General features: G+C 45.3%; 28 protein-coding genes, 1 non-coding gene and 1 pseudogene across 43 annotated transcripts; 20 read left to right on the top strand and 10 right to left on the bottom strand.

Moving 5' to 3' along the window:
- Window positions 1–6,683: 6,683 nt before the first annotated feature.
- LOC122620504 lies at window positions 6,684–9,328 on the top strand. The gene is made up of 2 exons (XM_043797995.1): window positions 6,684–8,007; window positions 8,072–9,328. The coding sequence occupies exons 1-2, from the start codon at window positions 6,786–6,788 to the stop codon at window positions 9,235–9,237; spliced, it is 2,388 nt and encodes a 795-aa protein (XP_043653930.1). The 5' UTR covers window positions 6,684–6,785; the 3' UTR covers window positions 9,238–9,328.
- Window positions 9,329–14,449: 5,121 nt separating this feature from the next.
- Window positions 14,450–16,995, top strand: LOC122620821 (proton-coupled folate transporter). 2 transcript variants are annotated; one of them, XM_043798458.1, is made up of 10 exons: window positions 14,450–14,876; window positions 14,931–15,040; window positions 15,096–15,246; window positions 15,309–15,492; window positions 15,558–16,033; window positions 16,094–16,230; window positions 16,300–16,489; window positions 16,541–16,588; window positions 16,646–16,754; window positions 16,817–16,995. In XM_043798458.1, the coding sequence occupies exons 1-10, from the start codon at window positions 14,762–14,764 to the stop codon at window positions 16,872–16,874; spliced, it is 1,578 nt and encodes a 525-aa protein (XP_043654393.1). In that variant the 5' UTR covers window positions 14,450–14,761; the 3' UTR covers window positions 16,875–16,995. The 2 variants fall into 2 exon arrangements, with proteins under 2 accessions (XP_043654393.1, XP_043654394.1); XM_043798459.1 differs by lacking the exons at window positions 14,450–14,876; window positions 14,931–15,040 and having other exon boundaries at window positions 15,120–15,242.
- A 1,585-nt stretch (window positions 16,996–18,580) lies between these two features.
- LOC122621228 lies at window positions 18,581–24,976 on the top strand. Its single transcript, XM_043799025.1, has 4 exons — window positions 18,581–18,909; window positions 23,292–23,801; window positions 24,037–24,124; window positions 24,214–24,976. The coding sequence occupies exons 1-4, from the start codon at window positions 18,795–18,797 to the stop codon at window positions 24,407–24,409; spliced, it is 909 nt and encodes a 302-aa protein (XP_043654960.1). The 5' UTR covers window positions 18,581–18,794; the 3' UTR covers window positions 24,410–24,976.
- Window positions 24,977–31,819: 6,843 nt separating this feature from the next.
- On the bottom strand, window positions 31,820–42,965 carry LOC122620898 (transcription factor SOX-8). Its single transcript, XM_043798573.1, has 3 exons — window positions 42,577–42,965; window positions 34,576–34,722; window positions 31,820–33,744 (listed from the first exon to the last, which is right to left on the bottom strand). The coding sequence occupies exons 1-3, from the start codon at window positions 42,774–42,776 to the stop codon at window positions 32,472–32,474; spliced, it is 1,620 nt and encodes a 539-aa protein (XP_043654508.1). The 5' UTR covers window positions 42,777–42,965; the 3' UTR covers window positions 31,820–32,471.
- A 4,428-nt stretch (window positions 42,966–47,393) lies between these two features.
- LOC122619998 (discs overgrown protein kinase) lies at window positions 47,394–53,776 on the top strand. 7 transcript variants are annotated; one of them, XM_043797253.1, is made up of 4 exons: window positions 47,394–47,519; window positions 48,134–48,222; window positions 50,033–50,121; window positions 50,828–53,776. In XM_043797253.1, exon 4 carries the CDS (start codon window positions 50,896–50,898, stop codon window positions 52,216–52,218), a length of 1,323 nt encoding a protein of 440 aa, XP_043653188.1. In that variant the 5' UTR covers window positions 47,394–47,519; window positions 48,134–48,222; window positions 50,033–50,121; window positions 50,828–50,895; the 3' UTR covers window positions 52,219–53,776. The 7 variants fall into 7 exon arrangements, with proteins under 7 accessions (XP_043653188.1, XP_043653186.1, XP_043653192.1 ...); XM_043797251.1 differs by having other exon boundaries at window positions 50,018–50,121; XM_043797254.1 differs by having other exon boundaries at window positions 47,478–47,526; window positions 50,018–50,121.
- Window positions 53,777–54,916: 1,140 nt separating this feature from the next.
- Window positions 54,917–56,281, top strand: LOC122621005. The gene is made up of 3 exons (XM_043798719.1): window positions 54,917–55,048; window positions 55,136–55,300; window positions 55,584–56,281. The coding sequence occupies exons 2-3, from the start codon at window positions 55,174–55,176 to the stop codon at window positions 56,123–56,125; spliced, it is 669 nt and encodes a 222-aa protein (XP_043654654.1). The 5' UTR covers window positions 54,917–55,048; window positions 55,136–55,173; the 3' UTR covers window positions 56,126–56,281.
- Window positions 56,282–56,289: 8 nt separating this feature from the next.
- LOC122621004 (alkaline phosphatase 4) lies at window positions 56,290–60,033 on the bottom strand. Of its 2 annotated transcripts, XM_043798717.1 has the most exons (5): window positions 59,634–60,033; window positions 58,000–58,241; window positions 56,971–57,934; window positions 56,503–56,904; window positions 56,290–56,440 (listed from the first exon to the last, which is right to left on the bottom strand). In XM_043798717.1, the coding sequence occupies exons 1-5, from the start codon at window positions 59,788–59,790 to the stop codon at window positions 56,409–56,411; spliced, it is 1,797 nt and encodes a 598-aa protein (XP_043654652.1). In that variant the 5' UTR covers window positions 59,791–60,033; the 3' UTR covers window positions 56,290–56,408. The 2 variants fall into 2 exon arrangements, with proteins under 2 accessions (XP_043654652.1, XP_043654653.1); XM_043798718.1 differs by having other exon boundaries at window positions 56,429–56,904.
- Window positions 60,034–61,945: 1,912 nt separating this feature from the next.
- LOC122622655 (serine/threonine-protein phosphatase 2B catalytic subunit 1) lies at window positions 61,946–69,826 on the bottom strand. 5 transcript variants are annotated; one of them, XM_043801272.1, is made up of 13 exons: window positions 69,650–69,826; window positions 68,925–69,283; window positions 67,347–67,678; window positions 67,163–67,274; window positions 66,776–66,921; window positions 66,496–66,713; window positions 66,341–66,434; window positions 65,916–66,041; window positions 65,645–65,726; window positions 65,316–65,393; window positions 64,958–65,042; window positions 64,785–64,882; window positions 61,946–62,739 (listed from the first exon to the last, which is right to left on the bottom strand). In XM_043801272.1, exons 2-13 carry the CDS (start codon window positions 69,091–69,093, stop codon window positions 62,390–62,392), a joined length of 1,890 nt encoding a protein of 629 aa, XP_043657207.1. In that variant the 5' UTR covers window positions 69,094–69,283; window positions 69,650–69,826; the 3' UTR covers window positions 61,946–62,389. The 5 variants fall into 5 exon arrangements, 4 of the variants coding, with proteins under 4 accessions (XP_043657207.1, XP_043657203.1, XP_043657205.1 ...); XM_043801268.1 differs by having other exon boundaries at window positions 68,925–69,241; window positions 69,696–69,819; XM_043801270.1 differs by having other exon boundaries at window positions 68,925–69,826.
- LOC122621083 lies at window positions 62,746–63,746 on the top strand. Its single transcript, XM_043798831.1, has 3 exons — window positions 62,746–63,128; window positions 63,194–63,349; window positions 63,405–63,746. Exons 1-3 carry the CDS (start codon window positions 63,069–63,071, stop codon window positions 63,585–63,587), a joined length of 399 nt encoding a protein of 132 aa, XP_043654766.1. The 5' UTR covers window positions 62,746–63,068; the 3' UTR covers window positions 63,588–63,746.
- On the top strand, window positions 63,894–64,769 carry LOC122621082. The gene is made up of 3 exons (XM_043798830.1): window positions 63,894–64,267; window positions 64,322–64,498; window positions 64,556–64,769. The coding sequence occupies exons 1-3, from the start codon at window positions 63,998–64,000 to the stop codon at window positions 64,709–64,711; spliced, it is 603 nt and encodes a 200-aa protein (XP_043654765.1). The 5' UTR covers window positions 63,894–63,997; the 3' UTR covers window positions 64,712–64,769.
- A 3,393-nt stretch (window positions 69,827–73,219) lies between the features above and the next one.
- Window positions 73,220–73,951, bottom strand: LOC122621758. Its single transcript, XM_043799735.1, has 4 exons — window positions 73,866–73,951; window positions 73,652–73,807; window positions 73,432–73,599; window positions 73,220–73,375 (listed from the first exon to the last, which is right to left on the bottom strand). Exons 1-4 carry the CDS (start codon window positions 73,926–73,928, stop codon window positions 73,220–73,222), a joined length of 543 nt encoding a protein of 180 aa, XP_043655670.1. The 5' UTR covers window positions 73,929–73,951.
- A 402-nt stretch (window positions 73,952–74,353) lies between these two features.
- On the bottom strand, window positions 74,354–75,130 carry LOC122621749. Its single transcript, XM_043799723.1, has 4 exons — window positions 75,007–75,130; window positions 74,793–74,948; window positions 74,566–74,733; window positions 74,354–74,509 (listed from the first exon to the last, which is right to left on the bottom strand). The coding sequence occupies exons 1-4, from the start codon at window positions 75,064–75,066 to the stop codon at window positions 74,354–74,356; spliced, it is 540 nt and encodes a 179-aa protein (XP_043655658.1). The 5' UTR covers window positions 75,067–75,130.
- Window positions 75,131–75,446: 316 nt separating this feature from the next.
- On the bottom strand, window positions 75,447–76,220 carry LOC122618953 (annotated as a pseudogene).
- A 19,134-nt stretch (window positions 76,221–95,354) lies between these two features.
- On the top strand, window positions 95,355–145,569 carry LOC122621249 (5-hydroxytryptamine receptor 1). Its single transcript, XM_043799061.1, has 2 exons — window positions 95,355–96,064; window positions 141,766–145,569. Exon 2 carries the CDS (start codon window positions 142,148–142,150, stop codon window positions 143,843–143,845), a length of 1,698 nt encoding a protein of 565 aa, XP_043654996.1. The 5' UTR covers window positions 95,355–96,064; window positions 141,766–142,147; the 3' UTR covers window positions 143,846–145,569.
- On the top strand, window positions 120,332–121,047 carry LOC122621250 (coiled-coil-helix-coiled-coil-helix domain-containing protein 10, mitochondrial). Its single transcript, XM_043799062.1, has one exon. It carries the CDS (start codon window positions 120,414–120,416, stop codon window positions 120,930–120,932), a length of 519 nt encoding a protein of 172 aa, XP_043654997.1. The 5' UTR covers window positions 120,332–120,413; the 3' UTR covers window positions 120,933–121,047.
- LOC122621251 (coiled-coil-helix-coiled-coil-helix domain-containing protein 10, mitochondrial) lies at window positions 122,884–123,429 on the top strand. The gene has a single exon (XM_043799063.1). It carries the CDS (start codon window positions 122,990–122,992, stop codon window positions 123,332–123,334), a length of 345 nt encoding a protein of 114 aa, XP_043654998.1. The 5' UTR covers window positions 122,884–122,989; the 3' UTR covers window positions 123,335–123,429.
- Window positions 145,570–149,587: 4,018 nt separating the features above from the next.
- On the top strand, window positions 149,588–150,575 carry LOC122621413 (high affinity copper uptake protein 1). Its single transcript, XM_043799264.1, has one exon. The coding sequence runs from the start codon at window positions 149,647–149,649 to the stop codon at window positions 150,469–150,471; it is 825 nt and encodes a 274-aa protein (XP_043655199.1). The 5' UTR covers window positions 149,588–149,646; the 3' UTR covers window positions 150,472–150,575.
- Window positions 150,576–151,414: 839 nt separating this feature from the next.
- LOC122620665 lies at window positions 151,415–154,179 on the bottom strand. Its single transcript, XM_043798247.1, has one exon. The coding sequence runs from the start codon at window positions 154,099–154,101 to the stop codon at window positions 151,660–151,662; it is 2,442 nt and encodes an 813-aa protein (XP_043654182.1). The 5' UTR covers window positions 154,102–154,179; the 3' UTR covers window positions 151,415–151,659.
- A 23,219-nt stretch (window positions 154,180–177,398) lies between these two features.
- On the top strand, window positions 177,399–177,850 carry LOC122621752. Its single transcript, XM_043799726.1, has one exon. It carries the CDS (start codon window positions 177,399–177,401, stop codon window positions 177,819–177,821), a length of 423 nt encoding a protein of 140 aa, XP_043655661.1. The 3' UTR covers window positions 177,822–177,850.
- A 184-nt stretch (window positions 177,851–178,034) lies between these two features.
- Window positions 178,035–179,170, top strand: LOC122621326. Its single transcript, XM_043799158.1, has one exon. The coding sequence runs from the start codon at window positions 178,106–178,108 to the stop codon at window positions 178,517–178,519; it is 414 nt and encodes a 137-aa protein (XP_043655093.1). The 5' UTR covers window positions 178,035–178,105; the 3' UTR covers window positions 178,520–179,170.
- A 4,842-nt stretch (window positions 179,171–184,012) lies between these two features.
- LOC122621089 (pituitary homeobox homolog Ptx1) lies at window positions 184,013–202,434 on the bottom strand. Its single transcript, XM_043798838.1, has 5 exons — window positions 201,520–202,434; window positions 198,261–199,042; window positions 191,374–191,514; window positions 190,261–190,514; window positions 184,013–185,573 (listed from the first exon to the last, which is right to left on the bottom strand). Exons 2-5 carry the CDS (start codon window positions 198,790–198,792, stop codon window positions 184,971–184,973), a joined length of 1,530 nt encoding a protein of 509 aa, XP_043654773.1. The 5' UTR covers window positions 198,793–199,042; window positions 201,520–202,434; the 3' UTR covers window positions 184,013–184,970.
- Window positions 202,435–213,635: 11,201 nt separating this feature from the next.
- Window positions 213,636–215,385, top strand: LOC122621514. Of its 2 annotated transcripts, XM_043799383.1 has the most exons (5): window positions 213,636–213,689; window positions 213,739–213,894; window positions 214,792–214,947; window positions 215,002–215,169; window positions 215,230–215,385. In XM_043799383.1, exons 1-5 carry the CDS (start codon window positions 213,636–213,638, stop codon window positions 215,383–215,385), a joined length of 690 nt encoding a protein of 229 aa, XP_043655318.1. The 2 variants fall into 2 exon arrangements, with proteins under 2 accessions (XP_043655318.1, XP_043655320.1); XM_043799385.1 differs by lacking the exons at window positions 213,636–213,689; window positions 213,739–213,894 and adding an exon at window positions 214,679–214,735.
- A 173-nt stretch (window positions 215,386–215,558) lies between these two features.
- Window positions 215,559–221,805, bottom strand: LOC122619222 (cytochrome P450 4c3). Its single transcript, XM_043796007.1, has 8 exons — window positions 221,571–221,805; window positions 218,375–218,490; window positions 218,196–218,312; window positions 217,970–218,129; window positions 217,808–217,877; window positions 216,301–216,589; window positions 215,956–216,235; window positions 215,559–215,899 (listed from the first exon to the last, which is right to left on the bottom strand). Exons 1-8 carry the CDS (start codon window positions 221,803–221,805, stop codon window positions 215,559–215,561), a joined length of 1,608 nt encoding a protein of 535 aa, XP_043651942.1.
- A 2,710-nt stretch (window positions 221,806–224,515) lies between these two features.
- LOC122622740 lies at window positions 224,516–224,680 on the top strand. Its single transcript, XR_006326339.1, has one exon. It is a non-coding gene; the product is annotated as a U1 spliceosomal RNA (small nuclear RNA).
- Window positions 224,681–227,225: 2,545 nt separating this feature from the next.
- On the top strand, window positions 227,226–232,857 carry LOC122619930 (prosaposin). The gene is made up of 7 exons (XM_043797157.1): window positions 227,226–227,416; window positions 227,570–227,648; window positions 229,434–229,716; window positions 229,791–231,606; window positions 231,676–232,148; window positions 232,206–232,347; window positions 232,406–232,857. Exons 1-7 carry the CDS (start codon window positions 227,368–227,370, stop codon window positions 232,408–232,410), a joined length of 2,847 nt encoding a protein of 948 aa, XP_043653092.1. The 5' UTR covers window positions 227,226–227,367; the 3' UTR covers window positions 232,411–232,857.
- A 63-nt stretch (window positions 232,858–232,920) lies between these two features.
- LOC122619931 lies at window positions 232,921–234,555 on the top strand. Its single transcript, XM_043797158.1, has 3 exons — window positions 232,921–233,192; window positions 233,248–233,336; window positions 233,393–234,555. Exons 1-3 carry the CDS (start codon window positions 232,921–232,923, stop codon window positions 234,202–234,204), a joined length of 1,173 nt encoding a protein of 390 aa, XP_043653093.1. The 3' UTR covers window positions 234,205–234,555.
- A 785-nt stretch (window positions 234,556–235,340) lies between these two features.
- On the top strand, window positions 235,341–239,214 carry LOC122620927 (mediator of RNA polymerase II transcription subunit 15). Of its 2 annotated transcripts, XM_043798613.1 has the most exons (6): window positions 235,341–235,543; window positions 236,398–236,959; window positions 237,036–237,145; window positions 237,222–237,584; window positions 237,705–238,142; window positions 238,301–239,214. In XM_043798613.1, the coding sequence occupies exons 2-6, from the start codon at window positions 236,413–236,415 to the stop codon at window positions 238,574–238,576; spliced, it is 1,734 nt and encodes a 577-aa protein (XP_043654548.1). In that variant the 5' UTR covers window positions 235,341–235,543; window positions 236,398–236,412; the 3' UTR covers window positions 238,577–239,214. The 2 variants fall into 2 exon arrangements, with proteins under 2 accessions (XP_043654548.1, XP_043654547.1); XM_043798612.1 differs by lacking the exon at window positions 238,301–239,214 and having other exon boundaries at window positions 235,343–235,543; window positions 237,696–237,833.
- Window positions 239,215–240,047: 833 nt separating this feature from the next.
- Window positions 240,048–241,993, top strand: LOC122620738. Its single transcript, XM_043798341.1, has one exon. The coding sequence runs from the start codon at window positions 240,131–240,133 to the stop codon at window positions 241,346–241,348; it is 1,218 nt and encodes a 405-aa protein (XP_043654276.1). The 5' UTR covers window positions 240,048–240,130; the 3' UTR covers window positions 241,349–241,993.
- Window positions 241,994–243,880: 1,887 nt separating this feature from the next.
- LOC122621601 lies at window positions 243,881–245,157 on the top strand. The gene is made up of 3 exons (XM_043799517.1): window positions 243,881–243,971; window positions 244,035–244,280; window positions 244,339–245,157. Exons 1-3 carry the CDS (start codon window positions 243,954–243,956, stop codon window positions 245,155–245,157), a joined length of 1,083 nt encoding a protein of 360 aa, XP_043655452.1. The 5' UTR covers window positions 243,881–243,953.
- A 2,191-nt stretch (window positions 245,158–247,348) lies between these two features.
- LOC122621252 (pupal cuticle protein Edg-78E) lies at window positions 247,349–248,711 on the bottom strand. Its single transcript, XM_043799064.1, has 3 exons — window positions 248,564–248,711; window positions 248,078–248,325; window positions 247,349–248,021 (listed from the first exon to the last, which is right to left on the bottom strand). Exons 1-3 carry the CDS (start codon window positions 248,573–248,575, stop codon window positions 247,574–247,576), a joined length of 708 nt encoding a protein of 235 aa, XP_043654999.1. The 5' UTR covers window positions 248,576–248,711; the 3' UTR covers window positions 247,349–247,573.
- Window positions 248,712–257,367: the final 8,656 nt, after the last annotated feature.

Raw genomic sequence — 257,367 nt, 5'->3', positions numbered from 1 at the left:
CATTGTGTTTGCATTCCTACTGTCACTCGCATTGTCAGCAGCAGGATCAGAGCGACTCCTGCTCCTTGGGCGACCGGAAACGGAAGTGGATGCTGGAGGGTGGAGTGTGGAGGCTAAGAGCCAGAGTTCAATTGCATTGTGCGAGTATGCGGTTGTGTAGAGTGCAAGTGACGCCGAAGACAAATGGAAACGAATTGGTTTTACAATGCACAGTGCCAGCAAATCCCATTTGGCTTTTGACTCGTCTGTTGGCCTGGGTTATGGTTTTCGTACTGCTGAGCGCTGAGCGGCAAGATTTATATGTGCCCCTAATTTCTGCCTCTCGATTCCCTCGCTCTGTCAATCCAGCACTCATGTCCAAGCCTCAAATCGTTCAAACAAGCTTCCACTTCGATACTGGCTTTTTGCAGCGGACAGGAGGAAAAAAATCAATATTTACATGCTGCCGTGGCTTGCAGTTAAATGGGCAAACAACTGAACCAAAATGAATTTGCCCAGAATGCCAAATACGAGCTCTTCAGACTGAGAACCAGACCACAGCAAAATATTCGATTGCAGCCTGGCAAAACAGATGCTTTTGTTGTGCCGTCAAGGTTCTGCGGGGTATATAAGTAAATGGTACTATGAGGTTCTAAAGGTTCTAGAGGTTTTCCATCTCAGCTCCAGATATAATTAGTAATATTATAACAGCAAACATAAGTTTGCTTTAGAAACATAAAATGGGAATATATTATATGCTGGCAATCAAAGGAGAGGGTAGTCCTCGGTCGAAACACTAGCTCTCTCTTATTTTTTCTTGCCTTTTGGCCCGAAACAGAAACAAAAAGTTTCCACATAGCCCGGCTTGCATGTCGTATACGTAATGCGAGCAAATTAAGTTGCCGAAAAAAGAGTAAACAAAACTGGAATTGAGTCGAGTCGAGTCGACTCGAGAGTTAAGCTGTGCAGGACAGTCAGTGGGGCGGGCATGAATGGGTTAAGCCAAAGTATTTTGCGATTTTCTGGCTTTTACTCGTGCCACAGAAGGTTAGCACATCCAGCAGATTCGCTTTGCCATTCGCCATTGTCATGTGGCAAAGTCAAAGGGCGTAAAAGTGCTCAGAAATTAATGAGGCAAGTGCTGTTAAATTTGAAAGTATGCATAAAAAGGGTTGACATTCCGAAAGTGCTACCTGTCACGGCAAAGTGTCTCTCAGTCCGTGTGTTTTTTGTCTGGCTGCCATTAGCATTTGGAATTGGCAAACATGTACTACATCTAGTCGGCGGAATTCGAGTGGATCTGGTGCCTGTATATACATATACGTATATACGTATTTGGCTTTCACTTGAAAATTCTGCTTCATCTAGTCCTAAGCCAATTTAAATGTTTGATTTGTTTCAGAAACCTTGTGCCCAATTAATGTCATGCTCTGTGCTGATACATATATTCCTTGTTTGGTTAACCGCAAAGTAAAGTTTGTTGTACCAATTATTCAGCTTGCTATTATTTTATTCAAATGCTATCTAAATTATAACAATTATGCAAGTAAATATTTATTTTCAACCCAACCCGACTTTAATTGGTTGTTGACATAAGTCTAATTAAATCCGAAAAAAGAGTGAAATAATCACTGCTGATTTTTCCTGAGGCTAAAATCTCTTTTACGTGAATAACCGCAACATTGCGTGGTATTTGATCGCCACAAAAAGGCATTCGCAACTGCAGCCAACTCACAATAAGTTATCATATTTATGCGCCATATTTTACCATCGTTCGAATGCAATTTATTTGCGCTCTTATTTAATCTATTGTGTTTTCCGAACAGTAATCAAAACTGACTGCATAACTATCTGCAGGGTGGCTGAGTGGGCAAGTGGGTGGGTTTTTCCACCCGCAGCAGGGAAAGCGCACAAATTCCAGTTTGAAGCTCAAATATGGAAAAGTTTAGCATGTTCGTGACCCTCCCGTTTCTGCCATTTTGAACTGCGAACTCGGTGTGGTATCTGTGTGTGTGTGTATGTGTGTGTGTCTGGTTATAAATTTCCCATATTTCACTTTATTAAGTAATAGTTGCCAGTTGGCTGCTTGGCATTCATGAGCTGCTTTTTAGCACCGAACAATCGTGGACTTGAATGCGCCGTAAAAGCGAGCACTTTGATGAAATGAGCTTTAAGCCTGGCCACTACTTTCCCAATGCGGAGTTGAATTTAATCACACTTGTTTCGAGAATTCGGCTCGAATCGGACCTCGTCCTGCGTCCTGCGTGCTCTCCCTCTAATTAGCCGGCTTCATGCCGGAAAATGGCAAATTACAGCTTGTCTGCTTAGCCCCCTGTCCTCTGACCCGGGAAACGTGATGCTGCACTGCGTCCTGCGTCCTGCGCCCTCGAAAAGGAAAACAAGCACATGCAACAGCTGTCCGCTTGGCACTCATTGTATTTAAATGCTCGTAAAATGCAAAGCAAACAAGTGATAAAAGTTGTGCACACACACGAGCACGGCGAAAAATGTTCACTAGACTGAGTGTTACTGTACTTGCATAATTTACAGTGAGTAACTAGACAATTATAGTGAAGGATTTCCTATCGATGCCAAAACAAACAGAGCCTTCTGTAATGCTTATGAATGCAAACATTCCTATCCCTATAGGAAACTAGTAATAACATTTTGAGGAGATATTGAACACACTTTCATATCTACTTTACTTGCATATTAAATGCTATTTTCGCTCAGTGCACTCGCGGTCACGAAGAGTGCCCTGTAATGCTGGCAACATAAAAAATGCATCAGGCGCTCGCAAAGTCCGCTGCAGGCACTCAAAATGGAGGCAGGGGCGACTGCTAATGTTATGAGGCAGCATTTTGATGGTAACTCCGGCTTAAAGTGCTCCCAGGGAGCTGTCTGAATTAATTTTCGAGTTTGCTCGGCGGAAATATGGAAATTTCCAATTGTTTTGGGGTTGTATCTAGAGCGTTGTATCCCCTGACCCACTGACATGCTGCTACACCGTTTTCCATTAACGAAACTTTTTATGTTCGGCTCGGCAAAGGGCACTTGGGTATTTCCTGGCGTGCACAAACCAAATACGCGAGCAATTAACCCTTTTTTCCGGCAATTAAGCCCGAGCTTTATGCCACATTTTTCCATTTCGCCGTCGTCCTTTTTCTCTCTTTTGATGTTTGTTTCACCGATGGCAGCGGATGCGGAGGACGGGAATCGAATTAAATATATATTAAAATCGTTCAAGGTCAAATGAAATGTAATTGCAACCCAATTCGTCCAGCCATGAACCAGCGATGCAATAAAAATGACCGCTTAATTGTTTAATAAGGGCACCAAAATCACATTACGCATACGACATGTTGCCGGCCATATGTTATGTGCGCTTCAGCTTTAAGAGCAGGCCCTCGTAGGGTAATAAAATGTTGCAAGTATACAGCGAATCTGAGTTATTTAACTTGTTTGGCCGACATCTGTATAGCTGTGTGGCTGTGTAGCAAGTTTGTTATTTCTGTAAGTAGGCACATTAAATTGGGAATCCCCGGACGTGATGTTCTCTGGGGACATGTCCTTGGCTATTTTCCCGTCGTTAGGCGCTCTACGAAATGCATGTGCAGCGGCAGAAACTTTTGCCACAGCAGCCTGAAAAGCTGACTTATGGGAGGGGGCCAGGCCAGGATACATGTCCTGCAGCCTAAGTGGACTTCTTTGTCTCCGTCTAAGTGGTTTTTCATTAGAAGCACTCGCTCTCCGGTCGCTCAAACTTTTGCCCATCGCAAAGTTTTCACTCGATGCGGATGTAGCAAACAACTCGGCCAACGAATTCGTAATTGGAAACTTTTTGCCGCGTGATATGTGAACGAACCAAACGACAGAGCCAAACACTTTATGTATTGCCTGTTGGTATTTAATTAAATGGGGACCACTCCACCCTGCAACCCATTTCATTTCCCCGACAATTTCCGGTTCTGACTGCTAGATTTGCAATCGATGTCTCTGCATAAGTCGCAAAAGTCAGAGCCGAACTTAATCAAGGCTTATGCAAATGCTGTAGGGATTGCAGCCAATCCTGGCAGGACCTCGGGCCAAAAACACGGCACTGTTTATGGGGCATCTACGGATCTCCGAGTCTCCGGTTGCAAATGAAATTAGATGATGCCGGAGCGGCAGCAGCGCCAGCAGACGTTGTAATTAAATTAAATTGCTCGAAGTTGGCATAAAACACACAAATCCGGAAAGGTCGCCCCGCCGGGTTGGTGGCGACATCCTGGGCCACATGTGCTGTGTCAAAGTTCACGCTGAACCAGAATGCACGAGCATATATTTGTTGCCCGGGCAATTGTGCAAAATGAAGGCAGCTGAAAATCGTGTACATAATCCGGCAAATGCAAACAGGGTGTGGCTACATAAATAAGTACTTATATTCCTAATTTAAATTTTACTATTAAGAATGAATCTTACTGTATCTTCTTGTGTAGTAAGTGAATTTTTAAGATATATTTCGCTCCACTTGCAGTGTCTTCTTGTATGCTGCAACTGAAGTCCCCCTGTACTTTTCGGAGTATTTATTTAGACGCTGGCTGCGTTGCCTTCGTCAGTGCCTAATTTCATTAAATCCCGCAACCTGTTGTCTGAGCCGATTTGAGGGTAAGTAAAGTGAAGCGAACGAGTTCTGGTGAAAAAATTCAATTTAACTTTGCCCGCAAGCCGAAATGAATTTCTTCTGGCTGCAATTGACATGGCCCAAAAATGTTGGGAGCATGAAGGACTTGCTCACATGTGGTTTCTGTGGCGCCACGTCTTTGTTTCCCGTGGAAATTGTTTGTTTCCCCAAGAAAAGGAATGAAGAATGGCAGCTCATAATGAGCTTAATGGGCGCCATCTGTAGCGGCCTTAAGCGCATCTGCATTTTCATCTTGCCTGATTCCTCCCAGATTTTCCAGTTTTTCTTTCCCTTTAAAGGAGCGTCAAACTTGTAGCACAGTTAACCAATTTTGAGAGTCGTTAAAAGTGCGTTAATGTCGCCACGGCTCATTGGCTATCGGCTGAATAAGAGCTCTTGAGTGTGGAAAGCAGAGAACGAGGTTCTCTCCCAATCCCAATATCCATTTCCCTCTAGACCATAGCCTTTTCCACCGACAGCAACAACAAAAAATGGCCCTGGAAAATGCATTGCCGTCGTTGGCGGTCGCAAAACCGCAGAGCTGGTAGTTTTGTTGAATGTTGAATGATTTCCTGGCCGCTGCTGCTGCATCGTTGACTCAACTTGGCCAAGACGAAATGGCTAAATCCAGCTTTCTGCCACTGCCAGTCACTTGTTGCCCTCGAGGCAGTTTGCTTGCTGGCGCAGATCCAAGAGTTCGTTATGCTTTTGTCGGCCACACCACTAATTGGATTTTGGGCGGGATATAAATTAGCAATAGGACAATCCAAATATCATGGCCCAGCACACTTGGACAATATTTGGCTTTGGCTTTGTAGAAAAGTAATCTGAAAATTCGAAATATTTATAAACTACTTATCTGGGATTATCTTAGCAAGGAAAAGGAAAGTTGTCGGTTTCTCACACAATGTTTTTACAGGATTTTCGAGGCTTTCTAATTCAAACCCAATGTCGACATGAAGAGGCACCCATATTTTCCGAGTGCCACATTCATCCGCCACGCAGCTGCAGCCTCGTCATTTTCCCCGTGGCAACAGCCCAATAGCCTCGTGGCAATAAAGGAAAAGTGAACATGTCAAGAAGTGACACATTTGATTGAACGCATGCAGGCCAATCAATTTTTGCCGTCGATGGAGGTGGATTATTGGCAGCCTGAATGCGAGTGGGCCCAGTGCTCGCATTTGAATTCGTCAGCGGCTTTTGACTGATAATTGAAAACGTGTCAACAAGCCAACAATTTCCGCTAACACACGCAGTCTACGTGCTGCGAAGTCGGCTGCCAAAATTACATTCTGGCCCAAAAGCTGGCTTACAATGAAGTCTGTGCACGTGGCTTTTAATCTAAGGCTGTGCCTGTGGAAGCGCTTAACCTGTCCAAATGGAAATCGCACTTTATGCAACCGAGGTGAAGTGCTTTGCATTTTATGAACCTTTTTTGCGTGGACAAAGAAGCTGCTTTACTTGAATGAATTGCGTAAATACTCATTCCATTTCCATAATATTGATTGCACAAATCTTAAAAGTTCTAACAAAAAGAATCAATTAAAAACTCCCCATTCCGAAACTCGTTCATAAAATTGCCGACATATTTTTCATTGATGCATTTGTTGATAATCACGGATGTATAAATAGACGCAAGTACACTTTGACCGATTACAGCCGTGTTTCCCAATAAGAACTTCTTATCTGGCAATTCAAGCGCGTAAAAGTGAATCAGCCAGAGCTTTTCAAGTCCGAAGACCTATAAAAAGGCGTGAAATTGCTATTTGCACAAATAAAGACGACGTCACAAGCTGGGCGTTACTTCCCTGCCTCAAAGGGGTCCGTCGGATTTGGGCTTCAATTGCCGAGGTCGTGTTAATCACAATGTAAACTAAATCAAATGCCGCAGACCTGAGTTCTTTCCGTGATCAGTGTGTAGTGTGTAGATATACGAAAAAACCCGGGGTCGATTAGCGATCGTGGTGGCCACTGATAGCAAACGGCGTGAAAACATACAGAAATCTAATCGATCGCCAGACAGCTCAGTGTGCCGCGATATTTCAAGACGGTCGGACGTGAAAGGCACTATCTGCCAAAAGAATTTGTAAACACTTTCGGAGAACTGAACTGCAAACAGCTGTGAGCACCTGAATCACCAGCCATGAATTTCAACTGGTGTGTGGGGCTCTTTGTGGTCTTGGCCTTGGTATCGCCGATTTGCACCACTTGCCCAAAGGAAAGTCAAGTGTGCTGGCGAAACGGAACGTTCGAGTACTGTGATGGAACAGAGGAGAGATACTTGACGGATGAATATAAGCAGGGCTATCTGGTTTACTGTGCGTCCATGTTCTGCGAACCGGAGGAGTTCCAGCACGACTACTTAACGCGTAACCGCGACCAAACGCCGCACCAGAACAAGTGGAAACGGGCTCGAATCGGCGAACGTGCCACGCTGCACGATGTGTGTCTGCTGCGCAACGGAATGCCGGTTACCAGGGAGTGCAGGGTGCAGGACAACCGAGCCCACTGGGAGTCCACCGAGCACTGGAAGCCCGTGGTGTGTCTCCGGCACTTCAGGGAGCACACGATCAGCGGCGACTTGAACAGCTTGCATGATGACGTTCTGGAGGGCAGGAGGCGCACCAATGACACCCAGGGGCGTCGTGCGATGACGGGCATCATGCGGGACATGTTCCGGCAGCGGGATAGGACCCTTCTGCCCGCCGATGTCCACATGACGGGGCAGATGTTTGGCACCCTGATGCTGCAGGACAAGGATGCGGCGGTCAGTGCGGACCTGCTCAGTGTGTGCAAGGAGATAATGTCCTGCGACAGCCAGGTCCTCCGATTATCCGCCCAGCTGAACGCCACCAACTCCCTGCTCAGCCAGTTCGAGAGCTACATGGACGCCCTGCCGGAGCAGCTGGTGCCCAAGGACAGATGCGGCAAGGTGGTGGCCAAGCCCACCAGTAACGAGACAGAGACGGCCACCACCGGCGTGGAAACGTACAACTTCTCGGACATCGGTGTCCAGGCTCTGATCACCGGCAACATCAGCGTGTTCTTCGCCAACCCCGCATGCGATCGCATAACTGGCATAGCTATATTCTCTGCACCGGGTGAGCAGCGAGAATCCTCCGCCAGTGGCTACTGGTACCGCTTCATCCGGTACTCCGAGGACGTGGCCAAGGTGAAGGAGGAACCCCATCTGGAGACGGCTGCCTTTCTGCCGGAGAATCTCTGGCGGCAAGTGAGTAGCAGGGGTGCAACCTATCTCATCTTTAAGGTCTACGCCCACGATGCTCTGTTCGTGGAAACCTCACTGCAGCGCACTCGCAAGCCTCGCAGCAAAGTAATATCCATTTCCATACCAGGATTGGGAAGTAAGAAGTGCATTTATTTGATTTAAAAGTTTTAAACTAATTGGTATATCCTTCTATTCCAAAGGCAACTTACTTCCTCTGCCATTGCCCTTTCTCCTGCGCAATGAAAACCTTCGCAATCCGGACTCAACGGCCTTTGCTTTTGGCAGCGGATGTGGATACTGGAACTATGAGACCTGGGCGAACGAGGGAGTCATCACTGGGAGCAGCTCGGACCTCTTGAAAGACGCCATCATCGAGTGCCACACCTACCACCTCACGCAGTTTGCCTTCCTGGTGGGTGGCAGCTATCGAACCAACGACCTGGGCGAGGAGGTCCTCATCACACCCGTCAATGAGAAGGTGCTGGACATCATCTCGATAGTGGGCTGCAGTCTGTCCCTGCTGGGCATACTGGGCATATTCCTCACGGCCGCCCTCTTCAAAAGCTGGCGCAGTCAGGCCTCCACCAAGGTGCTGCTGCAGATGGTGCTCTTCGTGTTCCTGAACACGGACGATGTATCCGAGGCGCTCGTCGTCAATGGCAACACAGTTCGCTGTGTGGTCCTGGGTGCTGCCATGCAGTACTCCGTCCTGGTGCTCTTCAGCTGGATGCTGATCATCGCCTTCCTGCAGTTCCAGCGCTACGTCACCGTGATCGGCATCGAGAGACCACCGCGCTATATCCTGAAGGCCGCCATTGTGGCCTGGCTACTTCCCCTGGTGCCCACGCTGCTGGTGGCCCTAATAGATCCCGACTCGTACGTCCCAACGCCTGCCGAACTCTCCACGGACACTGGCATCTGCTATCCATCGGGTTATGGCCTCATCTTTGGAGTGGTGCTGCCCGTGACCTTGATCACTGTGTCCAACCTGGTGATATTCGTGTACGTCTTCTATAGCATCTCGCACTCTCTGAGCCAGAGCGTCCACAAGAACGAAAGGAAGATGGTGGTCAAGCAGATCCGCCTCTCCATAATGCTCTTCTTTCTGCTGGGACTCACCTGGATCTTTGGCATATTCGCCTACATGCAGGCAGGAGTGGCCTTTTCATACCTCTTCTGCATCACGGCCACTATGCAGGGATTCGTGATGTTTGTCTACTTTGTGCTCCTGGACTCCGCGAACCGGCAGCTGTGGGTGGGTCTGATATGCCCCACCAAGAGGGAGATGGATGTCCAGAAGCGCCACACCGAGCTCCAGTCCATGACCACCTCCTCCACCAACTACACCAGCCGATCGCATCAGTAGATGCACCAACGTCCGTACTCCCAAACGAACAAAGGTCCTCGACCAGTGTATTAATAACTTATAAGTTATCCTAATTGATTGCCATTATGTATAGGTGCCTAATTTAAAACTAAAATAAAAATACTAATACAAAATAAGACAGCAGTCCATTCAGTGAATATTAGAAGGAGAAATTGGAGTGTTACAGGTGGAGTGGTTATCCATTCCCCATTTTGTCTCCATTTTCCCAATAGTCAAGCACTTGATTTTCCTGCTACCAAGCATTCAGTTGCTGGCAGGAAAAGCTGAGCACCTGGTAAGTGTTGAGGCCATAAAAATTTAAGCCAACTCCTCCAGGCTGCTGAGTCTACAAGTGTGCACTTTGATTCCATTGCCAGGATGTCATGTCATGTGGAACGAAATGAACTTGATTCGAAGCCATGCTCGATTGCTATTTGCCACTACAGCTGATTCAACCTCAAAAGTTTTCCTATTTAACTCCAGCTGGAATCTCGGAAAGGGGACCTCGCCCCTTTTTGGGCTCACAATTCCGGTTTAAAGTACTTGGGCTTAAAGCCATTGGCTGTCGTCGTAATCTGGCTTAGAAAGTAGTGCCACTGCAAGTCCTTTTAATGCACTAAACTGCGGTTCGCAGTGGAAGCTCTTAAGCCGATTACTTGCGATGCTAAATTGTGAAGCCACATATTGTGCAGTTATTGGCCAATTAAAGAGGCGTCGATTAAAGTACTCAGCTGAGCAGATTTGACTTTTAATGCAACAACTGAGGTTAAGGCGGTTATGAACTTTACTTACAAAACATCAGCGTGAAATGAACTCTGATAAACAAGGAAGCACAGCGGGGTGAATGACAATCAAGTCCATTTTATTTCCAAAATTTCCACTCCCTTCATATTCGCACAAGCGTACGTATATCAATTGCAATCAATCAAAAAGTGAAAAGCTTTGAGGACTCGCCTGCATTCAAATGCAGAGACAGTGAAAGTGAAAGTGAAAGCGGTGCCGGGATTTCATTTTCCACTTTTACAGCAGCACTCTGCAGCTGCCAATAACTCGAGTAGTAGTAGTAGTAGTAGTAGTCAGTAGTAAACTTCACTTTGTTGCACAATGTCTGCCAACTGAGGCTGAGCACCTGGTTGGTGCCGAAGTCGTGCACTTTTTATTCGAGCAATGTTTGCTTTTATCCCAGCCAGCATTCCAGCAGCAAGCATTCGAAACTAAATTAAATGACTTCAAGTGGAATGAAATGGGTTGGCAGGCACGCTTGATTGCATTCCCGCCATCCCTTTGACCCCTCAAAGTTGCCCATCAAACTCTGGAGCTACATTTTAAATTTTCAATTAGTCGTGCTAAATGCCATTGTCCGTGCGCTGGAAAAGGCTGCTGAGGGATTCCAAATCAATTTTCCGCCGCAGAGTGCACTCTTGAAGGAAAGCCCCTAAGCCGATTACCGCCAATAGCGACCAACTGTAGCACACTCGCACAACTAAGCTGTTTGAACAGCTACCGCAGCGTGTTACCTGTTCTGTTCTGCGAAGTTACTATACATACTGCTCAACTAATTGTTGCTAAATAATGCAGTTGTACTGGCCAACAGCTTTATGAAAAAGCGGGCGGAGCTAAGAGGATTGTCAATAGAGAATTTTAAACGATTTCTTCCTCGATTAGGTGGCGAATATTCAGGCATTTGAGGAAAGTTTAGGTAAACATATACAACCACTTCAACCCTAAGGTCCAATGACCTGTAACTTTTGGCCAGGAAACTCTTTAACTTTATCAGAATCTGCAGTTCTTTTTTAACATTCACCTGTTCCTTGCCGCAGGACACACCCACGGGGATAGGCCAGGACATGTGCTGCTATTAAAAATTATTTTCCTTTGCGCATTTCTGAGGACGCACGGCAAAGTATTTTACGATTCGAAACGTGCAAATGGCCAGCCTGCTGAAGTCCTAGTCGAAGTGGAAGTCGAAGTCGGAGTTGCTATGAAAGCCATTCCCTGGGACGCAGCACACCCGTATGTGTGTGTGGCTGATATGCCGTACGTGCTCCCACCACATGAACCCATAAATATGTATTGATTTTCCATTCTCCAGCTGAAGAAGTGGGGAAAGTCCTCGAGTCGCAGGCGCTGCTGCAGCAACAATGCCAGCAGTTCCAAGACAGAGTTATGATTATGAAAGTTTTTTAATGCGGCGCAAGGGGGGAGGGGCCACGAAATGGAAAATAAATGCGAGAAATTTGCCGCAATTTGCGACGCCCTGGAGAGTCACTGAACCGCAAAGCTGCAGAAATGTTGTTTATCAAATATTTATCGCATTCACATACCGCATTTCGCATTTCGCAGTTCGCTGGCAAATTGCAGCCAGACATGCAAATGGCGAAGCAATGCAGCCAAAGACAAAGGAGCTCCACATTTTTGCAGTTTCGCCCGTTTCTCATCGGAATTGAGAAATGGCTCGTAATCCAAGTGAGACATGTCTACATCACGAGTTCATTAATTCCGCCAGAAAATAAACTGTGCGTAGTACTACTCCCCGAATTTGGTAGAACCCATATGTTTCAGCTCCATTTGGCCTGACTAATGGCTGCCAGTGGCATGTGTGGCGAAAGTTGTGCAAAACGCTCATAACAAATGTGTTAGATGTGCGGAAATTTGTCAGCAGCATTTGCCACAACAAAACACGCGACTTGCCACATGTGTGGCGTGGCATGCCGTCCGCCTGAATTTGTATCAAACACATGAACTTTGGAATCATGCCGTGTGCAGAGAAATTATATAAGTTATTATAAACATAAACAGCTAGGAATATTTCCTCTAATGTTTAAATGGCAAAAGACTTATATCAGCATCGAAAATATGAAGATTTATGCTCCATTCAAACTTTGAAGTTTGCCTCTGTGTGTTTTGATTATACAGATTGAATATTTCTCACCGTGCAGCCACAACCAAAACTGCCATTTGAAAAATAAACGAGCATTACGTACACAATCTTCACGGCTGAGTTATTTGCGGAGTAATTATGGCCAGCACAATAACGAAATGTCATTTCAGTTGCAGCCCTGGCCAGCAGCTGAAAACGTGGCCAACGGCACTGACCACCCAACCAGCCAACCAGCCAATTAAAACTGCCAAAAACTAATGCCACCGCAAAACTATGGTTGCTAGTTGTATAGCCGCAAAAGATGCACTTGAAATGTTCTACAATGTGCCAGTGCAATCGAGTGACTGTAATTTCGCCAAATTGAGATGTGAAATCCCCCGGCAGCAAATGAAAACCATCGGTTGAATCGAAATTTATTAGCAAACAAATGGGCAACAGCTGCCACGGCTTAAATCGGCTTATGAACTTTAGGGCCGCTAAGCCTTTTAGGCCTAATTGCGAAGGACGCTTGAGAGCCGAAAAAGGACTGCGGTGGCCGCATCAAAGGAAGTATTTTTTTAATATTTTAATTGGAAAGAAGGCAAATTAAAATTGTCGCCGACAGCAAGGGATACATAATTAAATATGGCCCAACTGCGTGGTTGCCATTTGAAGGGGTTAAAAAGCAGTGCGTAAAAGATAGAATCTATCTCGCTTGGGTGTTTAAAGCTTATCAGATAAGCAAAAGTATGGAAAATTGTGGCACATTATTGGTTTACCGGATTACAGATATGGAGATAAATGGAAGCCGCTAATTTGGCATCTTTAAAAGCTTTATCTGGTTTTGTCACAGCCGCCGAACTCACTTAAGCTCTAACTGCCTAACAATAAAGACGCGGTTCCGTGGTACTTTACTTGAGAGCAGAAACAGATTTCTGCGGCGAAACATTAATAAATCATCCGAAAAAGTGAAACTGAGGAGGATTCTCGCGTCCCTTTTGCCATTTCATCTCGGAATAATTAAGGCAAACAGAAATGAATTTGTGCACGTGCTGCGTTTAAGAAATTGCTTTTTCCCTCAACGTTCTCTGGGGCGCTCTTGACTTGCCCGCCTTTTCGGGGCTTTTATGTTTCGGCTGGTATTCGGTATTTCCTCTAAGCCAACCCCTACTATGCATTCATTCTTTTTTTAATTTTCGCCCGAGTTTGCACAAGTTGCCCCTTGCCCCGTGCCCCATGCCATTTGTTGCCGGTTTGTGTGTCAACAACACAAAGCCGCACACATCGCCAACAGTTGCCCCATTCCACTTTCCCCATTATTCCATTCCGGTTTTATGTTGCGCAACGCAACGCCGGGCAATCCAAGACAATAGTTGCACGAACTTAGCATGTGCGAGTATGTTGCACTGCAGGACGCAACTCCTTTCGGGCATTCATATCTGCCAGTCGCTCGGCTGGGACCTAATATGCCCCGTCCTTTGTTTTCCCGCCAGTTGGCCAAACAATGAAATGCAAAGCGGAAAAGTTTACAATTAGCTTGTCAACAATGGGGCGGCATACGCGGCGTATGCGTGATGTGCTTGCATTGCCGGATTCTGCAGTGAGCTCTCTATTCGGGAAATATTCATTGCTGCAATCCGGCAGCCGGGAGTTTCTCAATTGGAAAAGTCACTAACTGGCTTGAAATAGAAAACTTATTTTTAAATATTTTCCCTACACCTCGACGGTTACTACACCTTGGTGAGCGCCCCTTGCCAGCAGCCGAAAGAAGACCCCAAAGTAATGGCCACATTATTTTGGTAAACGCTCTCCATGCCAGGCTTAAAATCTTTTTGCATATTTTACGCGAGCAGCCCAAGTGAAGGGGAAAGTAGTGATGTAATAAAAAGCGCGAAATGAGCGGGTGAAAGGGGGGGAGAAGGGGTTAAGTACCAATGGCAACATGTTGCCGGAAGTGTTGGCCCGCTATTTACGCGCGAAAAGTTGTTCGCTTTCCTTCGCGGAAAAGTCTTTTCCCAAAACTCGTGTGTGTGTGCGCTTGTCGAGCAGAAAGTTTCGCAGCATAAAAGGGTTAAGTGCAGAGCCCTGTACTAGGAATTGTGAAGGTTATGGCTGCCAGCGGCAAGTGCATATAGCAAACATGATATTAAAGCCTGGCGGTCTATTTCTAAATTGGTTCTAGTTCCAATTGCACAAGCTTCTGAGCACAAGCGCCGTAGATATCATCAATTCCAGTAGGTAGGGAAAAATCCCCCCATATTTTATGAATAATTACACACGCCAACATCACTTAATGTCTATTTAAGCACTTAAACAAAGCTACTCACAGTCAGTTCGCGATCGAAACTCGGATGGAATAGAACTCGATATTCTAGTCTCGCGTTGCCTCTATATATATATATATATATAATGAAATCAGCAGAGCGAAAAGTGGGCTTGCGGTGTAATTAGTTTTATAGTTTTGATGCGAACAGTGTAAACATACATATGCCAAAAATATTGTCAAGGCTGAAAAACCAATTTCAAATTGCTGCCTGGTCAATCACAATAATTTCAGTGAAGTGCGTTGCCAAGCTCAAACTAGTAACAAGATTATATGGTGCTGTGATCGATGAAAGAGAGTGCATCAATTGAAGTAAACTATATTTAGCAATCTGAATAGAAATGGTGCAGAAGGCATCATTAGCACAACTGAAGAGCTTGGAGTGGGGGCGGTTGTTCAACATGTTCTACATAGAACCGGTGATCTTCATGCTGATATTTTCGCACATGCTGGCAGGTGAGCGGAACACCGGATTGTAGTGATAAGCCCTCAGCACGATCTTCCCATTAGGCACTGTCATGCGCAATCAGCAGATTTATCAGACCTGCACGGTGATATTCCAGTACAATGAAACCGATTGCCAGCTATTGGACAGCAAAAACACCACCGCAGAAATACAGGTTTGGATCTAACTACTGAACATTTGAATTGGTTATTGGCTATCGCTTCCTTTAGGCCATTGAGACGGAGCTGCAGGCATACGTGGCCAACATGTTCCTTACCCGCACGCTCTTCCAGAGCATCGTGCCCGCCATTTGTGGCCTGTTCGTCGGTTCCTGGTCGGATCACTATGGCCGCAAGCCCCTGCTGATTGTCTCCATGGTGGGTGAGTGTTCCAGGAACTGCCTTTAATGCCAAAGTAGTAGAAGTAAGGCGTTTTTCCACCAGGCTTCTCTGCCTCCGACCTGCTCTCGTCCGTCATCTGCTGGCTGTCCAGTTACTACCTGGTTAATCCCTGGTGGTACACCTTGGCAGCCCTGCCGCACTCTTTGCTCGGCGGATTGTGCGTCTTTTCCGTGGCCGCCTTCTGCTTCATCACGGACACCACGGACATGAAGACCAGACCCTACAGGTGAGTGCCACCTGAACCGCAGCTTACTAGTGAAATCCATTAACTTTGAACCTTGCCATTCGCAGAATGATCTTCATGGAGTTGATATTCTTTGTGGCCCTCACGAGTGGCTCGTTATTATCCAGTTTTGTCTATGCAGCCACCAGCGCCGCCTTTGTGCAGAGTCTCTCCTGTTTGATAATTGTGATGGCCACACTATTTATCATCTTCTACATGCCCGAAAGTCTGGGAATGTGTCCAGATAAGGACGAGACCCCTGAAACAGCTGACACACCTGAAAAAGAAAAGGAAATCGTTGTCACAGTTGCGGATCAGAAAATGAATGAAGCATCAGCGGAAAGCGTCGAGCGGCGTGAGGATCCGCCCAAATATGAGTCCTTAGAAAAACCTCCTTTGGAGGACGAAGCTGAAAGAGCTGGTTTGTTCAGCTTTAAGCACGTTAAGGACATGTTTAGCACCTGCTTTAGGAGGAGGGAAAACAATGCTCACACCATCATTTGGCTGGTTACTTTGGCCGGCTTTGTCTCGATTTTCGTCGGCGGTGAGTCTGGGTGAGTTTTTCTGGGAAATCCAATCAGTTGATGTGCTGATATCCTTGCAGATGGCGTCATGACTGTGTGGTACTTGTTCGTGCGCCAGCAGTTTCACTTCACAGTGCGTGAGTTTACTATTTTCGACACTGTCAGTCAATCAGTGCCCATGTTGGGTGCTATTTTGGGGATTCTCATTCTGCGAAAGGTACTTTGAACAGAGCATTACATTGAATGTGGTCTATATATGTAACTTATTTAAATAATATATGCTCAGCTGTTTGGACTGTCTGTGGTCACCCTGGCGTTACTGTCTCTCTTTTCGGAGGTGGCCAGCAATATTGCCCGAGGATTTGCCTTCCTGCCTTGGCACCTCTACGTATCTGTGGTCCTCGGCATCTTTCGCTCCATTCAGGGACCCATGTGCCGCACAATTGTATCGAATATAGTTCCCTCCTCCGACACTGGTAAGTAATAGTTAGTTAGTAGCCACTTTAATGTTTTTGAAATCATCGCAGGTAAACTGTTTGCCATCGGCAACATCGTGCAATCATTCGCCCCCTTTGGTAAGAAACCTTGAAATTCGCTGAATCTCTGCCCCATCCATCACTTTTCCCTTCCAGTCGCCGCTCCTCTGTACACGGCCATCTATAAGGGCTCGCTGGCCAGCAATCCTGGAGGATTCAATTTCCTCAGCGCCGCCTTCTACCTAATAGCGTTTATCCTGATTGGGTGAGTATGGCGGTCCGGCGATCCTTGGCCACACTAAATGATTTTGAATAAATTTATTGCAGCTGTGTGATGCGAATTAAATTCAAACACCGAAACTTCTACGCCAAGACGCTCAAATAGCCAGGCAAACTGAATTTCCATCAATATTGATTGTGGCAAGTTTGCCAACTTTCCACTGCTTTGTTTATGCTTAAGTCGAAAACTTTGTGTGGCCAGCATTAAATAACTGGGTTTGTCTGTATTTAGCTAATTTAATTTGCATACCGCAAGCGAGTTATCTGCCGATGGAAATGGAAATACTCGTGCATCATGTTGCAGGATTAACCAGTTCAACTAATCGAATTGCAAAATGTCATGTTCTGCATAGTCAGCCATTTATCGAAGCATTCTATTACATCAACTGGACATAAGTGACTACTTTGGCATGCATTTCCATCGAAACTGGACCTAATTGCCGTCCATGTGTAATGCTTTGTTGCGGTTATCATTTCTGGTCCAGGGTCCTTGTTGTTTTTGTCCTTGTTGTCCCTGTTGTTTTTGCTGCAGGCATTTGGGGCATGCCTTATGCATGAGCTTTTAATAGTGCATAATTTATGGGGCAAAGTTTGCGCAACATATTCGCAAAGTTCAAACATATTCGGAGAGTCGTTTGGATTCATTTGGACTCGTTGTGACTTTGGCACGTACCGCATGAATTCGTAATGTCGCCAATGCCAAAAGTTCGCCGAACACACAATTCGCAGCAATTTGAATTGTTAAACGCCAGCCCTGTCGCTGATTAAATATTAAATTGCGACTCTGCTATGCGCACAAAGGTGGCTCGTATGTCACTTGTCAGTTGTGGGTATGCGAGTCCTTTCCATCCTGCCCCTTCTCCCACTTGTGGCCACATCCCAGCCCCGGCAATCAGTATCGGGTTAACTTAACCCCCGCGCGTGCAGCAGAAATCGACGAACCGAAACCGAGTCATCAAATCGCAGTCTTGTCTGCGGAAAACCATTTGTCGTGCGGCATTTAAGTCGAGGGTGCTCGGAAAACGCTTTAATGCCGCCGCCGCGCGTCCACCATAAACGAATTCGCAGGACATGAACTTTGCACTTGCACTTGCACTTGCACTTGAAACCCCCGAACACGCCAACCTAATGGAGATGTCTTTGTTTTTGCCACCGGGGGGAAACTCTGATGCGTATGCGTGTGCCGCCAGCATTTCCGCTCTTTTCCGCGTCACAAACACTGATGGCAAAGTGTCACCAGAACATGCACAAAGAACGGAAATTTGTTTGCTGGCACAAAAAGTGTGCCAGATAGGTCGTTAAAAAACTGTAAGAGAAGCGATCGTTAAGTGGAAGAGATATATTTTAGCTTGGGCTAAACTTTTCTGTACGATTTTCTAATTGAACAGCCCGATGAGCAGGAAATAAAACTTTAAACAGGGACAACAAAGCGGCGACCACTTCCGGTGGCGATGATTGATGGGCGTTTTAGTGGCCCGAAGGCGGAGGAAGTCGAGCTGAGGCTCGTCCACACGGCGTATACGTAATCGTTTATTAAACAAAACGAATTAGGAGACATGCAAGTGTTGACGAAGGTCAAGTTTAGCCTTTGCCAAGCGCTGCTTTGCCCAACAACAGACATCAAAAGAGCAAAAGAGCAGTGGGTGAAAGTAACGTAAGTGCTTACGTTATCACGTAGAGCGAGAGGACTCTTTCTCTCGTGATTACACGGACATTTTCGCTCTCCTTTTCCTTCGTGAGCTATAAAGGCCGAGAGCGCGGCCGAAGTCGGGTTAGTTCGCTGAAGACTTCCACACGACACGGTCGCCAGTTTTTCCGGGCTTTTCCGACTTCGCTTATCGTCGCGTCCTCGCCTCATTTGCCGTAGCACGCTTATCAGCGCAAGAAACGCGTCGCGTGGAAATGCCGTCGGTGGAAAGGCAGTGGGCATAGTTCGTTGCCTACTTCATCAACTGGAATTCGCCGACAGCCCATTAATCAGGATACCGCAATCCTGCACACCTGCACTGCTGTTGCACCTGCAAGCATGTTTTGGATTTTACGGCGCACCGGCGCCGCCAACTTCTTCAACTCCTTCAACAACAACTGCAGCTTTTCCAAGAGCAACTCGAACGGCGGTAATCACAGCAACAGCACACAAGGTGAGTTCCCACACCTGGCCCATCAATTAGTCCAGTTTACTGCAAAAGTCCGCCCTCAATTAGGATAATTTATCAATAATTAGCGGACTAATCAGTCAGTAAGTCAACCATAAATGGCAGTCATAAGCTGATATTAAGTTGGGCAGTGTATTAGTTGGTAAACTAGAAAAGTTGTCCAAGGATCAGCTGGTTATCCTTAACTTGTCATAGAAATCTACAAACATTTTTCAAACGAGAGTTATACTCCATTTTAATATACTACCTTGCACTCTGTTTGGCTGAAACGTAACTCGCATCACTTAAAATTGATTGACTTCAAATTGTCAGCTGGCTTCATTCGTGTAATCAATTAAATTACAATATGACATCCATGAAAATTACGCAGATCATAGACTGAAGCCCAGAATCCAACTTCCTTTGACAGACAAGATTGTTGCGGACGATTAAAGCCAACTGGATCAAGATGACAATCTAGACGCAGATATATCTACATTTTCCAAGATGGAATTTCAACAAGTCAATTTCCCTTCAAGTGCCTAGGTGCACTCCACGATTTTCCCGATTTGCCATGCCAGACATGTATCAGTTCGGGCATGGCTTTCATTCATAAGCCAAACACTCGCTCGTTATCAAAACAAGTTAATTAAAATTCCCGAAATGACTTGTGGAGTATAGGCCCCGAATAAATGTATATTGTGCTTCCCTGCACACTCCTATTGTTCGCCTTTATCTGTGCCGTATGGAAAAGTGGAGAAAAGTGGGAAAAGCTGGGGGAAAAGTGGGAAAAGCATGGGGAGCAATTGGGGGAAACGAGGCAAAGTAAATAACATCGAGATCCTACAACCCACGCAATAATGAGGCTCTGCACGTGTGAGCGAAGCAGAAAACGTGGTGCGGATGTGACTGTCGAAAGGAAAACACTTTTCTTTTCGCCTCTCGGCCCCAAGATGCTTTTGTCTAAGCGCCAAGTCTCGCACCCTCCAAAAAATTTCTGGAGGAAAAGAGCGAATGGTTCTGGGGAGGATTGTTCGCCCAAGGCTGGTAATTGAAATTTTTAGTTGCTTTTGTTGACTTTGTCGCGCGAATTCAAAGTTTGCGCAATTTCGTTTTAAGCATCAATAAAATATTAGATGCCCAAACCCGCCGAATCACATGAATATTTAAACACCCACATACGAATAATAATCGAGCATAAATAAATTGCGGCTTTATGCTGGCTCTCAATCCGTTTTTTATTATGAAATAATTAGCGAGTGTTCGCAGAGCTAATTAAAAGCAAGCATGGGTAATGTGCAATCAAAATGTTAATCAGAAATTTTTAATTATGTTTACCAACTTTCTTTGTTTTTGTGGCGAACCGGATAGTTTTTGGCAGTATTGATTTTCCCTGATTGAATTTGCTCCTCGAAAATTGCAAACTTTCACTTATTTGTACGTATAATTATGTTTGAAAAATGCAGAGTACATAAAACTGCTGTTTGCTTTAGAGAACAGCTGCGGCATATAGAGTTACTTAGAGGGCTTCTGGCATTTGATTTACTACTGCCAGCAGCTGTTGCCCACAAGAAAAACAAGTTGACTTCTGCTGAAGCCACCCACTTTTCACCACCCCATCTAGAATTCTCGCCTTGACGCAGAAAAACAAGTAATATTTAATGAATTTCCCAGATAAATGCGTTAGAATGGATTTGTAAACAATGTGCTCAATGTCATGACGATAATTGAAAGCTTTTTCACACAATGCAAATTGCCATTACTCACTTTGCAAATTCGCCAGCATTTACGACATTAATAGCAATGACAATTTTCCCAATCAACCATGCCAGGCGCTAAATTTAATCGTAAAAAATGTAATTTGCCCACTCGCAATGCACAACGCACAAGTGACAACAATAACAAGACGACGCCCTCAAGCTTTTGTCAACATATGTACTGTTGTTCGGCGGAAAAGCGGGGAAAATGGTGGAAAAGGGGGCGTGGCCGAGATTTATGTGCGTTATGCAAATCCTGGGCAACATATGGCCGCGGCATTAACCGATAATTATGACAGCCATTTGTCATCGATAATAATGCGTTTGTGCATTCAATTAGGCAAATTGTAAAACAAGCAATGGCAATTAGGCTAGGCATTTTGTTGTGGGTCCATGTCTGGTGTCCGCACACAGAAATCAGCGTACAAATGATGATTAATGGGGAAATCAGAGAAAGACTTGTTTATTGGCATCACTAGCTATGGAAGAAGCTGAATAAAATGCCTAACTTCTGTTCATAAAATAGCAACAATGAAGAGATTTGCTTACGATAGTTTAGACCAAGTTTGTAAAGTTCTAAAAATATAAAAAGTAGTTAAGGCACAACATTCATTGCCTTTAAACTATTTATCGTATGTTCACATTACTTTTTTGGACACAGCTGTTTTTCGCAGCCAATTAGCCGAAGGTCCTGCGGAATATTTGTTTTGATTTTCGCTTTTTTGCAGCTCTGTTTGCTTTGGTTTTTTTTGGGTTTTCTATGCTCTGCTCTCTGGCCATCAAATGTGGCTGCCTTTGGCTGGCGGCATCATTAGTTCGTGCCTTTGGTCGGACATCAGAAATAATACAAATAACAGCGGGGCAAGCAAAATGTATCATAAATTATGGTTGGCATTCGGACAGGCATCGAAAACGAGTGTGTATCCTGAGAAGAATTATTAGGCATTTATCTGGCGTATTAATATCGCCGCTCCTGCCTGCACTGTACGCTTTCCCAGCTTTTCCAGCTTTTTCAGCTTTTCCGAGCCATGATTTATATTTGCTTGCCGGCGGGCGGCATCATTTGTAATAATTTGTGCAGTAATTCTAAAGTAAAATCGAGAGAAACTTTTATCTCTTGCGATTACGAGACCGGGGCAAACTTAAAGCCCATAGTCATAAATTTCCATCCAAGTCCCGGAGCAGAAAACAGAAAACATCGCGCTAAATGTTCGCCGCTCTGCGGTCCACAATTTGGCGATAAAATTGAGTTTCAGATCGCCTCACGGTCTGCCGCCTTTTCGACGGCAATCTCGGGCGACTTTCCACCAGTTTTTCACTCCGTTCGTCATTTCCTGCGAATGTTTGCTCCCCATGTGCGTTTTTTATTTCCATTTTTCGACACACTTTTAATATTCATGTGCGCTTTTTCGTCCTGGGCTGCCACAATAATACGAGCTCTTAATGGTTCTTTATTTGTGGGCAAATAAAATAGTCGTCACAAGGCGTTTTAAAGGTTCTAGACACCATTTAAATCATTTAAATCATACAAATGAAATTCACTTTAACTCAGTTGTTAAGCCATTGAATTATTTTCATTTCATTCGGTTGTCGCAAATTTAATGAAATCGAAAGAGCACAGAAATTAAAGACGTGCTCTAGCACTTTGTCTTCAGTTTATTTGAGCATTTAAATGCGATTAAGCCGTGCGAATTGCCAGTTTCGTGTCGTCACGTATACGCACTGTTGAACTCGATTGCAATTAAAGCCAGCACAAAGACAAAGACAAGCCCACATAATGAGCTGCTAATGGGAGCTCGAACGGCTAGTGGGCCATAAAAATACCGGGGCCAAGTCAGCACACCATCTATTTTTCGGGGTCCGTAAATAAAGCCTTTCGAAATCCCACCGCACTATATTTATTGTCCTTTCGCCAATCACACGCAGTGCACAAACAAAGCCCACAATAAATCTCATTTTATCACTTCGGGACTTCGAGGACATGCAGGCAAATGTGAGGAAGTGCGGAAACTTTTTGTCTCGACGGCAGGTCCTTTTGCAAATATCAAAAGCGGCACAAAAGCCCCCATAAATTGCCTGATGCATTGAGGAACATTTCTCAATTTCCACGCCGAGCAATAACAAAGAAACTTGCCCCATAAAGCGTGAACAAAAGTTACGCACTGGAAAAACTAATGCGTTACAGTGAAAATATGTTCGGAGCACTTCGACAGCTGAAACAATTCAAAAGCAATCAAAAGAGATTGTTCTTTTTACTGTCTACAGCGAAAACATTTAAAATATGAAGCTTTTATTCAGATAGAATTTATTTATTATATTTATTATTATTCAATTATAATACAAAATAAATAAACAAGTAACAGTTCCCCTTAATGTTTCTTTAAAATAAAAACAGACATATATGTTTTCTACTTTAGATCTGTACACAAAAAACACTTATACACACTTTTGTGCTGAACCATGAATAGAAACCAGCTCAAAGGCAAAAATATGTCCATAAAGCCCGTTTCGCAAAAACGAACCCCAAAGGACTTTCGCTACATTTTCCACAGAATGTTTTATCAATACGATAGCAAACAGGCTTTTATTTAGCAAAGTTTTTCATGCATTTTCCACCTCATTTTATGGCAGACAAATATGTGAAGCGGCCCCCACGGAAGGCATATGGACGACTGAGTGCCGAGGCCGACGATGCCGTGTCACTTGGCCACAAAATCGATGATCCGTTCGATGAGCTAGACGACTTTGAAATGCTGGCAGCGAACTCCGCCACCGCCGGCTGTAGCAGCCAGGCAGCAGGATGCCAGGAAGCCAATGGCAACGTCAATGTCAACGGTGGCTCGGGTTCTGGTTCTGGTTTAGGTTCAGGATCCACAGGAGCGACAGGTGCGGCAGGCTGTGGGAACGGCAATGGGCATGGTAATGGTAATGGGAACCTGGCACTCCTGCCCTGCATGGACGCCGATTGCCAAGGCAACTACGAGGTGGAGAGCGCGCTCTGCGAACTGGGCCTGTGCCAGGCGAAAGCCAAAACATCAAAGGACCTCGGCGCAGGCGGCACGTCAACATCGAAGGAGATTAACGAGAACACAATAAGTCGACTGCATGCGCTGGCCATGGCGGATGACGATGATGACTACGGTGAGTGTTGGGTCTACAAAGCTCGGCGATAATGCAGGCGGAGGGGGGACAGTGGAGCCTCGAGTGGGCGGACCACCTTTGACTGACTAAGCTTAGCAAATATCTATAATTTCCTTAATAACATTCCCGTTTATTTTTACATTATAGTTTATTATATTGTAGTTTATCCCTGAAATATTTGCACCTCAGAGGAGCACTGTTTCCCAAGCCTGCTCTATAGTTGCCCAATTTTCAGATGAATCACTCACCTGCAACGTGTGCGACCGAGCTTTCCATTGTCACCGTCAGTTGGCGTCGCACCAGCAGAAGAAGCGACACTTCGGGTAAGGGAAATGCACTTAATTAAGCCAGCTCTCGCTTTTCATCAGCGTCTCGCCTTTCTTCCGTGCTTTCCGACTTTCCCGACCAACAGTTGCAGTGGCTGCGATAGTTTGTTCCCGTCGCTAATGCTGTTGGAGCACCACAAGGAGGAGTTCGAGCACTGGAGCGACGAGGAGATGGGTCGCCGGGTCTGCTGTCGCCGGAACAGGTGCGACGACGACTACTTCACGGACACCGACTCCTTCATCAGCGACGCGGAGAGCGAGGATCTGGAGAGGCTGTTGTAAATACCGGATGCCGAGCCGAAGGATGGCAGTGACTGAAGGGAGGGACTGAGGGGACAGGACTGGATTGGAATCAACCCAGCCGAAAAGTAGCCAGCCGTTCATCCCCATTAATGCTGGGCGGAATGTCCTGCGGCGCCAACTGGAAGGGAAGGACGTGGGCCAACTTGGAATTGGGCGCTCATCTTCTGATGAAGATTGACACACGGGGCGGACCGCTTGTCATCCTAATGAAAATGAATTAAACCCCAATCGGGCTGAACGCAAAGCCGCAAGCCAAACAATGCAAACTGTTGGCCAGCACCCAATACCAAATACCAAAAAACAAAATCCAAAAAACCAAAAGACCGATAAACAAAAACAAAATGAGACGCCAGGACAAGATATAAAATACTTGTGGACTGTGTGTTGTCTGTACTTTTAGAGTTCAACTACGAGAGACCCCGGCTGGGGGTCTAAAAACCAAGTTATAAATATAAATGTAAATGTATATCTATGTGTGTGTATAATGAGCTAGTCGAATACGAAACTCCATAAATGGAAATCATATCATTAACGACATATGTGTAAGCCCCAGGACAAATGCAAAAACTATTTACCAAATGGAATGGAAAACCAAAAGAAACCCAATGTATTTTTCAATAAATAAAACTGTGCGAAACCGAAACCGAAGCATGTTCAGCAATCTGTACTCGTTCATTAAGGATCCCATAAATTTGCAGTTATTGCTGGACACTTAAGGCAAATGGCAAGCAATTAAAATTTCAGATTTATACTCCTGAGCTCATAAGTATGCCGCAATATTGCGGAGTGGACGAAGAACAACACAACTCCCCGAAAATAATAATGCCTTGTGGACATTTCTTAAATTATTCAGCGGGCGATGCGGGGTTTATTGTGGCATCATTAAAACTTGATTGACTTGATGATGAGCAAATGAAGTGGGCGAAATCAGCGCGCCGCTTTTGTAGGCGCAAAACTTTGCCCGTCTTCAAGGCCATTCAACGTTTAAGCTCGCACCGAAAAATAATTTCCGCCGCAAAAGTTGAGCGCCTCTAAGTAGCATACACATTTGCTAATGTCTCTGGCACTTCGGTAAGCAATTTCATTTGGCCAAAAGGGTTCATATTTCGCCTTAATGACCATCGAGCTGCGATAACTGTTTGCCACGAACATTCCGTGCAAACTGCTTGGGGGAAGTGGCCCTGCTTGGTTGTGCAACTGCTTGCTTCCGGTTACTGTGTTCTTAAATAAACAAGACGTGCGCTCTTTTAGATAAGTAAAAAGATAGATAAAAGAATATTATCATTATAAATAGTAAATGATATATACAGGAATTCTCTTTAAGCAGCTGCAGGAATCTCCCTTTCCCTTATCCTTTCGCATACATAAACCGAGAAAGGAATTGTATGTTTTGGGTTTTTTGATGGCGAATTTCGCCGGAAGAGGAAATCAGCCATCAGAAATCAGCATTGGGAGTGGGAGCGGGGGAACACGAATTCACCCTAGCAGATAAGTAAATTCATTTCCCATGCTCGACCGGAGAACCAAATGATCCCGAGTGCTGGCCTTGTCCTTGGAATATCCAGGCACGTAAAATGGATTAGCAGAAAGTTTTCCACCGTAATACCTACACCCACATACCCACCTACCTACATACCACCAAAACCTGATTGATGCTCCAGCTTCCTAGGAGGAAAACAATGCGCTTGGGCTTTAGTCTGGGCATTGGGAATCCATGGGTAAGCATATGTCCAGAATCATCTCGTGTGGACAGCTCATTTGACATTTTGATGGATGCAAAGCCATAAAAGGATCTCCACTCCACTCCGCTCCACTCCACTCTGGTGTAAGCATTAAATTTTGATTTGATTTTATTACGGCACTCGTAAACATTTTATGTGTACATCATACGCACTGTTGGCCAGCCATTTACATAAAAGCCAGCCATCCAGATAGACAAAACCACAGGGTCGGCGCAATGTTTATGTGGCTACATATTAAAACTCGCATTCGAGAGCAGAAATTTACATAAGCCATTAAGTGTCCTTTTAGCCGATGTTTTGTGTAGGTGAGCTTTGATCCACCTTCAATGGCATTGCCTTCATTAGTAAGTAGGAAAATTGCATTTCCACCGCTTCCGTGGATCCTCTGACAGGCCATCAAAGCCTCTAACAAAATGGAGAAGCTCCTGCATTATTATCAATGCAGCTTTGGGGAAAAAACGTGCATTTTTTGCATGCCAATCAGGCCAATTTGTAACGAGGCAAATTGAGTTTGGCCCGACAGGCAGTCTAAGCCCTTCTTCGTGCCTGCAAGGCCGCAAGGCAGCAAGGCAACCATTAGCTAATTAAGACGCTTCGAGTTGCCTTGGAAGCCTTGGAAGCCGCCCACGAGAAAACACACACATTACGGCAGCCGCAGACAAAGGACTTTCGAAGGCGCCGGCGAAAGGGAAAATTGCGGCGGCCACAAAATTGCACACATAACAAAAACTTCGCAGGACCAAAGAATAGCTGCAAACGGTGGAAAAACTATATAAAAGTTCTTACCACCGTCATCTGACAAAGGAAATTCTCTAAACATGTATTTTTTGCATGTCTTTAAAGTGGTCTGTTTCAAATTATTTTATTAATGAGCGAAGCTCCCCTTTCACTGTGCACATATACGACTGCCACAAGTATTTAAATTTAAAACAAATTTAAAACCTCCTACTATCACACATTCCTGAAAAGCATTTTCCCTATTTTCTGTAAAATTTTCCATAGCTAAAATCAAAGTCTGTGTTCAGTCCTTAGTTTCCGCAGAATCGCGCGACTTGTAAAGTTAATTAAAAACCGCTGACTGTCATCGTCGTTTTGTGGAGCGCAGTGCGAATACGCTCGCAAATGATAATTGTTGGCGGGAAACAGGAACTCTGGCACAATGGGTTAATTAAAATATGCCAAGTCATTGTTCACGCAGGGCGTGAGTGAAAAGGGTAAGAGGGGGGCAGAGGGGGAAATCTAGTTAAAAGCAAATTTCAATTTTCTCGCACATACGTGTAGGCCTCAAGGGGTTAATGGCGCAATCGCTAATCAGATAGAGATGCAACTTGCACCTGCACAATGATGGAGATGTGGCATATGCTTTTATCAATAGGAAGGTGTATAATAAATTACAATAAATTAGTAAAGATACTGTTTGGTATGGCAGCTGAGATATGATAGAGATGCGACTGGCTAGGTTAATTCCATCTCTGCTAACATTGTGTACTACTTTACATTGTGTGTGCATTATTTTTTCGCCCCAGTGTTTCTCACTCAGTGAATGCAAAATGCAGACGTGTTCACAAAGAGCTCCACTCCACTCCACTCCATCCACATGCCAGAAGTTGTTCAATGTTCATTGATTAGGACGAGAGCACACGCACAGAGGACACATGGCAAATGGCGAGCAGGGAAAGGCAATGATGTGTATCAAAGTGTGTACCTAAGTGTAATGCCTGATAATTGAAAACAAGCCGGCAAAAGCCCGTGGAAGGCAAAGGAGCTGGCAAAGTGGTGGCAACTGCAAGGGGTGCTCCACATGTAGCATCCACATCAAGTATCTCCATCGAGCATCTACATCTACATCTAAGGCCATTTGGGGCTCGGGGCAGCCCGAGTTTCGATGCCTCGGCTAATGGAGGGGCTGTGTAAAGTTGTGCTTCGAGTCGAGTTGATAGTTTCGCATCGCCCAAATACGGAGATGGAGGCTCCTCGGCATGGACAAATATTAACTGAGAGCCCTGCTCAACGGAGACTCCATCTCCGGACCAATATTTGATTTATTCAGGCAACGACTGATGGGTAATCCAAACCTGCCTGGGGGCCATTTGGTGTCTCGTAAATAATGATAATGCGAACTACCTAGAACATATACTCGATAATATATTAAAGCGAGTGGCTTGTGGGGAAAAAGCATGTACGCAGATATGCGCAATATTAAATTACACTGTAATTGCGTTTTAAGCAATTATGAAAAGAAACCAGCATTACGCATTCGATTGCTGCGAAGAGCGTTTCAATTACAGCTTCATGACGCAATTGTATTGAATAATACAGGCACTTGTCAATTTCCGGCCAACGAAAGTGACTGTTTAATTAGCCCCACTACAGGCCAACATATATAACAGCACAAAAAGCGAATGCGTCGTAAAAACTGATACTTTTGCCATGTCACCATAAAGTAAGCATTTTTAATTAAATTGATGTGGCCATTTACTGGTGATTTCCAGCATTTTATGCATCGCCGTTGCCGTCTGCGTCGCCATTTTCAGCAGCCGCAGAGCATATTTTGTCATGTAGACTGACATTTATCACAGCAGCTGGCGCCGCAGCAGCATCCGCAGCGGAGTCCGCAGCGACATCCGCAGCAACATCCGCAGCCGAAAAAAAGATTATTGACAAATATCAATTTGATGCACTGCCAGCGTTTTTCGCACACCAGCAATATGATAAGCAGCATTTGCCTGACGCTGATTGATGGGCCAAATGCGCTGGTCCAAAAGTGATTTTAGCGGCCCTCACACTTGGCTTGGCCACGCCCACACATTTGCCATTGCCTCCCCCGCCCTATTTTGCCAACGCCCCCGAAAAATCGCTTTGATTGATGCGCAAACAACATTATTTCGCTGCATACTTTCAGGCGAGCGAATTAAAGCAGTGCCTCGAGTTTAGCGTTACTCTGTTTGCACTTTCCCCTGCTTGCGCAAGCAGTGCGGCCAGGGGCGTGGGTGGTCGCGATGGGGAGGGGTCTGTGGGCGAGGACCTTGCCTAATGCTGTCCGCCATTAAAATCATCTTACCTTTGCTGCCTTTTGCCTTTTTTTGGGGCGGGGTCACATTAAAAATGGGAATATATTTCGCTTAAACGAGGCAGGTCAACTTGAGAGATTTCGTTGTTTGCCTTTCGATTTGGGAATACCTCGTATATTCTCATTTTCATACTTTGGAAATACAGCTGAGCAGCTAATGGTAATATAAAAAATCAAATATAATTGACTGTTCTTTATGGTAAATACATAAATCCAGCTGTCAAAGGCCACGTTGTCCGCAGCGTATTACATTTTAATTTAAAGCCGCGGCAGATTTATGGCGACCAGCTTATTTACACACTACAAGATGTGTAATCTGGAGAAATGTCTAGGCTTCCATCTTGCCAACACACCATCTCCACCAGGCCAGAGTATTAAAAACGAAACGAAATTTCAATTTGAAGTCGGCAAAAAGAATGGCGCTTGGCTGCGGCTGCGGCTTTGGCATTGCGCTTAACTTTTCTCGCCTTATATTTTATTCAAATGGCTGACATTATTATTTTCTCTTTTTGTTTTCTGCACGCCGCTCCGCAGGATAATTTGAGCTGCTTGAGTGCCTGACATTTTCACATTTTGCCGCCGTTAGAAAATAAAATTGCAGAGGAAAACAACACAGCAAGAAGGCGGCCATTACCCGGTCCCCTCTCCTTCCCTCTCAACCATTCGCCTCGGTTTTCCAATTTTCGGCACACTCCAATTTTCCGAGGAGGGTCAGAAGTTTCAACGGCCATTAGGCGGATCCCGTGTGCAGCTCAATTTGAATAACATTTTCCCAGGTGCTAAGCCCACGTCTAATGAGAGTGTCCCCTGAGCTCCAGCTAAAGCTCCAGCTCCAGCTGCAGATCCAATCGTTCAAGTTTTAAGTGAATTTAAACTGAGACCGCAGAGGAAAAGTTTAATTGAGTTACGCCGAGAGCACAGGCAAATGCCATTACGCATACGACACGTTGCATGACCAGGCGTAAAAGCACAGATGGCCAAAGTTTGCTGCAGAAATCATTAGTTTTAATAACATTTAAGCAACCCAAACGAGAGTGGATGTTCTTGATGATGAAGGAAAGTGGGGCCATCACAACATTTGTTCTCGGATCTTAATGAGGAATGACATTCACATTTGCTGGTTGGATGCATTTGGCTCCGCTGCCGATTTGCCACGTGAACGAATTTCGTGCTCCCTCGAAATGAATAATATTTCTGAAGGCTGCCTGCCAATCATCAAATTGAGTTAATTAAATTATTCCCTAATCACGAGTGTGCAATTACCGAGAGCGCACAGCAATTTCCATTTAAATTTCCATTTAAATTATATTCCGAAAATCATTCAAGAGAAGCAAATCGATTTGCCTGAATAAAGTTTAAATATATAATTTAAAGGAAAATTATTTTATTTGTCCAGAAAATTATACTTTTATATGCATTTCGCTATTTAAATTAATATATTTTAAAATCAAAGTGTGGTAAGTTTTGCAAACATCTTTAAGTGTACGACACAGAACAACTCAATCAAAACTAATTTCGGTTCACATAATTCTATCGAATTAACTGATTATTAATTTCGCCACGTACTTCTCAAAATCCCACTTTTAGCCTCGAGGAGTTTGCGATACTTTCGTGTAACTTTTGTGGCGCAACAATTTCATCGGATCTTCTGGCCAATCGGCGAAAATAATTTACATAATTAGTGAGAAAGCGTCCGGCGCCTGGCACCAAATGCAAATGCAAAAGAAAAGAAAAGAAGCGAAAAAATCGGAAAATAAATACTGCTCATAAATATGGTGGATAAATAAACAAGGGCTTCGCTAAACGTGTTAATTTGCAACTTTCGAAATTAATGCATACACATATAAATGAATTTCTGTTTGCCCTCGGCCATTTTATTTTCCGGCCATCTCAGCCATTTTAGCCATTTTGGCATTGGTCATTGCTTTTTCTTCTTTTCTAATGCCCATCTTCTTTTTATTTTTTTTTGCCTTCCTGCTTGCGCTTCAATTAACAACAACTTGTTACAGCCGCAAATTGAACTTAAGCTTCCAAATTTGAATAAATAAACTAAATGCCGTGCTAAATAAAAAAAGTTCAAAAGAAGACGGCAAATAAATAAAAACTGCGTTGCCCATGCGAAGCTGAGTGTGGTTTTCATTTTGTCTCAAATTGTTTTGCTTAGCAAAAAACGTGAAAAAATGGGAAAAAATGAGAAAAAAAGGTGAAAAACCCGTTTGGTAGGCGGGTGTTAATTTCACAGGAATTTTTTTGGTTTTGGTTTTACAACGCTTACAGGTGCCACACACAGCCCAGGTGTAAATATGATCTGCGGAGTGTGGGAAACTGTCATAGCCACGCCCAATTCATTGGATTGCCACCAGCCTCGGGCCATTTGGAATTGGCCCTGTTGCGAGGGAAATCTGGTATGCCGGTCTTGATTTCCATTTACCCACTGAGAATGCACACCAATGTGATTCGCTCACCTTTCACAGGCCCATTTCGGCGCCTTTAAACCCAAAGAAGCTTTAATTCGAACCGCTGATGCAAAAGATACTTTAAGTAATGTGCTTATATATTTTCTTAACATTGCTCGTACATTTTCGTATACTATCTGCCAATTCTAAACATTACGTTCTTACAAATATGAATTACAACTACTAGTTTATATTGCTCCAATTGGCTATGAACTCGTTATTTCTGCCACTCCCTGCTGCATTTCCATTTAGATTGTTTAGCCATGGCTCTTTCTTCGATTCCTGGAAGTGGCATTGCGTATTGATGGGAAAAGGAATAATGCAGCCATAAACGAAAATCGCAGCGATTAGCTCAAATTGCAGGGAATCTCCAAAAAGGACCCTCGAGCCAGCAGCACACACACACATGCACACACGGACTTGGCACAGACAATAAACCAATAAACGAAAGCCATCTAAGTGACCCATAAAGAGGGGCGGAAACGGAAGTGCAGGGGGCAGGTGCACGGAGAGAAATGGGGTGCAACCCTTACTTTTACATTCGTATGCGCCACTTTTTTATTTCAACTTAATTTACAACAACGTGGGAAATAAATATTTTAATAATATTCGGCAGGCTGGCGTACCAATTTAGATAAAAGGAATGCGGTTTTCCCAAATTAGTTACAACTAATGTGCTAGGAATGACATTTGAAAGACATTTGCATTTTAGGAATATCGAAGCCCACTCTCTTTCTTGCTGTGCACGACAACAAATGTGCAAATGAAGTAGCTTAGGGATTGACATAAGTGTAAGTGCCCCACAGATGATGCTGCGATGGGTTCTGGTGCTGCTGCTGTTGCTGCTGTTGGTGCTGCTCCTGCTGCTGCGACTGCAGCTCCTGTTGCGGTGCGGGGTCACCCAGGGTGGGGGTCAGGGAGCTGGAGCCGTTGGCATACGGCTGCTGGGCACCGAAGCTGGGGACCTGACTGCCGGAGGAGGCGGCCGCCGGGGAGTAGCCCAAGTGCTCGTAGTAGTCCGCCACCGGCTGCTGCGAACTGGCACTGGAGCAGGCCGAGGATAGCGAGGCGGAGGAGTTCAAAGGCGGCGAGTGGTGCAGCGGGTGGTGCAGTGGGTGGTGCAGCGAATGATGGTGCGGATGATGCGGATGGTGGTGCTGCGTCATGGGCAGCATTTGATCCATGAGATACTGGTCAATTTCCTTGGGATCGATGTCGGCGGCAGCTGGCTTGTAATTTAAGGCTTCACTGGCCTGTGACGCCTGCTGCGGCTGCTCCTCGCCGACGAAGTGGCCTCCGCTGTTGGCGTAGGCGTAGCCGGGGTAGCTCACCCGACTGCCCTCGTAGCCACCATACCCACTGATGTTCTCCAGGAAGTCCATTTCCTGACCCGCTCCTCCATCTCCTCCTGCTCCTGCTCCACCCTGCACTCCAACGCCCGCCGCTTGCCCCTGGTAGTTGACCTCGCCCAGGGCCACATACTCCCTGCCAGCCTCGAGCAGAACTCCGTAATCATGGCCAGCACTGCCCACCGGCTCACTTAGTTGCCTTAGCAAGAGACTGGGATTATTTGCTGCCGCTGCCTTGGCACTCGAGGGGGCGGCATTGTAGGGCGTGGCTGGGGGCGTCAGCGAGGACAGTGAACTGGCCGTGGAGCAGGGCGAGTCCAGGCCCGCTTCGATGAGGCCCTGCTCCATCAGACTGGCCGCACAGGCACTGTTCAGGGACTTCATAAAGGCCTCATTACTGAACACATCCGCGGAGCTGGAGCCCACACTGGAATGGGCCATGGACGGCGAGGCAGCTGCATTTGATTTTCCAGCTCGCCTCTGGCCACTGGCATTGCTGCTCCTTGGCTTGCCGGAGCTACCCGTGGTGGCCATCTCTGCACCCGGAGACTCCCCCTCCCCGCCCTGCTGGCTCGGCATCACCCGCGCCTTCTTGCGCCGCGGCTGGTACTTGTAGTCCGGATGCTCCTGCTTGTGGGTCATGCGCAGCTTCTCGGCGAACTCCATGAAGGGCTTCTTGTCGCTATCCTTGAGGTTTCTGCAAGTGTAGGAATAGTATTTATAAATGTCGTGAATCACTGGATTCTTAAAAGCAATCTGCCGCAGATCTCAGCTGCGTGATTTATGCCAAAAGGCGATCTGCGACTCAGCGGCGTCGTTTGCATATATTGTTTGTAATAAAATATTGTGCGGTTCGAAATTAAAATTTCACAGTTCAGCGCCTGGGGCGACCGGCGATAAGAAGTGGAGTCTTCGGCTGATAAGCAGATCGAAGCATCCGCCCCAACTAATTGCGAATGGAGCTGCACCAATTTGTTGGGCCCATAAATAAAGCCTGTTTAATTAACTGTCACTGCGACGCTCTGAATTCTGGAGCCTAATAATAGATGCGACATTTCCTTGGACTCAAGTGAGCTCCATGGAAATATGAGGTAGGAAAAGTGACTTTCTCTGGGAGATGTCCAGCAGGTGAACCTAATATATTTATCTTGGCTTCCTGGATACTAGCTGTTCATCTGACTTTATTTGCTGGGCTGCAGTTGGCTGTGCTCTGAGTAACTGATTCCTTCTTTCTGACAGCACAAGCCGCCTGCTGATGCAATTCCCTGTCTCGACGGAAAGCCCTTAACCAAACTTGGGGGATTTTCCAACCCCCTTAACCCCCTGCACCCCCCCGGGGGATGGCTGCTTTGTCTGGCCGAGAAGTGGGGCTTATAAAAGACACTTTTCAAGTGGTGCATGCCCCAGCGTTTACGCAGCCAGATACGTGCCTCAGTTTCGCTTCTTCTCCACTCCAAAGTGGTGTATATATAGCATAGTATAGCGCAGTATAGAATAGTGTAGTGGGTATCGAATAGCCAGTACTTACTTCCACAGCTTGCCCAGCGATTTGCTCAGCTCCGAGTTCTGCAGATGCGGATACTGTTTGGACATCACCCTGCGGGCTGCCTGGGCCCAGACCATGAAGGCGTTCATGGGCCGCTTGATGTGCTCCTTTTTGCGGTCCGTGGGCGCCCTGCAATTGAAATGGAAGTAGAGAGAGAGTGAATAGAGGTCGGTCAGAAATGCAGTGACTTGTTGGCCGGGTAAACAAGTTTCATTAATTGCTAAAAGACGTCGCAGACCGAAAAACGGCACAACAACGCATAATGTCAAACTGAAATTTGCAATTAAAACTTTTATTTGCCACGGCAAATAGCAAATAGAAATGGTAGAGAAATGCCATCAAGGCCGGCAGCAGAGTAGACCAGGAGGGGAAAGTTCAAGAGTGCAGTCAAAAATGTATTTTTGAGTCCACAAAAATGGCAGCGGGCAGTGCAAAAGTGAAGTGCAAACAAAAGCAATCAGCAAAATCGTGCAAAATGCGAGAGAAGTGGGCTTTCGGTGGGCCAAAATCTATTTCAGCCAGGCCAAAAAGCATGGGGAATCCTCTAAGTGGTTGCCTCAACTCTTGACTTTGCATAAAGTGTACAACGATTTCAGCTCCACTTGTCTCTGGCCAAACCTCCCAATAAATCCATTGACAGAGCGACACAAGCTCGTCCAAATAAAACCAACGGGCGTATGAGTTATCTCTTCTACGAACAGCGTGGTGTTCACATGTGCAAAATACATATTTTTCCAGGAAACCTAAGCCTGTTTCTGCCTAATTCCAATATATTTCAATAGCTAGTAAGAAATGAAGTCTTGTTCTGTCTAATTCCAATCTATTTCTCTACATACTTGCCTGGCTAGTGGGAAATGAAGTCTTGTTTTCGAATACAAAAGTGTAACAACCTGTTTCTACATATTTTCGGCACTGATACAAAAGGACACCCCTCTCTAACTCGAACTCTAGCACACACATTGTTCTTATCTATGCATTCATTTTTATTTAGCATGTCGAGCAGCGAGGAGGACAGAGATTCAGAGATTCGCAGATTCAATCAAAGAGATAGGCGTTCCGGGGGGCGGAACTCTGTGGCAGAGTGCCCACCTTTTTGGGGAGCCTTCTATATTGAATTATTTATCCTAAGTAAACATGATCAGGGCAGGGATTTGTTAGGTAAATCCTTCAATTCAGTCGGGTGTGCCAGTGCCTTTGTGGCAGTGAGTTCATTCGATATGCCTGACTGCATCCTGTGCCCGGCCGGAAAATGGCAGAATCTGTTTTCAATCAGTGCAAATCAGTAAGCAGGTGTTTTCAGCGCAGCCATTGATTAGCTTAGAAAAAACCCATATATATTACCATTCTCAGTCCAGTTTTGAGTTTCCGTTGTTAGCCGCCTTGTGCCTGGGCTTAATTACAAGTTCGGCCGAGCTTATTAAGCGATTTAAAACGCGACCGGAGGCCAAAGGGACATCGTCTTGGGGTTTGTTATCTGCCTTTTGGTATCGTCGGCGTCACGACCCCTCAGTGCTCCTCCCCACTCTTCCCAGCATCCCAAGAATATATAGCCAAAGCCAAGCTCCCCCGGATTCAAAAGTATCTGCGCGCATATATACGAGTATATGTATCTGCAGCTCTCACGCTTGACAGCACGCTAATCAGAATCAAGTGATGTTCGTTCTGCTGCACTCGGTGCTGGGACTTGGGAGGTGCTGCGCTGTTCCCAGGCCTGCACTGAGCGAAATGGGAATACTTGGAATATCTGTCAAGAGAGGTTTATATATTTCATTTTCCTGTCACAAGTATCTGAATTTTGTTGAATTTCTTCGCGTGCAGCGTCGAAACCCCCAGAGATATATGCACAGCATTTCCCCGGGGCACTTGGCAACTCAAGCACGTTTTCATTATTTGCTGCTGTTGTTGCATTCGGAGATGCGCAAATCTCATTAAGTGATATCTTCAAGTGGCCGTTAGCTCATGGGCAAATATGAGAAATGAGCGGCGACTGCGAGGAATTTTGAATTTGCAGCTTTCCATTTTTCGCATATGCCAAAGATACAAGATACAGAGACGCAAAGATGCGAAGATACACTTCGGCTTTTGTTGCGCCTCTTTTATCAGCAATGGGCCATTTGCCGCTTTTGTTATTAAATTTTACTGTGGCGGGGGCGGGGTGCATCCCAAATATTTACGGCCTTAACACGAAGCTGTAAACACGGCATGAAAACTCCCATTTTCGTATCCATTTCCATTTCCATGCCCATTTTCATTTCCAATTTGTAAGCGCATGTCAAAAACTGGGGACAAATGCGCCTAATTAGCGGCGGAGACGTCTCAGCGATTTTCACAAGTTCACAAATATGAAGTGTATCTAGCAGATACAGCGCGTGTAAACAAATTGCAGCCGCCGCAGCTCGTTGTTAGTTTTTTGTTGTATCTCCAGTATTTTCGTTTTTATTTCTTATTTGCTTAGGCAGTGCCCACATTTTCCCACGCAGCCGCCGCTTTTACGACACTTTTGTCAAACAAATTTAAAATGCATCCAACGGATGCAGTTGCCTGTTTGCCCTGCGGTCGCTTGGCCTTTCTTCTTTTATGTTCCGCCCCCTCTTTTCTGGCCCCCGAAGTTCGTCCGAAAAGGTGGTCAAACACCCAGCGCACTGATAAGGTGATAAGGTGCTGGAACTGCCCCTTTATTCACAATCAGGGGATCTGCTACCGTGAGACTGACACTTGGGTACTTACTGGCTCAGACTTTGTGGCCAGCTGCGGAAAATTACAGGAAATAATGGGATAATACGCCAAATTATTATTTATCATAATAATAGGATCCATTGTCAGATCACATATGTTAATCAGAGAGCAAACATTACATTTTAATCCAGTACTTGGCCACTGAGGTTGATATATATACTTAATATCAAATGATATGATACATTTTCTTAACTCTTAACATATTTCCTTTTCTTTTCATTTTCAATTCAGCTAACTAATGCTTTATATAGTTTTTGGACATTTTAGCCAGCTTAGCTGTCCTGCTTAGTTTTGCGCAGTGCTTTTGGCCAACTTTTTGTGCGGCTCTGGTGGCAAGGAAAACATCTCGTTATTGGCTTCTACTTAGGTCAGGGATCAATGGGAATGGCTGGACTTATTGGAAACCCATCGGAGTGCGAGTGCCATCGAAGCAGCCACACATGGCGACCTCTTGAGCAGAGCGGCCTTTTTGAGCTTTCCCTTTCGATTTAAGCCGCCTCTTGGCCACTTCATCTCGATCCCATTGTCTGTTATCATTTCATTTGGCCACGTCCTCATCCATTTCCACTTCCACCAGCAGCACCACTCTCATTTTCATTTCATTTTCCTGCTTTTTTCAATTTCCAAGTCAATTTATTTTTACAGCGCACTGTGCCGCACTCGAGCAAAGTGACAGAGAGTTCGGCCGATTCCCCTGCACCGCTGGCCGGCAAGGAGCAGCTGAGTAGGCGTGAAAGGACCCAGGGAACGGGGGGCGTGGCAGCTGGGAGCGGCAACGCGATGAAGAGCGACAGTTTAAGTGGCGTGGAGCAACGAGCTCAGCTTTATCCCGGTTTTGGTGGCTATTTTTTTATTTTTTGCTATTTGCCGCCTGATTGGTGGGTGGTTGCAGCTACAATCAATGCTGTAGCATGTCAGCTGCGTATATGCGAGTATGTCCCTGACATCTGATGATTGTCACAGTGCTGAAGTGGCCCCAATCAAGTACTCGCGAGTAGGCACTACCCAACAAGGATTTATGATCTAATATTATTATTTAATATATCAAGTGTTGCTATGTTAATTGTTAGATTTATTCATGCCATTCTAAGCCAGCGAATGGAATGACTCACTTCCAATCGCCAAGCAGCCGCTAAAGAGTAGTTAAATATTTTCGAATTCAGCCCCTCGATTCGTGGGAATATGCATGATTCACCCAAATGCAAAGCAAGTCAACATCGAGTATTATTTATTGCTTTCCGCCCCGCAATGTTTGCCTGCTTTCTAGAGTAGCGCCGCCTTTTCGGAATCTCACAAATATGAAAAGTTTGCTTCGAATTTCCACACCTATTTTCCCGCTGGCGATTTTCCGCCCGGCACGGGAAATCCGGCAGACTTCGGCATTCGAGGAATAATCGCGTGGGTGCTCCCGCCATGAAAACTGCGGCCACAGGATTCTCACACACTGAGATGTGGAAAGGATGCAGGACGGGAACGGGTACGAGGATTCGAAACGGAATGGCTGCTGAGCCATTGAACCCTTTTTGAAAGGCATATCGTGGGGATTTGCGCCGAAATGTGCGAGTACTTGGGCTAAAAGCTTATGGCCGGATCAAACGCGCCTTCAATTTTATGCGCAAATGTTGTTCAATATTTGGCCAAATACCCCGAGCTTAGCAGAGCACAGGCAGTTTGCTCAGTATTGTGATACCCTCGATATGCAGGATTTTAAAGTGCAACAGAAGTCTTGTGCTTTGTTAGAAATATTAAATACTTTATTTTATATATAATATGCTCAATCAAAGTAGTTGCCTTGTTTCTAAAAGCATAAAATCATTACAAGAAATAGCGGACAGATACCGCGTTGAAATAGCAGATACTTCCCTTCAGTTTCGAGCCAACGACAAACATCATGAGATGGCAAACTCTTAAGCTCATCAAATCGATGTTCCACTTCATTTCCGACCCTAAGGACCCCCTTCCCTTTTGGCCAGACTGCGCGGCCTTAATCGCGGAATCCTTTGAGCCTCGCTGGCTTTGGCTCACATCGTGAGCACCACCAACTTGGCTCACTTGCACTTTAGTGGCTGGCAACTTTTTCGGCCATTGTCGCGCTCACCTGGCCATAAAACTGGGAAACTCGCCCGCAGGAAGAGGACAACACCTCGGGGAGATGAGCTGGCGGTGTTTTGTAAATTCCGGCTGCAACAAAAAGTATGCAAAACGAGGGAGTCTAGGCTGGAAACTTTTGACCAGCAGTTGTGGTTATGGGCCAGCAACAAAAACAACAGCACGGCCATCAGCAGCAACAAAATCAATATTTGCCTTGTAAGCCGCACGTGTATCTGTTCTTCTTGTTGCCGCTGCACAAACTTTTACCGGCCACCAAAAGCTGAGGTTGCTGCTCTTGGGGCGGATTTTTCGGGCTCTGCAGGGGGCGGTGTTCTGCCAACATATGAGGGGGGGGGTTTCCACCAACACGAGGCGGAGCAACAGCTACAAACATGTTTGCCGCTCCCATCGGCAGCACCAACTGTGGAACCAGCACTACTGCCTGCGAAAGGGTTAACTTCTACACCTTCTACGCTCGAGGTATAATGCCTTTTACTTGCATGACAACCAAGAAGCCCATGTTTACGCTGCACTTCTTCATTCTGCGGTCTTCCAGAATAAGTAACTTCTCTCCTCTTCAGTGGATCAATAACTCTGTGGATCTGGCCCACTGTGCCCCCATTTGGGTGGCTTGGGCACGGAGCTTTCACCATGGGGAAGTGTTTGGTTAGGCTGCCCGAGATGACTTGTTGGGGCCATGTAAATTGACTCGTCGCAGCGCCGAAAGTAGAACTATCCGATGGATGGCTTATGACTTAGGGGCTGGGAACAGGGAGACTCCAACTCTGGCTATGGATCTTCCCACCTGGCCGAGGGGTGCTCCATGGGTGAGTGATAACACCTCGGGCCGGACACGCAGATAAGCAATGAAATATTTATAGCGTCGCCAAAGTCCTACCCGAAGTTGCGGCTCCTCACAGTTGCTCCTCCTTGGCAGTAGAGTAGGGCCCCATATCTAATCGAGCCAAGTAAATAGAGCAGGGCGCACAAGAAGGGGTTCCGTTCCGCACACGGTGTCTGTATTATTTAATAACAAACCCCAGTCCACCCAAAAGCAGACGGATATACGTGTATATATGGGTTTATATCGAGCTGCGACGATCGCCCGACTATTCAAGTGGCTCCTCTGCACGTTGTGGCTGCTCTTAAGTAACAGTTTTTCCAGTGAATCATGCGAAATTAATTTAACCAAATCAAACAGCAAATCAAACAGCATTACAATGCTTGCAAAAGGAAGTCACATGTTACATATGCTCAATACTTCCTATGTTGCCCTATATCGTTTGAGATGCATTGTAACTAAATGGCAGAATTATAAATAAAATAAAAGGAAACTTTTTCAGCTAAATACCAGTGCTTTGTACTCCCACCTCCGCCCAACAAAATTCCTAGCAGAAAGTAAAGCAATTTGAAATCAATTTCCGCTGTCAATCAGGACAAACAGCGAGGCAATTAAACGTGTCTCCCACACAACGCTTACAGCACATTTTCAGCATTTAAGAGATTTAATTTTTAAGGTGACAGGGATACGTGGTGGTAATCCGGTGAAGTGAGCGGGGACTTGGAGGCAAACGATGTGCATTTAAGCGATTTTAAGTGGAAATAAACAAGGCTCATAAAGCGCAAGGTAAACAATTTGCCGAGAGTTGGGGGATAGTGAGTGCAGGAGGGCTCCAAGTGGGTGGATCACTGGAGTGGAGGAGTGGTGGGGAATGAAGACCCCCACCCCCACCACCAACAACGTGGATAGATAAAGGAAAGGAAAGGAAAGGAATGGAAAGGAAAGGAAATGGCGCTCATATCCTTGTGCAAACACACACGTGCTCTTGACAGCGCTTTCTGCGCATTTCGCAACGAGGGGGCCACTGCGCCCAAGGATGTTTGTCCCTGGACAGCTGAGAATCAGCTCCACTCGGCTGCACTGGGGGAAACCGACACGGAATCGTAAATCAATACTAACTACCTGTTTTCCTCGAGTTTCTCAAGGAGAAACCTGTGCTGTTTATGTGCACCAGCGAGTTAAAATTCATCAGCATCAAACTAGACAATAAATAAGCACTCAAGCCATATCAAATATGTTACTAGACGGTAAGCTTGCTAGCAATTTATTTATTTTTCCAGTGTAATCCCAGCCCAGTGATAAGCGACGCGGAGAACAAAGCGACTGCAGGCGGCTGACAAACTCAGATAAGACTGGAGCCCTGCTTAAAGACCGGAGGTGGAAGCCGGGCATTTGCTAATTGCCGCTCAAACAGACAGCCAGAGCTACCGAGGATCTGGGATCTGGTTTCTGGGATCAGGTATGGGGATCTGGAGTCCGCGGGATCTGAGAGATCAGCCGCTGCTGGCACCCGTCTTTCCCACGACCTGGAGCCACTGCCAGTAATCCGAAGTACGAAATACGGAACCAAGTGTCAGCTCCCCGGTGCGCTTGAGTTGAGATCTGCTGGGGTTTGCAGCCCCAAGAACCCCATCTCCAACTCCACCTCCACCTCCACCTTGTTAGCAGTTAGCGTCTTAACGCTAAAAACATATTTATTCGCTTTTTATGCCTGAATTGATTTGTCGTCGTCGTCTTCATCTCGAGCATTTTGTTCCACTCTGCACGGCGCATTTATTGCGGCCTGTATTTCGTAGCTTTGTATCTTAGTATCTGTGTATCTTTGTATCTGGTGGCTTGTTATTGCCTCTTCCTATTATTTCTGCCTTTGGCCAATTTGTTGTTGCCGTGCTTTGTTTGTCTAATATGTGTGAATGTGTAAATTCATTTATATTTACATAAATGCCGCCGGATTCCTGCCCCACCAAGCATTGTGCTTTCCTTTCCTTTCCTTGCCTTTCCCTTTGCGGTTCGCCAAGTTTGTTTATCCAGTTAAATAAAAGAAAACCCACCTATACAAGTGTGTGCATATGTGCCTGGAAATTGTGTTAATCAGCGAACTCATCGAAGGCTGGTTAGTCATTCGCGGCTTAACGGCGGCTTCGGCTCCATTGAGGACTCAATTTGCTCATCGCAATACTGTTCTTGAGCCGATGCATTAACCTGAGTTTGGTTATCTGTATAACTTGATGGCATTTGATAACACGTCTCTTGATTAACGAATTATCAACACCCTTTTAATCTCAATATGGCAGACATAAATCACAGGAACTTACTTGGCTGAGGCCTGGACCAGATTCCAGTCGTAACCCTCGAGGACCTTCATCACCGCCGTGGTGATGCGCTCGTCCTCCTTGCGGCCACCTTGTCCTTGAGCCTTCTTCTGCTCGGCTTTCAGGGCATAGTTGGCCAACACCAGGGTTTCCACCGGCTTCGCCCGATCCTTCGAGCAAGTGGAGCTGGCACTTTCACTCATTTTCGACGGCACTTGAGTAAAACTACCGTATTGAACAAAATCATCCGCTGTGCACAAAACTCTATGTGTCACTCACTATCACGATTGGTTCTTGCAGCTGCTTGGCGCCCACGCAGAACTCGGGAATTTGGAATGGGGCTTACGAGTGCTACGAGTGCTACGACTGAGTGTTACGGATGGCAGAGACGCGACGAGGTTGACGGACTAACTGCGACTGATCTTGGGGATCGCTGGTTTGGTTCCCCAAGACGAGCTCGGCACTCGTCGGATTTCGAGGCGATCGTGGCGATAAGCTGAGGACGGTGGTTGGTTGGCTGTCTCTTGGGGGTGGTGGGGATAGAGGGAGGGGGCAGTGGAGGGGGAAGGGGCAGCAGTACGCGGCGGGGGCGAACATAAAAATCGCGGCGGTACGCGTGTAAATATTAACATGTTCATGTGAAATTAGTTGGCCCCAGAGCGGAATCGAAAATGGGGCGGGGGTGACGACTGTCGCCGAGCAACTAGTGGGAATGCACAAACGGCAGGGTTCGACTTTTAGGTACCCAGTATGCGGAATTTATAAGGAAGCAGGAAAAACAAAAACAGAAATTACAGTGAGTGTATCTCTCGAATAAGTTCAAATTAGCTTTAAATTATAATATTAATAACTAGTTATATTGCAGAATTGATTAAGTAAAACACAATAATTTTAAAATAATTATCTCCAATTGTAGCACGAATACAACATACCCACTATATCCAAAACTACAGGGTATCTGAAAGAGATGGCAAAGAGCTGGCAAAGCAGGGAGACATAAATCGAAATGGAAACAGAAACAGAAATTAGTAACACTTTACAGCCACATGTGGATTTATGACACCTCGAAGACTTCGGGCCAAGAAGGGGTGGACTCTCGGGATCGTTAGAAACCTGCCACTTGTTGCAGCTGTATTTGGAGACCCAACGGGGAGGGGAAGGGGAAAAGGGTGGGGAGGGATTGATCCTGAATGAGTACACACGCCGAGGAGCAACGATTGGTAATGAGAAGTCGATAAGATCATTAGGGATTTAAGGGTTAACTGAGGTGAATGGAGATAATGCGCGGGAGTGGGGGTGGGAAATGATCGATGGGTTTTCAGGGTGGACAGAACTTGAGGTAGGAGAACTATTTACCAGAAACTATTAGTACATTACATCAAAGCCTTGTAATAATTATAATAATAACAAATGGAAATGATTAATTTCCACTGCCTGTTATAATAATTATAGATTCTTACCAACTGTGACCCACTTCTTTGGCACTTTGGATTGGAAATACTTTTTGATAGATAGATAGATTTGGTCTCCATCTGCGACTCACCTGGTGAAATGTAAATGCTGTACCATTTCATCGATCGAACGCCTGATAAGTCCACATAGAAGCCAAGATCAGGTGAACTGGTAAGATCTTTTCATAACCACTTTGTACTAGATTATACTTTATGCTCCACACGATTCGATTCGATTCGATCCAAGCCAAAATCGTAAAAATGCGAAGAAAACAGAAAACAGAAAACACCCTCGAAAAAGAGAAATGAGATAATCGGGCAACGGAGAGCTATTCATTCCACGATCGTAAAACAGCGAAGAAGTGTAGTTTGGTTACGCTTTTGTTTACCAGCTGGTTTCGACTGGAAGTTATGGTAGGACCCCCAACTATCTAAATAATTTTTGGGGCTTTTTTACATCTTTATAATTTTTACAGCTCAATTAACTTTTTTTTCAAACGCCGCCGGCCAGGCAGACAAATCGAAGTATCAAAATTAAACAATAAAACGGAGAAATGCATAAACGAAATCATAAATACCTAGGCCGTTTCGGATGTTTTATGCCAAGTGGGGAGATGAAATCGAACCTGAAAAACTCAAAACTCAAAACTGAAAAAGCAGCGCCCGTTTTTTACTCTTTTTGGAAGTGTCATAAAAGGCATCAAAATGAAAATTATACGATACTCCATAAAAAGTAGAATGAAATACACAAAACGCTCGCCACTTCGAAGGCAGTTCGCTGAACTGCAGCGGCTGGAAAATTGATTCGCGTCTAGGAAATTTAATGGCCGACCATCTAACAATTTCCCCCGTTCCCCCCCGCGTTCATTTTCTTTTTTTTTTCATTTTCTGGAGCGGCAAACTTCAAAGCGCGCCAACTTGTTGATAAACAAGTCGCTGCAAAAAAGCTACAAAAAATATTATGAATTAATTAAAAATATTTGCGCTGTATAGGAAAAAAATCAGCGCGGACAAATTAATTTTTTGCCCCCACTTCTTGTGTTTCATAATCAAACTGGAGCAGAAAGGTCGAAATGCAACTGAATGCGCTAGTGGGCGGCGGGCGGGGGGCGTGGCGGCGGATGCGACGACCGCTTGACAATTTGCGACTTGCCATGAAATCGCATTATTTGATCTAAGCCGCCGACGAGCAAAAAGCGAAACACAAAAATCCTCAAGCCGCCTGCTAAACGAAACCAAATGGCGCTTTTTCCACTGCTGCGTTAGAAGGAGCAGCCGAGGGGCGTGCAGCAAAGGGGGCGGGGCAGTGGGGCCCCCAGATATGCGACATGTGTTGCGGAAATATTTAGTAAGCACAATATTGGAAGCAACGACGGGCAGTCAGGAAATGTGCAAAAGTACAAAAGGACACTGAGCAAAATCAGAATTTAAATTGAATTTAATTTACAGTATATACTGGCTATATATTACTAATCAGTAGCAGAGAAGTTTAGTCTGTTGTCAGCTATTTATTTTTATACAAAACATTAATGAAAAGCATATATCCAAAGCGTACATATGTATATTTTACAATAAATTTAATTGGTCTCCCTTATTTCTTGCAGTGTGTTTCATTATGGTTTGACGAGATCATTTACATACACGCGTCTGCTCGGCTTTTACTGCTTCGCACCTACAAATGGGGCTTACTTTTTTCGTATTTGTTTGCTGGCGGTTGACCATCGGTCGAAGTAACGACGATTTTCATTCGTCGGCGATCGCGAGGGTTTGAATGTGTGCGTGGCAGCGATATGGCTTGAGTTGGTGTGTGAGAGCGGTTAGGCGAGTGGTTTTTCTTGTTTTATTGTTGTATCTTCAATTGCCTCGTTCGATTGCTTTGTTTTCTCTTTTTCCCAGCCAATTGGAAACGATCTTGAACAATAAATAGAAAATGGAGATTTCTGTAGCTGCAAACAAAAGTGCAATTAAGCTGAGCGCAATGGGAAATAAAATATCGTAGGTAATTGCGATTGAGGTGATTTATTTTGCCTACATTTCATTTTAAATTGCCAGTTGCAATACCAAGTCGTTACACTCTTTTCCCCCCTTTTTTGTTATCAATTTCGAGTGATTGCTTATCTACCCTACCCCCACTTGAAAATGAAACACACCTTGGCACATACTCCCAAAAAAATAAAAACCCACACTTTTTCACATATGCATACATAACTGGCTCTGCTTCCTTTTTTATGTCACCGTTTTCTTGGGTTACACAGCCGGAAAATGCACGAAATGGGGAAAATGGGTGGAGAGTGGGGAAAGCGGGGAAAACAGGGGGGCGGAGTAATGGAATTCACACGTGTTTTGCTTTATTAGTATTGCAGCAATAAAAGTATTCGTTTCAGGTATTTCGATGCCTCAGTGGAACATCAAAATTGGCATGCTACCTATAACTGCGAAACATGCCAAGGAAAATCCATTTTCAATTTCTATTCACATTTGAATATGGAGCAAATGTCTTTAAAAAAGGATTTACAACTTTCCTTAAAAACATTTCAGTCAAAGACACAACTTGTATATAAATATGCAAAAATCATAAATTCCTAATCAAGTATTAGTATCCTTAAACAATGTCCTTATTTTGCTGATTATTTTTTTGTATTCTCCTTAAAAATAAAATTAGACATATGGGTCTTTTCTTTGAAAATATATTCCAAAAACTTTAAATATTTACAATTTAATTTTTGAAAACAGGCGCCCCCTTTTGTTTTTAGCGCCACCTATTAATTATATTCGCTTCGGTATCCGCTAGGTGGCGCACATTAAAAGTATATTCATTAGCATATGTACAGTGCTGCCTGATCTCACTATGCAAGTGTAGTGTGCCCATATTACGAAAACAGCGTTGGCAATTTAGCTATGTCATTTCTAGACTTTCTAAATTTGAAATTCTGTCTAGCTGGCGCAAAGATATAAAATGGGTTTTAATCAATTTATTTTTAATTTACCTGATACATTCTCTGAATGTGGTACTTAGAACATTGTTTTGGGCCGATTTTGGGAACAAGTCATTATACGTGTTAAACGGTTGACAATTGTTTTTATTATAATGACTACGTATATCATTATTATTTTGTTAAAGCCTTGGTCCTATATAATTGAAAACGTATTACTTAATATTATGTGGTTGCATATGGAACCTACAAGGTACCTTTAAAGTTGTGCTGCCCCCACGAATATCATCGCATGTGAGACTACCAATTAACTGCGAATGTATACATCCATTGACATTATAATTTCAAAGCATAATAGTTAAGTGCAAGAATATATGTGCATATTTGGTATTTATTGGCACTGCGATGGTGCGCCGAGGATTAAATACCAGATGGTAATTTTCTTCGTTATCGGCGCGGTCACACTGCTAATATCAAGATGGCGTAAATTTGTAAAAAATCGTCGAAATCTATGTGAAATAGCCAGGAAAATTGAAACGAAAGCGCAGCGTTCATGCAAAACGTAAGTGGTCAGTAGCGTTTCGGATCGAAAGACCCGTTTGCAAGCGGAAAAACGGCGGTTACCACGCGCAGGAAAACTCGAATTTCCCAACAGCATTTCAGTGTCTCATTGAGAGTGCGAGTGTGTGAGTGAGTGCCCTCGTCTTTGTGTTGGTGTGAAAATGCTGAAGCAGGAGGGATAGCAACGTGCTCGCGGTAGAAACCGCGTGAGTGCGAGCGAGATGACTAGTGTGCACGAATCTATTGCCAGGGCAAACGACTCGCATAAGTTTGGTTTTTTTTAATAAGATTCCGAGTTCCGTTTGGTTTCGTTTAATTTTCTCGAGTTGATTTGCAACCCGATGTTAATCAATGCGCCCATAAAAGCCGAGATGAACAGCATAACCGATTTGAAAATGAACGATGAAAATAACTAAAATATGTCAGCAAAGCATTATTATTAAAATTATTGCATAAAATGCGCTTGCGTGTGGCCCCAAATAGTGCGACTGTGTGCGTGTGTTTGTGTGCGATTGTGGCAACTACAACAAAAACAACGTCTGGGCTCTAAAACAAAGAAAATGAAAATTATTGTGGCAGAATCAATCCAATTAAAAAATTCGATTTCGATTTCAGTCGAATTAGAAGAAGAAAAGCAGCGTCGCCAGCAGAGGAAGTAGGCAAAGCGAAATAAGAATCAAGGAAAATAAGGAAAAGAAGCCACGGTAAGTGTGGATTTCGTTCCACTGTACGTTCAAGTTTCCCTTTTCCACCCGCCTTTATCGACTGCTCCTTATCAGACCCGTTATTCGCAGTGCATTTGTGGAGTGCCGTTAGTTTTCGGAGGCCATTAACGTTTGAAAATAAATGCAAGCATACTGTCAAGTTTTCTTGCTTTTTTTGAGGTTTTCCCGTTGATTTGGCAAATGTTTTCTTTTTCATTAGCTCTTCCCTGTTTACTTAGGCTTTTATTTTTAATTTTTGCGGCGCCTGCTGGAACAACTGTTTTTTGTATCTTCTTCGTTCTCTTGTGCGTCTTTTTTGCGGAAGCTTTTCGGCAGCCGCCAACGCAACGTGCAGCTGTTTTGCAATTGTAATCAATTCGTGTTTACCCGCTCGGCCGAGACAACTACTGGATACCCTGGAAAATATTCTGTTACCAATAGGAAAGGCATGAACATTTTCCTGCTTTCCTTCACAGTACACAAATTAAAGATCTTCAATACTAAATTTCCATTTGACTCCTATACAGCGATTTCTTTCTGTGCAGAACATAGAGGCACTAATAAAAAACGGTACATTTCGGTTAAATAAATCAAAGCCAACACGAAAACAACAACAAAGCAGTCAGGTTTTGAGGTTAGAATCGCAGAGTGAGTGATGGAGCGGGGAAACGGTGGAGAGAGGCAGAGAGAGAGAGAGCGATCGAAATGCGTGAGCGGTAAAAGAAAGCGCACAGAATTTCGAAAGAGGGAGAGGAAAGGGGTTATTGAGTGAGAGCCGCCGAAAACAACAATTAAACTAAATTTTTGTGATTTTTGGCCGGCAAGTGAAAACTTTCGGCTTGTTGCTTATTTTTCTCACTTCCAGACGCTTTATCTTCGCTATTTGTTTGTGCTTTCCACCACTGGAAAGTGTCATTTAAGTGGCATTTTCACAGTCGCTGCGTTTTATTTTACTTCTCTCCCTTTTGTCGACGATTGTTTACTCCACGCACACACAACCACACGTCTCTTTTATCTGTTTGTTGTTAATCTCTTCGTTGTCTTTTCCTGATTGCTGATTCACCTCTCCATGTTGCTTGTGTCGTCACGTTAAAATACACTTAAAACAAAAGGGTCTTTTATTTCAACACACATTTAAAAGCAAGCACTGTCGCACATTTGCTTTTTTAATCCTCAAAAAAGTTTTTAACTTCTAATATTTAATTGGCTAAAAATATAACTATTCACGTGATGAATGTGAATATGTAGTACTCTTTCTCTCTCTGCATTTAAATTAATCGTTACTCATCACTTATTGAATCTTTTGTTTTTCCCATTCGTAATCAATAAGCGCAGCCCAATATGAGGACTCTGCGCTCACTCTTAAATATAAATAAACGAGATAGACTTTTACTTTGTGCGAGGTTCGGGTTCTTATCATTTCTGCCCACTGTGCATTTGCATTTCGAATTGCTTTTGGTACGCTTTTCTCTGCTGCTTTTGTGTTGTCAACGTAAGCCAAGCTTACTTCTCTCTCCCTCTCTCTCTCATTTTATTCTTAGCTAACTGTTTTCTATTTTCGATATCGATTGTTGCGTGCGTTGTTTTCATGCCTATGTCCCGCAATCCTTATCACCACAAACAAAATTGAATTATGCAAGTTTTTGGGGCTTGCTTACGCTGCATATTCGGTAAGAACTGAGTATATATAACTCTGATCACGTACACCATCACAAAAGAGACTGAGAAAAGGAGGGAATTTAAATTGCATGGCGCTTAACCAAGTTGAGGATCCAACAAATCTGACCTGACGTAGTATCCCTCATTTCAGAACCCAGCAAAAACAAAGCCATAAGCGACTGCCTTGAAACAAATCGGAACAAGAAGAAGAGAGGAGCTCAGACGAAAGGACAGCGCCAGGTGAGAAAAGTAAAAAGGTGAAAAGTGGAGGAGTGTTGGGAAAGACCCGCGAAGAGCCCCGTTAGCTGTCAAAAGTAGACTGTTAGCCAACTGTACAAAGCAGCCGTGTTGTCGGCCATCACGTGTCACAATCTAGTGTCAGTATAATCAAAAGTATTTTAATATTCATTGTTAAACGAAAGGAACTGGCAAATCAAATGTGGCAGTAGCAATTGCCTTGATAGAAACCCCACGAATTTGTATTTTCGAGTACCGCTAACAAGGCGTTCGCTATTTTGTTATTGCTTACTTCTCTTTTGACTCTTCTATTAATATCACACTTTGCTGTTGTTGGTGGCCAATAGTCGTATTTTCGAGTCACTTGATTCATATTTACTTGTAAAAACCTGTGACGCCTCTGCTATTCTTATAAGTAGTCAAAACAATGCTGACTAAGTATATTTACATTCTGATAGAAGTCAACCATTTGAATGCATCGTAGCAACCTTTCCATATCTTATCGCGATGACAAAGTTACATTCGTACTCTGTGATCTGTGTAGATTTTTGACTTTGTATACTATTTTAAGGGCTACTTATCCGATTCGTTTCGGTCAATCAAATAGTATTATGAGTAAGAAAACCCCACAGCCCCCTTATCGAGTCTATATGTTGGGGGTAGAGCTATTTAAAAAGAAAACTAAAGTTAATATTTTCCACTCCCGCAGAAAGGCAACGCAGATACGAGGAAACTCCACTCTACCACACAGAAACCCACAAATACAGACGTCCAAGAATGGAGCTGCGCGTGGGTAACAAATACCGCCTGGGCCGCAAGATAGGATCGGGATCGTTCGGCGACATCTACCTGGGCACCACGATCAACACTGGTGAGGAGGTGGCCATCAAGCTGGAGTGCATCCGCACCAAGCACCCCCAGCTGCACATCGAGTCGAAGTTCTACAAGACGATGCAGGGCGGCATAGGTATACCCCGCATAATCTGGTGCGGCAGTGAGGGCGACTACAATGTGATGGTGATGGAGCTACTCGGACCCTCGCTGGAGGACCTCTTCAACTTTTGTTCGCGCCGCTTTTCGTTGAAGACGGTTCTGCTGCTGGCGGACCAGATGATCTCCCGCATCGATTACATACACTCGCGGGACTTCATCCATCGCGACATTAAGCCGGACAACTTCCTCATGGGTCTTGGCAAGAAGGGCAACCTGGTGTACATCATTGACTTTGGCCTGGCCAAGAAGTTCCGGGATGCCCGGTCCCTGAAGCACATTCCCTATCGGGAAAACAAGAACCTCACGGGCACTGCCCGCTATGCCTCCATCAACACACATTTGGGCATTGAGCAATCGCGTCGTGACGACCTGGAATCCCTCGGCTATGTCCTCATGTACTTCAATCTGGGAGCCTTGCCCTGGCAGGGCCTAAAGGCAGCCAACAAAAGGCAAAAGTACGAGAGGATCTCGGAGAAGAAGCTGTCCACCTCGATTGTGGTGCTGTGCAAGGGCTTCCCCAGCGAGTTCGTCAACTATCTGAACTTCTGTCGCCAGATGCATTTCGACCAGCGTCCCGATTACTGCCACCTGCGCAAGCTCTTCCGGAACCTGTTCCACCGTTTGGGCTTCACTTATGACTATGTGTTTGACTGGAACCTGCTTAAGTTTGGCGGACCACGGAATCCCCAGGCCATTCAGCAGGCGCAGGACGGAGCGGACGGTCAGGCGGGACATGATGCGGTGGCCGCAGCAGCGGCGGTGGCAGCAGCGGCAGCCGCCTCCTCGCATCAACAGCAGCAGCACAAGGTCAATGCGGCGCTTGGCGGCGGTGGAGGCAGTGCAGCGCAACAGCAACTCCAGGGCGGCCAAACGCTGGCGATGCTGGGCGGCAATGGAGGCGGAAACGGCAGCCAACTGATCGGCGGCAACGGACTCAACATGGACGACTCGATGGCGGCCACCAACTCGTCGAGACCGCCGTACGACACGCCGGAGCGTCGGCCTTCGATACGGATGCGCCAGGGAGGCGGAGGAGGCGGCGGTGGAGTGGGTGTGGGCGGTATGCAGAGTGGCGGAGGGGGCGGTGGCGTGGGGAACGCCAAATAATATTTTATCGTTTAGGTTGCGACGCTGGACACGACACAGTAGACAAACAACAGCAGAACTCAGCAAAACTATACATGTAGAATATATAGTTATATATACCTAATATATATAATACTTGCTTTATATATGCGGTAAAATACGTTGAATGTATCCAAACGGCAGGATGACCAGGTCCCTGCCAGAAACGGAGGACAAGAGCAGTGAGAGAAGAGAGGAGCAGAGCATAGCAAAGCGCAGCGCTTTCCTTCTTTTTTTGTGTAAATTTTCGTTTGTTTTTTGACATTTTGGTTTCTGCTCCCAGATGTTAGAACGTTGGGCGCGCTTATTATTAATTAACTAGCCTATGATTAATTTAATTTATACTATTAGAACATAAACGATTGCAACCTGGCTGCAAGAAACTGCAACAAACCGCACTGTTCAATTGATTTGAGATCCCCGATCCCTGATCCCTGAAGATCGGCCTATAGATCGGTGGTTAATTAAGGGTCCGCGCGTTTGGGAGGAGGGTCAGGACACGCAGGCATTTAATTCTGTTTTGCATTTGACTATTGCTCTTGGCCGGCTCAATTTTTTCTTTGTTAATTTGAAGTCCCAGACCAAATCAAGCAGAACACATTCAGAACCGATCATGAAACAATGAAACACATAATAACTCGATTGTAAGTGTAATATTTGTGTAAAAGAAACAAAGGACACCGCGTTCAGCGAGTGTCCCTAACCCTAGACTATAGGCTCTAGCGATAGCGAATCCAATCCATACAAAAGCATATGCTATACAGCAAAGCACCCACATTGTAACCTAAGTTGATGACGATTTCGGGGCGCAGTTAGGCGATGATAATGATTGCGATGATCAAGTGCAGTAGAGGGGACGTTCTCTAGCTTTAAGCAACGCTCTGACTTATAAGACCCCTCCTATGTTATCTTATGTATCTTTCTGTACCGCCTACTGTCCCCGCATTAATCACCTATATATATATATACTTTCGCTGCCTGTGTTCATATGTATCTTTCCGATTTTTAAACACTAGTGCGCGCATTTCTCAAGCGGTAGGGAAATGGGATGAGGGAGTTAGGAGTTCAAGTTGGGAGTTGGGGCAGCCCTTTTGTTTACGCAACAAAATCATGTAACTAAGATAGAGAGCATATAAATTGCGTTAGACATACACAAAACAAACAATTGCATTAACGTTTCGACTTAACAAAAGAAGTAATGCCCCTTCAGAGGTAAAGTTACACAACGCTAGCTAATAAATTGTAGCTATAATATGAAATTTGTTTATAAGTAATACCAAACCATAAAATAAAAAACGAAAAATGCAAAAAAAAAAAACTTAAATTCTAAATGCGCCAAGAGATAATGGGTAAAAATATGAATATATATATATTAAAATAAACTATATCTTATGAGAACACGTAAACATGTAAAACCCCACAGCGATTGGCTGGCAGTCTAAGAACTAACAAATCAAAGAAACACGAAACACAAAATCGGATCACTGAACGCGGAAGCCACTAAACACTTAAATAAAAGTACATTACGTGATATTTCTTACAAATTGTTTTCTGTTTTCTCAGCTAAGTTTCTTAATCAGTTCGTTTCGTTTCGGTTCGGTTATTTTACTTTCATTTTTGCACAAACTCCATTTTTTGAAGCCTTGCAAAACGACCAACCTTGTAAACACGACCACATAGCGCAGTGAGAAATGGGGGATAAGCCGCGGAAAAGCCCCAAGCCTCCTCCCAAATCCGAATTAACAACCTAGTGAGTGTACATAAGAATAATACCCAAAACCAAATCAACCCTACAAGTATAAACTTAAATATATGTGTGATTTTCCTCCTAGCATACAAGAGTACTAAACCATTAGCATTTTATTGATCGAATCGAAACCGAAATCGAAGCACGACAAACTGAATCATGATTCATAGCGATTATGAGCCACTCACTCGAAATAGTGATTGATGGTGATGGAGATGGAGAACTAAACGATCTTGTGTGAGCAGTCCATTGAGCATAAGCGAAATAGAGAAACTAACAAATTGAAGAACATAGCAATTTCGAAAGTTTTGTATAATTAAAAGTATATGTATATTGAGAATAGAATTTTGAACTAATAACTAATTGTACTTGGATCGAGATCAAGTTCGAGTTCGAGTGTATCATGGGCATTGGGCGATATGAGAGAAAATCATTAAAAATAAAAAATAAACCACCACAGTGATATGGAATACAAATTAACCAAACCAAAACAAAAATAACAAACGAAATCGAAACAAAAGAAAAGAAATGAAAACATCGGTTCATGAAACATTTAAGAAGTACGTTGGATCGGAATTCGACGGATGTATCGATAAGTGCACGGCCACATTTATGTAATTAGCAAGTATTTCGAATTAAACCGAACATGGAATATGTATGTGTGAACAGAATAAAACCAGCCACTAAATAAGCCACACCATTCACAATAACAATTACGAACGAGGCATTAAAAAGCTTAAACAATAATAACACGACTCACCCGACTTGCTTTTTGTGTTCTCAAGCGGAAGTTTGGGGGAAATCCAATTGAATATATGGCAATTGTGCAGCATGAAGAACTGGAAATCAAATTCGAATCAATTTAAATTTTTCTTCAGTTGAGGATTTGAATATCCGATTAGCTGGCAACGCCACTAAGTAAAGACAGCATGTCAGCCCTGAAAGATAGCAGTCTGGCCACTCTGCCGGTCAGCTGTTTTTCGCGTTTTCGTGCTTGCGCTTTAAGGTCACTCTGAGCACGTCTTATTTTTGTTGGGTTGGCCCTGTAGTTTTTCACCGAAAAGGGTAATAAAAGCGCCGAAATAAACAGAACGGAGTGTGGCATGAGCTCGCGAAGACTTGAAACCCATTGACCAATCGCCGATATTGCAGGTTTTGCGCCACGATCAACAGCCAGAGGAACTTCGAAGATGGGAGCCCGACAGTCTCAATCCCGCGAGCCCAGATCCGTTTCGATGGAGAACCCAACTCCCGCCGGCGTTATTGATATATCCGACGATGTGGTCAAGCGACTGAAGGCGGGCATATCCCAGCAGGGTAAGCAGTCCAATGGCATTGTGGAATAGCACCCGGAAAGCCGCAGTTCACTCTGCCCGGTGTTATGCAACAATTGTCAAAACGGGCAAATGTTTACGCCAAACACAGTGGAAACTCGTTAGCTAGAACAGCAGCAAGTGGTGCAAAGAAGTTCCACTTTCTTGTGCACAAAAACACTAATTGCAAGGGTGTATTTTGCATACCTATTCGTGTGTTGTTTCCATTAAAAAGAATTCCACTGTAGTTCTGATAACAAATATTGATTTATATCTGTCCTCCCCAGCTCGTGAGCACGCAGCCGCTGCGGAGGAATCGAAGCCAGCGCCAAAGCCAACACCGAAGGCTGCTGCCAAGCCAGCCGCATCCGCGCCAGCTGCTGCTTCTGCTCCGAAAGTATCCTATCCCGCTGCTGTGCCCATTTACGTCCAGGGAGGAGGACACACCATCAGCGCGGCCGATGTGCAGCGCCAGATGAACCAGGAGCTGGTCAAGAACGACGAGCTGTGGAAGGAGCGCATGGCGAAGCTGGAGGAGAACCTCAAGAAGACCAACACCATCCTGGAGAAGGAGTATGCCAATGCTGTCGACAATGTGCACAAGCGATTCGTCAGCACCGCGTCGTCGCACAAAGTGCCTCCCTGCCAGGACCTGAAATCCCAGCTGCTCGCCTGCTACCGCGCGTATCCCGGAGAGACCCTGAAATGCATGGAGGAGGTGGCCCAGTTCCGACAATGCATCGATCTGCATCGCGTCCAGAAGCTGGATGCGGAACCAGAGGCGCCGAAAGCGGCCACCAAGGCCACCGTTCCTGCCAAGGCGGCCTAGGATCCTGGCAGATCCTTTTGTCCTGATTTGTTGAACTTTTCTTTGAGGCCCCTTATGGGTTTTGTATAAACGATTGAGCGATCTATGGAGATGCACTCAGAACTTAAGCGTGAAGTGTCACTTGCGAGCTATAGTAAACTAATTTAAATGAATCAATCCATGGATGTTTTTATGGCCGGGATTTTCTATTAGTTTACCATGACAAAAATAAAATCCATTGCACATTTTTTGTAGTGTATCTATTTGTTAAATTGCAACGATCACTCCTCCATCTTGCTCACTCTCATTCAACGAAGCCATCCGTACGACTATAATCTTTAATAACAATTAAAATAATTAAAACAACATTAATTACAGCCAGTGACCGCCTAAAATACCCGCAGTGGCAGCAGTCACAATGGGGATGAAGGAGACTCCCAAAACTGAGGCACCACTTTTGTTGGGACTGGGTTTCTCCAGCGGCCTCTCCTTTGGCTCGTTCTTGTGATCCTCGCAGGAGTCATCGAAGTCCTTGGCGGGACCCAAACAGCCCGCGTAGCTCATCACATAGGCCAAATAGTTCTGCTCGAAGACGCCGCGAATCAAACTGGAACCAGGTCCATATGCGAAAACAGCCACATCCTCGCCGCCGTGGGTTTCGTCCTTTCTGGGAACCGTTGCCAAGTGGCGATAGGTTGGAGCAGTCCGCTCCTCTTCCGTAAAGTGCTTCAAGGGCAGCCACATGTTGGAACTGTTCTGAGGTCTGGAGTCATTCGCCAAGTGGTCCCAATAGCCAGGACCTGGAAACATTCAAAGTACGGTTTACTACATAAGCTCCATTATAATAACCCTAAGCTCTAGCTTACCATTGGCATACGAGATGGTCTCGTAGAACATGGGATCGTTTTTCTCGTGCGAGTTGGCTGTTCCCAGGATGTCAGCTCCGCGGAGGGCGTAGCCATTGAAGGTAACCGCGTGGGAATGGTCGGCCGTCACCAGGATCAACGTTTCTTCGGGATCAGTGTTGTTCACGGCCGCTTGGATTGCCAAATCGAACTCGTAGAGTTCATGAAGTGCAGCACGGGCATAGTTCATGTGGTGACCCTGGTCGATGCGGCCTCCTTCTACGAGGAGCACATAGCCGTTGGACTCATCGCCCCTTTCTAAGATTCCCAGGGCCGTCTCCGTCATCTCCTGCAGCGAAGGCTCTCCTGCCTCCCTGGCTATGGAGTAAGTGATGTGATTGTTTCGGAACAGCCCCATCAAGTGGTCCACCTTCTTGACATCCACATTGAGCAGATCCTTCCGGTTGTGTACCAATGCTGGAGGAACTGTGTCGTTGGCGTGATGAGCCAACCACTCGGCAGGTAGATTCCTATTGTCAGCTCGGCTGCAAATCGTTTCCGTGGGTCCTTCGAAAATCGTAGTCTTCACCTCGGAGGCATTCAGGATGCCCATGGGGGACATTCCGCCGCCCAGGATCACATTGAAGCGATTTCCCGGAGCATTTTCCACCAGCTGACGGGCAATATCAACATGAATGCCCACCGATTCCGCGGGCACTTCCGTGTCGCACTCCCAGTCCCGGTCGTAGATGTGGGCGTATGTGGCGGCAGGCGTGGCATGGGTGATCCTGGTGGTGGTGACCACTCCAGTGCGCTTGCCCTCCTTCTGCGCCCACTCCATGACGCTTTGGACCCTGCCTTGCTGGCCGTTCTTCTTGGAGCGCGTGGCATCCATTCCGATGGCTCCGTAATGGGTTTTCGATCCCGAGAAGATCGCGGTGGCAGTGCCCGCCGAGTCCGGCACCTGTTTGTCCACATTGTAAGTCTGCAAGAGATTATATCAGCATTCATTTGAGTTCTCTACCAAATTAGATCCCCCTATCAACGGACCTTGGCCATTCCAGTGTTTGGGAAGTCGTCGAAGACGAGAGTCTCCTCCTCGCCGTGACCGTGCTTCAGGTACTGTCCCTTGTAGATGCGACCAGCACTGATCGTGGATACTCCCATGCCGTCGCCGATGAAGACGATGATGTTCCGGGCCTTCTTCTGGTAGGAGTTCTCCTTCACCCGCTGGGCCTGCTTAATGGTCTTCTCCAGCTGCCTCAGGCCCACGTTGTGCCAGAATTCGGCATCTGAGATCGGATTTGGAGAACGAGAACTAATTAAAACTAAATCGGATCGGAAATCGTTGGGCAAGTCAAGTGCCATGTCACGTATTAATTGCCCATCTCCAGTGAGATCCAGTTGGCACTTGAACATGTTCCGGATCGCATTTTAAGTGCGCGACTAGTTAATGTGACTTATTTTTAGTAATGTACGTCGCAGAAAATGCCTACGCTTTCAACAATTTGGTGGCAGGTAGATCCCCTTCGCGTGGAAAACGACTTTTCTTATGCGCTTGAAACGCTGCTCGATATATATTATTTTGCATTGTTTAATGTAAGCTGGAATTCTGAATTCCATTTTCTCGGCTGATTTATGTGTACTTAAAGTTATTTACGTTAAAATTAGTAAATATATGCACTTGAATTTCCATTTCTCGGCTTCTAATCTCTATTTTATTAGCCCATCTTAATTTATACGACACGGCCATTTAATTGTTTTAGTAGCAGCGACAGTATTCCTGGGACTTTAGGTAATAAAATAGTTGTAAAACCTTAGTGGTAGTCGTTGTACGATTTTTTAAAATTTATGCAAATTTAGGTAGCAACATTGTATTGTACCTTCCAATATTTGAGAAATTAAAACATTTATTTTAGAAACAAAATTACTCTACGAGTAGCGGGAATAATATATAATATATATCTCACCTTAAATGGAGTTTCAGATATTAAAAATGACTTTTTGGCTTTATAACATTAGCATTTCGCGATTTGGAACGTCGTCCATTCACTGCTTTACTTGCGGTGATGATGATCGTAATTAATATTCAGCTGAGGTAGTTTTGCGAGGGGGCGGGGTTTCCACCCACTCCCACGCACCACCCACCACCCACCGCCCGGCGACCTCGACACTGAGACAGGTTACAGTTAAGCTTCATTCGCCGACTGTTAATTTGGGCTTGTCAATGAAATCAAAAGTATATGATTAATCAGTTGGCTGTCTGCTGCCAAACTGATTTATTTATTTATTTGGGTGGTTTTTTGAAAGCCGATGAATATTGTTAACTGCAATCACTGCAAAACTTAGCAATTAGGTGACTAGAACATTTTAATTTGTTGTACTTTTGTCGGCAATTTGAGCAGTTACATTTAAGCGCCGATTTCGTAATAGGTCACCCACCATTCGCAATGCTATTTCGTTTCACTGCATTACGTAGAATACTTAACTCTGAGGTCTCAGTTTGGAAAGTAAGTACAAGTGACTATTTAGTGCCTAAGATTCGCGACCTTGATAGACCCTAGTTAGGCACTCGTTGCATAATTGAACTGGACAACCATTCAAGTTCAAGCTATTTAAATTATTTCACGTTCCAGTGCCTAAGCACGTTTGTAACTGCGCTGCAACTGGGATTCGGGACTCACCTTCGGGTTCCGTGGGTTTGCCCACATCAAACTGGGGTCCTATGTCTCCTCCGGCGCTCAGGGTGCGAATCAGTGGAGGCGGCTGGGTGGTGACTCCTGCCCAGCTGCACGCCACCAGGCCAGCCCACAGGAATCCTAACACTAGCAGGGAATGCATCTCTCCAAGACGCACAACCAGACGCGAGCAATTGGGGGCGACTACTTGAGGTGCCGCTGCGACTTCTATTCAGATGCGGATTCGTATCACAGCTCAGCTTGAGGCGCAGATTCTTCGGATTCAGCGGGCCATCGAATTCGATTCGAAGTGCGGAACGAAACGGAACGGATCAAAGCGGATCGGAACGGAACGATTGGACTGAAATTCTGTGCCGAGTGGTTCTCAACTTGCGACTAACACCGAAGTCAGCCAGCAAGCGCCGTTATATGCGAACTAACTGTCCACCCAGCCGATCGGCCGAGCCGAAGTCCGCGCACGAACGATCGTTTGGCGGTTCGGGAATTATGCCAGGTACCGTGGAGCATATCCAGCTTGTGACACTTTCGGTTTTAGATACGTTCTGTACTTAAAATAAAACGGAAACAAACAATCGTTTAATCAGTTTGCAAGCCTATAAAATAAATACACCCATAAAATGGTAACTATGTGCAAAAATGTAATACCCATTATAATGCATCTATTACCTTATAATTGAAAAAAAAGTCCACTACAGGATAGCGCACAGTCCAAAGCCCGCAACGATGGAGCTGCTTGCAATTGCAAAACGTTTGTCTCAATTAAAATTACGGCTCCGCTGAGATTAATCCATAAAAACGTGCAAAGCGTTTACGAACTAAGGGCGATCATTTGTTTGCCCGGGATTGTGGCACGGAATACTCCGCCGGATCCCGTGTCGATGTGCTGATTTACGGCGGAACTTGCACGTGAAGCGGCTGCTGGCCGGTATTATCGTTATCTTTATCTTTTTGTCTGCAGAGGCCGCTGTTTGTCTTCTTCGGAACAGATAAAGTAAAGACAATCAAGGGGTACCCTCGGCGGCACACATTGCGTATGCGCGTCATTTGCTTTTTGCTATTTGCACTTGTCTGACTTTTGGCTGCCATTCAGCGAACGCTGTAAAGAGTTTATCTGCCGTTCCGAGGGAGCCCGTCAATGCCACTTATTCGGTTCTTTTTATAGGCTTGGTTTATTATATTACTGGATTTGAGATTTCAGATTTGAGCAATACAATGGAGAGCGGCTTAAAGTGCGGTCTATTGTCGTGGTCCTACGTTCTAGTTTCTATGCGTGTGATATTCACGTTTGAGTCTAGTGCGGCATTCGACTTTCCCGACAAAAATAACTGGCTCTATTAAAAGATTAAAATATATAAGTACCATATTACCATATTTACTATATATCACAGTTCATTCTTTGTCTTCTTCAGAAACATTTGTTTTAATTAATAGTTTACTAATCTAGTTGTCACGGAAGATTGTTCTTTGAAAAGTTTGTGTATCAAAGTAAGTTGCAGTCATGTTTTTCGAAAATGCACGTGATCATTTTATGCGATTTTTACTAGTGCTTACAATAGACAGGGGTGAGATCAAAGTCAATATTAATCTTAACAGTTGATGCCATAGTGGGCTACTAAGATACATGAATGCTGCGTTTATGCGATGCACTTTACACGAATTCTCTAAAATTTGAAAGTTTTTTATACCAGTTAGTCGTAGAGTAAAGGGGTATTCTAAGTTCGCTGGAAAGTATTTGGCGAGTGGAAGAAAACAAAAGAATATTTGACTATTTCTCCCGGGTATCGTATAAACAGGGTATATTAAAATCCCACGCTCTCAAGAATCGTGAAGTCTCGCAGCATAAACGTGGTAGTAGAAAGGCATTTGGGATGGTGATGATAGATTGCCGACACTCAGAGCGCTGTAAATCTTAATCTGCTCCACCGCGCTATCTTTATGGCCAAACAGATAAATCGAAATAAAATATGGGGAATGGGAAAACTTCCACTGCAAGTGACGCGCTTTTTGGACCCGTTCATTCCCCTCTGTTTGCACTAAGTTAATTATTACTACATAGGGTCGTGCTGATTTTCCACGCTTGACTAGAGAAGCTCCAGCGATCTGAAGTTGAAGTGTACCTAGAGTACAGGGCCGACTAGTTTTTACTTATTGTACATATATTTTTCATTGAACCATACTTATCTGCAAAGTCAAGGTGAAACATAGTCTTAATTCAACATTCGTATCATTTCCAAGCTGTAGGTTATTTTAAAAACGTTTTATTACCATTAGAGAAGAACAATAGCACACAATATTTTGATTAGCTACTTGTAGCCACCTTTTATTAAACACTTTTTCATGTCGCGTATAAATTTTTGCTAATATTGCCCGGGAGTTTTTGCGGAGAGATTCTATAAGTATGCACCTGCAATCGAAAGCTGTGCAATCGCAGGCCGCAATTTGTTGGTCTATGACTAGCATTAGAGAAAGTTGTTGTATAAAATTTTAACTAAATTTTAGCTAAGGTCAGACACTGAAATAAATTGGCACACACTATTGTCTCGCTTTCATGTTTATCTATCGCATAGAAGAAGCCATCAGAATTTTCTAACAAAAGTACCATAATGTTTGGCAACAGCGTGCGTTAATTTATTGCCACGTCTGACCTTACCCTAACGAGGTGTAAACTTAAAGGGGTAACAGAAGGTCGAAACGAAAATAATAATAGAAAACAGTGTCGAGCAGGCGAGTGCGTCCACCCACTATGAGAACTTCTTGGCGGTGTATCCTGCCCGCACATTACTGGTGGTGGCCGATTTCACAGTCGTCCTGCTCGTTTTGGTCACGGTTGCGGTGTCATTACTGCTGGTGTTGCTGATGTCCTTTGTCGTCGTCGTGGTGCTGCTGCTGCTGTTGTTGTTGTTGTTGCTGCTGCTGCTATTGTTGTTGTTGTTGTTGGTGCTGCTGCTGCTCCTTGTGACCGTGGTGATGCTGCTGCTGCTGGCACTCATCAAAAGCGGACGACGCGGCGGCATCCGTTCGTTGACCGCATCCAGGCCCTTGGCCTCCGCAAAGGAGTGGATGTGCGAGGATGCGGTCAGTCCTTCCAGAGCTGCGGGTTCATGGAGGCGATGGGAATGGGGATGGAAAACAACTCAATTAATAATCGGCGCGGCAGTGTCTTGGCAATAAGTTTGGAGTACAGTTATCAGGCAGTTTGATTACTTGGCTATTTATTAAAAACAATGAAGTCTTGTTTGCGATCAGCTTTGCTTCATGAACCGTGACAGGCAAACATTTAAACGATTTTTTAGCAAATATCTAGATTAAAATCGAAACTATGCTGGTCGGGTTGTGCAAATCGAGTTATAATGGCTGTCAACTACTCTGACTTGTAGCCAACAATGGCATCTGTTTAGGTTGTTTAGTCAATTTAGAAAGATGTGTGCTAGGAACATCGGCTTTATGTCGCTTTTGACTCTTCTGTATTTTGCAGTGAAGGTAATTATTTTGAAGGACACAACAGCTATATACACATCTTTCCTTATTGAAAACCACTCTTTAAGATATCCTCCAAGTTCGAATTCACCAACATCGACTGCACGTCGTTGGATAAAACCTTTGATGACTTCGAGTATTGCTATCTGAAGTCAGTCAATCGCAGCTATAAATATCTATCGGCCAAAGTTAAGCTGTTCAAGACGCCGATCACAAAGGTCAAGGTAAGCAGATAGTAACATTTCACTAAGACATTGTTTTGATCCCCATTTTGATTAGGTTCATGCTGTACTTTTCAAGCGATACAACGGCTACAAGCCTTTCATGTTCAACGTGACTGTGGATGCCTGCAGGTTTCTGAATAACACCAAGGGCAATCCGCTAGCCTCGTACTTCATGGAGTTCCTGAAACCGTACTCCAACATGTATCACACATGTCCCTTTGAAGTGAGTGGGTCCTAATACACCTGAGTGGAGTTAATCGCATTTCCTGATTCTAGCACGATTTGATTGTGGAGAAACTGGATGTTAGATTTGTAAACCATCAAGTAACAAAGGTCTTACCCTTCCCAGAAGGCGCCTATCTACTGGAAACAAACTGGATTGCCTACGACATCAATCGAGCTGTGGTGAAGGTATATGGCACCCTTTCCTGATCGAACTAATCAAATTTAATGACATGTGTAAATGGTAGACAACAAAAATATGGTTTTTGATAAGCGAAACTGAACTAAACTCATTATGAGAATTCATTGTAATTTTCTGGCTTTGCGGAGCTATTAATTGTTTTGAAAATTGATTTGTAATGTTGATTCAATAGAATATTAATAGGTTTCTGTAAACTACTTAAACTGGTTAGTCGACTGCGAAACATGGGTATACAAAAATGTGGTTTATTGGCGCTTTTTGCTCTTTCATATTCAGTAGTTCAGGTAAGAGATTTTAAAAGCTTAGCTGAAATACAAATCAATCTTGGTCTTCCGCAGATATCGTCAAAATTCGAGTTTACAAATATCCGGTGCAATTCCTTGGACAAACAATTTGCCGAATTTGAGCATTGCCTCATAAAACCGATCAATCGAAGCTACAAGTATGTGTCGATTAAGGCTAAGTTGTTTAAAACGCCAGTTACAAAAGTGAAGGTATTTAGATGATTTGGTAAACAAAATGTTCGATTGCATAATCATTATTCTCAGATCAACGTACGAATCCTCAAGCGATTCGACGGCTACAACGGCTACAGACCCTTTATGGTCAATTTGACAGTGGATGCGTGTAGATTCCTGGACAATATGAACTCGAACCCGATGGGCAAATATCTTTATGGTTTCATTAAGCCCTACACCAACATGAATCACAGCTGCCCCTATGATGTGCGTATGCCACTAATTGACTCTGATCTGTGCTAATTTTTCTGATTTTCCATACAGCACGATCTTATTGTGGACAAACTACCCATACAGTTCGTCAACTACCAGGTCACAAAGGTGCTGCCCGTTCCAGAAGGCGACTACGTATACGAAAGTCATTGGTTTGCCTACGACATAAAGAGGGCGGTGGTTAAGGTACACGGAACTATATCCTAATAAACTTATTATGTAAATGCCTGTGTGCAATCAAAACATATATTATTTCAATTTGTTCCTGGGCATGACTTACCCTCCTTGAGGGAATCCCTTCCTCCGGACAAGGCGCCCACTGGCAAGGCGCCCGTGGGCGTCAGACCCTTCAGCTGGAGCACGCTCTCCGACTCCTCCCTGCGGGAAATGGGAAATGGGAATATGGAATTATTTGGCTGAATCCGACGGATTATCGAGGGCGGTACTATGCACCTGAGAATGGAGAAGACGCGCGACATCTTGCCAATGGCCCGTATCTTATTCCGTATTATCTCTTTGCGCAGCGCCGACATGGAAGCTGCGAATTGAGGGCTCGATTAGACGGAATCTCGCTGGGTCACGTTGGGTAAATGTAATGGTAATCAGCTGGAAAACTCGCTGCAAAGCCGATCAAAGCAGGCCGCAAAGCAATAACTAAGCTTTTCTATTTTCGCTCAGGCGTTTTCCTCGTTGGCTCAGGCATTTTTGGCTGTGGCAGTGGGAGTGGCAGTGGCATTGGCAGTGGCAGTGGCATTTGCATTGGCAGTACTTTTTGGCTTCACATTGGGCCTGCGTTTAACACCCGGCTTACCTGGCTTACTGGGCGTATTATTGTTATTGTTATTATTGCTCGCGTTCGCCGGCACGAGCACAATTTTCTTGCGCAGCTCTGTTTGGTCATGTTTTTGGACGTGTTTTGAGTGGAAAGTTGTTGGTGTTGGTACATAGATTATTATGGGTGTTGGTAGTAGATTTGCAGTTGTCGCAATTCGGTATTTGGTTTCGGAAAATATTTTTAATAGAAGATTAGTTTTTGTAATTCACGTGTATCCGCATTGGCCCACAACATCCAAAGCACCACGACATTCACACACAGTCTAGCACGGATCACTAGATCACTCTGTGGATCCCCAAACTTACCTTCCTCCAGCTCGTCATCGGGTCCTGCGACCAGCTCATCGTCGGAGCAAATGTTCAGGATGTTCACCAGCATCTCGGTTACCTTTGAATGGCGTGGTAGATTGGAAAGTGGCGATTAGCAACACAGCTTGATGGGAAATCACTTACAAAGGTGCCTAAGAAATAAGGAAGGATATTCCTGCATACTTTTAGACACCTTTGCAAGGCTAGTTTGAGTTGTATGGCTTGGTTCCATTAATGAACGTTCAATACAAATGTTTGAAGGACCTACCTTCTCGCCCACGAAGGGCAGCGACCATGTGAAGACGTCCATGAAGTTGGGCAGCCAGTAGGGATGTGGCGAGCAGTTGAACTGGCGGATGTTCATCACGTTGTTCTCGTACTTGAGCACAGCTGCCTTTTGTCAAATGCGTTCGATGGTTGACAAAATCAGCGCGAGCGGAGAAAGAGACGGGGCGAGTGCCGGAGAAAGAGAGGGCAGTGAGGGTATTACGAACGCAGCGCGATTTGAACTCGCACCCGCTCGCAATGCAGCCAAAAAAAAGATTTCGTTATTTAAAAATAGCAGACGGCGGGAACAACAACAGCGAAATAAATAAACAACTCAGACAGAGACAGGGATGCAGAGCAGAGGGAGAGGGAGAGGGAGATGGAGAGGGAGGTGGAGGTAGAGGGAGAGAGGTAGAACTAGCATACCTTGTTGTTGTAAACATCCAGATAGTTGGGGGCGGAGAAGATGGTGATCAGCGAGGGGAAGCCCGTAACCTGGTTCTTCCGATACATGCGATACCTGAGGATGCCAAAGGAGTTTGATTATGAAATGGGTCCTTTGATGGATCCTTTGATCCTACCCCGCATCCTGGGCCTCGTGGGCCCTGACTATGGAGAGCAGGTTGTTCTTCTGCAGGAACTCACAGCAGGCCGAGTAGCTGAAGAAGTAGGAGCAGCCGCGCACCGAGTTGTGCGAGAAGAACTCGTTGGTCTTCTCGTTGCCAAAGTCCTCGAGGGGATCGGACCAGAGCAGATCGCACATGGGCCCGTAGGCGGGTGGTTCCCTGAAACGATTCAGCTGGGAAAACGCCACACGATAGATAGATGGATATTGTAAACATTTCAGCGCTGCTTTATTACCGTCTTGATGTCGTCGAGTGTGAAAATCTCGGGCGACAGACCGCCGTGGATACAGAGGAACTGCCCATTGAGGAGGGCGGCGAGGGGCAGGCAGTCGAACGCCTCCATGCAGGCGTCGTAAATACTTTCCGAATACTTGATGATGCCTTCAACAGAGTAATTGTAATGAATTAGTGAAGGACGGCTGATTTATCGCCTGCAGTCGCATTTAAAAGCGCATTAAGTGTTCCTGTAACAACAATCATAAAGTGGCTGTGGCTTTGGGGTTTGCTCATTTTATTCTTGTTGTGAATCAAACGGGAAACTCATCAATTTTCTAATAACTATCAGTTCTGACTTTAAACTTAAATGATGGAATTTTTGTAGAGTGTCTTAGGTCCAACTTACATTCCTGTTTGAAGGTGAAGTACTCTGTGAGGTGCCTGCACTCGTGATTGCCTCGCAGCAGGGAAAGTGTGGTGGGGTAGGTTATTTTCAGGGACCACAGGTAAAGAACGCACTGAAATTAAGTGGAAATGGAAAGCTTATTGTAGAAATGGAAAACTGAGGAAATATCCCTGATTAGACCCACCTCAATACTGAAGTATCCCCTGTCCACGTAGTCGCCTAGGAAGAGGTACCTGGTGGTGGCCGGCGGACCGCCCACCTCGAAGAGCTTCACGAGATCGAAGAACTGGCCATGGATGTCGCCGCACACGGTAATGGGTGCCTCCACGTCGATCATGTTCTTCTCCTCGCGCAGCAGGGCGGCTCCCTCCGTGATGATCCTCAAGGCCACCGCCTCCTCGATGCGCCCCTCCAGCAGAAAGTGCTGGCGCAGTGCGTCGAAGTTGGGTTTTCCCGTCTTGGGATCGTCGTACACCTCTGACATGGTCAGCTTGTGGGCGGGCGGCAGCGGAACATCTGGGGGGTACGCAAGGAACATCTAAGTATCTTACAAATTAAATACGACTTACATAGAAGTTAAACAGATAGCATATAAAGTTATAGCCCATGTCTAGAAGAGGCCTACTTGCGTTGTTAGCTATATCTTGTATCTAATATCTTATATGAAGGAATGGAATATGGCTCTTTGAAAATGCAGTTTCTAGAATGGTCCTGAGTTCTTTCGGCATAGGCTTGCATTGATAGAATTATAATAAACACCGCTGTCCGACGGCGATGTGGGTTAACGAGGTGCTGCAACTTAGCGCCAATATTCGGTTTGGCCGCTTTTCTTGGCCCGGCTATAAAGAAAAGCGAAATTCGCAGAATGTTGCCAGATGCAGCCACATGAGGTTCGTACGCTAATTACAAAATTTGACTGAGTGAATATAAAAGTCGAAAATTGATTGGCACACACAAAACAAACAAACGTAATCGCACACACACACACAAACACACACAGTTGAATGTCAGGACGAACGCCATTTTTAATTGTCATAATTTGGGTAAATGCCTTGAATTTTGAACGCAATGGCCAATAAAATGCCAATGTGTTGCAGTTGCTGCTTGTTATGGGTGCTCGAAGATAATTAAATTAATTTTTATGGGCCCAATAAACCGAAGAACAAATGCGAGCACCGCCTTTTCATTTAAGGGTTTTAGTTACGATGCCGAATAATTGATTAATTAAAATATTTTTACGGCAGAGTCCACGAATATATGGGTTATTAAGAGCTGAGTTATGCGAAGATCTAGGCAAATCAGTTAATTATTTATTTAAAAATTATAGACCTAAATGGGCTGTAAAATAAATCGAAATTTCCGTAAATATTTTGAAATGGGGTAAATATACACGAAAATGAAAATGTTTTCATTTGCTTGTTTATTTCGATTCCAATTGATTTCTATGCCCATTGATTAGTTTTGAAACACGAAAACTTTACGATCGATGCAAGTGCAGCCATGCTATTGTTTTGAAAATTACAAGCATGACTTCCCAGATCTGAAAACATACTTTTTCGAAACGCCTCCCTCTGCCGACTGCAATGTTCAAAGAAAATAATTTGCGAAACCCTCAATTTTGACATTAATGACGGCGGTCAGCACATCGCAGTGCCATTGAAGCATGCTCGCATGTCATTAAAGATACAATCGCAGGAGGGAATCGTGTCTGGGATAATGCTCGATTGGGGTCCTATAGTCTATAGCCTATAGAGATCTTTACCATCGACCATGCGCTCCCTGGTTTTTGTGTACTGCATCTTCTGTTTGTTTCCACTGGCGGTCGTCGGGGTTTTCGCGGAATTCGGCGAGGACTTTGCGGATTTGTCTGAACTAGAACTTTTTGATAGCGATGATTTTCTCGTCACCGAACTTCGCGTGGAGGCCGACATCTTGCTTGATTATTTATGCGGCCTCTGTTTTTTGTTATATTTTTTGCTATATTTTTATGCCTTCTGTTGGTGCGCTGATTTTTGGCGATTCCTCGGCGCGATATATATTTTTTAATGGCTTGACTTTCTGCTGGTGCTGAAAGTGTTACTAGCACAGGAATTTAGATAATTATACGCCTTTGCCTAGCGTCTTTATGGACGAGACACAAGCACACACAGAACACACAAATATATTTGGGCAATAAATAAAACTTGTTGTTATTAGAATTCGTATAGCTGTGGACTTTCTTGTATTTTTAGCCAGGCAATGCCAATACAGCGAGATAGAGACAACTTTGGTCCGCGGCGCACACGAAACAAATGTTGAACAATTAATATTTCAATTTGCTGCAATTATTCAGAGACGTATTAACTTTTCATTAAGTCATCACATTGTTAAACGGATGCTTTTGGCAAAGGGTAAGCAGCACTTCAATTGAGACGGAAAATTGCTCGACACTTTGTGCTAATTGCCCACAAAGTGAGCGGTTGCGAAAATAGCAATGGATTTATTTACAAATAGACGGGCAGACAGGCACACACATATATCACTTTGGTCACACTTTGTTTGCTATTTGCAATTATAGTTATTATATTTTTGGGGCTAATCCTTTGGGGATTCGCGCGGATTCGCCTTAGTCTCGATGATTTTCACGGGATACGACGACGCAACGCATTTCCCAAGTTGGCGCGACGCGATTTTCCTCGAAACTGAGCGAAATTCGCTGGCATCGTTTGGCATTCACATTCACGTTCACATTCAGATTCAGATTCAGAAGCCCCCCAATTTGAAAGCACGAAGAAGATCGGCCGAGATCGGCGGATCTCACGCCCTTGACTCCCACTCTCCGCCGAAAATGAAAATATAAATAAAAATACACAAATACACCCCGCGCTCTCTCGTAGGGTTCCATCTATTTATTTATTTTATTGGGTTAATGTCACACACGCACTCTGGCATCTTCTTCTGCGCCGAACTGCCCTTCTGCGATCGTATCGCCGCCTGGGCGACTGACTGCGCGACCTTCACAGACATTTACACATCTGCGATATGTCCACCCCCATCCCCATTTCTATCTCCATCCCCATCCCCATGTCCCATGCCTCTTGCCCCATCCCCATGCCCCATTCCATGTCCACATCCGCTCTCAATGATTTTCAACTTGACCGTGATATTGATTGTGTGTGCGTGCTCTGCCTCCTGTGTGCGTGTGTGTGTGTTGGTGTGTGTGTGCGTGCGCATGTGTGTGTTTGCCAGAAATTGGGCGCCAATAGGTGGGTGTCGCTATAATTATAGTCTTGACTTTGTGCGCGCCTCGTGCAAAAATATATGCGATCTACAATTAAAACGCGGTCTCTTAGTTCTCATCAAATTTGTATTTTATTCAAGTAAAAAATTGTTTAATGCAAGGAATCAAATAAATGTACACTGCTTTCACTAACATTTAACTCTAATTTTTTGGCAAATAGTTTAATTGAATTTACTTGTAGCGCATTTGAAGTTCTCCACGACTTTTAAATGCTTCGCTGGTGGAACCGATTTCATGCAACTTTTATGCGAAGCGTGGCAATATTTAAGCAACAATCTGTGTGGATGGCCACATAAAAGACACACTCACAAGCAAACAAACAATATGCGTGTGTGTTTGCCCCATCAATGTTGTTTGTCGCGATGGTCAATTGATATGTATGATTTCGCTGCTGAAACGCTATATCGCTCGACAGACAGACAGTTCCATAATATATGCTGGGAAGGATGGCTCGTCCCAATCTCTGAATCTCGGAATCTCCGAATACGAATCGGAATCGGAATCCATTGCAATGCCAATGCACCCGCTGGCAGCCGAAATGCGCATCGATGGCACTTGGATGTTCGATTTGGCAAAGAGCGGAGACGATTTTACTTGGACGCCCCCGCGAATCCGCAATTCGCAGAGAGACAAAAGCGAGTCACACGACCGCCGCAGACTAGAAAGAAATACTTTCCGGTGCTAACCAGTGGGTGGGATTGGGCGGTGGGTGGGTGGGGCCGCTGGGGCTGCGGGGGGCTGTAAGTGCTCGGAAAGGGTGCGCGGAGGGGTGCAGGGGGGAGGGACGGCGGGACCGATGAGAGCATTGCATTCCCGCGGCGAAATTTTGGCAAAAGCGCTGACAGCTCAACCTGTCCAGCCCCCCATCCTTCGCGGCGTATCCATTGGATACTGGGTACACCTAGAGGGTACTTAACGTTCGTATCCAATGGATACTGGGTACACCTGGAGGTGTACTTAACTTTGGCAAGTGTCGCCGCGGAATAGAAGAGCTCCATAGGTGTCACTATATATAATACTTTGAATACTTAAAACATCATTAATATGTCTTGCAGAGATTAGCGTGACATATGTTTGAGATAGTTAGTTATTTAGATAGGTATTTAATAATGAGATAATCACTTAGGCACATAATATAAAATATATTTGACCAGGCATCCCATTAGCCAGCCAATCAGCAATTACAAAAATCATATTCATGCAATCTGCATTGAAATAGTATTGAAATAGCCCCAAAATACCCCTGCTGGCTGCGCATTTTGGGCGCAATTAAGAGGCGAGGCAACTGCGGTCGGTCAGCTGGTCAGCCGAGATTAAGTGGACGACACCCGCAATTGATTCACCTCAAGATTATCTAAACTAGAGACTAGCCGATTGCCGATCGCCATGGCTAAGGCAGAGCAAGCGGGTCTGGGGATTTGCTGAATAATTTGCCAGTCAAGTTGAGTCAAGTTGTTCGCATTTCAGCAGATTTCGCGCCTGACACTTTGAACACCCGTTTCGTCATGTCGGCGTGTCGGCATGTCACAAAGTCTTCGGGCTGAGATACATTTGCTGCGTTAGACATGGCCAAAATAGAAGTGCCGAAATAGCCGCGCACTGGCCAAGTATTTTTAAAACAATGTTTTCTATGCTCGCACGCAGAAAGCCAAATTGCCGAAGGGGCCAAAAGGCGCTTCCTCTCTTATTTTGCACATAAACAACAAACGGCAGTGAAATAAAAAAGATAATATTGACACGTAACGCAAACATTTCATTCATTGTTTCCAATTTTCTTTTTTTTTCGGCAATCGCAATTGTTGCTGCTTAGTTTTTGGCGCTATGTAAACAATTCATTTGAGTTATGTGACCACAGGCATGGGGTTATGTGTGAATGATGGCCGATTTGTGGGCTATTCAGTGGCCAAAGAAGAAGGAAATACCACAATACCAAAGCAAACACTTCCTCTGGGTCGGCACTTAATTTAAATTAATTATTTGCATTGATTTCCAAGCAAATAAAGGCAACCAATGTCCACGAAGAAAGCTCAGCAGATTCAGAAACCCCAGCGAAAAGCTCTGCGACTCAACTCGGCAAAACGGCACCCACACTTTTCCGGGGAAAACTCCTTATGTCTGCGGCTGTCGTTTTACAAATTGATAAACTTTGCAGTTATCAGTGCTTATGTATCTTTCTGGTCCAAGCCTTCATTCCCTCTTAACCTTTGACCCTTTCCCGAGCCCCTTTCCCCTCTCCTCACTCCCCACTCAGCAACCCGTCATTGTTTTTCCTACTGAGTGCCAAACATTTGCCAGGCCGAAAGTTTTTCCTGCTCACATTTGTTTGCTTGGGATTTGCCAAGAGCAGAAGCGCCCAAAAACTTCAAATATAAAAAGGCAGCACAAATTTTATTGAATTGATTTATTGACTTACTTATTTGGGCGCTCAACGCTCATAGATAAGCGCTGGTTTCTTCTTGCCGGGAAAACCTTTTCTCAATTTTCTTTGTTTTCTTGCTGTCAGTTGGCAGCAATAACAAAGGCCCAAAGTAAATATTTAGTTTTCATTTATACAATTTTCCCCAGCCGCGCCGTTTTAGCCTCTTTGTTTGGGGCCAATTTGTGTTTAACTTTATTGAGGGTTAATGCAAGTCCATAAAAATCTTGTTAATTGAAAAGTAACCAAAGGGATTTACTTCACTTGGCATATTATGCTATTGATAATAGCACAAACCATTTAGGCTGAATGCTTTGCTAAACTCGCAAGTACTTCTACTTTATTTTTGCTATTTTCACCATTATGAAATAGTAAAAAAGACTTGTGTCCTTGCAAATCTAGAATTTAGACTAGCAAAATGAAACTCTATGAGGTAACTGCCTTCGGGGATGGGAAGAATTTCCGTCGCTCGGTGATTCAAAAAACCAACGGGCAGCTTGTCTATAATTACATCGCCCTGAATAATTTTATAAAATTGTAAATCATACTGAAAGGGTACTTCATTTTACTCACCGAAAAGGGACATGAGTGGTTCATATTGGAATAACTGGTAAATGATTCATAGATGTACTTTATGACCGGGCTTGATTTTGGATTTTTAAGAAATCTGCATGCATCTACTGTAACGTTGAAGAGGAAAGGCTTGTATCCATTGAGTCGTTTCCACATCATAAAAGTAAGCTTTAAGTGAGTGAATTATCATTATCATCAGCATGTTTATTGATTGAATTACCTTAACGCTTGATAACGAATTTTGATGCACCTTATATTTTCCGGAAACATATTTGTAAGTTCGATTTATCGACTTTAAGTAGCAGTACTCATATTCTCCCACTTTTACGTCAATGGAAGTACAGTTTATGTTCGTAAATTCAAAGAGTGAATTGGTCTAGAAAAAGTGTTAGGATTAAATAGGTTATTTAAATTTATTTAAAAAATGTACGCACCTCCATGACTGAATAAAATATCAAAATGGACAAAATCAGATATATTTCCTTTCCATCTTCCATTTTTGGTTACCAATCGAGTACTGAGTTTTTTAGTTCTGAAACCAAAATAATTTTCGATCGGAAAATGTGATTGATTGATATTCAAGTGGTTTGTATAGTTTGGCCTAATAGCAGATTGAAATACATCGCTTATCAGATCGTGAAGTAATAATTATGTCTTTTAAAAGAACGAGTAAAATATTTGTAATTTATTGAGCGCGTTGAAAACAAGCTTTTAAAGCAAACAAATACATAAACTATATTGTTATCTTTATTATTAGTATGATGTATGATGTGTGATGTTCAGCATTAGTACAAACAATTTAAGCTGAATGCTCTGCTGAATTCCCAGCCCATAAGCTAAGGTAATCGATCGTTATTAAAAGTAGGCACAATTTTTACTGAAAACATTCAATAAGTTATAATTCTGTACACTTTTCACACCATTATGAAATAGTAAAAAATACTTGTGTCCTTGCAATAATAGAATTTAGGCGGAGAAAGTGAAACTCAATCAGGTAATTGCCCTCGGGAATGGGAAGAATTTCAGTCATTCGGTGATTCATAAAGCCAATGGGCAGCTTGTCCACAATTAAATCGCCCTAAATAATTTTATAGTTGCTAAATCATACAGGATACTGTACTTCATTTTACTTACCGTATAGGGACACGAGTGGTTCATATTAGAATATTCGGTAAATGAGTCGAAGATATATTTTATAACCGGTTTTGATTTTTGATTCTTAAGGAATTGGCAGATATCCACTGTAATGTTGTAGAGAAAAGGCTTGTATCCATTGAGTCGTTTCCACATCATAAAATTTACCTTTAAGTAATTGAATTATCATTATCAATAAATTCCATCATGTTTATTAATTGAATTACCTTAATGTGCGTTAACGATTTTTGATACAACTTGTATTTTCCGGAAACATATTTGTAGCTTCGATTTATCGACTTTAAGTAGCAGTACTCATATTCTCCCACTTTGATGTCAATGGAAGTGCAGTTTATGTTCGTAAATTCAAAGAGTGAATTTGTCTAGAGAAAGTGTTAAGATTAAAAAGTTTATTTGAATTTATTTAGAAAATTTACGTACTTTCAGGACTGAATAAAATATAAAGACCGACAAAATGAGATACATTTCCTTGGCGCTCATCTTCCATTTTTGGTTACCAATCGAGTACTGAGTGTTTTAGTTCTGGAACCAAAATGACAATCGCATAATTTGCAATCGGAATATATGATTGATTATATATTTAATCGAGTGATTTGGATAGTTTGGCCTAATATCAGATTGAAATACATCGCTTATCAGATCGTAAAATAATATTTATGACTTTTTAGAAGAGCGAGTTACATATTTTTAATTGTGCGTGTTGAAATTAAGTTTTTAAAGCATACAAATATATAAATTATATATTTTATCATTATAATTAGTATGATGGATAATGTTCAGCAATCAGGCATTTAAGCTGAATGCTCTGCTTAACTCCCAAGTACTTAAACTTTTATTTTTGCAATTTTCACAATCGATCGTAATTAGGAAAGCAATAGCAAATAAGCTCATTCGATAAGTTATAATTCTGCACACTTTATGAAATAGTAAAATAGATTTGTGTCCTGGCAAAAGCAGAATTTAGACTAGAAAAATGAAACTCGATGAGGTAACTGCCTTCGGGGATGGGAAGAAGTTCAGTCACTCGGAGATTCAAAAAACCAATGGGCAGCTTCTCAACTATTACATCGCCCTAAATAGTTTTATAGTTGATAAATCATGCAGGAGGGGTACTTCACTTTACTCACCGAATAGGGACATGTGTGATTAAAATTGGAATAGGCGCTAAATGATTCAAAGAGAAACTTTATGACTGGGTTTGATTTTGGAGTTTGTAAAAATTTGCATAAATCTACTGAAATGTTGTAGAGAAAGGGCTTGTATCCATTGAGTCGTTTCCACATTATACAAGTAAGCTTTAAGTGAGTGAATTACCATTATTATAAAATTCCATCAGCGTATTTATTGCTTGAATTACCTTAATGCGCGATATCAAAGTTTGACGCAACGTGAATTTTCCGGAAACATACTTGTAAGTTCGATTAATCGACTTAGGTAGCAGTACTCATATTCTCCCACTTTCTCGTCAATAGTAGTACATTTTACGTTCGAAAATTCAAAACTTGAATTGGTCTTGAAAAAAATGTTGGAATTACATATTTTTTGAAAATTGATGTCGAAAATTTACGTATTTCCATGACTGAATAAAATATTAAAATGGACAAAATCAGACACATTTCCTTTCCATCTTTCATTTTTGGTTACCAATCAAGTACTGAGTTTTTGGTGATGGAACCAAAATAATAATGATAATGGATTGAAATAAATATAAAATATTTGTCTCCTTATTATAGGTATGATGTTTGATGTTCAGCATTCAGCCAATTTAATCGAGTAATGGTAATCGTTCACCTTTTTTAAGTGCTGCGTATTGTTATTGGCATTGGTGGGTTGCTTAAATGGTGTAATCTTTATTTATCAGGGAACCACCACTCGATCCACCAATCGATTACCTCGTTTTGCCGGCCGTGTTGGCCAGTTTTCTGGCCCAGTTCAATAGCTACCTACGGTGTGGAATCCATCGTCATGCTCATCACGTTGGGCGCATTAATTTGCACACATGATAAGCCGGCAAACGGCAAACCGATCGATTTTCCCGAATTGCTGTGGCTGTGGCTGATGCAACTGCCGCTAGATTTGCTTTATATGAGCTGCAAATTGGCTGCTCACGTAAATGATTTTCATTTTCCAATCATAACATTACGCGTGCCTGCACTGCCAATACTCACCTGCCGGGGAAAATACGAATACTCGCATCTGGAAATCCGGTGAGCCGAGGGAATCCGTAAACATTTGCGGCACTCACCATTTGGCTGCCGCTGATTACAATGCGGCCAATTGAATTAACATATTGGCCGGCGGGCGGAATTATGGCTTTGCCAGCCGAATGGCGAGAGCTGAAAGGCGAAAGCTGAAAGCGCGAGATGTGGCTTAAACTGTCTACAAATAATTTTCCGATGGGCGATGGGTAGTGGGCGGTCGAGATTGCCATTATTTATGGGCCGCGCGCTCGACTTGTTTGCTTTTTGTTAATGACGAGGCGAAAGTATAAAGCACAAAGTGCCGACAATTGGCAGCAGCTGAAACAGGAGCAGGATCCGCAGGATCCAAAGCATCCGACGCTGGCAAGCTGGGAAGCTCGCAAAAAAGTTAATTAAAAGTGCAATCAAGCAGCAGCCCGGACCGCAGAAAGAAAGAGACGGCTAGGGGCCTTAGAAAGAGAAAGAGAGAGGGAGAGAGTAGGGCATCAGGTCCTGAACGATGCTGACATTTTGCCTGCAACGGAGACGACAAAAAATGGATGAAGAAAAGCAATTTCCACACTGCGAGCAAATATGCATAACTTCGATTAGAAATTGGCGCATACTTTCAGACACCTTTGCTTTCATTTATGCACTAATTTTATTGCAATTTGCCAGCACGAATGTTTGTGTGAATGAAACTAAGACGCACTTTTTTCCGGTGCATCTCAGCGTGGCTGTGGGGTCATGTGTAGCACGTTGTATATAGGTTCCATCTCAAATACGAGCACGTCCAGGTGGGTTTGGAAGTTGGGTGTGGGGGGATTGGGGGTTGTGGGTGGTGTGCCTACCTGGCGCATCGCACAAATTGCTGCAATTATAGACGCCATAAATTATAACAACTTAAAGCTTAGGTAAACGAGCAAAGCCAGAAAATGGACGAAATGACAAGGAAAGTACGCAAGCGGAAGCGGAAGGGAGAATGAGATGAGCTGGGACTTTGGAAAATGCATTTAATTGATTTCACTGCTCGTCCTTGGCTTTTCCCTGACAGGCAATATCATTTTTATTGCTTCTCATTCCCACGAGCGCTTTTCCAGAACTTTTTTCAGGTGCCAAAGTTCCCTTGATTATGATTTATGGGCTGGAACTGCAGACGATAAAATAGATTCATGAGCTGGAACCTGGCAAGATTAATATATTAGTTTTAGTGTCGCCGTTCGTGGTTCATTTGTTTTTAAAGATTATACAACTTTTTGAAAACAACATCTTCCTGTTCGTGGCTGCAAATGCTGCGCTCTAATTGAGTTTCAAAGAACACGCCAATGTTCAAACAAATGTGAGTGAACATGGGGAATTCTTGTGGTTTTTGAACTGTCAACACACCAATTAATTACCCATTAGGAGCGCTCCATTGTCGGTCCCCTGAATGCCCGAATCCGATGACTGCGGTTGTCATAATTACTGGCCCCATCGCTCATTTCAACTAGCAGGACATCTGGTACACGGGTATCCTTTTGCTCCTGCGTCCCTGTAGTTAATGTGCCATAAAAGACGTAGACAGGCGAAAATATATCGAGTAATTACGAACTTTGACCTTGGTAGTGGGTGGGGTGAGTGGTGGGTGAGTGGCTCTCAGCATTTGATTCAATTTCCGCTGAGCTTTGCTTGCGGGCGGCCAATTAAAAATAATTTAATAGCCCGTTGTAATAATTCCGTTTCCACTTCTTGGCTCCGACAAATTTAATGGCCGCACCTCTTGCGTTTTACTGTGGCGTGTCTCGCGTCTCTCCTAGTCTGCAAATCATATTTATTTATTACATCTAATTGCATTTTCCGGCTTGCGAGATGGAAAAATTGCTTGGAAATGCAACCGACAGCTGTGGCTTGTCTGGCAAACATTATGGCATCCAAGGCTAAGAATAGATGGGCTAACATGATTATTGATAAGATGGAATGTTATTATTTATAGATTTCAGTTCAGTCAGGTATCAAATTTTGGGTGGCTAAAGTGTGAGAGATACTCGGCATTTCAATTACAAATTGAACTTGCTCCTCCAATTCCAATTCCATTTTGCCAGTTTTCCATTTTCCCGGAATGATATTTCTGTGTTTTGGGCTTGTGTGCCGTGCACTTTGCAGCAGCTGCAGATGAAAATTGCAAATGAAACTTAGCCCTGCTCAGCTGAAGTAAGCTGAAGTGAGAGGAGTGGAGTGTATTGGAGTCCTGTGAAGTCCTGCGAACTGAAGTGGGGTAAGCAGGACGTGCAAGTGCCTCTGAACTGGCTTCAGATCCTACGGTCGATGCACAAATCAACGTTAAGAGCATGTAACTCGCTCACCCAAACACATACACACACAGAAACACACGCACACACACACACACATGGCATAGAGTCCTTTCGGTGGCCTTTGCACTTGTGATGGTGTCAAAGTTGCATGTTATTGCATCAACATTATTTCTTCCTCTGCGAACATGCGCTTGTGTGCGTGGATGTGCGGCATAAAGTACAGTGGTACACTGGTATGGGTGCATGTTTGACAACTTGAATTAGGGTGCAACACAACACATGTACAAGCTGCAATTAGAACACATAACTCTCACTGGCTTTAATAGCTGGCATTGGAGGGCAATTAAGGCCGACCCGTATCTGTAAGCCAAAATAAATTGTGTCTTTTTGGGTAAACATAGGAAACAATCAGGAATATATATCTGTCGAATATATATGTAATTATCTTACAAAAGCAAGTCTTACAATAAAGGGTAATTCTCAGCTTTCACTTAAATGAAAATTTCACTTCAGACGTAGTGACACTTTAGTAACCGCCTTCTAAATGCCCGATATCCACCCTAATTTCCATATGCTGAAATGTATACACGAATGTTGCAAATGTTCTCGGCTTTGAGGTTTCTTTGCGGCGTGCCCCTGCTATCGCTTTTGGCCACAACTTTTTGCCATCAACGTACACTGATTAATTGCATTTCAAGTGCTTGCTGCCGTGGTGGACTGTGGTGGGAGGTCGGAGGTCAGCAGTGCAACCGCAAGTGCAAACGAGCCAATTCATTAGCACCATTCGACACAAAATCCGAATTAACCCCATCTCGGAACTCGGACAAGCCGTAAGTCGGAAACTCACTTTTAAAATTGCTCATAAACTTTTTCAATTTCAGCGGGCGCAAAAAAAATATTGGCGGAAGCGGTGGAAACGGAAAACAGGAAAACCGGAAAAACAAGCAACTTGCCGGAGTGCTTAACCAACATGCTGAAAATGTAGACATCAACCGCACACGAAGCGAACGCCCCCCAAATGAAGTGGAACTTCTGAGGGGCCACTAGCCCCCTGAAGTCCCCAACGAGCCCCCTCGAAATCCCTCTGTGGCAGCTATTTTATGCGCAATGCGTGCCCCGACTGCATGGCAGGAAAAACACAAATCGAAGATGGAGTGGAATGGAATGGAGTGGAGTGGAATCGCAATCGGCAACAAAAACGGAAAAACAAGGCGATTGCCCTTGCCCAACGCAAAGAGTCAATTGTTTTTCCGTCCCCGGGGTTAGAATGTGGCCAACATATTATTGTCATCCGATGATGCCGCAAATTTAGAGCAGATCCATGCAACTTTCAAGTTTAATGTTTCATTTTCCTGCCGCCACTAATGTAAACACTCAAAATTCGAGAGTCTTGGGAAAAATATATAATCAATTAATAGTGTGTGCATATAGAGCGACATATAAAACAGCCATCATGGACCGCAAAATCATCATTACCATCCAAGAGCCATTGCCCAAACTACCCAAGGGTCTGCTCCTGCGATTCTCGGACCGCTTTTCCGCTTTTCCGCCTTCCGCCCGACTGGCACAACTTTAATGCTCTACACCTTTTCCGTGTGGCAACATCGTACGCTTTTGATGGGAAAAGTTTAATAGCTTTCGACAATAAAACTTCACCTATTATGTAACAAAGCCCAGAACTGAACAGAACGCTTACCGCCAACGACTCCATCGTTTTCCCCTTCCTCGCTACCCCTTGGCTTCTGTCGATCGACTCACGGACGGGGGGTACACTGAGAGAAAGATAGAGCAACATAGCAAAACAAATGCAGAACATATTACTAAGAAAAGGTACATACATATGTGTTAATAAGAGAGAACTGACCCAAAACACCAGTGAACTCACTTGCAATCATGACCATTTTATATGTAGTTTTTCTAATTAATTAAATTTATAATTATAATAATAATTCTTCCGGTGTATTGGCAGTATCTTGACTACCACCATACTTTATTGGCTGCTACCGAAGAGGCACTGAAATAGACAAGAAATCGGGGAGCAGTCCCAATTTGAATGCAGCACATGAGGGGCCGTCCTTAACCCCCTGAAGCCGATGCTCCCCAGCCTTAACCCCCAACCACCCAACTCCAACTCACTCACCCATTGGCACTCCGCAATTCCAAACGCAATCCCTTTGGGGGTCGGGCTTTTATTGCGCGCTGGCTCATTGCCTTCCAATATTAAATTTGGGCTTAGCAGCCGGGTTAAAGGTTTCTTGGCTTTTCCTGGCTTTTCCTGTGTGGGCGCTATCTTCGACTTTCCATCTGGCCATGTTTACTTTGGCTTACAAGCCCCGCTGGATGGCTCTATTTCCGGCGATCAATGCCAATGAGAATGCCCATGCATATAATTAAATTTTTGTGAATGTTTATTAAAATTGTTTGGGCCGAAAGTTTGCTGTTTTGCTGCTTTGCTGCTTTGCTGTTTGCTGCTGGTTTTTAATGAAAATATTGCTCTGGCAGCCGTGGAAAAGCGAAAGCTAGTCGAGGATAAAGTTTTTTGCTGCCAAGTCACTAATGTTGTTTTACTTCTTATTTTTTTTCCTGCGCTCGAGCATTAAAATACTTGGGCATTACTTTTTGCCTGATGAAGGAAACAATTTGCATTGCAAACGGCAGAGAAGCGAAATGTAAAATTGATTATCATTATAATTGTAAATTGTTCTCGAAGTCGACATTTGAAGTTATTCCCGCAAATCCCTCTGTCTTTCGATTGGCGACAGTGGCACTCAATTCTGATTTCACATAGTAGCTCTCTACTCGGTCAGAGAAAATTCAATTTCGACAACTCATGCGTTTAATAAGCTTTTCCTTTCTGCTTTCTATATTGAAATTGCGAAATGGGAAATGGGAAATGCGAACTGGGAAGTGGGAAGTGGGAAGAGCGGGCAGCCTGAGCCAGGAACATATCCTTTTAACCCATTTAAGTTATCCGAGCCCCGCAGCTGTCACAGTCTGGCGATTTTGGGTCCTTTGTCTTTGCACTTCCTCCTTTTCCCCAGCCGTGTCGAAGGTCAGCAGCTTCTGTCGGACGTGGGCACACAGTCGCCCAAATCGAGTGACACGCCCACAATGGAGCTCTTACTGCAGAATTTATTGTTTCCCAATATATGCAAAATATGTTGGTACTGGGTAACTGGGACTTCAAACTTCGATTCAAACTTACCCATTTAGGTGCTCAGTACAGCTGGAACGGTTACTTTATATGAAAGCGACTTGAAAGGGCTCAGATTGTGTATTATATTGACTTTCTACTATTGAACCATACATTTGACTCTCTACTATTGAACCATAAGTTTAAACAATTACGCGGAACAATAAATTGGTGAGCAACCCAAACCTCTTGGTTTACTTAACTCTAACTTTAACTTAACTCTTACTGAGAACTCTATCTTCCCGTTTACACCGCATAATTTTTTGGAATTTCTTATCTCAGTAAGGGGTATAAATATTCCGTGATGCAGGAGCCAACTCCCAGCCATATCCTTGGAAACCCCAACTCAATGAGTGTCTGTATTGCGGTTGCCGCAATTGAATGTGTCCTGTTATTGCTGCTGAAGCGAATCCTGCGACTCCTGGCAGCAGCAGCAGCAGCAGCAGAGTTTTGACACAAAATGTGAAATTTGTCCGTCAGTCACTGGGGAAATTTCGTCCTGTTCGAGTGAGGTGTATCCTTATCGGTGCTCGGAGAGGGGGGGAGATGGGGAGTTGGGGAATGTCCTGGCACACGTGCTCGTGATGCGAGTACAACGGTATCGTTTGCCGCAGTGCCGCTTCTAACAATGACAAACATATTTCGAGGCTCCACTCAGCCCTTCGCATTTCTGGCCCTTGTTTGCCTTTTCGAGTGGAGCAACTTTACACATTTGGCAGTTTATTTATAGCCTCACATCCTGGATCCCCGGCTCGGGGCCCAAAGTTTATGCCCGTGCAATATCATGAAGTAGAGAAACTTTCGGAAATTCGCAAAGTTCGTCGGGCTTAGTGGGTGCAATAAAATAAGCTTAGAGATGGCCTAAAACTGGAATTTAGTGCTGAACGATCGAGCTCATGTGGCTGAGTTGCAGGCTCCTTTGAATTTAAGGGAAAGTCAATTTCGAATGGAAAGCTAGTATGTTGTCATGGTGCAAGTTTTAAGTATAATTAATTGAGAACTTAAGCTCTTAAGTTGCAATTTATCAGCTTATCAGTTTTTAAGCTGCTATCTTTTATTCAGTTGTGTGTTACAGGTTAAATTCGTTTTTTTTGTATATATCCTGCTGCATAAACCCGAAAATGAACATCTGCCTGTTAGTCAAACGAGCGAAATAACGCGGCTTAAAGAGCCTTTGCTGCGGAAGCTTTGCAGATGGAAAACAGATATGATTACCGCAATAATATTCGCCATTGTTGATTCAACTCGATTCTATGCGATTCTATGCGATTCTCTGGCACTCGATTGTTTTCATTGGGGGAAAGTGTGGCCGATCGATTGATTTAAATGGCTTTGAAAGGCGAGCTGCGTCGTGGTGTTGGCTTACTAATTGTTTGCCCCGTCGACTTGGGAAAGCTTTTGTCTCGCAACGAAAGGTTCAGCAAGTAAGTAGTGGGCCAAATTAAATGTTATCAGACATGGGACAAATCGTTGCCAGTCTGCCAAAGAATACGAAATCCAATTTATTCGTCTGACAATTGTCCTGCTGAAGGGATCAATATCAATAGCAATGGCAATGGCCTGCCTGCATGTGTGTGTGCAGTCTGCCTTTCTTTTGCAATTGAAAACTGCACTGGGAGTTCATTTTACGCTCTGCCAACGACAATTGGCCGAAAAGCACTTGATGCCAAGCCCTCAAAATACAACAAACCTATGCAAATCACCGAGTCACCGAGCTTGTTGTTGTGCCTGTACAATTTAAATGCGTTTAGCGTTTAAAAGTTGAAATCGCTTCCTATTATGATGCTATTATAGTAAGGACCAAATACGAAATACGAAATTCGGTAAGCGGCTTAACTGAATTTTCCAACTGGCGACAACACACACACACACACACACACAAAACAAATTTCAAACTATGTATTTACTTAAGGCATCAGGCATCAGATTGTGTTGCCATTGTTGTGCGCCCTGCTCGGCATTTTGGCTGAAAAAATAAGTTGACACATTTTCTGATTGTTTACAAATTTGGGCAGTCATGCAGAAGCGGTCGGTCCTTGGTCCTTTGGTCCTTGGTCTTTCGGAGGCCCTGCCAGGACCCTGCCAGGACCTTGCCAGGACCTCCCTGCTCGCCAAAACTTAATCCAAACTTTGCATAAAGGCATGTGGCAGGGATTTATATCCACTACACTATAGGTTTTTCGGCTCTTCTCTACAATGCTTCTGTGTGTGTGTGTGTGCGAGTGTGTTTGTGTGGTGGGAAAAACTTGGCCTGGGATGAAGGGTTAGTTTTCGTTCGTTCCATTTGCGAACAAAAACGCAAACATGAAAGCAAAGATTTAGTGCGTGTCGGCATGAACTTGGATTGTCTGCAGATGTATTGTTGGCATTTTCCGGGGGCAGACAATGATATTGCTGGTGAGTTTCTTGCCACAAGCATCTTTTGCCAATTCGATTGCGAGTTTAAGCCCATGCCGCTGGCCAGGCAATGAATATTTATGCTTCCTGAATATCCAGGATAAGCATGAGTGTGTCTATATATGTGCATAGGTGGAGCAAAAGGGACCAGGTGTAACTCTCTATTTAGTAAGGTTATCCACAGCTGACAAGGCCGGCATTTTAAAAGGGAAACTACATCAATAAACCATGGTCTAAAGATTCAAAATCCATTACCCTTTAGCAGTGGCTTTTTTACTCGAAAGCTGGGAAGTATTCTCTCCTAATCTTTGTATTAATTATTCAGCTATCAAAAGGCCAATGCAGCTGTAATTAAACATTTGTTTTAGTTCACTTTAAGGGTCCTAGTGCTAGTGTCATCGCCTTATTAGCCCAAGCGAACCTTCACCCACTTTTCCCGAAAGTGTGTGCCAATCCTCGTCAAACTTTTCGCAGCCCACAAACCTCAAGTTACCTGCCCCCGAATGCCGCAGAAGTTCCGAGGAATTCCCGAAAGTAGGCAACAAAATTAATTGGAAATCACAATCATGGCAGACTGTTTCACACCTACACGTGTGCGTTTATGACATTGATTGCCCGCACGCACACTTGGGCGCACTCTGGCCGAAACCGAAACCCAAGGATTAATTAAATAATTTATATGGGCTTTTGTTTGGTCGTAAGTTGATTAAGCCGTGCCGCTCCACTCAAAAGCGCATAAGGGACGTGTGTGCGTGTGACAGCTCCTATTTGGCCGCATTGCACAAATTGCCGAGCAGTTAATGATAGACAAACGTTTGGGCCACGTTCGACTTGATTCGACTTGACTCCATTGACTCGACTTGACTCGACTTGACTTGGCCAAATGTCACTGACACCGCACAAAGGCAAACCTCGGGGATGACGGCCCTTTGATTAGCCGTTGATATCCGAGGGGCGCAGACACGCGATAACACGTGCCAATTAGAGCTGCGAAACACACCTGAGCACCTGAGCTCAACTGGAAACCCTGCCGAGGGAGACCTCATTGTCGGATAATTGCCATCGGATGAAAATGCCATCGAATTCCATCAGTCCCCAGTTGGCTATGAGCTAAATTTAGATAAATCTCCGTGGACCAGCCATTTAAATTTAAATTAATTGCATTTAATTAACTAGCCGGGCGATTGGCTTGATTGGAGTGCTGATTGTGTGCTAATGCTCTCGCATTTGCACCTAATTGTTGTCACCAGCAGCCAGCCATTATTAAGCCAATATTTGAACAGTCAAACGGGCAAACGATACATTTTATGTTTATTAATTTAAAAGTGTGCGACCTTTGATGAACGTGAACTGAAGGAATCACATTTTATTTAAATTAAATTCAGCCCTAATAAACAGGAAATACTCGCAGAGTTGGGACAAACTTTCTATCACTGCTGGCGCATTAGTGAAATGTGCTGCCAATGAAATTTTAATCAACTCCGCATTCGACTTGGCTTCAAAGGCTCAATTAGCCGCGAAAGGAGTCCGAGTCAGTGGGACTTCCGCAGTCGCAGGACATTCGGCGGCTGACTGTGTGTAAGTGCGACAAGCGGATATCCGGCCGCCGTTCGATGGAAAACAGCGTTCAACCGTCAACCGTTCAAGTGAGCGATAACAAACTCAAAAACAAACACAATCACAAGGGAATAAAACAAAACAGCAGAGCCGCAGACAGCTGAATGGAAAATGCTGGATGACAAAACACGACTTGAAATTTGACGTGCGCGGAAAGTCAGGGGTGCCTTTAGCTCGCCATTTTCCGGCTTTCCCCCCGCCAACACTTTTCCATCTCCCATTTATTCATTTTCCCCAGCAGGAAAAGCAGCAGCGGCAGCAGTGGCAGCAGCAGAAATAGGAGGAAGCCCGCCGAGAGCAGCAACATTGTTTTTAATATCCGCTAAAATTGTTGTTTATACAATGTCGCAGGGAATGAGCCGCATAGTTGTTGCACGCCCTCGTCCTTCAGTGCGATTGTGGCACTGCTTGTTGCAAGTTTTTGTTGCAAGCATTTGCGGTCGGCTTCGGGGCTTTTGGGGCAGCTCTGTTGGCGGCATCCGCGTGGAGCTGCAATAATGCAAATTGTAGTTGATTGCCCCGCCCGCAATGCCACACCAAATTGTAACTTAAGGCATTTGCATTTTGTCTTTTCCGGCGAATATATTTCAGCGCAAAAAGTTGGGCGCAAAACGAAGGAAAAGGCAAAATGGGATTCAGGTTCCAGGAAGGAACAGGTCATAAGTTTGGCCATTTAACACCATTGTGCTGTACAAGCAATTGTTTAATTTTAAACAAAAGTATACATGCTTTGTGTTTAAAAGTAGTTAAAATAATTGGAGGTATTAGTAAAGAAGTCACTACTATGCGGCTCTCTAACTTTTCATCTTTGACCTCATTTTCCAAGCAGAACTCCAAACTTAAACACAAAGTTCAAAAAATAGCGTGGCCATGTCTGTAATGCAACTTTAATGTCCTACCAGCCGCAGCACGAGTGAATTCTTAAATTCACTCGGTGACCCATGACCCCTCACCCCTTTTCAACCGGAAAAGTTGCCTCAACAGCTGCAAGTTGTGAAACTTTTGACTTTCGGTTTCACTCCGTTGGGGATTTTGTATGCAGGTTTTTCAGTAATTGAGTATAATGGTGCATTAATTATTTACAATTGTTTCGAATTGGTGAAACAAAAGTTATAAATACTTTCAAGATTAATTAATACATTTGTTCGCTTTCTTGCCAACTTATAGAGATATTCGGCTTTCCACCGCCAGATGGCTGCTCGAAATTGAAAAGTTGCTGTTCGCCAGCCAAATGATTTTCATTTAAATTGTGGGAAGCCTTTTACTTGGATTATTGTTATTACTTCATTTTAGCTTAGATATCTCTTTAGTAAAGTATCCCTGCAGTAAAAGGGAGAGTCCTTTTTTGCTAAAGAACTACGTATTTATTTAGTAGCACTTTGTGTTTGGTTAACTTCACACATGTTTAAGTCAACAGGAATTCCAATTAAGTACAGAAAACAAGCACACAAACGAGGGTGCTGCATGCTTAAATAGCAAAACTTCTGGCATTCGACTGTGCACACACAAGAATTCTTTTAAATGTAATTTGCATGTGGAGCGAGAGCAAGTGCTTTGGCCGAATTTGACTTGAAATATTTACTGGCCAAAAAAGCGTCTGGCAAATTATGCAAAGTCAGCAGAAACTAAACGAATGCTAAATTGTGTAGGCCTCAGTGCGTATACTTAATTAACTACAAGCTGGACACGTGTCCCAAAAAAAAAGGAAAGAGGAGAGTCGCCCACTTTTTGGGGTTGGTAAAAGAAAACTAAGGCTTGCGACCCACAAAGACTGATTTTTGTAAATATTTAGTTAGGCCGGAGAACTTTCGTTGTGAAACTAATTAAATACGTAGTTTGATTTGGGCTTTGCAGTAAAGTTGTGCAAACATAGGCCGATGTCCGATGTCCGATGAATGCAATTTTAGGGCAGGACCTTTATTATTTGCACAATGCTGCAAAAGCGCAGTGCACACAAAGTGGGTGAATGCAAGATTTCAGCAGGATTTCGGTTGAAAGTAGAAGCCCGAGTGCAAACATTGTGCTTCAGCCACAAAGTAATCAAATTTCACTGCTGGATTGGGAGGGGAGCTCCGATTTGTCACTTGGCAGCCAAGTTTGCTCTTCTGGTTTCTGGGCCAACACGTCGTATACGCAGTATTCCTATTCCTATTCCTATTTATATTTCCATTTCCATTCGCATTTGCATTTGCTTGTTGCATTTGCATGTTGCATTGGCTGGCAAATATAAACGACTATTTATTGCATTCGAATTGATTTGCCATGCAGCCTAGCAATTTCAATTTGTGTGCCAGTTTTATTCTCAATCCGTGTCCAAGTCCAGTCCCCTTGGGTATCTTTTAATTAAGGCAAACAGTTTGGCTGGAAAGGTCACTTAATTAATATTGATTACAATGGTCTTTGAATAGACTTTTATCGCAGTAATGCATCCTGCATTCATCGCCCCTAATTGACAGGGGATTATCATCCTCTAACCGCTTTTCCACAGCTTTTCCACAGCTCATGTTCGTTTCACATCTCATTCATGGCTAATACAACTGGCTCCAGCTTCTCGTCGTGGCTGGAAAAACAACATTTAAAATGGAATTTTTTCGTTAGCATGTGCGGCAAATTCTTCCATCCCATCGATGCCGAGGATTCCAGCGAAATTGCTAAACACACATCTTCCTTACTCGTGTTCGGCATCCCTTATGCATATGCGTTTGTCATTTTCCCTGATTTAGCTCTGCCTTTGAGCTGGGAAATGGAGCCAAAAATTATGCTGCTGCTCGCAAATCATGTGGATTTTTCCCTCTTCAATTATGTGCATTTTCCCAGGTTCTCGCATGCGAATGTCTGGCTGGGAAACCTCTTTGATTTTAATTGGTCAGCAGTAGAGGGGCTAATTAAGCTGTTGATTGGAGGCTTAATTCGGCATGTAACTGGCTTTAAATTGCAGAAAAGCCTTCTATATTGTGCACTAAAAAGAGGCTAATTTGGGCTCAAAAGCGAGCTTTGTATTTTATGTATTCTGCGACTTTAATTCCCTCGATGTGTGCATGCAAATTCGGGCACTAAAATATCTTTTGGGCAATCGTACTTCGGACTGCTCGATTCAAGGCCTGCTTTGCCCATCTAGCGCTGCCATAAATACCCTCAATTTATGTCAATTCGATTTGCCTGTAGCCCACGCACACACTCGCCTAGGCTCACCCACACACTCACACGCACATGCACACTAATGCCGTTGGCCATTTTGACGAGGCTATTATGGCGGCTACTTTTGTGCGACCGACTTTTCCGCCAATGCCATTGATGCGTGGAAATTCAATCTGTGCCGTGGTCGCTGCAATTTGTGTTTTTCTTTGCCCGTTTAGTTACAGCTTTTTATTGCCTCGATATTTGTTATGTACTGGGGGCGATCAAATTGTGGGTAGCAGGGCATTAGCCTTGGCAAAGTGTTTCATTGCCCGACGATTTTTCTTGCGGCTCAATAATATGAGTACTGCCACACTCATAAAAACTAATGTGTGTTATGGTGGAGTAAACATGTCCATTGACTGCTTAGTGTCATTAAACTGAAATAAAATATTAATTTAAATTTAAATTGACTTGTATTTTACATACTTTTAAAGTATTTTCAACTTACCGTTTACATGGCGTTTTTGTGCATTATTCTGCGTGTATCTGCGGACCAATGTGATTAGTTGGATTTGCCTTCTTGTTGTATTTATATATTTTTATTAGATTCGCAATTTCGCAGGCCTGCGATTTCTTTCCACCAAATGGGGAGAGTTGTGGGGAAAACTAGAGCCGCTGGATTTTACCACGTGCTGCTCGACTTCAGATTTTCTTCGGCTGAGGGAAAGTTTTTTATGGCAGGAGGCGAGATTGCAAAGGTAGCCAAATGAACGTTGAACGTTGAGCGCATAAAAAGCGTCATTCAAATTAAGGACCTTATTCCTCTGGCAGCCCCGCAAACACTTTTCCTTTCCGCCAAAGTGCGAGTGTGTTACGCATTTAAATGGAAATGTCAGCGCTGCGGAAACTCGCGATGGTTTTAGCTTTGAGTTAAGTCTGCTTTCCCCGAGTTTTCCCCGAGTTTTCTCCTATTTTCCATTCCCTCCCCCCCCTTTCACCTGCTTTAATTGTCTTCTGCATGTGTGCGCGTGTGTGGTGTCATAATACCTTTTTACATTTGGCACTTGCCTTTTTGCGCTTTTTATTTATGCATTGCGTTCATTTATTTTTCATTTATTGTCTTTGTGTGCTCGACATTTGCATTTCGCTCCCGCTGTTTGCATACTTTTGAGCGGCACGCCATATGTTAATCATACGCCGCGTTGTCTGCCGAAGTGAAGCTCTAATTGAATTGCTTTGAAGGCAGGTCAATGGCAAGCTTAAATCTTAAAGGGCAACACCTGCTTTGATCTCGGCCGCCCGATAATCAGCTGCCCCAGTGTTTTTCTTATCAATTTGTAGGGGATCTCAGGCCTTGAAACGCCTGTGTCAGCAAATGTCAAAGATTTCGCCGCCAATCCAAACAAAGCAGAGCAAAACAAGTGTAACGAAAAATACATTTGAGATGACAGCAGTGGCGGCGTGAAATTTAATCAAATAAATTAGCAATAAAGTTGTATTTTCGCCGTCTCCTGCGCTACACGTTGCGTATACGCAATGTCGAAGTGTGCTTTTATTACGCGTCAGGTTTTTTCGCTTCGCACTCTGTGTATTTCGGGTTTTTAGATGTTTTCCGTTTTTTCTCCAGTTTTGGCCAGTTTTTCCAGTTTTTCGATTTTTTCCCGTTGTTCCAGTTTTTACTTCCACAGTTTCAATTAACGTTGTCAGTTTGGCGGGACCCCCAGATTTAAGCCGAAATTAAACCAATGGCCCTGCAACCTACACACATGTCAAGCTGTCGAAATGTCCATTTAATTACGCCGAAACGAAGGCTGTGATAAGGGTGAGCATTAGGCGGATTTTAAGCTAGTGCCTCGCACGGATCCTATTTATAAGCCGTCCAAATCCTGAATTCTATATGCTTTCGTACGCTTTTAAACGCAGGGTCAGGCTCAGAGGCTGAGGTTAATTGAATTTTGTTTCTGTTTTACTTTCGACTTGCCAAGTGCGTGACTCTCTGATAGTTTGCAGAGTTGGGGCACAGGCAAACATTGAAATCGTTCCTGTGTCCTGGAAGTCCTTTGAACTGCGTGGGTCGGTGCCATAAAGCATAAATACACGCATTAACTCGAGCCACATTAGCGATTTGGAGGCGCCAAAAGTTCTGGCAGCGATTATCAATACAATTTGCCAACCTGCCAGCACATTTATCATTCAGAAATATGGCCCAAACTTAGGGAAAATCGCTCCATTTACATATTTGTGCCTGGCCAACCAGCCAACCAGCCCACCAACACGAAATGGGCGTCGAAATGGGCTTACCTTCATATTTGTTTCGCACTCGCTTACAACTAAATAAATAAGCAACAAACAAACGGCGAACCGCAAACTCGAATGCAAATATATACCAAAACAAACACAAACCCAAACTCGAGCCCGCAAAAGTATGCAGCGAAATTTTAAACTCATGACGCAGCCAATTTATATGCACGAAAAAACATAGCGAATCGAAACGAATCTACAATGAATTGAATACAAAGACCTCGGCTACACAGCATACACAGCACATGTGGACGGATCGAACGAATGATACCCATTACAATGGCAGAGCTTGCAGCACAACAAATCTAACGAGATATCTACGATAAACATATATGTATTCTTCAGCATCAAAAGCACTGCATATATCTATATATAGGTAAACCCTAATATGCTTTAACTGATATGCCCCTTCAAATGCTGAGCATCGCGCATGAAAAACCCAAAAGAGTTTTAGCGAAATGAAAAATTGAAAAACGCTCAGCGAAATGCGATGATTTTGCGGTCGCTAGCCGAACTGATGCGTATCGACGGCTTAGGCTCTGGACAAAGGGCATAAATCATGGGGTATTTATCATAAATCAAATTGGATTCTCCTCAGCTTGTGCCCCACATTCTCTGCACATCCTCTGCCCCAAAAATTCCGATTGGGATTCGATTGGGAGCTGCCTGATGTGTTTGCTTGGCGCGCATATTTTATTTATGATTCTTTTCCAGTTGAGTTGCGAATTTGTTTTGCCTCTATCTGTCAGCGCTTCCTTCGCGGCATCGATTCCTGAGTTTTCCTGATTTTCCCTGATTTTTCGTGATTCTTTTCTGATTTTCTACAGCGGATCAATCATTGTTTCATAATAATTGGGCAGTCGGAAAATTTAAAGCAGGTATTTAAGCCGCCAGTAACTTAGACGATTGACGTGGCATTATCAACTCGTTCTAGAAAAAAATCGAAGAGGCCAGCAGTGATAAATGCGGTCAGCCACGGGAAATGGCCAGTTGCCCACTCTGCTCATACATTCACACATTTCGCCTTGACCATTTCCACAAATTACTCGACACTTTTCCTAGGGCTCTCCGATTGCGAGTATATAGCAGTCATCATCTATTAGCTGAACAATAAATTCACTTCGCCATTGCCGACTCGCTTTCTTGCCCTTCTCCTGCTGAAGGGGTCAATGGTACTTAAAGGTCAGGTATGGTTTCTAACACTTTAATACGATTTTATTAGAAATATGTTTCAAGCCATAAGATAAAGCCACCAATGGGAGTCCTTCAAGAATTCCTAGTCTTTAAAGCCTGAAATGAAATATTTTGGTTTTCTGTTTTCCGTGTAAAACTACTTTATTTATGCACAATTATTACCCTCGTGTACATATGTACATTTATGAGTTATAATTTTTTTGCAAATCAAACAGTTTTTCAATTCGACTGCTGCTCGAACAACTTTCATTCGTTTTGCATGATTCACTTGGCCGCCTCTCAATGGTCCTTTGAGGCAGGAGCAGAAAGGGGTATATCGTTTTCAGGACGAACTTCAGTGAGAGTGCCTGAATCTGCACCGAAAAGGTATCAAATGCTCGAACCGGGATGAACATTTCGGTTCTGCAGCCGCTTCTATTTGGATTTGTGGCACTTTTATTGAACACGAACCTGCATTAAAAAAACATACTTTATCGCACTGTGAGTGCTTGTTACCCCTGTGTTTTTGTGTCTTTTGTTGTTGTCGCTGCTTCTGCTGCGAAAGTAAACAACTATTTTTACTTTTTCCCGCTTTCCCATTTTCCACCGGTCAGTTCAGACCCCAGGCCACTTTGGAGAGTGGAATGGACGGACTGCAGCAGTAATATTTCTGATCGCTCGTCTGTTTAATGAATTTTTGTATTTAATGAATGAACAACATTTTTCTTGTTGCCTCCTCCCGTGTGTGGGTTTTTTGTCTGTTCTGTGTGTGAATTTTTATTCGTTTCTCTTTGCCAATTGATTGGAAATATTTCTTTTCATGTTTTTCAATTTGAACCCGAAAACAAGACTGCGCAGCGCTGGAAACAAGGGCTGCTGGAGCCCCCCCCCTTTGCCCCTTGGCCACCTTGTCCCCCCTTGACGCACCCCCTTGACCCACTCGCAATCTCGGTGGCAAAGTGCTTTTGAGCGATGGTATATGAGCTGCCCCCTCTTGTTTAGATAATAATAATTTTTGCCATTTTATTTCGGTTTGCCGGGGGCTCTCGCCTCGATTTATGTTCTCTGGCTGCCCCGACAGCTAATGTTAGCTTATAAAGCTTTAATTTATTTTGTTTTGATTACTGATGATTATCGTGGCCGTAAACATACTCGGGTTTTCTCTTATGATGATTGCTCGAGTGGAACATTTCCGAATTTTTCCCATGATCCCATGTTATTGAATTGTATAGCTGCACTTGAAATCAGTTTTGATTTCGGCAGCTGCAGTTCAGGAGTTCAGCAAAATTCCAGGCAGCATCTGCATTTTCTTTTAACAGTTTGCAGGGACATTGCAAGCGAGCCACGCTGTTAACCAAACGTGATTTTCCTGCTCTACTTTTGCAGGTTTCCCCTGGCTGAATTCAGTAACATTTCAGCCTGGGCGCCACTTTTGAATTATCGGAACTCACATTTCCACAACAGGTTACTTCATTTGAAAATTTCAGAAAAGTCAAGATAATATTGCAAAAACAAGATTTCGCCATGAGCAAAATGAAAGGCATACCCTTTGTTATACACTTGATTATTCAACGAAATTGCATTGCATTTTGCAAACGAGATGGAAAGCTAATATTTGACAATTATTCAGACGGTTGCAACGCTTTATTTGTTTATGAATAATTCATAAAATCTCCCGTTTTCCAGAATTCAGCTACTTTAACCAAAGAAAAAAGTTGGAGTATAGGCACTCCTCCTTATCTATTCACTCGCTTAGGTGTTTCTATTTTGCAAACAAACACTTTCCCCCTTTGAATAGTATCTGAAGTATCTGTAAGATATAGATACGCCAACAGCAAGTTACTATATGTATTTCAGAACTGCTTAGCTGGCAGACAGCGGGCTTCTAAACGAAGTGAGTTAATTACACGTCTATAAATGCAAATTTTTAGCAAACAGCATGCAAGCCGCCAGTTTGATAGCGCAAATATTTAAACATTACTAGAGCCATGGCAAATATTTGGCTTGCAGGTGCCTTTCTTGATTTTCCCCGTCGGCGCTAGTGTTTCGTTTTCAAATGTTCTGCTGCGACAGCAGTTTCTCGCATGCGATTTCGGGCGGTTTTCTTCTTCCGCTGTTAACAGAGCTCTCTCTCGCTCGCTGTCGCTCTCCTGCTGCGTTTCCCCGCCCTGCAGAACGGGAGAGAGAGACAGAGTGGGAGAGCGCAGACCCACTGACACAGTGATAAAGGCTGTAATGGGCACTGATAACAGCGAGCAGCTGTGTGGGTGCGAGCGGAGAGAGCGCGAGTGCTGTTAGGACGTGTGCATGTGGATGTGGATATGTGGAAAACGGTATATCGGGTATGCCGATACGCTGTTAAGGCCGCACAGGTACGAGGCGAGGCTCTCTCTGTACCGCTCGGCAATCGCTGCTCGCTGCTCGCTGCTCGGAGGTCGGCGGTCGGCGGTAGGCGGTCGCGTTTGCAGTTCAACTTTTACCGAAAAGGCGGACGGACGGGTCTTGGAATCAATCGTCGGGCTCCGCAGTTTGTACGCGATTCGGCTCCTGAATTCCTGACAGCCTCCCGAGGAATTCGGAGATATTCGTTTCGAATAATTGAAAATCGCCAGAGATCTGAATAAATAAATACGAGTGAAAATACAGAAGCGCAGGAATTGTTCGAATGGAAATAGCGAGCACAGAAATTGGAAATTGCTGGAAAATAATTGAAACCACTAAGAAAAATCAAAATAAATAAATAGTGAAAATATTTGCAGGAATTACTCAAATGAAAATACCCACAAAAATACGCAAAAAAAATGATATTCGTGCTACTTGAAATCAATGAAAAATCCAATGCTATTAGTGTGTGCAAAACAAAAATAAATATAAATATAAATTGCGACCAGCATTCGCATGTGTCGACGTCTACATAAGCATGAATGGGAAAGTGCTCATGAGTAAATAGGCCGAAAGTCAAAGTCGAAACGAAAAAGAATATATCTTGGACAATTGGAAACTTGTGCAGTTCCATCTCGGATACTTTCCATATTTTCCATATTTTCCAACGCCAGTGCTATTATTAAAGTAATTCTCTGCGACACTTGCCACCTGTTCGACGACTTTTGGAGGCACCCGCAATTTATGCAAACGACTTCGAGAAGAAAGCCGATCCCATCCGATCCACAGCGAAAAGTGAGAGTGTCGCCAGTCGTTGACCCAGTGTAAGTCTCTGGTCAATATTGTTCTGGATTTGTGTACCCACCCAACCCCCCCTTTGAATATACCTGCCACTTTTGGCACCTTTACACCAATCTGCGGACGATCTTGTTATCGCCCCGAGTTTGTCGGAGATTTAAATATAGATTTATGGCAGGCAAACATTAATTGGATTACTACCCACCGCGTCTTGGTGTGGGGCATTTTAGGCTATTTTAGATGATTTTAGATGACTTTAGATGGCTTTAGATGATTGACCTAGACCAAGGGGAAATAAATAGGTGCCACTTGCGCCGCCTAATGTAGTAACTTTCCCGGCCAACTCATTCACCCTTCTGAGGGCCCTCGAACTGAAAAGCGGCCACTGATATGCACAAACACTTGAGCAGGGGAGGGGAGGGGCGTAGCTAATCAAATTACAAAGTCACAAACCGCTTGATTTGATAATTCAGTTAGGTTACGGCTGTATTCGAAGGCATGTGCCTGTATCTTGCCGCAGATGCTGTCGATTTCGCAGTGCCTCCGGGGGAATATGCAGCACTTTTATCTCGAAAGTTGCCAAATTACCTCCGCACAGGTGTGCAGCCAGCGTACAGGTGCGGGTGCGGCTTTGTGTATAAATTTACACTTAACTGCAAAACAACAAGCTTAATTGCCCGAAACCAAATAAAACTCAGCATCTCAGCGGATCTGGTCGAGTGGTCCTGGGCCAAGTTCTTGAGAACAATTCGAGTGCCCAGCAGAAGGGTATATCGATCTGAAGATAACTACATTACTTTGATATTAACTTTTTGTGTAGTTTTTGCTAAGGATTTAATAACATCTAAGTATTATTAATGTTACTTTAACCCAATTAAACTTTGATCACCTATTTAATGTTATCAACCCACCTTCCAATTGCGGTCCAAATCTATTAAAAGGCCAAATGACTTTGTAAACAATGAAAACTGTATATAGAATCTTTTTCAGCCTCAGAGATAGACTAAAAGCGGGCAGAATGGGTATCTTCCAGTTGCGACCAGCAGTGGCGCTGGCTCAAAATGATTTCTTTGCAGTTGCAACAACTGCTGCGCGCATCCTTGAACATGAAAAGTGAAACGCGAGTGCTGCCAAAAGATGTCGGGACAATTCGGGCGGCACTTACACTAATTACAGCCGCCGTCACTTAAAGTGAGTCACGGCCACACGGCCACATGGCCACATGGCCACATAGCCACGTAGCCACACGTGTTTTCCGTTTGCTTAAAGCATTTGGCATTTAGGGAAAGATGTGAAGGAGTGACACAGTTTTGCAGCCGCCGCGACTCCCTCCAGCTCTGCTTTCATCTATTGTGAATGGAGACTCGAACGAAGGAAAGAATGGCCAGCACAATGGGGCGTATGCGTAATACGGTCGACAGTCCTCCTGCAGTCACGCTGCATTGTCTGCGCTGAATGTTGCTCATACGCCAGGGTGGCCGGTGAATGCCACAAAGCAAACGGAACGCTCGAATCAAAGGCGACAAGCCACAACAATGGCGCTCAAAGTGCCAGCGGGCTTGGCGGAAATATAGAGTAAACTATTGTTTTGCCCCATTGCGTCAGTGTTTTCTAGTCAATATTGCGCATACGCCGCGTGGTCCTCGTGCACCTTGGAGATATTGTTAATAAGCATTTAATTATATGAAGTTAATCAGAGTGAAGCCCATCATTCGTTGGCCAAAAACGCGGTCATTCTCCCATTGTCTGCGGGCCCGCTGCTGGCCACGCTTATCGTAATGGCCGAAAAGTTCTAATCGAGGCAATTAACGTGGCCAAATTTAATTTCCGTCCCCAAAACGCTATCAGTCGCCAGAACCAAAGAACCAACGAAGCAGCGAAAAGAAGACGGAACGCCGAAAAGCTGGCTTTTTATTTACAAAATATTAGTTCATGCCAGGCATTGGGAAATCCATCATGTAAGCCCGGGATTTCTCAGTTGCATGTGTTTTTTTGTTTGTTTTCGGCTTCCCTGTTCCCTGTTTGTTTGTTCTATTTGTTGGCCCTCTTCTTCTATGCTTTCTATTCTGTAGCCCCGCACAAACGACGATAGCTGGCAGGTATTTTTTACCGAAAGTTTGAGGAGTTCATAGGGAATGCGAGCGCCTTTGAGTGGCCATTAAGCAAATTACTTATGTTAATTAGTTGGCACGGCTAATGAGAAATCTCAAGGATTTGCAGCCCGTGATAAGTCAAATTTAAAACGGAGCCGGGGAGCAAAGAGCCTTTTCCTGATTATCCACCTTCCGTCCCAATTTAGCCCCTGTTGATTTATGATGCTAGACCTACCCAAGCGAAATCTCAACTTGAAAGTCAATTTCACAAAGCCCCGGGCCTTGCCACACAATGAGAATTCAATTTCCCCCGCTCTCTCTCTCTGGAGAAGTGGAAAACTGGAGAAATGGAGAACTGGAGAGTCGGACCCTTTGATTCATCAAATTGCATTTATTTGCCAGATGAGCGAGCTGCAATAAAGCAACAGTTTGTATTCGGAAAATTGCATAAATAAATAATACGGCACAATAATTGAGAAGCCTGAGCCTGAGTTGGCAAATACTGTGGCCTGCCCATGCAGAAGGAAACCATTTTGATTTCAATATGCACTAAAAACTATAATCAACTCAACAAGTGAGCTGGGCAAATAACGTAATTTTGGATATGAATGTAAGAGCCCTCGGGTTAAATGCACTAAAAAACAATTTCATTTCATTTAATCCTTATCTGTTTAACCGTCTATCGAATTATGTTTCCCATCTCCCATTTGTGCTCAATCACTGGCTTTCGTGGAAAGCCCTTAACCCATTTAATGCAATGCAGCTGTTTGCGTTAAAATTAAAACGCAGCAACGGATTTGTTAGCCTTAAGCCGTAAAATAATTAAAAACGTAATTAGCTTCGTGCAATTCGCAAGCATTAATGTATTCAAAATGCCGCCAGCTGAGATCGGATGGGATTGGAGTGAGAATTGGGCGAGGGAATGGGAATGGGAATCCGGAATGGTTTTCAGGTCAGTGCGTCAGTTGGGAATAATTTCATTAAAATCAACTTTGGTTGCCCAGCCTGCGGTCAGTTGAAAGGAGATTAATTACTGACTTTATTTGGCTGGACAGCGGGAATCCGAGGCAGCCCACTATCGACTGCCGCCCACATAATGCACTACTGACACATAATCGATGGTTGTGCCTGCGATTTATGAAAAACTAATTAAGCCGCATAAATGCAAAAAAATTAATTCAAATTGCAACGCTCTGGTAGGAGTAATAATAAGCAGCATTAACTCCAGTGCACAATGTATCTTCATTTCGGGCGTAATTAATGCCTGCAATTAAGTTTTGTTCCCCGCCTTGGCACCTACATGTATACATATATAGGTAGATATACATAGTACATATATATATACACACACGCAGGCACTGGCACTGTGAGACGTAAACAATCCACTTAACATGCTGGGAAATACCATTTGATCCTGCCATCCATCTCCTGCCGCATTGCGTATACGCAGCGTGGGCCTTTGGCAACATTGTGTCACGCACATTATTGATGGGCCGGCTCAATCGCTTCCCCTCGAGTTTCCTCCAGGGTCTCGGTTACAGCTTCTGGTTACGGTTGCTGAAGCCGTCTTCGGCCGGAGTTCCTCGCCGGATTCGCAACGGCATCTGGGCAATTACGGCTCGTTGGTCCCTGTTTATTAAAACGACATAATTGCGAATTTAAGCCCGCAGCTCATCGCTGCGTGGACTGCCTTGGCTGCTTCGACTGCCTCCAATCAAGTGGATCATCTGCGGCCTGCCGCTGGCAGACTTGCGATTTTCCCTGCCCAGTCAGCCTTTGGAAAGTTTTCCCGGAAAATCGGCATACGCAGCGGTCTGAAACAGAGAACTTTGGCCTTGCCAACAGCAAAATCAACTGAAACAGAAACAGAAGCGCTGTCCGCACGCCTCTTTTTTCAATTATGATTAATCACCAGTAATTAAAGCCATGAAAGCGACCTTTGGCGGATATACAAATTGATTAGGAATGGACACGTGAGTAGCAAGTTGTTAAACGCTGACTAGTTGACTGGCTTATAATAAAATAACATAAATAATACAAGTCTTGTATGTCTGTTTATAGTTAACTGTTTGCTTCATAAACTGAAACTGACTGACACATTGTAGGCACTTGAGCCCATTCAGCATAAATCAGGGCAGCGTCCTCCGGCCGAAATGGATTCTCAAGTGTTTTGCCTTTTCATTAATTAGATTGCAGACCACCTTTCTGGGCCGGAATGCTTATGTTTTGATTAGGCATTAGGCGGAGAGCACAGAGTAGAAGGACGAAGGACTCAGGACGCAGGACACAGGACCGAGAATCGAAAACATGTTGCTGCTAAGTGCAGGCCCTCGAGTCCTTCGAGTGGATCCTTGTTCTGCTGTCTCGAGGGTGCATTATGGGCGGCCAATCAGGACTGGGGGCATGCCCCACAGACCCATTAATCACGGCCAAATGTCTGGCAAGACAGCCGCGAGTGTTGGCCCGCTACGCTTTTGATGGCTAATTGCATACAAGCCAGGCGATTGCGATTGCGTTCTGTTCTGCCAGAACACGTAATTGTAGACATCTTGTACTACCTGTTTGTGTATTAGCCGGAGAACAGACAATTGCAAAGAGTTCGCAGCGTGTGCTAATTAAATTGTAATCGACTTGGCGTGCAATTAGTGGCTGCACGGCGAACTAAAGCGCCAGATGCAAGTCTGAATGATTGTAAGTAAACATATTAGATATTAGCTTAAAGCTATAATTTTTCTGGCATTAGTACTTAAATATTTAGGTAGACCATTAGATGAGATGAAACTTAATTAGTTTCATTAGATATTTCATTAACATCTGATCCTGATTTCACAGCCGACTAGAACGTTTCTCCGCGTGTATTCCACACTGTGCACCAACTGCTGTTTACCCGCTCTTATATTGTTTAATAATATTATAAACTCTGGCCAGTAAACAAGAAGGTAATCAAGTGCGGCTGGCAATTAGAAGCTTTGCTCTTCCAACTCTGACCACTTGTGCACACACACACATTGCCGAGCAGCTCTCGTTATGGTTATGCCACAATCACCGGGTGCAGATGAGGAAAATGGAGTCGTGTTCCGGGAAAATGGCCATGCCAGCAGCAGTAGAAATATCTGCGATGGGAATGCCAACTGCGAACTGCGAACTGCGAGTGCCAGCTGCGAGATAGCCCAAAACAATGCGATTAAGCGCAGTTGCATTTCGCTTGGCGCACTGGGCGTATGCGTAATCCGCGCTAATGCAACGCCAAACTAATTGGCTCAGCTAATTAATAACGAGCTCGGGCTGCATTCTCTTTCTATCTATCAGATCAGACGATGTCCATGGTCGAGGCTGCTAGACTCTCGCTGAGGTTTCCATCAGAGAAGAGGATTTAATTGAGTTTAAAAGTCACTTCTTCACAATTTGTAAACTAGCGAAACTCATAACAGTTTTTAAATGCTTTCTCTGCAAACTTGGCTATTTTATCTCTCGATTTCTTTTATCTTCAACATCGCTGGGAAACTGGGTCATAACTGCTGTATTAAGTGCAAGTTGTGGATGATGGGTAGCATTCTTAAACTATAGAGTATTCTGATAATTGCAAGTATACATTTAGTTGAAGCCATGGAAGTGCACCTCTTTGTCATCATGCCATGGTGTAGGTGATGGTGATGGTGACTAACGCTTCTATCGTCCAGCCGAAAATAAACACCCCCGCTCACACATTGCTGTGTAAATAAATTAAATTCAAATCTAAATTGATATAAACTATGCTCATTGAGGCTAAACAGAGAAAAAAGAAGGCCCGTGCTTATCGCGCGTCCCACTCATCATTCCCAAAAAAAAAACCAAAAAAAATAACAGAAATGGGTGAAAAGGGGCGGCAGGGGCGTGGCGGCACTTTATCGCTGCTTAATTACGTTACTGATAAGCTCACATTTTTCCCTTTGTGTTTCGCAGTCTTCGCTTGCGTTCGACTTCTTTTTCCTATCGAAAGCTCTCCATGTGGTTCTTTTTTCCACTGGACATATCTTGGCGCTTAGCTCTTGACTTTCAGAACTGCTCAGCCGAGATTTTGTTAATAAAAATTAATGGTTTCGTGATTTGTTTGGCCTTAGCCGCTAAATTTGCTTGTGTGCTTTCAATGCTGGTACCCATAGATTGCTGCTGGTAATGCTGACCACAAAAACCAAAGGAAAAGCTGACTAAGCTAGAGAAATTCCAAATTTGAATCAAAATATTAAATAATCAGCACAATTTCGTTTTGATATTCCACTGATTTATTTTGGTAAAATGCCACACTTCACAGTTGCAATTAAATTGTACTTTTTTCAAGGGTATCTATCAGCCAATCTGTTTCCCCGATTAAACTGGGCCATATATTTGTTTTCGCCTTTGATGCTGCTCTTGGATTAGAATGAGGGTTAATGGGGATGATATTGCAGGCTGGCTGCTGGTTTCGGTATGCAGAGAACGCCCACTGCCAGCACTAATTTCGGCGTAATTATTTATTTGGGCGCTTTAATTACTTATTTATCGGTTGCAGACCAACACGGCGTATGCTTTATATCAGCAGTAGCGAACAATGAAAGCGGCGTGCAATTCGTTTTCGTTTTCGTTGCCAACGGGTTTTTGGATAAAAGTCAACACAAGTCGACACAATGCTAAATATATAAATGTATAACTATTTATACATACTCGCATGCGATGCCGGCGATAATTGAAATCGGTTGACTATTTATGGCAGATGAAGAATGATTTATTCACACACTATTGCCTCTCGGCGTTGATGTGGAAAACTTTCGGACTCGGGGCATTGTTTACAAGCGCTGGTAGGAAAGCGATTAACCCGTTCAATCATTAAATGGTTAAATCGCATAAATACGAAGTGCGAAAATATTTATTCGCGCTCATAAAACACCGATATTGTTGCCATTATTTGGCCATAACCAACTGTTTACACTCGCGTAGCGTTTTCCCATTTCCCACTCCCAATCATTTTCCACAGCCATTTGTTGCTTGCATTCGCGAAAAGGTCTCGTGCATTTGCTTGGCAATGAGTTCGTATATCCGATCCTATTTATTTACCAAAACCAATGAAACAGGGCTAAAAAGCACATAAATTTGGCTCTGTGGTATCTTGCAGTCAAAAAGCTGGCTGGCTGGCATTTTCGCTGGTTTTGCCCGCCAAGCTTATCAATCGAACATAATCTTTATGCACAGTTTGGCCCAAATACGCGATATTTATTTCTTCAATTAATTTAAGCGCCGGCTCAATAAAAATATCCCCCGATTCGGTGACGAGACTCGCATTCGACTGGCAGAGATAAATGTAAAGAGATAAAGGTATACTGTGCTGCATGGTTGTATCTGAAAATTGTCTATGCATATTAGAGTGTATCCGGGTGTGGCCGATGCATGTGAAATGGCCAAAACATTCTGCATGATTGATGGGCCTTGGTGGCCCAGAGATACGGATACGGGAGCTTTGGCACATATCCTGGCTTTTGGGTATGCAAATTGGCTTTATTTATTAATCGAATGCATTTTGTGGTCAGTGCGAATGGGCCGGAGTGCCAGGGCTCTGAATTTGCCAACGGGAATAGCACTTTTTGCTGTGTAAATGTACAATACAGGAAGTGGGTGTGATAAGTTTGCACTGCTCGCCCTCCGGAAGTGGTAAAACTTTCCATTTATTGCAGATTTAATTTTAAATTCGTTGTAATTTTCATTTCAACTTTTTCGGCCAAATCCTCGCTGGCTTCTGTGGCTTTTCCCCAGCCGCGTTGTGTACGTGTCACATAAATCTCTCGGCGAATTTAGTTTCCGATTTGCATTCGTGTGCGTCGTCAGGTTTCCTTGCACATAATTCATGCAGCTCGACAAGCTCCGTGCCATAAATTTAATGTGTTTTCTGTCCTAAAGTTCCAGCAGCACTTTTTACCATTTTTTTTACCATATTTTACCATATTTACCACGACCTTGCACGCTGCTGCTGCTGGCATTGATTTGGCAGCCAAACCGCCGCGTCGCCAATTATGCCATTGGATGCTATTTATAAATGGGGCCGCAACTCCATGGGCAACTCCAATCACGCAACCAGAAAGTGTGGATCCCTCCGCAGCCTTGCTGCTTGAACTTCACATTCCTTGGCGCCATCAGCCTTGGCTGCATTTTAATGGCTTTTATTGATTTTCAGCATTGTTTCAGCGGCACCCGCGCAACATGCCAACTTGCCGACGGGCACCATTCACCTGCTGCACTCGGAAAAAGTCTGGAAAATGTCCTATTAATCTAGGTCAAAAAAGTTCACCATAAAGACCTGTGAAGATTTTCCCCAGTGCAGCACAGCTCGTTATGAGCATTCAACGCATCAATTGGCGCGTGCCGAGCTGGGCGCCTAAAAACTGCTGGCAGGAAAACTACTGGCACAGGGAGGACACCTGGCCGAAAGACTTGCTGCTCCACCGAGGTCTGTTGCACTGGCACTTGCGACGACATTTAGCTTGCGGCTGCTGTCCTTGTTCCCAACCTCCGCCTCCCATTGTGCAACACCCTTCCCCGCCCCCCCAAAGGGCTGCCCCTCTGCCATTTAGGAATTCGCGCAGTTCTACGTGCGCCTTACGCGCAATGCCCTATACAAAATGCGGGTCTAATTGCTCGGCGGTGCTGTTTGTGCTCTTTGAATGGAACGCAGGCACACAATGAAATTACCTGGCAGATTGTGCTTCCCTGGCCTCCATTCGAGTTTCAATGTAATGCAAACCTAAGGATTTCTGAGCTCTTTAAGTGTTCCCCAATTATTGGCAGCTTTAAGTATTATTATGGAAATAAACAGCTCTTAAATACCAATAGCTGCCTATTCTCGCAACAAATCTCTCGATTGACATGTAGGAATGGACAAATCCTGGGATAATATTTCAAAACTTTAAGTTATGCTAAGCACACTGCAAGTAGTCGCCGTTCACAAGGACCTCCTCTACATTTCCCTTTCGAGGGGAGGGTATAAGCCTTGACGATGGGCACTTTACTCAATTTTTTTGTCAGTCCCCCTTTCAGCGTTTTAGTAGGTGTTTCCGTATGTCTGGGCTGGGTATCTTTTACTCACTCACTGTTACGTTGCTTGTTTTGGTTCCTACTTGCTTTTATTTCTCTTTTACACGGAGGGAAAATCTATATGCTTCTGCTTTTAAAGTTTTATTATGGCAGCAGTGTTAAATGAAGTAGTGTGCAGCAACTTAGACATAAACTCATTTCTTTTTTAAGACCTTCCTTTATAAAATTTATCCCTGCTCAGGTAAATATCAGAAAAAAAGTTATGGCACAAATTCCAAGTTTAATTCAAGTTTGAAAATGTCAAATAATACTAATTTGGTAAACCAAATAAATTGCTAGCTCATTTGAAAACTCGAAAAACTGTCGCAGTTTCTGGCATTCTGACATTTTTTCTTCATACACTGCTGCTGCTTCCGGTGAGCACGCCTCGCTTATCAGCGCATTTTCAGTTGTTCCCTGTTCGGGGGGTGGTACATTTTCCGCCCACCAGGGCAGTGGGTTGCCCCAGTCCACCCACGGTTTCCCTGCGAGCCTCGAGCTTCGGTGCTTGTTTGCCTGTTTTGCATGTCATGCGCTTGTTTGTTTTTTGCTCCTGTTTTCTTCGTTTTGTGCTTCCTTCCGTTTTCAATTTCTTTCTACATGTTCACGTTGTCGGTGCGGAGGAGGGGGTAGGTGGGTAGGGGGGCCATCCTGGCTTTTCTTATTTTATTTTTGCATATTTTGAGCTGCCATCCGAATGACATTTCTGCTGGCTCATGCCTTCGAACGTGAGGAGTCGCATAAACTGCATCTGTCTTTTGTGAATCGCCCTTTTCTTCTCGACTCTTTGGCTCTGTGTGCCAAGGACTTTGCAGCGAATTAATTTCCTGGCCTGTGCTGTGATCTGCCCGAGTATCGGGGTCACCATCCTTTAACCTGCGACAGTGAGCTGCGTTCGGAAATGTGCACCAACTAATTGTGTTCGGTATTCGGATTGTGGCCGGTGCTTAATTGAAATCTAATTTAATTTATGGCCCCCGAAACACAAACATCACAAATATTTGCACACAAGGCGCAGGGACGAGCTTTAATTGGAATGCCTGGCCAGCAGAGGCCAAGTCAACTTTAACGCATGACCTGTCAAATGGAAGTCGCTGGTCCGGCAGTAATTCATAATAATACGAGACGAGCCATGTATACATTAATACAATAATTTATCGATTTTCCATGCGAGCATAATTCCCTCACGCATCTGCAAAGTAATAATGGCATCGGCAAGGGATGAGGATGTGGATGTGGATGGGGATGTGGATGGAGATGACTTCCGCTTTGTTTGCCTCCGATGTCAATAAAAATATGTGAAACAGTCTGTCCCGGCAACTTCATAATCATTGACGAATCAAGAATGAGTGCGTGACCGAAGCAAAAGTTGTGATTCGAATTAGGAGGACGTAGCCCTGATGCTACACAGGAAAAATAAGACAGTTATTAGAATACTTTCAATTTATTTTCTGTTTGTTTAAATATACAGTTAAGTATAGAAATCATTAACGTTTTGATTAAGAGTTTCCTTTGAAACGTTTCCAAATGCAAAGGTGTTTGGCATTTAATTTCGAAGCGATTGCTTTTGTGGCTCACGCCAATATCCATTAGCCATATCGATGTAATAATCAAAGTAATCCTGGTGTACCAAGGTCGTAAAAATAATTTCCATCACGCTGCCATCTCTGAGGCTTACGGCTGAGTGATTGGCGAAACCGCAGGGGCGAGGACAGCCAGGACATCGTTCTAATGGCCCATTGACAATTACGGCGCTACTAAATCTTGGCCAGCAGGGACACGGCTACTGGAGGCCAAGAAAGCAGGGCAAACTGGAGGGGGGCGGGGGCAGCTGAGTCAGAGCCAAAGCAAACATGGCCCATGTCATATGCAGGGGACAGGAACAGGAACAGGAACAGGGACAAGGACAAGGACAGGGATCGGGAACCGGGCACCCGATGACTCCAACTGGTTGGGGTCGTCTTTGTTTGTTTGCGGGGGCAGGGATTCAGGAAGGACTCCATGGCTTCCATGGGGCTAGGGGTGGTAGCCATGGGGAATATATGGTATATGGGGTATAGAGGGTATAGAGGGAATATAGGGAATAGAGATTGGGGTTCGGCTCAGGAGCTTGCATATTATTCAATTAAAATCGCACAGCCATTAAGCTTGTACGGACAACTGTCAGCAACACGCACGCAATCAATGTCAACACGCACACACTGCCCCCCACTCACACCCATACTCGTGCACACACACGCTGAATGGCAAAGGAAACATGCACACACACACACACTCGCACACACACACACTCGCACTCACACACTTGCGAGGCGGAGACAGTTTGGTGGGAGTACGTTAATAGAACTCAGACTCGCATAAATGTCAGCTACAAGATTTGATGGCCCCGGGTTAAAACTAAGTCCTTGCATATGCGTGTCTGAAGAGCTGGCTGTTCAAGTGTGGGTGAGTGAGTGTGTGTGGGTGTGCGGGTGTTTGGGTGTGCGGGTGAGTGGGTGAGTGTGTGTGGACTGGGGGTGATAAGCACTGCAGAGCAGGCAGCAAAAATTGGACAAGATGGGCATGCTTTAAATTTATGGGCTACAGTGAACGCTGCCTGCAGCGGAGGCCTACAAACGGAAACATCATGAGGCAGATTTTCCACTGAGAAATGATTAAAAAATGTACTTAGCACTTCTTTGAGCCACCATAGATGGTCTTCTTAACTTAACTGCTGGAGTGTTCTGTGTTTTTGCCCAGCATATAGGGCAAATTAAGACGAAGCACCGAACACCTCCACACGTCACTTGTGAAAAGAGTTTTCTTTAGAGTCCTTGCAGCCAGCCACATACAAGAAAAGTTTTTCGCCTGCTCAGGGCCCGAAAATGGCGTGCTTCTCGAAGGAAAACAACGTGGAAAAGCGAAGGAAAAGAAAACTGTTGGCCCCCAATGAACTTTTGCATGGGAACGAAACCAGGGGAGGAGGTAGAAATGGGAACGAGACCTGCTGTCAGTGGCGTTAAGTGGCGCCCAACGAAGACGCAGCATCAGCAGTTGCCACGCCCCCCGACAACCCCATCCCCCCAAGGACGCCCACCTCTGGCCTGCCTGCTGGGTAGCAGATAGCGAGCGGAGAATAAGGAAATGTATAAAAGTGCAGGGCGGCGAGAATTCGGGCGCTTCATTCAGCGAAAAAATGGGTTTCATTTCGAAATTTTAAATTTCCCCAATTCATCTGGAAGTCAGTGCTTAAATTTATCTTCCGACTCTTTAGCTACGATTCGCAATGAAAAAGATATGTACAATAATAAAATAAATAACTTGGAGGTCAGCTTTATTTCGCTGTGTACGCCAGCAATGTAGCCTTATTTTTACGGCTATCGTTTCAATTTTTATGGCTTAAGTTGTTGTAAATTTAGTTAGCAGTAGAGTAGAGTTCAGCTTTATCATCTGCCGGTCGCGTCCCCTCGAGCAATCGAGTTCTGTGGGGGAATCGATACTCGGCGGCAACCACTGGGGCTGCGTGTCCGTCCGCCATTCTATTAGCCGTCAAGCGGAAAATTTAATACTGTTTATTTACACAATTTTCCAGTTTTCCACCAGTTTTCCCGTTACCCAGCACGGCGCTTGTACCTTTACTTTGGCCGCGTTTTCGGTTACGTAATGCGGTCTCCTTCTTAGTTTACATCCTGTCTCTAAGCTGGACCTCCTTTTCAGCGGTTGCGGTGGCTGCGAGTCCTGTAACCACACACTAATACACTAACACACTGACTCACTCACACACACACGCTCGTCTCACCTGTTTCCATTTACACTTTGTGTGGAATATACGAGTTAACAGTACATTTGCCTTAGTATTTATGCGCCGATAAACAGGCAGGACAACAACCAGGACCCCCCACTTCTCCTGGGGGCATGTCCTGTGCGCTTAGGCGCTGCGTTTGTTATTCAATTTGGCCGGCCAACACCTGCAAATGTTGGCACAACACCTGCCTAGTCTGCTTAACCCCCGCTGATTAGCGTCCTAATTTCAGGCATCCGAAAGGTCGGAGGAGCGATCTTAACCTTAGAAAGTACAAGAGCTCAATTTGAGCATAGATAAGGAACTTGAAGGTCTATTAATATGGATGGCCAGCAAATTCATTCATTAATTGTTGGAGAAATGATAAACTCTTTAAGTGGGGTGAATTATCTAAGCACAGATAAGGGAAAATAAAACAGGATTTGCTGGCTGTCAGGCAGTGTTGATATCATTTCTTGTAGGCCTATGTATCTTTTTTTAAGTTTTCACTAAAAAGAACAAAGCCCTGCAGGCAGGCTTCTTTTTATCGGAGCTGTCATTCAAATATTATATGTTGGTTTAAAATATAGAATATTCTGAAATCTCATATGATGACAAACATTATTAAAAACAGTATGGCATGCATTGGCAAAACAATGCATTTAAAAGCCTTATATTACACGAAATCCCTCCGAACTCCAGGTGTAACAGCATTTAAAGATAAAACGTAAAAGTAATAATGGATTAGAGTTGGCAATTTAATTGCGATGCTCCCAAAAGCATCGCTCAATCTTTATTGGCCCCATTTATTTATTATCGCCCTTCGCTTTCGGTACATTTATTCCAGCAATTTTTGTCTGCCGTGGCAGCCGACGCATAAATAATAAAACAACTCCGGATCCGGAGCCCCAGCGATGCCATGTGCACGGCGGCGAATGCAAATCCGGAGTGCAAGAGTACGGGGAATAGCACGGCAAGGAATACGGAAGCTAAGCTGAGGAGCAGAGGGGGAGTGGGTTGGGAATTTATGCAAAATCACGTATGCCGAGGCATAAAAAATAAAGCACGAAAGACTATAAATAATGCAACAGCCGAAATGCAATGCAATTGCAGAGGCAGCAATGGAAGTTATTTCGGGGCTAGAATAAACATTGTGGAGCCAGGTGACTAGGCAAACACAGAAAGCACTCCCCCACATCCACACCCACATCCCAATCCTGATCCCGATTTCGAATCCCTGTTAGACAGGACACTGCGACCCAGTTTTCCAGCACGGCGTTAATCTTTTTTATGTGCACTGTGCTGCCGGGTCGCCGAGATTCAATATGAGATACTCGTACTCCTCGAAAGGCCCCGGGCCCTTCAATTTTATTCAACATTTGGGCGGCTGTCATTTTGGGGCTGAGTGGCACTTCGTGTTTGCCCTTATTGGGTTCATCAAATGGCCGACAGCAGCAGTCAGGCAGTCAGGCAGTGAGCATATGTGGGATGCTAGTTGGCATAGATACTCCGATGCTTGCCACTTTCTAATAACCCAGTGATTGAACCCCATCTTTCTAACCCTCTCCTTCCATTGGTTGAACGAGGTGAGTGCGTGAATTTGACTACGGAGCCCTTGGGGATTTGGCTTCCACTCGAGCGAGGAGCGGCAGAAAAATTTGACTCTAGATTAGGCCATAAAAATACGCATTAAGCTGTCTGGCAGAGATAACTTCATATGAATTTATTGACATTTCTGTTCGGTCGGTCAGTTGGACTGGCCACTTGTTTGCCCTTTCCTTGCGAGGCAAAAACCCCGCTCCTTTGTGCCCAACTGAGCATGAAAAGGCCAACATCCGTTGCGGCTAATGTGCCTGTGGCCAGGAGATGGAAAAAGTGGCAGTTCGAGGGTCCTTTGTGTGAATGCGGCGACTAAGAAATACATAAATAAATTAGTTACGTGCCTGCCAGTGGACAGTGGATGGCAAAAGATCAACTGGCCGAGTATGAGATAGAAATATGTTTACCTCCAGTATTTGTACACCTTGATGGACAAATTCGATGATCTTTGTTGCCTTGGGTGTGTGAGAATCACTTTAATATATTTCGGTTGCCTTTGGAGGAGTTTAGTCAATTCAGGAAGGAACTTGCCAGAACAAAGTGTGTAATACTAGTTTTGAAACTCGAATGGCTGCTGTTGATGATATTTTAGACTGTTATGCAATATTTCAGGGTGCCATCTTCAGGTAAAACTATTTGCTCTACAAATTTAACTTGCACTTCTCTGCGGAAGTTTAAATGTATGTCAAAGGAAACCAAATACGAGCACAATATTGAATTTTGGCAAAAGTTTTCTGTGGTCCAGAGGTGCTAACCAAACTGCCGTTCCACCTTGCTGGCCAAATTTAATGAGTGTGGATGGGACACACGGTTTTGTTTAGGATCCTTGTAGTGCTCGAAGGTGATATATGAAGGGGTTTTTGCCGCTGCTGACCAGCATTAAATCACGAGCTGGACAACGCTTAACTATGTGGTTGCGCTTCATAAATTTTGTTTATTCATTTGTTTCACTTTTGCAGTCCTTGTCCGGCTTCACTTTGCTGCGGTCCCGCTGTTTTTCTCCATTTCTCTCCATTTTTGTACATTTTTCGTATATATTTTTGCTGGTTTTTTGTAGCTGCTTTTGTCTGTTGGCTGTTGGTCAATTATTCAGACCGAAACGCTTGTGGTCAGCACAGTGTGTGCATAAAGGCAGCGCAGAATGGCCGGGGAAGTAGGGCATTTAAATGGCTTAAAGGGGTCTAAAATGGGAAAAGCGGGTAAAGCGTGGTGAGGCGGGGTAAAAAGGGGTAGGGCGGGGTAAGGCGGGAGCAGGGAACCCAACGAGACGTGTGACTGTTGACGGGCTTGTGTAAATTGCATAAACTTGGTAAATGTGCAAAAAGTGTTGCTCGCTTTTGTGCGACAGGCCGGGAAGGACCTGCACCATCAACAGGTGGGGTCTGCTGTGGGCAAGGAACAGGGCCAGGGACACAGGGACACTGGGACACAGGGACACGGGGACAGGTGTGCCACCCACCTTGGCAGTCAGTTCATTATGTGGCCGGCACTGGGTGTTTACCTAGGACCCTCTTTGCTGGCCCTCGGCCCCTTGGCTGTTTACTGTGGTGTCAGTCATTGGGTTGGTCACTCGACTGCAGCTCCAAGTCCTTGGGCACACTGCTCGCATCCTGTGACCACATCCTGTCGTCGGCACGCTGCCCGAATGTCCGTCCTTGTCCAGGGACGAAGGAACGCCTTGCTCCGACTTATTGTTTGGCTATGTGCACAGAGAGGAAATGTTTTGACTTAATGCTGCCTCTAAAGGGCATTGAAATGACAGCTGGTTTCTTAAACTAAGCTTTAATATCCATCGGTTATTAATATGCTATGCAAATGACATGCAAATCCGCCTGTGAATGTGTTCTTGGTAACACTTTCGCCTCAGTGCAGCACTCATACGACTTCGGCCAGGAGCCAGGCATTATAACGCCAGGACGAGGAAGCCGAAGAGTTGCACCTCCCCAGCGAAGGACGACGAACAAAGGGCTATGTTGTGGGTGGCTGGGTGGCTGTGGTGTGCATGTTGGGGCACAAGAAATCAAGCGTAATGAAGCCCCAGACGGAGGACAGACAAAGGTTGGCCCTGCTCTCGCCCGGCCCATTGAAAATTCAACGCAATGATAATAGATAAGCCGCTTGACACTAACACGCTTACGCACTCAAGGAGTGTGTTTTGATTTCGGCCCAAAAGGTGTGCGAAAAGAGCAGTGCTTGCCATTTCCCATTTTCCCATTTTCCCATTACCCATTAGCCCGCTCCGTTTCCCATTTTCCACTTTCCCTGCGAAAACACTGACCATTTGGAGCGAAACATGCTACCGGATTAGCTGCGAATTAGTTATTGTAATTGAGCGCTACAAGACAGTTGTTAATGGACTCGCAGCTCGTTGTCTCCAGAGGAATGTACTGTACTGGAGCTACTACTTGCTCCAGAAAGTAATAGCAAGTAATAGCAAGTTATAGTGGTGGAGTAGAAGCACAGAAACACCAGGTGGCTGGTGGAGGTTTTTAAATGGCATTATGCATTCCGGGGAAACTTTTAAGTGGTCAAGTTTTAAGTGGGCCCGCCAAAAGTTTGCTGAATTCAGTGGAAAGCTGAACTGAACTGCCAGGGAAAAGCGAGGGAAAGCAATCTGAGGAAACGACAGCTTAGGCAATACTTTTAGTATAACTTTTCGACGGACGCCTCTCCCTTTTTGCCCGCTAGTCCATTACACATTTAATGACAAGTTGTTTACTTTTGGTCCGCATAAATTACATACGTGCAGCATTGGGTAAACTAGGGGTGGCTGCTTTGTATCGGCCATAACAATGAAAATCATAAGCTAATTGCCATAAAAGAGGAAAATTTTAAGGGAACGTCAAAGGCAAGACACGAAAATCGCTGCAGGAAATGATGTGACGTGAGGCTTTTGTTTTGGTTTGTTTGCTGGTTGGCTGGTTGTTGGTTTGTTGGTGTATTTTTTTATTTTATTTTTTTTTTTCCAGTTTGCCCTTTGCTGTCCAGAGCAGCAGCAATAATAACAATATAACGAAACGTTTTCCAGGGTCAGGGGCCGGATCGAGTTAAGCTTTGTTGTTTTGGCCACAGCAACATCATTGAAATTGACTTCATTATTATTTTATAGTCTTGGCCTTAAGTTTTGCCAGCTCTGCTTTTTATGGCTTTTTATCAAATCTTACATTGTGGTGCTCGTGGCACGTTTTGCCCTGATGCTCTGCTCCTCGTCGTTGTGTTCGTCTCCTCATCTCCTGCTCCTCGTCCTTTTGCTTATTAAATTCCGGCCCCAGGACCTGCTCTATATGCTCCATGGGCTCTATGTGTGCACAGGATGTACGAGGATATACAGGCCTGGGGCCAAACTGATGTAATGCATTTGCAACAGTCCCTGTCTTGAGCACAAAAGCCAAGGAACTAAGTGGAGGCACCATTAGCAGAGCAGTGAAAAGTGGAGCCATTAGGGGCGACTTCGATTACAAACGGATTTTCTTGGCTGTCTCGGTGGCACTGGTTCTTAAATCACAGGGCAACGTCTCACTAAATTGGAATCAAAGCACTTGCATATATGACTGCATCTTGTAACTCAACCAGCTTTCTACTCTCTTACCCTTTGCACTCGAATGTCTATAATTGCCAGCGGATCTTTAACTAATGGAGTTTTCTAGTTGTTTATCATCTGGATCCACTCGATCTGCCTTGGTCACTCTATGTGCCGCATTACTTCGCGGGGTTTTCCATTTTCCGAGTGTCACTTGCCATTTGCCAGTCACTTGTGCGCTCTCCTCATTTGCACGTGTGCCACTATTCGCTTTCATGTTTCCCACTGCCATTATGTAAATTTTTTATCGCCATTTTGGTGTGCAGCATTTTTAGTTTAGTTTTTGTGAGCGAGTAGACAGCTTAAGTCGAATACTTTCCACATTTCCACTTCCGACCCCGCAACACCCACTTTCCTTTCCTCTACTTTCCTCTCCTTTGTCTTTGTCTTTGTTTGTTTATGAGCATTAACGCACGCCCACTTGCACACAAGCACACTTGGCGGGTTTTTTGTTTTTTTGGGTCACTTTCAAAGCTCTTGGCGTTTTTCAAGTGGTTTTAGCACACACTCGAAATAATTTCGTGTGTGGAATTTGCTGCTGGCGCGGCGCTATCAATGCGATTAAAAAACAATTACACTTGTGACACTAATGGCACACACACACACATTTAAAGCTTCATGATCGCATATAGCATGCACCACATATCGTATATTGTATACGTGTGTTTATTCCACATGAATATTTGCCTTTTATACAGTTTTTATATTTATTTCACACAAAAAGCAGAGCAGAGCCTGTCTGTTCGTGGCATCTGCGAAAAAAGCGCTCGATTTGTTTTTTGTTTACACGCCAGTGGCTGCTGGCCGGATAACCACATCAAAAATAAACAACAAATTCAAAATTGATTTCCAAAATCAAAATAAACAAAGTCCCCCCCATTCTCTGCATTTCATTTCGCTGGCTTTAAAGCTCTTTAAACTAATTGCCAACCAAAAAGGGAAGGGGAAATGGAAAGGGGAAGGGGAAGAGGGGAATGGGGAATGGGGAGGCCCTAATGGCGAAGGCTAATGGCTGGCCGACATCTTGCGGCATTATTAACATGATTGCCACGAGGACCGCATGCCGAGTCCTTTGAGGGCTTCGAGAGGCTGGGCTTATCAATGAATCACCAAAGCATGTGATTGATGATTTGATGTGTATGCTGTATGTGTGTATATAGTGTCGCTCCATTTCCCGCCCAGCACAGCCGAATGTGGCTTCTCTGGCGAGGATTAGGTGCCCACGCAGAATCCGAGCAAATACCAGGAATCCCGGATGCCAGGATTCTTCCTCTTCAAGGCGATGACAGCTCACATATGCATATGTGTGTGTATTGCCCGGTCCAAGGCAGATTAAAAGTGAAGAGGCTGCGAAAACTTTTGCTTCCTGCTATCTGACTGCGCACACCCTTACTGGGCCACAAATAATCCTATGACCAGCACTCAGTACATAAATACAAATTTCATGCTAATTTTAGCTGCATTAACATAGGAATCTCTGATCATTAGGAAAGCTGCCTTGGGATTTGCCCAGGTGAAGCGCACAAGAACTGTGGCAATGATTCACCTGCTGTATTTATTTAAATCTGGACATTTGTCAGTTGCTCTGTTTACATAAACCATTTTCATGGCTTTAAATTTAGCTGCTATGGCATGCATATTAGTATTAGTAGATTTTCCTATTCATTGGGCAAATCTCACGTCAATTTCCACTTGGTCGTTTAAGCTACTTGACTCCACTTCCAGTTGACTAAAGCTGGTAAACTACTGAAATATTAAAAGTAATGAAAGACCTTTGTGCAGTCGCGTGCTGGCAATTGGCCATTTAATTATTTAAAGTGCTTGCCTCATGAATGGCAGTGGAGTGTAGTATAGTAACTCAATTAGTAACATTCAAATAACACTCGCTGGGCTCAAAAATCAGCGAATATTTGCTTGACATTTGCGGTTATCTTCGTTGTCCAGAGACGAAGGGTATTAAGCAGTCAGCTTTCCCATAAGATTCCCCATTCATTTCTGGCTGTTTACCGACAGCAACCGCCATCATCATCAGCAGCTGTTTGGGCTTCCGCCATTCGCTCGTCGGCGGCTTCAGAAGCTTCGTCAGACTTTTCCAGACTTTTTCAGACTTTTTTCCCCATACTCATAGCTGGTAGCTGGTACTACAGTTGAGTTTCACACACACACAATGCCCACGATTCTTACCGATGGCAGCCCCTCGAATTTCTAGACCGGAATGTTTACACATACGCGCGATTTTCTTTTAACAATTCATCAAATGCGCTAAGCGCGCACAAAAACTTTGACACTCGACGTTTTCTGTGTTTGAAAAGGGGAATTGTCCCCCATTTCCACCACCATTCCCCACACCGCCCACCAAAAAGCCATATCAATCATCGCCCAAAGTGCGTGGCTGTTGGACACCTTTTGCAGGTGAGACGCGAGGCTTTAAAATATTTATTCTACTTTGCCGGGAAATGTTGAAGGCTAAATACAATAACTCAAAGTGATTTGCAGGTAGAAAGCGCCCGCCATTATTTGCATGTTCCCCCCAATTCCCCGCCTCTTTAACTATGCATTATTTATTTGCTCGCGCCATTTGTTTTCTGCAGACAATCGAGTGAGGAATTTGCTTTCGACGTTTGGCAATTAGTTGGGGTGTTGGCCAAAATTGCAGGCCTTTCAAGGGCGGAGCTCCCAAGCTCCAAAGCTGCTGAAGCTGAAACTGAAGCTGAAACTCGCATTTGCATAATTATCTGGCTGGCTTACTTGATGCCAATAATCCGCGCTGGTTCATCGGCAACATTGCGTATACGCCACGTATGCGCACCGCAACGCAAATATGGGCTTAATTCTATTTATTTGCTCTGCAGCCCTGTCATTTAATTAGTGTAAACAGTTTTTAGGCCCGGCCTTGTCGCTGCGCCAATAAGCTTATTTCAACTTAATTACTTATTAAATGCAAGGGCAGTTAGTTGTGTGAGTGCGTGTTGCACCCAGCTGAGTTATGTAAATGAATTAAATAAACACCTGTGGCCAGTGGCCAACTGCATGTGCGAGGATTTATCCTCCCTTCAGGGAGCTGTTTTTCACCTACAGTCTGCCAAAGGTGGCCTAGAACTAGCAGAGTGTCTCTCGTGATTCGGCACAATTTGGCCGCCATCTAATTGCAGCTCCCTGATTTATATCGAATGTCAACTGGAGCAAGTCCATAAATTCGCTGGTGCCGCCTTGCGTGGCAACTTCGCATTCGGGGACTTGGCCCCACTTGGCTTATTCCCGGGCGATAAGTCCTGCTGCTGCTGCTGGTGCTGCTCCTGAAAGTCCTTCGAAGCAGTCGAGTGTGCGCATGATTTATTTTCATTAAAAACTTCTTTTTGCGGCTGCTTAAGCAGCGAAACTTTTCGCGCCGCTCACTTCATAAAGCAGAAAAGTGGAAAACTCAGCTGAAAGAGCCGCGAAAATTTTAATCTGCACATTATCAAGTTGCGCAGCCCACACAATGAAGCCCTCTCTCTCGCTCTTTGCCGAGTGCAATCATTAATATCCAGCTTAATTTTTGGCCTCCCAGCTAATGTAGTACAATCAGCGACCCCGTTCGTTAAGCTTAAAAAATGGCTGCGAAATTTACAAAATGCACAAAAAAGGCACCAGCCACGAAATCTAAATTCATTTGTTTGCCTGTCCCCAGGGAAATGCGTGCGTGAAGTTGGATGGCTGCAGTATTGTAATGGCAGATTGCCATTGCATTGGCACGCGATCATTAGTCAAGGAGCAGGAGCTGCAGGAACTGCAACCTGACACTCGATGAAAGCGAAATGGAGTAGTTCCCTGGAAAAACGCCCTTCGTGGGGGGAAAATCAAGATACTGCACCCTGTTCACAACTCAGCGCTGAAGTGTTGGATTTGTCTTTAATTTCTGCTGAGCTGTATTCAATTTATTTATTTGATATGTTGCTAAGTCGGATCTATTTCAAATTGGACTTGGAATTTCCAAATAATAAAGACGAGCTCAAGGTAAGATAGTTTGGTTTTAATTTGGCTTTGAACTGTAAGTAAAAAAGACACCCATTGCCAACTTCGAGCTGATTGTGACAACGACGTTGGTAGATTGAAATTGCTTTCTAATCGGCAGCCAAGGACGATGCAATTAGTAACTGATTTAACTGAGGTAAAAGTCGGAGTAACTTTTGTTTTTTGTTTCGCACTCGTCGCTCGGTTTTCGCCCGGAATTTTCCGTGCTGCCATTGCGTGAGTTGTCAGGGCGTTGGCAAATTAAAAGTTCTCTTTCTATTATTTGATTGCCAAGCCAGAGCCAAAACCAAAGCCAAAGCGAGTTTTTATATAAATTAGTTTGCTGGAACTGCTACTGTCGCTTGCTAATTAGACATGGAAAAGTTGGACTTGTCCAGGTGTATAAAGCCGCAACTTTCCGTTCAATTGCGAAACTTTCAAGCCCGAAGCCCCAAAGTCGCAGTGATTTCCCCATTATTGTCCATCTGGCCTATTCGTATTTCGAATACATATATACTAAATAAATTCCCCCCGACTGCGACATAATTATGTGGCGGCAATTTGCATTGCGCCCCCAACACAATAACCATAAAACGCCGTAACAATCGGCCAAGAACGCCGCCAACGAAAGCCAAAAGCCAAACAAAGGAGCCGAGTTCAGCGGTGCAGCAGTTATTTCAACACCTTTATGGCGCTGTTTCTACATTTGTTAACCGCAAACACACACTGCGAAAAAAGCATTCACCTGGCTGTCTAAAGGTGATTTTAAATCATGAGTTAGCACACAAACTAAATGAACTGCGGAGTGCTGAAGTGGCCACATAGTCTTTGTTCAAGGGAACTGCATTTTTGATTTTAAATCATGAGTTAGCACCTAAGCTAAATGAACTGCGGAGTGCTAAAGTGGCATCTTTGTTCAACGAAACTGCAGTTTTGATTTATCTCGATTTAATAATCTTTTGCTCAGTGTAGTTCTCTAGTTCTGGCCAATGACCAGGGCAAGTGGCTTTGTGTTGAACTGTAGTACTATGTACTATGTACTATGCACGGATAGAATCCATCGGCCGACATGCAAAGCGAACGGTGTTCGGGGCAGCTACGTGGAAGTACATTTACAAACCGTAGATAGACATCTGAAGATAAAGCAAATTGCTGGGCTACAAAATCGTTAACTGTAATTTACCGCATTTGAAATGTTGGCCATTCGCCATTCAACATTCAACGTTCTCGCTTCTAGATTTTCGCTTCTAGATTCTCGATTTTAGATTGCCCGATTCCCCGATTCTCCATGCAGTTATGAATAGTCGAGTTGTTGGGCAGGTGGCGACTTTAATTGTGTTATTCAGGCAGTTTTGAGGAAAACGGCGCAGGTAATTGAGGCACAAGTCGGATATCGGAGGTGGTTGTAATGGGTAGCACTTGAGAGCCACTTGCGAGCCGAGAATTAGCCCCCGAGTCGCTCAGAGGCCAGAAATGCAAATGAGGGCCAGAAATGAGCCGCTTCCCCCACATCCAGCCCCCATATTAATCATACGCACTGTGGCCGGCGTCGCCTAATTTACACAAAGTGCAATCAGCGCAGCTATGCAAACTCACGCCCAGCCAGACACTCAAGGGCAGTTCCAAATTCCAAATTGAAAGCGTGCCAGTTTGGGCTGTCGCAGATCGGCAAACAGCAAATGGAATATGTGGGTAGCAGGAAAGCAGGGAAACAGGGAAACAGCCCACAGAATCGTCGTGAATGCAAATGAAATCCGCATATCCCAGCCCAATTCATCTCGATTCGCCAGAGTGCAATAAGTTTGCGCCACAACTATAATATAGCTGCTGTCAAACGTAATGAAAGAGCATGTGGCCTGTGGACTAAGAGGCCTACGAGAACACGTTTCCAATGTGTATTTCATATGGCACTTCAGAATAGAGACCTTAAGTAAATATCTTGTATATAATATAATGCTAGTATGACCTAGTATGACTAGTATGATCTCATATCCAATAGCTAAGAAGTGGAGAGGGGTGAATCCACAGTACAGTTTAGTAAGTGCGAGTAATATAATATGTAATGTAATATGCATCTTTATGTCGTGCACTATGAAATTGTGGTGAAAATTAGCGGGAAAAGTTCAAGCGTTCCGTTGGGGAAACTAAGCAATTCAGTTGGCTGTGGTAGTCGAGTCTGGAAAGGTCAAAAGTCGTGCCGATTCATTCCAAATTCAGCTTTCCAGGCGAGAGCAAGTCAGCCCCCACATTCGTCTGCTCACTTTCGGAAGGATATGCCCCGTCAACGCTCGGAAAGTCCGCGATCCACAGGATCCATGCGCCGCCAAAGCAGTCGGAGCAGCCATGTCTTCGCCACCAAGCCGCCGCGTGGCAGCAGCAAGGATCTGCCGGCAGTGCAGCAGCCCAAGAAGGAATCCCTGCCAGCTGCAGCGCCTGCTGCCTCGGCAGCGCCCGCCACAGAGGCAAAGGGTCCCACGGCAGGAGAAAGGTTCAAGGACATGGCCACCACGGCTGCTGGCGTGGCAGCAGGATCCGCTGTGGGCCACGCGGTGGGCGCAGGACTCACCGGCATGTTCCAGGGGCGTGGTCAGGCCGCAGCCCCGGCAAAGGAGCAGCCTCAGCAGGAGGGCTCCCCGGGAACTCCAGCACGACCGCAACTGGTTGAGGATGGTCCCTGTGCCTTCGAGCTGAGGCAGTTCCTCAAGTGCACCGAAGAGAACAGTGGGGATCTCTCCGCCTGCAGGGAGTTCAACGAGGCAATGCAGCAGTGTCGGCGGCGCTACAACGTCTGAGATTCAATGCAAAGGTGATCCGGATCAGAGAAGCTAATCAAATAATTATTCTAACGCATATATGTACATACATTCAGCTTTAGTTTGCCTGAAAATAGATATTTTTTGAAAAATACAGCATATTACGGTTGAAATTAAAAAATTCCTGCTTTTTTACACCCGTAGAAACTTCCTTATCGATCGCCAATCGATTGTGAAAAAATTTAATTTTTTTCAATTTTTGCAAAAAATGATGATGGTACCCCTTACAAAAAAGTCAAAATTTTGAAAAAAAAATTTTTTCTCAAATTTCAAAAATATGAATGCTGAAGTTAAGAAATGGAAAAAAAATGGGTTGGAGGTCAAGTTTTGTGAAATTAGAATCCAAAATGTCTCCGGGAAACGGAAAATACACATATTGTTATGCCCAACTAAATTATGATATTCTATATATATTTTTTGCTCCTCCGATTGGTGCCATTTTTCAATTTCGATTGGCAATTTGAGCAATTGCCTTTAATTTTTTACAAGGACCCCTTCAGCGGCGCAGATAGCGTCTTCGGAAGGAGAAGGAAATTAATTGGCATTATGCGGGCAGCCATCAACCAGAACGCAGATCCATCCAACTCAGCCTCATCCTCATCCCAGAGCTGCAGGCCATCCATCTTGCTGGCGAAACATTATTGATGTTGATTGATATATAAACAGTAGCTGGTACCGAGCCGAAAGAATAGAGAGTAGGGCCGATTAAGTTGTAGCCAAAACAATAAACAACATGAAATTAGCATTGCCTAGACTCCTTCGCCACTTTTTCTGCAAACTGAAAGCTGAATGCTGAAAGTGGCAGCAGCTGCTGTCACATTTATTCACATGGCGGCGGCACACACAATTTTCAGCGCGCAAATATAATTTGCTTAAATATTCATAACAGAGTGAGTGGAAATTGTGTAGTGCTGATGAACACGAACTCCGCCGTAAAGGGGGAATTTGCCACCCTGCCGCATTAAATACAGCATCAATCAAGCGGCATTTGCAGCGGGTCTGTTTTCGGTTTTCTGCGGTTGGCAATAATTTAATGAAATATTCCGTTTGCCCCATGAACTCGCTGCCAAAATTCAGCATATGGGGCACTGCGTAATTCGAATTAGGCCCAAACTTTTGCCAGTTTGGCTAATTGCCGCTGTGTTTTCGCTTCTCCCCCCTCTCCACCAACCAAAAAGCCAAAATAGTCACAACTCTAGCATGCTGCCAGCCAATTAAAGAATTTCCGTTGCACTCGCTGAAAGCGAAGAGTTTTGACTTTGTCGAGAGTTCTTGCCATTCGAAACGAAATACTCTTCGGGTAAAGCAATTTCCTATGCGGTTCCACCAGCCACCTAAATCCGAAATCCATTTTGTTAATGTTTTTTGCGATGTTCATCAAGGCTCTAAAGGTTGCGAGCCATGCGGCAGAAGTACAGACAAAAAAATAAAACTTATTTAATATTTATAGATTATTTAAGAATATATTAGTAGTTGTTAGTTTGCTGCATCTCAACGCTGGTTTCCATATTATTCGGCTTGCATTGTACTTTTAAAGCTACATTTTTTTTCAGTGTATTTTAAGGGCCACATATCCCCACCAGCTTAAGCCCCCTCCTTGGTGGAATTTTAAAAGGGAAGCCAGCTGGAGTTGTGTATTTGTATTGCTTTTATACCGCTCGCGTTTGCCGACAAATTCATTATGTGTTTGTAATTAGTGCGGGAAATGGGAAATGGGAAAAGCAAACGCAAAAAGTGAGAAGTGAGAAGGGAAAACAAATTAGAATTCCTTTTTCCATCCTCGCTGCAGGGTGCTGGCCACTGGCCGCCAGGTGGCGCTCTCGCATGCACTTAGCAATTAGCTGGCAGGGAATGCAATATAAATTAGCTGTCAAAGCGGCTAAAAAGGATACCCGGAGCAGGCCAGGGCTCTCTGAGTTAGCCATCAAAACGCCACATGTGTCATTCGAAATTCTACTCTACCGTTTGGAAGTAAACCCCATTTAGCTCATCTCGAAATATACATAAATTTGAAGCCCAGAAAAGACGGGGGAACTATGCCGCGCAGACAGAGAAGTGCTTCGGTCAAGCCAAGCTGCACCAACTACTCGCCGCCGGTGCTGTTCACCGCCAAGAGCACCGAGATGGTCTTCAAGGATGCGGCCGCCCATGCCGTGGGCGTGGCAGCCGGATCAGCCGTGGGCCATGCCATCGGATCCGGAATAGCCGGCCTGTTCAGACGACGTGGCCAGCATCCGCATCACAGCGATTTGGTGGAGGAAGGTCCTTGCGCCAAGGAAATGAGGCAGTTCCTCAAGTGCACCGAGGAGAACGACGATCTCAGTGTGTGCAAGGAGTTCAACGATGCAGTGCGCCGATGCCACCGCGAATATAATATTTAGGAACAACAAAACGAGAGGATTTCATTTGTCAAATTTTAAGACGTTCATGCGAAGCTAAATAAGCTTAATAAGCTAAGAAATTAAAGTTTTTAAAATGGCTGTTTTAATTATTTGGCCTGCACAACTTGTAATAGCAATTATAGAGATTCTATACCAAGGATAATAAGCAGCTCATTGCTTAGCAGACATTTATGGGAGCTCCGCTGCCATGTCATTTTCATTGTCACTCTAATCTGCGCACCAGAGCCCGAAAACCCTTTTCCAATCATTAAACATTCCATTTTGTCCTTGGGTGCAATTTGAATAGACTTCAGCACTTCGCCAATCAAGTTCAGGCGATGTGGGTGCGCAATTAAAATGCTTTATGACAGGTCGCTCCTTCGTCCTTCGTCCTTGAGCTTCCCCCTTTTCTTGTTATTTTTTTTCACCACTTTAAAGCTGCCCCATTGTCACATGCTCGCTGCTCCTTTGGCGCTGTTATTTTTCGTCATTCTCAGTTAATTGTGATTTTGTTTACTCTCGTCCTTGTCCCTCCGCCGCTCTCTCCTGTCTCCTGTCTCTGTTGTCCTGCTGTCTCCTGTCGCTCGACCCCTTGTCAGGATCGCGGCTTTGTTTGCCTTTCTACTTTGTCTGTGGATCCGGGCGCATATTTACTTTAATTTTGTTTTGTTATGTTACTTCGCCACCGCCCAAAAATGAAAGCCCACCCCCCGCCGATTTCAGCGTCGAACGCGCTTTTCTCCTCGCTTTGAGCGCTTTTGTTTCGAATTTTCGCGTTTTTCCGTCTTTTTTTCCCCTTTATTTTCGTTTTTGTTTTTGTCTTTTTTTGGTGGGTCCCAAACTTTTTCATTTCGCTTTTTTATCTGCTTGGCTTGCGCGCAATTAAGCCAGCGAAATGTTTTTGGCCACGTCAAGGCGACGACGCTGACATTGAGGACCCCGGCGAGAATACCCTTTTTAATTTCAAGCATATTTTCCCAGCAGCCAACTCCTTGGAGGAGTTGCACAGTCAAGCCTGCCTAACCTGGACCACTTGCCGCTAAAATATATATTTAAACAGCATTTCAATCATTTTAGCACGTCGTTACCACTAAATGCCACATTAAAAGCATACACAAATATAAATGCAAATTTCGACTGCCTTTAAACTGAGCTGTTAAACTCGCGTTTTCTATCTATAAAAATGGACACATAACTGTCATTAAATGCTCTAAAGTTGTTAGAGTTTCAGGCCAATTGCCTCTTTACTTTTACGAGTCTAAGCAAATCACTCGCAAGGAAGCTGAACTGTATGTTTGCAGCTGTCTTAAGCGCTTTGTCTGGCTTAATGAAAACAAATTAAATTTTGGCCAGCACGGCGGGCCTAATAAATATTTATTATGTGCTCAAAACTGGCCCGGCTCACATGCTCTTAAAGAGGGCTTGCTGCTGCCCCCCGGCTCCCGCTGATCTGGCACATCCTGGCCGAAAAGCTGGTCCTGGCAGCAAGGACCTCCCACGGCGGCCAGCGGAACTGGACGGCAGGAGGGTGCGAACTGGGGTCGAGTGCAGCTGGGATCTGACATGGCAGTCGGGTCAAGCCATAATTGCGTCCAATTAAGAGTCCTTGAATTGGAAACTAGTGCCACCACTGAACCACTTCGTGTTCCCATTGAATTTGCGCGTGTTTTTGCTCATGAAGTTGTCATCTATAATTAAAGTTGTCGTATTTATTTCATTTCTTTGCGATATCATTACTTTACTGTCATTACGCAGCGCGGCAGCTAGCACATCTGATGTGAAATATGATGTGCGGCTGGCAAAAAGCGGAAAAACACATTAAGGACGAGATGGCAAAATCCAACGCACAATTCCAGCCAGATGCAGATGGATTTGCAGTTGCAGTTGCATTGGCAGGTGACGGGTGCAACAGCAAAAGCGTTTCATTGATTGCCTCTTTTTGTTGCCAACGAATTTTCCTGTTTCCATTGTGCCTTTTCACGCTTTTGCCGCTTTTCCCGCGCAAAGAAAGCACTGCGGGTGGACAAAGGGGCGGGGGAAAGTGTGAAATTCGATATGGCAAACACGCATTCAACTGCGAATCAGCCGTGTTTTAACTCTTTATTGTGGTGTATATACCGGGAAAATTTCCCAACAATACTTTACCTATTTTCAACATTGAATTGATTTAATCAGAAATTTACTTCATGTTGTGTGCGCATAGAAAACTAACAAAATTTGCTTAACAAGTTAGGCCCCATTTTGGTGTTTCTATGTACATATATGCATGACTGATTACTGCGCATTTTTCAGTGTAATGGTCGCCTGCGTGTGTTTCTGTGTGTGCATGGGGGCATGGGGGCGTGGCCACAGGAAAAAGGAAAAGCGAGGAAAACCGGCTGCGGGCAAACAATGAGAAATGGCTGGTCCACCTGCTCCACTGTTCCACTGGCCACACAAAGTCGGTGTGTGTATGGTGTTTGGTGTATGGAGTACGGTGAGCACTTTCCACTGGCTCAGCGAGCAGAACGTGTTTAATTTAATTCCCCGGGCAGCTCGCTCCATGGACACTTGGGCAAATCGCATAAAATGCTAATAAAAATCAAATCAATTTCACAAGTGGTCGGGCGACGGGGCGGTGGGGCGTGCAATGCAATAAATTGCATCAGAGTCGTGTAACCAAATTGGTTGAATGGCCAGTAAGTGCATTAGTTTTGAGCGCATCTGTCAAATATCAAATTGATGTGCAGCAAACTGTGGCTGCAAGGCTGCTGAGCTGCGGAGCTGCAAAGCAATGCGGGCCGGCGGAAGCGGAAATGCATTTCCGAAAACCGGAAATGCACTGCATACGAATTGCAAATGGCGTCCAGCAATGGCGACCCATGAATATGGAGTGGCAGCTCGAGGGCCCCGAAAAGTTGGTAATGCCAGCATGTGGACCAAGTTGCGGTCCAATAAATATTTCAGCAACACAACTTTCCGGCGCTTGCGAGTTCATTAAAGATGGCAGAACTAAATTTAAATTGCTGGCCCCGTTTGGCCAACTCCTTGCCTGCTCTTCGTTCATTTGCATTTGCATATTAATTAAACCCTACAGCCGAAAGGTCAAAATACCAAAATGCCAGCCCAAAAAACCATAAGCTGACCACACTCAAACACACCACACACACACACCACACACACACACAGCATACACACACTCAGCTGCCAGCTGCTTCATTAGATGGCGAGGCATATTTTTGGGGCGAAACGCCCACAAAAGCACAACAACTGAGCCCAGTTTAAGCCCATAAAAATTTAATTTCGCCTTAACAATGGGCGTATGGGCCAACAATTTGCCGTCAGCCGAAATTCATCCTACTCACCCCGCCCTCCTCCTCCGCAGCCACAATGTGTCACTTAAATATCAATTTAATTTCCATAATAAAGCCAGCGCCTCCAGGACATTTTCCCATTCTCCCCCGGGGGATTTTCCCTATGATTGACAGTTTGTTTAGCCGGGCAGGACGAGGGGGGAAAACAGCCGAAAAGTAGTTGACAGAACATTGATTGAAATAAGTAGATCAAATATGTATTAATAGAACGTACGGAGTTTCAGTAGCGAAACAATCGTTAATTGTATTTACCCAGCTCTCATCGCCCGCAGGGAAAAGGGAGAAATGGGAGCAGGACCTTGGCCATTTCTGGAGTGGAGTTTGTTTAGTTGTGATTAAGGAAATTTAGCTGATTGCAATGCAAATACGTATTAACTTTATCGCAGTGGGCGGAAATCGCTTATATAACATCAATATTAGCATGCCAAAGGTATATTAATAACTCAATTTGATGGTAAATTCACAAAGCTAATGAGTCAGCCGGTTAAACAATTTGCAATTCAAATGTGTTGCCTAATTGGGAATTTAAAAACTTTATGTACTCGACTGAAATGCTTTTATGGATATTACAGTTACGAGGAATCAAACAAAATAGTTCACATTAAATGAAATATGTGTGCGTTTAAACCTACTTAACTTGGGAACACATTTTACTGCAGTGAAATGAATTCAGTATGCACAAGTATGCAGTGTATCAACATAAAGGCAGTGCAAATGAAACAATAGAGCAAACTTAAAAGTCCATTAAAAATGCTTAAGCGACTTTATAAAGTCGCCAGACCGCTTCAACTTGGTGACATTTGGGGGAAAGTGCGGGAAATGGAAAGTGGGAAAGTGGGAAAGTGGATGTGGATGTGGATGTGGGTGACTGGACTGCATAAAACTAAGCCAACCCAGCTGAGCTGAACCGAACTGAACCCACAGACATATAGCGTACACTTGATGAACTGCAGCCATGCACCGAAAACATATAAATCTGTGAATAGTTCTCACAAGTTATAAAATCTGCAGATTCACAATCCATCAATACATTATTTGTATAGCCACGAAACCCTTTGATGTGGAAAATCTTAAATTTACTGGTGAGCAACCTTTTCTCTCAGTGCTCTGTGGTCGCCGACAATAAATAGAAATCTCAATTTACGATGCGTTAGTTGAGCTGCCGTTCTGTATTTTTCCGAGAGGGCTTGGTGGTTACTAATGCCACTAGGTCCTCGTTGTTCCCACTGACTGGTGGGTGGTGGGTGGCGGATAGTGGGTGGTGGGCGGTGGGCGGAAGCGGGCGCAGTGTCCTTGCTGCGGGCCAAAACCCACTTGCCGCTCTAATGGCATTTGTGATGGCTGCGGTTATAGTCGCCGTCGCCGTTGACGATGACGATGATGTTGATTGGCGAATCGCATGGATATGTCTCCAGCTCCATCTCCAACTCCATCGTCCTAATCCTGCGGCGATGTCCCGATGTGCCGATGTCCTGTGGAAAGTGCACAACGGGTGCTTATATGTTGACATTAAAAACTTTGCTCCAGTGGTGCGAAACCGAAACCAGAACTTAACGAACGCAGAGTTCAATTATGCCACAAAAGTTCGCGTCTCTCGCCAAAGTTTTTCACTCCGCTAATACGTGACATAATTTGTGGTAATACAATTGGATGGGTCAGAATGCTAGCAGATTGGTGGCAGACAGTTCTCTGGCGTTCTTATCGAATGACATCCAGACAGATACAATGTTTGCAACTTGTCGACAACGACGAAGAAGAGCGCCTCAATTAGCGCCCACTTCCGCTTCGAGCAGGGGAAATTGCTGGCTTTTCTTCGGCGAAAATTAGCGGAAAAACTCAACCGCAAATGCGCTTGGCAGCGCAGTAAGCCGGCTTTCTTCTGGTCAAGACAATTCCGGCCAGATGCTCAAGGACTTGCGCTGCAGCGAAAGCGGCAACCTCGGCTAATTGGTCCTTGAATGCAAAGTGGTAGTAACTCAATTGGATTGTGGTCGGGATAAGCACAAAAGGACCAGTTCTTTATACGCCACTTGCCCAGCTTTTTAAATTGCAATTGTCAGACCCAAAAAAAAACAGGTAAGGATCTTATGAAGTTAATGCTAGGATGGAATTAATTTGCATTATGCAAATTCAAGCTGCTGTTTTTTAGCCGCATGCCGAATGCTAAAGGCAGCCAATTAAACATTAATTTTCCGCCGCTGGCATAAATCATAAATTCCCCTGATGCAAACTTATTTATACATTGTCAAGTTCAGCTGCAATGTGTGTAATATGATTTTGCTGAATTTTTTCCATTACGACAGCTTGATATGATGATATAAATGGTTGGAAAATCAACAGCAAATCGAAATAATTCGAAATTTTAAATAATTAAATTAGTTGATAGTGTAGATTAATGCACACATTTTTATGCAGTAAATGCAGCAAGGAATTTATTATTCCATTATAGCACTGATAGCTAATGATGAGTTTTGGCATCGTTAGATCCTTTTTTTAAGCCACTTTTTGTGGCCAACATTTAACATTTGATGGTTCAGAATTTGATGTGCTTCAAATGTGCAACAATTTCGCCTTCGCCCGAAACCATTTTCCAGTTTGCCTCTGAAAGTGACAGCGCATAACTTTCCGCAAATTGCTGCATCATTTCAGCTTCTTTGGGTAAACTATTTCAGCTCGGGCCTCGCATAAATATGAATTTACAAATTTACATGCCACTAAAAAAGCAACAAACTTTTACTCTCCGTTTTTTTTTTTTTAGCTGCAGCTATGCGGGGCGTGCAAGGACATTTTTCGGAGGAGCGGCGGAAAAGTGCGGAAAAGCCCTCAGAAAATAGGCGCAAAAGTCTGCGCCGAGATAAAGCTTTGTTGTTTCTCCCCTTGACAAGCCGCACTTTTGTTGCTGTGCCTCTTGTGTGCTGTTGTTGTTGTTCTTGTTGCTGTTGTTGTTGCTGTTGTTGTTGCGGCTCTGGTGGAACGCATAAAAGTTTTTAATTAAATTCCCCTGCCAAGCCAGGAGCCACTTGTTGTGCTTGGCGGAGCAGGGGGCGCGGGCAGAGAGTTCACTTGGTGACAAGTTTGCATAAAGTAGTAAAAAAGCTATTTTTATACCGCTAAGGGGTTCGGTGCACTGCCAGAAAAGGGGGCTCACTAATCACACGGTTTAGTAGCCTCGGCTTAAGCCTGCAACTCCTTTGGCTTGGCGCCTGAAACTCTTGATTAAAATTCAGAGTTAAAAGTTATACACAAAAACCTATTTCTTTTTACAGTGTGTCAAGCCAGGCTTAGGCAGTAGAAGTTTTCAACAGCACTGAATATATTGGGGAAAGTTTTCAAATGTTTTGACGAACAGCTGAAGAAACTGAAAATATTGCACTTCAATTTTCTGGCAATTAACATAATCAAAATGTGTTTTCTCTCTCGCAACTTCTGGCCTGATAAATCATTTTCGCATATTTTCTGCAATTTTCCACTTCAATCAGCAGTGGGCAAATGGAATTGCAGCTGGCTGGCCATCGGAATCAATTTGGAAACGTTTAAATTGTATATTCCTTCCTTCCTTCATCTCCAGATTGTTTGCCCAGAGCCTGGGGCTCCTCATTGGGGCATCCTTGGAGTCCGGATGCTCGGAGCAGTTGCAACAGGCTGCTGGATCCTCCGACATCCTTTGCCTTCTGCTGACGCATCCTTTGGCTCCGTCCTGCCGCAACAAGTGTCCGTTTGCCCTGGCCTGTCCTGTCCTGTCCTGTTTTGGAAGGACTCCTTGGGGTGGCAGCTGTTGCTCCCCGGCTGCTGTTTGCATTTTCATGGTACACTGCCCCGGGCGAGTCAATGTTGCTTTTTGGGCCGCTCAATTAAGCGGGACTTCTGGGAAAGCGCCATGGAAAAGCCTCTTAACGCAGCTGCAATTATTTCATTAAAAATATAGTACAGAATAACTTTAAATTTAAATTAAACTGCAGTCTTTAAAGGTACTAAGTAGGCAGTTCCAGGAATCTATAAGTTATATATCAATCTATAAGTTATTTCCAACTAAAGAGCTTGACTATGATCTTCCTTGTAGCAATATATAGTTTTATTTGCATAATTAAAATGAAAATAAAGTGTTCCTAGTTTTTAGTTTAGTTTACCCTGCGATTTAGCGGTCAGCCTGACAAGTGGCTAAAGTTTGCGGACCGCTGACAGCCGCTCAACTTTTCCGACAAATTGCTCGACCCGGCAGCGACATTTGCACCTGTTGCAGAGATATAAACGTACATCACTGTCGGCGGAAATTTGTTGTATTTGGCTTTTTGTTTGCCTGCCTCGGCGGCTAAATTTGGAAACTGCTCGGCAGAAAAGTTTGGACACAGTCAGATGTGAAATAAACATGCAAGAATCGAAAATTCAATTTAAACGTCACAGCGCTCTGTCATCTAATCATAACTCAACTGAAGGGAGCTGGGAAAGTGGGGAAAGTGTGGGAAAGTGCGGGAAACGTGTCTGCTGGCCTTCGGAAATCTGGCAAATGTCAGACAGATTGTCAGATTGTCACAGAGGAAAAGCGGAAAAGCGGATGGCGTCTGTTGGATGGCGGGTTGAAGTATCTCATGAATGGATCGCAAACGCAGCATTTTCCCCTCAATGAATGGAATGAGTGCGGAAACCGAAATGCATCGAGGTTGTCACTTGCCAATTTTCCCAGTTTTCGACACAAGCAAAACGCCAAAAAGGAGTAGCTCTCATTGATTGCAAAGTCGTTGAATGGAAGCCATTCTCGTGAATGGGCCAAATTGCAGGCCGCCTATTAGAGCCAAGAGATTTGGTCGGATTTCAGCCACCCGGCATCGAATTAAGTTGGCACCACTTTTATTTGGCACCTTTTCTCTGCATATGTGCTGAAAAAGAAATTCAGCTGGCATATAAATGGAAAGTCTTGAATGGAAACCAATTGAACGAAGAAAGTACTGAAAAGTAATGTTTGCTCACTAAGAGAAATCATTCGATTGGTAAGAACTTAATTTCAAGTCAACTTTAAGTAAATCAAAGAACGAAATTGGTTTTGCTTTGTTTTTTTTAAGTTGAAACATTCAACGTTTCGCGTCCGACGATTTTCCATCAATTTTCAGCTGATCGAGTTACCAGCAGCTCTGTAAGTTCGATACTTGGATTTCCATCAAAGAAAAATATTTACATTTTTCACTTAGCCAGGCGGGCGAAATGAAACGAAATGAAATGAAATGCCAAACAAAGGACACAAAAAATGCGCCGGGGCAATAAAGTGTGGAAAAAGAAACCGAATAATTGTATAAAACAAGAAAACGAGCCACTAAAGATGCTGAAACGGCTGAAGCGGCAGCCTTGAAGTCCCATCTCCGGCAAAGAATTAAACTAATATTTATCAAAGAGATGAGCGAGACGTGCTTCAAGCTAAACAAAAGACGGCAGCGAAAGCCGGCGCCATCCTGCGAGCAATGAGCAATGCCCCAATGGCAAGGACGAGCGGGGTGAGCAAGGAGCAGGAGCAGGAGGAGGAGCAGAATGAGCTAAAGGATCCCGCCGAGATGCTGCAGCGTCACGCAGACTAAAGCAAGTGACGCTGTCAAAAAGCGGAATGAATGGAGCCCCTCTGCTGCGCTGTTACACGGCATAAAATTGGGGATGCAACGTGGTTTCTCTGGAAATATAGTGGTTTCACTTTGGACATATCAGAAAAATATATGGATTTTTTAATACCTCATAAGGGTGTCTAAATGTGTGTAGTTGAAAAGTTACATGAGTGAGATGATTTCTATCCCAAGTTTGCTCTCAGTTTTTAAACTAGTTTTTTGTGCGAAGCTAGGCCCCACAGATTTTTCCAGTTTGCTAACGCCCTTCTTTTTTCCCAGTGAATGTGTGGCAGAGTGGCGCGAAAGTTGAGCCAACTTTATGCTAATTAGCAGCTGCTAACCAGCGTTAAAACTTTGCACTTAACAGGCGCTGGAGGAGCAGAAGTGGAAGGACCAGAAGTGGAACACCCCGACATGTGTTCTAATGTCCTCCAACCTGGCGGGCCTGCGATTTACGGGCAGCAGGATCCTGGGGCATTGTGGCTCCTCAAATTGGATAAGTGCCGCTTTTCGGACAGCTGGTCCCACAATGGACAGTGAGATATACGATATGTTTTCAGGGCTTATATTCTTGGCTCAGCACTTTCCGCCGTCTCATGGTGCTCTCGCCTTCTGGTGTGCTGGCCAACAATACTTTCAAAAATATCCATTTATAAGCATACATTTCGGTACAGTTTGGTGCGGCAGTCGGCTTGGGTAATTGCATTGAAATGGGAAAATAAAACGGCAATAAATATGCCCATTGTGTGCCAGTGCGACTTCAGAGCCAACAATGCGCACCATAAATTAACTAAATTGAAAACCATTTTGGTGCAGCGCTCTCTCAGAAGCTCTGCACCTCTGCACCTCCCAAAAAGCCCCGACCTTCGTCGTCGGCAACACTTTTATATTCATTACATTTCACAGCGAGCTCGAGTCTATTGTGCCCTGCATTTGAAAGGGGAACTTGGCTTTATTAAAGAGTTGGCTTCTGTGGGTGGCCATTTAATTGATAGCTATGGTATTCACTTAAATATGTTGCAAATGCGTTAAAAGATGGTCCAATTGACAGGTATTTATAGCAGTCTATTTTAAAATATATGAAAATATGGAGTTGTCAATTGTTTGTTTCCCTTCTGGATCCTGGTTCCTTGCTCCATGTTTAAGCTTCTTCCTACTCATAAACTAGAAAGCAAACTGTTTCAGCCAAAGAAAAAACATTTATAATACCTTGCAAAAAAATATGTAGAAAGTCAGCTGGGAATGTAATCAGCTTGTTGCCATTCCAAGTAAGAGCATTGCAAAGCCAGCTCAGAATTTGGCGCAATATTTTCGCAGCTTTTTTCCTCCTTGATGCGCTTTCCGCTCAGTGCGCACATAAATATGCAATAGAAACTTTTCTCACGTTTTTGATTGCATTTTTTGTGCAGCGTCATAAATATTTAATGTTTACTTTCGCCAGCCACCGGAAGTTTCGGAACTGAGCTTCATTTTTTATCCCCCCTCCCTTATCCCAGCTTCCAGGATCAGCACATTTCTATCCTCGCCGAGTGGCCGAGCATCCTTTATTGCTTTCGGTAAATATATACAATGTGTTGAGTGGCGCGGATTTCCACTAATGTCCTTATTATTAGAAGGGGACTTGATAAGCACGGAAAACGCGACTTCTTGGCAATGCACCTAAATGTGGCCAAAAACCACACGATGCACTTCATTAACTTAATTAAAAATCTTGGCAGAAGCTCCCGGCAAATAGGGCATACGAGCGCATAAAGAACGGCGAGTGTAAGTGCAAGAACCGCAAAGCGAGTCATTTCCAGCTGAGTGCAAATAATGCGCTTTCCCACAGGAAGACCGAGAAAAACAAGCAGTAACCTCTTAATTTGTTAAATATTTTGTAACATGCTATATACTATAACCTATACAATGCTTCAACTGCCTTGGAGCATAAAAGATATTACTTTTAACACATCAAAAACACTATGAAATGCATCGAACTATACTTTTTTTCCAGTGTCCCCCCGCCAGCACACACACTTTCATAACGCAGCACACGAAGCGTAAACTCAATTAAAAACTGTCGAGCTGTTGCCGCCATGCCGCATTTCTCCTGATGACGGAAGTTGATTATCTTTATCCAGTGTCAGAAAAACACACACATGTTGCCTGCCTTCCCCCTCCCCCCGTCTCGCTTTTCCTTGCTGGGGGACAACCGGGTTTTTCCTAGGCTTTTCCTAGATCCGCTGTGTTTTTTCCATTCGCACTTAACGGCGCATGCAAATGCATTGTGGGACTCTTTTTTGTGTGTGTGCCACTGGAATTTCTCCTATTATGGCTTGTAATTTGTGTTTTCTTGTTACTTGGCTACCTTGGGTGCCGGCGGCGCTGGTAATTGGATTCCAAATGCAACTGCATTCATAAATTAGCCATCTAACTGGCTCGGCTTGCACAATTGTGGGGCCACAAAGCTGCACACAGGATGTAAGCGAATTCCCTTGCTGAACAGCCAGATAGTCGGATCTCATAAATGTCATTCGGGAATCGTGCTTGTCTGGGAGTTGTGGGCAAATAAATTTGTCATTCAGCTACCACAGAACTACCATAGAGTTGCACTCAGAGAAATAAGTTGTTTACTTCGTGTCAGTCCTGAAACTAAAAGCATAATGCATTTGGATTTTAAACAGAAAAGAAAACCAAAAAAATTAAAAGTTTTATATTGTAAATTTGATTGTTTAATACAATATTGATTCTTTTTTGTTTAGCTTCACTTTTAGTTATCAAATCCTAAATTCTGAATCATTTCTCCTTTTAGTGCCAACTTGTGATACTTTGCCCCATGTGCGAGTTCATCTAAATGCGGAGCGAAGCAAACAAAGTCACTGCGAATGGAGTGATTGGGGTTCCCAGTGGCTGCATGTTCGGAATTTTTATCGGGTGTGCCCTACGCCACCCACTCGAACCGACACCCTATCCTTATTACCCCCCCAACCCTCACCCGCTTACCCGATCGCCAGCAATATCTGCTCCACTCTGCTGCACTCTGTTGCAAATGCAATGCCTACAATGTCTCGAATGCGACTAAGCATGACGTTGATGAAGCGCATGCAACAGCTCAACTTAGTTGAAGGTTCATGGAATGGCAGGTTGATGTTGCTGTGCTTTTCTGCTGCTGTTGCTGTTGTTGCTGTTGCTGCTGTTTTTGCTGTTGCTGCTGCAGTGCGGCGATGTGTTGCTGCTGTGCAGTTGCCGTTGCCGCCTGAATTTGTTGCTGACAATTTCTTGTTAGCGCCCGCTGTTCATGCTGCGGTCTAGTGTGCGTGTGTGTTCTAGACGATAAATTTTCAATTTCGCAACTCGCGTGGTTTTGTGTGAGTGAGCGCGCGCTCGCGTTTTAGCGTTTCCGCCTGTTTAGCCACCATTCAACGCAGCACAACATGGCGTATGATTGATGCCGTCTCTGCCAGACGTACACTGCCGTACACTCGCGCACGCAGACAGGCGCTTATTATATTTACATAAAACAAAATCTCGCGTGGTTAAAGGCTGAGAATGGGTTCTGTCGTGGGAAATTCAATGGCGGCACTCACTCCTACTCCTACTCCTACTCCTCATGTCTCGCGACTTGATGGAGCACCTGACACTCACACATCCACATCACACGCTCCCAATAATCCGCTAATACCAACACCAACACCAGCACCAACACCAACACCATTTCCAAAGACTCTTAACTTCCATTATGCGTTAGGGTTCTTTAATTACTTACACACACCTCATCACTTATCTCGCTCATTGCAGAGACGCGTTGAAGACGCAGAAAGAGACGGGCGCAGAGGCAGAGAAAGAGATAGGAAAGTCCCGAGGGAATTAAATCTTAAAATCCAGTCAAAAATAGGATAACCGAGCCAGAAAAATGTTATAAAGCAGATTATCACAGCTCTTACTGTGCACTTCTTAAAGGGCATTAAAGGCTTTGCATCGTAAAGTATCAGGAATTCTGATGATAAGCAGCATGCTCCACTAACTTTTACTACAGCCATTATTATTGACAATTTGTTCGACGAGCCAATGCGAATTTGAGTATTTCGCTGCATTGTCCATAGTTTTTTATGTTTATGCTTAGTGCATCTACTTAAGCTTCCGAGGAATTTCATTTTGGCATTATGCCGCACTGAATGCAGTCGCCCTTGCAGGGCCCTTGGAAAACAATTCAATTAGTGGCAGCTAAGAGACAAAGTTATCCGGCAGCCATATAAAGAGATTTTATGACTCACTCGCAGGATCATGAGCAAAGGCATGCCACGTTCGTCCGGCAGCCCCATAAAAGTCAGCACAAGGCGGCACAAGTGAGCACAAGTATATTGAGTGGAAAATTGTGGGCCAGCGATGCACTTTGTTGCGATGCACAAATGCAGCTGCTGCAGTCGGATTAGATTGCGTTAGATTACAGCATCGCTATCAGATGTCCCTTGCCTTTGTATCAGAAACTGGGATTAAATGGGTTCTTCTGCGAGCAGGGCGAAAAATCAAATCGATTGGTGGTGATGCTGGTGAGCCATTACATTGATTGAAGCCCAGTACGTCAAGTACGTGGTTCGCACTGGAGGCCAACAAGCTGGAAATTTGCCAACAATTAGCAGTTGTGACTCCCGCCCACAATGTGCTGAAAGGGGGCGGCAGGACAATGGACAATGGACAGTGGACAATGGACAATGTGCAAGGACAATGGCAACACATCAACGGAAATACTTGCGTGAATAAATGTGAAATGGTATTTTTTATGATGATGTCACAGCGCGCCAGAGAAATAATTTTAAAACCAATAAATTGTGCGAAAGAACAAGCGACAACAACAAACAACAGAATGAGCTATAAAAGGGCAACAACAAATGTTTGACTTGACAAAACGGGCATTTATGTTGGGAGCATAAATTCCTTTGGCGGGAATCATCGATGTTTCTTCTTTTCGGGGGCGATGTTTCATATGGCGCCATAAATAATCAAATGAAAATAACAAAGGACTATAAGACGCAGCCACCAAATATGCAAATGCCGTGCGGAAATGTGGAAATGGGGAAATGGGGAGATGTGGCCATGGGGAAGGCAAAACGTATTCCGTGTTGTTTTCCAACAGGAAACGGAAAAGAAGACGAAACGACACAGGCCGTACCCGCAATTCATGTAAAACTCAATGCTTTATTACGCGCCCTCGTATGCAAATCATATCACTCATACGCCCACGTAAACTTTAAATGCAAAAACATTATCAAAAATGAAACAGCAGTGAAAATGACGGAGCCAGAAGGATGCGGATTCCGAAAGATAAGCAAATGTTTTTGTTCTGCCTCTCGTCTCTACACATGTTTTGTGAACAAATTTTATTATGCACACAAATAAACAGGCAAACAAACACACACACACACACACACCCAAAATGCCTACATATGCCAGGAATGTTACACGAACTCGTGTCAAACACTCTCAAACAAAATTAATGGCAAACAGTGATCCGCTCATATTCTCCACTTATTTTGATGCCTTTCCCTCCCTGACCTTGACTTTGGAAAAGCGCGGGAAATTCCAGTAAAATTCCATTTAAAAGGATATCTTGACTAAAGGATTTCTGTCTAAAAAAAACACAGACCGCTCTAAAAATTCCTGGAGCAACATAGTTCCAGTTTCGACTCGCAGTTGTAGCAAGCTGTTAGTTTTAAGATTATTTTAAGCAAATATTTAAAATAATATGAATATATGTATAAGCCTTAAAGTTCGCCCTCTGATTGCTTGCCGTGTTTTGTTGGTCGGTGTAAGCCCACTGGCATAAATATATGATTCGAAATCAACGCATTCATTATTTATAACCACGCCAAACGCCGAGCGGCAAAAGTGTAAGGCAATGTAACCAGCAGCAGCTTGACACATAAACATCAAGTGCGCAAGAATTCACCCCTCGGAAGCCCATTTTCCCCACTGCCTGCCAAAAAGTGCCCCAAAAAGGGGCGCCAATGTCGACAGCGGCAATTTAAAATTGCTGGCTTTTTAACTCGCATCCATTTACAGCAATTTTGTGAGCTCTCGAGACGAGACGTGTCCCTCGTGTGATGTGTCAGGTTGAAATTACATCGGGCACTTGGCGAATGGGCAAATGGCGAATGGCGAAAATGCTGCAAGGATAACGCATGCGAGTGGGCCGTAAATAAGCAGAGTCGAGGCCAAAATGCGGAGCTTGAGAAATCAAATTTTATGACTTTGTAATTGAAAAGCGCTGGCGAAGCATATGAAATGAGTGGGCCAACGGGGCGCATACGCAACCTCACGCACTTTCCACTCGTTCGGTGCAGAGATTTTAATCTCCTGCGGCTTCCTTTTCGCAGTTTTTAGTCTTTTTTGGCGAACTTACTTGTGGGCTAGAAATGTATTTTCTATAATGATTTGTAGGCATCTAAAAAGACACTTGGACTCTTCTTACAAAAACCATACGTTTTTTATACATTTACACTTTTAGGCTGACTGAACTTACTGGTGGGTTAGGAGTTTATTTCCTATAAGGAAAATACGTAAAATGGTTTGTTTTTACGACAGCAGCTTAGTATCCTTTTACAAAAACATGCTGCGTACTTTCTGGCAACTTCTTAAAATGCAGAAGGCCACAGAAAGCAGAAGCGATTTGAACTACAACTTCAGTTGGTTTTTCCTCTAGGCATCATGTTTACACAATATTATTCACTGAAATGATGGGCCGAACATTGCGCATACGACTAGTGGGCCGCACGGATTTAATCTTCTGAGGCTGCCCGCCTGCAATTTCGCCTTGTTTTTTCTGCGGATTTATTACACTTTTTTGCCGTCTCACTTTAGCAGTGAGTCACTTGCCCTGTGACTTTCGCTGCTCAGCCACAAATCAGCTTGGCTTTAAAAATGCTGTCTGTCTGTTTCTGTGTGTGTGTGTGTGTGGTAAAAAGCGAAAGAAAATCTTAATGCGCCAGAGTGGCGGCGCCAAGCCAAACCAAACCCCATAAAAAGCGAGGCTGGTGGGCTGGTGGGCGGGGCAGCGGACCATAAACTGCAACCATCAACTGCATCGCATTCGCATTCCCTTTCGAGTTTCGCAGTTCTTTAGTTTTTGAGTGGCTGCTGTGGGGGATACTCCAGCGGACTGCTTGAAACAATTGCGGCGATATCTGCAAAAATTAAGTTTACGCTGGCTGATTTTAAAAAGCACTTTATGCGCATCCAGCTTTTATCTTTTTCCCTGGATGAGCTTATTTGGGGGCGATGGCAGCTTAAGCAGCTGTAAGCGTCGGCGGGGCCATAAAATATATTTTGTGTTAACTGAAAGGCGGGCTGGTAAATCCGCCGCACAGGACTTCATAAGGCAAAAGGGGTTGGGTGGCGGCATAAATCTAAATGGAAATCTTCGCAGTAAACTATTCGCTGCCTGCCAACAAAGTGTAGCAGTTGGCCAACTAAAATTACACTTGTTTAGCTACTGGATTCAGCTGCTGAAGAGGGCCTGTCAGCAAAGTCGAGCGGATGCGGCAAACCTCAAGACGCTGCCGCAAAAGCCAGAGAAACTGCCAAATATTTGAAAAGTTCCGAGTCCGCAGCAGGAATGCCAGATAAGGCGGGGGCAGGTTTTCCTCTTTGGTTGAGAGAAAGTTGCTCGTGCAGGACGAAGGACATAAATATTAAAACCTATGAATATTTACGCCCCTGTCGGCTTTGGCAATAATACAAATAAGGCCACTGCCAAACAGAGAAGGCCTCTCTCTCTAAGCCTTAGCTGCCAAATCGCCCACCATGCGCCACCCGAACGATTCATAATTAAATTACATTATTTATGTCCTGTTGCCAGGAGAATTCATCCGGACAGCACAGGACAGCGGAGGACAGGAGTCGCAGCTTAAAGCGGCTTACGACTCGCTATTTGCTGACCAAATAATTGGGCCATCTTGTCCCCTTGATTAGCATAATTAACACCGAAAGTCACTCGAGCGCAGCCACCCGCCAAAAGCAAATAAATTCGAGTGCATTCGCACAAGCTGGAAAACATGGAAAACAGTGTGGCAATCACGAAATGAACTCGTGCGCATTTCCCCATTTCAATTGCCGCACAATTTCCCGCTAGAGATGAATTTTCCCAAAATTTCAAACCCAAACACGGCAATGTTTTCTCTTCTGCTATTTATCATTATTCCTGGCCGATTAGTTTGCAGGTTTTCGTGTACGTGCCTCTTTGTTGTTCAACTTGTTTAGAATTTAGTGACACGCGGAATGTTTTGGGGCAATATTTTTAATATATTGTTTTGTCAACTATTTGCAATGCTTAAATACTTTAAAGGATATGTACAAAAGTGTTTATACTTTGAGGATCTGGAATCGAAAGAAACACAGTCGTGACTTTAAACTCAAAGAGTTTAACAAACAAGTAATTATAGACAAACACTTCAAATGAAAGGTTTTTTGTTTTGTGGAGCAGCCCAGCTACTTGTAATTCCTAACTGGTCAAGAGGCCACCAAGTTTTGGTCCCCAGGGAATAGTTTTATAATGATGCTGGGCTCCAGCTTCCATTTCTTACCCCCCAACTTCCAGTTGCTGCCAGTTTCCCACAGTCCTTGAGTGTAACACCTGGCGCACAGGTGTGGCAGTGTCTGGCCGTCTAGACGTCCTTGCCTCCCACTCCCTTTTGCCAGATTTTCGTGGCTCAATTGCCACTTGGCCGCCTTCAATTCAATAAATCGCGCAGTGAGACATACGAGAACGGGACTCGCAAATGGCGTTTTAAAGCGCCTTCTCAAATGTTCTCAAATGCGAGAGGTTCGACGACACCTTCGAGTGCCTAGCAATGGAATTCAATTAGGGAGAAATGTATAAATTGTATTTCAGCTTCGCGTCCTTTTCCGCCAGGACCACTGACCGCAAAGGGGGAAAGGGCGAAATAAATAAAAATGCCAAACGGAAGCGGCCAACGAAAATGGGCGCAACAAAGGCGGAGGCGCCACCGCCTTTTAGCTGCCCTTTGTTTATTTGTTTCGCATTCCGAAGAGCGTCAAGTGCTGGTGGGCGCCCGAGTGGGCGGGTCAGGCGGCAGCCAACAATTCAATAATCAAAAGAAGTATGAAAATTAATACAAAGGGACGAACGACAGGCTCTGATGATTCACCGCGTGGCTGGGAAAATGGGAAAACCATCTGCTGATGGCCGCCGGGCCATGAAAACGTGGTTCGCGGTCTCTTCTCCATTATTTTCCTTTTTCGCCCATTGTTTCATTGTTTAAAAATTTTCTGTGGAAAATGTAACAACTGTGACCATCATTAGGGCGACATGTGCGTGTGTTGAGGTTGAGGTCTTTGTGTGCCTGGAAAAGCGATGAAGAAAGTGCAAAAGTGTAGGACGAATGACGCCCCTAGGCCCCTGAATTTTGTGCGAATTTAAATGTAGACTTTAAGACGCTGCCATTTTCACTTTATAAATCCAGCTGAGTAACGAATTTCCTCCCCTTCTATTTTGCAGCCCCGGCGACAATCACACGCAATCACACAGTCTGCGCAACCGACTGCGGCAAGCCACAGAGATTTATTGAAAGAGATACCAGATACAAGATAGCCGGAGCACAAGGCATAAACGTCAATGACCACATCAACTGGTGGCCGCAGGCAGCGTTTTTATTGAGAAAAACGCCCCACATAAATTAGTAATCAAGCGGCGAAACTAATAAGAGGGCTCTATTTTTATTGAAATTATGATTAACGACATGAGTGCCGAAGCAAATCGCGGCACGGTGGCGTATACGCAATGATGCTCAGGCTCCAAGAGGCGATTATGCTGGGCAGCAGGTCAGCACTGGGTTGCTCATACGCCGCGTAAGCCCGCTGCCACCATTGAAAGACTGCCGATGGCTTTAACTGGACAGGACTGGCGGCGCCACCAGAGCCACCGCCAGCACAAAAGCCACAGAAGCCACAGAGCCCAGGGAAACCACCAGAAACTGATCTCCACAGCCACGCTGACGCTGTTCGTGCTCTTCCTGAGCAGCTGGATAGCCTATGCGGCGGGCAAGGCCACCGTTCCCGCTCCGCTCGCGGATGGCGAGACGGAGTCGTCCTCCCTGCAGGACTTCAACAGCAGCAGCGCCTTCCTGGGCGCCATAGCCTCGGCCTCCTCGTCGGGAGCGGGCTCAGGAGCGGGCTCGGGAGCGGGATCGGGTTCGGGATCCTTCGTCCTGGCCTCGATGAACAGCAGCCCCATTGCCATAGTCTCGTACCAGGGCATCACCAGCAGCAACTTGGGCGACAGCAACACGACCTTGGTGCCCCTGTCGGACACTCCGCTGCTCCTGGAGGAGTTCGCAGCCGGGGAGTTCGTGCTGCCCCCGTTGACGTCCATCTTCGTGAGCATTGTGCTGCTCATCGTGATCCTGGGCACTGTGGTGGGCAACGTCCTGGTCTGCATAGCCGTGTGCATGGTGCGCAAACTGAGGCGACCCTGCAACTACCTGTTGGTGTCCTTGGCCCTCTCGGATCTCTGCGTGGCGCTGCTGGTGATGCCCATGGCCCTGCTGTACGAGGTGCTGGAGAAGTGGAACTTTGGGCCGCTGCTCTGCGACATCTGGGTGTCCTTCGATGTGCTGTGCTGCACGGCCTCGATCCTGAATCTGTGTGCCATCTCCGTGGATCGATACCTGGCCATCACCAAGCCCCTGGAGTACGGCGTGAAGCGGACTCCGCGGCGAATGATGCTGTGCGTGGGCATCGTCTGGCTGGCGGCGGCCTGCATCTCATTGCCTCCGCTGCTGATCCTGGGCAACGAGCACGAGGACGAGGAGGGCCAGCCCATCTGCACGGTGTGCCAGAACTTCGCATATCAGATCTACGCCACCCTGGGCTCATTCTACATACCGCTCTCGGTGATGCTGTTCGTCTACTACCAGATCTTCAGGGCGGCGCGGCGCATTGTCCTGGAAGAGAAGCGCGCACAGACGCATCTGCAGCAGGCACTCAACGGCACGGGATCGCCGTCTGCCCCGCAGGCTCCGCCCTTGGGCCACACGGAGCTGGCCAGCTCCGGAAATGGCCAGCGGCACAGCAGCGTGGGCAACACATCGCTCACCTACTCCACCTGCGGCGGGCTGAGCAGCGGCGGAGGAGCACTCGCAGGACATGGCAGTGGGGGTGGGGTGAGTGGGTCGACTGGGCTGCTGGGCTCGCCGCACCACAAGAAGCTGCGGTTTCAGCTGGCCAAGGAGAAGAAGGCCTCCACCACGCTGGGCATCATCATGTCGGCCTTCACCGTCTGCTGGCTGCCCTTCTTCATCCTGGCGCTAATTCGTCCTTTCGAGACAATGCATGTGCCGGCATCGCTCTCGTCCCTATTCCTCTGGCTGGGCTACGCCAACTCCCTGCTGAACCCCATCATCTATGCCACCCTCAACAGGGACTTCCGCAAGCCCTTCCAGGAGATCCTCTACTTCCGCTGCTCCAGCCTGAACACCATGATGCGGGAGAACTACTACCAGGATCAGTATGGCGAGCCTCCCTCGCAGCGCGTCATGCTCGGCGATGAGCGGCACGGGGCGCGGGAGAGCTTCCTCTAGGCCCATCCACGAGGACCTCCCACCCGGAGGAAGGAGCCACTCGCTCCAATCCAAGCGAATCTGAGCTGCTCGAAGGGTCTTCCCTAGGTTTCCGGACGAAGGCGACTCCTCTGCTCGACGCACTCACACACTTAGGTATAAAAAACACACTGGGGTGTGCAGCTTAAGCAATTAGAAAATGTAAAGTTCTTAGTGGGAAGAGTAGGCTCTGTCGGTATAGTTTATTTGGCACAAATAATCATTTAGTATCATTTGTACTTGTTAAGTGTCTATAAATTAATTTTGCATTTAATTTAAAGACGTCTTGAAAAGGGTTACATTGATTATAGACCCATTGACTCAGAAGCAAACGTACGGAAAACAGAGCACATATTACCTTGCCCCGCATATTGCCACCCCAGTACACACACACCAACCCACACACATGGATATTTGTATGTAGTAGTGCTAGTAGTGCGTATCTCTGTATATGTGCACCCCCGAACCCCCTGAACTTGCAGCAAAGTGCGAATTGTAGACGACTCCTCTAAGTGTAACTCGTTGTTGTAATTTTAAATGTAGAACTAAGCAATCGACGTGGTACGTGCCACACACACACACACAATCACACTCACCCACCCAATGACACACAAACAAACACACACACACGGTTGTAACTGTGACAGGTTTCTACGGTTCCTTTTATGTTTCGAAAACAATCAGCACCGGATATGAGACACAATCGTTATCGAATCTATTGACAAGAAAATGAAAGATCCCACAATCCCCATCCCAAACATTTTGCCAGCGTAGTTAGTTGATTTGCGATACTCAAACTGAGCCAAAAATTAAATTTACAAACTGCAGATTGCAGCCAAATTAAGCCTACTGATTACTGATTAACCTAGATATATTATATTTACGTTTCGAGCAAGAAGCTATCCACTGTAAATACCCAGCCACCTGCGGCTCTGTCTATATAGAGATATATATATTATATATATTTAGTAAACATATAGAAAAGGTAGCCTATACATATATATATGTACTATATACACTGTGCGGCTCAGGCTGCAGCTCAAGTGAGAAGAACTAAATTGTATTTTGTATTTTGTAACTTTCTGCATTAGTCTTCTGTTGTATTTTGTATGAAAAGTCACGCCTCTCTGTGATACCAAACATTAAGCATTACTTTTATGTTTAGATCGAAGCTGCATCGGACGTAATACAGACATACCTATACATATAGATCTAGTCAACTAAGTGTGCATGTTTTTATTGTATGTGTATGTAGCACTGCGAGAAGTGCATTATGATATTCGCAACAAACCACAAACAACAAACAACCAACCAAAAACAATGGAAACTGAGCTATTCGTAACTTGATGAGATAAACTATCAAACTATTTACATAACCCACTCGCATATACTCCCACACACACACACACCCACGAAACTGAAGTGAAATGGAAAATGGAAAATTGAAAACGGCAATCGGATAATGAAAATGAAAATGAAAAACAAACAAATGTAATGAAAACAAGGGCAAGCGAGCATGACAAACTAAGCGCAGCTAATTATACGCAACCGAACTAAAGTTCATTAAAAAAAAACAAACATCAAATATTATAATTAAAAACAAAAACAAAAACCAAGTAATTGAGAATACAAACAAATACAACTAACATCACTTTCCGAGTGAAGCTTACAAAACTGCATTTGAAAACTGTTTTCCCAACAACAAACATGCGGAAATTAAGGCATCAAATAAAAGGCAACCGTATCAATGTAATTCACATGCTCCTGAAGTTTTACTCATGTTTCTGGGGTTTCACTGTTATTATTTATTCCTAGGTAAGTTAGGTTATTTAACAGCTTGTTAAAGTGTGAAAACGATCTATTTTTAAACATACTTTTCAAGTGTGTTAATAGACATTTCTTGTAGCCTGTCAGCTAGTAAAAGCACTTTAGTTGCACTAGTAAATTGAGCGACAGGTTTAACTTTCTGGGATTTACAAATGCGAGCTGAAATCAGAACTTAATTCAGATTCAGCAAATGCGAGTTGCAGCAGCTGCTGCCCGTTTTTGCAGCTGAATGTCAACTGAAAGTGCAATGCAACGGACTGGCGGCCCAAAAAACATAGAAAAGCAGCTGCATTCAGCTCATTGCGAATGACAAGTTGGGCCAACGTGCAAAACGCACACAGAAACGGAAACGGAAGTGAAGAGCGAAAAATGGCAAGAGGAAAGCCAGTGGAAAAGCAAAGCGAAAGCAGAAGCGACGCCAACAGCCAAACACCATCAAACTAACGAACATCTGCGGCGGAAGTCCTCGAAATGTGCGAGGCTGTATGCAAATATCTGCACATTCCCCAGTGCTCAGTGCTCAGTTCTCAGTTCTCAGTGCTCAGTCCACTTTTGTGAGGCATAAACAAGACAAGCGGTCCTAAGCAGCCGAGATTCCAGGAAGCAGAGCTCCCAAAAAGGGTATGACAATGACAAAGTGAGGCGGATCTGACGGCGCCAGTACCAGAATCAGTTTCTCATTCGCAAAAAGCAGCACACCAATTTGACAGACTTTCGGTATGTTTCTGGCGATACACGGCAAGAAATATTAACAAGTCGCACTTGGTGAAAATCTGGAACTTTAGTTGTAAGCTATAAATTTTCAAATATGTTGAGAAAGTTAAAGTTAGAACGCAAGGCCATCAGTAAAACAACTCATTATGTTTTACATTCTGCGCAGACTTTGTTCCTCGTGCATCTTCAGCTCCTGGCTGCCTGCTGATAAATGATGATTCTACGCCCGCTCCTCCGCACTACAGGACACATGCTGGATGCCACTTTATGAGCCAGTCGAAAAAGAAAAAAGGACACTCGCCGAGCACAAGGCCACGCCTTCCGCCTCGGATGTGGACGGGGATATGTGTTTTCGGGGCGCTTTGCTCCGCTTTCAGTGCAGTTAAGCGGATTTCTGTATTCAAATAGCTGCGTTCGCCACGCGAAAAAGTCCCGAAATGGAAAAATAGCTGACGAGTGCAGTGAAATTCTGCTGCAGCCGGGAAGCGTAAAATTTATCGTATCGCCAGCAGTAAAGTCTGCAGTTTTACGAGCACTTTTTCCGTTGGTATTTGTGTGACACTAATGCGACGTTTATGAAACATCGGGAATCGACATGAGGGCCGCCCGATGTCCTTGAAAACTTTCCTATTTTTTTTGTTTAGAAAAAACGCTTATGAAGATGCCTGCAGTTGTCGGGCGCGTAGCTCGTAGCTCGTAACGGTGGAGTGTTAACAAGCACTTGCCACATAAATCAACAGACAGGACCCTTTTTTGGTTGGCGGTCCTGGGAAACAATAAAAGCCAAGGCGAAAGTGCGAGGCACGTAGCGAAAACCCCAATTGAGCCCAATTTCCTGTGAGTGGCACTCTCCAGTTTTGCAGTTCCAGTTTTCCCAGCGAAAAGGCCGCCAAAGTGGCTAGATTTGTTTCGATAACGCAATCGAAAATCGATGACCCTCCCCCGGCGGCCAAAAGCCAAATGGCAAATGCCAAATGCGCTGCAAGGTAATACGACAAATTTCGAAATGTGTTTGCCCAGAAGAAATGGGCTCCGGTTTCAGCAATTGACTTTCGCATCGAGGGATGGCCCAATGCCTTGATGTTAAATTTAATAAATATCAAAGCGGCATCTCCACGAAATGGGAATTTAATATTTTCTCTGGGTATTAAATGGCTGAGAGCGGCGGAAGTATAAAGTGTAATCAAATGTTATTTACCTCTCGTACTTCTGTGACAATAAGCCAAGGAGGACGTGTTGTTGCCCGGGCTCCTTCATTAAAACTTGCCATCATTGTCAACTTGAATATTGCGTATCCGCCGGGTAAGCCGAGGGCAGCCCGAAAGTATGCAACACGCACACCTTCGCCTTTGTTGAAGTGTATTCAAAACAAGTTATGTAAATTATTTCGAGCGCTAACAACTCCATTTCAACGTTGAGCGATAGGAATCTGGGATCTTGAGGCTTTTCCCCCCCTCCCGCCTTGCTCTATAATTGTGGAAAATGTTTTATTAAATGCCGTCCTGCGGGGATTGCGTCACTGGCCCGAAATAAATGAAGGCACGGGAGAAAGTGAGCCCGAATGTCTGAGAATTTGTACAAAATTAAGTTGATTAAATGGACTTAGCAGCGCGATTACACGCAAGGCCGCTCCGGCGGGTCGCCAGGACTCCGTTTTTCCTTTCGACTCCCAAACGCCCACACATTTGGCCAACATTTTTCATTTGTTCTCGGCATTCATGGCTGTCGCTTTGTCCAATGCCAAGGTGGGGAGGGAGGTGGCGGCAAAACTTTGACCATAGAAATCACAGCCACCGGGGAGCAGTCGGCTTTAGTCTCGTTAAATGCCGCATGATTAACGCTTTGCTCTACAAGACAATTGATAAAGAATGGAACGAACGGCGAGTCTCGAGGACCTCGAGGAGCTTTAAGCCGTGCCGGGCATCAAAAGGAATTACATTTCCTTGGAGCCAAGGACTGCAAACAATGGACACTGCAGCTTAAGTAAAGGGTAGCCGACAGGCTTTCCGCCGAACTGGCTCACGTAAGGGGATTTCCTTAATTCAATTCTAGGTTTAGTATGTTCAGGGAATGACAAATGCCTGAGCATTTTTAAAAATGGGTAGGTATGCTATAGTCACCTTACAACATTCTCGTTCTGCCCAAATTACATTCATTTATTATTGCTGCGTTTCGGCAGGGTATTTGACGTGCTTCCAATCCTGGTTATACCATTGCCGCTTTTCTTCCGTCTCGACAATTAAGGTCTGTGATTCTGGGCGAAAGCGGAAGTGCTCGAGCAGCCATAGAAAAGCAAGCATTTAATGCAGGACTCACTTTGTTGCTGGCTCTCGTCGTGGGTTTCTTTGTTTTTTGTGGCCAAAAAACAAAACAAAACACAAAATAAAAGGCGGTCGAAAAAAATTACACGAGCCATGCTGCGATGGCTGCTGCAGAATTCGCCATGATTAATGTGCTCCTGCACAAAGGAGCCGCATTAATGGGCGGTCAGCGAGGCGTTCCCAGCGACAGCTAGTGGCTTCATTTTAGCAGGAAAAAGCAGGAAAAAGCAGGAAAATCGGTGCCCACCGAGCAGTACACTCCCAGAAATGCGAAAGAGATTGCAGCACGTCTGGCTGAGAAAAAATCATGCTTCGGCAATCAGCGACTGGCCCATAAATTAACGCGGCGTATGATTAATATTCGGTGTTAGACCATCTAATGGCCAACTCGTGAGCAATTCAAAGTACCAGGGTACTAGAGTCGGGCGCGCAGTGTACGATCTTAATTTCGCCGGCTGCTGACGCTTAAATCTTTATTAATATGCATGGTTGGGCCGGAGGATTTCGGTGCAGCTCGTCTCATCCGCGCCGAGCCGAGCGGCGGGTGAAAAATGGATTCCATTAGTGCCAGCAAATTTGCTCGCTTGTCCCGGGCAGAAAACGACGAGTCCTGGACGGAAACTGCATTGATTTCGTGGAACGTGGCACGTGGCACGTGGCATGTTCTGCCCGCCTGTCAATTATGTTAATGATACAACCGAATTGGCATTGGGCTGCGGTCGAAGCTCGTCACTTTACAGATGAGCATAGAAAATCTCTGGAGAGTGGCGGTAGTTGCGCGAAATGGTCGATAAATTAACTTCTTCTATAAAATACTTTCAGACAGTACTGGCATTTTCCATCTTTCAGAAAGCTGTCACTTAGCTGTAGATCGAGTATACACAAACTAACAATAACAACATTTTCCACCGATGCTCGACCATGAATCACCATGGAGTTGATGCCGCAGAGGGCCACGTCCACCATCACGGTTCCCATGGATCCCCGGAGCCTGCTCCGCCGACTTCCGTCCACGAAGGACACCATTCACATGACATGAGTCATCCCGGAAGCCATGGCGAGCACACCAAGCACGGCCATCACGAAGGTGAGGGCCACGACATGTCCATGGCGATGTTCTTTCACACTGGCGATGCGGAGACCATTCTCTTCAAGTTCTGGCGCACCGAGTCCGCCATGGCACTGACCCTGTCCTGCCTGCTGATTTTCGTGTTCGCGGTGCTCTACGAGGCCCTCAAATTCTTCCGGGAGTGGCTGTTCGCCTGGGACAGGAAGCGATTGGCGGGCGGAAGGGATCAGTATACTCCGCCGAGAAGATATCGGGAGGCCAACTACAACTACAACCAGCCCACGTATCCCCCGAGGAGCAGCCCACAGTCCGGCACCCAGATCTACGCCTACCGCCCAAGGGCGCCATCGATGCCGCCTCTCCAGCCGCCCCTTCAGCCGCCAGGACCTGGCTCCCCACAGCCGCAATCCTCGCTGATCCTGATCCCGCACACCCACCATCACGTCCAGGAAAATACCCCTCCCGCTGGCAGAGCGTCCAAGCGCAAGGTCTATTGCTCGGGGATGCACATCCTGCAGACCTTCCTGCACGTCCTGCAGGTGCTCATATCCTTTCTCCTCATGCTCGTCTTCATGACCTTCAATGTGTGGCTCTGCGTGGCCGTTCTGCTGGGCGCCGGTGCAGGGTACTACATATTCTGCGCCTTCAGGACCAACGTCCAGGAGCACTGCAACTAGCACGGAAATGGATGGAATAACACGGAAATGGATGGCGAAATGAGACGAGCTGTCTAGGCGGCCTGCTAATGTGTTTTTCTAATTAAAGCAAGCAGTAAAAATCATAACGGCTTGGGTACCCGGCCTAATTGTTAATGTTTATGGCTCGTAAAACAATGAATGCAGCATCTTCCGCTGGCGAAACGAATGGGCATTTGCAGAATGTGGCTTTTTCTGTTAGGCAACAGGGCGTATGCGCAATCTAGACTTGCCAAAGTGAATGCTGCGTATTTTAACGCGTTATTCGGATATTTTTTGTGTGTCGGCAGCTTTATGGTTTGCCCGCATTTACGAGCTAAATGCCCCGTGTGTTTTTGCCATAAGAGAGGGCTGCCCAGGTGAGCCAAGGATCGAAGGAGCTAAGGATGCTGCCGCCGTTTATTTGACCGTGTCTGCCGCGTTCATTACGCTGTAATTATGAGGGCGATAAAGCAGCGCCGTGTTTACATTGCGACACAGGCACAAACATGGACATGGACATGGACACGGATACGGATACGGACACGGAACTGAGAAGGAAGTGGCATGTAAATGGAAGGGCTGCCGCCATTGTTGTCGGTCAGTTATCGGCGTTTCCACTTTCAATTAATATTTTAATAAGCTGACTTTACGCCGTTTTCGGAGCGGATAACGCAATTCGATCCCGTGCACACAGCATAACTTGCGGGATGAATGAAACCCTTCGCCAGTTCGTCAGTTTGTCAGCTTGTCAGTTCGTCAGTTTGTCAGTCGGCCAAAAGGCAGAGGCGGCTTTAATAATTCACCCACAAGCGCGCAGGTTTACCTTAATGGCCATGTGCGCCCAGAACTGCCCATTTGCAAGTCCCTCGAGGGAAGCCACTTGGCCAGAAGCAAGCCCATCCCCGGAAACGGAAATGCAACGATGCATAACAGGTGTGCTGACTGACCGCTCTGGGCCAAAGTGGTAGACCAACTTTAATTGTGTTAGGCGAACAACTTCGGCTAAAGGTTACGATGCGGTAGGCCTAAAGAAATTAAAAGAAAATTACTCAGCTCCCAATATGTAACAGATTAAAGTGCTTTGAATTATTCATAGAATCAATGAATACACTGTTGCCTTTTGTAGTTTGTAGCCACACTCAAATGCGATGATTTGCGAACAACAGCAATTGCCGAAGTGGAGCCAAGTTAAACTACATGGTTGACAGTGTTAACAGTGAAGCCCAGGTCGTGGAAGTGGGCGGGCAAGTAGGCTAGGAAGGTCTCCTCGGTTGCCAAGTTGCAGAGATGGGGTTTCATGGCCGCATAGAAGACCCTCTCCACCTCCATGATGGCTTCCAGGAACTTGTTGGTATGGCGTTCCCTGAACTTCCTGCTCAACTCCCTCAGCTTGGCCAAGTCAGTGAAGTTGTCGGCCACCGGCTGGGAAGGGATCTTTGCGAGGTTGGTGTGCATCATCCAGAATATTTGATCCATGACCAGCTTATCTCTGTTCAGAATCTGCTCCTTTTCGGCATAGGAATAGCGTTTTCCATAACGCAGTCGTATCCATTCGATGAGGTAGGGCACAGAGTGGACATCGGGCAGGGTGGGCAGCACATATCTCTTGTCCTGGGCCACCTTCTCCAGGCCCAGCCTGAGCATCTCCTTCATCAAGGGGATATTCTCGGGATCGTAGAACTCTTGGCCGAAATTCAAACGGGAATCGGACTTCTTTATTTTCTCAGCCTTTGCCCAGTGCAACTTTTGCAGCTCCTTGTGAAAGGTCTTAACATCCTGCGCGAAAACCCGCTTGGCTGCTCGGTCCACCAAAGCGTCCAGAGAACCCTCCTCCTCGCCACTTAGGGCCGCACTGAGGTACTGCACATCATCGTCGATGGCTCTCACAAAGGCCTCCTTCAGACGCAGCCGTTCGTCGTCCAATTGAGTCCTGTGCAGCGAGCCAAACAACTCGCGATAGTTGAACCTCCCGCAATTGCTCCCCAAAAGTCCCAGTTCGAAAAGCTTGGGTTCCCGAACAGAATGAGCGCAAGGATCTGTATCCACCTCGAGATCTGAATCCTCCCGTTCATTCCCTTCGGAGACGCAGTTTTCGAGGAACTGCATTAGGCTACTAGGTCGTTGTTTTGTGGCTTGCCTTTGGGGTAAACCCTTTTGGGGGTCGAAGAGTTGGCACTTGGCGCAGTGGGGAGGTTCCACTTGAAAGTCGGGACAGCCTTGTAAGATGGGCTTTTCTCCCTTCAGTAACCTGACCATGATGTCGCGAAAATCTTCCTTGTTTCTTCTGGGGGGGAGCACAGGTGCTTCCACCACTACTTCAGGCTTCTTAATCGATTGCGTTTCACTTGCAGGCTTCCTTGATTTCGATCTCGACCTGCTCCTCTTCGATTTCGATCTAGATCTGGTTTTGGTTTTGGTTTTTGCCTGGGCTCCGCTCGTTAATCTAATATAACTACCAGTTTTACTTTTGAGTCCATCACCAATGTAATTTTCCGTGGCCCGTTCTGCCTCGAAGGGCAGGCACACATCTTCCCCGAAAGCATCACATCTGGTCTCATTAGCATCACTGCCTCCGAAGAGCTGCTTCCTGGTGGACGCCAGTCTGGCCCTGGCTGCCATTTCCTGGAACCGCTTCAGGTAGCAGGCACTCATTTCCTCCAGCTCCTGGATTACCCGCTTACGTTTTCTCTCCTCCAGCCTGTTTTTCGCTTCGATGAGCTCCTCGCACTTTCGCCGCTTCATCACTTCCAGCTTGTCCTTCAAGGACTTCTCCATCTCCCGAATGTACTGATGATGGGCACACAAGGATTCCACGTCGCGCGTTGGCAACGAGGCTGCCTTGAAGGACTTGAATATGCTGTTAATCTCCTCGAAGATTATGGATTTTCCCACCCGGTTGGCCTCGTTCAAGCTGTAGCTGCCAAACCAGCGGGACCAAAGGTACGCCTCCAGTGGCTCCTCATCCATGTGAAATAGAATGGCCGCCGTGTCCGGATAGTCGGAGAGCAACCTCCGCTCATTTCGCAGCTTGCCGGGAATATTGGGTTCCTGAAAGTAGGGCGACAGAGGTGTCACAATCTTTGCCCTTCTGGCCAACTCCCTTTGGCGCTCATCCTCCTTTTCCTTCTTCAGCCGCAGATTCCTCTGCCTCAGGGCGTCCGCTTTGTCCCTATCCGATTGCGAGGAGTGTGGCAGTGGCAGCCAGCGGTCCAGTTCCCGCAGAGTGGGGAAGAGGTCCAGCCGGAAGATGGCCGTCATGATGATCTGCTCGTTGACGCTGTAGGTCTCGCCGTGGTTGGGTGTCTTGTAGCACATCTCCATGAGGAACCAGAGGAAGGCCAGATCATTGCCGCGGCTCAGCTTGATCACCGTGTGCAGCGTGTTCCACGGCGGATTGGGATGCAGTCCCAGTTTCACCATCAGCTTCGCCACATTCGAGGTCGTCTTCTTGTCCATATTTTCCCGCAGGACATCGAACAATCCGTTTGCCGCCGCCATCTGGGACTGGGACAGTCCGCGGTACCAGCTGACTCCCCTCTGCGCCGCCGCCTTGTATCCTTTCAGCGGCGTCAGGTGCTCCTGGATGCGGCGCCATGTGCGCTGGGTGACCAGGTCCTTGTGATTTTCCATTGCTGCTACAATTTGGTGCTATGAATATAACCAACTTGAAATAGAACATTTAATTTCTACGAACACAGAGCTGTCAACGTGTAACGTGTCGAAAACAAAAAGCTCTGTAAGCATACATTTGAAAATCTACTTCTCAGGAAGTAGCGTGTGACCTTCACTGCTTTCCCAATATATAGAGTTTTTAAAGCGTTCCTTAAGCTGCCGCCCATTAATTGGTGGCCCTGCCTTTCCACATTGAATGATGGTTTCGGGCAATCGCCAGCTTGGTCTTATGAGCCAGTGAAGTGTTTACATCTGCCAGTGTTGGCTAAGCACTTCCACAATGGCCGCAAGATAAATGATTTCGCCGGCATTTTATTTGGGCCAGTCGCAGTGACGCCTCGTCCTGGCAGAGGACGAGAACGACGCACACATCCTGAATTCGTCACACGGCTGCTGGTCCTTCCATTAGTGTCCTGCTCGGCTATAAATTGCCTCGCGTGCTCGTGTCGCCAAAGTGTTTGTCTCCCAGTTTCAGAGACCGAGATTTTCGGAGGCGGCGCCCCGACGAGTATATCATTAATTTATTAGCAAGCCAAATAGGAATGTTTTTACTTTCACGCACGCCCGGTCACACACGTGTTTCCCCAGGACCTCCGCAGGACCTCCTCTCTCTTTGTTTTGCCAAGTGGCACGGGGCATCCCCACAATTAGCCCAAAATGCCGCAGGATACGCTTCCTGTTCGCCCTCTCTGATACGCCGCCATATAATTTATGACTTTGCACTGTCAATTAAATTCTTTGGAAAATGACAGTTTTGCCATTTGCTGACATCGTGATACTCAAACCCTGATTTCGCTTTCGTTTCTCGTATTCTCACTTTCTCGCATTCTCGGTTTCTATTTCGGCAGTTTCTATCCCGGCAGGTCGCCCATGATTTATGCATCTTTTCAGACACGGGTTCCTCCTTTTTTGGAGAGCGGCTGCTGCTGCCTGCGTCCTTTTTTCGGGATGTACGCTTCTGGGGGATCCACGCCTGCAGAGTTGTTTATGTTAATGACCCCAGCTTGGGCCTAGAAGCTGCTCCTCTTTTTGCGGCCACTGGCATGTGTTCCTGCTGATTGCGACCGGCTTCTATTCTATTCCATCCAGATGCCAGATCTTAATAATAGATATGGCTTGCATTGTCAGGTGGAACTTATCGCAACGGGCATATATCAAGGAAATTAAAGTGGTTCCTTGACAACTTTACCGCCTTCCTCGACTTCTCCGCATTGCGTGACCACCACGTTGTGGGTTACATGGGGTTGCTGATAGTTACCGTGTTACCGTGTTACCAGTGAACCCGCACATAAAACGAAATGCCCATGGATTTATGGCAGCTCATCGGTTATTGATGTGCTTACGAAAAAATATTTACACATAAATGTATTGGGGCACTTTTTAATATCGCTCATACCCGCGCACTTTACTGCTTTTTTCGCCTCTCTGCCGGAATTGATAAACTTTCCCTTTTCGGGCAAGCGATTAATACGAACGTTTCAGTTGCACTCACAATCGCAGTCGCAGTCGCTTCCTTTCCGAGCAAATCGCTTATTTATAGAATGAAGTTGGCCTTGCCGAACTTGGGCAGCCAATCAATCATTTCGAAATGCTTTATTGCTGGCGATTGGATTTTGGATATTCTGCAGAAGCAGCTTTAAAAGCACATCAATTCACCGTGTTTTATTTACTGGTTACGACTTGAGTGCCAGTGGTTACTACAAATTATTCACATTTTGTCATTTGATTAAATGGAACAAAATTAAACATATAAAGTGGTTCCTCCTAAAGGTTAAAGGTCAAGGTGTTAATGTATCTTCTTTTGGTTTTAGCATTTGATGTCCGCTCACAAATCAGATTTTCGCGCCCTGCGTTCTCCCCTGAAAACTTCGCTCCAATGAATCGGCAGCTCGGCAGACCCTTCACCTACGCATATATACGTAGTATTTATAAGCCCAAGATATAGAAGCCAAAGGTGGCAAGGATTTTCACCGACTGGTGGCTGGAATCTGGGAAATGCCGCAAGCCGGGCTTATGCTAAGTCGTCCAGCGTGCAAGCGACTTTATGGCGTCACGTGCTCTGCGCCGGGCCGACTTCAGTTGGGATTATAAAATATATATATATATATATATATATATGTGTGTATATATATTTGGGAATAGCTGGCGGCGCACTTAGCTATCTGGAAATGGGTGAGCGGAACTAGGAAGGATATTGGCAGCGCGAAAGGGGATATGTCTCTCTTGACAACTCGCATTATTCAGATACACACAGCTGTAAAAGTGAAAGCATGTTCGCATATTTTTACCCCTTGGCGCAATTTAACGAGCTCCTAACTTTATGTTTGTTTGTCGTGTACACATTTTGTTTTTATTGGGGCTCGAGAGCAGCTTCCCTGCTTAAGTGAAACATTTTTAAAGGCGCACATCCTCCGTTTTCCCTTCTTGCCCCCTCCAAACAGTTTTTGGTTAATGCGAAAAAACCCCGAAACACGAAAAACACAAAAAATACGAAATAAAATGGGGCAGTACTTCGGCGGGGGCAGGAATAATAACTGGCATTTGCTTGTTGCTCCTGTGCGTCCTCGAGTTCGTCCTTTAGATCCTGTATCCTGTGGTTGGTATACGACGAAACCCCGGGGCTTTCGCAAATGCACGATGCTTAACTTTTTCGCCAGAACAACTTCTGTTTGCTGTGCGCCATTTGTTTATAAATTTAATTTGTCTTAGCAAAAAACAGCGACGACTTGTTGACTTATCGAGGGTGAAGTTTCCATTTTCCTTTCGGTTTCCCGCCTTTAATTTTCCAGCTGGCAAATGTGTTTTGCATACTTGGCGAGGATTTGATGCAAAAGTAAATGGGAATTCATAACCGAGTTAGCAATGCCAGTCTTTGGTGCTCAAAAATGTACAAGGCACTGGAAGCGCTTACTCAGCAATTTTGTAGCCAACTTACGAGGCAAGTATACACCGAAAAATAAACATGCACTTCGCATATGCATAGTTTTGGGATATCTTTGAAGTGCTTCCAGCCAAGTTATGTATTGAAAAGCTCTTGAAAGTTTCTGTATGGGCACTTTCCTTGCAGTGCAAGCACTTGAGCCGAACAATGATTTGTAATATACGAAATTCCCCTGCACTTTTGCGGACTATCGCCCGAAAACCACCCACATTCCCCTGAAAATGTGGGTGTGTGTGTCCTGGAATTTTATGCGTTATTGAATTTCACTTAAAGACAACTCATGCTTGCTTATTTACACAGTCTGGGTGAGAGGTCAGCAGGCTGGGCAATGTCACTTGAGCCGGCCCATAAGACCTCAGACTTTGGACTTAGTTTTTGTCTTTGGGGACTGTGGGATGTGCCTGGCATGTGCATGGTCCACTGGGAGCAGCTGCCGGAATAATATTCATATGCGAGTGGCTTTTAAAAGTTTTAAAACTCTTTATCACCCGAAACTCGACGATGCGCCAAGTGTTTGCTACTCATTAGAAGCTATTTGACCTGCTGAAGAGCCGAGGTGTCGCAAAGTTGGAGCCCAATTAGAGAAGTTGCCATTATATACACAGACATCCATCTGCGTGGATATTGGCCAGTTGGCTTTGCTGGCGGGAATCACCAACGGCATGCGAAATGGCGGAGTATAGAGCATAGTCTCGTAGTTTCGGGCCAATTGACAGAAACGTCAAGCTGACACGACCATGGCAAATAGAGCTCCATGTGAGTGTGGGTGTTGGTGTTGGTGTTGCCAAACACACACTCCAAACAATTGCCAAACAAAAACACCTAAAACATACACACTCGCCCGCGCTGGATGGGCGCCAAAAGGATTCGAGTTCTCAGCTGGCAGGCGGCACTAACTGAAATTAAACATGAAAAATGCAGCAGTTCGAGGGGGAGTCGCGTACACTGCCCGCAAATGTGTCTAACTTCAGCCATATAGATGCATTTCCAAAGTCAGATGGCAGCATTTCAATGTATGCATTTGGACACCTTTATATGGGATTTAAATGCACCATTTGTATCTTCGAAAAACCCCCGAATGAAGGTGTCATTTTCCACTGTGCAGCTGTAACTTTCAGCTGGCGCATCTGTTGGCAGTTGGTTTTGGCCAACGAAAATACCAGGCGATGGCTAAATATGTATGCAGCCCTGTTGTTGGGCTTTCGCTGATGGATGTAAATTGTAAATTATGCAGCACGCCAAATTTGAAATGCAAACAAAGTAGGCGTAGAACACAACAGATCCACAACCAAACCCATGTGGGCAATTCTGCATTTCAAAGTGGGCTGCTATCTGGTGGCTGTAGTTCCTGGAATCAGATTCACCAATTTAATTATGGAGCATTATCTTTGACTGCACAGCTGCACAACTGGACAGCTTTCGGGCTTGGATGATTTCGTGTGTTAATTAAATAAACAAATTTTAATGTCTGCACATAATCCCATAAGCTGGTTATCAATGCAATGTAGCTACCTTTCATAATCATTAGCCTGCTTAAATGCGCATGGAAATTGTAGTTCAAGTATTGAGCAGCACTGTAAAAATTAATGGTTTAGTATAAATAATTGGCACTCTGTTACATTTGAAACTATGGATATTGTTGTGGCCTCCTTGAAGGTGACTACACTTTGGACATTTTTCAGAACATCAAGGCGGTGGCACTTTGTTGGCAACTCTGAGAAAGTGCAGTGGAGAGCATAAATGAAAGCCAGTTTGGGTCATTTGGCCGAACATGCAGAACATGGAGAACATGGAGAACATGCTCGTCCGCCATGCAAATTACAAGTGGCAGACTGCGGAGGAGCACAAGATTGGCCGAAAAGTGCTCCCAGTGGGGCGGTGATGCGCTCATAATTGCCACCGAAATGCACATTAAAGCAAAGTGTTTTCTGTGGGGCGAGTGGTGGTGGCGGTGGTGGTGGTGGTGGTGGTGGCACTCACTATCTGAGGTCCGGGCGCTCGACTGCTTTTTGCCCCATTTTTGCCGCTTTGCAGCACAATGTTGTATTTTATAATCCGGCATCCTGGACGCCCGGCTGGCTGCCATGTAATCAACTTGCTGAATTAGCATTATAAATGCGAAAATGTGGAAAGTTAGATAAACGCCGGGAGGTGTGGCCACTGAAAAGTGCAGGAATGGGCGGAAGTGGAAGAACTGTAGCTCATTAGCCAGCACAGCGTGAACTGCACTTAATGTGCTCCGTTTGCAATTGTTTTTCGGGCAATCCGCTCCTGCGGTTGCACTTCATTGTAATGAGCTGGCAATCCGGGGATTTGAACCGCAGACCCCATCCGCTTCTTTTATATATCTCCATCCCCATACCCATCTCCATAGCCACCACAAGCCGCAAACCAGACAATGGATACCCAGCTACACAACTAGGGACAAAGATACAAATGCATAAATAAGAAGCTGACAAAGAAGCCGCAACAGCTGCGCAGCGGCAGAATGTCAACGAACAGACATGCAAATTCCAGCTTCCAACTTAGCTGGCCAAAAGGCACTCGCAATACACGGAGAAGCCGCAACCTCGCTACTTGGCAAGAAGGAGCGTAAAACGGGAATCGATGGTATCGCTGTCCAGGACATAAACAACCCAACTGGCCTAGGGCCTCAGTGCGCTTGTCACTCACTCACTCACTTATAGGGGGTTCCACTCCGAATCCGAATTCCAATCACACTTGCACTCCACCCAATCGAGAAACCGAGTGACCAGCTCAAAGCGGCCATTCCGGGCACAGGAGCAGCTGACGAGGAATGGGCGAATCGCATTTGACAGCCAGAGACGTGCACTTGGAAAAGTCAGGAGAAAATACCCACATTGTTGGGTAATTAGTTTACAAATTAGTAAAGAAACACTCAACTCTATCTGAAACAAATATTAGCCTTTACTCACATGCTTAACTAAATAAATCTTAGTTTCTCTTTTTTCAAGGCACATTCATTTCGTTGCTGCACATCCAACATCCAAAGGCCTTCGGCGGAGGTAGAAACATTTGCTCCTCGCCAGCAGTGCGTGGGCCAGGACATTCAGAGCATTGAGCACATTTAGGACACCAGACCTCCACCCCCACTCACACCCACCCACCGACAAGGACATTGGCGAACGGAAGTGTTTGCTAAATTGCCGGCGAAGGCAGTGGCAGTGGCAGTGGCGCAGCTTTAAAAAGGTCACCAGTTCGCTGGCGTGGCATCCTCCGAGCGCAGCAGGCGCAAGTTTTAGGAATTCCAGCTACACGCCTTACATATATTACTAACTCACACCATAACACTCATTCACACACACACAGCCAAGTCAAACACAGGCTGCACTTGAACGCCTTGCTGGCGCACGTTGCGTATACGTGATGTTTGCGCTTTCATGCCTTGGAATCCGCAGGGACTGGAAACTAAGTCACCAAGTCACCAAGTCAGTGGGGCTGTGCTCGCCCAGAAATTCACACATCGAACTGCAGAACGGATAAACTGAAGAAAGGCAGGTGTTTACTTAGCCTTGACCACTGCGCAAAATGACACTAAAATTATTTTAAACGCATTCCAAGTTATTTCAGTCTTTTGTCGCCGCAAATAATACATTTCACAAACTTTTGTGGCACGCAGCTGCCGAGTGTCCGGCGGCAAGAACAATAAAAGCAGCAGCATTGCCGCAATGAAATGTCCTGTCTTGTCACATGGAAGTGGCCAACTTGCGAGGATGTTGAACGCCTCTCTGCTGGCCGAACGAAAACAAGTTTTCCCGCATTTCCCCCCAGCCCCCCATTTGCCCACCATTGGCACTTTTCCTCTGGCGACATACTTTCCTGCTTTTATTCGGCTTTGGCCAAAAGTAGCGGGCCGAGAAAGGGACGCATGTCCTTGGGCGGAATTTGTGCCGCTCCTAAAAGCATTTGTCTGGTCGAACGACAAAGGATACAAACTTCAGTTCCGCCCAGAGTCAATTTTAAAAAGTGCTGCAGCAAGTAATGTGCTCTCAGCCCTTTTTGCCCGACTAATAAGTCGGATGTGGGTGTGGGATTATGTTATCGAGGGCGACTCGTACGGGGGAATAATTAGATTGGACCCATCCGCGGGCATTCAAAGCACGACAAATTCAATTACGAGTATTGCACATCGCGAATCCCCAATGTCCAATGATGGGGCAGTAAGTGAGCAGTTTGCGTGGATTTGGCGAGTGCCAAACTAATTCTATCACCATTTGATAAGATTTAATGATTTGGCTAATCGCATTTCCAGAAAGTGCGGATTCCGCGTCGATGTAAAGTAAATATATATAAATATAAGGGAAAGCCATTACACAAACCTGTGTTTTTATTTCGGCTAATTTATGTGTTCATGCCTGATTAAATTAATTGAACAAAATCCATTAATGCGCATTTAAAATCCGCTAATTTCGCCAACGGAAAGAATCGCACAACGACTCATGTAAATGATTTCTCCCCCCACAGCAGCCGCAATATCCTTGCAAATTATAACGTTTTGAATCGCAATGCACAGCATCCCCTGATGCGAAACGTATTAAATATCTTTAATTGCTCTATCATGTCGTCATGAGCAGAAAAAACAACATAAAGCAAAAAACAAAGCCGCTACACTCGGATAATGTATGCATTTGTTTATCAATTAAGCCTCATGCATTTTTCAATTGCACACTTTGTAATTATGCGCCAACAACGCGACTCCCGCTGCCTTAATTGCGCGGAATAATGTATTGATTATTGATTTAGTTGGCGTTGTGTCTGCTGTAATTGAAATGTAGGAGTACGTGACCGGGAAATGGGATTCCAAAGGGGGTGTGAGATGTGGGGATGGGTTTTCCTGGCCCAGGAGTGCACTTGAGTGCAGAGTTATGCTGCCGAGTAGAAAAACTGTGAGCAGAACAAACAGCAAAACGGGCGACAGACACTCGCGGAATTCCAAATGAGTTACGGTGGGCGGATTCCAGCCAGGATGGGTGTCCTTAAGCCCCTGCCTCCCCTCTCCCGGCTCCGTTTGCGGCTTAATGCATCGAGGAGTCGGCAAAACAATGTCCGGCAGTCTGAAATTCGCCATAAATGCGGAAGTGTGCCCCGCACTCGAAACTTTTTGCAGCGCAAGCAAGGATACAAAGGACGACAGGCCCACATGTTGAGAGTTGGCTGCTGCAAAGTTTTGGCTTTTAAATGGCTTTTACTTTTTGCCGTATGGCTCCCAGTGGCGCAATAAAACACAAAGGTAAATCGAAGTAGAGCCAGCTGCCAACCGACGTTGAACGTAGAACGTGGAACGTGGAGCGTGGTCACCTTTACGCCCGACATTAAATTGCGGCAGATGAAGACATGGCCCCGTAATCATCGGGTCTCAGCTGCAGCAGCCACCAACAATGAACCCAGATTGGACAAACTTTGCTCGCCAAATTGTTATTAATTGAGCTTTATAGTTTTTCGAAGCGAACTTCGTTAAACATTTACCATTTACCACCCCACCTGCCACCTCCCCGTTGGCAGCGCCTGCCGTCGAGTGTTCGTAAATGTTAATAGAGTTTGCTGAATAATGCATCCATCAGGGATGCTAATGACACCTCCGGGGGCGGGAAGGCGGACTGCTAACGAGGTAAGTGGACACTGTCGAAAAAGTGCTATAATTTATTTATCGGGTTCGTGAAAGGGTATCAAAGTGCATAAAAAGATGGGGAGTGATGGCATATTTCCAAACTGTTGTTTAGTCAGATCGTTATTCAAGATTTGAAGATTCAACTTTATAAATTGAGACATAGTTTCAGAGTTAAGCCACTTTTTGCGCCGTGTAAATCCAAACAAAAACTCCTTGAAACAAACGATCCACTTGCGTAGAATAGTCCTGCCGATAGACAAGCTGCATTATCCGCCGCAAATTATCTCCTTCAGGAGCAGCTTCGTTTCCACAATGGCCAGGACATAATCTAATTCCAGTTTGACGTGCTGGCAATTTCAATTTGGGTAGCTGCCACACACGCAGTGGGCGTGGCCGTAATCCGGACGAGCGATCTCCGCCCACCCGGGGGCGCTGCCAATTTTTGGCGGCTGCATTAATCGAGTTCCTGGGCCGAGACTCGTTTCCTTTTGTGTCGGCTCTCACAATGGCGGCGGTCACAAAGGTCTGCGGCTGGTATTAACCAGATGGAGGTTATTTCATTTGCTTTTAATTTAGTTTGGCAACAAAAACGGTTCAGGATTCTGGGTCCCGGGTCCTGCGTCCGGGTCCTTTGTGGATTTCAATGGCTACCTGTTGCCGGCGGCTGTTTTGGTCTTAAATAGCAATGTAATCCTTTCTGATTTCTTAAGACCAGGACAACACTAATTTTTTAATGCGCCACAGCAGAAAGGTAAAAGTATGTGGCGCACAAAGGATTCCAGAGGCAAGGACACAGTTTGTTACATGTGGAGGAATTTTGTTTTGTGCTGGCGGATGGGGCTATCCTTCCCTTTTCCTTACTACCTATGAGTGTGTGTGTGTGAGTGGGGCGTACTGTGCAACTAATTAGTCGAATTGCGCACACAATGGAGCAGTGCGGTGAGTGTGGAAACAATGGCTAGCCAACTGGCTCATTAATCGGCTCTAATTAGGCGTGCCAAGGAAGCCGGACTTCCTGTCGACTGCATCCTGGCATCCCGGCATCCTGGCATGTATCTAAATGTCCACGACACTAGTGACCGCTATTGAAATCCCGATCGGTGGACCACCACGTGGCTCCTTTCCGCAAGTAGTGCCAAGCGAAACGTTGCGCATTCGCCCCGTGTGACCGTTAATGCTGTTTTCGCCTAGTAATTGCTGTTGACTTCCAAGTGTCGAAGCCCCAAGCCCCCAGCAGCAGACTTCAATTTGTGAAGAGCCTTTGGGCAGGAACTTCCAGGAGTAGACGGGAAGCAGAACTCGGTGACATTCCCTTTTTAGCCAGTTTGCAACGAGCTCCTTTGGCGACCACGACAAATGAAAAGCGCATTGAACCGGTGCTAAACCATCAAGTGGCCTTCCCATCAAAAGCCAAGCGGCATTCCTACACTGGGAATAAGAAATTATATTGCTCAGATGTATATACCAATTGATGAGGAATGATTAACGAGAATGAGGAAGTGCGCGATTATTAATTTCAAATTTTGAATCTATGAGTTAGGACGAGTATTAACTCGCAGTTGGCCATTTTTTTGAGTGCAGTGCGATGAAGCAAATTGGCCAGCAGGCTGGGAATCTGTGGCAAAGCGACCACCAAACACAGCAACAGGAACAGAAACCGAACAGGAGATGGCAGCTGGAGATGGAGACCGCTGGCGGATGGAGTCGAGATTGCATTCGACGAACCGTGGCACTTGCCGCCCACAAATGCTTTTGGCTGTTTAGCTGTTGCCAGAGCACCAAGTGGGCCAAGTTGGGCAGGATGGGCGAGATGGGCAAGCTGAGGGCATCACTCAACGCTGGGCTTCGAGTGGCAAACTGTGTCGGTAATCAATCAATGTGCATGTTCCGCCGCCCACTCAGGAGGCCATACATCAATGCGAATACTCATTTGAGCGTTTCGGGCCAACAACGTCTTTGCGCAGGTGTTTTGGCCCAAACGCCAAAGTTTGCTGGCTCAGCAAATAAACAGCTGAGGAGCTGAAGGGTTTGTTTTGAGGCGGCATAGGGAATAAGGAATTGATTTATTCTGTTGGCAAAGTTCCGCCTGCTCGAGAAGAAACAAGGAGGAGTCCTCGAGAGTCCTCCACTTTCATTGTTCAAGGACTTAATGAGTGAAACTTTAAGCAGATTTCCGCCGGCCACTGGCACTATTCATTTGGCACTTTTCCGAAAGCTGAAAGCAGCTCCTTCTGCTGAGGCTGCGCAAATAAGTGGCGGCGTATCTGTTTGACTTCCTGCCAAGATGTTCACCTTCTCCTCGGCTCCTCAGCTCCTTGGATCCCTTTAGCTCTGGGATCTTGGGCCCTTGTCCGATTCAGCGACTTCCCCTCGAAACACAAAGTTGCTGTTGCAAAAGCAAACTGCACTGGTTTCCAAGCAGCACACCAAAGTTTTCCAGCTCGACAGCCAAGATGAAAACTTTTACACTGCAAGTATTCAATGGGTGGGAAAGCAAAGGAAATTAGGAAATATTCAATGGGTGGGAAAGCAAAGGAAATTTGGAAATAAATGAGAGTTCTGCTGATGGTGATGATTTTTCAGTGCACGGCAAAGTAACCGAAGTTGACCAGGGCAACGCAAACAGTGTTGCATGCCAGCCGGCTGAGCCGAAGGAAGGTAAAACATTTTAACCAAAAGTGCACACAGGCTAACGAAAAAATATGGCAGCCGATAAGGGTGGCCACTTTGCACCCCAATCTGCTGCCATTCCCCATTTCCCGTTCCCCATTTCCGGTTCCCCATTTCCCAGCTGCCGTAAAAGGCTGCAGCAATTTATTATGATCATTTTGAATAATTCATAAAATGCGGCCTGCTAGGTCCTTCTACTCCTTCGGCTGATAGCAGCAGTGCTTGTGCTAGTGTTAGTGCTGTGAGCTGTGAGCTGGCCCCGAATGCAAAAAGGTCCTGCTTCCTTTTGCTTGCCACATGACAAGTTAAGCCACCAGGGGACAATATCACTTTGCCGCTGCCACAAGGAGTGGCAGAAACAAACAAGCAAAATGTGTAACTAAATTTGTACCCCACATGGGCCACTGCTGAAATGTACGTCTGTATGGCAAGTGTATGTGAATATATGGATGTGTGTGAGTGGCATGCATCGTTTTTCATTTTACGGATTTATGATGAAGATGCTTTTAAAACGTTTCAGTAGCGCTGCGCCACTGCCACTGCCACTGTCACTTTGGACTATTGGGCACTCCTGTCTTTGCCTTGCCTCGTCCTGTTCGTCCTTTTGAGTGGCCCAATATGATTCGAAGGACACTGGGGATGCCTTGGCGTACCGCCCAACAGATACTCTCTAAAATGTATAATACGACTCGAAATATCAGATCATACAAGCTAGAAACAGCGCCAAATTGGTCTTCAATCTCCAATGATAAAAATTAAGATAAGCACATCTGCATAAGTGTGCACTTATCTGACATACCCTGTAAGTTCCAGCATACCCGGTGTAAAACGGCAGCTGAGGAGACTGTAAGCTGCGTTGAAATCTAATTTGTAGACCTGCCCCTGACCGCAGATACCACAGATACCCCCATGCCACGCCCCTGCCATCCCCGCCGCCCCTTGCAAAGGCATTGAGTCAAGCCAAAATGGGTTTTAGCGTACGATTTGTGGCCGTGGCAAGGGAGGGGGAGGAGGAGGAGAGGCAGGAGCAGGAGGAGGTCCCCAGCAGCAAAACTATACACCTGACGAGGACTCGAATGCGAATCCGAATCCGAATTGGCAAGCGCCCCACTCAATGGCAGTTTCACGGAACGCTGGCCCCCAGTTGGAGTTGATTGTGCTGCCCCATTTTTTTTTTGGCCAGCGGATTATGACCCTGATCTGGTCATGTGTGCAGCTGCGTGAGCAGCATCGTGTAGCTTTAGTTTCACTTTGCCAACTGCATGCCACCTCAACCCAACCCCAACCCATCCCCAACCCAATTTGCCCCCCAATGGAATCTCCGACCGCGCCACCTGTGTGCTTGCTAACTTTCTGGTTGCTCTTGGTTATTGGTTTATGGGTCCCATGTGGTTGTCCACTCGGTGTGTCATTAAGTTTGGTGTTTTTGCTGTGCCGTATTCCTGCATTCGAGCATTCCTGCATTCGGGAAACATCAGCTCATCGAGCTCGTATCAAGCGGATTAAAGTGCATTCCAAATCAGTTAAGCTTTGCATATTTGGCCACTTGCTCAAAGCTTTTCCGATTCGGTTATCAATGCCTCGGCGAATATGGAAGAAAAGCAGTTAGGGCTGTCCCTCAACATCCGTAACATCAATCGTTTTTTCAAAGTGATTTTCGGTTTGAAGTGTCACCTGTTTTAAATAGCTACGAACCCCAATTAACAAAATACATCGTTTTTTGAATGATATACAACAAATTTTAATTTTCAAAATTTTGACTTTTTGGTAAGGGGTTACATCATGATTTTTTGCGAAAAATGGGCCAAATTTAAAATATACAAATGAGGACTTGCATGGATTGGAAATTTCATCACGAGCACAACGAGATATGACATTTTATATTTGGACGAATATTTCTCCTATTTTAGCCAAAACGCTGTTGGTTATAAGGCGAAATTGAGGATCGGCAAATTTCTATGAAATTTCATATATTCGAAGGTTATATTTACCTTAATGATTCAGAAAAGCTTCACAATCAAAAAAGAGTAAGTCGTTTGTGTTCCTTATACGCAAAGTTTTCAAATCCTTTTACTTTCGTGGTCCTTTTTGTATATCACAATTTTATGCGAAATATGTATTAAAGTTAAAAAGTTTAGAACATGTATAGGAACATCTACTTTCGGATTTTTTCAACACAACTAGATTAATTGTTTTTAATTTCTTCCTAATCATCTTTATATAAAGTTATTTATCATGTAATTGACATTCGCATTACGAATAAGTAACATAAATGTAAGAACGAGGTTTGTGCACAGTCTATCGTTAAGTTAGCCGACACAAGAACCTCTAGCATTCTACACATATCGGAGTTTTCAACCTAATACTTATACATTTGTATACACATCCTTAGAAATTGGGGTGGCAGCACTCGACATCCTTGGAAATCAGGATGGCAGCTGTGGAAATACTGAAAAAATACAGAACAGTGCCTTAAAGGTACGTTACTTTTCAAATTTCGATTTGGGTAACGAAAAATAACAGACTTATACATGTTCCCTCAAAATAATAGCACCCCTAAAGTTTCCATATTTAAAACGTAGTTTCTTAAATATGTAGAATATATATATATATTTTTCTTTTAAAAATAAAATTACCAATAAAAAGAGAAATAATTAAATTTGGTAAAGAAAATAAAATTCTAAAATTGGTGAAGAATAACAAAGATTTGAATTTGAATATTAGTAGTATGTATAGTTTTCAAGAGGCAAAGGATGTTTCTCCATTTTTTGCTCGTTCACTTTCGGGGCGAGCAGCAGGGCGAACTGGAGAGACTCGTCGAAGGAAGCTGCGTCGCACAAATTACATTAAAAATGCAAAAATTCATAAATTCATGACGTGTCGCCGTGGCCCCCCTCCCCCGCCACCGCACTTTGGCACCCCTTTTTGTCGCCCCTCCGCCTCCCATGGCTCCCACTCCCCATTTTCGGGCTCCTTTGTTGCTCCTTCTGTTGTTACATGGCCAAATGCTCTTGGCCAAACAAAATGGCGCCTGGCAGGAGGCGGCAAATGGGGCTCTGAAGACCAGCAGCACCCAGCCTCCCCAAAACGACTTCAGTTAATTATTCATGCAATGTCGCTGGCAGCCAGTGCAAAAGGGACAGGCAAGGACCCTTTTTAATATTTATGAACACAACCGATTCTCTAATTATAATTAGGAATTGAAAAGTTAGCACAAAGCAACAACAACAGCAGCCGCAGCAGCAGCAAGGAAAGTGGGCACGCAACAAAAGTTTGTGTGCACTGAATCATAATTAAAGGGGTGGTCTCCACCCTCCGCCCCTGGAAAAAGTGCCAAAAGGGGGGTCGTTCGATGGGGGTGAACGGCGGCAAAATGGCGCGCAGAATGGTATTTTAATGGTGGCACTCGAGTTCAGCTAAACACACGCTCATTCGGGAGTTTCTTTAACTGGAATTCAGGACTCGCAGGACTCTCAGGATTGTGGAGCTCCCAAGTTGGGTTTTAGCTATTCCGGGCATGCGACGTGATTCTCCGGCGGAACCACTCACGTTCCGGGCGACGGAGCGTGTCTCTAGCTTAGAATACGCACAAAATATTGACACGATTTAATTTCTTGTTTGTTTGTTATCCCAGCCTTCCAACCTCCCAGCGAGCAACTCAGTACGGAACCCATTTGAATATCCCTAATCCCCGAATCGCGTCCTGCTCTTCTAATTACCCAACAACTCAGGGACGTAATGAAGCAGCTCGTGGCGCGATTTGCTCCACGTCACGCATCAATTTCACCCAAAAATTGAAAAACCCAGGAAGCCAAGCGCAGTCCCGGGAAATTAACATTTTCACATTTTCCCCCGTCTATTTGTGGCAACGCGATCGTATTTCAGCTGAAGCAATTGAGCGAGGGCCAGTGGGCTGGCGGGGCGTGAAATTGATGCCAATTATCGGACTGGGGCAAGTCTTCATAACTTTCATCAAGCTCGCGGGAAAGTGTTTTCACTCGAGATATCAAACAAATTGTGAAAGTACCGAAAGTACCGCAAGAATGCAGAAATAGTAGGTATGCATATAAATAAACGCATCAAGCTCTACACATTCTGTATGACTTTGTAAGATTCTTATTCTACTCCAGTGGCCTCTTGTCACTTTGCGGCGGAACCTGCCATCGCGGCGAAATCCACTCCACTTGATCAGCATCTCCTCCAGATGATGGGCAGATTACGAGGGCGCTGCTATTAATAGCGGACATCGGAGCGAACGAACCCATAAGTCAAATCGAACGGCGAGTGTCTGCCCGCTGCTTTCCCTGCGAGTTTCCCGCTTTTCCGATTTCCCGGCTGTCTCCGTCTTTGTCCGCTCTGTTTTTTAGGGCTTAAGTGGGCTTAGCCAGCTCGACAAATGTGCAGCGCCTCCGAGTTCTGTGTCCCGTGCCTCTGGAGCTGTTTTATGTTCTAGCTGCCACTGCTGTTACTGCTGCATGGTGAGTGCAGCACGCAGCGTGCAGCAAGCGACATGCAACATGCAACGTGGGCTTAAGTAGGCTTAACTCGCTGCAGCAGGCGCGTTTTATTTTTGGCCGCAATTTTCCCCGCTGCAGTTCATAATTTCCCGCCATCGAATGCAGTTCATTTCGCCTTCATTTGTCTCAAGTTCAGCCAGGGTTTCCTTCGACACTTTCGCTTTTCCTTCATTCGCGCCATTATATTAATGCCCCGAATGTCCTTGCCTTTGGATGCCGCCTCTTCTGCTGCTGCTGCTGCCTTCTGCTTGCCGAAATTAAAGTGTTTTCCCCACGACATTTACATACAGCATTTAGCAAACATATGGCTGCGAGTAACTTCATTTATTTCGTGGCAGCCACCACCCCCCGGAATGTGGAATGTGGAATGAAAAAAGCATTGGAGAGCGGGCCGGGCGCAATATCCATAAAATGCGAAGATAACCATAAGTCCTGTTTAAGTCGCCTGTTTTGTGGCCATGGGGCGGGGGAACTGCGCTGCAGAGGGTGCACTCGAAAAAAAATCTAGTAGGTAAACAGCAGATTGCGGCTTTCGAACTTAAAGATATTAAGCCTTGTAGTTATGTAAACTGATTATAGGTATTTAATGACAAGGCGAATTCCACTTTCGAGGATTCTATTCCACATTCAGCTAGAGATTTTTTCTCCGTGTACGTATGTGCTGGGGTGCGTAGCGCAGCGTCCATCCTGCCGCAGGACCTCCTCCCTGGCTCCCTTGCTGTGCTGGTTCATCTACATAGCAATAAAATAAAAGACGCCACTCCGCTGCGGATGCTGCTGGCGAGGCATTAACCTAATTTTATATACATTTAATTTTATTTTATTTAATTTTAACACACACACATGCACGAGGGTGGGTTTTCCCAGGGCTGGCTTAGTTGGAGCAGGAAAATCTCTATAGGAACGCTCACTATGCCGGATCAACGAATCATCCTGAACAAACTTGATTATCCTGCGACCAGTGTCAAGTGCATTCGCGGGCAGTCGTAAAGCAAACGAGCAGCAGTAGCAGCAGCAGATTTCAGCACGGTCTTCAAGGGGCTCTCCAGTGGGAAATTCCCGCCTGATAAACCCATTTTCCCGCTTTTCCTGCCCCTCAAGCCACCCGACAATTTGTGCGACGCTCGTGCGCATATTTCATAACTTTTCGCATAAGCTGCCCCAAGATAAATGTGCACAATCGAAAGCTGCATGGCCAAAACAACAAACAGAAAACAAAAAACAACAAACAAAAAACTGGAAAACAGCAGAGAGCCAGAAAAACAGAAGGATACCGATGGGGGTAACACTGGGCGGCCAATTTAGAAGCGATTTTTGAATAACTCGACTTGCGAGAATTGTTCGTGCGCCGTTTAGACTTTCTGAACAAGATTTATACAGCAAATGTGTTAACTTGTACATCATTTGATGGAGTTACTGCCGACTTACATCCCGGCAGAAGTTTTTTTTTTTTGGTTCCGGGTACGGCTCCGGCTTTTTATTTATGGCAATTGGATTTGTGAGTTATGTTTTTTCGGGGCGCAACAAGAAGCCGCAGAAGTGGGCGGGGCTTAGGGTACTTTGGCGCTTGGGAAAAATCTAATTTAAACAGAGTTCTGCCGAGTTTAACTGCTTTCGGCTTTGGTCAGTTTTATTGTTTTCTCGGTCCGGCTTTGTGATGAATTTGCATCTAAATCGAATGCTACATTCCCTTTACTCCCATTAAAAGGAGTAAGGGAGTCTGGCTGGTTTTCAGATTCCGATTCAGATTCAGAATCAGATTCAGATTCAGATTGTTCAGTTCAGTTGAAGGCATGCGGTGGCATTGCATTTGCATAATCAGCCGGACTCGAAGACGGACTCAAGGGATCAGCTGGCGGCTTAGCTGAATATACTTTTTCCTTTCAATTTAATTTCAAATATTTTTCTGCATCCGCAAGCTGTTCCAAATGGAAATGTAGTTGTAGTTGGAGATTCATAACTGGCAGGGCTTACGGCGAATGTCTCGCTTTTTGTGAATTTCGAATGGGTTAGCTATCCGTATGCCGCCAAGGTGCACTAGATCTCCACTTGACCGACTACATCCTCCCATTTTCCCATTTCCCCATTTTCCCACTTGCCCGTTTTCCATTTGCCAGAGGCTGCAATCTACGAGTAACTTTTACATTTAAATTTTCATTAAGTATTCTGCATACGCATAAATAAACTTGGAACGTGCTCGAAAGCACACAGCTGAATGCAGCTCTCACACACACACAGACAAAGGGGCTGAAAGGACGTGTGCATCCTTGCACATGTATGCAAACTGACACAACAATCCCTTTGTTGTCCTGGTGGGCAGTGGGCGCTGGGCGGCGGGCGGTGTGGGTGTGGCATGCAGATTTTCGGTGGCCCAAACAAAAACATGAAAAGTTTGCAAAAATAAATTTATATTATGTTCATAAATTCATAGAGCCGCTGGCACAGCCAGAGCCTGCAAAAGGACATTACACACACACACACACTAACACACTCATACGGAGAATGTCCTGGCCGTTTTTGATATGCAAATTTCAGCAGTTGCCTCCTCCGGCTGCGTCAACACCCAAAATAGCAGCCAATCAACTGTGGCAGGACATGGCCAGGCTGGGGAATGGGTGGCAGGACACTGTGTAGGCCTCGTGGCGTAACTCGCAGCAATCCTTTCAACATGCGGGCCTGGCCGCCTCCTGGAGGCCATTAAAAGCATCGCACACCTTGGACAAAGGGCTGAGTGGCAGGAGGGGAATGTGGAGTGGGAAGTGGGGGCAAAGAGGAGCGGGAGTGGCTAGTGGCGGGCAGGAACAGGACTGCGGCATGTTTGCTGTTTGCAACGTCCGCGAGTCCTGGAATCAAGGCTAAACTAAAATACCTTAACTTCCCTCTTTTTCACAAAATACCTTAACTTCCCTCTTTTTCACAAGCAACTGATTTTTGATATCCCAAAAATCTTATAAAATAATCTAATTTAATAAGAGAAAAATACATTTATAAAGAATCCTTAAACTGATATGTAAATACGTCTAATGAAAACATTTTTCCAACGAATGATGTACAAACTGCATTGGATAGCTGGTATACCCTTAAGTAAAAAAGCGACGAATGACAACAGCAACGCTGCCATCGATGTCCTGCTCCTGCCCCGCCTCTTTTCCCTCCTCCTCCCCCCGCCACATTTCTCCTGGATCCCTTTTTCCGGAGTGTCGACAATGTTGCTTCAAAAATATTGCCACCGCAGCACATTTCATGTTTGTTGTAGCTGGCTGGCTCGGCCCTGGTGTTTCTGCTCTTCCGGCGCTGCGTGCATTTATAAATTATGCTGAACATGTAAAGTGCCATTTTGAATATGAAATTTGATGCTTTTTTAAGCCCACCAGCCTGACCAGCCAGCCAACCAGCCAACCAGCCAGCCAGGAGCAGAGCACGAAAAGGACGAACAGGAGCATGCAGATGCGGCTTCTCGCAGCCTTTGTTGACCCCGGAATATTTTATGGGACGGCGCTGTTTTCTCATATTTTAATTACTGGCAGAATGCAGTGGACATTTTTCTCCATTGCGCCGCGTGTCTAATTTGGCCTCATCCATATTATTTTGCCGCATCCGCCAGTCCGAGCCCCATTTGTACTCATTCCGTGGAGCGTGGAGTTATGAGGCTGGGGGGTCAACTGCAGCTAATGGTGAGTCATGTGCTGCAAATGCTCGCCAGCCAAATTGCAGCTGGCCTACTCAGATCCAGAGAAAAAAAGAACCCGTAAAGGTCAGAAAATCAATCGGCCAGCCGGCCAAAGCAACTAATTCATTTAAATCTAGCAAAATCTGAGAAAATCCCCGGCAACGACCTTCGGGATTTTAAGAGATTTCACGAATGTCAACCGAACGTTTCAACGCCAAAAGCGAAAGCATTCCGCCGGAGATGGGAGCGGACAGCCGGATGGTTGGATGTTTGGATGGTTGCCGGACACGGAAGGGAATACGGCCCCGCCCTCTTCCCCCACCGCCCTAAAATTCCGGGCCACGTTAAGCTAAGCAAGCAAATCACCCGGTCGCGCCACCCGTGTGAGCTTTTGGCTAAAATAGTTGGCAACACCACATTAAACAATGATGCCCGCCGGCGGCGCGAAAGAGACGGGGCTTGTGCGCCAGAAAGAGAGGCAGCACGTGAGCAGAGCGAGAGCGAGATAGCTGCTGTGCGTGAGCGAGAAAATGAGGCAACAGCAAAAGTCGCAGAACTTTAGCAATTTGAAGCTAATATGTTGACAATCTAGCCAGGGAGAGCGTGCGAGCGGGGGCGCGGGGCAGGACGAGAAAAGGACGAGGACCAGTGGCGCCATCTATGGTTATGTGTATTTAAGTCACTGCCAAAGCCGCGGTGAGAAAGGGCGGGAAAGGAGCGAGTAAGGACCTGCCAGTGATGGTATCCACTTCCTGCGACTTTTGAATAAGCACTATCGAGGCTATGCTTATCCTCACAATCCATACTTTTAACCATCAACCTTAATTTAAATCACCTATCAGAATATGTGAGTTCTGTGACACCAAGATAGCGTTTTTGCTTGGAATTTGGCAAGAAATAGATTTCTGTGACGCACATGATAATGTTTCGACTTTCACAATAAAAATAACATTATACTTGTCGCCTAAGTGCAATAAACTAAATGTGAGGCAAGGCTATCAAGTTTCCTGACCGGAGACAACATAATTATTGCGGAACAGATAGTGTCCAAAAGTTAAACGAAGGGAATATATTTCAGGCTTCTGAGGGCGTGATCAGTGAAAACAAATATGCAATCGATACTATTGTTAAATTAGATTTATATGGCTATCTTATATAGGATACTTCATATATTTAGTATTATATCTTTTATATTAGAAGTAGTTCCCATAAACATGTCGACTTCATGCTCACCTCTATGCTGACACATATTATGGACAAATTCTGCGTGCTGCTGCTTTTTCTTACGCTCGTATGAGTAACGCAAAGCTCCCAAAAAGGGGCGGCGTGGGAGTGGGCGTGGCCGGCGGAGCAATCCGGGGACAACTCGTAAAAAGTGGATTTCACTGCTTAACTCTGGCACATCAAATGGCACAAATGGAAAACGCACACAGCACACAGACTGAAGTCGCGAGCGGAAAATGCGGAAAAATCGGAAGCATGGGCAGATCGCACGAGCTTTCCATATAAATACGCCCGTCTTTTTTTGTGCATAAATAAAGTAAAATGAAATGAAATAAAATGCAATATTTTCCGCTGCAGCTGCAGGCGGGCCCAAATCCCTCGCACAAAAGTCAGCAATCAAAACAGATTAAAATATGATTTGACAGCTCCGCAAACAAATATAAATGCAGCCATGCAGTCATATGGATATTCATGTCGCGTTCGCATTCACTTGCAAGTTTCAGCCGATTTCAGTTGGCATTTCGATATTGTTTCCATATTTAACTAGAGCCCCCCCCCGTCAGGAGGCTTCAGCTCCAGCTGCAGTTCTGCATCCGGATCTGGATATCTGAATGTATCTTCCTGCGAAGAGGTAAGCCCGCGATTGCGCGATTGCCGCGTGTTGGCATTTTTATCAAAGCGCCGCCGCTGCCTGATGCCTCATGCCAGATGCCTATTAAAAATTGAAATCAATTTTCAATATGGATTGCGCATATCCTGCGATATCCGGCGATATCTTTGGCCTGACACTTTTGTTTTATTATTACAATGCCCGCGCTGCGAGTTAAGTTCTGTCACTGCCACTGTCACTGTTTGCAGCTCGTATCCTTGCAACGGATGGCGATATTCGCGGATTTGGCCGCTTTATGTTTTATGCGCCCATCCCCGGAGTCACCTCCGGTCAGTTCCAGCCCACCTGGTGGCCAAAAGCCGGGTGATTGCAATTATCAGTTAATAAGGACGACTAACTGACCCAAAGCAGATTTGCTGCAATTAGCCAGGCCGCAGGATGCTCGTTCGCAGGAGTGCGTAAGTCGCCAAAGCCCGAAATGCCGGGCAATAATTAAATTATCATTAACGATGTCGGTTTAGCGCTGGGTCACCTGAAACCCAGTTAAGCGGGCACTTTGAGGGGCGTTCTAGAACACCCCACCCCCCAATCCCACTATCCTGTTTGCAAGGATCCTTATCAGGGTTACCCAATAAGTTGGGTTTATCTACTTTGGCATACCAAAACAGTGGGGTTTTCACAAATATGTGCAACTAATCAAAAACTTCAAAATGCATTACTACTTTCGGGGATATATAATATTTACCATATAATACTGAAGAAGAAAGTAGTATTGCATTTCCCTTAAATATGTAGCAACCACTCATATTTCAAGAGTACTGAGCCCAACCGCAAATCACAGATTTGCGCAGTTTCGACCGACAAATTGGAAAATATAGGAAAAGCAAACCGAAATGCCGCCAAATGGACTCCGAATGCGATTGTAATTGTAATTGTATTTGCATTTGCATTGGGGCCCAGTGAGCACAACTGTACTTGGGGCTGTGTGCGCCATCCGCCGTGCAAATCCACGCAAAATTCCCAAATTCCGGATGGGATGAGTTGCCATGGGTGGGGTTCAAAAGCGGACTGAGGGGCTGAGAGGGTTGAAGTGTGCTTAAATTCTCATTAGACGCATTAGTGGCGTTGACCAGCTGCCACGCCCACCGCCCCCTTTTTGCACCTGACCATGCCCGAAATTCAATAATAATAATTGATTGCTTATTACAAGCGCGCACTGCATATGTGTCTCAAATTTATGGGGAAAATCGGAGGAGGGCGAGAGGGGAGCGGGTGGAGTTTGCTAATATTTACGCATTAGTTATTTGTCGATGGAGGCGAGAGGGGGGAAGGGGGGAACATAACCCCCTGCCAAATCCAGCCAGTAAATGCCAAATGAGCAATGCACCTGTACGTACGGCCCAAAATCATCATTAAAGTTTAATGTTTTCATTTCGGTTTTGTGCACGCAGCCAATTTTAATTATTAACTTTATAATTATGCAAAATCACGAATTACATTAGAATCACTTTGTTATGCCGATTTGGTTTACGGTCTCTTTGAGCGCCGAATCGAGTGAACTGCGAGGCGAGCTGATGTGGCACTTCTAATCAAGACTCGAATGTTGAATGCCATGCCCCCCTCCCCTTGAATGCCACTCTGCCACATTAATTAAGCCCTGTGGAATAATAACCGAAGGCAATAGCAACGCAGAAGTGGAGTTTAAAGTGCTTTTGTGACGTCTGCGTACTTACACCATTAATATCTAATATCTGATACTCTTGACAAGTTAGATACTTTCAATTGAAAGTGTAGTAATGCATTATTATTATTATTACTTTATATTCCAAGACTCGTTTTGATAATAGTTCGCTTAGCCTTTTTAGTACTCTCACTGGAATTATTTTCCCCAAGGAATGGCGCTGGGAAATGCCCGTCGTTGTTTGTGCGATAAGTGGGGCCTATAAAGTCGGCTGCCTCGACTTCCAGAGCTCCAGTTGAAGAAATTCCACGCAATGAAGCAAACGATCGCCTTGAAGTTGTTCCCCATTCTGCTGGTGCAGGAAGTACTGGCATCTCACCTGTCCTCGGACTCCAGCACCTTTACACTGGATTCCATTTCCGGCAAGGTGCTGATGCTCTCCTGCGTCGTCCTGATCACTTGCGTTTGGGTAGGCTGCGCCTACTTCATGGCCAATCGCCACCAGAAGGCGGTGCAGTACCTCCAGGAACAACTGGACGAGCTGTGGCTGCTGCAGGCGAAGCCCTCAGTGTGGCCACATGCGCCCTTCATCCCGAATCCCCGGGCGGAGGAGAATCCGCCGGAGTACATTCCGCCCAGGGATCCGGAGGAGCAGGAGGCGTTGGACAAGGAGGCGCTGGAGCGGGCCGAAAAGGCCAGGGCATTTTTGGCGGCCAGAAACAAGGAAATAAAGTGAGATGAAACCCATTTCCTTCAACTGAAACAATTACACGAATTTCCAATTATGAAAAATAGATAAAGAGTAAGATAAAACCCATTTCTTTTAAGTGGAATTATAATTTATGGGAATGTTTCCCCTACTACTTTGCATATGCATTAAAAGACTCATTGTACCAAAATTCCCCACCATGTGTTCTGTTTTCATCGAAATTTGTAGTTGCAGTCAGCCCTGCCTTAGACTTAAAACTAGTTGATTATCCTCAAAATTCGTGCCACTCGACTTGTGACAAACAGTGCGACATGTTGGCCAATCTCTTGACCCTGGGCACCCTTGTGGCCCACCTCATGCCCCGGATTGGGGCGCAGTACGCGGCGGTCAACTGCTCGGATCCGCTGACCGAAGTGACCGCCTGTGGCCGCTTCAGTCCGAATGGCTGCTGTGCGAAGGGATGTGTGCGGAATGTGCGGGGCAGGTGCGTCCAGGAGCAGTGCACCGCATCCTGGAGCGGCTGGCTGCAGCGGCCGGTGACCATGAGCTGCTACTTCCACTGGTTCCTGCTGATCTTCGCCGGGCTCATCACGGCCATCATGCTGGGCCTGGTGGCCTGCAATGCGGCCTTCGAGGTGCGGCGCTACCTTCGCCAGCGGAGAGCGGAGCGGTTCAGGCGCTTCAGGGACCTGAGTGGAGTCTCCATTGGCTCCACGCAGTGCTAGGGCACGTGTGGGTGAGTATATGGTCCTTGGGCTGAATCAGGAAGAAGGAATGGAAGGGATGTAAGGAAGGAAGTGCCGAGGGATTTACCATAATCTGCAATACATTAGCGGCAGCTTTGCTCTGGATTCCAATTCAATTCTTTGGGTATCTGGGGCCAAAGCCATGTAAATTACGATTCGCCACCTCGGAAATCCTATTAGTAGTTAAAACCTGATTAGGAAATACTTGCGGCCGACATTCTGGCTCGCATTTGCTCACACATTTGCCGAAAGCAAATAATAATAAATGGCTCTCACATGCGAGATGCTTTGTGGATACACATATGCCCTCCAGGGTGACACCACCTCCTCCGGCGAAAGTCGAAGGTGGCAGTGGCATTCGGATGGCGATGGAGTCGAGTCAAAGGTGCAATAACCCAACCGAAGGGGGCACATAAAACTAAATGGCTGCGGGTTGCGTTGCCAGTCCTCGAAGTCCTCCCCGGATCACCTCTTCCTTCTCTGCGGACTCAGTAGCTATTGCGGTGGAGATAACACCCGCAAGGATACACCCAAGGACACGCGGAGAGGAACGCTGTGAATGGGGTTGTGAAAGTGTATATTTTGTTTCAAGTGGAAGAGATTATTAAAATCGGGAAGCTATATATTTTATATTCTTAACTATTGTTTAATATTTAACATTTCAAAACCAACTGGTGCATAATAGTTTGTGTTCAGCTCATGTGTGCGGATATAAATGTATATATTTTTAGTATAACTGAAAGTCAGTCAGGCATGCAGCCAAAGCTAAACGCGCTGCCAACCGCGCAGAAAATGAAATGGAAAATATTGCGGGGCAGGGAAAGGGGCAGAGGGGAGCTGGAAAAGCGGAAAATAAAAAGGAAATAAACGAGCCAAAAAGGAAAAGCTTTGCGAAAAGGTTGCCCATGTGTGCGGGGGGGGGTCGGGGTGTCGGGGGTCCTGGGTAGCAGATTTAGAGGTTGCTTATGTGTGATTTAGTACAGCATGCGCGAATATGGCGGCGATAATTCTTTAAAAATTGGAAATTGTTTTCCAATCGATTTCGCATTTAGCCAAAAAGCACTCAACACAAAGACACAAAGGGCCAAAGGGCCAGCGAGTGTCTTTTATAAACTTGTGTAGTTGTTTGGATTCGCAATTCGCAGTTCGGATTCGGATTGGCTGGTTTGTATGGGGATACAACTCGCACCCACACGAGTGTGTATTTATATTTGATAAAAATGTATGAAAAATACGATATTTCGTTATTTTTCACCTGGCTGCAGCTTTGAAAAGGATTTGGCAGCTGAAATCATGGATTTGGATTTGGCTTTGGCTTTGGCATTGGCTTTCCGTGTAGTTTGTTTATTTCCCTGGCTTGTCAAGTGAAAAGCGTTTGCATGAATTCGGGATGGGGCGAAAATGAAGCAGTTTGACTGCTCAAAAATTTAGGGCAATTAAATATGAACAAGAATATGGCTATACTCCAGATAATAAGGGAATTATAACTATTTACAAATATTTACTTAGATATATTAAACACTTAAACACACATCGATTGGATATGCAGATTCATTCGAATTCATTTGACTTTGCATCACAGAATCTCCATTCAAAATACTTATTAATATATTGAAGTGGCTCTTATTAATTTCTGACAGTGCACAAGGAGGAATCAAGGCTGGCCGACTGTTTTAACCGCATCAAGCGCCCATCCTCATTCAGGCAAGTTTATATAAAAGCGATTCTCATTTCTTGATGCTCGCAAGCAAGCAAAACATTGGCTCTCATTGTGCGAGTCCTGTACAAAGGATACAATGGGCACAAAAGGTTAGATACACACACATAGCAGGGGGCGTGTTTCGATTCTGTTCTGTTTTTTTGGGGTGAACCCAAGGAGCACGGTGTGCGGGGTGTGGGCGATTCGTGACATATTTTATTTGCACAATGACAATACGAGTTACTCGACAGGGCAAAAGGGACGCGCGGTGAGGGGAAGGACATCCACAACCCGCCATTACACAAACACACCCTCGTCCTTTTCCCCTTCCCCCGCCCTTCCACCCACAATTACAGCTGGGGAACAGAAGCAGTGGCGCACAAAGTAGTAAAATAAGTGCAAAGGATAATGCGAATTGAAATGACAAAACCCGGAATAATCATTGGCTCCACACTCTCGCAGATAAAAAATGTGTGGTGTGGGGTGGGGTTGGGTGGTGTTTGCTGGGTGGTGAAGGGAGGAGGGGAAGGGGAGTGCCTGATAAGGGGCAGACCTTTTAGCGTTTTGCCGACGGCTTCTTAAACAATCCCATTGCATCAGCACCTAGACTGCTCCATAAAAAGTTAGTACAGCAGATAAAGCAAACGTAAGGAAGGCGAGTATATTAACTGAAATTGTACAGAAATCAGCGTTTACTACCAAGTATTTATAGGCGCTATAGGTATGTCCTGTCACATTGTCATTTCATTGTCATTCATTTAGTTCCTTTAATGAATATACTTTAAGTATAAATTTAAAGACGAGCTATTTGGAAACAGCTCCTTGGCCTTGATTTCGTAAGCTATGCTTATGGCGCTTAGGGAAATTAAAATGTGCTCATTTTGTTGCCAAGTCCAAGGATTGCGGATGCCCCCACACACACACACACACACACAGTGGCATCAAAATCAAATTGCGCGCATGACAATATTGTCAATTTTATTTGCCGCCATTTTTATTGCAATCTCGCTGCCATGGACTATCCTATGCTTTTCAGCTCCTTGGACTCCGCTCCATCTATGCCTTCTATTCCCGGACGAGGACGGAACTCGTAAAATATTTTTATGTATTTTTTATTTACCCGGGCTGCCATGCATGACCCCAATATGAGCTGGGTGGCGAGGGGGCCAGGGGGTTAGAGGTTGGGGCCCAGGATGCGGGAGCCACTGCAATTGGTGGGGCAGCTCCTTGGCCCGCTTTTAATGTGCGCCATTTTATTTGCCACAAAACCGACACACGGCACCATTAAAAAGCCATAAGCCTTGAGCCCCAGCCTCCCTTTCTCTTCATTCCCTTGCCGCTTTTCCTTTTGGCCGGACTCGCGTTTAGACGTTATTAGAACCCCCCACTCCCCACATCCCCTCATCACCAATCTCCGCCGACCTTCTTCTTGTCGGCCATAAAGCGGGCAAACATTTTGATTACAGTTTTTATGATTTTTAGGTCAAAATTTGGCATCATAAAATGGCCGGCGAGTAAATTTGAAATGAATAAATAAAGGCCAGTCAAATATGAGACGATTTTATGGCCATCATTTTGTATTCGGCCATAAATGGGGTCGACCTGCAGATGGGACATTCGAATATTATTATCTTCGTGGGCTGGGCTTTTGTGTTTTGCCAAGTGAAACACTGGCAATTACTCAGCTTTCTCTAGTTAATATTTCAGGCCCATTGTAATGAGGCCCAAAGCTGCTGCAGTAAAGGCGGCTCAGGAATGGAAATTTAAATTGTGGCTCAAATGGTCGGCGACTCATTAGGCCGAAAACCCTTTTGTTTAAGCAGGTGCCATAGGCTAATAGAACCGAAGGACCTGACATATGGCCCAAGTGAAAGTCAGTTAATGGAAATGGGCGTGGCATGGGGCGTGGGGCGTGGGGCAGGGGGAGAATGCGAACTCAAACTGTGTGCCTGGCAGATAAGAGCGTCGAAGATTTATTGCCAACGCAATGAGTTAAGAAAGACAAGTACCTAAGGGAAAAATACAGCAGCCAAGATGGAGACCACGATGGCGATGATGATGCTGGGGCTGCTGGCTATGATGGGGATGGTAATCATCGAGTGACGTGTTTGTACGTTGCAAACAAAGAACAAGAACCAGCAATGAAACCAGCAGCAATAGTAATGATGAAGCTGCCGCATACTGACAAAGTAAATGATGGGGAATCAGCCAAGAGGATGGGGTTTGGGTTCTGGCTCCCCCCAAGTAAGACAAGTAAAAATAACTCGCCCCGTTGCGCGACTGGTTCGCTGATTGCCCTCCACATTGGATGCCAGATGGGGTGGCAGCCAAAGGGGGCATGGTATCCAACGGGTATCCAACGTGGTGGGTTAGGCAAATAATGGCTGACAGCATGCGTACTTACAAGATGGCGCTTCTTTCGCGCTTGATATCGCACAGGTTCCAAGGATCTTCAGATGTTGCTATAATAGATGGAATACTTCATTTAAGACAGCAGCCTGAAATAATTCCCTACTCAACAGATTTTGTACCACTTTTACCATGTTTCCTATACTCTTTAGTTTGTAAATTTCGTGCAACACGACTTTTCCTCGTGACTCACGGTGCTTCCCCCGCCACCCACTCAAGTACATATATAATCGCGTATATACATATGTACAAACATATATAGGAAGTTGATTTTAATTGCGGCTCATCCATTATGCGGCCTGCTGGGGGCTGCTCTGCTCTGCTGCCCGGTTGACGGCCTGAGCTTGATTAACAATAATTAGGCTCGGCATTAATTACGCCGAAAAGTTAATTGCGCGAGTGAGTGTGTGTGTGTGTGCCGATAGAGTAATTCCAGATATGGCAAAAATAAAGAAAAACCCCCCGAAACTCTCGCATTTGCAAACCATCTTGCACTGAACCCAATTTCCATTCACGAGGAACAATGAATGTTTGAATGCTTCGAAATGGGGACAATAATAGAGTTGCTAAAACAGCTGGAGCGCAACTTATTAACCCTTTGACGCCGCAGCGGGGCCAAATCCACCCACGCACAGGGGCGGCAATAAAATCAATCTTATTAAAACATTAACAGCGGGCAAAGGGGAATAAAATAAATCAAATGGTCGCCGGGTCGCCGGGTCGCAGTTTAGCCCCCCCCTTCACCATTGCCAAAATAGATGCTTAACGCAGCGGGAAATCGCATTTTCCTGCCGATTTTCCCCTCCCCGGGCACTTTATTAGCCGCCTTCAATCAAGGCGGGCAGCATATGAAATTCAAATTTGATGCCCCGCACCAGGAAACCAGAAGGATAGCAAGGATAGCCAGGATAACCAACCCCCCGACGCGGATGTCCTTTTATTATTATTTTTATTGTGCGGTGATTTTCCGGGGGGTTGTCACTTTGCGGGGTGCATATAAATGCGACATAATTTCGCCGTAATGAATAAATTGATGGATGGATCTTTTGCCACCAGGTCCACCTTGGAATTAAGCACTTGCCCGCTTTTCCGCTTTCCCGCTTTCGGGGGAGGAAATGAAAGCTGCTTTAAATGAACTCCCCATTCCCGTTTGGCATATATCGCCACACCCCCACCGCCCCCGCCCCGATGGCTGTAAATTACAATTTGATTTTTTAATGTTTCCATTTTCCACTCCGCCCAGTTTTCCCAGCGGGAAAAGCCATCCGTTATCCCAGCGGTTGACCGCAATTTGCCCTCGTAATTCATTGTGCCGTCGCGTGGGTGCGTTTTTTTCCATAATTTTTATTGTTCTTTTGATTCAATTTCTATAACTAGTAATGTTAAGTGTACAATTATTAAATAGTATTTATATTTATATTTATACGGGGCTCTTTAGAGGGGATATACATGACATATACAGACATGGTATATGGGTACATGCCATATGCGGATCTATACGACTAGACAACTCCTTAAAAACTGCTACTGCTTGATATAGTTTTGTGTAGTTTAGCTTTAGTGTTCTTTTTTGGCCTTAGCTGTTTACAATCTGATACGTTTCTCGTTTCTCGTTTCTGGTTTATATATATATGCGATATATGCTATATATACGATATATACGAGGGGGAACTGAAGGTGGAACTAGGAGCGACTATATGATCTTTGGGCTGGCTATTTGGCTTGATTAGTTAGGGGTTCCGCTGCTTAACACTAGATATTTGCTTTTATGTACAAAAACACTTAATTTCTGAATTTCGGCGGCGCTCGAACAAAGGGGCATCTAATCTCAATGCAAATAAATTGGTAAATTTAGTTATTGTTCTTCAAAAAATTGTTTCTTTTTCGTTTTAGTTAGGGGCATCATTGCATTTGCTTTATGTTATGTATCTTTAGTTGGGGCAAACATCTAAAATTATTTATGAATGCTTAGGGCTAGGCTGCCTTTAGTTTGATTTAAGTTAGAGCGTGTTTTCAATCGATCACGTCCTCGTCATCGTTGTCGTTGTTGTTGTTGTTGTTGCTGCTGCTGTTGGCCAGAGGCGCCTCCAAGGGCGACTTGCTGCTGCCCTCCAGACTGTGGTTGCCCTCGTCCTGGTGACTGGCCGCCACGCCGCCCACCAAGCCCAGGTCGGAGTGGTCCAGGCCCAGGTTGCTGTGGTGCAGCATGTTGCCGGAGTGCTGTTGCATGCCGTTCGGCACCCCGGCGCCGCCCACCGATCCGCCCGAGAAGTGCTGCAAGTGGTGCTGGTGCTGGTTGAGCAGCGCACCCAGGGCGTTTTCTCAGACCACGTCCGTCACGCCCACTCCGGTGTACTGGCAGGCGGAGAGTCCGGCGGAGTTCGAGCGCGACACGGGCGAGGGGGCGGAGTAGGGGCTGCCAAATCCGGCGGATGCATGCTGCTTGGCCTTCAGCCGCAGCGTGGCGATGCTGGAGCTCATGCTGCTGCTCATGCAGGGCTCGGCGGCGGAGCGGTACATGTACGGATTGGCGGGTGTGGTGTACGGACAGGGGGCGCCCACGGCGCCCACATTGCTGCTGTTGCTCAGCGACGAGCCCATCGAGCCCGGCAGCATGGAGGCGTTGTTCATGCTGACCGCCACGCCACTGGCGCCCGTATTGAAGCAGTTCACCGAGTTCTGGTGATGATTGCTGGCCACCATCGAGCCGAGAGGATTCACTGGCCACGGAAAGGGCTTGGTGCCCAGCGGCGACGGCACCTTGGTCCAGTTGTTGTACGGATACGAGCTGTACAGCGAGTCATCCGCGAACGGCTGCATGAACTGCGTCCCGAATCCGGACTTGAAGTCCGCCGCCGCCACCGCCGCGTTCATCGCGTTGCGCTCCCTCTTGCGCCACTTGGCCCGCCGGTTCTTGAACCACACCTGGTGGAGAGAAAGCGGGAAGGTACTTGATTAAATTGAGTTAACTTTATAGAAGAAGCCATATCAAGAGTTTTCTTAGGGATAGCTGCCAAAAAACTAGAGAGAAACCCTAAAAGTTTTATTCATAGTTCGCAGCGCGACTTATTCGCAGCTTTTAAGCCGCCCAGTCGGCCATTTTCCTTATAATTTATCACTTGAAAATTTATGTATCTGCCCTGGCAGCACAACGAGGGCAAAACTTCCCCCAAAAAGCGCGCCCCGCCGCAATACGCATGTGCAGTAATTATAAATATACAAATATATACATAAATACTCCCAGTCAGCCAGCCCGGGCTGCCTTTTTTAATGGAGAGCTTTATATAAATAAACTCGGCTTGCCACCCCAAAAAAAGTGTGGAGGCAAAAAGTTGCGAGGGCGCAAAAATAAATCAAAATTATTTTGCACACAGAAAGTGCAAAAGGAGCAAAAGGAGAAAACGGCAGAAGATAAAAACAAAATGGCAACTTTGTAATTTATGGCTGAAGTTTGCACAGATACGGATGTTTGGGGGAGGGGGGTTTGGGAGCAGACAAAGATACTCCTCCGCAGCTGCAGATACAGATACAAATGACAAAGAGCTGCGCAGACGTTGGCAGCATTTTGATGAGTTTCTTGCTCTCCACGAAGCCGCGTAGCTTTAAGATACCAGATACACTTGCGCTTACACTTAAAACAGCAAGCAAGTGGCAAAAGGTTCTCACCGATGCAGATACATTTGCTGGGGCAATTAAAGCTGCACATTCGAATTTCATGGCTTGTTGCCGCATTGCCACATTGTCCCTAAATCAACGCGTTGGTCGTCGGTTTCGTCGTCGGTTTCCACGTTGCGGGGTTGCAGATTTATGGCCAATGCCGGTCTGCAGCCCTCTCTACATACGCACCAAACGTGTCCTTGATGTCCTGTAAACTTCCCATACCTCATACCCCATACCCCTAACTGGCGTGACTAAAATCCGCCACGCGCTGATCTATGCAAAAAGTGTGTTTGTTTTCGCCTGGGAAAACTCCGATTGAGACATTCCGTACGCGACTAAAGGCGACACTAACAAGTGGAAAACTATGGCCGCGTGCCAGCAGGCGAATTTAGTGCGGCAATTGCCCTAATCTAATTAGTTGCGGCAGTTAATTGAAATCGCATGAGCTGGTTGCCGAGGCTAAAGCGACAGCGAAAGCGAAAGCGAGAGTTTTCCATTTTCCCAGGACCTAAATCAAATGCCCTGCCTCTCGCCATGTGTCAATTTGTCAAGGTACATCGCTCAGCCCCATCACCATCGCCATCATCATCATCGTGGGCATCAGCATCCGCATCCGCATCCGCATCAGGAGCTCAAGGATCTCGTGCATCATCAAGGATGCAAAACTAACGTCATCGATCTCGTCAGCTGTCATTTTCACGTATCATTTAGCAAGTTGCCAAAGTTGCAAAAAACACAAAAACCCAGGGAGACGGAAAAACGGAAAATGCTGATGGCAAATTGATGTGCCTGCTGGAAAAAAAAAGGAAAAGGAGGAAGCTCTGCGCAAAAGTGAAATATGAGAGAATGCAAAAAAACGGCGCATTTTTCCACTCCACGGGCAGAGTGCTGTGGAAAATCCTAATTGGTTTTGATGAAAGCATCAACGACACTCGACGGCAACTCATGCAACGCTTCATCAGGTAAACGTGGTGGACTTGGTGGACGTGGCAAAAATGAACGTTATGAGTGGCCAAAAGTGGCCATGTGGCAGAAGTTAGGGCCTCGCTTTTTGCTGTGCGGGCTCCCATGATTGATGGTCGCAAATTGCAGCTAAATACGTTTTTTATTTGCCCAATGTGAAATGGTAAATGTAGAATGTGGAATGGGCTCATTTCCGGGGTTCTTCTATGCGAGTGATAGCCCTGCCCAAGTGAAAATCAGCAGATAACATCGATACGTGAACTACGCCACGCAGCGCTGTCCTCCTTGTGTGCGCAACTGTCTGGATACTCAGATACACAGATACTCAGATACACTACTACACTGCCACACTATTAATTGGTCCGCTGTGCGACTGCAGCTGCAGATATGCGGACATATGTGAACAGAAAGTAGCCTAATCACGGCTATTACAGAAGTAAATACGTTCAAAAAGATACCGCAGTCACAGTAGCCATTAGCTGCGTTTTAAATGGCATTATTTAAGCTCAAATATTTATGTAGGCTTCATTGTGTAGCCCTAACATAACCCAGTTCTTTTTTTGAGTTGCCCTTTTTTCTCCACTTATCCACCACATTGAACCATTCGAACTGCAATCAAGCCAGCATATTGCGGCTCCTTTGTGGCCACTTTCAATGGCTTTTTTATACACTTTCGGCGATTGGCAAATGCTGTTTCCATTTCCGGGCCATTGGCGACACCTGACCATAAAAGAAGAGCTGGCAAAAAACAGTCAATACAACCCCATAGATACAATTCGCATCCCAACTCCGATTGAGGACAGCGACAAATGCTTTTATGGGCCCTGTTGTTGCCAGTCCTTGGCTGGTAATTGAATTAAAAAGTGAGTTCTATTTGACACATTAAAAAGAGTGGCAGAGTGGAGAAGGAGTGCCCTGAGTTACTCAGTAGCAATGAGTACTGAGTACTGAGACAATGGGACAGACGGGGCGAACATATTGCCATAATTGCCGGCGCATGTAAATCCCCGGATTAGTAGCTATCAGGGCTATCAGGGAGCAATGGAAACAGGGGCTGCTCTTTTTTGACAGTTTAAAGCCCGGCCAGATTTATACGGCCCATCCCAGCCAGCGGAGTTGCTGCACCGCCAGTGGGCCGTATAATCCTTTTGTATATTTGATAAATTTTATTGCCTCCGCTATTACAATGGGCAGCCAGAGTCGCAGTCGAAGTCGGATTCGGATTCGGAGTCAAAGTCAAATGTTAGCTAAATGTGAGCCACCCCTCAGCCTGTCTGAGGCAAAGGCATGATCGCGATCATCATTAATTCGTGTGCGGTTTTCTAATTCATTAAACAACCCTCGGCTGGCGATGACAAATAGTCTGGGCATTGTTTTGCATTTTCCGAGGGTGGAAATGGAGGAAAGTGAGCTAACGGAGCCAACCGTTTTGTCATCATCATATAATGGACCATAAAACAAACTGTATCAATATTTTATGCACTTAGCTGCTTTATGCGAGGAACACATGTTTAGATTGCCATCATTCCCCCGGCCTCCCCTCCCCACCCCCTTGTCACTCTGGGCCGCAGCTAATTTCTTTATAAATGTCGTCAAGTGCAAAGGGGGGAATTTGGTCTTTGGCTTATTTCCGGGCATATGCGAGAGTCCAGTGAAATTTGCATAGGAAAACCATGAAGCACTCGCCTTCCTCGCAGATGTTCTCCTTTTTGATAGCAGCCACTTCTAGCTGTACAATTAATGCCACGCTGATGTCGCCATACGTCCAATGACAATGATCGCAAACCCGATCACCATCAGCAATCAGCGGCGATCATCGATCATCGATCATTTGTCTATCATATCTTCGCGCCTGTCTGCTGATTGTCTTTCCGTTCCGTCCGCTTCGACGGCGAATGGAAATGGAGGTGGAAATGGTAGTGGAAATGGAAATAGAAATAGATATAGCCGCAGATATCTGCGATATCAGAGGAGTATTTGCCGCGCTGGCGCCACAACTCCAGTTGTTTGTCCAACTAACTATCGTGTTTACAAACAATTACAACGCTTGTGTGGCCAACAAGATATCTTGTACAACTCGAGGCCCCTGTTATTGGTATTTGTTGCCGTTGAAAGGCGCTTCCACACTGCGAGATAACTTGCAACGATCTTAAAAGAAATAACTAATAACTAAGAAATAGATTTTGCATGGCAACTACAGAAGTATCTTATATAAATCTACTTGCCTTAGTAGTAAAATTCTTTAGTTCCACTAACGTAGCTCTAACTGCTCGCAGATACAATATACCTTGCGGGCAAGTACCTATAGAGGAGTAGCTATTGTATCTCGAACGTGGACAAATGTCAATAGAGCGGATATTGAGCAAACACTGCGATTCAGTTCAGTTCAGTTCAGTTGAGGTCGCGCGTTCGATAAGCTCGCGGTTTACAAACAGCAAATGCTGCAAATGCTGCAAACGCTGCCGACTGCAGTTTTAGCTGCGGCAATTTATGGCAACACCCCACTGGCCACGCCCCTTGCCCCTCGCCCCCTAAAGCTGCACATAAATCCCCGGTGGCGCAGGGAAATGGCCTCTTCTTTCCGGCACGAGTATTGGCCATATTGCCCATATTGGCCGTGTTGGCCGCGTTGGCCGCATTGGGTTTAAGCCAACGCCAAACGAGGCGACATATTTACGAGTCTGTGCGGCTGCATTGCGGTCGCGACTCCTGCGGTCCGTAATATAATTGGGGTCCGGACTATAATGGCCGCATAATGTGGCAACCGAGCTGCCGGAATCCGGAATCTGCCGTTTGTTTGCCGTTTGCGGCTTGCTTGGCAATTAATTCGAGCATCAGCGCGGTAATGGTGGCGCAAAGTTTGGGGCAAGAAAACTACTTTATGTGGCAAAGTGATTTGCAAGCGTCACTTCAGCTAACTCTAACTCATTTCATTTTATAAAATATAAACTAAAACCCTCATTTGCTCAAAATATCAAAGTGAACTCACCCTGACGCGGGCCTCCGTAAGATTGGTCCACATGGCGATCTCCTCGCGGGTGGACATGTCCGGGTAGCGGTTCCGGCTGAAGGTGTGCTCCAGCTCCTGGAGCTGCTGCGAGGTGAAGTGCGTCCGCTGGCGCCGCTGCCTCTTGTTCTTCTTGTCGTTCTTGGGCTCCTCGCCGCTGGTGGTCATCGGCTCATCGTGCCCCGAACTTGATATGTTCTCCGTCTTGATCGTGGTCTCGTTTACGCTGCGATTGCCTGTGAAAGATGCGATTCATACTCTTAGATACTTGTGCAAGAAGCCATTCATACTCTTAGATACTTGTTTTAAATGAATGTGTATATAGTTAAAAATATGTATATAGATCGGCTGTCTAATGTGTTTGCTCATCGACTGCAGTAGCTAAGCCGTTCTTTGCCGTCCGTCTGAGTTTGCTTGGGTCAACAGTGGGGTAGATAAGCGCGTGGGGGGAAAGGTCTTGGTTTGTGGCCTCTGGTTTGTGGCGTCAGCGGAGCACCGTTACTAATTGCCATGCAACCTTCAGGCGTCGCCAGCAAACACCAGCCATTAGCCTCCCACCACCCACCACCCACCGCCAACCAGCCGCGGACTTCAACTTCAAAGGCGGCCCGCCGGCAAACAGATTTATAACCAGTTAATGTATGTTCCCGACTGTCATCGATCATGCGGCGTGCTTTTTGTGTTTTTTTCGTCGTATTTTTTGTCGTTTGTAGCGAGTCCAACATCGAAATGCTAGCTGCCGAAAACTTAATCAAATAAACTAAATTACTGCCCCTGTGAAATATCATTTTTTGTGCTCGGCTCCATTCTCACTTTTTTCTGCTTTTCGGTTTTTCGGTTTTTCTGTGCTGCTGTCGTCGTGAGGTCGCAAATCAAAGGCAGTCTAATCGAAAACTAAACGGAGGCGGCCGTGTAAATTTCGCCGACAAAGGTGGAATCGTTGGCCACGCTTTCCGAAATTATTATAAATTATGTTCCTTATCGATGGGCCCCCGTGGAGATAACGGATACGGATACGTTCTGGGAAAGCTACTTTTGCCGGCTGCTTCTGTGGTTCTGTGGTTCTGAGGGGAGGTTGCTATGGTTGCTACTCACCATCTTTGCGATCCCGACTCCGGTTCGATATCGAGGATGTGGATGACGTCTGAAAGTTGTTCAAGTGGGTGCTATCCAAACTATTTGCTACGGCGGTCATGGAGCTATGACTATCACGGAAATCGCCGGTTTCGGCCCAAACTGAAAAGAACAAGCCAGCGCAGGCAAGAAAAAATTACAAAAAAATTTATGCTTTCACCAGGGAAGTGCTGAAATATCGAAAACTAACTAAACACAATTCAACTTGGTCCTATAGATATAACTAGCCTAGCTGCAGCTTCCATTTGCTACCGTTAAAAGATATTTTCCCCCGCGGAAAAACTCCACTCACTACTGTTTTTTCCCTGAGCAGAAAAGAGGAGCCCGTAAAAGAGCTCATAAAAGGATTTATGACACCGCAGCCTGGAATGGCCTCTTGGTTAGCCCGATTAAAAAGCGGATTGCTCCTGGAGGAGGCCAACTTAATGGTTTCCAGGGGCGGGATTACAAAACTTCAGTCCGTAGTTCGTGCTCAAAGTGTTGCCATGGCGCAAGTTAATCGAGGGAATCGCCCTGGCCCCATAAATCTACCGGCGCCAAATGACTCAATGGGCTATGTCTACGTACTAATTGCCGCAGTTAGTCACGCCTATTTTGGTATTAATTACTCAGCTATTGGCATGATTTGCCCCAACCCCAAAAACAGAAGCGATTTCGTCACAGATTTATGGCCGTGGCAATTGATTTCTAGGGGTCTTCCCGCGAACTGGAAGGTGTGCACCCATATGGTCCGGGTCCCGACTTGCCGACTTCCTCCTAAATCTTGTGGGCCACTTCCTTTGCATACCGCTGATTATTTATGGCCTTCTCACATGCTGTCACTTTAATGTGGTTTTCAAAGTGCGCAAACACCCGCGGCGACATTTGAAACAATTAGCCTGCTCCTTTTTTGATGGAAGGGGGAAGTGGGGGCTACAGTACCCCTAGGAGTCACAAATGTCATCCCCTTGGCGGTGGCCCATGGCTCAATTAGTTTATGGCCAGTTGCATAATTTATGCCGCCGACAACAGCCTCACATGCCGTTGGAAAATTCGAAATTTCCCCGTGGCAAGTATTTTTATGGCCTCTAATGAGTGCGTTTCGGGGTAATTAAAATTTCATTGCTTTATTATGAGCATTTTGGATGCTGGGACAAAAATGCGAAAAACAAACATGGCAGCAGTGTTTAGTATAAATGTTTTGTCAAGATCGATTAAAGTAACAAAAAAGTTGGAAAGCCAATTCAGCTGTTAGTTACTTTGTTAATAAGCCATAAGTTATTTGCCATGTGAGACGCTGCTTCGCGCACCAATGCCACTGCATCCTCATTTCCACTTTCATTTTTTAGTGAACGCCTCGTTGCAACCTTTGAATGCGAAGACACAGCTGAATGAATCCGAATAGAAAATCCAAATCCGATTTCCAGATTTCCGACCTGAGCTAAATGGGTCGTCATCGTAAAATATTTTCCCAACGACACGCTCTAAAAACAAATGCGAGCGCACAAAAAATACGGAGAATTTGAAAAAACGCAGCGAAAATCACGTAGCACGGCGATTTTCATTTGTGTAAATATTTCCCGAGCATTTTGGCCAGCGACTAATTTGAGTTTGATTTTCCTGCTGCTGCGCTGGTGCTTTGTTGTCTTGCTGTTTGGTTTTCCCGGCTGACAGGTCGTCGGAAAAATTGTCGTCGTCTGTCAGCCGGCGGTGACATTTGTCGGCCAGTTGTCGCCCGAGTTTTACAATGTTTTCAAGGCTTTCGAGTGGGTATCGAGTTTGGATGAGTGGCAAGTGTCAATAGAGCAACCAAAGGTGGGCGTTGCTTGTCGGCAGCATTTTGCACATGTCACAGGCAAGAGTTTGTTTTTCTGTTTCTGTTCGGTGACAACAAGTGTCGGCGTCACTTTCGTTTTTCCGATTTTCCTACGATTTTTAGATTTTCCTACGATTTTCAGATTTTCAGATTTCCCAATTATCCAATTGCCACGACAGCCATTTTGCAGTGGCATTAGCCGCTGAGCAAACAAATGAGCGATGGTAAATTTATTTGACTTGGCGACTATTGTGATGATGCCAAACAAAAGTCAAAGGCAAACACTCCCAAAGGGGCGGGCTCAATTAATCAAGCGAGGGTTGCCCGAATGAAACTGCACAAATGATTCGAAAATGATTCGGATTTTGTTTTTTTTTCCTCGCCTCCGAGGATATGAGCATCTAGGCAACCAGGCATCCAGGCATCCTGCACACATACGCGCCTCATTCATAGACAGATTTCCACATAAAAACTTTTGACACACGACACGGCAGCCGGAGCAATAAATTATCCGGGGCCAGGAGACGCAGGATGCGCAGGAGACGGCGACTGTCAGAGGAGGAAAACCTCACCAGACCAAAACAAACAAAAATAAAAGCAAAAATAAAAGGACTCGTCCAACAAAGGACATGCCCCGCAAAAAGGGAGGAAAACGGTTAAAGGAAAATGTCAAGCATAAGCAACGTTTAGTTGGTGACCAAAAACAAACGATTAATGTGACAGTTGAAAGGGGATCGGGATTGGCTTTGGCATTGGGGTCCTGGCACTGGGATTGCGATTGGGATTGGAATTGCGATTGAGATTGGATTTGGAAATGGGACCAGAACTTGCTTTCGCTGTAAACCACTGGCTGGGCCAGCAAAGGGTTAAACACTGCGCCGCAAATGAAAATATTTTCCAATTTCATGCCACATTTGCCGCCGAGGTGTTGATGTCCGTGGAAATTGCTGGCCCATATGCCGCAAAAGAAAACCCCTGAAAACCCCGGAGTCATGAAAATTAGGCAACGGCTTGCAGAGTTAATTTTTATGTCTCGCAAAACTAATCCTTTGGCCGAGACAATGGCCCCTGACCACATGTTATGGCCCTATAATGAGCTCCAACCGCAGCACTTGACCAAGTCGCATAAAAATCTCGGAAGTCACATTGACATGTCCCAAGAATGGTGAGCAACCCTTGGCCAAATGGCCCTGTACTGGCTATATGTAGCGGAAAGGTCCTGGCCAAAAGCCCGGACTCATTAGTTGAGGCTGCAGATAAGACAAAAGGGAGAAGGACATCCAAAAAAAGGGGGCAGTTCTCTGCTTGTGTGTGTTTGTTCGTCCAGACTAGATTTGCCCCTTCAGCCAGCCAGCAAGGCTTGTAGTTTTCCACTGCAATGACTTTGGCCAGTAATTTGCCCGACTGTCAGCTCGAATTCCTTTCCTGCCATTGGGTCAGCCAGCAAAAAGCCGGCGAACGGACAACGGACAACGGCCAACGGACAGCGGACAACGGAGCAGACCAAGGACCTGCGAGTCCTGTGCGGCGGACAAGTTTGTTTCCTCAGATAATCTCTAATGCGACATTTTTACGAAATTGCACGATGCCCGCCCGGATAATGAGAAAAGAGGCGGAAAAGCGGACAGAGAATCAAGTTTCCCGACTAACTTCTGCAACGAGGTAATTGCCTCAAGGAAAACCGGAAAACCGGGGAGCAAGCAGGATTGGGGATGGTGATTGAGGGTTGTGTGGATCCTGTGGCTGCTTGCCATAATGACATTATAATTTATATAAACGAAATCAGTGCCAGCGAGGAGGAAACCGAGAGATAGAGCTGTGCAGATGGATTGATAAATGGCAACTTCTGCGATAGTTACAGTGGAGCAGCGAGCACAGTGGGCAAAAAGCCCACAATAAAGTGGATATAGCACTTCTCTGGCTTGTTACTATATATTTATATCTTCTTTGCGACACTTTCTCTTATCGATACACCACTGTGCGGTCAGCAAGTGCAATTTGTGTGGCATGGCAGGGGTGCCTGTGCCTGCATTGGCAATTCGAGTGTGATCCTTGGTCCTGCCAGTGCTCGATGACATATGTGAGCAATTTCGCAGAGATTTGCGGGCAATGCACTGTTCGCACGCCGCAGGACGAAATCCTTAAAGGCTTTAAGCGGCGAAACAGGAGCCGAGCGGAAAATCGATAAAAGGTATTTATATTCATAAGGACCAGGCCTGACAAAAACACAGGCGTTGGTGCGGAATTTAAAGTAGCCCAGCTTCGGGTGTCCTGGAGTCCTGCAGGACCCCTGCCCCATTGGAAAAGTGTGTATCTGCTGGATTTAGTCTTAGTCTGGGCTATTGTTTATGTTGTTCTGTTGTGTTTCTGCTCGGGGTTTTCGTGTTCGTGTTCGTGTTTTTGTTTTTTAGAGCCCGCCGAGCTGCACGTGCCATTAACACTTAGCGGGAAGATGGGCATTTGCTTTGGTGTAGACACAACAGATAACAGCACGATTTCACCAGAAAGCCGAAGTGAAGCGCTGGTAATTTCATAATTTCATTTTATCAACGGCATCAGCCACAAACATTGTCATGGGCAAATAGTTCTCTCCATCTCGACGTATCTGTGGCAACAACTTGGCAAACAAGCTAAGGACTAGCTGGCAATAAAAAATAGAAACAAAAAGAAATGGGAATGGGCATAGGTATAGGTATAGTAGTGGTATAGAGGTATAGGAATAGAACAGCATTCTATTATTTGCCGAGCAACCAAAAAGTAAATGTAAACTGCTCTGATTTGGATTTCGGTTTCGGTTTCAGTTTCAGTTTCGTTTCGGGTTCTGTTTGGTTTGTTTTGGTTTGCCTGGGACAAATATAAACGCCAGTGGATATATGTTTATATAGTCACTGATACAGCGAGATAATTCCCTAATTGCCGCGATGGTGAAATATGAAAATACACAGACAGGAGGGAGGAGGGACAAGGTCGGTTCCTCCCAGCTGCTGACAACATAATTTAGGCGACAATCCCAAACTATTAAAGAGTTACGTCTCCCAACCATAAAAATCAAATCAAAAATAACTAAATTAGTGTAAAACGTGAACTTGAAATCCTTTGAGCACCGCCAGCGAAATAAAAACACGCACCGAAGTCATAAAATGATCTACCAAAAATAAAACAGAAAAGAGTCAGAACTAAAAGGTGGAACACGGCCCATAAAAAAGTGCAATCGTAAAAAATTATTACCCCTGCCGCACATACATATAAATACGCATAAATAAATGTCCATAAAAGAATGGGTTGTGGGTGTGTGTCTCTTGTTTGTGTGCTGACCATTAAATTGGCCAATAATTGAAAATCCGATTGCAGCCATGCAATTCTGGAGTCTGATGAAAATCCTGCAGCAGCCAAGCGGCAGCAGGAGCGGAATCACGTTGCGTGGCCATTATTTAAACAAGAGCGTAAACAATAACGACAACAAGGGGGAAAATCAGGGAAAACAGAGGAAAACAGGGGAAAACAGGGGAAAAGCGGGCGCAAACAGGCGGACAGGAGTGGAAATTTGTGGCTCAGAGCTGTTAACGTGGCCCGCACCTGCAGCTACGAGTAGCTACGTGTTTGTACGGGTGTCAAAGGATAACTGCAGTCGTGCATATTTTAAATGCCAGCCATTTTTGTGCTAAATTGTTTTGGCACGCAAATAAATGGCAGGACATCTGTGGCCTCCATGGCTTCACCTCACCTCTCCTCAGTTCAGTTCAGTTCAGTTTGGTTAGGTTCTTTTCGGGTATCCTGGCCATTCCGGGATGCAGACAAGTGCAAAGTTTGCCGGGCTGTTAACCCCGAAGGGGCAGAGTTGAGTTGACAGGGCGACAGCCAACAAATCTCTGGGCGAGGGCAGACAAATCTCTTGTGCAAATGGAAATTGTTCGTAGGGATTCCCATCCTTTGCCAACTGCTCCTCTTGCTCGTCCTGTCTACGAATCTCGCAGCGATTTCTCCTTTTCGCCTGAGCAAAACTAGTTGTATTCAAGAGGGATCTGCGTATTCGTATAATTTCTACTTGTCTCGACAAACCAACAAGTTTCCTGGCCATCTGGAGCGCCCTGACTCTGCCCAGAATCTTCCCCAGAACCAATTGAGTTGTCATATTGCCACTTGAGGCTGTGGCTGTGGCATTGCGCATCCAGCATCCTCCGCAGAGTCCAAATTCCCATAACAATTAGAGCAATCGGAACAACAAACACTTGACTACAATGCACATATCGAATGTCAAAGGCAAAGGGAAGTGGCAGTGGAAGTGGAAGTGAGCAGGGTAGAGTGTTGCTTTCGGCACTACGCCAGAAGGGTGCTCAATTAGCCGTGACATGCGCACAAAATTGAAATTTGTTTAGATATCTCACGGACCAACTCCTGTTTTTTGGGCCGTTCCCTTTGTAACGCTCTTGTGTAGATTATGCGCTAATGATTGCACAATGATTATGAATATGCATGAGGGGAATGGAGGTGGAGGTGGTGGTGGAGATGGAGATTGGGAGCGACAAGTGGAGCGGAGCAGGGAGTGAGCTTTTGGCACGAAGCGTGAATGATGGCCAAAACGAATCGCATATTGAAATGCCAACAGCTGCCACTGACAGAGGGAAATGTGTAAATGTATAAAACACAGGCCCACCAAAGCGCCATGAATAGCAATGAGAATGTGGACACTTGTTGATGACTCGGATCGAAGGGAATATCTTCAGAGTAGCAAGAGTCCCAAGAATGTACGTCTTTCCCACTGAGTTATGGGCCCACTAATTAGCTGTCAATGTGCGAGATGCCCCTCACAAATATCACTACAAATTGCCCACGAAATGGTGGCCCATTATGCCAAGGAAAAATAAACGTTTCTTCTATATTTCGGGGAAAATCTCCTCAAAAGGGAGAGATCAAAAGAAAATCTTTGATTTACTCTGCAAAACTCTGGCATGCTAATCAACAAACCTCTATCTAAAAACCCTCAGTTTAGGACATTCCTTCAGTTCTCTACCTATTATAGAGATATATATTATAGGCTTGATTCGATACTTACTTCTGAGTTTCTCGAGCGGCTCGTGCTTGGGCGTGTGCGGCGGCACCACCGTGTGGTGCGGATGCTGGGAGTAGCCACCGACCAGGTCCTGGCCCGCGGAGTGGTGCAAGTGGCTCAGGCTGCTGATGGGCATCAGGCTCGAGATGGCGGGTGAGATGCTGACCGACGAGCTGGAGTCGTGCAGGCTGTGGTGGCTGTGCAGGTGCTCCGTGCCGGAGGTGCTGCTGCCTCCTCCGTTGACCGTGGAGCTGCCGGTGCTGCCGCTGCTCAGTGCCGTGCTGGTGGTGTTGGCACTCTCCGCCGATCCTGCGGAGCCTGCGCCGTTTGCCGTCCCGGCACTCACCAGATCCTGCAGGCACAGGCCCGTGGACTCGGCGGACATGGCCTCCAGGCCGTTGAGGGCGCCACTGACCACGCCGCCGCCGCCGTTGGTCAGGCCGCCCGGTCCCAGGGCGGTGGCCGAGCTGGTGACCACGCCCACGCCCAGACCGCCGCCCCCGCCGCAACCGCCGACGGCGGAGGAGCGGTCCATGCCTAGATACGTGGGGAAAATGGTGGAGAAGCTCTGCTGCTGGTGGTGGTGGTGGTGCAGGGCCGACTGCTGGTGCGCCGGGTGGGCGGGGTGTGCGGGGTGCAGCGGCGGCAGGTGGTGGTCCCTCCCCGTGAACTTCGTCGTGACGACGTCCTTGAAGTGCTGCAGGAAAGTCGTCGTCTTGAGGCCGGTATCTTCCAACTGTGGTGAAAGCAAATCCAAGATGCAGCCGTTGCCAGAGCCCGAAAAGCTGCAAAACACAGAAGATGGAATGCCATTAATACACTGCGAAAATAAAAGGGGAAGCTTTGCTCTAATTATAGAAGTTCTGTGCTGCTCAGGTTAGTCATATGGAGTTCATTGCTACGCAGCCTTAATTATCACTGGGCTGGCTGGCTACCGGGGCAGGCAAATCAACTGGTGGAACCTTTTATCGCCTCAACGGCGAAGGCAAACAGGGAGCTTAACCCAAACACCAGCCGAATGGCAAGTTAACACCAAACACGTCAAGGGGTTAATACCACGGATGCTGGAGCCGGCGGCCAACGGAGTGCTGGAATGGAACTCTTCTTTCCAGTTGGCGTCGTAAATCGTATGGCTGGTGGAGCACCTGAGGGGAGCTGGTGGGGCACATGGGCTGACAACCACCGCACCACTGAGCCACCGCTATCAGCAGACTGGCGGAGCGGGGAGGGCGGGTGGCCGAGTGATAACAGCCTTATCGATGTAAAATATTTACATTTCTGCGAGCATTTCTCCGCTATTATTGTTATGATTGCACGTACACTGGGCGCTCTTGGATTTTGGCAATCGAAATTGGGGAATTGGGGGATTGGGGGACTTGGGGAAAGCTTGGGAGCAGTAGAATAGTAGAGAGCTCCACTGACAGTCGCTAGTGCGATAAACTGTGTGATGGGCGTTCAATAAATTCGTTAAAAATAAAAACAGCCCACTGACAGTAGCACGAAAATAGCCATAAACGATCGTAAATCAATTAGCGAAAAGGGAGGGAACAACTCTCCAGGTTCCTCCAGTTTCCCCTTCGTCCGATATCGGTTGGGAATGGCATATATACACACATATATATACATATATATATATATTCGTTATATGTTATACAAAGCGTGCTATCTGAGCAAACGTAACGAAACGCAACGAAACGAAATGAAACGTTGCAATAAATGGTTATCTAATCTCAATCACAACAAACTAAAGGCATTCAAAGGCATTCGAATCGAGAACGAATTTCATAAATCTAGCGGCATATACATATATACATATCTAGCATAAATTCGCAGTGGCGTGTATTTGTATTTAAGTGAATTCAATTAAATTTAATTGGAATGCCTTGGCTTGAGCTGTCACTTTCGATTTCGCTGATAATGCCGCTTGATCTCCACTTGATCCCCAGTGGATTAGTGCGGCTGTAATGTTAAATCCATTTGCGGTTGTCCAACAATAATAATAGCCAGCAATAATAACAATAATAATAGGCAGGCGAGAGCCTTTCGTGATAAACATAATTTCACTTGAAGCCAATTTATGGGCCACACGATTGGATGGGTCAGCCGTTGAAATGAAATGAAATGAAATGAAATGAAAAGTTCTGCATTTATTGCCGTGATGGGGATGGGGATATATTTATAATACTGTTATTTGCTCTGCCTTTTGCCGCAGTTGTCTCAATTTCTGGCTAAATTATCTGCCGCATCGTCTAATAAATAATTCGGTTGCCAGTTTGCCATTGTTTCCATTCCGCCAAAGAATATACATATTCTCCGCTCTATTTCGTGTGTGTTTTTCTGCTTTTAGCTTTCTTGCTTTTCTGCCTCGTCATTTTATTTCAAAAGTGAGAATTTATTTACATAATGATTCCCTAAGACAAAGAATGCCAGAATTATTTTATGCCACTTTATGGCCGCGAGATCTCGTGGGTTTACGGCCTCTTCGTCGCGAAGGTGGCAAGATTCCGATGTTGTGCCAAGGCTTTCCACATGTTTTCATTCCTATTTAATTTTATTATTTTATACAAATTCGAGTTTAGCGGCTGCCCAGAGATCCCCGAGATCCGCTATCCGCGATCTGAGTCCGAGTATTGTGTACTTAGGTTTTTTTCCACATCTTGTTTGCTAATTGTTCAGGTGACGTCAATGAGCCAGCGCTACTTGGCCGGGCTCTCCTCCGAATTTTCGTGGCCAAAAAACTCACGTTACTGGCCCAGAGGCCCCCTTACGGAATGGCCGAGATCCCGGTTTATGGCGGCAATCCGGATCCGGGTCTCACTCCGCCGTGATTTATGCGCGGCGTGAGAGTCCGCCGTAAACTTAATTCGTTGTCCAACAAGCCGTTTATGGATGGGCTCCAGAGCCCTCAATGGGAACTGATCCTCCCTGGAAAGCTAGGCTGTTTCCGCAGCAGCTGATGAATTGACACTGCCATTAGGTGGCGCTTAAGTTCCTAGCGAGCTGTTTACCGGGAAACTTATGTTTGCCATGACCCAACACATCAGCTCTTAGCAGCTCCTAATTGGGGCAGCTTTACTTTCGTTTTTAAAGGAGAACTCATATTACCAAACTCGTTTGAAATATCTAGACAAATTTGATTGATAAACCTAGGCTCTGCAGTGGGTTTCTTGCAATCTTGTAACATCTTAAGATACATTAAGGATCTTCTTTATAAGCAATGTAACAAGTAAGCTGTGATCAAGTAGATGGTACTGGCACTCACCTCTGAATGATGGGAGAGGAATTCAGATTAATCCACTAGGTGGTGGCAACGAACTTCCGTCGGTTTCGCCGCTTCCGTCGATCCGGAATATCAAAGGCGAACTTTGATGGAGCAAATGTCGTGGGCCCGTCAATAAATCAGATGGCCAGCATTTCAAGCGCCGGAGATCTGGGAAAGTCACCGAAAATCTTCCGGATATATCGCGCGTGGGCAGTGGGCTATATGGGCAATAAATCTCGGGGAGATCGGTAGGTTTATGCTGTGTTGTTGCAACAGATTGCTAATCGAATCGAATGGCAAGCGGCATTTAATAAAGCCGCAGCAGCCGTTAAACAGTTTTCGCACACGCGGTGTTGACGTCGGCAGATCAAATAATAAAAATCACAGTGATTATGTTAGTGATTAATTTTAAGTAACTCGGGGATATGTTTTTAATCTCGCTGCCGCTTCACAAAAACACACACTCGCGCACACAGTCACACGCGGCACTCGCAGTGATATGATTTCTATTCGATACGATTCTATGCGATTCGATGCGATTTGATTTGATAGGCAAATCCTGGCGGATTTAAGTGTTTAATAGTTTAATCCGCGGCGTAATTAGGCTAAGTATCTGCAAGGGGCACTCGGATCTGTGTATCTGTGGCTGAATCTGTAGCTCTAGACCTGCAATTACATGTGTCTGGGTCTGGTATCACAACGGAGGCGACGCGTCTGCATCCGTAACAGGACGTAGCTGGATTGAAAACGAATTCGGAAAAGTATCTGTTGGATGCGTGTACAGCGCATGCAGCGAGTATCTGCCGAGTGTCTGGCTGGTTGCTTGCCTTGGGGGGTGGGGCGTGCGGCGTGCGGGGTGGATGGGCCAGTGCTAACGGTAAACGTGGTGCTGGCGACGAGAACTCGCGGCTACTGAACGCAATACCCCGGAATTTCGCCTTTCGAACGCAAGAGCCCCGCGTATCGCCCGCTATCTTATCTCTCTTTTCTGCCCGTGCGCCACACCGGCGAGAGGGTGTGAGGGAGATGGTCTGCTGGCCGACGAGGCGACGAGTAGCGAGTGCTGCCTGCGCCGTGCCAGTGCGAAAGGGAAGTGCGATCATCCGAGCGCACGGAAGACACACCCCCAAAGTCGCCACTCTCGCTCTCGCTCTCTCTCACTCAGACCCTCGTGTTTGCAGTGCGCCATTGCTGTGCTCTCCCTCTCTCGCCCGCTCTCCCTCTCGCTCTTCATCCGCACATTATTTGGCCGCTCTCGAGGGTTTGATTTGTACTTTCGGGGTTCTGGTTTGGTCCTTTGCTCCTTTGTTCCGTTCCGTTACCCCTGCCCCCCTTCAGCAACGCCCTCGCCGCTCCCCGCCGCCCCTGGACAATTGCTACGTGCTGTGTTCATAATAATAAGGCTACTTTGCCCACTTTTGAGGGCTGGCTGTCTTTTACTGGGTGTCAAGGGCGTTTTGTTATCCCATTATTCTGCGTTAGCCCGCCATTGTTGTGCCTCTGCCTGTAACTGTGGCTGTGCCTCTTTAACCCCCCCGCGACCGCCCCTCGCAAATAAATAAATAACTGCTCCTTTTGACGTATCCTTGCGCTTGTATTTGTATCTGTATCTCCACCCTGGGACTTTCCCCTTTTTGATTTGTTCGCTCTGCCAGCTCAGAACACACACAGCTATACATTCAAAGGAAGGAAAAGCTGAAGCTGAAACAGAAACAGAACCAGAAACAAGCAGCAGGCAGAATTTATTAAAATTCACAACAGCTTTTGTGCAGTTCATAATTTTCGTTTTTATTTCGCATTTGCCTGCCTTTCCCGGAGGTTTTATCCTCCTCCTTGAGCGCCGGAATGGGGTTAACTGGGTCGAAAGGGGGAAGCTGGGGGGAAGTGGCAAGGGAGACAGCGGACGGATGTAAATGATGCTAGCTTTATGGCCTCGTATTCCGCAACTGACAAGCGGGGAAACTAATCGGACATAATTTCCAATGGCCATGCGAGTCATAACTCGTGACCTCCGGAGATCCCCGGAAGTTGACTGTATGCCATGGCAACTAAATAAATCAATTCGACAAGATCTTAAGGGAGAACTCGGGGTGGGAATCGAGCTGTCATAGATGCAGTATCTATCTTGAACTTGCTACATGATATCTTAGCTGTTTATTGATTATATAGACTGGCTATTTGTAGCATTCGTTGTATTTTGATGTTGTTATCGATTACTGCCACCTCTCAGAACGTGCGACTGGCATAACCCAGATTGCAGATAGACTTGAAATGATAATCGCGTTGAGCGCGGGCCCTCGAAACACTGAAGCCACTCGAGTTGCGCAGAGTCGCTGCTCGAGTTTGCCGCCTTTGAACTCACCGTCACACACTCGCCCAGTTACGTAAATGTGGCACAATGTTAGAGGCACTCCAGCGATCCACCCACTCAGAGGGGCGAGTTTCACCTGAGTGTCGATGATGCAGTGCAATGCGATGATAAAGGGTTCTCCACCTGTGCGGTGCAAGGTCCGACTTTCACTGCTTTTGGCCCATCAAAGGGTTTGCAGCACCCCGGGGAATTTCGGTTTTGCGCTGGCGTAATTACACAATGTCCTTTGTGACCCTTTGCACAAATCCCCGACTTTCATATTGATGACAAGCTGTCTATTTCTATTTCTATTTCGGGCCCAGAGCTGTGGGAATTTACCAGGTCGTATTTCAATTATAAGGGCAACCGAAATTAGACTTTCGACTCTCCGATATCAAAGCGGGGCAGCGTTTTCGCCACTGGTATCTACTGTTATCTGGAAAGAAAGAAAATGGCGTTCGCTTTTTCCAACCAAATGGGGTCTACGTGCCGCGTAGTGTGTCTGCCATTTGGGGGGATCTCTTAAGTGTCCGGGGAGGAAAACTCATCATCCTTTGATGCTGGCAACAGAAAAACTTAATGCCGAATATTCGAGCAGTCGCACGCACCTCAAGAAATTGAAATGCCACGGCGCGCCAAAGTGTCAGATATCCAGGGAAATGGGAAATGTGGAATGGGGGGCATGGGGCATGGGGCATGGGGCTTCCCCCTTTCAGATTTACATCCACACACATTCGCGTCGTCACATTTTCTCGTTTTCCCCGCTCTCGCCGCTTTCCTTTTTTAAGCAACTACCGAAAAGTTCACAGGCAGCGCAGTTGAAAAGTTCAGAGCATTTCGGAGCCATTGCTCAGTCGCCAAAGTAATCCGGCCTAATCCCGAAACATGACGAAATGAAATACGATGGTGCGTAGGGAGATGCGACAACAACAGCAACACAGCAGCAGAGCGGGCTCGCTTTCCCATTTCCCATCTCCACAACCCCCTCACCATCCCACTGCCCATTTCCCAGCTCACAAATCCCCAGCCGACTGAACTAATTTTGTATGCCTTATGATGATGGTGAAAAACCACGCGGGTAGCGAGCGGATTCCCTAGCAACTCTTTCGCAAAATGGCGGCATTGATTTCCCTTTCCTGCTTGCCCCCCAAAAACCCCGCTGCCCCTGCCCCCTCCCCTCCTCCAGCAACCCCCGCTGTCCTTGAGGACGAAGTCAATTTTCAGGATTTGCGGCCAGTCTTACATTCCTTAGCGAAAAATCTCTCCGTTTCTCTATGGAAAGCACTTCCCTTCAAGCAGTCAATAAACTATACAAACACACGTGCACTGCGAGAAATCTGCAAGGCCAAGTAAGTCAATTTGTGCACAAATTGGGGTATGAGCAATTAGGAAAATTAAACATACATATTTCGCGGGAAAACTTGTATACATCACATTTAAATAGGTACCCTGAATTCTTTGACTTTTTCTTTTTGTGTAAGCGTGGCAAGGGTTTTCCCATCCTGCGAAAAAGTGCGTTTGTGTGTGGGTTTTGTGTATTAGTTTGCGTGGCATGTCCTTGTTGACATTGCCATTGGAAATGCGAGCGATACGCGCAATATTCGCACAGCTGAGAGCTTTCAGCCACCTACAGTTCAATCAAACCGCCAAAGTAAATTACGATGCTAATTAATAAAGGCCAGGATGCCACACAGAAGCAAACCAACCACCCACCAGCAGCACCACCCCCTTGTCACACACCCATGGCCACGTAGACAGCGCCACTCGGGCCGCATATCGATTTAAATTAATTTCTGTTAGAGGATGCTCAAGCGAAAATCCTCCATTACCGTAAAGTACTTGTAACCAAGTGGCTGCTGGCGGCACACGTCGGAAAAATGGAAAAAGCAAGCTGGCTTTTCCCAGCAACAGCAGGCAAGGGGTGCAGTGAGGGGGGGGAGGGGGAAAAACAAATTAAGCGACGCCGAAGGAGCCGCATAATTTCGGAACCTGCAGAGAAATATGATGACATCTGTGCGGAACTCCTCCTGGGCACAAGTTACATCGATTGCTGTCCGATTTATGCAGGGCACGTGGAAAAAGGAGCGTGGAAAATGTTGAGCACGGCTGGCCGGGAGTGGAAAGCGGGAAAACAGGAGCGGAAAACTCTACGCACATTTTGCACCGCCGTCCGGATATTTGTACTTCCCTCCCTCCCCGCGCCGCACCGCTTATCTCCAGCCACTCGTCGAAAACTCGCTGATTATTCACTCCCTTTCGATTGGCTTGTTTCTTTTGGCACTCGCTGCTCACCGCTCACTGGCCACGCCCACCGATGGCGCGCCGTTTTCAGGGGGCGTTGCCTCTGTGTGCGGCATGTGTTACATGCGCACGGGGCGGCTACGCAACTTCCCCAGGACCTTCGGCAGCAGAGAGCGAGAGCGCAGGAGTTCTCCTCTCGACTGTTGCACTACCTCGAGTTCTTGGGACGAGCACTTTGGGACTTTGGCAGGGAAAATCAGCTGTTCGAATGGTAATTACCTCGAGTTTGGAGATACTCGCAGGGGAAGCTGCGGAGTGTGGGCAGCCCAGACCGCCGCCAGAGATGGAAATTGGACTCGGGGACTCCGGAAGCTAGACATAATCAATTAAGGGTGCAGATATGCCCGCCTGGACAGACGTCAATCGGCTGATGGCAATAAGTGTAATGGGTCCATGGGGTGGGCACATCCGCCACAAAGGATCAATGTGAGTTGATTAGGGGTTTAATAAGAATGCTATTTAGTAGATTTACTCCCATGATCAGTTTCAAAGCAGCGCACATAATCACTTACCAAAGGCAAAGGTAACGAAGTTAACCTAATTCTTCTCCTTTAACTTAGTTAGTATTCATAACCCATTTTTCCATTGCTCAACGACTTTGCCGCCACGACTTCAAAGGCATCCGGGATCCTCGACTGCGTAAGCAGCCACAGAAATAAAAAAATAGGCTACCAACCGCCGAAAATTCCACATCAAACATGGCAGACCCTGGGTGCTCCGCTGGGCGGTTGTGGGTGGTGGGTGGTGAATGGTGGGTGGTGGGCGGTGGGTTCTTTCAACTAGTACCGCCGCGCCGCTTCAAAAAGAGCCGACGACAAATGATCTTCGGCCGCCGAATCGCCGCAGTTATTAGCCATTTTATCGACACTCCACTCCACACGTAATGACGCAGTTTCCGTCCGCACATAATTAATTAATAAATCAAGGCGGCCAGCAAAAGCAACAGTTGCCACATCATCATCACGGCCAGCAGAGGAGTACAACACCAGTACACAAAAAAAAGCAACAAACAGAAGCTGAAGAATTCTTATCACCTGATTCTTGGGGGAGGCGGGATGGGGGATGGGGGGTGGCAAGGTAATCCATCAATTTTTTTGGGCAAACGAGCGAAAAAAACACGAAACGAAACGAAGCGAACGAGCAAGGAAAACTAACAAAGCAACAAAGCAGCAAATGCAGAAGGCACATCACAGACACCGCCGCCCATGTCGAAAAGTTTGATTTTTGGCTTTTTATGCGCACGGATTAAATTGGGGATTACAATATCAAAATGTTTGCTTATGATTTATAGCGCCCGAAAGACAGCAGCCGCACTCGCAGTGGGCGGGGGCGGTGGGTGGCAGTGGGCGGCGGTGGGCGGCGGTGGGCGGCGTTGGGCGGCGGTGGGTGGCAGTGGGCGGTAGGGGGCGGCAGTGGGAGTGGCTGACAGCAGGAGTGAGAGTGGAAGTGCCGGTCGGCTGACTATACCACATATACTCAGCCATATACTCAACTGGTCCCAGCGATCCGCAGGTCTACACTGAAAGAATGTCAATGGCCATCAGATAAGACACCATCATATCTTAACTTGAAGTTCATTAAAGCGCTTTGATATATTTGATATATGGAAAGATGGTTATTTGCATGGAGACAAGGTGAGTATTGCTGAGGTATTTCATGTATTTTCATAATATTAAACCATACTTTTAAGTTTCATTTATCTATGATCTTATATAGAAGTAATATATTTTAAATAGATTATATTTAGCTTCATTGCTTGTTTTGAATGTGTTTATTTTCCTTAAATATTTTTCCCAGTACATGTCCGCCGACTCATTGGCCCGCTGCGTGGGGAACCTGAAAATTATTGGACTGCCTTAGTCCGGTGGTTCAACTGCGTAAGCCAGCGGATCAAAACGGATCCCCGCCTCCACCGACGACGACGACGAAGTTCCGACGTTGATGTAGCGGAGCGGTAAGAGGTGTGATTACAGATTTATCCATCACACTCGCCTGGTATTTACCATATACCATATTCCATATTGCATATTCCGTATTCCCTGTTCCATGTTCCTCGTTTTGGACGGGCAGGTGTTGGATCCCTGCGGCATTCCCACGGCGGCACTGGGGGCCTAGTTTTTGGTGTTGGTGTGTGTGCCCGAGGATTAGGAGAGGATGTCTTGGGCTAACTACTGCATTTGTCGTGGGCTTTTAGGGGAGGAAGTGACATAGCACAGCGATCCCACGACTCGGAACCCACCTCAATGTGTGGCTAGTGGCGATCAGCTGTTGCTTCGGATTGCCGCTTATCTCGTTTACCCAACTGGAGGTGATAATCCACACTGAACATAGATTTGCAGCAGTTCCCAGGGCGCCGATGACCGCAAAGACCTTGACCCCAAAGTGGTGTAAATTGTGGCAGTCTATGATGGGTTTTCTTTCATCGAAATCATGCATTATTTCTCACACTAATCAGGCAGTTAAAGTTACTATGTAAGTCTGTACTTCTGACTGTCAATAAATAAGCGAAATGCTTTCAAGATTTTACAGATATCCGCGAATCCTCGAATGCAAATTTTTTGGTAGAAATTGGGCGGAAAAGCGGTTTCCGCGAGACTTTGACATTTAAATACGCGCGGCTGCTTTGTTATTTTTATACTTTCAAATTAAAAAAGCAAAGGCGTGCGCTGCTTTATTTTCCCGTCCCACGAGGGGAGGGGGAAGGGGGAGGCGTGGTCGAGGGGTGGCCCAATTGTACTGGCACTCAGTGCGAGGGGTTTGTCATCGTTTTGCCGGTTGACTGGTGCGCGTGAGAAATCCTTGACACGCGCGAACGCTTTCGAAATGCAAAAATAAATAATTTCAATTTAAATTCCTTGTTATTTTATTTTTGTTTTCTTTTTGCAGAGCTTTGTTTTCTTTGACTGCGTACTGCTGCCTGTGGCTGTGGCTGTGGTGGAGGTGCAATTGTGGATGGAAAATAGCAGCGGAACATAAGTTTTCCTTTTGTTTTCGTTTTGATTCCAGTCGCCAAATAAGGGTGCGATCTCTCTAGCCAGCCACCCCTGTCATAATTTTCGGGGGGCGAAATTAATTAGATTTTGCGGGGTTTGTCGCGAAGATGAGTCTTTTATACTTCCAGCTGAAAGAACATGTCACTATTATATTATACTTATTATACAAGTTACTTGTAATTAGTTAGTCTTAATGAGACGCTCTGCTGCACTGAGCAAAGCCTCGTCTATCTTGAATTATGACATTAAATGCTTAGCTTTACTGGCTACTGCATGATTCTGGCCGCAATGTGCTCTCTTTATTGTTCATTGTTAATTGTTAATAGTTTATTGTTTATTGGGCAGTGCTGTCCGTGAGTGGTCTGCGCCTCTAACGCCTTTGCCCTCCAGTTTTTCCCAACGGCCTCTCCATCGAAAGTGGCTGGCTATCAGTAACTGTGGCTGCGGCTAAGCCAGCTTGTCAATTTTGTATAAAATTTATTGTTTTATTTGCGCCAGGTTCGCCACCTTTTTGTTTTTCAGACGCTCACTTGCCTGTGGTTGCTGTTGCTGTTGCTGGTTTCAGTTTCAGTTTTCTGTTTCGGGTCGCAGTGAAATTATTTACATTTTGCTGATTGCGCCCGTTTTTGCATTGCCATTCGGCGGGAGGTTTGCCAGTCATAAAGCGAGCTGTTTGCCCTCGTCTCGTACTCGAAATCGCCCGAGTGAGTATACATACGAATGCGAATGCGAATATATGTGAATATATATGGATGTGAGTATATATAGTGGGCCCTGGAGAGGGCCATAAAACTTGCGATGCAATTGCACAGCCACAAATGTTTGCTCAATTTACGATCGCAGTTGCTGACGGAGGTGGCAATCAACAACTGTTGCATGTGCCTCCATGCGCCTCCATGTGCCTTCATGTGGCTCCCAACTGGCCAGGGTCGTCCGCTTTGCCAAAGATCGAACATAATCTCACCCGCCGGAGAACTAATCACAATTGGCAGCTGATTGTCCGCTGACTCAGAGTCATATGATGATGTCGCAGGGCGTTGACAGCCAACGGACACTTCACTGACAGCACAAATAATATATGTGTAGGTGCAAAAAAAAAGCGAAACTAACTCAAAATATATATAGCACGATTGAGAGAGGGAGAGGGAGAGGGAAAACCCAGGAAACCCAAGTTGGCAACGCTGCGTATGAGCAATGCAGGGGCACCGATTCCCAAATGGCTGGCGAAAACTGAACGACGACGGCAAATGAAGCAACAAAATTCAGCAGCAGCAGCCGCAGATTAAGAACCTTTTAAGGGGATTAATGATTTTAATTTTTTCCGTGCATTCTGTTTGCCTTGTTTCCGTTTTTCCGACGCTGCCCTTTCCGCGGGGTATACCAGCTTGCCGCTTGACTTTGACAAAGGGGGTGAATAAAATGATTGGAATGAAATATTAGCTGTTATGAAAACCAAATAAATGTATTTGAGCATATACATATATGAAATAAAAATATATTTTAACTAATATCTAACTAATTCCTTCATATACAAAACTTAAAAATGTAAGGTAAGTTGTTTACAAATAATTTCTTATCTATTTATTAGCTCAAGAGCTGGAAGTGTATTACTAGTGTCGACTTGACGTGGCCCTTGGGATTTTTTCAGGCACTGTGTGGACCGCTCCTGCCTCACTTTGCTGGCACATTTGTTTGCTCTGCCATTGCCACTGCCGTTGGCCTGGCCAAATGCCAGGCAAGGACATGCATGGCCAGCTCGCTGTTGGCTGGCAACTCGGCCACTTCCGCTTCCGCTCTGCGTCACCCCCGCCTCTTCCGGTTTGTTTGTTGCGCGCATTAAGCTAATTATGGCCAAATAAAGTGAGACGAAACGAAAAGCGCGCTACGAGCAAACAGAAGAATATATCCGTATCCTCTAGCCCGCAACCAGCCACCCGCCACCCGAATCCCGTGTCATCCGGCATCCTGTGTCCTCTGTCCTGTGTCCTGTGTCCTCGGATGCATGCCGGCACTTAACTTTCACTGCCCTCCTCTCTTTTTGCGGCCGGGTTTTTTGATTGTTTTTCAATTTTCTGCATTGTTAAACTTTTGCTTCCCATGTTGCGCCTTGTTTAATTTGCCGCCTGCGGCACGTGACAGTGGCGTTGGCAGCAAGTGCACCACCCAACCAGCAGCCACCCAACGCCATCCATCGCCAACGCCGGCACGTGTCCTTGCAGGAAAATCAGGAGCCAGAAATTCCAAATTTCCAAATTTCAGCAACAGCAGCAGCTGTTTAATGGCTGCCTGCCGTTGGCAAATATTTTGCTTGTGCTACAACCAAATCAATTTTGTATGCTCGCCCAAATGGAATACGAATACGAGTTTGCCAGCGTCCTTGCACCACCTCCTTCCTCCTTCTCCCACCAGCCCAGCCCACAACCACCCAACTCCACCCACCTCCTTCCCGGACTGGTGGTCACGTGTCGCTGCAGTCGCGCCTCCTTCGCTTTGTCTGCTAATCTATCAAAGGCGCTGGCAGCACACCAAATTGAGTTTGTTTGGATATCATTTCCATTGGCGAGGACACGGACTCGCAGGAGGAACAGTAACAGGATGCCGGACCGGACTCGGATGCTACCTGCCACGGAAGCGGATTGGGTGCTCCTCCACTTGCGGTCCATTGTGAAATCTTTTCTTTCTTTCCTTCACTGGGAAAAAAGAAAGGCAAAGTTGGCCTTTCGAGCCTTGGAATAGAAATCACTTTATATAGTTGCTGATAGTAATTTTATTTATAACTAAGCACTTTTTTCTGGCAGTGTGTCTGCCTCGCTTTCCCACCATTTCCGGGCGCGTTGACGTCAATCAAATTAGACCCATCCCGGAGCATCGGGGGTCGGCCAAAGTTCACACATCAAATTATGTCAGGGTGGGTTCGGATTCGGATTCGGGTTCGGGTTTGGGTTGGGAGTCCTCTGGCGACAGGATAACGTCGTTGCTAACTTGCGATTTGCGTTTGTAAATGTTTTTCTAATCAGATTTGTGTGCTATCCACGAGGGAGTGCAATTTGTTTTGATGTCGCAGGCGCAATCCGGTTAAGTGACATCCGGGTAGATAGTCGGCGGGTTGGGGGGAGTTCGGTGAGTTCGGAGAGTTCGCATAATTACCCCGGGACTGGGATAGCATATGCTTGGATAGCTGGTGGCAGATTCTCCGGAAAATGGGTGGCCAAGCTTCCGTTCACATGACACACATAGCGCACTTGGTCAGTTGGCAATTGTGATCGATTGTTTTTAAAGTCCGGCCGTAAACTAAAGCAAACAATAATCGCTGGCATTGTAAATGCATAAACCCACATATAAAGTGCGGTTGCAGTGGCAATCGATTTATTGCCACGCCTCGTAAGTGGGTGAGTTTTTCGCCAGACTGGCAGTTCTTCGATCGATAGGGATCGTCATGATTTCAGGGCCACTTCTCCTTCCGTTCTCTTCTTCGGCCAGTGCCAGTGCCAGTGGTGATCACCCTTTCTTCACCGACCACAGTTTTCCAGCTCGGGAATTAGTTTTTAAGCCCTTTGCGTTCCGTGGATTTTTATTGCATTTGCGAAGATTTTGCCATTCTAATTGATTGTTTGCCCATTCCGGCGCAGGAGTCGCATTGGTCGCTTATCGTCGCCGGTTATCGATCTAGCTATCTATCTTTCTATCTATCTATCTAACTATCTATATATCTATATATCTATCTATCTGGCCAGCTATCTTTTCCTGCTCCGATTCGAGTTATCTAACGGCGACTGGGGAAATATGCGCATAATATCCATTCAGATACACACATACCCACTTATTTGTCCGCCGCATTTATTTGTGCATTACAAACCATGAGCACACTTAAGTAGCCTTTAAGCTCTGGCGCCGCTCTATTTTGCAAAAAAAAAAAATACTAACGATGATAGATACAAGAAAATGAAGTTGAGGAAAGGGCGTAGACAGATAGCGCCGTTTGTGAATATCCACTGTATCAAATATATATTCCCCAAAAGCCATTCTTAATTCAGAGATGTAAAACGATTTTATTTGAGCTCTGGACAGTGATCGATTTTGCATCTTACAATTAAACATAATCGCAATCAAACTGGTTGGATCTCAATCCTGTTCACTCAAATGACAAATACATATTATGACAACGATATACTTCTAATTTATAAGTTCATAGGTAGCTTGTATTATTTTCAGAGGTTTATTCAAAGTAGTTGGGTTTGGAAATCAGTTTTAAGTGCTTCATATGAAATTATCTGATTAACCAACTTAACGACTTTATATTTGAATTATATTTGATTTGAATTTAATACATCGATTAATGACTATTAAGTATTAAAGCTAATATATCGTAATCATATTTGTGAGCGAAGCTGGGTTAGTTGTATGTTGCAGGTTGACTTGGGGCCATATAGTTGTGAAAACATATCCGAATAGTTTTCTAATTTATGTTACCGATGGACTTGAAATACCAACTTTTAATCATTATAATACTTTACTCCGTGAATATGGTAAGTTCCAAAATAAGAAGAGAATTCATTGTGTAATCTTTAATTGTAGAGCACTTCTGTCTTCGAGTTTACAAATATCAAATGTACCTCCCTGGATAAGAAATTTGATGACTTTGAGTACTGCCTTTTGAAGTCTGTGAACCGCACTTTCAAATACATATCACTTAAAGTGAATATGTATGAGCTTCCCGTTACCAAAGTCAAGGTAAAGTTAAAAACTGATCCAATATCCATTATATAATCTCCCATTTTAGGTAAACTTTGCTCTGCTCAAGAAGTTTAGTGGATACAAGCCGTTTCTATACAACATCACTACGGATGCCTGCCGAGTGCTGAAGTATCCAAAGTCCAACCCGGTCTTTGGATTTTTCTACAGTCTTTTTCGCCATCACTCCAACATGAACCACACATGTCCCTTCAATGTAGGAATAACCAAATGTGTAACAGTTCTATGAGTAACTTGAGTTTCACTTGCAGCACGATATTATTGTGGACAAGCTGCCTGCCGACTTTGTAAACACGAAAATTACTACAACTTTGCCATTTCCCGTGGGGGATTATCTTTTCGATTCCAAATGGATAGTTAATGATGTAAATCGAGCGGAGGTTAAAGTTTATGGAACTCTAACAAACTCTAACGAACTCTAAAATAAAACGTTTTAATAAACTCAGTAATTTAAAAGCAAAGCATATTTATATTTTCACTGAAAAAAGAGAGGGATTGACTACCAAATTCAAATTTAACTTAAACTTGCAAATGAAATGTCGTCACTGAAAACACAAAGAAAATCACAGAAATGCGGTTTCAGAATGGAATGTTCAATGGACTGTGACGAATTAAAATAACATTATTACTAAATTAGATACAATCAAATTGCTCAGATTAGTTCGTATTTAAATTGCGTTTACTGTATTCTGCTTTTATATTTGTTGATTTGTGGCAGTGTTTAACCAAATCTCTTTAAGACAGGATCGTTGTGCATTTCACCATGTGCAGATTCATAAAACTGATCAACATCATATTGCTGCTATATCTGATCAAAGAAGTATGAGTGCTATCCATCAAAGAAGTAATTTTGAAGCACTTGCTCTTTTCTTTAAGATATCCTCGGCTGTTGAATTTACGAATGTCAAGTGCACCTCGTGGGATAAAGCGTTTGCTGGTTTTGAGTATTGCCACCTAAAGTCGATCAACCGAAGTTTCAAGTACTTGTCGCTGAAAGTAAACCTATACAAGGTGCCTATAACCAAAGTGAAGGTTAGTTCTGACCCAAATGAATACTTTATGCAAATTTAATAGTTTCATTTGCAGGTGAACTTCTCTTTGCTGAAGCGTTACAATGGCTACAAGCCGTTTCTATACAACATCACAGTGGATGCTTGCAAAGTGCTGAGACACCCGAAATCCAATCTCATCTTTGGCTTCTTCTACGGCCTGTTTAAAAAACACTCCAACATGAACCACACCTGCCCCTACGATGTATGTGTGCTGAAGAGCTGATTAATTACGCAGCTAATTACTTTCTAATTTCATTTGCAGCATGATATAATCGTTGAGAAGCTGCCCACAAGCTTTATGAATCAACAAATAACCGGAGAGCTCAAGTTTCCACATGGCGAATACCTCTTCCACTCCGACTGGTTTGCATACGGCATTAATCGCGCCACCGTAGACTTCTTTTACGCACTTTCATGAATACTGATACTTTTAACAAATTATGCGCTGAGGTTTATTCCTAGGTTATAAAGTTTCCATCGGTTACAAAGTTTAACATAAACTAATCTCTATACCTAACATATCTAATTATTTACAACTGGGCTTTGGATCGAAGCGAATGGGGCAAGTTCCGGGGCAGGGAATCAGCTGCTTTAATCCCTGGGAGTAATCTTAACCCGCAGGCCATCCTTTGGCCGCAGAATGAGCTCGCCCAGCAGCGTGAGATCCTCCCGGCGATCGACAGCCTCGATTTTGTACTTCCGTAAGACGGTGGAAATCACGGCCTTCTCCTCCAGAATGGCGAACTTCTGGCCAATGCAGTTGCGCGGTCCGGCGCTGAAGGGTATGTAGGCGAAGGGGTGGCGACCGGCGCAGTTTTCCGGCAGGAAGTTGTCCGGATTGAACTGCTCCGGCTTGGGGAAGACGCGCGGATTGCGGTGCAGGGCGTAGGTCATGATGATGGCCTGCGTTCCAGCGGGCACGATCTTGCCACCTAAGCAGGGGAAGCTGATTAGAGGAGCTCTCGCAGGGACAAGCTGAAGATCTTACCAATATTCACATCCTCGCCCACCATCCGAGCCATCATGGGCACACTGGGAAAGAGGCGCAGCGAGTCCTTGATGCAGCACTCCAGGTACCGCATGTCCAGCAGATTCTTCATGGTGGCCGGCGTCTCCTTGTCGTCGCCGAAGATCGCGTCCAGCTCCTCCACCACGCGCTCCTGGTACTCCGGATGGCAGCCCAGCAGGAAGAGGGTCCAGGAGATGGCCGCGGAGGTGGTGTCGTGGCCCTCGAACATGAAGGTGTCCACCTCCTCGCGGATGTCCTCCTGCAAAGGATAATCAACTTTAATAAGTTATTTCATAGTTATAAACCTTTAGTTTCGTTACGCACATTGGAAAGCACAGTGCCCTCCTTGGAGGCATCGATGAGGAGGTCCAGGAAGGCCAGGCGCTTCTTCTTGCCCAGGTCGTCGTAGGCATCGGGTGCGTTGTTGTTATTGTTGTTGTTGTTCTCCTGGAGAATGGCCAACTCAGCCTTCCGCTCGCGGATGACCATGTTGGAGAAGCCATGCAGCGTGCTTATGTAGCTCTGGTGGAGCTTGTAGTCCGCGGTCAGGCTGAAGATGAAGTCGCTCTGCAGCCAAATCTTCGCCTGGCGACTCTGCACTATCGATCCAATGCTGCGGAAGGGAAGACAACATTTCAACACTTGCGAGCTCAAAGTTCAAGGGCAGTTTTCTTTCATTTCTAAACGGAAGAAAGCTGTGCTGTTGTTTTAGATAGTTAAGCAATGCCATACATATGGGTCTCCCAACTGCCGGGAGTTGGGCACAGGGAATGGGAATGGGAAATGAGAAAGTGTTGCGTTAAATTGAAACTTAGTCAACTGTGCACTGGGTGTGTGTGTGTTCCATGAGGCGTGGCATAGGAGGAGGTGGGTCCGATGCTGTCTGTTATCAGCTTGGAAGCACTTCAAGCATCCCATTGACATCTTAATCTCGCATATTTTGCGCTTGGATGCACCGCCACCCACTGTCGAAGGGGGAGGGGCAGTTGGGGGATTCAGGAGGCGAAAGGACATGTGTATCTAAAGGGTGTCTTCTTTCCTGACAGCTGTTCTGACAGCTCTCGATATTAAACTGCTGCCACAGCGCTGATAACTCCTCGGCAAATGCGAAAGAGTTGTATGTGCTATTGATGTTTTTATTCCCAGTGGTAGCCTGGTTTTATGATATATTTTAATTACACTGACATACAGTAATTTCAGGTTATAATCGATTTTATTTGATTTTATTTCATATGTTCCTCTCCGAAAGTATGCAGAGAAATCATTTAATAATTCGCTACGACTCGGAAATAATGAATTGCATATCTTCAGGCTGACAGATTTCTTTGATCAATTTTTATTTCATTATTAAGCAAAACTTTTTCTTAATTTAGTAAAATACACTTTTTCATTGTTGTGCATAGCAACAATTTGTGCTGCTGAAAATGCTTACTGCATATAACCACACATTTTGTTTTATTATAATCAATACATTATTGAAAACGTTTCAATAATAAAAATCAAAACGGAAACGACTTAAAGTAGCCAATAGCAGTTTCAATCAATTTCGGTCGTAAACTCAAAGGAGGCCTAATACTATACATCTGATAAACATTTTATGAATGCCATTTATGACAGTAATCGAAACCAGATCAACAAATCTTTCACACTTAGCGGCAGCATGGATAACACGAAAAACCAATTGCTTCAAAATGATTATAAGTAATTTGGCGCAATTTCGGTCACAATGAAAACATTTCTGCCAGGATGTTTTATCAATCTGAGCATTGATTGGAAAACTGGCAATTTTCTTTGGTTTCATTTCGAGTTATTGACAATATCAATATCTTACCCGTAGACCGCCTTCACGTACTCCGATTCACTGTTGCTCTGCGCGTAGATTCTGCGACCCATGGCGGTTTCTGTGAATCGAGTTACGTTCGCAATTAGCCACGAATAATAATGTCATCCGATCTGGAAAACACATGCGATCTCCAGCGGCACTGACACTCACCACAAACAATGTCCAAGGTGCAGAGCGTGACGTAGGGGAACAGGTTGAACGCCTCGCTGCCCACCTCCACCGCCAGTTTTCTGGCCAAGACTGCGCTCTGCTCGTTGAAGACGTCAATGAAGTCGTCCAGGATTTTGAAGTGGAAGGCAGGTGTCAGGATCTGTAGATTACATTAAACTAAAGTTAGTACCCATAATAGTTGTTGGGACAACTGAGAAGGACTCACCTTCCTGCGGGAGTGCCACTTGCGATCTGTGCTGGTGAGCAGACCTTCGCCCAGCCAGGGATGCAGGTAGTCGTAGTCGTGGCTCTTGTTCACAAACTTCTGGCTGTTCAGTATGGGCTGATACACAATTGTAACTAAATTAGTTATTTCTACAAGAAAGCCTTTTAAGCCCAACTCACCTCCACGGTCTCGGGCTCGAAGAGGAGCACCCTGGGCGCTGTTCCCTGCCAAACGCGATTGATTCCAATCCGCGTGCCCCACAATTTCTGCATGCCGATGACGCGATTGAAGAGCTCTGCAAAATAATAGGAGTTGGTCGAAAAACCAGTTTAGTTTGCTTGGCTCGAGCAATATGGGTGGGAGGGTAATTTGCGTCAGCATTCATGTTATCACTTTGGATTCATTAGCTAAGTTTGTAAATATTTCTGCTGTAGTTATATCCCAGATGTCAGAGTAATTATATCCGACCCCATGAAGGTCGCCTCAATTGCTTTCTTTGTGGCCCAGTTAATAAGCCGGGCTTTTCTCGGCCGAAACGCTGGCCAAAACACGTTACTCATAGACGAGACAGACACAAGATGTAAACATGTTTATGTGTCGCAGCGCAGCTCATGTGTGTTGCATTAATTAAAAGATGAAACACACAACGCAAACAGCGCTGCGCGGCCATTCAGCAATCTCTGTCTCTAATAATGATTTTATGTAACCCCACCGCCCGAAAAACGAATCGCTATTTCGCGACCATCAGGTGGGGCATTTCTTAGCTGAGACTCTGCCATCGGAAGTGGGAGCTTGGCCAGCGAATGTGGATCTGTCCACAAGAAATCACCTTTCAGGCCATCTCGTTTTGCCGCTCTGGGGGTCACTCCATTATCAACTAAGTGGGTCTATGTGTCATTTAAGGTAGAAAAGTATAAAGTGAATGTGTATCTGTGATAAACCAAATAGTTAGCACAAGCTGATATAGCAAATTGAAGTGGTAATACGGGAATAACGCTAGTGAGTGAAAGTATTTGTGGGATTTTGTCTAGAACAAAGATCTATCGATTGCAAAAAGGGAAAAGTGTGTGCCTAAACCTAAGCCAAGTATGAGTTGCCACACCTTAGCTGTTTCATTTGAGACTCAAGAGGTCGTGTCGGTAATGGAAACAAACCTATTTGTTTTACGGTAGGCGCATTTTGCTACCCTGCCTCAGGGATTTCCCCTCGCAACAGAGTTTTGTAGATGTGTGTCATTTGAGCGGACTGCAATTACGTAGGCAATTTGGTGTAATTTGCGATTGTCACCATTTCTTGGCTGACATTGGTAGTGCAGATTAAAAAGCAGTTACCAGATCGCACAGAGGCCAAAACGAACCCCCCCGAAAACAGCTACTTGAATATTATCCGTGACCCCCGTTTGGCTGGCAGTAGAACTCTGAACCGAAAGCTCAGAACTGGAAACCCGTTTGAGCCTTGAGGCAGCACTCCACATCATGCCACTCCAAATGTTGCCTCTTCAATGGTCCAACTATTCGAGGTATCTTGGAAAATGTTTGCGATCAAGAACCGCTTGACCTTCAGCGCCCGAGTTGCTGCAACATCATATTTCATTTTTCAGTTTTCATTTTCATTTTATTTTCAGCTTTTTTAGCACTTAACAAAAGCCTCGTAATTGCGCAGGCAAACAGACGGCGGCCATTTCGAGATTCGTTCTTAAATTAAATTATAAAAAAAATTAATAAAACTCACTGGCCGCTAATCGGTCCATAAATTATATGCAAGTTGCTCGCTCGCCTTGGCAGAAATATTCTTGAGCAAGTCTTTTGATTTTATCGCGACCTTAGAGTTTTGATTGTGGATGGCACGAATTAGCAAGGCATTTCTCTGCCTAATCAAACTGGTTTCTAACGTTCTTTTCGACTACAATCAAAGCAGGTTGTAAATCTGTTAAATGTAAATGCTAATTGGGCTAGATGGGCTAGTTGGGGAGCATTGAGAGAACTTAAAGAACCCCCAAATTAAGTATCCAAAACTTGATTTGGGCTTGAAAGCCACAAAGACCAAGACAAAGAACTCGAAACGGAAACGAATCGAATCCATGGGTGCTTAGCACCCATCGAATGAGTAGCAATTCTTCATACGTTTATCAAATCCATTTCCTACACGATTCCACTGCAAGCCAAGAGTCGAATTCGAACTTGTATCTTGTATCTGGTATCTGGTATCTGGCTCTTCCGCATTGAAATTTATGTTAATTCGCTCTGCCCTCAAATGGGGGGAGGTTGCAAAACGCCGGATCCGCGGAATGCGAATTAATCAGCCCCTCGATCGATTGAGAATCGGATTCAAGCCGGGACCAATTACGTTGGATATATTATGCCATTCAGTGTCAAGATCAAGTCCGCTTTTGGGCCTTTTTTTCTTTATCTTTATCTTTTTCTTGGCCCTAAGCTCTGAGCCAAGTCTGTTCGCAGTTCGCGGTTTATGGCTATTTTTATCACTGCCGAGTCGAGTTGAGTGTTTGTCGAGCTTGTTATGTGAGTGATTTATGAGCGGCTTCTGGCTGCTGTTTCGGCGCCGATTCTTCATATTCGGTAATTGTTTTTCAGATGGCCAAACAAATTCACGTAAATTGCGTGTGAAATGACGGCTTGAATTGCCGTTTGTCCGGTGAAAGTCGGCGGATCCGGCCTTATATCGAGATATCAGACGTAATTCGCCTTGTTTGTATGAGTTTGCTTTTTTAGTTGCTCGGCAGAGAAATAATTAGTTAAATTATGCAAAAGTTGGTACCTCTTCTTCGCCGCAGTAACTTTCCCGCCATTTCAACTCATTAGAATTTCGGCCAAAGTTGCACGCTCAATTGCACGCTGAAAATCTCGACGACTTTTTCACGTTTTATTTGCCTCCAATCGACGATGTGGCGTATCGCAAACAAATACAAAATTTGTTAATTAAATTATGTGTTTCGCCGGACGACGAAACAAAGAGCAGCAGAGAATGCATAGATCACAGCTTATTGCAATCTAATTTTCAACAAGTTTTCGCATTTTGAAAGGTTTGCCCGGCGCTTCTATAAATCAATTAGCAGTTGGCTCTAAAGAGACCACGAACTTGACCAAAATCTTGGTCAATCTTCAATCCATCTTCCGCAACGAAAGTGAAGATTTGGACATTCGGAAAGTAAAGTTCATTAACACTGGTGTTTAGGAGATGTTCGAATCACTTCGAGACTTGGATGACTGCCTCATTGGGAGCTGATCACAGAAATTAGCACCTGCTCGTCGGCGCTTGTTTGCCCTACTAATCAGGCAGTGACTCAGGGTCAATATCACTAACTGGAGCAGTTAGAATTTGTGATTCCAAGCACTCCCAGCACTCCACTCCACTCACCGTCGTGATCCACATTCATTTCGATGGCGTTGCCCAGGAAGGGCATGGCCGCAGGTCCCGGGATCTTCTCGATGTACTTCACCAGTCGGGAGCGGCGCTTGTTGTAGACGACGAGGAAGATCAGAATGGATCCCAGCAGGAAGACCGTGATCGGGGAGTAGCCGGCTATCACTTGGCCCACTTTCGAGAGCAGTATGCTCTCGGCCATTAACGAGCTTATCACTTTCGAGGACATCTTCGCGGAGTATCCACAGATCAGTCTTTACTTCAGCTTTAACTTCACTTTCTATTTGCTATGTATCTAGGTATCCTTATCGCACGGAGATTCGAACCCGGACCCGGCGACTCAAGCGGTGCGAACTCCAATAGACAACTAACCGAAAAACCGAGATTGCACAAAAATTTAAAAAGAAGTGCTAAAAATTTCGGGCCAAGCGTTTCGGGTTTCGGGTTTCGAGCTCTCGTCTCGCGAACTCGGCTTTGAATCGCATTTGTATCTGAGGCTGAGCAACTGCGCCAGTATTCGTGAGTATCTCGATCTCTTAGCCGGCTGCGCCAGTAGTGGTAACAGCGAAAGACACACACACACACACATAGAAGTACACAAAGTCGGGGCAAAAAAGGTGGCCAAAACAAGCGACTTGCAGTCGCATTGTTGCCTAGATGACTGGGCCTTTCGACTGTTTATGGGACCTACAAATCGCTGCAGTTTGGATTACGATCTCATATGTGACGTTTGTGTACTTTTCAGCCTCCTAGGGCCTTTTCAATTTCAATTCGAATTCGATGGTTTGTCAATGCTGAAGAAAGCTGTGCCAAAAGGGAATACCTGTTTTCGAATGCAGATATTTGCGAAACGTGTTTCTATGCAAATTCGCGATGGTCCCAAAAGCCATTTATATTGAACTTGAACCAAATCTGTTCTTTTTTAATTAATCGCTTTAACATCACTAGTTTGAAATATTATGAAATTGCCAGTAGAACCTCTTCTTGCTGTGCTAAAACGCCAAACCAGCAGCTGTGAGTTTCGTATATCAGCAATTGAATGGGTTAGAGCAGTAAATCTTCGCCTCACCTGCCAACCTATTGATTCGCATATTTTCTTACTAAGCGCTTTTGTATCTCGCCCTTGTGCCTGAATTGCAAACTTCACGAGCTGAAAGATCTCATCAAACTCAGTCGGCGCAGAGGGGCGTTTGCTTGTCAACCCTTTTCGAAGTCTATTGAAAGTTATAGGATTGGATCGGAGGTTGAGTTCCGCCCAGACGTAGCCAGACAGCCTTGACTGGCTTTTTGCAAGAAGCTTGGCACTGGGATAAAGCCGCTCGATTCTACGATCGCCCATTAACTGCAGCTTCGGATCTCATTATAAGAGTGCAATTAAAAGCAGTGCTTTAACGCACTGTCATGTCCGCGAGTAGACACTTCATAATGGGAGCGTTTGATTCGAGGGTTTCAGACACCGCTTTCCGATTCTGATAGACTCACAACCTTCGCGAGTCAGAAGATTCTTTGATCATTAGCGATAGCTCGAGGTGGAGATCGAGATTTGAGATTGAGATCGAGATTCAGATCCGATTGTGTGTTAAATGTTAAATGTAACCCAAGGTTAGGAGGAAGTTTCCTTGTGTCCGTCACCAGCCAACAAACTCGTGCCCGTTCTTATTGATGAAGATCGAGTTGGAACCAGCGTAACTCGTTTTGGGTTCTTAGCTAACAATATTAATATTATTTCCCCGTCTGCGTTTCGTTTTGGGTTTCGTTTCTTTTTTCCACTTTGTAAACCAGGGAACCTGTTCTCATGGGACCCATAGAACCTTGTATTACTGATGCTTAACTAAAGACTTAAGAGGAGCTCCCAACCACTCCAGAGATTGTGACATAATCCCAGAAATAACATACCTTTTTTTTGGCACGGTCAATATATTATAGAACCGGACCTAAAGCCACCAATCTGGAATTCTAAACACACTTTTGCATATCAAAATAGGAAGCCTATGGAAGAGTTCAATCAAAAGGTCAGGCATTGTAACCAATTTCTATGAAAATCGATGTCGTCGCATTACAATCGACTTTATGGCTAAGAAGGCGAGTGATTACGAAACCCGGAGACTGAAGATAATGTCTAGGAAGTGGAAGAAACCGCCGAGCGACTCGTTCTTTAATTAAAGAAGAATTAACAGCTTCGCGGGGGAAAAAGCGCCAAGTCACTGCTCGCAACCACTTCTGTTTTCATTTAACCATTTTATCATCTAATTCTGCGTATTTCTGTTTACTTTATATACCAATGCAATTCCACAGAAGATTAGAGCATAACACACAGACCATCGCTCTTGGGAACTCAAGTAGCTCAGGGGCTTCCCCCTCGACGGCGGCTGTTGTGATGCTCTCTGTTTTGATGGTTTGCTACTGGACTATGGCGATGATAATTTGCCTACGTGCAGTCGATCCATGACTGATTTGCAGCGGATCCGGATCCGAATCCGAATCCAAATCCAAATCCGACTCCGATAGCCGAGCATCTCGCATGTCGCATGTCTGTGCTAATTGCTAATAGGCGGTGGGCATCGTGAATAACTCTATGCGGAGGGCTATTTTCAAGATCAAGGGCAGCAGTCGATGCGAGTGGTATTCATTCATCTTCCTGCTTGGTCAAGTTTTAAGAAGTGCAGGCAAACGAGAAAAGAAGGCTGCAAATAGATGACCATCATATCATTCTATGATATATCCTTAACGATAATATCCGATAAGTACTACTAATAGTGCATAATATGTTATTCAGCCTGCTTGCAACACTGTTGGCATTCATGAATATGTGATTTTTCTTTTACACATACAAGCGCAGAGTAAGCCATTCGGGGTAGTTTCTGTCCGGAATTCACTACAATTCCCAACAGGTTCTGGCAGTTTCCTCATGGAATCCCTACAGTCGAGCGGCGAAGAGCATACTTACCTGGCGTAGAGGTCAACCGTGATCACGAAGGCGGTTCCTCCGGAGTGAGACTTGGCCATTGCACGCCGGCTGAGTTGACCTCTGCGATTATTCCTAATGTGAATAACTCGTGCGTGCTATTTTTGGTAGCCGGGAATGGCGTTCGCGCCGTCCCGAACTTAATAATACATTTAAACAGTAGTCTTCTATGATTAAGTACTAAGTTAACATTAGAGTTGAAGAGCCATATACCTAGAAAATACTTAAAGTTGTACACTTCCTAATCAGGCTGCTTAATTTATTCAGATTTGAATAATAATGACATAATGACTAACGGTTGTTCACATTTCTACGTGAGTGTGCTGTTTATTCATTTCAATAAGCGTGTGCCAAACGTGTTTGGTTTTCAATAAACAAATCATGAGCGCAGTCTCACGCTAAGCAGTTCAATGGGTCAAAGTTTCCGAGGTTTAATGCTTCTAGCTGGCTTACTTCTGCCATCTGTATATCACTATCTCAGTGTATCTGCCAAATCCAAGCCTGAACTTGATCTGGATGCTGGACGGATGGACTACGTGCGGAAGATGAGAAGAAGTCGAGAAGCCTTCGCACACGGAGTCAGTTATAAAAGAGTTGTAGATCTTAACTATAAGTTCAACTGTTTCTGCTTTGTTATTGGCGGGGTGTTTCGTTCGTTTATAGCCATTATAGACAGTATTTGAAGATTTGACTCACAAATTATGGCCAGCAGTTGTGGCTGAATTGATTAGCTCGCATTTGGCTTTGGCTTTGGCTGCGGCTAGCGGTCTTTTCGCCCCTCGATAAGGTCAAGTTCATTTCCGCATGGTGAGGCAGTGGCTACGTTCTCTGAACTCGAATACTTACTAAGCCAAAGTAACTGGAGTTTGGGACGGATTTCATTGGGGAAGGGAAAGGGAAATTGCCCAAGAGGTCAGCCCAAGTGGCCATAAAACAATTAGCCATTAGACGGGCCTTATGTGACGCACTCTGCAATCGCGGCAATTAGAGTTGCTAACAATCTCTCCGCGGGTCACGCAACAAAGTATCTCGGCCCTCGATTTTATCTGCCAGCGTGTGAACTGCCGCAAATTTCACTTTCGTGGATGCATTTCATTCTTTCCAAACTCGATTTTCAACCAAAATAGTTGGGAGCAAAGGAAAGGCGCACTTTGTACTTTATACTTTATACTTTGTACGGCTATAATTTTGGCTTTAATGCAAAGATCTGGCGAAGACAAAATTTATGAAAGACATTAAAAGCGTATAAAAGAGCAGAAAATTATCTCGCTCTTGAAACTCCAAAATGAAATGTTAGTCTAATGATTTACGGCCTTACTTACGCGTATAAGCGTGTTAATTGCTCGAATTTCCTTCACTGTTGAACTTGATTGTTCTTTGGCGGTCCACTCAATTGCCATAATATCAATCTGGCTGCCAGACTTCAAGTGTCAAGTGCAGTGTCTGGCTGCAATTAACCCATTACTACCCCAATAGTAACTGGCTTAGTACCACATAAACAAAATATTTGGTTCTGTAACCAATATCCCAGCCAGCTCTTAGCGGGTTAAGCTCCGCCAAAGAACCGAAATGCACGGCAGGCGTTGCAATCCACGGTCAACACGACAGGTTTCAGGTTTCCTTCTAAGCCCCTGAGCGGCCGAATCGTTGGTTTTGACACAGATATAGCCAAGTTATGGCCGTATTGGCCGGATCGGCCAATGCTTGCATTTGGCATTTCGTTGGCCAAACAAACTGGCAGCCACCAGGTGACCTCGACTTTCAATCGCCATGAGAATGTGTCTGGCATTCTTTTCGAGTGTAGTGTATCTTCAGTTGATTCTCACACAGATCTTGATACGCACCTCAAGCCGAGAATTACATGCCGATAGGCATCGCGAGAAAAATCTGTTTGAGTGAGATGCATTTTCCCCGCACATTTATGCCTGCGAGCTTTACATCAATTAACCCGCAATTACAATAGAATTTAATCATGTGCCTGCTAGCTGGTGGAGCTAGCCCACTCGCACAGTTGGCCAAAAGGGGGTTAAGCGATGGGGCTGGGCGAAAAGGGGCGTGGTAATAACCGCGCTAAGTTCAAGAACATCGCTGATGGTTATTGTCATAGTTTTGGCGCGGCAATATGTAATTAAATCTGCGGATTGCAATCGATTATAAATACGTTTTGAGGCATTTGCGGGTGGCGAAGGCTTTGCTTGGTTAGTGAGTTTGTAATTTAATAAATTGTTTCGAGCTTAGGAGCAATAATTTCAATTTTCTTCTATGAAATTGAAGTTATGTTATAATTTGAAGGATAATGTATGGTTTTTATACAACTACTGCTTACTTCAAGTACGTTAAATAGCTTGCAGATGTGTGAGCCAAAACTAATAGTTCCTTAACTTAACTATTCATTGGACCTTTTGAAGTTAAATGATTTGTTGAGCCCATTTTATGATGGCTTCTTCGGGGGGTTTTTATTTTTTTTATTGAAAGGCTTATTATTGTACTGCAGCTCTCTGTTATTAACATAGCTTGGTTCGAGTCCGCGCTGCGCCCTGTCGCTAAGTCTACATTGGGTTGGTCTTCTGCTAAAAGCATTATCCAAGTCTTGCTCCACAAGCACTGCCGAAAACTATCGTTAAGCTAAGTGACTGCCTGGTCACACTACTATATCGTAACGGTATATATTCGACGGAACAGACGGCGGTCACACTGCAGACAAATAAAAAATTTACCCAACTTCGTTGCAATTGCACTTCAGTCTTTCGCTCAGAAATAAACCCGTAACCGCAAATAGAAGACTAGCTCCGCCGACATTTAGCAAGTACAGTTAAAACCCGGAACATGGAGAGAGCAGGCCTTTTGGCCGTTTTGGCACTGTGCTGTGCCTTCGGTGAGTGCGAAGGCGAAGCGCAAAAGACGAAAAGCGACAACAAAAGGGAACCACAATAATAGTTTAGTCATAGCTTATTGCGTATTCGCACAGTGCACTCTGTTCCCCCTTTTGCTCAATCTTTCCCCTCTTTGTTTGTTTGGTTTCTTGCAGGCGCATTCGCCGCTGCCACGCCCCTTTTGGGCTCCAGCAAGTGCACCTGGGGACCATCCTACTGGTGCGGAAACTTCAGGTGAGTGCGGAAAAGCGGGTGGTGCAATAGGAAACGGGGAAAAGCGCATAAATCGCTTGGTCATCAAACACTGCAAAAGTTCTCGAAGGCGAATGGTCAACCTCTTTTCACCCCTCTCCATGTCGCGATTTTAATTTTCCGCCTACTCGTTCATTGTTTGCAGTGGAGGCTCTTTTGTTTTTGTTCTCTGCCGATAAGACTATCACTCGCATCGAATCACTTTGCTCCATATAGCTCTATTCTTTGATAACCCCTGTTATTGCAAACTTAACACTAGTGCCGCTCTAATTGCGTCCCCTTTTTGCCAGCGTATTGTGCTCATTCGTGAACTTTTTAGATTCCATTCCATTTCATTTTTCAAGCGCCATTTTCTCTGAGTGCACTTTTCGCATTGCTCTCTGCTTGTATATCCTCCCATATTTCTGCATTTCCTTTGTCCTCACATTCGCTTTAAATCAAATTAACAGTACCGCCAGTCGAAACATTTTAGACGACAAAGTTAAGCGCTCGTTGGGTTCAAAACTTAAACGAGGCGATTATTAACATGAGTAATCCCAAAAAACAGTTGATTCTGAAACAGCTCCCTTTCCCTTTCTGCGTTCCCCGCCAAACAAACCACATGATTGCTTTATTTATCATTGTTAATGTGCTGCAAGCGGCAACAGTTGTTCCTTATCAACGGATTCTGACTAATCCCTCTGTAGTATGATGACTACAGGGCAACATCCATAAGGGCAACCCAATAAATACATAAAACACTCACAGTGACTCCTAAGCTCTACTCCACTCTACTACTCTACTCATTCCTCAATGGAATGATATTTCAATGCGGCCATGTAGGATCCATTTACAGAAGCTATACTGTACCAAGATCAACTTACAATCAACCTTTACTTAGACTGCATCATTAATAAAGTAAAAGCAATCAATAGGCAACTGAAAACATTTGTAAAGCACCCACCGCTTTTCGCTGGTCGTAATTCCTTTGTTTATTGATTGATTTATTTTTAACTGGCCAGGAAAATCCGCCATTTCTGGCTCTTAACCGTTTCTTTGTTTCTCAATTAACGGCGAAAAATTGCAGAGCCTCAAAAATTAAAAACGTCGCCATTGCTGCTGAAAAGTCAAAAAACAATATCTGTGAATGCGCAGCCAAGTGAATAATATATACATTTATGTGGATACGTCCAGATATATCATGCATACATATATACTGTTTATTTCCGTGCTTATCAGTGCTGTTTTTTTTTGCTTTTAGACGCTTTTGTTTGGTATACCTGATGTATCCACCACAAACGTCTCTTCATGTTAATAGAAATTAGCACTTTCTGTTTGAATCAGACAAATCGATTTATAATAAGTAAATATAAGAGTTACTTTCCATCAAGGTGGGTAAAATGCTCTTATAGTATCAGAGTTTCAAAAGCTATTTAAGAAGTCTTTATCAAAATGGGAAGGTATATGCTTTGATTTGTTCACCATAAGTGATATGTGTGTTTGAAACTGACGTTGCTCATTACTTCTTTGTATTCACTAAATCCCAACATAATCATGTGAGCTGCGGGTGCATTCTTAAAGAGAATAGGGCTACTCCCTTTTTAGTGGACTCTGGTCTTTGCTGACTCGTCGATTCCGACTTGGCCACTCGATTACGAATGCGGGTCATTTGATCCGAACGGCGGCATTCCGCACAATCAGCTTACAATCCAACAGTGGTGCTCATTCTTATGGGTTTATCTTAACAACGAAGAGAGTTTGCTAACTTTGTATCTGTTTCCTTTGCAGCAACTCCAAGGAATGTCGTGCCACCCGCCATTGTATCCAAACCGTTTGGGAGACCCAACAGGTGCCCGTGGACACGGACTCCATCTGCAAGATATGCAAGGACATGGTTACTCAAGCCCGCGACCAGCTGAAGAGCAACGAGACAGAGGAGGAACTGAAGGAGGTATTCGAGGGCTCCTGCAAGCTGATTCCGATCAAGCCGATCCAGAAGGAGTGCATCAAGGTGGCCGATGACTTCCTGCCCGAGTTGGTCGAGGCCCTGGCCTCCCAAATGAATCCCGATGTGAGTTTTCACCTCCACAACACTTCCTCTTCATCCTCTTATTAATGTTAAAAATGTTCCCCTTCAATCTTTAGCAAGTTTGCTCTGTGGCCGGACTTTGCAACAGTGCTCGCATCGATGAAATGTTCATGAACGGCATTCAGGCGGGCCTTGATGGAACCGTCCAGGATGAGGATGAGAGCTCCGAGGAGACCGAGTTGGTCACGCAGCCCAATCAACTTTCCTGCGGCAACTGCAACCTGCTTTCCCGCCTGATGCACTCGAAATTCGCGGCCACCGATCGCGATGACATGGTGGAAACGATGCTTCATATGTGCGGATCGCTTTCCAGTTTTTCAGATGCCTGTGCCAACATCGTACTCACCTATTTCAATGATATCTACGACCATGTCAGCAAGCACTTGACCACGGATGCTGTGTGCCATGTGTCCGGAGTGTGTGCCTCCAGATATCACCAGCATGAGGAGGATAAGCAACCGCAAGAAGCCCTGGTTGCTTTGGATGCCGGCGATGATATTCCCTGCGAACTGTGCGAGCAACTGGTGAAGCATCTGCGCGACGTCTTGGTGGCAAACACCACGGAAACCGAGTTCAAGCAAGTTATGGAAGGATTCTGCAAGCAGTCAAAGGGATTCAAAGACGAGTGCCTTAGCATTGTCGACCAGTACTACCATGTGATCTATGAGACTCTAGTGAACAAGTTGGATGCCAATGGAGCCTGCTGCATGATCGGCATTTGCCAGAAGAACTCCGCCTCCTCGATGAAGGATGTCCCCATTATGCCGCTGCTGCCTGTTATTGAGCCGGCTCAGGTGAAGATCACCATTGAGAAGCTGGAGAAGCACGAGAAGAAGCAACTGGGCGCCAGTGAGCCGCAGTTCAGCCAGCAAGAGATCCTGGACATGCAGCTGCCCATTGATCACCTTATGGGCGCAGCTAATCCCGGAGCACTGGTCGAGGGTGGGGAGCTGTGCACCCTCTGTGAGTACATGCTGCACTTCATTCAGGAGACTCTGGCCACCCCGTCCACGGATGACGAGATCAAGCACACCGTGGAGAACATCTGCACCAAACTGCCAGCGGGAGTTGCCGGTCAATGCAGAAACTTTGTGGAGATGTATGGTGATGCTGTGATTGCTCTGCTCGTCCAAGGACTGAATCCCCGTGACGTGTGCCCCCTTATGCAGATGTGCCCGAAGAATCTGCCCAAGAAGGACGACGTCGAAGTGTTCAATCCCCTGCCAGCCAGCGATGAACAGGATACCCCTACTTGCTCTCTATGCCTCTTTGCCGTTGAGCAGGCCCAGATGAAGATCCGCGACAATAAGTCCAAGGATAACATCAAGAAGGTCCTAGATGGCCTTTGTACCCATCTGCCCAACGAACTGAAGGACGAGTGCGTTGACTTCGTGAACACCTATTCCAATGAGCTGATCGACATGCTGATCACAGATTTCAAGCCGCAGGAGATCTGCGTGCAACTGAAGCTCTGCATGAAGAAAACTGACGCTCTCAGCGACATGGCCATTTCGCTGGGCGACGCTGTCGATGGTGAGGACAAGTCCAGCAGTGAGGAAATTAGCTTCAATGACATTGAGCTGCGCCCTCAGTTTGCCTTCGACCCCGAATTCAGTTCCGCACCCAACTGCCTGATCTGCGAGGAGTTGGTTAAGACCTTGGAGAAGCGCATGGGCAAGCACCCCACCAGGGACAGCATCAAGCAAATCCTGGAAGAGTCTTGCGACCGGATGAGGAAGCCACTGAACGGCAAATGCCACAAGGTAATCGACAAGTACGGCGATAAGATCGCCGATCTGCTGCTGAAGGAAATGGATCCCAAGCTTATCTGCGCAGAGTTGGGAATGTGCGTCCTGGCTGATCTGGATGATCGTGAGTATTTGGTTCCAGCGCTACGATATGTACTGATTTTTACTAATGAATTATATTTCTGTAATACAGTCGAAGTTGATGAGGCCTTGAAGTACGACGTAATTGCTCTGCCGCATCAGGACAACAAGCTGTCTAGCATAAGGGATCCGCCTAGCTGCGCCCTTTGCGAGTTCATCATGACCAAGCTGGATTCCGATCTTAAGAATAAGACCGAACAGGACGCCATTAAGCGTGCGATTGAGTCAGTTTGCAGCCACCTGCCAGCCACGGTGCGCAAACAGTGCGACACCTTCGTCGATGGATATGCCTCGGCTGTGCTGAAATTGCTGAGCGACGTGCCGCCCAAGGAGGTGTGCCAGAAACTGCAGCTCTGCTTCAGCGTCGCCGTCACCGATGAGGTTGTGGAGTGTGGTGTGTGCCATGGAGTCACCCAGGCTCTTTTGCCCTTCCTGCAAGAGAAGAAGGATGACGAAACCGAAGTGACAGCCCTGCAGATGACATCGGTTGGATGCGAGAACTTGCCAGCCAAGTACTACAAGATTGTAAGTAACTTGAATTCGTAAATTTTACAAATACCTATAAGTTTGCTTGCATTGCAGTGCTCTGAGATGATCTCCATCTATGGCAATAGCATTAAGAACTTGGCCAAGCGTCCCTATATTGATCAGTCGCATATTTGCGCCGAGATTGGCAAGTGTTTCGATAGCGAGAAGTCTTCGCTGGCCTTTGCTAGAATTTCAGGTAAGCTAATGGTTGACGGACCCCAACAATACTTTCATTAATTTACTATCTTCCACAGCCTAAGTGATGCGTTGTGATGTGCGAACAAGTCGCGAAGGATTAGAGGGAGTTGGGACCCGATCCCACGCTTTATATATGCATATACCTTTACATATATCTGTTTACATTCTATAACGATTTACTGTAAATGAAACATAATTACTTATTTTCGTTTCGTACCCCGGTTTTTGGCTCTAAATTTGTTAGGTAAATTTGTGATGAAACTGATTTTATAACGCACTCAAACACCGGCTGAAAAAGTAAAACTTAACTAAACTAACACTTACACTAAGCAGAACCCTAAACGTAATTTCAATATAAAAATTAGCGAAATCCACGAGCCGCAAACTTTGTATCGATATCCCCATCTGTCCGAAGTCAGTTGAGCAGTGTGTGTAGTTTAAGATATCAAGCAAAACTGTGTAAAATACGAACATTGATCTTATAAATCATAAAGAAAACTTAAACGAACCAAGTAGCACATTATTGAAAATTCCCAATTCCCCGTGGAGCAGTATATATTTTCTAGCTGATATGTTTGAGAACTCCCTGTTCCTCATCAAGCCGGACTATCTGCACAAGCGGCGTCCGGTGCTCTTGAAGTTGCTGGCCGAGGGCTTCCAGCTTCAGGGTAATCGAAGGATTGCCTTTTCGCCAGAAACCGCCGCCGAGTTCTATGCTGATTATGCCGATGAAAAGGGTTTCATGCTGGAGGTCATTCTGCTTTCGAAGGGTGTTTCCGAGGCGTTCATAGTTGCCAAGGAAAATGCAGTGCAGGAGCTGCTCAACATCATGATTTGTTATTTGTGAGTTTTCTTTCAAATGAAATGGTTAATTCTTTAGGTAAAATGTAACCTGTAGTGGCTCGGCATCGGACCTGGAACGCAATATCCATGTTACCAAGAACAGTTACAGTGTGGCCCGTGAGATAAACTTCATTTTTCCCAACTGTAAGTAGCACTTCAAAGATGCAAGAACTGAAAAATCATAGTCTGTAATTTTCCAGACATTCATGAGCCCCATCAAATGTTCGACCACAATAACTTCTGCAATAGGCCGATGCTGAAGCCGCTGCTCGAGGAGATCTACGACATAATGCAGAACCTGGACTGCAGCCAGGAGAACTGGAAGGTGCGTCTATCCGATTACCTGGTGCGCAGCAATCCAAAGATGCCGGAAATCAGCAACCAGTGCCAGCAGCGACCGGATGTGGCAATCCAGGACAAGTCGCAGCAGACCACCATGACCTATGCTCCGATGCCGAGTGCGAGGGGAGTGCAGCCGCGAGTCAAGAAGACCCAAAGCAGCAGTGCACCCTTGTCCACCACATCCCCGCACTCCTCCTTGCTGCTCTCGTCGTCTTCCTGTGTCACCTGTGGAGGCTTCGAGAGATCTGAGCCCTGTATTTCGGAACTGGATCTCAACAAGCGCGTGGAACCGCATGACGAGGAGCCCGTTTGTGTGGACGAGGAGATCCTGTGGAAGGAAGTCATTGTCTACGAGGAAATCCAACCGGAGGCGGAGGAGCAGGACTCCAAGGAGGATCTACACGACCTGGAGGAGGAACACGAAGGGGAGGATGGGAGCTCCGATGCGGAGTCAGACCGAAGTGTTCATGAGGCCCCACCGCCACCAGCTGAGGACGAGGAGTCTGAAGCGGGTGACACTGCTGCTGCGGAACCAGTTGAGGCTGCTCCCGCTCCGGAAGCAGAGCCACCTGCCCCAGAGGCTGCTCCTGCGCCTGAAGCCCCCCCAGTGGCCGAGGAACCTGCTCCGGCAGCAGAGGCACTCGCAGAGGAAGCTCCACCAGAGGAATAAGTTCGGTTTGCTGGTACACCTGTTGCCCCATCATTTGTTTGTAGAAGCATAGAAAAAATGGACTAAAATGCGCGCAATTTTTGCATCACCAGCCATTGCACCCAATTTTGCACCACCTTAAACTGGCAATTGCGCACTCGCAGAATTTTTGGAGGTGGGTTCAAAATGCTGGTCCTGCAGTTTTTTATTTGCCCCTAGAAAGTGCATCCCACACGGCAGCAAAATCAACAGGAGCAACAGCTTTTTTAGCCTCCAACTTGCCGCTGGCCAAATGGCAAAGTTTTTTCGCCCCTTTCAAGTGTCCAATGAAAAAAACGTTGAAATTAAAACAAACAATGAAATCAAATTAAATTTATGGGCCAACTTTCGGTGCAGAAGTGTGCGTTGCATGTGGCACACTTTTTCGCGGTGCAAAGTGCCCTGCACAGGCTGCAATTAACCCAATTAAGGAAAACAATAGATTTTGCCTGGATTATTTGGTTTCTGGCGATTTACTTAGATTAAAGGGGTGATCGAGATTTGGGTAGGATACCTTTAAAGACCGAGTATTACATAAGCTGCTTCGATAAGGCTAAAATCAAGTCGTATGTGATGACATATCTAAATTCTTAAACACATAAAGCTTCTTAGAACTGATCTGCTAAGAAATCTCAAGTTAATTCTTTTGATTCTCAGACTTTGTGTATGATTCAAAAAAATATATCCATCGCTGGTAATAAAAAATAAAATATATTGCATTACTATGTTCTTTACGTGATTTTAAATTTATATACTTTTTGAAACAATTTTCAATAGTCGCTTACCACTGTGCGTTGCCAGCAGTTATTGCTGCGAGTGTATGTGTGCGTTCGGAGAGAAGTGAGAGAGAAAAGAGAGAGAGCAAAAGCTCTCCCCGCTTGGACGCCGTGAGGTATGCAACGCTTTTCGCCTTGCGTAGCGTACCGCTTCCGATTTTTGTGGAAAAGGCAAAAGCAATTCGACAGTCGGTATCTGGCTGCCTTCGCTCTGCTCGCATCCTACATCCTACATCCGCATACGGCACAGGGCATACGACGTACGGCGTCCTGCGGCCTTCCGAAAATAACAAATAATTACTCAAAATAATAATAATTGAGGGGTGTGAGGGCGCAGAGCTTTTGAGTCGACGTCGAGTCAAAAAAGTGGCAGAGAAGTGAATCGGTTTCGGTTTCGGTTTCGCAATATACATACACAAACAATAGGCACTGGGAAGTAGACGACGGCGAATCCTTGGCGGCTCAGCATTTCCACCGAATTCGCGTCGAGGAAAAGCGGAAAATCGGAATAACAGCGACCATTCTCGTATTGATTTTCAAGTGTGGTAAGCGGAAAACGCCAGCGAATACGGAAAAACCCGAGAAAGTCCAGAGAAAAGCCCCACCAACTGGCAGTGAAAATGCATGTGGAAATGTCAATGGCCAGGCGCAAGAAAAGGGGCGGTGGTGTGTTAGGGAAGTGCTGTAAGGTGTCTAAAGCTGGCTCAGAAATCCCCTCGAAATGACCAAAAATAGAAAAGTGATATAGTGCAGTGTCGGTGGGAAAAGCGCAGAAACGGTGGGAAAACCCCCAAAACTCAAAGGTTGAGGCTAAATTATAGCGCGCTTGAAAATAAATCCGGGCAGACACGGAAAAGCCTCAAACCAACGGTGAACCCAAAAGTGAAAAAGCTGAAGAAGCAGAAGAGGAAGCCCGAAAAAACGGAAGAGGAAGAAGCGGCCGGCATACACACACAACCACAAGGGGGTGGCAATCCAGCAATCCAACAATCCGAAAGTTGGGCTGGGAAAAGCTCAAGTCACAAATTTTTGCGCAAGGGCAGGCCGAAGTGAATCGAGTCGAGTGCTTTTCCGCAAGGGGGTGGCTGCCGCAGTCGACGTCGCTGTTTCCGTCGCCGTCGCCGTTGACGCCAGCGAAATTTCGCAACACTCGCACAAGCACCCCCACAAATTACAGTTAGGGGTGGCATTGGCGATAAGACCTATGAAGAGACTAGCGGTGATTCGAATACCCTCGCAGATCTATGAACATGCCAGTGTAATGATCCAAAGTTAGAGGAGTTCAAAGACATTGACTTGATAGTAATACTAGATCTCTAGATTTATCTAGATTTATATTATTTTTTTAAACATTTCCTTCTTATCCCCATTCTAATCCCCATGTAATGTCTTTGCCCAGATCGGCGCCGTTAACATGGACAAGATGACGGTGGCCCAGAAGAACGCATATCTCGAGGCGCACATGGCGGTGCAGCAGCAGATGGCCCAGGCGGCCATCCAGTTCAAGCAGCAGCAGACGTCCCAGCAACAGAACTCCCCCACGGCCAACAACAACAACAACAGCCAGAACAACGGCAACATGCAGCAGCAACAGCAGCAGCAGCAGCAACAACAGCAGCAGCAACAGCAGCAGCAGCAACAACAGCAACAGCAGCACTACGCGGCCACCATCAAGGTGCCGCAGATCAGTTCCTCCAGCGTGGCAGCTGCGGCGGCGGGGGAGAGCACCTTCACAGTGCCGGACGACGGCATGGGGTTCGAGGGGGGAGTGCGGGTGCTGCAGAGCCTGGGCACCTGGTCGGCGGCCGAGCAACTGACCTACAACATACCCAAGCCCAACCTCATCCCCTTCACAGAGCCGTATGTCGAGGGGGGCTCCATGCACCCCGCCAGTCGACTCAAGGCGCTGCAACAGGTGCAACAGGCATCCTCGGGGGTGCGCAAGACGAATCCCTCAAAGTGTGAGTATCGGAAGTTTCCCAAAGTTCGAAATTCACCAGGCAATACTTTGAATCAATCAACTTTGCGTTCCTACAGCCACCAACAAGGCATTCGAGTGCACGGTCTGCGGCAAAGGACTCGCCCGCAAGGACAAGCTGACCATCCACATGCGCATCCACACCGGCGAGAAGCCCTATATTTGTGAAGTATAAGCTGCCCTCGAGCCCCGCACCACTCGCCGCAGTCAATATCTAATCCTCGCGCTCGAATCCTACATTTCAGGTTTGCAATAAGGCGTTCGCAAGGCGGGACAAGCTGGTGATCCACATGAACAAGTTCAAGCACGTGACGCCCACGAACATTGCGCCACTGGGAAAGCGATTGAACAACATGGTGAAGAAGAAGGAGCAGCCGGATCCGCCGCCGGAGGACAACAAGCAGAGCCTGGAGCTGCAGCTGCAGCAGCAGGCGGTCCAGGTGGCCGCCCAGAACATAATAGTGCAATCCGCTCAGGGAGCGCCGACGTCCATTCCTGGTATCATCATACCGCACCATCAGCAGCAGTTGTCCTGGACGTGCGAGCTGTGCGGCAGGATGTTCTCGAGTCGGGACGAGTGGTCCATTCACGCCAAGAGTCATCTGGAGGTGAGAAGATGTCGGTAGACACTCCTGGCGAAAGTTGAGCCAAGGAGAGAGTTGTGATATGTGTTGGAGTGGATTTAACCCTTACTCCTTTTCTTCCCCACTAAACTGTAGTATTGACAGCCGGAACGGCTAGTCGCAGAGTCAACAAAACCAGCAGCAGCGGCGGCAGGAGTCATTGCTAAGACCAGCAGCAGCAACAGCAACAACAGTCGCAACTACCAAATGGATGCTAATCAAAACCAAATTCAGATGGAGGCCCAAGCACGAAAGCAGAAGATAATCATTCAAAACCAGATGATACTCAATGCCAGCCACCAGCAGCAGCAGCCGCAGCAACATCCGCAACAGCAGCAGCACCAACAGCAACAGCAGCAGCAGCAGCAACACGTGGCACACGGAAAGAAGGCAGCCAGAAAACACCAGCAACATCTGCAGCAGCAACAGCAACAGCAGCAGCAGCAGCAACAGCAACAGCAGCAGCAGCAACAACAGACCAGTGCGCCTATGTACAATAACAATAGTAGTAGCAACCACAACGGCAACAACCAGAGCCAAGAAGTAACTACCTATTAACAGACCAAATGAACTGAAACCACAGCAACAACACTGAAACAGCCAACAGCAACATTGAACACCAACAAACTCACCGCATTCACTTTCCGCCGTATTCTGTATTCTGTTACCCTTCCGTTTACCCCCTTTCCCTTCGAATCCAGGTGTCGGTGCCGGTGTCGCACATCATTGCCAATTCGCCGACGGCCGCCACCTACATGCAGGCGCAGCTGAGCGAGCACGCCAGCAACATGCAGCACGGCATGCCCATTGTCACGTACAACGGGAACCAGTACTGCGTGATCACCCGGGCCCCGGATCTGGATGTGGAGGCGATGCAGAAGCCCCTGGACTATGGCCACGCCGCCGGAGGAGCCACCAACATAATAGTGATGTCGCCGATGCAACTGCTGCCTCCGCAGCAGCAGCAGCAGCAGTAAGCAGCAACAGCAACAGCAGCAGCAACATCAGCAGTAAGCAGCAGCATCGAAGAGAAAGGCTTACTGCCCAGCCTACCAGCTATAAATACGAATTGTAAATAAAGTCTTAAGCAGCCGAGAGCCACCCCAAGTATATGTTTAACAACACTACCCAGCAAGAGCAAAGTTTGTAAATGTCAGGTTATAATCCCCGTAACATAACATAAATATCCCCCCTCCCCCGCCCGTGTCAGCGAAACTCAACTCAACTCAAAATCAAACGTAGTCTAAGCAACCTAACATATCCCCCCGCAGAACGTATAGAAATAGTGCCCATCTACATAAGCAGCCGCCACACTGAGATATATATAGAAATGCCACTTCGACGCAGTTTCAGACCCTCCAACGTAGTATCCCCACATAGACCCGTATGCAAAACCGCGCGTGTATGATATATTGTATGTGTTTCTATGGCATTGTTTGTACATTAAGCTTATTACGTACTCCAATTACGTCTTCGACTAAAACGCAGCCTGGGCACCGCCCAGGCACCAAATGCAATGAATAATGGAAGCAAAAACAAAAGTAGCAGTAGTAGTGTCCATCAGCAAAGCTCCCCACACATCTCCCCACTCGATTCCAATGGCAAACCATGTAAAGATCAAGAGAAAATAAATTTAATTTAATTAAATAAAAACTTGTAGTATTCTTTGCAATGTTTATATAGCAGTTTTCCTACAGACGCAGAGCACTGAGCTCCTCTCAAGCTCAAGCCATGTGATATTACGTATACGCAGTGTCGGCCATACTGAGCATCATTCAAGTGACACGCACTTGCGGCCAAAAGTACGATTTGAAGCCATTAAAGCGACCAATAATTGGCAGCTGTTGTCGTTTATTATTCTTGGCTGGCTAACTTCGGCGGCATTCTGGCTTTTTGGTTCGAACGGACTGGCCAAAAGCGAAGTAAAAACCAAAACATTTGGTCAACGCTGAGCTCACGAAAAGCAACTTTTCGTTCCAAAAGTGAAAAATGCCGCGATTTGAGGTGACCTTAGATGGAAACTCGTCGCTGCCGCTGCGCAGTCGACGGCGCTGCCAACGTCCACGCTGCACTGGCGGCAAATAAATTGTTGCCTCGAAATGCTGTTTGTGTTTGTTGTTTATAAGACAAGTCACTCGAAGAGTTTGTATAAGAGGGTATCACGTATTTTCAAAAAGCTGGCGAGACTCTGAGCCCAAAACCTACATGGGAATATGGTGTATTTTCAATGGTTAGAGTATCTGATAGTTGAAGAACACAGAGCCCCTCGATTTTACTCACTTCTCGAGTTGTTTTTCGCAAGAATCGCAAATTAGTCTGGGCCCTGGTTGATCGCTGATCACCTGAGCAAACTCGAACTCGCAAACGAAAACGAACGCCTACGACAAATGACAACGCCGCTGGCGACGCCAACATCTCTGGCATTTAATGTGCTCTCGGCCTCCGCCGGATTCTTTTTGTGTCAGTCGGTGTGCGGATCAGTCTCCGATCAGTTGCGTTGACCACCAATCCGGCGAGGAGATTGGGCGATCATGCTGAACGGAAAATTCTACACGGGCCTGCCGCCCAAGATGGTGGAGCGCCAGGCGGCGAAGGTGTGCAATCGCCAGGAGTCGCACTTCTTCTGGCCAGACGATTCTCGAGCGGATTCTGCGCTGGAGACCCGCACAAAGAGGAGAAACAGCCAGCAGCTGGAGAGGCCTGTGGACAGGATTGCTTCCAATCAGAATGCAGCCGATGAAGTGGACACACGGCGAATGTTCCACAAGGAGTTTGCCAGCTCATCCATACAGTTCTACGACAATCTGCAGTCCAATCCTGGCAGCAAACCTTCCCTGGCAAGGGGCTTACGCAGGGAAATAACTCCAAAGCTAACTGAAGTGAGAGCCCAGGAATCGGATGGCAAAACTGAGAACACTGGCAGTCGTCGCCAGCAGGCTTACAGCTCCAAGATCCAGTTCTACGATTACGTGAACGAGGCGGACAATGTGACCCAAAACAATGCCAGGAGACCGCACATGGACTTCAATGACAAGCGCGAAGTGGAGCTGAATTCCAAGAACAGTCCCAAGCTGCAGGTCAAAAGAAATGTGCGCAGTTTCAGCGTCGATCTGGAGCCCAAGGTCACCAAGAAACCATTGAACGACAGTCCCGAGTGGCGGCGACCACGCCCACTGCCACTGCCCAAAAGGATACTCAAGCCAACGGCACAGGAGCAGGATGCCTACGACCAGGTGGAAAGTCGCGTGCGCAGATTGCAGCTAACCAGAAGTCCCGGCCTGCCCAAGAAGCATGTGACCTACAACGAGGAGGCTGCGGAGTACGCCTACTACGACGATCGGCAGGATCGGGAGGATTGGCAGGATCCCACCTACGAAAATCGCCCCCGTCAGCAGCCAAATATGCCGACAGGAAGTCGCCAGCAGCCGCAGCCATATCAACATCAACGCTCTTTTATGGAAACCAGTCGAATCAAGCCATTAAATAATAACAATAATTACGAGGCCCACGGCAGTGGTAGGAAAATCTTGCCAAAATCGCCACAAACCCAATCCGCGGTGGGGGGAAACACGCACACCAACGACGAGGATCCGCCCGTGCCCTCCGACCCCCGCAAACACCTGCGCAGCAGCCTCTGCTTCAGCGGCGACGCTCTGATGGTGGGCGGTACGCCGTCGCAGTCGCCGTCCGCTGCGCAGGCGCGGCGCAGCTCAGCGGGGCAGCGGGTGAGCGTGGGTCTGCCGGACTGAGAGCTCCAGTTCGCGTGTTTACTCAGTGCAGCCCTCAGGGAGAAAAGCTCTCTTTTGCGAAACCTAAAAGAAGTAACTCTAGCGGTGAATGTAGAAGAACTCAGTAAAATATGGTAGCCATTCTAAAATAATATTAAATTAAATTCAATTTGAAAATTTCATGAGAATGAACTAGTATTACAAATAGTTCTCTGTGTAGTAGCAACGTTTAGCAACAATCTGCATTGCTAATTGAAAGCTACCACTGAGAAGCAACACCAACAACATCTGCAGCACAACAGGCACATCAGCATCAGCAAGTTGATGCGACAGCAGCAGCTTTTCTAGGCACGGCAGCAACCCAACCATTTTTAGTTTTTACCTTTACGATCACCTACAAAACTTTGAATTCACCCACACTCATGAATGAATGAGTCGGCTTTTGTTGTTTCTGAGCGCTTGAATATACATACATAAACAAACCTTGATCTTGACTAATTTGTGAGCGATGCTGTTGTTGTGCACCACGAACATGTATTAATTTAGCTTTTAGAGCCAACGCAGAATAATCTATAATTATAATAATAGAGATATGCTAATAAACTGATACATATATAACCAAATACATTTCGAATGGGGAAAAATTTAACTAAGCCTTAAACCTACGATAGGCAGGGAAAATTATGGATTCAGATTTGAAACTAATAAAGAAACTTATAGCCAAACTGCGAGTGAAGTTCAAGTTGTTAGTACTGAAAGGTAATCAATCGAAAGCAGGCGCACATTGAACTTGGAAAGTGAGCATGGTAAATAAAAACCTATTGATACCTCAATTACCCTGATAGGCCTGTAATCCGAATCGAAATGTTATGAATTGATCTAATCGGAACATTAAAGAGCCGAACCAATGCAATTCAAGGCACCCTTTCGAGCGGCTTTCCTTTAGCGGCTCATTCAAATTCGCAGCAATTTGCTGGTCCGGCAATCAAGTCCGTTGCTCTGGGCAGCTCACCTGGCCAGCCCATTTCGGTGTCCATTCGCAGGTCCCTGCCCCTGGCTCCTTTCACAAAACTTTCAGAAAGCAAGAAAGAGCCATTTTGGCGGCATTGTTAGGCATTGTTAGGAGCCAGCGGAAATCAAGTTTAAGTCCAAGTGCCAGTTTAAATCGCAACTGGTCGGCTTTCCAGCCGTTTCACAAGGAAGCGGCAAATTATGCGAAGTTGCCACCAATTGTCACGCGTGTTGAACTTGAGCTTGACCTTGTCTTCGAAACGGGGCGTGGAACCACCAACCATTGTCCAGCCAGCAAATTGCAACAAGTGCGGCAATTATCCATCATATGCCAAGAGGCGGCATTAGTCGGGGATTTAATTAAGGCATCGCTTTAATTGCCGCCAATCTGCAAGCTGCAATCTGCAGCTGCCATGGGAACTCAGGATAGGATAGGCGTGCAAAATAATTGTGCAAATGAAGCGTGGTGAAATGTTACGCAAGCCCTGTCCATATCCACTGCCATTTCTTCAACCATTTCTCTGTCCATTTCCATTTCCACATCCACTTCCAGCAACTCGGGGACAAGACAAACTGCCTCCGCTCATGTACAACATACGTCCATGCGGCATACATCTTCCGCATTTCGATCGCGCATCCTGGCCGATAGAAAGTAGTCCAAGCGTGCCGGCAAAAAAGGCAAAAGAGGCGAAACAGGCCAAAAGCAGCGCCAGCTGGCTAACATTTCCTGGCTCGACTTGGCCCCGGCTGAACCTGAACTTCGGGCCAAAAGCGAGGAGCAGAAAAGTGCAGCGTTTATTGGGTAATACTCGTGCAAACCCGTTTGCCGCAATAGTGATTTAAAACAGTCGATAACTTAGCTGGTTCTTCTGCTTTTCAGTGGGTGGGTGGCTCGTGCCGGTCGACCTTATGCACATTACAAAATTGCTGGCTTTAACTGCGATAATAGTAGTTACAGGTGGATATATTACCATTTTCGGTAGCTGAACCTGTTAAGTGCTAAAGAAAATAGATTAAGCTGAAAGCCTTTTAAAAAGTTGTATGGTTAAACCCCAAATTGTAAGTTTACTACTATCGAGTAAAGGCATTTCTCTTGCCTATTAACTTTATTGTCGTACTTTTCGCATGTCTAATTTGCTTACTTTCCTATTAAGTCACAGACCACAACCTAAGCCCCTCCGCAGTTACAACTGCAGAGCAGTAAATGGCCATCGTTATGTGTAATTACGGCCATAAAGAAACATTTTATTTATGCCCCCTGCCCCCCATCCGATGGGTTGGCGCTCTATTTCCTAGTGGAAATGCAAATGATGCCTCACTTTGCGCGCGGCAAGCTCTTTTTTTACTCAATGTTGTGAGTGGCAAGTCCATGCGTGAAGCGGAGATTTCGATCTGCTACTGACTAGCTCACCTGGCAGGTTTCAATTGCGATTGCCATTGCAACAGCAAAGCAGCAAAACAGCAAAACATGTTGCAGCAGGTTCGAGGAAGCTGGCATAAAACTGTTGTGTCCGTTGGCCGAACTTTCAGTTTCGTTGGGGCCACGCTGGTGGTTAATACCGTTGCAGAGAGTTTTCACAAGAAGTAATCCCCCACAAAAAGGCCGCCACCCAAAATGAAAGTGTGCTGGAATGTAAGCCATTACACCCGCAATCGTAGACCCACAATTAAACTTACATGGATAATATCTCCGTAGTTCTTGGCTGCGGCGGTGCTGCTGGTGACGTCCACTTCGGGGCTGAGACCGCCGAGATCCTACTACCGGAGGAGCTACTTCAGCGCAGTGGGCTCAGGATCTGGCCACGGACCGGGCTCTCTGCCAGGACCCGTGAGAATAGGACCTGCTGGTTACCTGCGAGCGGATCTGCAAACAAACGAGAGCAAGCACCGGCCACTGAGCAAGAAGTATCCCAAGAAGAGCCACTACAGACCCTACGGATCGGTGAGTTGGTATAACTAATAGTTAATTATAAATAATAAAATGTTGCTCTGACATATAGCAAGAGGAAGAGGACTACTCCGGCGAACAACGCTTCAACTCCGCCGAATATTCGGGAGAGTCCTCCGTGCAGGACAGTCGGGAGTACACGATCGGCACCCAAATCCGCGTCCAGCATCCCATCACAGTGCCCAAGAAGTCCAGTTCCGGCTACCAGAAGCAGCCCAAGTACGTGACTGCCATTCCATACAAGGCATCTGGTTACGGATCCGACATTCACAAGCCCTCCGGTTACGGAGCCGATGTTCACATTGGCTCTGGAGAGGATGTAGGACCTCCTCCTAAGCGATCGAAGTGGACACCAGTGCAATACGATTCGGAAGCCGATCCCTTCCATCTGGTGCCACCTCCAAAGGCAACCGTCGCCTCCAGCAGCAATTCATACAGTGTTTATGAGCCGGAGCACGATGACTACGAGGTGGTCCCAGTGCCCCGACCAAAAAGCCACGATCGCTACAAGAGCGTGGCCTCCAAGAAACAGATTGAGGCCTACCTGGAGGATCAGCAGAAGCTGCTCGACGAGGCCATCAAGAATCAGCTCCTCAACAATCCCAAGCTGCAAAAGTTCTTCAAGGCGCAGGCGCAGGAGCAGGAGCGCGAATCCCGGCCAGACCTCGAGATCGAGGATTTTGAGGCCTATCCGCCCAACTTCTCGGGCCCGGGACACCTGCGCAACAAGTACATCGACCACCCATCTTCTCCGCCAAAGGGATCTCGATCCCGCCGGCGTCCTCCGGGCGGAGATCTTAACCGGCCACCCAAGACCATCATCAAGCCCAAAAGGAAATACCGATCCACAGCACTGGTCATCAATGTGTGATGAATCAATCACTGAGTCGTGACTTAATCGTTAATTTAAATATCGCTTATAAATACTTAGAGTAGCCTTGTTGTACAGCGTATTTTTAAGTAATAAAAGACCATTTACTTTAAATTCCATATCAATGTCTTTATTTGCCTCGGAAAATGGATGTGGATATGCAAAATAAAGACAAATAATTTAATTCTCTTTATTTATATTTTTTATTATCTATTATTAGAGTTAAACAAACTGCAATCATACTTAAAGAAAGAGTTAAACATAAATAGTTGAATATCTACCACTATGGTGGCGGTCTCTAGCGGTTTTTTAGAGAAGAATATATTACCGGTGCAAGTCACAGCTAAGTGTATGGTGTCTCGGCTATTTACCATTTTATGAGGAGAATTCGTCACCTAAGTGCATCCATTAGGAATCGCTGTTATTTTATATACTTATAAAAATAAGAGTAGATCACTTAACTCAATGCAAATAAGCTTTCAATTCAATGATGTTTTGAATCCCTCACTTTAATTAAATATATTAATTACTCATCATTTTAATTGGATGCTGGGCTCGTCACACCCACATCCCCATAAATGGAGCTCCACATTTCTCGACAAATTCTGGCGGCGCTTGCCAGTTTAAAAATAAACGCAGTCAATCACAAACTTGTGTTATTCATAAAAATAGACATATAAAGAACCCACTGAAGGCAACACACCCATGAGACACCTGTTCCGATGCCAGGCAAATTCTCGACTTTTACCTCTTTCGCAAATACGAACGAAAATCCGCAATTGAGCAAGCAAACTCAATCGATTGCGATTGCCGCAAAAGCGGGTGCACAAAGGCACGCGGAGAAGAAATCATAAAAAACAATAAGCTGCAAAAAACAAAACCGAATTGATTTTCTTAATTGACTGAGCAGTTTCAACAGAAGCCAGACCCCAAAGCCAGCCAAAGCAAAAATCCAAACTCCGAGCCGGACTCTCGAGTCCACAACAAATCTGACCTTGAAAGCTGAGCACTGAAAAGTGTTGCTAATATTGTTAATGTAATCGCTGTCGGTGGTGAAAAAGAATGCCAGCCAATGGATGTGGAAAGTACAGAGGGAAAAATGGTAATAGTACGTAACCTTGCTAAAAATGAAATCCCAGTAAAATGCTGATATTTAAAATATTTCAAAATGATGCTGCTAGTAACACATAGAATCATCAGAATTGATCAGAAGAAATATCACGATGAATAAAAAACATTTCTTATAATAAATAAGTCGATAGATTTTAAATGACATATCTTATTTAGTCATGTTTTAAATTAAATTATTAGTTCTGCAGTAAATATAGTTGTATAGTTGGAAACCAATAATAAAAAGTAGCAATTCGAACTAAGTTGCAAATTATAGCACACATATGTTGAGAACTCAACAGGTGAGAGGAAATGGCAAATTAGCTGGCATTCTCGAGTTCGATGGTGCATAAAATATGCAAAATATTTGGATGTAATTAAGTTGCACTAACGCAACTGGAGCCTGACGGTTCGCAATACCACTGGGCATTGATTTAGAGCCCCAATCCCATAATGAACCAGTGCCACCCCCACTTGGCACATGGTTTTCCGGCTTAGGCTGCAACACACAGCACACCGGGCTGATTTCATTTTCATTGGAATTTTGCACAATTGGCCAAGATTACTGTCAAATGAGCGAAACCCGTTTGAGGTCTTTCCTTGTTGGCCGCATAGAATCGTAACAGAAACTCGAAACTAGTTTTGCATGTACGAAAGTCGGTTGTGTAATGCCGCATTTAGTGGGCGTTCACCACCCGAGGTGTTTAGATAAATCTGCTGCAAATTAAAAAAGCCACAAATCGGCCACTGGCCGAAAAAACAAAAGACTGCAGGACACGAACTTGGTTTCCTTCTTATATTGCTTTTACACATTTACAGTACAAATTGCTGAGACGTCCCGAGGCCCAAATTACCATAGCTTCTAAATTAATTGTAAACCTTTTTCAACATCATCGAAGTTTATTGACTTCGCTTTTCTTGGGAAGACTTAAATGGAAAGTTTAAAGTTTAGGGGGAAATTCACAGAGAAAAAGGCCGGAGTTTCTTAAGTTTTTGTATATTTCAAAAGTATACAAATGATATTTTGAATATATATTTTGTAATTCAAGTCAGCAATACCCCTTGGGTAGCAGCGATTAATTTTCTCTGTGTAGGATTATAAATTAATAACAAACAGTACGCAAATAGGAAGTACGATACAATTGCTCTTAAACATATCACACGAGAGTTTGATGGAGTCAAGAAAAGAAGAAAAGAGTGCGGGTTCTAGTTGTGATAGGGCAAGTTGGAAACGAAAAGAGGGTCCCTAATGAGGAAGATGCATAATGTCTGAGTTGGGGTGGGGAGGGGGGGTGGCAGTGGGGGCTTAGACCTTGTTGAAGGAGTAGGTGAAGCCATCGGGCGTGCGGTTCAGGGACAGTTTTCCGGGAGGCGAGAAGCGGTGTGGGTTGGGGGTGGTGCTGGTGTAGTACTCCTGCTGGGGCTGTGGCTGCTGATACTGGGGCTGGTACTGCTGCTGCGGCTGCACGGGCTGCGGGTTGTAGGCGGGCTGGGGGGCAGGGCGGTACTGCGGCTGGGGGGCGGGCGCCTGGTAGCTCTGCTGGTTCTGGCCGAAGGAGGGATCGTTGTAGCGGGGATCGTAGGAGCCATCGTCTCCGTAGTCGTTGCTGCGGAACGTGGACTGCGGCTGGGGAGCGGCAGCCTGGTACTGCTGCTGCGGCTGGTACTGCTGCTGTGGCTGGTATCCCGCTGTGGGCACGGGCTGTGGTGGCGCAGGTGGTGCCTGGGGCAAGTGATCTCCGGAAGCTTGGAAGCTGAACACCAATACATTAGTACTAGTTTGGGAATTTGTCCTGCTTCATTTCCTTACCCATTTTTGCCAGCTGTGTAGGAAATAGTACGCCGCTGGCCCGTGGGATCCAGATAGCTGTATCTGCCATGACGTGTTCCATCCGCATCCGTCTCCTCCTTGAAGTTGATGCCATCCTCCTGCTCATAGGCAGCTCCGAACTTTCCGTCTCCGGAGAGATAACGCTGCTCACTGATGATGGCCGCCGTCTTGGGATCCTGACTGTAGTGCTGGCTGGAAGCCAGGGCCACCAAGGTGGTCAGTGCAAGCTGTTGAGAATTTAAATTCAATTATACAATCCTACGTTAATTCAGGCATTTAAGTGCTACTAATGCATTCATCTGAACCATTAACGTGATTATGGCTTTGATAGCTGATGCTTTCACTTTTTTTTATATAGAAGAAAATGCTGGTTTTAATTGACACTTTTGATCGATAGGTTGATTACTTTACTCTGAATAGCTCTTAAAAATGCTTTTAGAATAGCTTGAATAAAACACAACTCACAAATCTGAGCATTTTGGTGTGGGGAAGTTTGGATTATCCTTGTCAAGCGTAAACTGCACACAATTCTCTCTGCTTCTTGAGGGGGATTCACTCGCGCCTTTACGCTTACAAGTCGGCTAATTGGGAAATGGGACCGACGGCAACGGATTTGTGGAGTTAACTGCCTTCCGCAACAGCGCCGCCCAAGCTTTTTATAGTCCGAGCGGGAACCTTGGATCGCTGGATCGCCGATCGACTCCGCCTAGGCACTCCAAGCGGTGTAATTGTGTTGGTACTATTAACGTTAACAACAACGGCAAAAACAACGGCAACAACAAGTCGGCCAAGTCGGCGTAACAATAACAAGAATCGAGCTAAGTGCTCCAATAAGTCAACTTCGGGTGAGTATTGGTATCGCGGTCGTGTTGCCAAGTCGTTTTACCAGTTTCGATCTCTTTCGCTTGGAGCGCCAACTTTTGCTTTCTATATACACGAATATATGCTATATGCTGTATGCACTAAGTTCCACTGTTTCTGGCTGCACCAGGCTGAAGCCCAAGCCCAAGACGAAACTATTTTTTAATTATTTCAAAAGTCTCTCAGCTTTAATCCAGCCTCTAATCCAGCAGGTATCCTCATCGGTGAGGGAATCGAGTGAAACCAGGAATTATCAATTGGTTCTGCAGTGCATGATGCAATTTTCATGGCAATAGTTTAATTTGGGCGTAGGCAAAAAAATCAAATATGAGGAATATATGTACAAACAAATTTAAAATAGATTGAATTACATATTTGTATGACTTTATAAATGAGAAATGTTTAAACTTTCAGTTTTTGACATAAAAGCGGACCAAGCTTGTAGTTTACTACAAAAAACTACAAAGCAGGAATTAAAAGTAACTACAATACCCTAAGGATACCCAATATTGATTACAATTTTGCTTTTTCAGCTAGTAGCTAATAGTTATACCTTTTTGATTTTTCCAGTGTGAAAACTGTCGATTGTGATGGATAACTGGGCGGTCGCCCTCTGCCGAAAATCCAAACAGATCTTGGGAAATTCGCCAAATGAGCGTTGTTAACTTTTCACTCCCCGTCTTCGAGTTGTAAAGTTGTAGAGCCGTTTGTTTGGCTTTTAGCTGGATTTGCATTCTGCATGTGCATGGCCAAGTTGATTTATATCTAGATTGGACTGCCAAGCTGGACTTTGTGTGGTGTGGCCAAAAGCGCTTGGCAACAATCGCCAGAGTTGCGGCAATGTGTTTGACTTGTTGACTCTGCGCTGGCTTCAATTATTTATTGTGTTTGAAATGTCTGGCATTGTTTGGGCTTGTTTATGGCCACAGCACTTGGCCGCCCACCCACATGCCACACGCCCACTCCCACGCCCCCTCTTACGCCCCCTCCTACGCCTCACTGCCCCACACTTTGCGTAATGTGTGCAGAGAACTTTTGGCATTATTTGCGATCTAACAATGCAAAAGTTACACTATTCTGCAGAAGAACTATCCAGTGGTATGGTTATTAGTTTTAATTTTTAGGAATTTTACTCAGCAGTTTCTCATCATGTAAACATGTACGTAAAGAGACTTAGAGCATTTAGGCATGCAAATCGGTTTTTCATATTTTAATGAGCGATTTCCACACTCCGGCACACTCTCGCACACAAAGTAGCCGCATGGGGTCGTGGATTTCGAGTAGCAACACTCTCATTTACACCGTTACTTGCCCTTTTGCAAGTCGCCATCGTCTGAACATCGCCATCGCCATCATCATCATTACCATCATCGTCATTATCCGGCGGGTTTGTTTGTGTGGCCAAAAACGGAGTACGCCCTCCCGCAGCAGGAGGCGGCGATCAGAACTTAAAGCGGTAAAGGGGCGGAGGAAATTAAATCAGTTGACAAACAACAACGGGAACAGCAGCTACAGCAACTCATGAGCATATAGCTCACTGCTCATAGCTCATAGCTCCGGAATATATACTTTGTATAAGCGAATGCCCTGGCAAGGAGGCGATGGCAAGAGCAGCGGGTCCAAGGTGAAGCTGAGCAGTTGGGCAGGGCCGGATTAGCTTGAGGGTGTGCCCGTCGGAGGGTTGAAACGGCCCAGCTACAGTGATCACTCGGAAACAGGAAATTCTTGAATTTCCTCTTCCTAAAATATCCATAGAAGTGATATGAATTGTTCATAATACGAAACTATCGAGAAACTGATATACTTAAATCCTAAATTATATATTAACCATTTTAAAGCCTTTCTATTTTATTTCTATAAAATAATTTATATTTGTATGTTTATTATTCACTAATTCCAAATAAGTGAAGTATATGCTCTTATATTATTTTACTAAATCCATCCTGTTCGAGCGTTCACTGTACTCCCGATGCGTCCTGCTTCGCTGGCCTCACTGCTGCTGCCTTTTTGATTTCCATTTCGATTTTGAGGCGTTTGCCTGATGCGACGATACTGCCACCCAGAATTTCGAGGGAGGGAGTGGTTGTACTTTGTTGAGGAGGTTGATTTTGTTGTTATATCTGTTGTGATTGCGCCGTCATCTCCGGCGGCCAGAGCGAGATGGCCGACGGTCCCATTCAGCGTTCTATTTGTCAGGCTTTCACTTTGGCCGAGTTAATCACAATCGGCGAACAGATAATGAGGGTTGAGCCCTCAGCGAGGGGATGGGATGGAATTGGTTGGGATGCATCATGCAAAGCAGAGCGTTTTCCTCATCCACATCCATGCTGTCGTAATTCCGCGTTGTCTCTCAATTATTTCAGCTGCTATTCAGCCAGAGCTGCGGACCAGGAACTACCACCCGAACAAAGCGAAAAGGAGCAGGGAGCAAGGAGCAGGGGGATATATGGGCAGACAATTGCGATTATTTGTAATTCAAGATGCAGTCGAGCGTTTTCTGAAATCGAGCGAGTCAACTGCGCGCGGAAGGTTAACAAAAATTTAATGCTAAATGCTTATCAGTTCCATCATCACCATCTACATTCTCCATCTCCTTCTCCATTTCCATTTCCAGCAGAAGTCAAAGCCAAAACTCGCTAAACTCGTCGGGAAATACGATCCATTTATTCCTGGTGGAATCGAGAGCGAGCGAAATGAGGACTCTGAGATGGGGAGATGGTGATTTGATAGCTGATTTACGGATGACCCTGCACACTCGTCAAAAGTCAGTCAGACAGCACTAGGTACACTGCTGAAAATTGCCCATTTTTCGTGGTAGAAATATTAAACCATGCTAGAGTTTTATCCATGGAATCAAATTCTTTGTTTCTTGAAAATAACTCTTATTAATCGCCTTTGTAAAATATATTCATATACTTGATACGATGTTATTTTTCCCTGTGCATTTCCCCTAAATACTGCTTATCCAAATCCGACTTCAATCACTCATCCTTTATGAGCGTGTAACTCGATATATGTATGCTCCTAACTGCCGTGTAAGTGCCCGCTAATTGCGCATCTGCTGAATTTTCACATCGCATTTCCATTTTCCTGGCCACGGTTTCGCTTACACGGTTTGACTTTTCCCTCAGCTGAGCAGCTTAACGGCAGCCGTTTATGCCATTAAGTGTCGCATAACCAACGTGGCTTATACACGTATGGCTTGAAGCGTATGGCTCCACTGGACCAGTTTCCCCACACGCACACACACGCATGTGTCCGTTGGCAATATCAAGGTCATTTCACTTGGATTATTGCGTATTTTTATAGAGTGGCAAGGGGGAAGTAGCAGCAGAGGAGGCGGTGGAAAACGAGTTTTTCGCATGCGTAGCGGTTTTCGCAGTGCATTCGCAGACTTCCGCATTTCGGGGGCCTGATTATTGGGTTTGGCTGTCTGCGCAGTGTGCGAATATGCAAATCGAACGGGGAGTGACGTCAAAATATACCAGTGAGGTGGAAAAGGAAGCGGAAAATGAATAACTCAGAAAAATAAATAGGATTAGAAAGCGCCATGTATATGTAGCTTAGATTTCAATCAACCAAAAGAAGTCCTGTTGAGAAATGGTCAACTAAATTGAGCACATATTCATTACTAACCACAAATTCTGTTTAAGAAGACATAGGAACATAAAAGTGCTTGTTTAATGTGTATTTTATTGAAGTAATCTAATAAGTCAACATCAAACTATACCTTTAAAATGGATAATCCTTGGATAAAAAGTAGGATCTCATAAAAATGGTGAGAGCATTCCAAGTCCATCATTAGGGTCTACTTCAGAAGTAGTTATCTGCATCCTGTGGCTCTCGTGTATCTCGTATCTGCCGCCCTTGTCCTTGAAATGTGGCATGCCACTGCCCAGTTGCAGTTGCTGCACTTTTCGAAAGTTGTTTTGCAGCCACCCAAATTGTTGACCTTGTCGAGAGGCTGGTGCACTGAACCCTGATCATTTATCTTGTGGGGCCAAGAACTTACGACTCACTTTTTGGGGGGCAGGAGTACTTTTCCACTTCCAAGCAACACTTATCCGAAGACCAAGAAAAATCTGAGATAATTTGAATATCATATCTACAAACGTACAGCAGCCACGTATGTAGACTTGATCGCAAGAAGGTCAGTTCACAAATGAGACAATTAAAGCGATGTTGACATCTATTCATTGGCGAAAATGATTCATGATTCAACGCACATTACACATTAATTACCAGCGCTGACAAAACGCTATTAACCAACTTATGATTTCCATGCATAATCGCATTTTCAATGTCACATCAGATGGGGCTTATATTATTTTCAGAGTGGTGTTACTTTTCGGTGTGACATGCAAACAAGTGAACGATTAATTGCGTTGGCAGCGGCGACATTTCGACAAATCGGAATCGCTCAAACAATCCCCTTTGCCCTCAAAATGGGCATTAAATTCCGGTTGATTGTGCTGCCCCGCTTGTGGGACAATGTCAAACGTCAAAGTGCAAGAATTTGACAGCCAATAAACAAACAGCACACAGCACAAATAAAAATAAAAAAGAAACCTCGAATAAAAAACAAATAAACCGAGTACCGGCGAGTTCCGCTCTCATGACACGGCACTAAATTATTATCGAAAATATCGTATACGAGTATACCCGTCCACTTGACGGGCTCACTTGTAATCGATTTGATATTTAGACCTCACCTACCTCACCGCCACTCAACTCGCCTTCTCAGCCACTCAACTCGAGCGTTTCGGCTCCTTTTTCACAGGTGATTGGTGATTAGATGTTTTGGCCACGTCTGCGGCGGCGGCTCAAAGTGCTTAATTAGCCTACCGTTTCTGGCTGCCTTTTTTGTTGCTACTCTGCTATGCTTACCACTTTGTTGTGGCGACTTCAAGACAATCCAAAATTCGGACACTGAGCAAATGGACTTTATGGTATTAAAACGAAAAATATATAATCACGGAGTAATAAGTGAAGTATCTCAGACTTAAGTATATTTGTTACTTATTTTATTAATCTAATCTTTCTTGAAGTTAGATGACCTAATAGATTTGTTTGACTTGAAATGGTTTGTTCAGTCCACAGATATATTCATAGCTTTTATTTAATATTTAATCCTTTTGCTCAGTGTATAGCGCCGAATTAAAAACTGAAGTCGGCATGCGGTAATGATATGCCAATCACAAAACCTAAGCAGCATGTAGAGCTCATTGGGTTCATTTAAAGTACAATTAGCTGCGAATTTGGAAACCGAAAGATTTCGAATAGCTGGCTAATTACAGCCGAGGAATTTGGCATTTTCATTAGCTCACCGAAGGAAAACCATTGAAAATTTCTACTATGCGAAAATAAATAAGAAATGACGGTCTACCCAGAGCTCATCATTTCCTGATTACGTGAAACTGTCGCAATTCAGAGCAGAGCCCGTAAATCTCCGATGTAAATTTGTTTACTTTGGCGCTGATCCCGATCCTTAGCCTGACTGACACGACAACGGGCCAATTAACTGCTGCCAAGAAATGCTGGGAATCAAAAAGTAAATAAATCAACAAGAATGAGGGGGTCCTTAATATTTCCTGCGCCTCTGCAACATTTTGCAACAATATTTTCAGCTACCCACACGAGTTTTGACAGCCATCGACAGTTGGCAAGAGAATAAAAAGTGAGTAGAATACGTGAAGACCAGGATTTCAGTTTCTTTCTTCGGCGGACAATGCCTGCGGTTGATTTTCTGTCTTCATGCTTTCCATTCTCCATTCTCCAGCGGCATTGTCTTGCTTTTTTCCTGGCAATTATATGGCAATTTCTTTTTACCGCTTTCGCTGTTAGCATTCACTGCCATATATGTAGGCTACGTACGGAGCATGATTATTTTGGTCATTGCCATGTTCTCACATCCTCGCATTGTCCTGCGCCCATGAAAATATTTACTTAAGACCGGGCATTGAGCGCACAATTAAAAGGTTTTTCCAAGCTAATTGGTTTCAATTATTACGGGTCTCGGTCAAAGACCAAAGCGCAGAATCCGCCCAGATGATCGGAGCTCTTGCAGATCCTGTGGATTCGGGGGATTCAGGGATTCAGGGATTCAGATATCCAGGGATTCTGCATCTAGATCTCGGGCGGCGGCTTCTGCGTTGCGCGATTTCACAGATCATTGGCGTCGAGTTAATTGGCTCGGACTCAAGACTCGCTCGGTTACTCAAGATGATCGTCATCGATAGGGGCGAACTGTTATGAAAGATGCTCGATGTCGGTGCCTGAAATTCTTGGGTAACATCATCAATTTTGGCTTTGTTAAATTGGATTAATATGGAGGCTGGCTCAAAATGCGAAATGATGAAATATTCCATAAAAAACTATCTGTTTATTTCCAATTTTAATAATCATATTCAAAGCCCGCGATTGGACTTAATCCCTAACCATCCTATCTCAATATTCACCACTTCCGAGCCATATTTTTAGAAGAGTTCACCAGTAGCTTCGAGTGTTTAGCAGCACTTTAGAGCATTATTGCCCATTCGGACTAATCTCCTACATACGCTCACGCCCTTCGCTGAGTGAGTACGACAATTAACCACAACAAAGCACAAATTATGTCATAGGCGTTTTCCGGCGATGGCTTTTCCATTTCCCAGGGCTGAGAATTATGACAATAATGTGACAATTTACATAGCCGGCCAACAAATCGCGGGGTGCAAATGAGTTTTGCGTTCCAAGGGGCAGGGGTGTGGCATAACCACCCCTTTGGAGAACTAGTCCTATGGCACATAACCAGTTGAAACAGTTGCACTTCGGGCCAACAGTTCATTGCTCATCCTCGCTCGTTCTCTCATTAAAATTGAACAGACCAGCGCACAAAAAGTGGTTCCAGCTCTGCGGAATGCAAAGCACCTTTCTTCGTATATCAAGTATTTATATGCTGAAGGGATATGCCCTGCGAATGCTACACAGGACATCAGGATGTGGCCGTGGCTGTTCACGTGACATTGTCACATTATAATTGCCAGCCCCCGCGCGCCTGTTTACCCCCCGCCCTTCCTCCCTGAAAATATGTCATGGACCGGCGCTTTCGAAGCGCCGACTTAACCGTTTTGTCAACGGACCCGGCCCTCAAGTGTGATCCGCACGGTAAACAGTGTCCGTCCGTCCGGCGTTTTTTAAGCTGCTCAGGCGGAGGAACACAGCACGCGCAGCCCAGGGACACCCCACGCACAGTGGGCTGAATGTGTAGAAACTGTGTAAAAAATACTTACAAGTAGCTAAAGCCAAAATGAACTGTTTTAAGGAGCTACAAGTGCATACCACGTTACTAAATTCATTAATCTCACACCTTTGCTTATTGTTTTAAAAGGTACAGAATTAGAGCTTGGTTAAAACCTCCTATTTACTACTCAAGTTACCGCTTTTCACCACGGTGGCCAAGCCGCAGTGAAGCTGACAAGCCACGGCGAGTCAGTCACAGCTCTCGCGTATCCGTCAGATACTTTTTTGGGTGGCACAGGGCTTCGGATTTGGTTTTGACTGTCGCCATGTTTGCGTTAGTGCTAATCCCCGCAGCGGGTTGTCGCTGTCGCCAGCCGCTTGCCGCAGATGATGCAAATATTATATGAAGTGTTCGAGGGCACTTCAGAAATTAGTTCCCATGTAAGCGCTTAAATGTGGATGTGCCATCCTGCCATCCTGCCATCGTGCCTCTGGCTGGTCCTCCTCCCTAATCTGCTGAAGCGAATGGAAAGCGTTGCGCTGTCTCGCTCGCTCAGCAGCTGTTGTTCCTCTCGCCTGTCAATTGCGATGTCAGAAATCACGCGCCCGGATTCCCATTTCGGTTTTTTATATTTTTTATCGACACCAATTGGGCGGCAGGCTCGTTAGGCAGCCGCAGATACATTCAATCGCCCTCCGCCTCGTATTTTCTGCCCCGGACTTGTCCCATTTACGGATTAGTGGCTAAATCCCTTCCTAGTTTCTTTTTTTTTTTGACAAAATGGCTTCGATAAAAAGCGAAAAATCAGCAGAGTAAAAACGAAATTGAAGTTGATTTTGTTGCTGTTGCCGTCGACAGCTGGCGATAAAACAAAATGTGGACAACCATCAGAGATTTGGGCTACCACTCGATCAAATCTTTATGCCCTTTCTGTGGGTTTTTTTAAAATGTGGCAAAAATTATGGCAGAGTCTGAAATGGTTCCTTTGTTTTCAGTGATATCTTGATAGTTCATCAAAACAGAAAGTAAATGAAATTCAGGCTAAATATTCCAACTTATAGTTACTGCTCTCATTTTGTATAATTAATATAACAAAAAATTGTAAATTTCCCTATCCAGCTTTTTTCCATTGTTTTTTTCGAATATATTTGTATGACAAAGTAGTTTGCTCGCTGCAAAATTAATT

Source organism: Drosophila teissieri, chromosome 3R (genome assembly GCF_016746235.2).
Source record: "Drosophila teissieri strain GT53w chromosome 3R, Prin_Dtei_1.1, whole genome shotgun sequence".
Lineage (NCBI taxonomy): Eukaryota > Metazoa > Arthropoda > Insecta > Diptera > Drosophilidae > Drosophila > Drosophila teissieri.
Note: the sequence above shows the minus strand (reverse complement) of the source record. Positions and strands in the feature narration are given on the sequence as shown.

Bases quoted from the DNA above. Each gene is read 5' to 3' on its own strand.
- LOC122620504 (XM_043797995.1), top strand. From the start codon at position 6,786: ATGAATTTCAACTGGTGTGTGGGGCTCTTTGTGGTCTTGGCCTTGGTA. The intron at 8,008-8,071 runs GTAAGAAGTGCA...TCTATTCCAAAG, and splicing joins TTCCATACCAGGATTGGGAA to GCAACTTACTTCCTCTGCCA.
- LOC122620821 (XM_043798458.1), top strand. From the start codon at position 14,762: ATGGTGCAGAAGGCATCATTAGCACAACTGAAGAGCTTGGAGTGGGGG. The intron at 16,034-16,093 runs GTGAGTCTGGGT...ATATCCTTGCAG, and splicing joins TGTCTCGATTTTCGTCGGCG to ATGGCGTCATGACTGTGTGG. The intron at 16,589-16,645 runs GTAAGAAACCTT...TTTCCCTTCCAG, and splicing joins GCAATCATTCGCCCCCTTTG to TCGCCGCTCCTCTGTACACG.
- LOC122621228 (XM_043799025.1), top strand. From the start codon at position 18,795: ATGTTTTGGATTTTACGGCGCACCGGCGCCGCCAACTTCTTCAACTCC. The intron at 18,910-23,291 runs GTGAGTTCCCAC...ATTTTATGGCAG, and splicing joins TCACAGCAACAGCACACAAG to ACAAATATGTGAAGCGGCCC. The intron at 24,125-24,213 runs GTAAGGGAAATG...CCCGACCAACAG, and splicing joins CAGAAGAAGCGACACTTCGG to TTGCAGTGGCTGCGATAGTT.
- LOC122620898 (XM_043798573.1), bottom strand. From the start codon at position 42,776: ATGAGTGAAAGTGCCAGCTCCACTTGCTCGAAGGATCGGGCGAAGCCG. The intron at 34,723-42,576 runs GTAAGTTCCTGT...TTTCAATTGCAG, and splicing joins CTGGTCCAGGCCTCAGCCAA to GGCGCCCACGGACCGCAAAA. The intron at 33,745-34,575 runs GTAAGTACTGGC...CTACACTTGCAG, and splicing joins TCGCTGGGCAAGCTGTGGAA to AAACCTCAAGGATAGCGACA.
- LOC122621005 (XM_043798719.1), top strand. From the start codon at position 55,174: ATGGGAGCCCGACAGTCTCAATCCCGCGAGCCCAGATCCGTTTCGATG. The intron at 55,301-55,583 runs GTAAGCAGTCCA...TGTCCTCCCCAG, and splicing joins GGCGGGCATATCCCAGCAGG to CTCGTGAGCACGCAGCCGCT.
- LOC122621004 (XM_043798717.1), bottom strand. From the start codon at position 59,790: ATGCATTCCCTGCTAGTGTTAGGATTCCTGTGGGCTGGCCTGGTGGCG. The intron at 58,242-59,633 runs GTGAGTCCCGAA...ATCCGATCTCAG, and splicing joins CAAACCCACGGAACCCGAAG to ATGCCGAATTCTGGCACAAC. The intron at 56,441-56,502 runs GTATTTTAGGCG...TTGTTATTAAAG, and splicing joins TGTGACTGCTGCCACTGCGG to ATTATAGTCGTACGGATGGC.
- LOC122621083 (XM_043798831.1), top strand. From the start codon at position 63,069: ATGTGTGCTAGGAACATCGGCTTTATGTCGCTTTTGACTCTTCTGTAT. The intron at 63,129-63,193 runs GTAATTATTTTG...CCACTCTTTAAG, and splicing joins TTCTGTATTTTGCAGTGAAG to ATATCCTCCAAGTTCGAATT. The intron at 63,350-63,404 runs GTAAGCAGATAG...CATTTTGATTAG, and splicing joins CGCCGATCACAAAGGTCAAG to GTTCATGCTGTACTTTTCAA.
- LOC122621082 (XM_043798830.1), top strand. From the start codon at position 63,998: ATGGGTATACAAAAATGTGGTTTATTGGCGCTTTTTGCTCTTTCATAT. The intron at 64,268-64,321 runs GTATTTAGATGA...CATTATTCTCAG, and splicing joins CGCCAGTTACAAAAGTGAAG to ATCAACGTACGAATCCTCAA. The intron at 64,499-64,555 runs GTGCGTATGCCA...TTTTCCATACAG, and splicing joins ATCACAGCTGCCCCTATGAT to CACGATCTTATTGTGGACAA.
- LOC122622655 (XM_043801270.1), bottom strand. From the start codon at position 69,093: ATGTCGGCCTCCACGCGAAGTTCGGTGACGAGAAAATCATCGCTATCA. The intron at 67,679-68,924 runs GTAAAGATCTCT...CGTACCCCCCAG, and splicing joins CAGGGAGCGCATGGTCGATG to ATGTTCCGCTGCCGCCCGCC. The intron at 62,740-64,784 runs GTAAGTCATGCC...ATGAACCCGCAG, and splicing joins AAGGGATTCCCTCAAGGAGG to CTCTGGAAGGACTGACCGCA.
- LOC122621758 (XM_043799735.1), bottom strand. From the start codon at position 73,928: ATGGAAGATGGAAAGGAAATATATCTGATTTTGTCCATTTTGATATTT. The intron at 73,808-73,865 runs GTGCGTACATTT...CACTTTTTCTAG, and splicing joins TATTTTATTCAGTCATGGAG to ACCAATTCACTCTTTGAATT. The intron at 73,376-73,431 runs GTGAGTAAAATG...AAAATTATTCAG, and splicing joins ACCACTCATGTCCCTTTTCG to GGCGATGTAATTATAGACAA.
- LOC122621749 (XM_043799723.1), bottom strand. From the start codon at position 75,066: ATGAGCGCCAAGGAAATGTATCTCATTTTGTCGGTCTTTATATTTTAT. The intron at 74,734-74,792 runs GTAATTCAATTA...AATTACTTAAAG, and splicing joins AATCGTTAACGCACATTAAG to GTAAATTTTATGATGTGGAA. The intron at 74,510-74,565 runs GTAAGTAAAATG...AAAATTATTTAG, and splicing joins ACCACTCGTGTCCCTATACG to GGCGATTTAATTGTGGACAA.
- LOC122621250 (XM_043799062.1), top strand. From the start codon at position 120,414: ATGCCCCGTCAACGCTCGGAAAGTCCGCGATCCACAGGATCCATGCGC.
- LOC122621251 (XM_043799063.1), top strand. From the start codon at position 122,990: ATGCCGCGCAGACAGAGAAGTGCTTCGGTCAAGCCAAGCTGCACCAAC.
- LOC122621249 (XM_043799061.1), top strand. From the start codon at position 142,148: ATGGCTTTAACTGGACAGGACTGGCGGCGCCACCAGAGCCACCGCCAG.
- LOC122621413 (XM_043799264.1), top strand. From the start codon at position 149,647: ATGAATCACCATGGAGTTGATGCCGCAGAGGGCCACGTCCACCATCAC.
- LOC122620665 (XM_043798247.1), bottom strand. From the start codon at position 154,101: ATGGAAAATCACAAGGACCTGGTCACCCAGCGCACATGGCGCCGCATC.
- LOC122621752 (XM_043799726.1), top strand. From the start codon at position 177,399: ATGAAGCAAACGATCGCCTTGAAGTTGTTCCCCATTCTGCTGGTGCAG.
- LOC122621326 (XM_043799158.1), top strand. From the start codon at position 178,106: ATGTTGGCCAATCTCTTGACCCTGGGCACCCTTGTGGCCCACCTCATG.
- LOC122621089 (XM_043798838.1), bottom strand. From the start codon at position 198,792: ATGGACCGCTCCTCCGCCGTCGGCGGTTGCGGCGGGGGCGGCGGTCTG. The intron at 191,515-198,260 runs GTAAGTATCGAA...TGTTCTTTTCAG, and splicing joins GCCGCTCGAGAAACTCAGAA to TTTGGGCCGAAACCGGCGAT. The intron at 185,574-190,260 runs GTGAGTTCACTT...TCTCTCCACCAG, and splicing joins TTACGGAGGCCCGCGTCAGG to GTGTGGTTCAAGAACCGGCG.
- LOC122621514 (XM_043799383.1), top strand. From the start codon at position 213,636: ATGGACTTGAAATACCAACTTTTAATCATTATAATACTTTACTCCGTG. The intron at 213,690-213,738 runs GTAAGTTCCAAA...CTTTAATTGTAG, and splicing joins TACTTTACTCCGTGAATATG to AGCACTTCTGTCTTCGAGTT. The intron at 213,895-214,791 runs GTAAAGTTAAAA...CTTTTCTTTAAG, and splicing joins TTCCCGTTACCAAAGTCAAG to ATATCCTCGGCTGTTGAATT.
- LOC122619222 (XM_043796007.1), bottom strand. From the start codon at position 221,805: ATGTCCTCGAAAGTGATAAGCTCGTTAATGGCCGAGAGCATACTGCTC. The intron at 218,491-221,570 runs GTGAGTGGAGTG...ATTATTTTGCAG, and splicing joins AATGAATGTGGATCACGACG to AGCTCTTCAATCGCGTCATC. The intron at 216,590-217,807 runs GTAAGATATTGA...TCCCTTCCGCAG, and splicing joins TACGTGAAGGCGGTCTACGG to CATTGGATCGATAGTGCAGA.
- LOC122619930 (XM_043797157.1), top strand. From the start codon at position 227,368: ATGGAGAGAGCAGGCCTTTTGGCCGTTTTGGCACTGTGCTGTGCCTTC. The intron at 227,417-227,569 runs GTGAGTGCGAAG...GGTTTCTTGCAG, and splicing joins GGCACTGTGCTGTGCCTTCG to GCGCATTCGCCGCTGCCACG. The intron at 227,649-229,433 runs GTGAGTGCGGAA...TTTCCTTTGCAG, and splicing joins TACTGGTGCGGAAACTTCAG to CAACTCCAAGGAATGTCGTG.
- LOC122619931 (XM_043797158.1), top strand. From the start codon at position 232,921: ATGTTTGAGAACTCCCTGTTCCTCATCAAGCCGGACTATCTGCACAAG. The intron at 233,193-233,247 runs GTGAGTTTTCTT...TGTAACCTGTAG, and splicing joins AACATCATGATTTGTTATTT to TGGCTCGGCATCGGACCTGG. The intron at 233,337-233,392 runs GTAAGTAGCACT...GTAATTTTCCAG, and splicing joins AAACTTCATTTTTCCCAACT to ACATTCATGAGCCCCATCAA.
- LOC122620927 (XM_043798613.1), top strand. From the start codon at position 236,413: ATGGACAAGATGACGGTGGCCCAGAAGAACGCATATCTCGAGGCGCAC. The intron at 237,146-237,221 runs GTATAAGCTGCC...CCTACATTTCAG, and splicing joins AGAAGCCCTATATTTGTGAA to GTTTGCAATAAGGCGTTCGC. The intron at 237,585-237,704 runs GTGAGAAGATGT...TAGTATTGACAG, and splicing joins ACGCCAAGAGTCATCTGGAG to CCGGAACGGCTAGTCGCAGA.
- LOC122620738 (XM_043798341.1), top strand. From the start codon at position 240,131: ATGCTGAACGGAAAATTCTACACGGGCCTGCCGCCCAAGATGGTGGAG.
- LOC122621601 (XM_043799517.1), top strand. The intron at 244,281-244,338 runs GTGAGTTGGTAT...TCTGACATATAG, and splicing joins ACTACAGACCCTACGGATCG to CAAGAGGAAGAGGACTACTC.
- LOC122621252 (XM_043799064.1), bottom strand. The intron at 248,022-248,077 runs GTAAGGAAATGA...ATTGGTGTTCAG, and splicing joins TACACAGCTGGCAAAAATGG to CTTCCAAGCTTCCGGAGATC.